Here is a 226,763-nt window from a genome sequence, read left to right on the forward strand (position 1 = left end):
TTACTATGCCATGTAAAAATTTCTCCCCAAAGAGGTGACGCACTGAAACTAAAGAGGTGACGCACTGAAACTCCTTATCAATGAGTTTAAGTTTGAATCGGACAGCACTCATTGATATGTGAGAAGTATGTACCTGTTCCATAATGGAATGTTTATAAGCAAATTTGCAAATCGAACGTCTGCAAGTGGGCAGATCATAGAAAAGATTTATGAAACCCCTATTGAAATATTCCCGCCTTTAATCCCGTGATTAAATCTCCAGCCCTCGGGAAAAACAATTAGAAACGAATCTGCCAAAATTCAATTAGCAGTTTAAGCACAAGCGAACGTTGTTGAACGAAGTAATCAGCGACTTCCTGGATACTTCTTGAGTGTGAGGTTCCCATACCTAGGCAGCTTCTGTGTGGATTCTGGATCATCGATCATCTACATGAGGAGACTAAGAACCTTATTAAGTATCATTGGGAGTTTTTTTTTAATAATTCCTCCTGGTTTATGTATTGATAAGTTACCCCAGGTTGCGGGGTAAGGGTCATCAGAGAAATTTATCTGATCTGCGGCTAAGATGGTGAAGCGTTTTTTTAATAAGTGTTATGTATGTATCTGGTATTTGCTGGGATTATACTTTAAGTAACACTAGTGCACTTGTATTTTGATTCGCTAGTTCGAGTGGCAGATCGGCATTCCAAGTACGATATGATAGATCTGATTGACAAGACGTCACAACCCAAACACACACCCCTGGCCCTGAGTTAACTGCATGAGTAGGCGAAAGGGCACTCCGTTGGCATACACTGAGATTCGGCGCTGTAGGGCTTACACCCTATTACACGGCATGTGTAACCGTTAGAGAACTCTTTTGACATATGATGAGATTCACGCCCGTTGGCAAAGACTGATAAGGGGCTCTGACATATTTGAAATGGAAATCTTTCTGCTTGAAGGCCACCATGACACAGAGCATGTCCGCCTACGACGACGAACACTTTGGCTTAAATCCCGGCGTAAACATCAGAAAAATTTCCAGCGGTGATTATCCCCTTACTAATGCTGGCTATATTTGTGAGGTATCCTTCTGCCATGTTAAAAACTTTTCTGCCAAGTGGTGTCACTATGCAATGTTTACATTTATATTTTATAGCTTTTTCAAAGTTGGCGTTTCGCCAAACCATGTGCGCTTAAAACGTTGAAAAAAAATGTTCGCCCATCCTAGGGTAAATCGACTTTAGTAAGTACATAACTTTTGGAATAGTTCATATGACGGTTTGAGAAACAGTAGGTTAATTGATCACTAGAGAGCGGATACATATGCAAATGCATATATTTTTTGGAGCATCGTAAAAAAAATTTGAAAACACAGAAAATCGCTTCATCGAATGTAGGTTTAGAAAACGCTAAGAAATTATGCATATTTTATGCAAACTGCATATATTGCATATGTTTTCATATTTTTGAATATTTTGCATATATTGTGCATATTTTGCATATCTTTTGCATATTTTGCACATCTTTTGCATATTTTGTGCATATTTGTTGACTAAAAAACGGAAGTTATCGAAGATGGCTTAACCGATTTAAGCTTATTTTTGTATGTACCCTTATAATAAATCAAAAATACGAATCTGGTGGTAAGTTTGGGGTCTAGCTATTGGGTTAACGGCACAACCCAAAAGGACTGGGACAATATCTGATACAAATGTAAAGAATTTGGACACATGTCGTCTTGACCCGACGACGATGGGTATCTAAAATTTGGCTCTACAGAATACTAAAATATTACTAAGCACTAGAAAGACCAACCGGTCATATAAATATTTTTTTTTTGTTCAATAATGTTAAATCTGATCAACTTAAATAATAAGATCAGTCTATATGGTAGCTATACTAAGATATAGACCGATCTGAACCATATTTGACACAGGTATCAAAAATCAAAACACAACTCGTTGTGCCAAATCGGGAAATAAACACGGCTTTTAAGGGCCTAAGACCTTAAATCGGGCGATCGGTCTATATGGGAGCTATGCTAATATATAGACCGATCTGAACCATATTCGGCACAGATATCAAAGATCTAAACACAGATCGATGTGTCAATTCCAGCCAAATCGGGTAAATAGGGTTTTATGGGCTTTAAACCTTAAATCGGGAAATCAGTTTATGTGGGAGCTATACTAAGATATAGATCGATCTGAACCATATTCGGCACAGATATCTGGGATCTTAACATAATTCTATGTGCGAAATTTCAGCTACATCGGACAATAAATGTGGCTTTTATAGGTCTAAGACCCTAAGTCGGGAGACCGGTACAAATTTGGACCTAGTAGGTTCTTAGGAAACAATCAGAGGAAAATGGGTTTAAGAGGACATTTATACCCACAAAAGTACTTGGAATTTTAACCATTAAATCGTTTTTTATACCAAACTAGTTGACCCGGGCCCGCTCTGCTGCGCCTTCTTTTACTTTACATGGAACAAAAGTTTCCTTGGAATATTTATTTTCGACAATTAAAGATCTGTAAGTGAAATACCATGCTAACTTGACTAACAGTTTAACAATATAAGTGCCTTTATCTGAATCTCATATGATCTTTATTGGTCTACGAATTTAAGTTTGGATGTAAGTCGTACTCCATTCTTTAAATACTTCATTTTAGCCCGATATTCTCATGATGTCTAATTTAGTGGTGTTTTCGGAGGAGAGGTGGTCCCCTAGATACTTGGCCCTGACAAAATATCAGCATCATGCTCTTCTCTCAAATACCATTTATTTAGCCCCATATTGTCATTGGCTTAAGAGAAGTTTACAGGAAAAGGCGTCCCCCAAACACATGGCCCCAAAATAGGTTATCAAATTCGTTTTCTAATTTTAAATACCTTTCATTTGAGCCACATAATGGCATGGTTGAAAAATTTTTTCCCTTGGGGGTTTTTGGGAAAGGGGTGATGCCCTAAATGCATGGTCCTACATTTGGATATCAAATTCGTATTCTACTCCCAAATATCTTTATTTGAGCCCCATATTGCGATGGTCAGTAAACAAATGCTGTTTGTGGGGTATTTTGGGAAAGGGATAGACCCCCAGAAAATAGGTCCCGAAAATGGGTATCAATTCTTGCTCTACCTCTCAATTCCTTTCATTTAAGCTCCACATTAACATGGTCGGTAAATATGCCCGATTAAGGGGTGTTTTGGGGATTGGGGTGGTCCCCCAAACACTAAGCCCGGAAAATATATCAGCAACGTGCTCTATTCTAATATATCTACATATCATTTATTTGAACCCCCTCAAAATTGGATATCAAATTCGTTTTCTAATCTCATTTAAACACCTTATTGCAAAAGTCTGGAAATATGTCCGGTTTGGGGTATTGGCCCTTAAAACTATGGTTCCACTCTCTTTAAGACCCAAATTGACTTGGTGAGCAAATACTTCCTATTTGGGGGTTGTTATGGTGGTGGGACGTCCGCTAGACAATTGGCCCCTAATGTTAGTATCAGATACGTGGTCTACTCCCACATACCTTTAATTTGAGCCCCATATTTCCATAGTCGGCAACATTACCGGCTTGAGGGGTGTTTTGGGGGATGGGCGGCCACTCAGTGAGTTGGCCTTGAAAATATATATCGGATTCGTGTTCCACCTTAAAAACCCTCTTATTTGAGCCTCCTATTGCAATAGTCAGAAAATACTTCCTATTAAGGTGGTGTTGTGGGGGTGGAGTGGCCCCATAGACACTTTTCCCAATATCCAATTCGTGCTTTACTCCCAAAGACCTTTCATTTGAGCCCCATATTACTATGGTCGTAAATTTGTACCCTTTGGGGGATGTTTTTGGGGTGAGGCGGGGCCCCAAACACTTGGTCCCACATTTGGATATCAGATTCGTATTCTACATGTAAATACCTTTCATTTGAGTCCCATATTGCCATGGTCGGAAAATATGTCAGATTTAGAGCACTTGGTCTGGCAATTCGATATCAAATACGTTTTCTTATCCTAAATACCTTTCATTTGAGTCACATATTGTCGTGATTGGTCTAAATATATGTTTGGTAGGTTTTAGGGTGGGGCAGTCCCCCTAGGTACCCCAACCGAAATTTGGATACCAAATTTTTATTTTTAGGTTACTATATGAGATCACACAAAATTTCGCTTAAATCGCACCAGCCATCTCCGAGATCTGGCGTTTCTGAAAATTAGGGTAAGGGGGAGGGTCTGCCCCCCCTTCAGATATCAAAAAATGTATTGCCCTATTTTCATCATGGGGTCATTATGGAGCATCTGTGAAAATTTCAAGAAAATCGGTTCAGCCGTTTCTGAGTCTATAAGAAACATAACACAAACATACAAACAAACAAATCTACAAACAAACACAAATTGATTTTTATATATAAGATAAAGGCTAAATACAAATTTTGGTCAAAATTGGTCCATAAACAAAAAGTGTATATATATCCGCTCTCTATTGATCACTCTACTTACATATAGTAAAAAAGGCCAGGGGAACCTGCCAAAGCCGATGCATGCTAGACTATATGCAAAATGTAGTCCGGCAAACTAAATATTGGGCGATCCTTCTAGTAAATACCCAACTTTTGGTTGGCAACCCTATACGTTATCCTCATATGTCTATAATTGAAAATAAACAAGAAACACGATATTTTTAAAATGCTATTCATTAAGGCCAATAAGGCTTAGTATTACTGAAATTTAAATAAATAAATAATGATCATCTACGCCTTAGCTCACGTGATTACTTTTTAGCATTTACGGTTACGGTACGAAATTTAGTCAAAGCAAATAATGAATGCAGGAATGGCTGGCTGCCTCATACATAGATCATTTAAAGGATACCAAACATTCTCTGTGTGATGGATTTTTATTTGTTTTGCAATAACCGAAATATTTATTGGTGCTAATCAATGAAATTATCAAATTGTGGCGACCAAAGTCGACGCACTTGAAATAAATCCCTGCGCCCAAATTTTGTGGGGTGGTCCGCCACACGTCAATGGAAGTGTTCATTATCACATCGTAAATTCAGACGTGAAATAATTGAATGTTTCAAAGCGATTAATGGTGGATATGATGGTCGGCTATTCCAAAAGTCCATAGCGTCTTAATTAACAGATATATAAAAAAACAAATAAACCAGCACAAAACATACTTGCGGCCAAAAAAGAAACAAAATATTCACTACGTGTATGTCTCATCTACATATGGTTGTATGTCGATACGTGCGCAGGCGATTTCAATGTCAAATTGAATGATTTTCAAGGGATTTTTTTTGAAACAGCACGTGATAAGGAGAACCAAGTTTTATGAAACTTTCTTAATGCAAATGGGCCAAAAATTAACTTACAACTACATTAACGTCTTTTTCTACCCTGAAAAATGGATAATTTTACGAAAATATAGTAATTGTAATCTTACTATCATAGCGCTCGAAATTCATGTGCCGTTCATGATGCACAAAATGTAGATGGTGGTACACTACTGAGAAAGTACAGCGCTCAATTTTTTTTATTCGCTACATCTATCCATAGTTCTTCTACCAACCTTCCCATCCTACCAACACACACAACTTTTACATACATACAAGGTAGCTGACACAAAGTGTTAACAAGTTGACACTGGTATATCTGTCAAACTAGAAATGACAGCTAGATAATATTTGTTTTATTGTCAAATCCAAGGCGTATTTAATAAGGCCACATTGGCGAATTGCTACAACAAAGCATCTTTATTGGGAACTTGATATGTCAACATTTGTAAGCAGGGCGAAGAAAACTGACATTTAAAATTTTTGAGCAAATTTGCTTCGACCAATCAAAGCAAGAAGAAAGAAGTTAAAAGTATTAATTTTTGAGTGTCAAGCAAGAAAACACATATTTAAAAATGTCCAAAAAAACCAATTAGCTCCAGAGGCTTTACCCAAAAAACTGGCTGGAACATTCAGGTCCGATCTGTGTGGTGTAAATTGCTGTCACGGGGAGCTTAGCTGCGAATAATGAGTGCCTATGATGATCGATATGACAAGGCGAGTTATTAGCACATTTAAATAACCAATGGGCACCATGTTCCGACGGCGATCGGTGCTTTGGACCGGAACGAGCTTGCTCACCTACAGAAGCCTGACGAAGATCGTCACCTTCACATGAAAATGTGGCCACAACAACCCACAAAACCACCAAGATGGCAGGTTTAAATAGTGTTCATAAGCTACAAATTGAATGCTAACAAATGGCTCAAAAGGAAGATTGTGTTTAAGGCTCAATCACCACAAGGAGGGGTTGTATACCCCTTTTTGGCCCTTGGATATCTGTTGGATTTTCAGCTCATTTGAAAAGGACAGTTGAAGTTTATTGGCTACGAAGATGACGTTGTCATCATGGTGTGTGGCCATTCAGAGTGCATATAGTATGCTGCCAAACTACTAGGTAACTTGGTATGTTTAGGTGACCCCTCCTAGATGTAATGGAGCTGCCGCTCTCACTACTGAATGTCCTGAAAAGCCATTGCAATGTCAGGACTTTGACCTTTCGCTGGTCGCATGGCAGACTTAAGCTCGATTTGTGGGGATAAGGAGGAGTCATAGACGGTTGAGCACCTATTGTGTGATAGTCCTGAAATTGCGAGAGTAGGTGCAGGATTATGGCTACACAAAAACCTATTTTCCTGTCTAAATCGTCTTCATGCAATAGTCTTTTTGCCATTCTTGACTTATTTAGCTTTAAATTGCATGTTGAAGGGAGCTTCTGCAGACTGCCTGGCCGTTTTGTCATTCATGTTGACTCCTAATTTTCTTCAAGTTAATGTCTGGTATTGTACTGGCTTAAATTTTAATAGGATCATTGATATTTGTGTTTAAAAAAGCAATCGCAAAGTAAATCACAGTGCAATACGAATATATTGGGTTGCCCAAAAAGTAATTGCGGATTTTTTAAAAAGAAGTAAATGCATTTTTAATAAAACTTAGAATGAACTTTAATCAAATATACTTTTTTTTACACTTTTTTTCTAAAGCAAGCTAAAAGTAACAGCTGATAACTGACAGAAGAAAGAATGCAATTACAGAGTCACAAGCTGTGAAAAAATTTGTCAACGCCGACTATATGAAAAATCCGCAATTACTTTTTGGGCAACCCATTAGTACCAGCCATGGCGAAACAATTAAAAGTGGTCTCATTTATACAATAACCATAAATCATATGGTGTAATTCGCCATCTTGCCATCAAGCTGATTGACGTTTTGCCAACACATCCAAAAACATTTGTACGTCATGAGCACAGAATATGGGAGAAAAAAGATAACAACAAAGAGAATGCAAACAAAAATCTGTCATTTTAATACCGTCAAACCTGGACGGCTGTTAACAGCTGTTTGCGTGAGACCACCTTTATAAATCCGCCTTGAGTACCAGCCTTAAATCATATTTATGCCTATATATGCAAATCATAGGACGTTGATAGAGATAATAAAAAATTTCAAAATAAATAGCAATAAGGAAGATCAATAGTTAAAAAGCATTAACTGAGGGGTTTTGGAATCAAATTATAATTTTTTTAGTTCTTCTTTCTTTTTTTTCGAATGTTGGCACAAAGTTAGATGATTTTCACTCAAAGTTACTAATTTGTTTGTTTGTTTGTTTGTTTGTTTATTGAGTGTAACACCAGCACAACAAGATTATATCTTATATGTTAATGTGCTGATTCGCAATAGAGTATATAAAATAATGATTATTCTTTTTAAAAGGATATTAACTAATCTTAACATTTTAAATTATAGTAGTAAATATTAAGGACATTTAAAGAAAAATAATTCGTAGTTCATTTAAAAAATTTAAATAGCTCATTTTTGAATGAAGTTGCATTGCTTATGCTCTGTATGTTGGGAGGTAGGTTGTTCCAGAGACGCGTACTATGTACAATGTACTGTCGTTCAGAGGTTTGTGTGGCAAATCGTGGTTGAATGAGTTTTAGGCCACGGTTGGATCTGGCGAATTTCAGATGTTTGTGTAGGTATTCAGGTTCTTTTGTGTAGATTACCTTGTGCAGAAGAAGTAGACATCTGACATTCAGTAAGTTTGAAAAAGTTAAGTTAAATATTTGGTATGTAAATTGTGATATACGAGCTTGTCGACTTTTGTTAAACACATATCTTGCAATATCATTGTAAGCAACATTAAGCTTTCTACTGGTGTCTGCATCACAATTCGCAAATATCTCGCATCCATATAACAGTGTGGGAATTAAATAACTTTTTGCAAGTAACATTCGGATGTGAAAAGGAGTTGACAAGCGAACAGTCCATAAATTTCGCAGCATCCCACGTACTTTGCCAACTGTTGCATTAATGTGATTTGTCCACGTTAGGGTTGAATTAAAAGTCAATCCTAAATTTGTGGCTACTTGTACAAGATTCACTACAGAGTTACCAATTTTCACAACGAGATCATCAGTTATTGTCACATTTCTTTTACTTATCAGAATCAGTTTGGTTTTGGATGGATTTAAACATAATGCATTATTAACAGCCCAACAATGTATTAAGTCTAAATCAATATTTATGTTAGACACACAGGTTTGGATATCTTTCAGTTTGCAGTATGTGTAAAGTTGGACATCGTCAGCATACATTTGGATTTTAGATGTTGCAGGCACATCAGGCAGATCATTTATATACATGGAAAATAAAAGAGGGCCAAGGATAGAACCTTGAGGTACTCCTTTAAGGACATTCAGAGAGTTAGACCAACTATTGTTATAAAAAACAGACTGCGATCTTTGCGTCAAATATGATGATATCAGCTTGCAAGACGTCTCGGAGAAATTAAATAATTTCATAAGTTTTAGGACAAGAATATTATGGTTTACAGTGTCAAAGGCCTTACTGTGATCCAAAAGAAGGAGAAAGGATATCATTCCGTTATCCATACTTTGACGAAGGTTTTCAATTACATCAATCAGAACAGTGGTACAACTTCTTTTCTTTCTAAATCCAGATTGCCAGTTAGATAACAAATTTTCAGATTTCAGAAAATGCTCAATTTGGTTAGCCATTATGCGTTCCAGTGCTTTAGACAGGTATGGTAAAATGGCGATGGGACGGTACTCATTTTTTGATTTGCGAATAGGTACAATTTTTGCATGTTTCCATTCAAGCGGAAAAGTGGATTTAGTTAGAACAGTGTTAAATATATATGTTAAATATGGCAGAATCTTTGGCACAATTATTTTAATAAATCGTGGATTTATTTCATCAGTTCCGATCGCATTAGATTTAATGGACAGAATGCTGTGTAGAACCTCAGTTTCATTTACACAGCGAAAGGAAAAAGGATTTTCAACAGCTACCATGCACATATTTTCATATATATTTTCAGTAGGATAGACAGTGTTTATTGAAACAAAATTCTCATTTAGTTCATTTCTGTTCATGTTGGGTTCCAGCTGAGTATTGCGTTTTTCTCCAACGCCAATTTTTCGTATCTCATTCCATTTAGAGCGACTATTAACAGCATTCTGAAATTTATTATGAAAATACAATGTCTTTGCCTCAGTTATACACTTTCCAACAGCTCTTCTAGCATTTTTAAAATGTTCATGTAGTTGTGAGGTTCTAAAACGTTTCCAACGTCTATATGAAAAGTTTCTTTCATCAATCAAAGTTTTTATTCGCTGGTTAAACCAAGGTGGTTGTGAATATTTAATTGTTATTGTTTTCTCTGGAACACATCGATTGTATATTGAACAGATATGATTTTGAACAAATGATATTTGTTCATCCGCAGAGTCAAAATGATAAATTGAGTCCCACGGTACTTCATCAGTAAGGTGATTCAGTAAATTGTAGTTTATTTTCTTAAAATCGCGGTAGGTAATTCTGTTGTCTTGATAGGTCATGACGTAGTTATATGTTAGAAACAGTAGGTCATGTTTAGAAAAACCAGGTGCAGCAAGTTGGTCATAAAACAAAACATTTGCAACATTGTTAACAAAAAATATATCCAGAAGGCTGGATGAATGACTCGTTTTTTATCATGAATGACTCGAATTTGTTTATCAAGAATTTTTGTTTCTTCAAAAGGCCTAAAGTCCTTGAATTGTTCCATTTTTGTGTTGACATATCACTGCTCCAATTTGCAAAATTCGACGTTCTGTGTACAAGTATCTTAATAAAACATTTTATAATTCCTTCATAAAATACCTGTATTAACAAATCATATACGTTTAATTTATTTGCCTCTTTTTTACCAACCCTGAACACACACACACACACACGTGTATGTGCATAAATACAAACATTAATATGTTTTAGTTGACGGACCTGCCGATAAAAAGAGGTTCATATTTCAAAGCTTTGAGTTTTTTGATATTTGATGAAGATAGCAGCTCTTCTGATACCAAAAACAAAAATGTTAGTCACTGATATTATATTTTTGCTATTGATAATAAAAAAATACACACTTATATTAATAATGTACACACTCGGTCACATACACATGTAGTACATCTAAATATAAATATTTTCTAACAAAACAACTATGTATATTCGGTACACAAAAAACAAAATCAATCGTAAATAATAGATAAGAGACCATAATAATCTCAACTACCTAAGGGGAAAACTCCTCGAACTATGATAACTCCATTGATGTCAAGAATAAACGATTTTCGATTGTAATGGTTTATCGGATTTAATGGGGATTGGCCAAATCAATTTGGCCATGCTACTACTATATTTTCTTCAATGCTTCTGGGGGGTTTCGGTGGACTTTTGACTTTGGTTAATTTAGTTATTTGGAATAGATTTTGTTTCTATTTTATTTTGCTCTAAGACATACCGCAAAGAGTCTAATATTGAATTTAATTGACAGGTTTTAATTAAAAAATATCGATAAGAATATTTTGCAAATCATTATTTATTTCTTTGAAGTTTTTGTTTTTCATAACATAGATGAGTTATATATTGGGTTGCCCAAAAAGTAATTGCGGATTTTTCATATAGTCGGCGTTGACAAATTTTTTCACAGCTTGTGACTCTGTAATTGCATTCTTTCTTCTGTCAGTTATCAGCTGTTACTTTTAGCTTGCTTTAGAAAAAAAGTGAAAAAAGTATATTTGATTAAAGTTCATTCTAAGTTTTATTAAAAATGCATTTACTTTCTTTTAAAAAATCCGCAATTACTTTTTGGGCAACCCAGTAGTATATAGAAATTTAAGGTTTAAGTTGAGTGGGAAGCCCACCCCAAAAAGCTGAGTTTGCTCGGAGGCCAGACCAGCCCATTGTGATATCCTGATAAGAAGACGAATAAAAAGGAAGATAGGAAGATGATGAAAGATGATAAATATAAGGATAAATATAAAGGCCAAAACAGAATGAGCGCGTTGGGCTTTGTTTATGAGCGATGCGTTGAAATATGCAACTCTGCAAACAAAGCCCACAAAAGCAACGTGTAAAAGTTAAAAAATGTCTAACTTTGACGCCTCAAAACACTACTTCATGGCAACACAGAACGACGTTCAATTTCAGTAGTCAAAGTTGAAAATTATTTAACTTTTACAGCTGCTAACAACTGGCCCGGTATTAAGATGAAAGATTTTTGTTTGCATTCTCTTTGTTGTTATCTTCTTTCTCGCATAATCTCTGCTCATGTAAGCACCGATGTCGAGACTTTTCGAGTAAACCCCCAGTCCCGTCCCTTACTCAGATACAGCATCCGCCTCTCACTCCTGCCTTCCGGAAAAGCGAACCAGGAAAAACCTCTCCTTAATCGGTAGTCTGAGACCCTGCCCAGCCTACCCACTACATCCATGACCTCAAGGACGGGGAGCAGTGGCCATGTCCGCCTTCTCTCAATAATCGGCCATACCGGACGGGATCATCGCTTCGCTGCTGCAAGACACCTTTGGGGTCACTCTGCCATGGTTGGAATGGATTGTCAGGATGAGGCTGGCATTATCCTTTAGTCTCTATGCCACAGTACTTCAAAGGATTTTATGTCATTCAGTCTGTCATCGTGTTTACTTAAAGTACAGGAAAGACTTATAGACCTGAAGATGAGGGAGGGACTGACACCGGAAAATTGCAGTGGAATACAACATGCCTCAAGGAGAGAAATCGGTGGTGACGGCCCTGCATGGAGTGGTATGGGAGGCATAGATAAATTATATATAGAAAAAGAATTTGAACTTCGCCCATAGACTGGTTGGTGGCGCTTGTGAATATGGATAAATGAGTATTATCTAAAAACATGCCGCAATCATAAGAACATGGCATGCAGCAAGGCGTATTTATCAGGTGGCCGGATCAACCCAGCTGAGAGAATTTGATATGTCAACTCATTTTTGAATTCGCTATACAAAAATATAAACTTCAAAAAAAATAATTTATAAATTGTGTTTGCTGCTGTTATGGTTTGTAAACACGCGTCTAGCAACCTCATTTACTATAAGTTTCACTCAGGGAACTTAGATCTATTGTGTCGCCCCCGAAAGATTCAAAAAGCTCAGAAGAACACTGATGAAATTTACGTCAATACAATGCCAGAAGGATTAGGAGCCAACATGCTGCACAATAAAATTTGTGCAGCCATAATCCTGCACCTACTCTCGCAATTTCAAGGCAGTCTCACAATATGTGCTCAACCGTCTCTGACTCTTCCTCATCCCCACAAATCAAGCTTAATTCCAATATGTAACCAGCGCTAGGTCAAAGTCCTGACATTGCAATGGCTTTTCATGACATTCAGAAGTGAGAGCGGCAGCTTCTTCACATCTAGGAGAGGTCCCCTGAACATACTAAGTTACTTAGTATTTTGGCACTTTTGGCATGATGACAACGTCATCCTCGAAGCCAACAAACTTTAACTGTCCTTTTCAAATGAAAGGGGTACATGATAGAGCTCTAATCACAATCTTCCTATTTGAGTAGCTATCTATGGCTGCAATGCCCTAATGAAAACTATTAAAACCTGCCGAATTTTCCTGTGAAGGTGGCGATCCTCGTCAGGGTCCTGTAGGTGAGCAAGCTCGTTCCGGTCCAAAGTGCAGATCGCCGTGGGAACAGGGTGGCCATTGGTTATTTAAAGGCGCCAATAACCTGACTTGTCATATCGAACATCATAGGCACTCAGTATTGATTGCCGTTGCAGCTACTCCGGTCAGAGCATTCCACTATCCGCAACATGTGGACGCGCCCGCTAGCCCGCAGCCTAAGCTTCTCATGGCAGCAATGAACACCACACAGATTGGACCTTAATGTTCCAGCCGCTTTTGTGGGTAAAGCCTCTGGAGCTAATTGGTATTTTGAGCATTTTTAAATAAGTGTTTTCTTGACACTCAAAAATTAATAAACATCTTTGTTCTTTTAAATGTCAAGACCAATCGCATTTTCTTCGCCCTGTTTACAAATTTTGACATATGAAATTCCCAAAAATGATGGTTTGTTGTAGCAATTCGCCGATGCGGCCACCTAATTAAATATGCCTTGGCATGCAGTTTGTGTCGTTAACATTTTCTAAATATGCATTATTTTTTTCCCTGAAGGAAACCAAGGCTTAATGAACGTACCTATATAGGGTTTTCGCAGTCTTAGCTTCCAATATGTGCAACTTTCATTCTTTTCTTTTTGCTGTAAAATAGATTTTTTTTAAATTTTTTCTGCAGTGCTGCTTGCTTTGAAGAAAAATAAAATAATTATCGATAATTAAAATATTGACATTTGCTGTAAAATTTTGAGAGCACAAAAATTTCTGTTATTTCAATCCTCTTTGGTAATTTTACCGGGACAGCCAACATGTGCTATTGGGTTGCCCAAAAAGTAATTGCGGATTTTTTAAAAGAACGTAAATGCATTTTTAATAAAACTTAGAATGAACTTTAATCAAATATACTTTTTTACACTTTTTTTCTAAAGCAAGCTAAAAGTAACAGCTGATAACTGACAGAAGAAAGAATGCAATTACAGAGTCACAAGCTGTGAAAAAATTTGTCAACGCCGACTATATGAAAAATCCGCAATTACTTTTTGGGCAACCCATATTTTCATACTCTTTTAAAAGACGTTTCAAAAGTGATGTCAGAGATTGGGGAAGACTTTAACCATTTTTGTGCGCACCTTAAAGTAAATACAACGTATAAACAACATCAGTTGTAAAATTTGAAAAAAAACAAAAGTCCAAATATTATAAAAAAAATTATGACAACACTATTATACTCAAGCCACCAAGGTGCAAATTAAATTAACACAAAAAAAAGTTAATTTGTCCCAAATCAAAAGACTTACTCATCAAGTGTGGTTCACCGAAATGCATGTATGGACTTTACATTTCTTTCGCTTCGACATATTTCTTACTGGCAGCAGCAGCAGCATTCCATTGAAGATTGAACTGGATTATGACATACAAATCTTGGGTCCATCCATATGATATTGCCCAAAAAAACTTGTCTTTAACTAAACAAAACTGACTTAGAGCAATTTAAATGAACAAAAATATAGTAAGAAAAGCGCACTTTAGGGGCTAAAGAAGAAAAATAGGGAGATCGGTTTATAGGGGAGCTGCTTTAGGCTATAAACCGATTCATGCCATTTTCGACACGTATGTTAAAGGTCAGAGAGAGAAGCCGTTGTACAAAATTTCAGCCAAATCGGATAGAAATTGCTCACTGTAGAGGCTCAAGAAGTCAAGACCCCAGATCGGTTTCTATGGCAGCTATATCAGGTTATGGACCTATTTGAACTATTCTCAGCACAGTTGTTGAAAATCATAACAAAACACCTCATGCAAAACTTCAGCCAAATCGGATATTAATTGCGTCCTCTAGAGGCTCAAGAAGTCAAGACCCCAGATCGGTTTATAGGGCAGCTATATCAGGTTACGGACCGATTTGAACCATTCTTAATACAGTTGTTAGAAGTCATAACAAAACACGTCATGCAAAATTTCAGCCAAATCGGAGAGGAATTGCTCCTTGTAGAGGCTCAAGAAGTCAAGACCCCAGATCAGTTTCTATGGCAGCTATATCAGGTATGGACCTATTTGAACTATTCTCATCACAGTTGTTGAAAATCATAACAAAACACCTCAGGCAAAATTTCAGCCAAATCGGATAGTAATTGCATCCTCTAGAGGCTCAAGAAGTCAAGACCCCAGATCGGTTTATATGGCAGCTATATCAGGTTATGAACCGATTTGAAATATTTTTAGCACAGTTGTTGGAAGTCATAATAGAAACCTCCATGCAAAATTTCAGCCAAATCGGAAAAGAATTGTGCACTCTAGCGGCTCAAGAAGTCAAGAACCCAGATCGGTTTATATGGCAGCTATATCAAAACGTGGACCGATATAGCCCATTTACAATCCCAACCGACCTACACTAATGAGAAGTATTTGTGCCAAATTTCAAGCGGATAGCTTTACTCCTTCGAAAGTTAGCGTGCTTTCGACAGACAGACAGACGGACGGACGGAAGGAGAGACGGACGGACATGGCTAGTTCGGCTTAAAATGTCATGACGATCAAGAATATATATACTTTATGGGGTCTAAGATGAATATTTCGAGGAGTTACAAACAGAATGACGAAATTAGTATACCCCCAATGGTGGGGGGTATAAAAAGGAGTGGGAGTGGAGGGGAAACTTGGTCAGCAAAAAAACAAAATTAAAATCAGGCTCGTTAATCACCACAAATGGCGTTAATAACATTTGCAAAGTTCCACTCAATTGACAATTTTCTAGAATTTTAACTTGATTTAGTTTTTGGGTATTTGTCTAATTTTGTTTATCTAATAACTTAATTAAATATCCAAGTGATGGTCGTGCAATTGTCAAACGCACCACATGGTCATGAGTGTATGTGATATTTATTCTTGTGACAGATAGTGATAGGACGAATAATATTTTTATTTAAACAAAATATTTATATTTTGATAATGACACCAAAAAAATCGAAGGTGAAATTTAATACACAAAACAACAACGTCATAGTTTACAATGTGTCATGTGATTTTGGGCAAGTGCAAATTTGAAAGAAATGTGATTTTTGATATTTTCGAAAAATAAAACGTTGTTTTTCATATTTCAATCAAATTCAGAAATCCAATTAACATATAAAAAAAAGCTTGTATTATCAAAGATAAGGAAATAATGGAAATTTTTAACGGCAACGGAAGCAATATTCCAGATTACCTGACAGGAAAACGAAGCCAGAAGTGTTTTTAAAAAAGTCCAACGCTCAGTGTTATTGCGAACGAGCAAACAAAGGATAATGAATGAGAATTGCAAACATTGTGCGAAATTTCACCCAAATCGGTTGAGAATTGCGCCCTATAGGTGCTTAAGAAGTAAAATCGGGAGATCGGTTTCTAAGGGAGCTACAAACATCAAGTTATAAGTCGATTCAAACCATATTTGGCACGTATGTTGAAGGTTATAAGGGAAAAATTTTAGCCAAATCAAATCGATTAAGAATAACGCCCTCTAGAGGCTCAAGAACTTTAATCGTAAGATCGATTTATCGATGGTAGCTATACACAGAAAAAAATATCGAGAACATTTTTTCTATTGAAAACTTTGTTGAAAATAACAATGTTTTCAAATTAAAACAGTGATTGAATCAAACCGGATTTTTTTTCAATTACGATCGTGATTGCATTGCTAAATTTGACATATCATAAGACAACTACATGCCGTCTAATAAAGCCTTTGATGTCATTAGAGAAACATAAATTATATATGGGTAAAGAATTTGTAGTTCGCACCTCGACTGCTTGGTGGAACTTGTAAATATAGATAAATGAGAATTATCTAAGAACAAGTCGCAAGCATAATTCTGTTCTCAATGGCATACTCTTTACGTCGTTTGCATTTTCTAAATTTCCTTTCAAGTGAAGGAAACGATGGCGTAATGCATGTATATCTTGAAGGGTTTCCGCAGTCTAGCTTTCAAAATGTGTATCTTTCATTCCTTTTTGCTGTAAATTCGAGCTACTTGCTTGAAGAAAAATAAAATAATGAACAACACCTATAAAATTTGGTAAATTTTTTTGGTAAATTTTGAGAGAAATTAAATTTCTCTGTTATTTCTATCCTCTTTGCATTAGAGCTTAACAGTCTTGCCAACGAACTGATATTATGCTCCAATCAAGTGATGCTACATAACGGTAATTGTACGCTGATTAAATTGATCGTTTACACGGTTAAAATAATCTTTCGTGATTTTTTTTATAAATAAAAAAATTATTAAATCAACGAAATTTTACAGATAAAGAAAAAAAAAAAATAAATCTAAATAATAGTCCATCATAACATTTATGTTGGAGTGTGATAAAATGCAATTTTCAAAACATGTTTTTCAAAAAGACATAAGCAAATCTTGTAAACATGGCATAATATAACCAGTTTTAAAAAATATGAAATGACGCATACGGGGTTGTGAAATCACAAATCAGAGTGAGATCGAATTGACAATTTCAATGAAGGGAAATAGCACACAAGCTAGATCAGTCGATAAATCACATAGAATTTGTGAGCCAAATAAACCGCATGGCATTCACACGTGAACTACATTTCAAATTTTCCTCTAAGAGTTTTTTTTTGTAAAGTGTTCATGTAATTTTTTATACTCGTTTGTCTATGAATTTATGATAAATTAAGATTTATTTTGCCATGTTATATTTGGCAAATTTGAGAAGATATGACTCATACATTGTAATATGTAGGTAGGCTTTTCACCGTTCTTACTAAAACTTCCCCATGTGACGAATAAGCTATAATGTTGTCTTATGAATAACATTCATACGCCACCTATACTCACGTACAAAAATATGAGCCATGCAGGTCACTTTTATCTCGACAGGGATTAGAAGCCAACATGAAGTTAAGCTTTTTATGAAACCTTTCAAATTGTATGGGGTTAATTTAATTTTCATAAAAAGGGAATGTTACACAATCCAAAATTATTATTTTGCTAAAATTTATATATGACGGTGTTAATGTAGTGCAATTAAGTTAGGTTCAAGCCTTGGATACCCGCCACCATTCATTCTGTTAAACTTACACACACTAGGTCAGCTTATATTAAAGGTTTTGGGGGCTGCCACCGTAGCGAAGAGGTTACCATGTTTGCCCAAGACGCTGAACACCTGGGTTCGAATCTTGGCGAAAACATCAATAAATTTGTTCAGCGGTGGTTATCCCCTTCCAATGCTGGAGACATATGTTAGGTACTATGCCATGCATATAAGACATGTTAAAACTTCATACCAAAAAGGAACATTGAACAGGGAATTGTATTGGAGATCTAAACGTCCGTGCCAAGTTTTATTCCAGATCGTATCATATTTCCATATAGCTGCTATGAAGCCACAATAGCGCATAGTTGAATATTTGACTATGAAAGGCTAAAGACTTTAATTTGATACCGGTCGATAATACCAAAACCATTTAACATTTTAGTATATGGTCATCCCCTTACTCAAAGCTACATCTACTAAGTGTTGTCACACAGTAGTCCAAACGAAACATTCGGCAAATAATTATGCAACTTATGAGTGGATAAATATGTATATCTTAAAAATTCTTTTCTTGGTGTCGGTTTTTAGTGAAAACAATGGCCATGATCAGTAGAAGTTGGGTTTGCAGAAAAAACAAAACAAAAATTTTGCAAACATAGCTCTTCCACTTTCATTGTTTTATGATAAAACCAAGATATATTCATTTACAGGTAGTGGTAGTTACCCAACAATAAAATATTGAGTGCACCATCTGTCAAAATCAGTGATTAGGGCAACTCTGATTTTGTGTATGTAACTAGTTCGCGCCATTTTTCGTTCTTTGTGTGTAATATGGTTCTTAACTATAATACACACACACATAACCAAAACTCGTTGACGGATAGTGCATTTCGCGAGGAAAAAAATTGTAGTCAGCTGTTTACGGTACACTACCTATTGATTATGTCATAGATAAAACTACGCAAACAACTTAATTTACCAAAACAAATGATGTTGGTAAAACATGTAATGGGGTTGCCCATGTGTTTTTTTTTTAATGTAAAAAGCGCTTTTTTAAGTTTTATGGAAATTTTCCACAGTGAACGAACATAATACCCAACTCAAGCCGGTACTTCTTATAAAGGGTGATTTTTTTGAGGTTAGGATTTTCATGCATTAGTATTTGACAGATCACGTGGGATTTCAGACATGGTGTTAAAGAGAAAGATGCTCAGTATGCTTTGACATTTCATCATGAATAGACTTACTAACGAGCAACGCTTGCAAATCATTGAATTTTATTACCAAAATCAGTGTTCGGTTCGAAATGTGTTCATTCACCGTAACGTTGCGTCCAACAGCATCTTTGAAAAAATACGGTCCAATGATTCCACCAGCGTACAAACCACACCAAACAGTGCATTTTTCGGGATGCATGGGCAGTTCTTGAACGGCTTCTGGTTGCTCTTCACTCCAAATGCGGCAATTTTGCTTATTTACGTAGCCATTCAACCAGAAATGAGCCTCATCGCTGAACGGTGAATGAACACATTTCGAACCGAACACTGATTTTGGTAATAAAATTCAATGATTTGCAAGCGTTACTCGTTAGTAAGTCTATTCATGATGAAATGTCAAAGCATACTGAGCATCTTTCTCTTTGACACCATGTCTGAAATCCCACGTGATCTGTCAAATACTAATGCATGAAAATCCTAACCTCAAAAAAATCACCCTTTATAATCCCTAATTGTTTTCCATTTTATGTCCTCCCCAAAGAGGAGGAAAGCATTCATTGATTTGTGAGAAGTTTGCCCCAGTTAGTTAATGGAATGTTCATGGGCAAATTTGCATTTTGCAATGAGTTGGTTCAAGTCTCATATCTTATGCACACCCAAGTACCGGAATCTGTTATACCTGAAAGCTGGGCATTAGTAAATGTTTTAGCATCTCGTCGTCTTCTCCACATTATGGTGCGGTTTTTATACCCACCACCATAGGATGGGGGTATACTAACTTAGTCATTCCGATTGTAACACCTCGAAATATTGATTTGAGACCCCATAAAGTATATATATTCTTGATCGTCTCGACATTCTAAATCGAACTAGCCACGTCCGTCCGTCCGTCTGCCGAAACCACGATAGCGTTCGAACGAGTAGAGCTAGCCGCTTGAAATTTTGAACAGATACATTCTATTGATGTAGGTTATTGGAGATTGCAAATGGGCCATATAAGTTCAGATTTGGATATAGCTCCCATATAAATCAATCTCCCGATTTGAATTCTTGAGCCCCCGGAAGCCTCAATTTTTACCCGACTTGGCTGATATTGCGCGAAGTGTTCTCGAAGGTTTCTGTTATGACTTCCAAAAATTATGCCAAGTATGGTCCAAATCGATATATATCCTGACATAACTCCCATATAAACAGATCTCCCGATTTGACTTCTTAAGCCCCTGGAAGCCGCAATTTTTGTCAGATTTAGCTGAAATTTTGCACATAGTGTTTCGTTCTTATGACTCTTAACAACTGTGCTAAGTACGATCTAAATCAGTCAAGAACCTAATATAGCTCCCATATTAAGCGATCTCCCGATTTGACTTCTTAAGCCCCTGGTAGCCGCAATTTTTGTCAGAATTAGCTGAAAGTATTCTGTTATCACTACCAACAACTGTGCTAAGTACGGTTCAAATCGCAATTGTGCACATAGTGTTCTGTTATGACTCTTAACAACTGTGCTATGTACGGTCTAAATCAGTCAAGAACCTGATATAGCTCCCATATTAAGCGATCTCCCGACTTAAATTCTTGAGCCCCTGGAAACCGCAATTTTTGTCCGATTTGGCTGAAATTTTGCACATAGTATTCTGTTATGGCTTTCAACAACTGTTTTTCGTACGGTCCAAATCGTATAAACCGGTCTCTCGATCATCCTTGTTCGGTTCCTACAGGCTTTAATTTTTGCTGGTTTGACAGAAATTTGGTATGTAGAATAAAATTATGCCCTTCAAATAAATTTATTTTGTATAAATTTTCAGCAGAATCCATGGTGGTAGGTTTCCCAGATTCGGCCCGGCCGAACTTAGCATGCTTTTACTTGTTAATGTTAACACCCAGCTTCTTTCTCGTTCCTAGCTTCGATTCGTCTATGTAGTACAACATTTGTCAAGACAATAGTAGAGTTTCGTTCCTTCCCGACAATGCTGCCGCCAAATAGTTCCGCTCTTGACCTCAATTATCGTAAGAGGCATCCGAAACCTCTTGCAATTCAACCAGGTTTCCATCGTTGCATTGATTGCTCCGCTATGGTAGGACCAGTTGCTGTCTTCTATAACATCGCCTTAACTCTCATAGCTGCATTAGCTGCCTCATACTATAATCCGTATGTTTATAGGTCGAACATACAGTATTGTGCAGAACAGTGCACTAATAGGCGAGGTTCTCATCGACCCGCCTCTGCTAAGACCGCCTCTGCTAAGACACGTCATCTGAATCTATTGTAATGTCCACCATACTTCCTGAAAACCATGTTAGGATTCAGACCCATTTCTAGCCTATGGCCCTTCTATATATTAATCCGCTTCTAAGAGCTTTGTCAGCATTCTGATGTATGTGGAGTTTGCTTTGCTAGATCACTCACAAGTATTTGACCTTGTCCAATATCGAAATCGTTCTGATGAGGAAACGTGATGCTTCGGTTTGGCTAATATTTGTTTTGCTCTAAACTCACATATGGTTAAGCCAGTCTTATGGCCCGGTCCAACTAGAGTTGTTTTGAAGATTGACTGAGTGTATATGCCCTCACATTGTCAAAAACACTCTTGATGTCAATGCCAACCTCCAACCTGTACAACAAGACGTTTAAAGCATCTTATATCCTAGGCATAACCTTGTGCAGTGGGGTTTCTTTGGCTCTTTGTCTCGTTTTCATTGCCAAAATCCTACGAATAAGGAAAAATCTTTAATTTAGGGCAAACTTTTTTTCTGTGCAAGAAATACCTATACTTCTAGTATTTATTGGGTACAATTTCATTTATTTACTTGTATCTGAGCAGTTCAAGGGATGTTCTACTCTTTTTCAAGGTATTTTAATTTTATTGTTTCTATTTGGGCTCTAGTGAAGGACCCTAAACAGCTTTTCAAATATCTACTAATGCTGTGTGGTTTTCGAACGATCGTCTGTTGTCTTGTAATTTCTTTTCACAGATGCATTAAATATCCCTTCAATTCTCATGGCCAATTAAAGGGTGACTTTTTATGAGTTAAAATTTTCTGGGTTGCAACACTGGTTGATAATTGTGTCCAAATGTTAACTGTGAAAGTGAAAAGTATATAGTATACTCTGCCATTTCATCATAAAGAAACTTACAAACGCAACGACTGCAAATCTCTGAAATCTAATACCAAAATTTGGGCTTAACAAAACACAGTACGATGTGGAAAAATTTGTGCAAACAAGACTGCAATTTTAAAGGGATAAAGATATTTTCATGAAATTTAAATCGTCATAGCTGAGATGTTAACCAGATTAGACTCCATAAAGGCCATTTAAGGATTGGGCCCTTTGCGGTCCACTAAAAATATCGATTTTGCAAACATCTATCCTCGGTATTGCTATTTTGCGTATCTTTGTCAATAAATTTGGCCAATATTTGTACTTATTTCATTGATGATACATTCAGAGCTGAATACCTATTGGTTATTAAAAGTTAATATTTTGATGTCTGATTAGGCATTTAGTTGTAATACACGTCATGTGAAGATATATTTATCTGTTCAAAATGGAGTCTTAATTGAACTAGTTTTTTTTTTCATCCCACTGTTAAACAGCTCGATGGAAATTAAGTGTTTTATAGAAAAATTACCCAATATGTGTGGTAAAATACGATTAATGGAGAATACTAACCTTAATTTCCCACAAGACTTATGTATTTATTTTATTCTTAAAAAAATTGTTAACATACAAGCACTTTGACTTTGTTGGTTATGGCTTATCATCGAATTTCACCATGTGACGTATGAGTGATACTTTTTTTTATCCTATGGATGTAGTTCGTAGACCATTAATACACAAACACCATCCATATGAGTCATACATATAATAAACATTATTAATTTTTAACTAAATAGTTGAAAAAACAACCAAACTGCATTCAAGTTTTAAGGGAGTTGCTTCTTTTATAATTGTTTGCGGTTACATTTGTAAACAAAAAGGGGAAATTTAATTGTGAATTAAAAAGAAATGATATTTGTGAGCCATACTGGTTAAAGTGAATCATACCCTTTAATGTATGGAATGTGGCAATTAAATCTCTCTCAATATTCACTGTTGTCAACACTTACATATGGTCAATAAGATGGCAATATTCTTCATTTGAATTATATTTGGGTTACGCCACATGTCAAGACTTTCATGTTATTAATGTTTGATTAAGAGAAACCTGTTTGTGTTAAATTGTTGTAACTGTTATTAGTATAAACACAATAAATAATGTAAATAATGACAGTGGTTTGATTTAATCGCATGCCATAACATATGGAAATGTATCTGCAGCTAACTGTATGTGAACATTGTATTTGCATACAAATTACATCTGTGAGCTACATTTACCGTTATTCAAATAATTATTTATTGTCCCACTTGCAGTGCCACCGAAAATCTCAAGTCTCTTATTTGGATTTTGTACCCCAGCACCATGCATTTTTAACTCTACTTTTTTGCTGTTTGCCAAGCCTGGCCTCTCTGTCCCTGCCCCTTGCTAACATTGAAACGCATTTGGTAAATGTTTGTGATTTCCCATTGATAAACAGACAGTCGTATGCTCTATAGAACTTTATCATTAGCACTTGGTGACAATTTGTTTATTTTATTAATATCAACTAACATTCAATAATGTTAATCAAATGTACTACAAAGAGACCATCTCACAAACAAATGGAGGTGTACATGTTTTGTACCAAAGGAAGATAAATGCAGCATTATCTTATTAAGGTATCTTATGTTGGCTCTCCAAGTGTCTTTCCCTTTTTCTGGAACTTATTTCATTATTATTCTCTAACATACACTTTGGCGGTACTTATTTTTTTTTAATATGCACAACACCTATTACTTTCAGTTAAAGCAAAAAGTATAGCGACTCTTCATTTTCAATGCTCTATTTCTTTAGTTACTGTCTCACAACTACTTGAACAGAAAAATAACAACAACAACAATAAGACTTATCAATCAATTGCCGCTTAAAATGTTATGAGTGTCACACTCTCTCTCCCTCACGCTCTCCCTTTTTCATTGCATGTAAATACAATTGCCAAAAAGTAACCCATTTTATGATCAACCACAACCGCAAAAAGTAGTGAGAGAGTTGTAAAGAGTAAGAGAAATAGTTAACATTTGTTTTTATTGAGATAAGACGCTAGTAAGAGATACACTTAAGAAAAATATATAAAAAAATATATTGTCGTCATTTATTTTTGAAATTCTAAATACCCATAAGGGAACACACTAACAAGGCGTTTACATTGTTTTAACATCTGGTTAGTGCAATGCAGAATAAACTAATATGACGAGTAATTTCAGATGGCCAATAACAAAAAACACAGAATGCAACTTTGTTACATACAAAGAAATGTCTTGTTTATGTGTATGGATGTAGATGACGATTATTGTTATGGGAAATCGGTCGCTTAATTTTTTTTTTTTTAATTTTTAATGTCAAATAAGCCATCGGCTACTGCTACCTTGTTGTTCTTCAGCTAATTTATAAATGCTTTACGGTCATTAGTAGAGATGGGCGATGGGTAAATAGCCAAAAGGCATTTACCCGGTAAATTGGGTAAATAGCCAAAAGGCATTTACCCGGTAAATTGTGTAAATACCCGGGTATTTACCCATTAGTATCCAAAAGCTGGATATTTATAATTTTGCAGATATCTTGGGTATAAAAGTATTGTGCAACCAATTTTTGATGATTTCGTATTCTTTGTGTATAAACCTGATCTTCTGATTTCATAAAATCATATTTTAGTTATATATAGACCGATCTCCAGACTTAAAGTCTTGAGGCAATAAACTGGTAATTTCTCATCCGATTTCGAAGGAATTTGGCACAGTGAGTTCTGGTAGACCCATTCCCCTTTCTGTGAAGTGCTGTTAAGATCGGGCTATATTTGGATATACCTGCCCTATAGACCGAACGTCCAATCTCCCGATATAGTCGATTGAGGCCATAAAAGCTCAATTTTTTACCCGTACAGTGTATTCCGGTGTGTTCCCCTACCTATTCCTCTCAATTGTGGTCCACATAGGACCATATTTGGATATATCTGCCATATAGACCGACCTCCCGATGTAGAGTAATGAGCCAGTAAAAGGAGCATTTTCCATCCTATTTCAATGAAATTTGGAACAGCGGGTTTTGGTACTCCTTTAAATCGTCTTGTTGAATATCGTAGTGATCGGACCATATTTGAATATAGCTGCCACATAGACCGATCTCCCGATATAGAGTATGGAGCGCATAAAAGGAGCATTTTTATCCGATTTTGATGAAATTTGAAACAGTGCTTTTATAGCGCAGGTTAGGTTGAAAAAAGGGTGCGGATATTAATCCGCCCCATGCCACTATGAATATACACCTAAGCCAGTGCTCAAACGTCTCATCATCTTCCTTACACATCCTACACAAGCCATCACTCGCCGTACCAATTTTGCATAAGTGAGCTCGGTGTCCTATGTGTCCTCTTATGATATTGTACAATACGAATTTTTGTCCATGAACATTGCACTAAGGAACAGGGGCAAACTTCTCACATATCAATGAGTGCAGTCCGATTTAAGTTTAAGCTCAATGATAAAGGGCCTCTTGTTTTATAGCCGAATCCGAACGGCGAGCCGCAGTGCGACACCTCTTTGGAGAGAAGTTTTACATAGCATAGTACTCACAAATGTCGCCAGCATTAGGAGAGGATAAGCACCGCTGAAATTATTTCTAATGATCTCGCCAGGGTTCGAACCCAGGCGTTCAGCATCGTAGGCGGCCACGCTAACCTCTGCGCTACGGTGGCCTCCTATACAAGTTATATGGAAGTCATAAAAGGTGAAAAAGTGTATTTTTTGCATATTTTGTTTTCGAAATTAATTTTGCACATGATCTTGGTAACACCTTAGCTCTAACAAATTCAAATTTCAAAGATTTCTCTCTATTCGTTTTGAATATTTTTTACGCTGTACCTTTGGAGAAAAGCAGTGATTTCTTCAAACAATTCGGTCAGCAGTGTGCAGTATGTCGTTGCCGTTTGCAGTTTTTCGACGCCTAGCTTTCGCACGTTTTTCTTTACACTTACCAGGTTGTAGTCTCTGCTGTAATATGCTAATAATTCAAATCTTAATTCATTCCTCAAATCAATTATACATCCAACACGCTGAATGAATACCTTCCATCTATCGCAACATGATTTGGTTTCTCTTCGTTTGATCGAGGAACAGCCATGTGGCTTTGTGAATATTTAGATGTTGGAGTCTGGTGCTGCTTACTAACATGTTTTTGCTCTTGCACTACTTAACGTAGTAGAGGGGATGCCATTGAAGAGTTGTTTCGCAAGGTGAGAATCTGAATAATGACGCCAGTTTGCTGTGAACACTCTGCCTAACGTCGACTGAAGGTGCTGCTGGCCCTTGATAAGACGTCATTACGGGGGTTAAACCAAGATATATTCATTTACAGGTAATAGCAGTTACCCAACAACAAAATATTTAGTGCACTCTCTGTCAAAATCAGTGATTAGTGCAACTCTAGCAACGATAGCACTATCGATATTTCGTTTTTTGTCTGTATATCGATTGATATTTTTCCTATCGATACTATCTGATAAATTAACATATAACATGTCTATAAAACACATTGCGCCTATAGAGGGCGCAACTTATATACGATTAGTCTAAAATTTTCTATCATGACGTCCAACTGACTTTATTAAATTTAGTGTTATTCGGTTTGTGCATTGATATTGCTTCTATATAAAGCTATCTCCTGATTTCTATTTCTCATTATCGTTCGAAATATAGGTGATGCGAAATTAACAATAGTAGCGATACTATCGATATTTATTATTAGAAATAGTTATCGAAAATATGGAATGTTGCGATTCTCGATAGTTTGCCAGCTTAACATGGAAGTTGCTTTGCCGTTTTGAGTTTTTTCTGCCAAATTTGGTTTGGATTTACTTTAAATTTTAAGAGTTTGATCGGATTGGCGGCCCATTTCGATGATGTAAGTTTTTAGCGAAGTTGAATTTTTATAACTGGCACCATAGAATAGGGGGTAAATTCATTTAGTCATTTGCAACACACCGAAATATCCAATTCCGACCCTACAAAAAATGTATGTTTTGTTGATCATCGTAAAATTCTAAGATGATTTAACGAGATCCGCGTGTCTGTTCATTTGTTGTATTCACGCCACAGCCTTCAAAAATTGAGATATTGAGGTGTAATATTGGACAGATCCATATTTTTTTCTTGAATATGCCAATCCGATAATGGATTTAGCTGCCATACAGACCGATATGGCGACTTAGGGTCTTAAGCCCATAACCGCCGCATTTATTATTCGATTTTGCTCAAGTTAGAAACAATGAAACAAAAAGCCTCCAGATATTTGGACCGAATATGGTCAATAAAAACCATGTAAACCGATCTGTTGATTTGCATTAGGCTCCCCCATTATATTTGTATAAAATAAAAGGTGCATCTTTACTTAATTTATATTATTTTAATGTTAAAATATAACTGCTACAAGAAGATTGCGTGTGTTTTGGTTTAGTTTACAATTTTGGTCGCCTGGGAGGGATATTGTTGGGTTTTTCAAAAATTTTGTTTGGAAAACAATTTTTATAGTGGTAACGCTGCATGGAAATCTTGCATAATGATTATTGCAAAAGCTGTCTTGACGAATATGAGGAGGAGACCATTTAGCACTTGTGCTGCTCATATCCTGGTTTACTGGAGCACAGCCCCATCTTGAGTAGGCGGGTTTTCTCCGATCTTGGTGAAAACGCAGACGTATCTCTAGGAGAGGGGCCTAATACTGTTACAAGGAGTCTCACTGTTTCAAATTTCAGAGAAAAAGTTCTGAGCTCTGAAATGATAAAGTTTCAATAATGAATATAATTGATTCGAGTGTCAAGGGATCTTTTCCAAATTTCGTAAATTATCGGTAAGAAATGCGGTTTTCAATAGGAAAAGTGGTCTATATGGCATCTGGTCCATATTCAGATGTTGAGCGGTCCATGCAACTCACTGCTACGGCGAAAATGAACAGTAAATGCGCATTTGCGTATGTTCTCAATCGGGGCAAAAAAACGATTTTTATGCATTCAAGAATTCTTATCGGAAAATCGGTATAAAAGGTGTCATATGAAGATTCAGCCTATCTTTGAACTATGGACTGTAGAATTATTTTAATATACAGATGGACAAACATTGCTAGATCGTATATGTAACTTATTATTACGACGATCTAGTATGTATACTTTGTAAGGTTGAAAATATATAACTTGATGTGTTGCAAATGGAAGGACAAAATAACCAACTCTTCAGTGGTGGATATAAATAAAAACATATCCCACATTTTTGGCTTGCAGAATATTTGTTAGGGTTTGGTACAATTTTTCTTAAATTTTGGTAGGAAATAATTTTCTTGAGTGGCAACACTATTCACGACATATACTGTCATGTTCTATGATCAAAAATATATTTCTTTATGTTTATTTGATTCAGTGGTTAAAAAAATTATGTTCAATTCAATTTTTTACTTAATTTTTCTCTGAGTATCGTTAACTCTCTTCAAATATCAATTGCTTTGTTGTTCTCTTTTGAAAAAAAAAAAACATTTGCTTACTGCTGGTAACAATAAGAGAGCACAACAGTTGAAAGTGTGCGTGCGTGCGTGTGAAGTGTTGATAATTTAATAACAAAAACCATATGACGGAGACTTTAGCAGAGGAACGGTAGCAAAGACAATGTTGTAGTTATACTCCACATAATCAAGTAGAAGAAGAACAAAAGCAAAAGCAAAAGCAAAGCTGTTCAACCGGGTACACTAATTCACTCACTCACTCACCAACCACTGCCGTTTTCAAAAAGAGCTCCCCATCGACGCAAACCAACAACAAAGAATTGACACTCTGACTTGATGTGCTAAAAAGTTGGTTAGTTACCCCACAGCCCACATGCAGCAGTACGTAGACAACAGTTAAAAGAGCTTGTGTCAGTCGCCAAACGAAAGCCAATGGAAGTTAAAGCTGTGCGCGCGCTTAAATCGAATTGAAGAAGTGAAATTTAAAATAAGAAACCCCCCAAGCAAGCATCTTAGAAGAAACTTTTTAAGTGTTTAACGGTTTTTCGGGGTTTTGTCGCTGATTAGTCATTTATTTTTAAGTTCAGCGCAAGCGGCCCTTTTTGATAAATATTCGTTGAAGAGTACGAAACAGCTCTGAGCCATTGTCTTCCATAAATAAATAAATTTTTTTCAATATAAGAAAACAAAAACGAAATAATAAACATAATTTTAACTTAGTGTACTAAAAAAAACCTACCTTTGTGTCTTAAATATCCATATATATGAATGTATAACGTGTAGCCGGTGCAATTTATTACCAGCCTTTGTGTATATTGTGTGCCTCACTCACCGGGAATAACAAAATATCATCAGTTCAAGGAACAACAATAACAATATAGCAGAGATTATTTTTAAGATATGAAACAAAACTAAGAAAATACAAATAAAGGTCCGGGTTGCCTACTCTAAAGAAATCGTCAAATTCCCCCCCCAACAACAACAACGACGCCGATTTTTTGCTGCCTTAGTTAAGTGGATTGGTAATAAAATAAACGAAGAGTGCCACAGTATTAAAGAAATAAAAAAATATCGCTTTTTTTAATCAAACCAAATGATAATACGTGTATAAATTGGCATTTCTTGTGAATTGTGCGAATATTTTTCATTAAGAAATTCAATAAAAAATCACGTTTCGATTTCGTTTCGCTTTTTTGGATTTGTTTATGAAATAAAAAAAAACAATCACGCCGATTAAAACAACAACACCTTGCAAGAGCCGTAATACAAACATTTACAAGCAAATTTATACAGGCCAAGCATGCAATTAGTTCTGCAACAACTACAACCACATTAATAGACCACCCGAAACAACCTCGAAGCGTGCCTAGTCGTATCTAGTCTAGGTAAAGAGAGCAGAGCAAGGGATTTTAACTAGCACAACAAAAGGCCAAACTGAAAATCCCACTCTCTCGAAGACATGCAATATATGTAATAAGTGTGGCCATATTATCTAAATACAAGTACTTATTTAGTGTTTACTTAAAGAGGAAATCCCTAGAAGTGCTTTCTCTCGCTCTCTTTCAATTGTTGTGTTTTTCCCTTTGCTAAGGTAAACTGTGTCCATCAAAAGAAGCCAGCTTAAAACAGACAAAGATCCAAGACACATACATGCCGGCCAATAGCCTCAGAGTCATTCAACCCCTGCAACTTACCTAGGGTCCACTAAGAATTGCTAAAATAGCCAACAAAAGAACCGAAAGGCTTTACTTTTTTAGTTAGTATTTGCTGCAACAAACAAAGCTAGCTCTAGGCTAAATAAATAAAACAAAAGGTGGAGGCAAGCCAGCCACAACAACAGCAGAAGTTTATAATTGTGGTGTTGCCAAGACCGAACCATTACAAACAGCAGGCGAGCCGTGTTCAAGACACTCGAAAAAAAACATCGTCGTCATCGCCAGCCATCATCAACTTCATCATTGATTGTGGTGTGCTAAAAATATATATTTAAACATAAACTACTTTACGTTACTACAACAACGCCAACGTGCACACATACTCACTCTGTCAAAGCAAATAGCCGGTGCTGGCTAACCAACTTGTTGTTCGAGTGTTTGTATTTCTGAGTATAGGGGGGCTTTGTGCAATAAAAAACTAAGCTTCATACAGACACACACATACACACCAGCACACTGTAAACATGGATTACATTGTTAAAGCATATAAAGATTGGAAACTGCATTCACAGGTAAGAAAAAACCAAACCTCCCTCCCCCAAAAGTAATAGTAATGTATTTGCATACATACATACATACCCTACCTTTAAAATATTGGATAAAAAAAGACAAATCCTGAGTTCAGAGTCCATCTTCACATTCTCACATATTGAGAATGTGTTTAAATTTGCTTTGAAATGGATTTTGTCGTATCGCAGGGCCACTGCATTTGTACCACACCACAAGATATCACATTTGTCTTCTTTGTGAAATCCTTCCAAGAAGGTTTCAGTTTTCATGGGAGTGGGTAATTGATGTGTAGTGGTGGTTAAGTTTTTTTTATTTGCACTTTGAGCGGTAAGGCAAGGAAATCTTTAGCGACTTGTACAGTCATGAGTGCCATTAATAATAATTGCAATGAACTAAAAATAAAACCTTGTAACCCATAACAAGCAGAAGATCACCATGTTATAGAGGGAGTTTCAGTACGAAATATTGATCTGCGAGCCCATTCACATATACTTCTTATTGATGAAGATCGCTTCCATTCAAATCAGTCTATAACCTGATATAGCTCCAATAAAAATCGATCTTCAGATTTGATATCTTGAACCTCGGTAAGCCGCAATTGTTATCCGATTTGGCGGATTTTCACGTAGTGTTTTGTTACGACTTTCAACATTCGTGGTAAGCATGGTCCAAATCGGCCTATAACCTGATGTAGGTCCCATCTATAATTTCAAAGTTAAATCAGTGAATCGAACGACCGCGTGAATGGTTTCTTTTCCCCTCTGTTGAAATCATTCTGTGCTGTTCACTTATTTGAGGAGATATTCAGGAGATACGTCTGCAAGTTCCCCCAGATCGGAGAAAAATCACCTCCCTAAGATAGCAAGCCTCTGCCCCTTTAGGACATAAAGAAAGCAAATACACAATAGTCCCTTCCTCATCCTCGTCATATTAGCTTTTGCAATAATCATTGTTCGGGATTCCCATGCGCATCGCCATCTGACCCATCGGGCAGCTCCCGCTTATAACCCCTGTAATAGCGCTCATTGACCTCTTATTAATAGCCAGCAGCTACTTCGTCATCCTTTGGTCGACGTCAGGCTAGGGTGTCATGGCAGTCTGGCAACCATGTACAGATTCGCAACTCGCCACCTCCTTTCACTGCAAATGCTAATTTTCCCATGAACATTCCATTAAAGAATAGGGGAAAACTTCTCACATATCAATTAGTGCTTTCCGATTCAAGTTTAAGCTCAATGATAAGGGATCTGCTTTTTATAGCCTTGTCCGAACTGCGTGTCCTCCTCTTTGTCGAGCAGTTTTTACACGGCTGTCACACAAAATGGTACAGTACGTCACATATGTCGCCAGCATTAAGAGAGGATAACCACCGTTGACAATTTTTCTGATGCTATCGCCAGGATTCGAACCCAGGCGTTCAGCGTCATTTGCGGATATACTAACCTCTGCGCTACAGTGGCCTCCTACCATACCCTTTATTATGTTTGGTAGTTCGACAAACGGCGTATCGATAAACTTCGTATAAGCGAGACCGGCCACGGGTTTGCTTGCCATGGCAGAGCCATTCCAGGCATATTTATCTGCCTTCGTATTTCACGGAATACATTTGCGCCATGCCATGAGCCTGAAGCTCATCCATGCATTCCGCCATGCACCTCGATATCGCCGTCTTCGAATCCAAGACCTTGAAAATGTTGTCCACATAAATCCTGAGCTTTGAAGACGTTGAGCCTCTTCTCGGATTTCTCTTGCGGTACGATAGCCGCACAGATCACAGCATGAAATGTCACATACTCGTCCGGCTGTCTTACCGATATGAAGTGCTTCGGAGTGGACCCCAAATCCCGACAAAAGGGAGACAAAAGCCCTCCTCCGCTTTCTGGAATTAAATGCCGTTTGCTGCCACCGTGGCTCAGAGGTTTGCATGTCCTCCTATGACGCTGGAAGCCTGGGTTCAAATCCCGCCGTGAACATCAAAAAAAAATTTTTCCAAAGTGATTATCCCCTTACAAATCCTGGCGACGTTTGTGAGTTATCCAGCCATGTTAAAACGTCTCTTACAAGTGATGTCGTTAAGCGGCACGCCGTTCGGGTTCGGCATAAAAAAGGAGGTCCCATATCATTGAGCAAAAACTTGAACAGGACAGCACTCTTTGATATGAGAGAAGTATCCCATTTTCGTTAATGGAATGTTCATGGGAAAATATGTATATATGAAGCTGAACAGTCACTTCTTTAGAAGAGGAGGGAATCCAGAATATCCCAAAGGTATACTTTGCCCATGATTAAGAGAATTGCTTGAAGTTTTTGCCTTCTGGACGTACCAAATAGCGATTTCCTCTGCATATCTGTTTGCTGATGTCTTCATATCTGTTCCTAGGTTTCCATGCTCACAGAATTCGCCGCGGGGTCCTCTTCGGCGTCTTTTGCCTCTTTCACGGGCCTCTTACTTTCAACCGTTTTCGCTGGTGGTCTCATTTCTACAGCTATATCCTTCTTCTTCTTACCGGAGTTACAATTGACTGGACTCTGTGCGTTCCTATTACTCTGGACAGCCGAAGGCGTCGGACTCGATGTCGTAGGAGTCTCTGCTTATTCCGACCTACTTAGTTCTTTCTGCTTTTAAGCTGTTTTCCAGTTTTTCGGTAGTTTTCTATGATGTCCAAGAGTTCTTCTATCATTGACACACCATTTTGGACATCCCTACAAGGCGGATTTAAAAAGGTGGTCTCACGCGAACAGCTGTTGGCAGCCGGCCAGCCGGTTTGACGGTATTAAGATGTCAGATTTTTATCTGTATTCTCTTTGTTGTCATCTTCTTTCTCGCATATTATCTGCCAATGTACGTACACAAATTTATTTGTGTGTGTGGTGGCAAACCGTTGATCAGCTTGATGTCAAGATGGAGGATTGCACCATATGATTTGCGGTTGTTGTGTAAATGAGACCACCTTTAATTGTTTCGCCAAGACATCGCTGTTGATATTTTTCTGCCAGCCTATGGCCAGTCGAAAATGGTAAAATTTTATGTTGCCTTCTAATTCGGTTAAAATCTTAGAAATTAGAATTATAAATTTGAATATACCTAGTATAACTCTATTGAATCATATTGGCTACTTTAAATTATAAAACGAAAAATTTTATAATAGGTATAAAGCTAAAAAACTATTAAGAGTATATAATCAACAATTATTCTTTAGAAATTGTTTTATGTAAACTAGCAGATGTTTATTTTTTCTTCTCAAGTTTATAGCATAATTTAATATGGTGACATAAAAACAAGCCTACATTTGATAACACTTGCTGCTGTATTCATAATATTGGGTTGCCCAAAAAGTAATTGCGGATCTTTCATATAGTCGACGTTGACAAATTTTTTCACAGCTTGTGACTCTGTAATTGCATTCTTTCTTCTGTCAGTTATCAGCTGTTACTTTTAGCTTGCTTTAGAAAAAAAGTGTAAAAAAAGTATATTTGATTAAAGTTCATTCTAAGTTTTATTAAAAATGCATTTACGTTCTTTTAAAAAAACCGCAATTACTTTTTGGGCAACCCAATAATAAGGGACTTCACTTGTTAACAATATGGCAACCACACTACAAGCCAATCATAAAGCATCAGTGTTATCAGAGCAACAACAAAAGAAACACTTACAATTCACCACCTTAGATTAGCACACGAGAACCGCATGATATATGTTAGTATGTATCCGCATACACTCATGGAATGTGTGGGTAGGAATACGTGGGTAGAAATATATCAAAAGGGGATATTTGAGTCAACCTTAACTCACGGATAAAAAGTTTCACTGCTATTGGTTTATTTTTTGATGATTTTCCCACATTAATATTCATTATATCCGGTTAAATTATTCTTTTGCTTCTTACCAGATTCCGGTTTTTGGGCCAAGTAATACCCTACGGCGACTGACGGCAAATGATGATTAGTCATACAAACATTCATTCATTTGGAAATTTCAGTTTCTAATGATGCTGAAGTGAAGACAGTAACAGGTGACTGTCTAGTGATCATTGAACATGTCGATAACTTAAGTGGTTTCTACAAATATGGGACGTTTTTTGTGATTACCAATAATCCCACTGAGTTAATACATATTTAGTAGGCTTGTGGTGACGTTGGCATCCGTGTTCTGTTTTAAATAGCTTTTGTTCCCATAATTATCCAACAGTCACTGTGTAAAGTAATTTCCGTCTAGCAAGCAGGCCAGATGGCCATGAAATTCGATTTCTTGATCTATGACAATTACAAGAACAAGAGCGTATGAGTGAGTAGTAATCCAGTTCTTGATAACTTTCATTACATGTGCGCTCTTTCTCTACTCTCATATCATATACAGCAAATGGTATAAGAACAAACAAAAATATGTATGTTATAAAAAACCTGCATTCTGCAGTCAGTCCGACAGACAGCTATTTGATAGATAACAAAGAACTTCATACACTAAGAAAAACAAGTCGCCAAACCACTTAATGTTTCACAAAGCAATTGCATGTTTTATTTTCTGCTAGTTGGAAGCAGGTTGTTTGGCCGGTATTTGGTGCTTTGATGTTATTTTTATAAAATCATATATCTTTGATATTTTCCTATGTTTGTGATAACAGCAAAACATATAAAAAACATGCAGGTAGTTAAAAATTTGGGCGATAATTGGGGCTTCTAAAGGCTTCAGAAGTCAAATGATGGGTTTGATTTCTATAGGGGCTATCCCTATTTGTGGATCCAGCTGGCGGACATTTGGTGTGATTGTTAGAGAGCATTCTTTTCAAATTTGAAAACCCTTCAAAATTGAAGGAAGGTATCAGCTATAAAAGCAGATAACTCATGGGATCTACTTATGAACTTATCTAAACTCTTTGTCATATAGGCGTTGCAGGGCCTAAACGTACTTTACGTACTTAGTTATAAACGGAGATTTCCAGAGTCTATATTAAGGGTGGTTAAATTTGAAGGGCCGATGTTGATTTTGAAGAACTTTATTTGAATTGGAATGAAATTATTTATTCCAACTGAAATAATTTCGGTTAATAAAAAGTCAAAAGCTTGTTTAACAAGACGTGCTGGAATGCCGTCAGATCAAAAGAGTAGGCATTCAGAAATTGAAGTTTAAATAAAAATGCTAGTGAAGGCTGAAAGAGAATGAACGCGTTGAGCATTATTTAGAGTGTCGCGTTGTAAAAATGCAACTCTGCCCACAAATGACACAAAAGCGACGCGGAAAAATCAAATGATTTGCAACTATTCATTCTGGCTGCCACACGTAATATCACGTTTACATTGACATTTTTATGATCTGGATTTAAATAATCCAGATGCGCATATCACACACATCCATGACATAATTACCAAGTAGAGTAGCATAAACAGTTCAGTACAATTTTTTCTCGCGAAGTGCACTATCTGTCAACAAGTTTTGGTTGTTTGTGTATATTATAGTATGTATTATAGTATATCATCACTTGTTCCATGCAAGTATTCTTTGGCACTCGCTCGTCCTTTATGCAATCTTTTCAACCCTGCTTATCGAAAGATTGTGAGCATGCAGCCTATCCCCAAGGAGGGTGAGGTGACAAATTACCGACAAATGGCGTTATGCTTCGCGCTTTCCAAGGTTTTGGAGAGCACAGAGTTAATCACGATCTTGGGAGATATTTAGAGTTCAAAGGTCTTCTTAGCGATCGAAAGTATGGGTTCCACAGAAATCGCTCCACGGGTGACCTTATGATATTCCTGTTGATACGTTGGAGTCCTTCTTTTCACCAATTCGGTGAGAGTAAGGTCATCGCTCTGGATATCTTCAAGGCATTTGAAAGGGTCTGGCACGGTGTAATCCTTTCAAATCTTGTCACCTTTGGTGTTGGTAATAACTTTGCTCGATTTAAATCGAACTGTTTAAGAGATCGCACTATAAAGGTTGTAGTAGATGGGTTCTCATTTGATGAATATAGATTGTCCGCAGAAGTACCACAAGGTTCTCCTTCCCTTTTTTTCTTATTTTCAATGACGATCTGTTGGGTCTGACTTCGAATTTGATCTACGTGTTTGCAAATGACAGCAATCTCTGTCATTCATTTTCATTCGAGCATAGACCGAGTCTTGTATAGATTGAAAATAGGATGGACGTAACACTGTACCTGGATTTGCTGGCCATTTCTGAGTGGGGTCGAATGATCAGTATTTAACTTTTTGGACTTTTAAAGCGCCGTCCACCAGACCACAACACCATATTGATTAAAGGTCTAACAACTACAGTATATACCCAATGCATGACGCGCGGTCTAAACCCCCAACTTTTGCCAATGGCTCTCTTGCAGGTGTATAGGGCAAGAGTTGCCTTCCCCTGCGTGTTGGTTGATAAAGAAAATGCACAAAAAACTTGACGTTTAGGTGAGGTTGACACTCATCTGTCCTTGAAATTTAACCATACTATATTAGTCAAGTCGGAGGATCAGAATATATAGGAGCTATGATTTCGATATGGTTAAACAAGAAGTATCTGTGCTAAATGTCAAGTGTCACCCAAAAAGGCTTTAAGTTAATATGGACTAAACCACATATTTTGAGGTATATACCAGGTGGGTGGATCAAATTATGCAAATTTTTGTGTGAATATTCTTTAATAGTAATCGGAAAACTTAAACCATATATTTAAATTTGAGGTCAAGTATCTAGGGGGAACGCCCCACCCCAAAAAAAAAACTCCCAACAGACATATAGACCGACAGGTACAATTTGGGACTTCATAGAAAGTATATCGTTTTAGCCTGAGAACTCTAAAACCTTTTGAGGTTTTGATTTAACTTGGAATTTCCCATTCACCATATGGACTGTTGTACATATTAATCAATGGCAAACGTTATTTTCAAATCAACTCGCAGACAATAGAAAACTTAGTACAAAGTATATCCCATGGGCCACATGAAGCACTTTCATAGAAGCCTTTATTTATGATCAACAACTCTTTCAACTTCAATCCTTAAAATTTAATCCGTCATTTATGTATGTTGCTACTGTCTCTTATAGAAATGTCAACAGACAAAGGTGTGAAATTTTGCACCACTCTGGTGACAATTTACTTAGTAATTAGTAAAGGAAATATTTTTTGGCCAATATACATACATACATAATTAATCACCAAAAATTGCTGTTAATTGACAAATATTTTGAAGCAAATGGTTTCTATGAGCATTGTAGCAACAACAACTGCTTTTAGTTCCGTTTGCTGTTGTCAACCATTTGGCTGATGAGAGTAGGAGAAAAATACATGTCATTATTCAAATAACATCAATAAGTACTTGAGCGATAGATAGGTGATAAAAACTGCAAAGACATCAACAATATCATTATTGATACGCACCTCTACATTGATGGGAGTATCTACATACATAAGAAAACAATGCCGTTTAACATGACTACCGTCAATTGCTTTCATAGGTTTCACAGATTGGTTATATTTTTTTGCACATTTTTCTGTAAAGGAATTTGAAAAAAAAACACAATTATTACCATTGTTGCAAATATGAAATTATCATGTAAACAGATATTTTTCATTGATACGCTTAATATTGAGAATAAGTTACACTATTAGAGTTGCCGTCTTTTTATGGTTAATAGTTGATAGATATCTTTTTCTGCTGACTAGTAAACCTAATGTAATTGCTACGAATGCTTAAAAATGCGTTTGGTTCAATAACTTTCATTATTGTATTCTAATCTTGTAATTGTAAAAATACATTTTATTGTTAAATCCACATTCGAAAAAACTATCCAGAAGTAAAGGATATTTAAAATTAACTTTATTTGTAATTATTGCATTGAAAAAATATAAACCTGTTTTTAATATACCCTTCTTTAAATCTTGTATGAAGTATAGCTAAATGGCAACCCTGTACTCCACGTGTGATTTCTGCGACATTTCTGTGTACGTATGACGTTTTCCTGCAGCCACAATAAATGCGCTATCTAGAATTTTATTGTGTTTTTAGCTTTTCCTTTGTAGTTCTTTAAAGCTCCATCTATCAAATTTCCATCACTTTTCATTTAATTTACATATGGCGCAAGTAAACGCGCGTATTTATTTATTTAGTTTATTAGCTGTGAAACACTAATGCTACGAACATTTACGTATTACAATGTTGTTTTAAAGATTTCTATAAAAGTTATTCTATAAATCATTCCCTCCCTTGAATTATTACAACATTCAGTTAGTCGTTAAGAGATGAGTATAATACAAATAAAAGAGCGTTAAGCTGGCGGAACCTTTATAAATGCAAAGTAGCTATTTTACATCCGAATTATTACTAAAAAATAGGTGGGCGTATGAATGGAACTTCTAGAGGCTGAAGCAGTTAAAGTGGGGGAAAGCGTTTATATGGAGGCTATATATACTTATGGATCCACCTGGGCGGTATTTGGTGTGGCCCCTAACATGTGCCAAATCAATAGCCCTTCACTTTTTTCGCCCCTTTTTTACGTGCTATTTCAAAGCCAACGACCGGGATCGGTGTACACTCCTCGCCTCAATGCAGAACGAACGCCTTTAAGTTTTCAAATAAGATTTGTAACTTTGCCCGTGATACGATGAAGGCCTTATCATATTTTCAACCATAACAACTTCTCGTAGTGATGCATAGCAGCTGGCACAATCATGTTGTTGATATTATTATTATTCTTTTATGTACTAAATTGCTGTTTATGAGAAATGATGGATAGAAAAAAATTTGTACATATTGTTTTAGAGATTTCTTTTTATCATTACTGTTTGTATATGCAAATTCAAATATACCTTCGTACATACAAATAAATAACTAAGTATGTGTGCCATATACCATTGTTTTTAAAATTTTGAATGTTATTCTCAGACCTTGAAGTATCTACCTTTCGTGTGATTCTTTGTTTTTATTTTGGGGTATTGACTTTTAATATCATATCTTCCTAAGATATTGTTAGGTATTATTATTTTAGGTTAGTTAACATTTGTATAATTAGGATGTTTTTTACAAATTTATATGGTATATTTATCAAAAAAAATTTTTTAGAATAAATTTTACAATTTATGAAAAGTCATAGAATTTATGACAATTCATCAATTTTATCAATATTCATAGAATGTAAGAAAATTATCTGTTTGCGCTCTTTTATTTTGATCGTGATTTTTCGAACTTTTCCAGCTCGAGTTCATGTTCAATGCTTTTTATTGTAAGAAAATGACTTATAAAAGCAGAGAAAGTGTGTTATCATTCGAACCACTTTGACGGGCATAGCAAATCTCGAATTTTGACCTCGTATCTTCATTAACACCTTTGTTAAATTAATTAAGGTGCCTACATACTCAAAGACTATGACTTATGAAAATTCATAGAATTTATGTAAATTCATAGAATTTATGAAAATTCATAGAATTTATGAAAATTCATAGAATTTATGAAAATTCATAGAATTTATGAAAATTCATAGAATTTATGAAAATTCATAGAATTTATGAAAATTCATAGAATTTATGAAAATTCATAGAATTTATGAAAATTCATAGAATTTATGAAAATTCATAGAATTTATGAAAATTCATAGAATTTATGAAAATTCATAGAATTTATGAAAATTCATAGAATTTATGAAAATTCATAGAATTTATGAAAATTCATAGAATTTATGAAAATTCATAAAATTTATGAAAATTCATAGAATTTATGAAAATACATAGAATTTATGAAAATTCATAAGATTTATGAAAATTCATAAAATTTATGAAAATTCATAGAATCTATGAAAATTCATAAAGTTAATGAAAATTCATAGAAATTATAAAAATTCATGGAATTTATAAAAACTAATAAAATTTATGAAAACTGATGAAATTAGCAACTCTTGGAATTAACAAAATTTATGAAACATCTAACCTAAAACTTTTCAAGAAAGAGGTTTTATTTTGCTTTCTAATATAAAGAGAAACAAAAACAAACCCTTTATTCGACAAATAAATCTAACAAAAATCTACAATTTCATAAAACTAATGACAATTCATAAAATTTATGAAAATTTATACAATTTATGAAAATTTTTTCGTTATATTTTGAACATCTTCTAGTTCGAGATCATATTAAATGCTTTCTATTTAAAGAATAGCATAGCATCGAACTTATTAGATACGTCATGTTTCTCATGAACGCCTTTGTCAAATTGATTAAGCGCAAATAGGCAAACTAAACGAACCGGCCCGTCGCTGTGCTGTAGGTCAATGCGGCCTTAGAACAAAAAAACACTTGCAGTGACATTCAAAGAATGTTCAAGTACACAACAAAAAGATTTTGGCAATGTTGAAGTGTTTTACAAAGGTGAAAAATCACCAAAAGATCAAAATAATAGAGCGCAAACGGATTTATGAAAATTCATAAAATTTATGAAATTTCATAAAATTTATAAAAATTCATCGGATTTATGAAAATTCATAATATTTATGAAAATTCATAGAATTTATGAAAATTCATAGTATTTATGAAAATTCATAGAATTTATGACAATTAATAGAATTTACGAAAATTCATAGTATTTATGAAAATTCATTGTATATATTCACATAATTTATGAAAATTCACACAATTAATTTATTCATAGAATTCATAAAAATTAATAGTATTTACGAAAATACATTGAAATTATGAAAATTTTTTGAACTTATAAAAATTCATTGAACTTATAAAAGTGTATAGAATTTATGAACATTTGTAGAATATATATAAAGGGTGATTTTTTTGAGGTTAGGATTTTCATGCATTAGTATTTGACAGATCACGTGGGATTTCAGACATGGTGTCAAAGAGAAAGATGCTCAGTATGCTTTGACATTTCATCATGAATAGACTTACTAACGAGCAACGCTTGCAAATCATTGAATTTTATTACCAAAATCAGTGTTCGGTTCGAAATGTGTTCAAATTTTGACAAATTTTGTTCAGCGATGAGGCTCATTTCTGGTTGAATGGCTACGTAAATAAGCAAAATTGCCGCATTTGGAGTGAAGAGCAACCAGAAACCGTTCAAGAACTGCCCATGCATCCCGAAAAATGCACTGTTTGGTGTGGTTTGTACGCTGGTGGAATCATTGGACCGTATTTTTTCAAAGATGCTGTTGGACGCAACGTTACGGTGAATGAACACATTTCGAACCGAACACTGATTTTGGTAATAAAATTCAATGATTTGCAAGCGTTGCTCGTTAGTAAGTCTATTCATGATGAAATGTCAAAGCATACTGAGCATCTTTCTCTTTGACACCATGTCTGAAATCCCACGTGATCTGTCAAATACTAATGCATGAAAATCCTAACCTCAAAAAAATCACCCTTTATATTGTGTAATTGAATCTCAATTCATAATATATATGAAAATTCATATATTCTTATACAATATTTGAAAATTTATAGACTTTATGAAAATTCATAGAATTTATAAAAAATCATAGAATTAATAAAAATTCAAAGTATTAATAAAAATTCATAGAAATAATGAAAATTCATAGAATTTTTGAAAATTCATAGAATTTATGAAAATTCATAGAATTTATGAAAATTCATAGAATTTATGAAAATTTATGACAATTCATAGAATTTATGAAAATTCATGCATTTTTAAAAAGTGATAACTTTATGGAAATTGTTAGAATTTATAAAAATTCATTGAATTTATAAAAATGCATAACATTTATGAAAACTCATATAATTTATAAAAAATCCTAGAATTTATTGAAATTCATAGAATTTTAATTGCTGAGACTACCACCCCGAGTTTAAGGGAGCTTTCTCATTGACCAAGTAGCGTCTATGGACATTCCGTTAACGGCAGTGTGATTTACACATTGTCTGTGCAAGTTTGATTTGTAGTATCAATGTTTGCTTTTGAAAGTGGCGCCATTGTCACACACCTCCGGCAGGTGTGACTTACGTATGATAGACAACAGCAGAACATGACGACCACGCACCACTCGTTCTTATGTGCTTATGTGTTTTTAATTATACCAGAACATATATGTCAATAGATTTATATTAACAACTTGTTTAACATTTATAATAATGAAAAATTTCAAAGAATTGCAAAAAAGACGGTTATTGAAACTTTTATCATGTACTTTGTATTTTTTTTTAAAGGGCTTCATTGAAATAAAGTTTTGTTAGGCTAAATGTTTCGAGTAATAACTATTTTTTGCATAATAATATGAGAAATTGATAGTTCCTATTAAAAGAGGGTGGTCCAAAAAAAAATTACCATCATGGAATCTGGCAACCTTCTTGGGCATAAAATTTAAATTCTAATGGCTGGTACTTTGTTCGTTTTTTACCGGTGAAAACACATGTTTTTCACTGTTACTTTTTTAAAACACTAAACAAATCTCAATGATGACATATGTGATGAAAATTTCTTCATATGTAATGAGGGAATGACATATTGAATGAAAATAGCAAGTTATTTTACTTCAAAATCTATTATCTTAAAAAATTAATCATGAAAAAATTTAGCTAAAAGCGAACATAGTACCACACTTAAGAGACCACATTGCTTAGTTTTTCCACCACTTTGAAATGCTTGCCAAATGTCCGCTAATTTTAGAACCACACTCGTAGTGTGCAAAAAATTAAATCAAATAAATAATTAATCAAAACAAATACTCGTAGATTAAAATTTGTACACATAAGCTCATTCATATTGAAATTTATTCGGTTTTTCTAAAGACAATAGACTAAATTGTTCAACATTTTTTACCGTTTAGGTTCAACTTTCTGTCTGACAACAAGAACCATTATTCATTTTCCGCCGCATATACGCCCTAACGTTCGAACTAGTATTTAACAAAACAAAAAAAAAGTTTTTTCTAGTTCTTATTGCCAGAAGTGGTAGTTTTGAGTTATGACAAATTTTGAATGATTGCCTTATTATACAAATAATCAGAATGACAAATTTCGTGATTTTATTTTTTCTTAAACATAACAAAAGAATTGGTCATTATGACCACTTTCCTTCCAACTCATCAATCATAATTGTTGATCCTATCCAAAATACTATGTTCCGGTATGAATATGACGATTTGTCATTTCCTTTTGATGATTCTCATGGATTTGAAGTCAATTACTCGTACTACGAAATAATTTTCTTGAAGTGTCATAGAATTATTGTGTATTATGCACTTGAAAGATATGTGGGATATTCACAGACATTGTTATCAATCGCTATGTCATATAACCTTTACTTTTGTGAAACAAGTGTAATTGTCCGATAACCACTTGTCATAGGCACATTTGTGTGAATAGTCCTACAGGCATCTATCTGAAGTATGATTCAATGTATTTAATTTTTAATAATAATTGTCTAGTTTCCAATACTTTTCAAACTTTAATTGAATAGTTTCATTTGCCAAGGTATGTGGGTTAGTTTGAAGGACATGTGACAACAACCCATTTTGTAGAAACATATACAAATATATTGTAGTTCAAATCGGACTACATTCTGTACAGATATCGTGGGTTACAATACCGCCCGGACAAAATTCGGCAGGGGTTGGAGAGGCGTCAAACACAACTGTTGCAAATTTCAATGAAATAGATCAAAATTCGATCTTTATGGACACAAAATCAGGAAATCAGTTCATATGACAGCCGGACTATGTTTCATAACCTCGGAAGAATATGAAAAGAAAAGGGCACCGAGACTTAATAGGATCGTTCTGGCTAAGCGGAAATTTTGTGTGCGCGCCTAGTTTTACTTCTTTACTACTTCTTTGCGCACACGTGGATTGGATACAGTATTCACTAATAGAAGGTTTAGTTACATCTTTAAGATTGTCAAAATCTGCCTATTGTGAATGTTAACAAATACCCGCAAAATTTTTTTCTCTTTTTTCACTCTGAACTTGATTGTGAACAAACGCATGACATAATTACCAGGTAGTGTACCGGTAACAGCTGAGTACAGTTTTTCTTCGCAAAGTGCACTATCTGTCAACGAGTTTTGGTTGTGTGTGTGTATACACACACAAACAACGAAAAATGGCGCGGACTAGTAACATACATAATATCAGAGTTAACTAATCACTGATTTTGACAGATAGTGCATAAAATATTTTTTTGTTGGGCGACTGCCACTACCCGTAAATGAGTATATCTTAGAACATACGTACGTTGCATACTAGTAAAGGCCTGGTTATGCTCTCGTAAATGTAGAACCAATCAGAGGGGTCTGACGTCGAAGATCTTCAGGCATAACGAAGAACAAGGGCAGGACTGAGAAGACGGCCCTCCACGCAGAGATGCGAGACGTGTAGACGTCTTTCCAAAGTTATTGCCATTGGTTATTAAAAGACGCCAAAAGTTTGCCTTGTCACATCGAGTATCACAGGCACTCAGTATTTATACCGCTGATTGTCTGTGACTGCAATTGCAGCTACTCCGTATACGAAGCCTTTCACAAACCGCAACCTGTGGACTCGCCCGGTGCTCTCGGCTGAGTTTCTCGTAATGCCAAAAAATTGGAGCTCAGAGTTTGAACTGATATGGTGCTTATAATCATTCCGTGCCGGGTCTATATCAGTATGCGTATATGGCGGCCCTCAAGGCCGTGGGCCCTAGTACAGTGAGGTAGAAGCGCCTGGTGTAGTATGTGGAATCCCTGAACAGACCCCTGTTTCACGACATAGTGCTAACATAGATTAGCCGACACGACAGCGCCGTATAGGCGCTTACACCATAATCTGTTATTGTTATCACATATGTCTCACTTTTTAATTTAGTTTTCATAACAGATCAGACTGGTCACCTTTTCATGGTGGGCTACCCAATCAACCTTAATTATTGACAATAAATTGTAATAAATTCCACAGAGAAATAGTATAGGAGATGGGAGTTTTCTAAACATACATTTTTGGTTTTTAAATTTATTCAAACTTCAAATTTTATCAGCTGACAAGAAAAGGGAACGTACGATTTTGTTTTCACTGAATTCTTTCCGGTTACGGTCGACAGACGTTCGGTAATCAAAACAAAACAGCTGACACATTTTCCTACATTTACGGTATGTTAACGAGAACATAACCAGGCCTTATGTCGCGGCACAATAAGAGGTAGTGTCAATAGCACAACGACAAAAATCTATCCTCAAAGAAACTACCATGACATAAATAACAGGTAGTGTACCGTAAACAGCTGAGTACAACTTTTTCTGGAGAGTGCACTACCTGTCAACAAGTTTGGGCGCTAGGATTGATGCCGACGTGCAAGATGTATGTCCCGATTGTAACCAGGGACCGCACGATACACGTCACCTGTTTAACTGCCCGGCCAGACCCACTCGACTCAGACCCAGATCCCTGTGGACGCACCCCATCTTAGTCGCGGAGTTCCTGGGTCTTGACACTCAACAGAATCAAGCAGACGAAAGATAGAACACAATAAACTGCTACAACAACAACAAGTTTGGGTTGTGTGTGAGTATTATATTGGGTTGCCCAAAAAGTAATTGCGGATTTTTCCTATAGTCGGCGTTGACAAATTTTTCACAGCTTGTGACTCTGTAATTGCATTCTTTCTTCTGTCAGTTATCAGCTGTTACTTTTAGCTTGCTTTAGAAAAAAGTGTAAAAAAAGTATATTTGATTAAAGTTCATTCTAAGTTTTATTAATAATGCATTTACTTTCTTTTAAAAATTCCGCAATTACTTTTTGGGCAACCCAATAGTTAAGAACCATAACACACACAAACGACGAAAAATGGCGCGAACTAGTAACATACACAAAATCAGGGTTGCACTAATCACTGCTTTTGACAAATAGTGCACTCAATATTTTGTTTTTGGGAACTGCCACTACCTGTAAATAAATATATCTTGGAAACTACCTTGATTGGCAATTTTTTCTTTGCGTAACAGGGTGACATAATAGACATTCGTGTATATTTTCTTGCAACCACGAATGAAAATGTATGTTGTAATAGCTCCATGCAACATGAAATAAAGTATCGATGTTTGTCGCCATCTTGTATTCTACACAAATATTTTTCATTGGCGACATAAGATTTTAGAAAAATATCCCAGCTGTGATATCAAGCCTTTGACATTTAGATTTACTGCAAAATCAAAACAAAAATAAAAAAATTGTACTCAGCTGTTCGCATGACCTCACCTTATTAGTACATCCTGGCTGCAACCGAAAATTTCGCAAGAGGTGCATATCCAGCTTAAAAGAGGAACAGAATACCTTCGAACTTCTCCTTCCAATTTTAGTCTTTCCCTGATGGGTTTTATATGTCAACGACCCCTAAAAGGATGTATAGAAAGTCGTAACGAACCACCAAAATGTAGTCACATATGTTGTAGGTGTGAACGAACTTTGATAAGATTATAAGATTATGAATCAGCAACATTTGAAATTCAATTAATTCAATATAATAAATTTTGATATGCCTCCCTCATATCACGATTTATAGTGGTGAATTCACAATAATTTAAAGAAAACTGCCTGCTTTCATAATTTATACCGAATCACATCAATACCTATAAATAAATTAATACATGGTGTTAATATAACGAATTTATAGAAGCGGCCAGCACTTTGAAAAGTTCATTGTTTCATAAATTAAAAACGACGAACAAATGAAGGCCAAATTGCCATATTTAAGACATCGCCATTCCAAACAATCAATTTTTTCCCCCATATCAAATAACCACTCTGCTCCTTCCCTTTTGTTTCGTTTACCTGTAAATGTTTGTATGTACATAGATATTCTAATCTTTGCAATTTTATTATAATTCTAATTTAATTACTTAACTTTAATTTCTATACTTTTGTTTTTTAATGTGTAACTGAATACGAGGGGATCGCATTTTGTTTGTTTTTATTTTGCCAAGAGACAGGTATTAAGATTTCAATTTGTTCGTTCATTTAAAAAAGATTTACTATGATTATTAACATTTTTTGAAAAGTTAATTCATTGTTTACTTGAGTGTTAACATTGGCAGCAGCAGCAGCAACTGAAGGAGGAGCAGCATGAACCAAACATGCGGTAATTATTGTTTGTATTTCAAGGGGAGAACAAAAAAAAAAAACACACAGCAGTAGTACCAGTCGAGCACCTCCGCCTCTATGTCCAGAGAGTTTATATTTGAAACAATTATTTCATACTCATTTGTGAACCTTTTTGGTGGGGCTTTGTTTCTATACCTTTGTGTTTTGTCTTAAATGACAACAGGTTTTAGCCGGTTATTTATTTAAAATATATATTTGTCAGCTATATATATAAATATGTATATATAAATATCTACATACACTTATGTACACCTATAATTATCACGTGAATTTTGAAAGAAAACATCAACGTGTATATAGAGCTTTACTGCTCGGGTATTGCGCCAACTTTTATTTTTTTGTTTGTTGTTAAAATAATTTAAGTTGTCGCAGCAAACACCCGGACTTATAAAATAAATATTTGCAAAGAATTCCTTGAAATTAGATTTCAAAATAAAACCGTTACAAAAATTGTACTGTTATTATCGTTGGTTTTTAGTGAAAATAATGGAAACTTGGCAACACTGTTTTACTTTGAGCAATTGTCAGAGATGTAGCACTAAAGTCATTTGTTACAAAGGGGAACAAATGCATATTTTTGTACAAATATTCACTTAAAAGCGTTAGAAGAGCAATAGCCAAGAGCCGAAATAAAGCTTCCACATGTCGCTAGCATTATTTGATGAACTGTAGTTTTACGGACCAATTCACAAAACTTATTGAAGGTTTTAAATAGGTTTATTTGACAGTTCTATATAAGAAATCTGTCAAATAAACCTATTACATTAAAATTTGTGAATACCCAGTTAAATACAACCACAAATCGTATGGTGCAATCTGCCATCAAGATGATCGACGTTTTGCCAACACACGTGTGTGTGCATGAGCAGATAATATGCGACAAAGAAGATAACCACAAAGAGAATGCAAACAAAAATATGACATCTTAATACCGTCAAACCTGGCCGGCTGTTAACAGCTGTTTGCGTGAGACCACCTTTTTAAATCCGCCGTGGTGCATACCGGTGATTGTTTTTAAAGTATTCCCAAAATCAGAATTACAACACACATGTGCGTGCATGAGCAGATAATATGCGGCAAAGAAGATAACCACAAAGAGAATGCAAATAAAAATCTCACATCTTAATACCGTCAAACCTGGCCGGCTGTTAACACCTGTTTGCGTGAGACCACCTTGGTGCATACCGATGATTGTTCTTAAAGTATTCCCAAAATCCCATATGGTAATCTAGGCTGGAACCATGTATAATTTTCAACAATATGCCAATTCAAGATGATTATGTCTCTCTAAGCAACGAGCCAGTCTATTTGACACACCCTGAAATTTAACTGATGATAATTTATCTGTGACTAGGGATTTAATTAAGTCGAAATTTTTTAACTCGCCTTCCAAGGTGGATTTAAAAAGGTGGTCTCACGCGAACAGCTGAAAACAACCAACCAACCAAACCTTTGTGGTTTTCTTCTTATTGAAGAGTCTTCTGCAACCCTTCCATAGACCAATCAGTTATGTGAACCACCGTAGCTTGCGTTGTATGCCCTGTGATTTGGACGAGGTCAAGCAGGCTTTAGCGAGTCGTCTACTAGGAATAACAGTCAAAATCTTGTGCTGAAACTTATCCGAATGCGAACTCTTTCTATTTAGAATAGGGACTACGTATGATGGTTTTTCAGCAAGGTTTGATCTAAGTGATGATGGTCAGTGAAGCATATGCTGGCATTCTACGTTACAAAGCATGGCGAAACAATTAAAGGTGGTCTCATTTGTACAACAACCACAAATCATACGTTGCAATCCGCCATGTTATTAAGCTGATCGACGTTTTGCCAACACACAAAAAGAAATTTGTGCGCGTGTGTGTATATATATTTATGCGCGTAAATAAACAGGGAATATGCGAGAGAGAAGATAACAAAGAAAATAAAACCAAAAATCTGACATCTTAATACCGTCAAACCTAGCAGGCTGTTAACAGCTGTTCGCGAGAGACCACCTTATTAAATCCGCCTTGATTACAAAGGTATCTTCCCGTGCCTTAACCCGTTCCTGGGAGGTCTATATCGTTTATTACATTGCAATTTATAATAAATGATCCGCATATACAAGGAAGCGTCACTTGCCCAAAATATAAAGTGACTAAATGACACAAATGAAAGAAAACTTAAAAAAAAATTCAACCATATGACAGCGAAAAGAAATAAATTCAAAATATCGAAAAATTATGAATTTCATGATTGCTTTCAACAAGATTATGTTAGTGAATCATGCTTATACCATTTATATTCCATAAGAAGACCACACCTTCCACAAAAACCCCATTAAATTCCTTTAAAAAAATGGAAACTCAACTCACATTTTTTGAGCTCTTTTTTCCCCAATTCATGTATCTGCTACATGTCGCGCGACAAAATTGCTTCGTATAAACCTTCTATATCTTGTCTCTGTCAACCATCCATTGCAGTACTTATCTGGCAACTCTACTGTCATTTGCGACAGTCTTTGACAGTTGTTCGGGGCAGGCGAAGGTTTTTGTTTTGGTTTTAGAATTGAATCGTAGATATCTCTAAAATATCTTCCGTTATTTATATATATCTACCGTGAACGTTGTTTAAACATTTAGTGCAAATATTTATAGATAAAAGTTTAAGTTTACATAAGCTTTTGTTGCTATTTTACACCAAATTATTGTTAAAGTGTTGGCAGAGGCAGTGATTGGGTGGTGGTGAGGTCTGTGTGGTGCCCCCGTTCCCATTATTTTTTGAGAAAGTGAAGCTTATTGCTGTTGTTGGTGTTGCTTTTGCTAAAGAGATTGGTAAAAGGTACTACATACTACATGAACATGAATGTTTCGCGGGGGGATTGGTGTTGTAAGTGCCAGAGGGGAGGGGAATACTATCTAATGTTAGCCAATGTGTGTGTATTTTATTTTTGTTTGCTTTTACTTTTTATAATAATTGCTATATATTTTTAACCCGAAAGTACTAAAATTGCATAAAATGTATTTGTAAACTAGACTGTAGGGGAATTATGTCTTCTTCGCCCCAACCTAGTTTAATGGCTATTTACAAAATTGGCAAGCCAGCTTGCTCCTACGATTTTTGTTGAATTGCGCAGTCTATGACGTCACAAATGTCACTACATAATATTATTGTATGAATGTATGGACGGATGGACTGCTGTTCACCAAATACATTAACAACAATTACATTACATTTATTATTTATGCTTATATCTTCTATATGTGGTCGTTAAAAATTATTAAATTATTCACCACTGGTTTCTTTGTTTTGTTTTTGCAGTTCCATGAAATTGTGCCCGATATGGATGATGATTTTGTGTTCAATGAGAAACAATCTATACGCGATTCCTCGCGTTCTTTAAAGAAGTATGGCAGTACATGCTGCAATCAAAACATACGCAACAATGAGACACTTGTCCGCCACGAAATCGAAAAGACCGACACACTACAGGGCATTGCTCTGAAATATGGATGCACTGTAAGTATTGTGCTTTGGCAATGACTCGCATTATAATTCGACAAATTTTTATTGTGTTGGAAGATAAGAAAAGGCTATTTAGCATTAATGAATAAATGCTTTGTAGCTGAATGATATGATATTTGCAAAGAAAGTGGAGAGCCAACAACTCATCAGCATCATTGAATAACAATCGCAAATTGTCATTGACTCTTTGCATTGGCAGGAAGCATTCATTGAAAACTCTAAAGCATATGGCGATAAATACAAATCCACAAATCCAATGAGAAAGAAATTCGTTTGGATGTTGAAAAGCAACAGAAATTTCTCTTATACAATAGATAAGTTTAAATGGCCTCGTCTAGGCGAGATACATACAAAATTTTAAGCTAAGTTTATGTAAATTGCAAAATTTTCCATAAAATCCAAACAAAAAAGTCGTAGTACTACTTTGGGGGTAGTCAATCAACTTTAAACCAGGGCCTTTGTTCTGCCGCTACAGACCAAACGGCCCCAAAGATCAGTTTGAAGCCATTTTTATATCAATGTATGCTAGCGTTTCAAGTATTGAGCTCTTCTTTTTTGCAGCAGTGTGTTGGTTTCTGTCTGCCTGGTTCTGTTGAATATCCACATTCACGAACTATGCGACTAAGGTGGATTGCGTTCATAGGGATCTGGGTCTGAGTCGAGTTTGTCTAGATGGGCAGTTAAACAGTTGATGTTTGTCGTGTGGTCCCAGGTCACAATCGGGATACACTTTAATCATTTCTCTGTAGGAATTGAGGCAGAGGCATCTGTTGGATCGTATTTGAGCCACAATTACTCTGGTTTGTCGGGGGAAGTCAATTTCTTCAGGTGCAATGGAAGGCGGTCTTTCTCCAATATTCCAATATCTGCGTATCTGCAGGAATATTGTCTAGACCCGCTTGATCTAGGATTCTCTCTTATATCGCTGAATCTCTCTCTCTAGATCATGTATATCCAAATTATGGCTTCTGGGTGTTGGGTACCTATCCACAAGATGATGATTTGGATGGTCCCTGCGATAACAGCCCAGAAAGTATTGCTGGGCATATCATTATGTGTTCGCACGGGTAGGATCTATGTCTCCTGATGGAGGTGGTCTACGGGTGAAATGAGGAGACAGATCTGACTATTATTCCACTGCGTGTCACAAAGCTTACGAGACCACACTGGAGCTGCATGACCACATTTAAGAAGATTTGATGGTGTGATGACATGATCGTAAATTCATCCGCATATGATACGATTTCTATGCGGCCTGGTAAGAATGGCATGAAGGATAGGTAGACGTTAAACAGTGCGGAAATATCACCTCGCCTTGGGGAACTTCCTGTATCACTTTACGTTGTTCCGAAATGACTGCAACCACAAAGATAATTCGCCACCCAGCGCTTCAGTCCTGGCTGGAGAGACGTGTTGGCGATATCCTTAAATAATTTGGCATGACTGACAATGTGGAATGCTTTCGATAGGTCTGGCTGGCCTGAGTAAACCACGGCAAATGTGTGCGTTTTAAGTCCAGAAGATAAAACGGACTTGATTGGGTCATATTCTACGCCTATTGCGCGTTGATAAAGCGAAAAATGACTGGAACCCACAAGGACAGCGAAAGAGGAGACGCTCGAGAAACACATGGATCCACTGTACAAAAAGAGAAATAGAAAAAATCCATATATCGTGGAATTAAGCCTAGGCCATGAACAAAGATAGAGCTAGATGGAGAGAGCTTGTTGATGCCCTTTGTTCACACTGACATTTTACTATTGGTTGTTGTTGTTGTTGTTGTTGTTGTTGTAGTAGCAGTGTGTGGTACACTGAGGCGGCAGCCCTTGCCGATGAAGGAATTCATCGGGTCAATCCGGTACGTACAACCGGCTGCCATGGGATTGGGTTGTTGTTGTTGTAGCAGTATGTTGTGTTCTATCTTCCTTCTGCTTGATTCTGTTGAGTATCCAGATCCAGAAATCTGCGATGCTCAATAAATTGCCGGTTGAACAACCACGATTTCGAGTCAATCGCTGTTACGGTTTGGAGCTCAGAGTTCTAATCCGTTGGGGAACTCCCTGTTTCACACTACAGTGTTTCGACTTTTTATATCTCAATTCCAAAAATTGGAGATCACCCAGATAATTACCAACGTTTAAGGCCTGGCTGTTGGCGATGTCTTCAAATAGTTTGGCATGGCCGACCTTGTCGAATGCTTTCCATAGGCCCAGTGCCACAAAAACCTCCTATCACATGGCATGGGCTGATTGAAGCCACGGCAAATGTGTGCGATGATGGCATGAAAAACAGTTGTTGTGCTATGTAGTCTTCGAAATACGTGCTGACGCTCGCCGAATGGATATTCTCCAACGAGACTCGGGAGGAGTAGTACCTCAAGCGTCTTGGCTACTGGTGATAGAAGGGAGATCGGTCTGTACAACTCCCCCTTGCTCGGGCCCTTTGCTGGCTTCAGTAGCGTGAGCACTCACCCCATTAAGGACAATTGTAACGTAGTCGACTCCAGGTAAATCCAGATTCTTCATCATCGGTGTAGGGTTTCTGTCGGGGCCTAAACCTATTTCAAATCTACATAAAGTTTGGTGAATACCGGTGTTAATTCATAATTTGTGTTTTGAATGCTCGTCGTCGATAATTCCAACCCAATTCGAGAATTTTTCAACGACAGCTTTATTTTTTAATATTTGTCTACCCATTCGGCTTTAACAGTACATGAATCATTTCATTTCCTTTTTAGATTGCAAAAATAAAGTAGGGCATTAAAAGCTGGCTCGGAGCGGCTGCACTTTAATGAACACTTGAAACTAAACAAACTCTTCAAGAGTTTTTTTTTTTATTTATTTGTATGACTATTTCATTTAACCACTACAAGTGGGGGGAATGTCTATGGAATCTCCCTAACAATTGCAATCAATTTCTTGTTATATGATTTCATTTAGAAACTGCAAACCACACGTGTATCATGCGAACGAGTTTCTTTGTTGATTTAGGTTTCTTTCAAATGCTCATACAAACAAGCAAACATACAGATGTACACATGTGCGCTGTGGTTGCTTAGTGGAATAGTAAACTAATCTACAATTTCCCCTTGGTTGAGACAAAATAAATATGGAATGCGACGATTTCGTGTCAACGCTAGTGATCCTATTTATCTTAGAAATTAAAAACTAAGATAAGATCATGAAATAGGGGCATGGTGAGGAGATGAATGATAGTGGAGAGGTAATAGAGAGATGCCGCAGATGTTGCTTGATGGTCGCTCTAAAGCAATTATAGAATATGTAGCAAAAATCTGAATCACGAGGTTTCTTTCTTTCAACTCATCTTGGGAAAAAAAGTTAATATGAACCAGAAGTGATAAAGTCAGGAGGATTCATTCCAGTACAGACTGCCTATGGTCCATATTAATTATTAGATCATGGCCATATGTTTAAAAAGACGACTCTTTTTTGATTAGTATTAAACAACAACAAATGATTAATTCAAACTTATTCGATTGTGATATCAGTTAACTCGAAACAGATGGCAATTTGATTTCATAGAATGTCTAATAGATGTCAATCAAACAAACGACTACCCTCCCACACACACGCACACACACACACATATACGCAATAACGAGTGCCAGCTATCAATTATTTAATTAGCCAAAAACAAAAGAAAACTTCAATGAAAGCTGGTTTGTCATTGCTATTGGTATTAATAAGTCAAATTTCCCCAACAATACGATTGGCAATTAACAAAGTAAACGTTTTTGTTTTATATTAGTTCATCAATAATGAGTATGAGCACATATGTATGTATATTGTTTATAATATATTGTTCTTATGAAAATGTTTGTGTTTTTATTTATGTTTATTTTTTGTTCTTTGTTTACAGACCGAACAAATACGCCGAGCCAATCGTTTATTTGCCTCCGACAGTTTGTTTTTGCGTCAATTTCTTATGGTACCCGTAGACAAATCATCGATCTACTATCCAAATGGTTCCAACAATAGTCAACTGCAAAATGACATGATCAGCAGCTTGGAGAATGTGATAGAGAATGATGTGGTCTATAATGGGAGTAGTGGTGGTGGTGGTGATCCTTTAAATTGTACCTCCTCCTCTACGTTATCCTCCAATTCTGCATCGTCTTCGTCTATGTCCACAGATAGTAATCCACGTCCAGCCGCATTACCTACACGACCTTATTCCATAGCCGGTGAATTGCTGGTACAGGCAAACGATACAGATACCGGCCTTTCTATGTCCAATAATGGTAATACCGCCAAACAGAGCAAATCATTGGATTCGGTGGCAGCCTCAACCATGACACCGGAGGAGGAAAGTCGTCGCAGCATAAATGAGTTTTTAAGCAAAATTGATAATACCATTTCGGAGTCACGCAAATATGTGGAAAAATCGAAAGAGTAAGTTTTTTTGAAAAAGAAAAAAATAGAATAACATAAACTTGAAATCTTTTAAGTTAATTTCCAAAAAATCTATGTGTGATGAGGCAACTGGAGCCATAAGGCAATGCAATATGAGATCAGTCCAAAAAGACTATCATTCTATTGGGTTGCCCAAAAAGTAATTGCGGTTTTTTAAAAGAAAGTAAATGCATTTTTAGTAAAACTTAGAATGAACTTTAATCAAATATACTTTTTTTGCACTTTTTTTCTAAAGCAAGCTAAAAGTAACAGCTGATATCTGACAGAAGAAAGAATGCAATTACAGAGTCACAAGCCGACTATATGAAAAATCCGCAATTACTTTTTGGGCAACCCAATAGTAACTAAGAACTTAACTGTTGTTATTGTTGTATCAGTGTATTGTACACTGAGGCGGCAGCCCTTGCTGATTTGCATTTGCTATATCCAAAACTAATCCGTAATTCGTGCTTTGGCCAACAAATGTGATAGGATTATAGAGATTACCTGTACCTTTATAACGAAAATACAGACGTACGTCACTTCGGACTTCTTAGAAACAAATTCTAATCAAATTTTCTATTTGTTTTACTGCAATGTGTTAAAAACTTTTTCCCTAAGTTATAGTAACCTGTATCACAGTTAAGTTCCAGCCGGTTTTGCGTACCGGATTGAGCCGATGGAGAATGTGCACAAACTGTTACCAAAAAGGCGTTCGCGTACTTTATTTGCCATCAGAAGAGAGCGGGAGAGTGTGTGAGAGCAAGCTAAATTTTGAAAGTTTAGTTATTGAGAGCTTGCAAATTTCTTCTGGAGGTTTTTTCCCACAGATATTTGCAGCATTGAACAGCTGTTTGGTGATATGGCAGCTAAAGCAGCAAAATTGGATAAGAATTGCTCCCTCTAGAGGCTCAAGGAGTCAAATCGGGAGATCTGTTAATATTGCAGTTATATCAGATTATGAATTGATTTAGACCACACTTCGCAGTGCTGTTTGAAATCACTCCTCAACGATATGTTGGAAGTAATACCAAAACGACGTCTTTTATGGGCCCAATGACTTAAATCGGGATATCGGTATATATGGCAGCTATATCCAAATATGGCCCCATCTAGACCATACTCGCAACGAACACTTAGGGGCCTGACACAACTCAGTGTGACATTGACACGGGTGTCCAAAGGGCCTAACAAAGTTCACTGTGCCAAATTTCAACGAAATCGTATAATAAACTTTTATGGACCCAGGGCCCCAAAATCTGGAGATCGGTATTTATGGTAGTCATACCCAAATATAGTCTGGTTTAGACAATATTCCGTATGGAAGAGCTTATCTAAGTTCACTGTCAGATAATAAATTGGACTTTTATGGACCCAAGATATTAAATCCGGAGATCGATATTTATGGTACTCAATAATATCGATAAGCCTAATATAACTCAATGTGTGAAATTTCAACGAAAGCGGGTAATAATTTGACTTTAGTAGGCCTAAGACCTTAAATCCACATATCGGTCTGTATGGCGGCTTTATCAAGATATAGTCCGATATCCATCTTTGAACTTACACTACCTATGGACCAAAAAAGGGAATCAGTGCAAAGTTTCAGCTCAAAAACCTAATTTTTTTTTACAACTTAGAGATGCACGGGCGTGAAGAATTTCCGTTAAAATTTCTTTAAAGAGTCGGAAATGGATATATCGATGTATTGAAAACAGAATGGCAAAATGAAATCCTTCGGTGGCGGGTATAAAAAATATATGTATTTTAGGGTCGCCTGAGAGCCACCTGAAAGACATTGGTCCAGAGAAAATTTTTTGTCAAAGGACATAACATTTTTATACCATTCACCATAGAATGGGGGTACACTTATTTTGTCATTCTGTTTGTAACACCTCGAAATATGCGTTTAAGACCCCATAAAGTTTATATATTCTTGATCGTCATGGCATTTTAAGCCGATCTAGCCATGTCCGTTCGTCTGTCCGTCTGTCGAAAGCACGCTAACTTTCGAAGGAGTAAACCAGGCGCTTGAAATTTTGCACAAATACTTCTTATTAGTGTAGGTCGGTTAGGATTGTAAATGGGCCAAATCGGTCCATGTTTTGACATAGCTGCCATATAAACCGGTCTTGGGTCTTGACTTCTTTAGTCTCTAGAGGGCGCAATTCCCATCCTGTTTGACTTGACTGAAATTTTGCACGTGGTGTTTAGGTATCACTTCCAACAACTGTGCTAAGTATGGTTCAGCCGATTTGAGCTAACCTGATATAGCTGTCATATAAACCGATTTTGGGTTTTGATTTCTTGAGCCTCTAGAGGGCGTAATTCTCCTCCTATTTGGCTGAAATTTTGCACGTGGTGTTTTGGTATCACTTGCAACAACTGTTCTAAGTATGATTTAAATCGGTACATAACTTGATATAACTGTTTTATAAACCGATCTTGGATCTTGATTTCTTGAGCCTCTAGAGGGCGCAATTCTCATCCGATTTGGCATTTTGTACATAGACTTCTCCGATGACCTTCAACATACGTGTCCAATATGGTCTTAATCGATCTATAGCTTGATATAGCTCCCATATAAACCGATCTCCCGAATGGAATGAAATATTACACTATGACTTCTATAATGTTCAGCATTTAATTCATTAATGGTTCGCATCGGACTATAACTTGATATAGCTCCAATAGCATATAACTGTTCTTATTCATTATTCTTTGTTTGCCTAAAAATATATGCAGCGCAAAGAACTCGACAAATGCGATCCATGGTGGAGGGTATATAAGATGCGGCCTGGCCGAACTTGGCACGCTCTTACTTGTTAATAAGATTTTGTTTATAAGTTTGTATTGGTTTAATAACCCAAAAGCCCAGATGAAGATATGAGTCTATGTCATCTTCACAGGCTGTATAAGTGCCTTGTGGAACATTAAATTTGTCATTCGTTAAACTTCTTACTTTGTACAAAATAGCATCTATTGGCTACTAAATCAGTAGTAAAGTTTGGGTTTATTTCTTTTTTTCTTGATTCGGTACTAGCCTAGATGAAGTTATGAATCTGTCTCATCTACACAGGCTGTATAAGAGTCTTGTGAAGCATAATTTGTGGCTGTCTTGCTATTAAACGTGTAACTTTCTTTCAAGTAGCGTCTACTGTTCTGCTTTTTCATATCAAAAAACCAGTACTAATGTTGTTCTTAAATGTTTCTCTTTTCTAGAATGATCTCCAATCAGACTGATAATGATTTATTTGTTGCCACCGAAGTTGTATCCCGAAGACGTAACAACAACATCAACAATTCATACAAAAAACAGAATCAACATCAGAATCCAACACATCAGCGCCACAGTTCAACGGGTAGCAATTCAGATACAGCCAATCTATTGAATACTACACAAATGCGAAGAGTACATAAACGTTTGGAAAAGCAACAGGACGATTTCTTTGAGTTGTAGCATCATAAACAGCGCAGACATTATCATCATATGGTTTAAGAATCATACCAATACGAAGCATACAATGCGCGCGCTTAACCATAAAACAAACAAAGTACATGATCTTATAAAATCGTATATAAATACAATATAGAGGAATGTCTGTTATGGCTTACCAACACCATTGCTCCTGGATTGTAAATAATTGGAAATCAGCAAATGCCATATTTGTTGGAATTGTTTTATATATAGTACATACATATTTGTTATGATTTATGGCCTTTTTTCATGCACTGCACTGTTTGTTGAACGATGTGGTGCGTTGTGGCCTCCATTAATTTTTGTTTTTGTATATTTTTAAAATTTTGCTTAATATCAATGATGAAATTTATTATGGGCGGCCCTATCAGCATAACAACGTACCACACACAATACACATACATACACAAATCTAGTTTAAGAAACAATGCAAACTAATACCACCTGCCTACTACTACCTACCAAAAAAAAAGTAGTACGGTATTTGGGGGGAAAAAGGTCTTCTCTTTATTAATAATCAATTAGCGTATATAGATCAGACCACTATATACATACATATATATATACTTACTTAAGCATAAACTTGTGATGTAAAAAAAAAGAAAGAAAATAAACCTTTACTGTAAAAATGTTATTATTACCCTTTACTTATTATTTCATATGCAGCTCTATAGTTGATGATATACCCTATTTATCCCATTATCATGTATTTCTATGAAGAAAAAACAAACTTAGAAAATTAAATTTAAAATTATAATTTAGTTGGATTATTTTATATTCTAGTTCTTTTTTTACTTGTGACATTATGTAAGAAATAGCCCTTATTTGTACCTTTTTGTTCATATTATTACTTACTATGTAAAAATAATTGCAACACCCATTTATGCGATGTTTTTTTTCCTTTTTCATTTTATTTCAAATAAAGTATTAATATATTGTTTTAAACAAAAAACCTAAAACATACATGATCTTGCCTTGTTTTCTGGGCATGCCTCTGTTTTAATAAAAAAAATTATTACAGGTCTTCTCTAAAACAACAATTTTAACTAGCACCACACCATATCTTTTAGCCTGACAAAAGCATGTGACAAACTCGTTGTAATATTTATTGATGTAACATCATTCAACAATGGGCATACATTTATCTAAATAGTTAGTTAAATAAATTAAAAACTTAATATACGTATATTTTTAAAACACGATAATATGTAATGTTTCCCTAAACAAGAAAGAAAATGATACAAATTCTATGTTTAACTACAATAATATGTAACGCACCAAAATTTACCTTCTTTACTTCGTGTTAGGGAGTCTTTTTTTCTCAATGTGATTATCCTATTTATTATCTTTTTCTAATATCCACATACCCACCACAACCTCCCTTCCATTTGCTACATTCGTCATTGTTTTTTTTTTCAAAAATTAATATACCTACATATATTAAATATTTTTAATCAAACATATTGTAAATGCATGTTGTTGATGAACCACCCAGACTTAAAGGTATGTAACGATTACTACTAACTTATATAATTGTTGACAGTTGAACGATGAATGAGTGTATATTTTATAGATTAAAAATCCATGAAATTATTAATTAATAAAATAAATCATTAAACTATATAAAACACTATGTTGATTGGTTTTTCTTAAAACGTAAAGCAAAATCTTTAAGTGGACGGCAGCGATAAATTGCGTAGTCAATTAACTTATCTACATTACGTATGTCAACGTCAGTTGGCAGTTGCCTTCATTTAATTTTATTGGGTTGCCCAAAAAGTAATTGCGGATTTTTTAAAAGAAAGTAAATGCATTTTTAATAAAACTTAGAATGAACTTTAATCAAATATAATTTTTTTACACTTTTTTTTCTAAAGCAAGCTAAAAGTAACAGCTGATAACTGACAGAGGAAAGAATGCATTTACAGAGTCACAAGCTGTGAAAAAATTTGTCAACGCCGACTATATGAAAAATCCGCAATTACTTTTTGGGCAACCCAATAGTACTATTGGTTGCCCAAAAAGTAATTGTCGGTAATATATTGGGTTGCCCAAAAATTTTTTCAATGGCTTGTGACACTGTAATTGCATTCTTTCTTCTGTCAGTTATCAGCTGTTACTTTTAGCTTGCTTTAGAAAAAAAAAGTGCGCGAAATTTTGTTTACATTGATTTGTTTGGCGTCAATTTTAATATGGGTACCACATTTAACAAACCGAATCAACGCTTGTGATATGCACCTTAAACGCAATGAATTCGATCCGTTTTTAAAACGAACCATAACTGGAGATGAAAAATGGATTGTTTACAACAACAATAGTCGAAAACAATCATGGTCCAAGCATGGCGAACCAGCTCAAACCACTTCAAAGGCTGATATCCACCAAAAGAAGATTATGCTGTCTGTTTGGTGGGATTGGAAGGGTGTGGTATATTTTGAGCTGCTTCCAAGGAACCAAACGATTAATTCGGATGTTTACTGTCAACAATTGGACAAATTGAATACAGCCATCAAGGAGAAGCGACCAGAATTGGTCAATCGTAAAGGTGTCATATTTCACCAGGACAACGCTAGACCGCACACATCTTTGGTCACTCGCCAAAAACTGAGTGAGCTTGGCTGGGAACTTTTGGTGCATCCACCATATAGCCCAAACCTTGCACCATCAGACTACCATTTATTTCGATCTTTGCAGAACTCCTTAAATGGTAAAACTTTCGACAATGATGAGGCTATAAAATCGCACTTGGTTCAGTTTTTTGCATATAAAGGCCAGAAGTTCTATGAGCGTGGAATACTAAATTTGCCAGGAAGATGGCAAAAGGTTATCGAACAAAATGGTAATTATATATTTGATTAAAGTTCATTCTAAGTTTTATTAAAAATGCATTTACTTTCTTTTAAAAAATCCGCAATTACTTTTTAGGCAACCCAATATATAGTGCAGTCATATATAAGTTAATTGGTCGAAGCAAATTTTAAATGTCACGGCGAATCGAATTTTCTTCTCCTTGTTTACAAATTTCAAGACATTTCAAGTTCCCAAAAAAGATGCTTTATTGTAGTAATTCGCCGATGCGTCCATGTTGTATGGTCTGTTCGCGTACTTTTCCAATAAAAAATTGCAGGGCAGTAAGAGCCATTTTACTCTCTTTAAAAAATGTGCAAGCAAAAGTACGCGAACGACTTCCAGTGAAAATTTGCAGAACATCTGATTTTTGTTTTGGTTCGTTTTTTATTTGCTTGCTTAAGAAAACAATTGTTTTTATATAAAAAAAAATCTGGAGATACATGTGAGGTATTTTTCTTAGATAAACCTTAGTTTATTGGCTGTTCGCGCCACTGGACAACAAACAAATTTTGCCAAACATACAAACTTCTTACATATCAGTGAGTGCCGTCCGATTCAAGTTTTAAGCTCAATGATAAGGGGCCTCCTTTTATAGCCGAATCCGAACGGCGTGCCGCAGTGCGACACCTATTTGGAGAAAAGTTTTACATGGCTCAGTGCCTCACAAATGTTGCCAGCATAAGGAGGGGAAAACCACCAAAAATTTTCTTTCTAATGGTCTCGTCAGGATTTCAATCCAGGTGTTGAGCTTAATAGGCGGACATGCTAACAGCCATCATAATTTACAGTGCACGAAGCTACGAATGTCATCCGTGGCGCCAAGTCGCGCTAGGTGCTGGTCCCAGACGGTAGCTCTACACTGATGCTGAAGAATCTGGATTTGACTGGAGTCGAGTACCTTAAAACTGTTCTCAGCCTGTCTGAACACTATTAGAATACCCGATGTTTGGAAGATGGGCACGTTGAACAATTTCCATTCACCGAGCATCAGAATGCATTTCGAAGGCTACATGCCATCACCGTACACAAAATTAGAAACAACGTTCTCAAGTCCCTTGTCGGCAGCACTTGGTGTGATGACAAAAGAACTTTGGACTAACCACCCTATGCTTCTGGATATTATGGATAGACAAATTACTGTGACCACTGATGTGATGTGAAGTTACGGACACCGTTATATATATATATATATATATATATATATATATATATATATATATATATATATATATATATATAGGTGGTTAGTCCAAAGTTCTTTTGTCATCACACCAAGTGCTGCCGACAAGGGACTTGAGAACGTTGTTTCTAATTTTGTGTACGGTGATGGCATGTAATGCCATGCAGATGCTCGGTGAAATGCATTCTGATGCTCGGTGAATGGAAATTGTTCAACGTGCCCATCTTCCAAACATCGGGTATTCTAATACTGTTCAGACAGGCTGAGAACAGTTTTAAGGTACTCGACTCCAGTCAAATCCAGATTGTTCAGCATCAGTGTAGAGCTACCGTCTGGGACCAGCACCAAACGCGACTTGGCGCCACGGATGACATTCGTAGCTTCGTGCACTGTAAATTATGATGGCTGTTAGCATGTCCGCCTATTAAGCTGAACACCTGGATTGAAATCCTGACGAGACCATTAGAAAGAAAATTTTTGGTGGTTTTCCCCTCCTTATGCAGGCAACATTTGTGAGGCACTGAGCCATGTAAAACTTCTCTCCAAATAGGTGTCGCACTGCGGCACGCCGTTCGGATTCGGCAATAAAAGGAGGCCCCTTATCAATGAGCTTAAAACTTGAATCGGACGGCACTCACTGATATGTAAGAAGTTTGTATATATATATATATATATATATATATATATATATATATATATATATATATATATATATATATATATATATATATATATATATATATATATATATATATATATATATATATATATATATATATATATATATATATATATATATATATATATATATATATATATATATATATATATATATATATATATATATATATATATATATATATATATATATACATATATATATATATATATATATATATATATATATATATATATATATTATATATATATACATATATATATATATATATATATATATATATATATATATATATATATATATATATATATATCGAAAACCTAAAAAACCGACATACAAACCATCCCAGGTTATGAATGTTAATTTTTATTGTTGAAATTTCAAAACGTCCAACCCTTTTTGCGTTGATTAGTTTAAATTTATTTCTTGCTGCAAACCTGCCAAAACACTATTACCGGCATTAATTGACAATAGTTGCCATCCATATTTTTTTTAGCTGCGTTTTCAGACGGCTACTCATCGGCATATAAATTGATTTCTCTCGGGAGCAAGGACGTCAATAATTCTATTTTCATGTATCCATATTACATTTTACCTTTTATGCTAAAGCCAGGTGCTGAAACTACTTAATATGTTATTGCGATAATACATTATAGTCATAAGTTTTCTTTATTATGTTTCTAATTCCACTTCAATGATTAAAAAAAAAGACTCAATAAATACAAACTTCAACTTCAACTTCAAATTGATTTCCATAACCGACCTCTAAAGCATACTTTTAGGCAAATGTTACTATTGTCTGCTATGGTAATAAAGTTTAACAGTCTAAAGAAGTTTGCCAAATGTTTCGACACTCTTAAACAATAGGGGAAATGGAAATTATTAAAACATTTTCTTATACTCATAACTAAATTTAAAATGAAATGCATACCTAAACTTATAACAAAAAAATATGATTCAGAGGATGAAATGAAAATCCAGCTTTACCCCTGGCCAAGGAATGCTTCCCCTCCTCAGTATATGGTAACAACAACAACAATAAGATTAATTGGCTATGACGGAACAATTGTCTTTCTAGCTGAACTCAGAATAGATTCCCAAGCGCCCGCATCTTCTGCGATCCTTCTCCTATATTTGACACATAAGTAGTTTCGTATCCACATGATCTTTACATCGGTTTTTTGTTGTTCCCCTTTTGATCTTCTTTCCTATTCTTACTGAGAAATGTGTATCAGCAATCGTCATCCTGCAGCGATTCCAAACTCATGTATGGCTTGAAATACCTTTGAACGTACAAGGCTGTCGAAAACGGCATTTTTCCCCAATTCCATTAAAAAGCTTACTTGTGAAGATTAAAATATTACTCCACAATAAAAGTCAAGTTCATTATAACAATGATAAATAATGTGACTTCTTTATTGATTTAACTGATTGCTGTTAGCTACTAGTTATGTATGCTTGTGTGCAAAATACTTTTTTGTATGATTGTTAAATTTTTATAATAATAAAGTAAAAAAAACAATTCAATTTTTTGGTATCATTCCTTCGCCTCGAACATGTGTTTACAGATCATCCATCCATTTTGACAAAATAGGCAACGAAAAACATCATTGACAAATTAAGCTTTGTACCGAACGATGAACAATTTTACTTACATATTACTATGTACATAAAATTATGAATTTCTTAACATTTTCAATATTTTGTCGTTGTTTTGTAGTATTTTAACACGACTAGCATCGATCATTTCCATATATTCCTGTATACTCGATTCAATTTGTAATAGTTGATTTTTCATAGGTTCTGTAGCCGATTCGGTGAGACTGAAAATCAAGACAAAGAAGAAAAATAAGCATGAAATTGAAATAATAAACATGAATTGAGAAATACTTAAATACTTTTTCGTAAATGGTTAACTAGCAGTTTTTAAGACTATTAGGAAGAGTATTCCATAGCCTTGACAAAAGTATTACAAATTATCTTTCAAATACAACGTGATTGAAACTTGCAATACGAATTTGAGAATTTTGGGTTGAATGCAAGAATTGAAAGTAAGGAAGAAGGAAACTGGGTTCACTGTATTTAAGGATATTGAAGAAAAAGCAGAGGCATCTAATATTAAGTTTGTTTCCCTCTAATTTGTTCCGCAATGGGATGTTTGGGAAAACACTAAATCACTTTGTATCTAATATTGGGGAAGTGCTCAAAAGAACATCCAAGTAATTGTTTCGCAAAGTATTCGTAGTCTCGCCTACAACGACGACCGTAAACAAACCGTAGTATGCTATGGAAACACTATTGAAGCCTAAGCAGATTAGTCCTATTGAATCCGGAATATACCTTAGCACCATACAAAATATGAGGCATCAGCAACGAATGAGCCAGCATATATTTTATTTGTGTGGGTAAAATAACATTCAAATTGTGAGCTTTTTAAGTATAAAGTTTAGTTTGGATCAGATATGTGCAATGTGCAAGGAAAATACAATATCAGAATCAGTTACAAAGCCCAATGAGGTCATAGCATCAGTCGATGTGACAACATTGTTTTGAACAATAATATTTTGAGGAGACTATTGATGGCGTGAGCTATTGAATACCACGCATTTTGTTTTACTAATTAATGTTAATTGTTAAGTTATTTGACCGATCCCATTGATAAACTCGTCCAATATCTTCATCAAGATTCGAGATGCAACTTTCTAACGTCAGATGTACTTAACAACTGAAAATCATCGGCATATATTGCTAAGTCTACATGTTGTACAGAAGAACGAACGTCATTAACATAGAGCATAAATAAAACAGGTCCCAAGACAGAACCTTGGGGTACACCAGTAGAAATAGAATTAACATAAAAAACACGATCATGGCAGACTACATACTGCGAGCGATTTGACAAAAATTACATAAGAAGTCTACAAGAGGTATGTGACTATTTGAAATTGTTAGAGTTTTAAAAAAAGAATGTCATGGTCAACAGAATCAAAAGCTTTGCTGAGGTCAAGTGCGGCAAGAATACGGGAATTGTCTTTATCTACAGCACGTCTGATCTCATCAGTAAGTTTGACCCTAAGAGATATGGTACCGTGGTGTTTTCTAAAACCCGATTGACAAGGGTCAATCAATGAAAAACTATTAAGATGATCCGCAAGTTGATCCCTTATTATCACTTCAAATGCCTTCGATAATGCTGAAAGGATGGAGATTGGACGATGATCAGAACAAATTTGATCGGTAGTGGCTTTTTTCTGTGGGGGTGTAACTCTAGCTAATTTCCATGATACAGGAAAGACATTCGTCATTAGGATAGTATTAAAAAAATTTAGTATATTCTGCTGAATATAAAGTAAGATTACCTTAATAAATTGAATAACTATACCATCGGTTCCTAAAGCATTTGACTTTATTCTAAATATTGCACATTGTAATTCGTCCGGATATATATTTCTAAAGTTAAGGGTGCTGTTACGGCTATCAGAGTAAATACTATTTATTTGGATAAAATCAGATACGTAGTTTGAAGTAAAATAATTATTCAACAACTAGAATCTACATCACAGTTGCTATCACATATAACCGAATCAAGACTGCCGGTAGAGTGTATTTTAAACCAAAATTCTCTCGAATCTGTGGAACCAGCAAAAAAACGAGCGCCATATGAGCGCCTTCTTATAATACTACTAGCCATAGCCTTGTATCTCTTATACCGCAAATCATTACTGGCAGAGGGTTCTACAATAGAAGCGCGATATGCTAAATCCCTGTTAAGGATAGCTAGCCGCACATCATTATTATTGTACAATTCTGGTTTGTTAATCTAATTTTCATTTAAAACTGATAGCTGTAAGTTCGTATCATTAGTACAGTTAGTACAAAATACATATGTATATTGACAGAGCCATAATCACGATAAGATTTGAAAAAAGTATTTCTCCTGGTTGGCAGCCTATATTGCAAAAGCATGAAGTTTCAAACTACAATAAATCGTGGTGCGTAGGAATGTTGTTGTGGAGGACGGAAAGATTGCAGCGAGTTAATGATAATTTAAGGCGTAAATACTTTCTAGAATCTAAAATATCACAGTTGAAGACTCCTAAAATTATTACATTATAGTATCTAACAACGATATCAGAAATCACATTTTTTAAAGCTTTAAAAGTGAAGTTACATACTATGCGCGCGCATTAAATGCAACTTTGCAAACAAATCCCACAAAAATAACGCCCAAAACTTACAAAATGCTGTGTGACACCACCTTGATTTTGTGAACGCACGTTGTCAATTTCAGAGACCGACCAACATCATACCAACCTTAAGTTTAAATGACTTTAAACGCCTAGGGACTATTTTCGAACGTTGTCAGAATGGGGACGCCTGCCACTTTTTCAAACGTTCCGTTTATAAATTAAGTGCTACTAACCTTTTCTCTCTTTTCAATTGATTGGCCGCTTGCGTATATGTATCACGCCACATTGTGAATTCCAGCTGCATAGCATCGATATCTTCTGGTATAAAATCCATTAGTTTTCCCAAAGGATTCACAGATTTCGTAAGACCTTGAATGACATCACGTAAATTGTTCATTGAAGTTTGTTTCATGACCATGCCATTGACAGAATCCTATGAAATACAACAAATAAAAATCGATGACACACCTAATTCCAGTTAAAAGCCCTTAGTACCTTTTCATTTTTGATTTGTTGATTGAAATCCTTTTGTTGTGTCAATTCTTTTTGAGTCTCTAGAATTTGTTGTACCAAATGGCCCTGTTGCTCCATAGGCTCTGATTCTGTTTGGGCTTCGGTCTTTAGGGCTCCCATCATTTCCTGCTCCACGTTGGCCGCATCGCTATTCTCAATTATCACCAGATTTTCACCATCATCATCTAAATCACCAAAATTTTCCAATTTCACTTGTATGCCTGACATTTTAATTTGATCATTGGGCTGCAGTATAATCTCAATGTTGCGATCTCGTCGTCTGGGAGCTCCTGGTCGGGCAGAAGGTGGCCTCGCTGAGGGTGGCCTAAGAGAGGTGCGTGGCCGATTTGTTTTATTGGGTAAATCTTTAGAATTTTCCCTTGTAAAAGTTGATTCACGTTTAACTTCATTGTTAACTATGCCAGCGGCAATGGCTACAGGGGTTGCTGGTGGTTCAGCTTTAGTGTTGGTATTTGCCAATGGCTTTTCTGCAAAATTATTTTCTGGGTCTTTGTTAATTGTGGTTTCCTTTGGTTGAGTTTTCATATCTGCTTCCGAATTAGCTTCCTTAAGACTGAAGTCATTTAATGGCTTAGATTTTCCCGATGATGATTTTCTTTTAATGCTATCTTTATCGTCTGGCACAGGCGTTAAGGCCTCATTCATATTTCCCATTAAATTTTGGTTTATTTTAGATTTTGCTGAAGAATTTCTGCTTATGCTATTATTCTCCTCTCCATTTTGTGATATTTCATTGTTCACTTTTTTAGGTGACTTTTTTAATTTTCCTGAGGATCTCCTACTAGCACTTTCTGTTTGTCTTTTTGGTGAAATATCATTGTTTTCAAAAGCCTTATCATCCCCCCCAAATAGACTATGCTCCATTTTCTCTTCTTGCGCCGGAGAAGGGCCAAAGGGATCTTCATTTTGTGGGTTAGGTGCCTTTTTGTCATTAACAGTCCCCAAATTGTCAGATGCTATGCTAGATTTCATTTTGGCTTCTTTTCTTTGTGGTTCTTGTTCTTCCTCATGTGAGCATTGAATGGATGCTGCCATGGGTGTTGTGTTTTCTCTATTTTTTGTTGTTTTCACTTCCTTGTTGGGTGATATGCTCTTGTGACTGCTTTGAGAATCGGCTTTAGACAACTTTCGTGCTGCAGACTCTTTAGATTTTTTTGCTGCACCTTTATCCTCCGCCTTACCGGGTTTTGTCGAGTTCTTTTCTTTTGCCGTTGTTGGGGTAATGGATTTCTGCCTCTCTTTGGGTCGCTTGGTTTTCTCCTCTGATGCTTGTTTGCTCAACTTATTGATTTCGCGTTTGGCTTTTGTAGTGGAATCCTTTGATTTTGCTACTTCCTTGTCTTTAGGTTTCTCGGCTTTCTCTTTAGGCTTTTCCACTGGTGATTTGATCTCTTTGCCTTTAAGCACTTGTTCCACTGCTGGCTGCCAGTTTAATTTATTTTCTATAATTTTTCCCATCAATTGCAACAACTCATTGGTCTTCTCGGCCTCATGGCCAGCCACTATTTTGGATGTTTTTACAGTTAAAGGGACATTGGTGCAAATTCCTTTGAATGTTAAAAGGCAGGAACGTTAATAAGGACTTTAAATACTACAAGAGTTTGCCAACTTACTAACAACATCAATCATCTTCTGCAGAAAATGCATTTTATCATCACGATCTTTAATATTGTCCGAGTTAAGCTCCTCCGGTGAGTAAAGACCCTCAAAGCAACCTGTTTCTCTAATAACCTGTTTACAGTATGATGAATTATTTTTTTTTCTTGTATTATTAAGCCTTTGGAAAACTTACCACTGCAAAAACATCATGAAGAAATCTAAAGGGTGGCTTCTTCAATAGCTTTTCACTTAAATTGGGTTTCTTAACATATTTGCCCAGAGTTTCCTGTGTATGTTTTATTACGGCCGGATTTATGTCCTCGGCCATCTTTAATTTTTTTTTTTTTATTAAAATGTTTGTTAAAAAAATTTAACTATTTTAACATTCCTTGCTTTGGAGAATTCTATTCCGTTGTTAAGAAAAGAACGTTACCTAGGCAACCAACTATTGAAGCAAGAAAACACCTGCAGGAATTCATAGAGTTGCCATATGTATATTATACAAAAGCGCCTTTTACTTGAACTATTTAAATTTTATTGCTTTTAAAAAATGCTTAGAAAACTATTTGGTTATTATTGATTTATAGATGTATTAGTAAAAATTATTGTATATAATTCCAGGAATCAATTTTTAGTACATAATATTTATATACATTTTTGAAAATATCATCCAAGACGAAGGCCCCAATGGTAAACATAGCTAAAGTTGATATGTTTGTTCCAAACAAAACAATATATTCATATGTATAATATTATAAATTGAGTACATTTTCTTTTGAGTCATCACATCGCATTTACACCGTTTTATTGTCTTCCTTTTCTTTTTTAATGGCTTTTGCTTCATCTTCATCATCCTCGTCGTCATCATCATCATTGCCCAATACATATTCAATAACTTCGTCGATGGGATAATTGTTGAGCAATTCCTTAATGGAGTCATTGTGTATGACGACGGTAAATAAAAGTTTGACATATTCACGCATACGACTTGCATACTCCCATTCATTGTAATTATGCTGATCTTTGGAGAGATCATGGCCACAATTTTCAATGACTTTGCAGAGAACCTAAAAGAAAAAGAAAAATAATGCATTGGTTTTCTAAAGGACAATAAAAAACGGTCGTAAAAGAAATGAAAAATATAAATAATTTTTTGGTTTAACAAACATTTACGCTTCCCCATTCACCTCAGAGGGAGAGAAAGTATTTGGTCTACCGTCGCACAGTGGCGCGGTTTGAGTCGTTCGTTTCGTTTCATTGTATGAACGCTTGAAAAGGGTTATGGCTCATGAAAGACAAAATTTGTGGAAAAATGGTGACTAAGTGGAGTAATTTTTTTTATTTAAGTTTTTTTCTCCTTTAATATTTTCAAATTATCAACCAAAACTGAAAAACAGTGTAACATATATTCCCAAATTAACAAAGAACAAAGCTTGGGCACCAAACTGAGAAAACGAAAAAAAAAAAAAAACAACAATCGCATACAAATCAAACCATACACTACAAAAGCTGTTCACAACAACAACTACCAAAGCAGACAAACTCCAACTAGACAATGTAGTTTACGAATTGTCGTGCAATGGCAAAGAAGGGTAACAATGCAATATGTGTTATATGGGCACCAATCGACGAAAACTGAAAATACGAATGGCAGAACACGAAGCAGACATCAAGAAAGGCAGAGAAAGCACAGCTTTATCACAACACATTAAAGAGACGGGACACAACATTGACTTTAAAGCTGTCAGAATTCTTGACAGAGAAAGGGTATGAAAATAAGAAGTATACACTTGAAAGTTTACTTATACAACAGAGACGTCGACGTCTGTATCGATGAACACGACAGAGGACAAAGCTACACTATTCCGTTGCAATAGTTTAGAGTGTAAATATAGTTCTGTAATATTAGTTTTTAATTATTCGCTGCAATATTTTACATTTTATTTATTTTTTTATTCATTATAAATGTGTCGAGATGTCCAGTTTTTTAATAAATTAAGAGAATAATGCAAATGTTAACAAATGTAAGTAAAAACTATAAACGTAACAAAACAGAAAAAATATTTTAAAAGCGTCTCTTGTTAATAGATTTCGCTAAATAAACTCTTGAAAAAGTCGAAAAAAAGCCGACGAAACGTCGAGGAAAGTATGAAATAAACTCGTTTTATTTGCATTTTGAAACACACATTGATCACGTAAGAGATGAAAAAGGTTTTTTTTAATTTTTTTTTAATATTTGTAAAATTTTCATCATAATTCGTACTTTAGTTTTTTTCGGAAATTTTTAGTTGAATAACTTTTAATAGAAAAGGGCAATCTTTATTTTTTTTTATTATTCGGAGAATTTTGTAATTTTTACAATTGGCAAAGAAATAATGCCACAATTTTAAAAATAACAAAGATATCTTGACTGAAATCTTAAAAAAAATTTGTAACTCCAATCTCATAAAAAGTTATAGATATTTGTAGGGCTTTAAGAGCTCTTATAACGATAGACCTATAAATGTCTATTTGGCAGCATTTCAAAATCTGAAAAGCTAGATTTGGTTGAGTTATATCCTACACCGACCGCGTGATAATATAGCGAGAAATGTCCTAGACTGGAACTCGAAAGGACAGCGAGGAAAGGTACACCCGAAAAACATATGGATCCGCTGTACGAAAAGAGAGTTAGAATCAAGCCAGGAGTCAGAGCCGAACAATTTTGCCGGGAGTCGGAGTCGAGATATATTCTCGGGTAGCATTTTTGAAATCGTCGGAATGTTTTACATATGAAAGGTTCTTTCAAAAGTTCGTAGGCGCACATGAAAATTTTGATTTTTGCCAACTGTTTCCGCTGTACGCGCCATAGTGCGTCGTGCTAAGATAACTTTCTATTTAATGGGACAAGTTAGATTATAGACGCTGTCTGAAAATATACGTTCTTTCTTATAATACAATAGTATGGACCAGGGCTGCGGGTCGAGCAATTTTTACTCGACTCCGGGAAGATTGCTCGAATCCGGAGTCGACTACAAGCACTTAATTTTTGTAACAAAAAAAATCTCTTAATTTTATGACAATAAAAAATAAAAAAATTGCCGACTATCTGCAAGCCAATTTTCCGCCAAAACATGACATGACGGCAATTTTCTTAACTAGCTTTATTCGTCCTTTTTACGCCAGTCCAAGTTCCATTATATTGGGTTGCCCAAAAAGTAATTGCGGATTTTTAAAAGAAAGTAAATGCATTTTTAATAAAACTTAGAATGAACTTTAATCAAATATACTTTTTTTACATTTTTTTTCTAAAGCAAGCTAAAAGTAACAGCTGATAACTGACAGAAGAAAGAATGCAATTACAGAGTCACAAGCTGTGAAAAAAATTGTCAACGCCGACTATATGAAAAAGCCGAATTACTTTTTGGGCAACCCAATATGAACTTTTTTCTAACTCGAGCTGGAATTTTTCAAAGACAGTTCTATTTTTGGGTATTATTCTACCCATTTGTCGTTAATGGGTTAAGTCAGTCTAACCATATTCGCCCATCCGTTCAACACATAGGCGTAATCACGATGGCGTTCGAACGAATGAGGCTATCCGCATGAAATTTTTCATAGATGCTTCTTATTGATGTAGGTCGTTGGCCGTCAGAAATAGGTAATTAGGTTCAGATTGATTTTAGTTTCTAATACTAAGCAATTTTATTTACTTATTTAGAATACGGGTGGAAGTTGTTAATATTTGTATACCCTACATCACTACTGTCGTACAAAGAAGAGAGATAGACCCAATTACAAGCATACCGATCGACCCAGACACACTTTCTGATTCGATTAAGCTATGTCCGCCTGTCTGTCCACTTTAGTTTGTGTACACATTTATTACAGGCTTCTTTTTTGGCCTATAGACGGAGCCTATTAAAATTTGAAGAAATCGGTTCAGATTTAGATATAGCTCCCATATATATGTTCGTTCGATTTGGACTAATACTGCAATAATGTCGTCATTTATCAGTCGATACTCGAAACTAGACACGAAAGTTTCTCATATGTCTCTTCTCATTACAAGTGAATTTCAAAGAAATCGGTTCAGATTTAGATATAGCATACCAAGTAAATGTGTCGCCCGACTTCCGCTAGAGCCTTTGCCAGCGCATTTATCAACCGAACTTCTCAAATTTGTACACTATGTCCTATGTAACTATGTCGTCTATGATTTCTAAAATATGTACTGATTTTGTTAGAAATTCTAAATAGAAACAAGATTTTAATGAAATTTTTCCAAAATCAAAATTTCCATGCAAATAAAATTTTTTCTAAAGCTTCAAACTTTTATGAAATTTTTTCTGAAGCATACAATTTTATAAAAATTTTGTCCACCGATTTTTTTTAAACAATATTTTAAAGCAATTTTTTCCAAAAAAATTAAATAAAAAAAATTTCTAAACAAAAAATATCAATGCCATTTTTTACGATAAAATTTTAAAGAAATTTTAAAGACCAATTTTTATTGATATTTTTTTAAATTGTTCCAAAATAAAATTCCAATGCAATTTTCCCTAAAGACAAAATGTCAACGAGATTTTTTTTTTAAGACAAAATTAAATGGCATTTTATAGATTTTTTTTGTTAACACAATGTGCAAATTTTTCTTCAATAAAAATTAAAAAAACAAAATTTCCTTAATGAAATTCTAATTTTTTTTAAGACAACATTTTAATTTTAATGACATTTTTGTGAAAAAAAAAATTTTTTGAAAGTTCCTTTAAAGACAACACAGCAATAACATTTAAAAAAAAAAAAACAATATTTCTACAAACAAGTTTCTCCAAGAGAAGTTTCCTTGGAATTTTGAATGTTTTATTTTTTAATCTTGCCGTTTTTCATTTCAAGCTTTGGGTCTTTCGTTTATACCCACCACCATAGGATGGGGGTTTACTAATCTAGTCATTCCGTTTGTAACACCTCCAAATATTGATCTGAGACCCCATAAAGTATTTATATTCTGGATCGTCTAGACATTCTGATTCGATCTAGCCATGTCCGTCCATCCGTCTGTCGAAATCGCGATAGCGGTCGAACGTGTAAAGCTAGCAGCGTGAAATTTTCCACATATATTGGGTTGCCCAAAAAGTAATTGCGGATTTTTAAAAGAAAGTAAATGCATTTTTAATAAAACTTAGAATGAACTTTAATCAAATATACTTTTTTTCTAAAGCAAGCTAAAAGTAACAGCTGATAACTGACAGGAGAAAGAATGCAATTACAGAGTCACAAGCTGTGAAAAAATTTGTCAATGCCGACTATATGAAAAATCCGCAATTACTTTTTGGGCAACCCAATACTTATAATTGATGTAGGTCGTTGGGGATTGCAAATGGGCCATATCGGTTCAGATTTGGATATAGCCCCCATATAAACCGATCTCCCGATTTGACTTCTTGAGCCCCTGAAAGTCGCAATTTTTGTCCCACTTAGCTGAAATTTTGCATGTAGTGTTCTGTTATGACTCCTAACAACTGTGCCAAGTACGGTTTAAATCAGCTCCCATATAGACCGGTCTCTCGATTATCCTTGTTCGGTTCCTAGAAGCTTTAATTTTTGCTGGTTTGACAGAAGTTTGGTAAATGAATAAAATTATGCCCTTCGTCTAAATTTAGTTTGTATAAATTTTTAGCAGAATCCATGGTGGTGGGTTCCAAAGATTCTGCCCGGCCAAACTTAGCAAGCTTTTGCTTGTTTTTCATTGAATTTATTAATTAATATTACAATGGAATGCATTTTAAGGTGATATATCCAAATAAAAAACAAACCCCGATTTTCATAAAAAAAAACATGGATAAATAATTTTAATAAAAAACAAAAAGACCACGAGTTTTAATTTAAAAACAGCAAAATTGTATTCAAAAAATTATTAGATTTTTTTTGAAACATTTTTTATTACTTTTACTTTGGGTGGAGTCGGGGTCGAGAAAATTATCTCGACTCCGGGCAAAATTGTTCGTCTCCGACTCTGCAATCCTGGTAGTGACAGACCCAAGACTCTAGTTGGAATCGAATCCACGACACCCGCACTTATATTCTGGGGTCGGTATCAAATTCTGCTCGGAACATTCTCCGTATTATAACTTGCTCAAATAGCGAAAAGTCCTCATGGTGCCATAATCCACCTAAGTCCGCCTATGATGCTGAACGCCTGGGTTCGAATCCTGGAATGGTCTTGTGCAGGCCTTTGGTAAACACTCACCCACACACGCGTAGGTTTTTTACATGAGACAGACACTACAACGATTTATGTGATCAGATGAAAATGATAGCGAGACGCTTTCATATGACTCAGTGTGCAGCGAGTTTTTCCTCATATCCCACTGTAGCGTCGAGATAAAAATACTACCAAGCACTGAATGGTGGTTATTTTTCAAAATTATCTACCCAACAACAACTTGTGCTTTTTAATCTGTATTCAGTGTCTCGCTCGCGACTTGAATTACACGTGGGCTCAGCGTTCACGAGTTCAGCTGTCGGTGTTTACCCATGCTTTTATCAAATTAACCACGTTACCTTCGTACGAAAGTTGTACTGCAAAAGCAAGTTCAGTCGAAGTTCAATCGAGAGATAGGTCTATAAGTGGTCTATAATTCCTGCCTATGGATAGCTATGCTGGTTGGAACCTTGAGCTCCGAATTGTGTGGTGTTCATTGTTATCATGAGAATCCCAGCTGAGAGCTACCAGGCGCGTCCACACACGTTGCTGCAGTTGTTATTGTCGTATCAGTGTTTTGTACACTGAGGCGACAGCCCTATACGATGAAGACAGCCGTAGACGATGTATGGCGTTGTCCACAAGTTGCTTACAGTGGAATTGGCCGTAGGAGGCTGTAGTTGCTTACATACTGAGTTCCTGTGGTACTCTATATGACAAAAGTAAATTATTGGTCCATTTAAATAGCGATCAATGACCATCATGTTCCCAATCGATCGATGCTATGGACTGGAACAAGTTTGCTTACCTATTGGAAGCTTCACGATAATCGCATCCTCCACATACAAAAATGTGATAACAACAAAAAAAAAAACAATGACAAAAAAATTATCTATGCAAAGTTCTAGCTCATTGTCCTAATTTTTAAAGACTGTATTGTGAATTCAACAGATTGACAGACGGATAGAGGGACTTGGCTAGATAATCTTAGAAATTTACGACGATCATGATGTACATGAGTACTCTGTAGAATCGATTATGGATATTTCGATATGTTACAAACGAAACACAACTCTGAGTTGTATCCAGGAAGTTTCAAAGTACACTTTTGAATTAAAGAGATAATTCTACAACATTAAAGCAAAGCTTACAAGACCGTATTCGAGTGGATACCAAGTAAACAAATATTCCTTCTCCTGTTCGAGTGGTATCAAAAAGGACGGAAACGTCTAAGTAAGTCTGAAACACTATCTTGCAGCTCAAACCTCTCTCTCTAGGAGCCAAAACCCTCTTACCCAAATAGTTTTACATCTTCTTAGTAGCATGGTAACCAACTGTATTTGCTTAAAATTACAAAATTTCCCTAACAGAATACTTACCGTTTCTTCCGAAATATCTGGCCATCCAAATTTCTTCAGAGTCACCGAATCCACCAACATATCGAGCAACTTGCTAACATTCTCCTTTAATTTCAAATCTTCCTCACTTAATTTCTCTTCGTCATCGGTGCTGAAATGTGTTAAATTATCATCGTCAGCAATGGCAGCAGCCAAACTTTCGGCTAATGATTTGCGTTCTTTCTTATTTTCCGGTGTTCTAAATGTCTTGGCAGCAATGGTATTAGTGGTGACAGGTTCTATAATACCACCATGCGATTCCAGGGGAATAACGGTAAAGGCTTCATTAGATAAAATAATGGTTTCGCCCGAAACATTTGAAGTGGTAGGGCCATTATTAATAATGAACTCTTCCAAAATTTCAACATTGTTAGAGTCTGATTGTGCAGTAGTTCTGGTGGTGCTTGTGCTTGGAGTTGAGTGAATAATCCGCTTGTTGGCCAGACCTTCAATGCTGCTATTCAATATTTCCCCATCACTGTTTGTTGTTACAAACTCAATGCGTTGCCCCTGGGAATCTTCAATTTTGATGATTTTTGGTGCTGGAATAGGTGGTGGTGGTGGAGTAGTTGCTTCTTCAAATTCACTACGATCGGCAAATGGATCTTCGTTGACAAACGTTTCGGGATCTTCCTGATGGACTTTAAGAATATGAAATTGCAGGCTTTGTACACAGTCAAAGTTTTCTTTGCACACAGCACAATCGGTGCGATTCTTGCGTTTACGTTTTTGTATAGGGGCTGGAATGAAAGTAAAATTGTCCATTAGGATGAAAACAGAAAAATATAAACAAATACTTACTAATATGATTGCCAGCTTCCATATGTTGGTCATAACCGATTTCTGTTTTGAAACCTATCTTACAGATATCACATCTCTTGACCATTTTTGCTCGACCTCTGGGTTTGCGGCTAACATTATGAGACTTTGAGTGTTTTTCCAATCTAAAGTTACAGTATAGTACAGAAAATAATAAGAACAAGAGCTATTAATTGTTTAGTAATTGTAGACACATACTGTTTTTCAGTCTTGAATTTCTCTGGACACTGATCGCATGCATACGGCCTAAGATGTGTTTTAAGATGTGTGCGCAGCTGGGTGCCTTGTATAAAACTTTTGCCACATTCTGTGCAGACATGAGGCCTTTCGCCTGTATGACGTTTCATATGTCGATTCAATACCTCCTTGACAGCAAATGATTGTTTGCACTAAACAGAGAAGTTCAATTATAGCAAAGCAAAAAACATTGTCATCATTGAAAAAAATGTCCTTTTTACATACTACTGAACAAGTATAGGGTTTCTCTCCGGTGTGATAACGCCTATGTTTTTTCAAAGCCACTAATGAGGGAAATTTCTTTTCACACAAATCACAATCAAAAGGTCTTTCACCAGTATGTGTACGGGTATGTATGCTAAGGAAGATTTTTGAAAGAAACGAATTTTAAAAAGTTGAGAATAGAAAAAGTGGGTAAATACTAATGCCACTTACTTTAATGTGGATAAACTATAAAAACATTTTTTACATATGGGACACATATATTCTGATTTCTTGGCAACATGAGTGCCCAAATGTTGTTTGAGATGTGCCCGCAAGTTGTCCAAACGATAAAAAGCCTTGTTGCATACCTTACAATGCAAGGTGTCGTTTTCGTTGGCCGAACATGAACTAAATTTCTGATGGCGGCTCAAATGATATGAACGTGTAAAATCTTTGCCACATATTTTACATGCAAAAGGTTTCTTGCGATTTCTATGTTGATCTTCGTGCAACTTCAATAGATTGGCACTACGTAATTTGGCATTGCATATGCTACAAGGATAGTCATTGAATTCTGAATGTGTTATAAATATGTGACGTTCATAGCTCATTTGGGTTTTAAAGGACCTAGGACAATCAGGACAATTTATGTGTCCTAACTGAAGATACACAAGGAATAATGTTAATAGTTAGTTTAAAAATTTTCAGATTTAAGAATTCTCACATGAAATGTATCGTAACTTTCGCCACAACAAAAGCATACATCTTTGTTTTCCATAATGACGGCATCCTTTTCGATTTTCTCCAAATTTTTCAGCATTTCCTGTTTACGCAATTCATAGCCACTATCAAAGCGACAATAATCCAAATGTTTTTTCAAGCCCTATTGAGGAAGAAAAAATATAAAAAATAAATAAATATGTAGTATGTCCACGTTATGTAATGACTATAATAATTGTCTAGGTTGAACATGGCAAATCATTTATTAACAAATTGTTAATCTACCACTTGTGACTTATAATTGCATAATAAAAAAATAAATAAAGTAAATCATGACAAAATAAAATATTGGCTGATGTAAGTGTCAACAAATTCAAATACTGCATACCAATAACATATATGACTTTTTAGATAAGTAGTTTGTCAGAGGTGATAGACATAACTCTGCTGAATCTCAATGATAATACTTGCGGGGTCGATTATAGATTGTGGCGCAACTATAGTTGCGTGCCAAGCGACGAAAACATGAATTAAAATTAAGTATACATTTTTTCTCAGCTTCAATCAATATCGGTATTTTGAAAGTTCATCTATTAAATAATTTGTAAAAACATATGCAATTTAATCAAGAAATGGAAATTTCTATAACAAATTTGGCCGTTGGCCACTCAACTGAAATTGGGTTGTAATCCATTTTCGACCCATTATCATTGCGCAACAACCTACCTTATAGAAAGGTCGACTATATGGAACCGTTACGCTGAAAGCGTTGGAGAGAAGCTACGGAACTCAAGCATCACGTTTGATGGTAAGATGCTCACGCTCCTCCTGACAGAAGCAATATTATGCTTATAAAATCTGCGAGTCTCCAAAATCAGGAGTTAGATTAAAATTATGTGAAAAAATCGCGACGATTTTAAGCTTATTTATCAAGCTGTAATAATATTGCATATTTTTAGGGATTGAATATGAACTTCAAAAAGGTCCTTTTAAAAAGAATTGTTTGACATGGTACTCTAGGCAGCAAACTTATTTTATACAGCATATATGTATTTTCGACAATGCAATCTTCGAATAAAAATATATACATAGATCATAAGAATAACAATTTACAAGCACGAAGCAATGCTCACCTTTAAACGGCGAAATGTCTTAAAGCATTTGCCACAAACGTGTTCAACAATTTCCTGTGTCCTCTCCGACTGAGCATCATTTTCATCATCACTTATTTGAACTTCTTCCAATATCTCTCCACTGGGCTTGGTTGTACCGGCTTCATCGTCATTTTCAGTCAAAATAAAATTGATCGTTTCACTTTCTTCCCCACCTTCAGCATTCTTTTCACCTTTTACAGTATGCACAAGATAATGATCCATTCTCTTTTGCTTCATAGCAGGAGCTGGAGCCTTTGGTTTAGCTATTCCCAAAGTCATTTGCTTGGTGGGAGATAGAGGTACAGAAGTCACCACAGGAACCACAGTTACCGGGGCAGCTGGAGTTTGATTTTCATTCAAGATTTTTATTTTGCGTGGCGCCGGCATTTTCTCAACTTTTTCTTTCTTCACATTCGTACTCATCTTGATGTTTGACACAAATGCCTTTCAAGGATATCTAAATTTTAAAAACATAAAGTAAGCTTTTAGGCAAATATTTCACAGTACTATGACGTTATCCAAAAATATCATTTTGATATACAATAAATGCAATTCACAAACAGTCGATAGTCGCCTAAAAACACCAACCCTAAAATTGAAAATGGCGACTGGGCCTATTACATTGCTCTCTTCTCTCTTTACATGGGTATGGAATGTAGACAACAATGAAAATAATCCACGAGAGAATAAATGAGTAAGAGCAACAACGATGACAGCGCAACAAGTTTATACAAAGTCATTTACGTGTGTATGAATGTATATATGAATGCGACGATCGCCCCCAAAAACAGAAATGTAAAATCCAATTGAATTTTTTCCAAATGATTTGCTGCATACTTTTCAAAGTGTTATTTCCACTTGTTTTCGATCAAACAATAATATTATCATATTGCACTTTTAATACTTAATTTAGTTTGTACTTGAGAGATTAGATAAACACAAATTCTGTGGTCGGTTTTACGGTTGTCTTTTTATGCGCTTGCTGCTTTCTTGCACGTCGCAGGGAAAGTTGGTCAAATTTTAGTCCATGAGTAGTACTACGCTGGTTTTTTAATCACTTGCATTTTTTTCAGTTCATTGCCTTGAAATCTTGGCATCTTTTTTAAAATGTATTGCACTAACTTACTAATTTTTCTTGCTTTTCCTTCTCTCTACCAAAAGTCTTTACCTAATTTTATGCTAAGAAAATGTGGAATAACTGAGTAATGCCAACTTCAATCCAACAAATTCCGTTCGAACGTTTTTGAAGATCACTTATTCAGATACCGTAAAATTTTCTATATTACCAAAAAAATTAAATGTATATCAATGAAATATACAAAAATCATGACATTATGATTAACCTATTATTATACATATTTTAATTATATATTGTTTGTTTTTAATGTAAAACTTTACTAAACCATACCAAATAGGAAATAGGTACGTACGTGGTATATGTAGACAACACTTCTCTTATCTCGCGCTCTCTCATAAAGTAAAGTTTTTAACAACCCTGATTTGTTTGATCTTTTTAAATGGAAATCACCTATGTCGATGCGCACTATGAGCTCATATTGGCTTAATTTTTTTTTAACAAAGTATATCAAAAGTAGGTAAAATCTTGCCCAACTACAAATATATATATATATATTTATATATATATATATATATATATATATATATATATATATATATATATATATATATATATATATATATATATATTTATATATATATTATATATATTATATATATATGTATATATTATATATATATGGCCATTATATATATATGGCCATCGGTCATATCAAGAGCCAGTGACTCGCGACCTCTTACTGAAACTCTGCATATCGCTCTGTATGGGTACTCCATATACGAAGCATCAGCAATCTGCAAGATATTTTCATTTACAGGAAGTGGCAGTTGCCAAACAACAAAATATTGAGTGCGCTATCTGTCAATATCAGTGATTAGTGCAACTCTGATTTTGTGTATGTTACTACTTCGCTCCATTTTTCGTTGTTTGTGTGTGAATGGTTCTTAACTATTATACATACACAACCAAAACTCGTTGACAGATAGTGCAGAAAAAATTTTACTCAACTGTTTACGGTACACTACCTGGCAATTATGTCATGGCAATATGTAGTTCTCAGCTAAGCTTCTCCTGATGACGATGAACGCTACACAAATCGAAGATCAGAGTTCCAACCCGTGTGGTTCTCAAAGCTGGGTCGTGGTTTTAGTTGTTGTAGCCACATTTTCATGTGGAGGTGGCGTCAAGCTCCTGTAGGTGAAGAAGCTGGTTCCGGGCCAAAAGACGATCGCCGCGGGAACAGGATGGCCACAGGTTATTAAAAGGCGCCACACTCAAAATTTATGCAAGAGCTGGTACCGCCCGGCCTCTCCGCTCGATATCGTTCATTGGCCGCAACTGCAGTTGCAGCTACTCCGTTTAAAGCATTCCACTATCCTATATTCGATACTATATCGCGATTCATCGGTAGCTTTTATCTGTTAACGCATGATGTCGATAGCTATCCAGTTGTTGACTTGACTTGACTGGAAAGCGCTAAAATAAAACACAGCATTACGCATTGCCCGAGCCGCTTTTTGATAAAAAGTACTGTACCACTAATTCTGATAGAACCGATTGAAACTAAAATATAACTAATAATGAAAAATGCTTCTTTATGAATGGCTCCAAACTAGAAGACCAAGTGAGCTTTGGGGGCTATTCTAAAGAACAAGAATTGTGGGGGGTGCTCTAAAGAACAAGAACTGGTCGTATCGATAAGATTACCCGACCACTGTAATGTGTATCAAGCGGTGATGCTTGCAATTTTATTGCAAGTGCAAGGCGGATTTAAAAAGGTGGTCTCACGATTTTAAGACGTCAGATGACGGTATTAATATGTCATATTTTTGTTTGCATTCTTTTTGTTGTTATTTTCTTTCTCGCAAATTTTCCGCTCATGTACGCGCACTTTCTGCACATGTGCACCCACAAAAATTTCTTCTTGCGTGTGTCAAAACGTCGATCAGCTTAACGACAAGATGGCGATTTCACCATATAGTTTTAATGTTGTTGTAAAATTGAGATAACCTTTAAATAATTTAGCCATATGCAAGTGGTGGAATGGCTAAGATATAATGTTCTAACCGCGATTGGCATAAATACTCGGCGGATTTAAAAATGTGGTATCACGCAAACAGCTGTTAACAGCCGACCAGTTTTGATGGCATTAAGATGACAGGTTTTTGTTTGCATTCTCTTTGTTGTTATCTTCTTTCTCGCATATTCTCTGCTCATGTACGTGAGTGTTGGCAAAACTACGATCAGTTTGATGACAAGATGGCGAATTGCATCATATGATTTGTGGTTGTTGTACAAATGAGACTACCTGTCATTGTTTCGCCTGGCATAAATATTTTCTCAGATAGCCAGAGTGACATTTACACAAGTATTCACAAAACTAAATGCAAATTTGACAGATATCCTTTATAGAACTGTCAAATAAACCTACTATAATGCTCTTTTAAGTTTTGTGAATATGGGTGTTAGAATTTGTGGATGCATAAATGAGAAAGTATTTGTATATAAAAAATAAATATACTTCAAAAATAAATAAAAAAAAAGAAAGGTTAACATATATGAGTTTGAGTACGGTCCACACACTCACATTTGTGTGTACACATGCTCGTAAGCAGCTGATAAATTGTTTGGTGCCATACAAGGGGGATCTAAAAAGGTGGTCTCACGCGAACAGCTGTTAGCAGCCGGTCAGGTTTGACGCTATTAAGATGACAGATTTTTTCTGCATTCTCTTTTTTGTTATATTTTTTTGCATTTTCTCTGCTCATACACGCACATGTATACACATTTTCGATCAGCTCGATGGCAAGATGGCGGATTGCTCCACATGATTTGTGGTTGTAGTACAAATGAGACCACTTTTAAATGTTTCGTCATGGGTGCCATATTATTTTTTTATGGAAATGGCTACAAATTGGCCAAAGAACCCAAAAAAATCAAATCAAACGACTTTCGGAAAATTTTCCCAAAAAAAAAGTTCTACCAGCCTTTGAAACCATTGCCGGCAAGATTTTTGTTTGTTTTATTGGCTTCAGTGGTTCGTTTTTGTTTATTTATTTGTGAAAAAATAAAATAAATAGAGAAAACAATAAATGCAGATAAAAAAACGTGTTTTGGTATGGAAACAAAAACATTTGATTGCCGTCAAATGTCACGGCGAACCAAATTTTTTTCGCCTTGATTGCAAATTTTTACAAATCGAGTTCCCAACGAAGATGCTTTGTTGCAATTCGCCGATACTGCCACCTTATAAATACGCCTTGGACATTCGACGTCCACAAAGGCTTTTAATTTTTAGGCTTTTGTTTTGAGTCACCTTGTACTGCTACCATGTTATCGAAAGTTATCGAAAAATACCAAAGTTGCTAACTTCACACAGGTAAACAGATTTCATTTCAATTTTCATAAGCAGGACGTATTTAGATTTCCTCGGAATTTTTTCCTGTTCTCCTGTTGATAACACGTTAAAGCTTTTGTAAATACTCATGTTTTTGCTACATAAAAAAGAATAAAATATTGCAAAATGACTGCGGAGATGTCTAGCTTTAAAAGATTTCTGCATTGGGGACCCATAACAGCACTGAGTAAGTTAAGCCGCCCCAACATCGATATTAAAACAATATTGAACGACACACTAGTTTTGGAAAGCGTTAGAAGAAATGTGTAAAATAAAATTCTAATTATTCTTTTCGGCCTACTTATAGAGCGTGGCAATATATTTTGGTAATGGGGATAGTTGTAAAGAGAATTTTAATTTTGATGGTGTTAATCAAAGACATTTTATTCGTTTAGAATTTTGTTATCTATTTCAAGAGCATGGATTCGTCATAGGCGCAGCGTACGAAAGGGTCAACTACTTTGCAAATAACAAAATCAATTGCTTTACCCCATTATTGAGCAAATGATATAAAAGAAGGTTTATTAACATACAAATAAATCTAAATCTAAACATTTGTATTTTGTTATCTTCGTAATTATTGTATTTTATTTCGAACGTTTTGTTATTTACTTTGTAATGATTGTTTTGTCGTCCTCCCTTACACGACATACTCTACGCTTGTGTTTTGCTGTTCATGTCACTGCCATTCATTTCATGGCACATTAACTCCTGCTATACTTCCGCTAGAACGTCTACTCCGGATATTAATAGTGCGCGTTCCCATTTACAGGTATGCTAAGACCACTTGTGGTAACAGTTAGACTTTCTTTCGCCACTAAATGAAACTACTTTGTTAACAACTAATATTCTTTGTTTTTTTGTGGTTGTCATCAAGAACCCAGACAAAGAATAGTGTGTGGTAAAATGAAGTGAACCAAAACTATTCGCCATGGATTTTAACAAAGAAATCCTACGCATTTTCGTTAGCATGTTCAATTATAGTCGACCATTCCTAAGCACGGATGTGGGCGCGACGTTTAACACAAATTGGTTTCAACTTCAATTTCAGTACATGTATGTTTGACTGTTGGACACAGTTGGGCATTGAGAAGGCATTTTAATAGTTAGTTGATGTATTTATTGCATGCTCTATTGCATATAAATGAAGTTGATCCAACATATAATCCTTTTTTGGTAGAGAAGTCAATACTATACAACAAACCTTTACATAACTTGGTACATAAAAGTGAATCAATACAAAGCCAATGAGAGAAGGAATTTTTATTATTACAGGTAGACTAATAATATAGGCAAAGTGTGAAGCTTTTGATATTTACCAATCAAAAAAGGAAATGGTTTGTTCAGCTTAACATTTTTATAGCATACTTTTAGGCTGCGAAAAATGATATGACTATTCATTTGTTTTTTTTTTTAAATAAAGGTTTTGGTTTCTGCGATAATTTTAATGTTTTGTTTAAAAACGCTCTTATATATAGCATACTTAATTATTTTGCGTGACAAATAATTGGCTTAGATAATTAATGAGTCACGTAATATTGCTGTTTATGATAAGTTAGAAATAATCTACACAACTTGCACATTTTTTTTGATTGAAAAGGCGTTTACCGCAACATGAAGCTTATAAGGGTAGCCTTTTTCTTTGGCAGTGATTAAATGTAAACTATAAAATAAATGAAATGGAAATTATAAGTCGTGTTCGGTTATTAAGGGACTTCCATTTAATGAATGCGAGACACCACCTACAAAGAAGTTTTGTATGGCAGAAATACAAATAACACTCTATCCCATGCCAGCCGGTTGTAGGTACCGGATTTACCTGCTCGAGTCCTTCATCGGTAAGAGCTGCCCCCTCAGTGTACAAAACACTGCTACAACAACAACAACAAATAACACTAAAGAGGATTTGACTGAAGATTAAATATGATAAAATGGTTTGCCTGAGCAATTACCAGCTTGCAATTTATGTTAAAAAATTAATTTACATATAATTATTTTAAATTGAAGCTCCATTTATCATCAACTAACTGATGAGGACCAATCCATTGTAATAACAGAGAAGACCAAAAAGCTTGTTGAGAATTCAATCGGAACTTTGATAAAGAAGAAGTTCATTTTTAAAGTTAAGCTAAATGTGCTACATTAGGGTTTTACTACGAAAAGGTTGGATCATGAGTCCAACTGCTAAAAAAGGTTAATATGCCTCTACGTACTCACTTGCTGTACGTCCCAAGATCTACAATTGCTGGAGTCCCAAGATCTACAATTACTGATATATTTTAGCAAAATCGGTTCATACGATCTTTCGTCTATAGGTAAATAAACAACAATAACAGAAGAAGATTGTTTCCATAACTGAATTTTTATGATGTGAAAATTCTTTTTCCAAAGAACGACATTACATAATGACGATTTATATACCAAATTATACTAGACTTTGGATAGTAAAGTCAAGAAAATCATCTCATCAGTTTGCCGAGGTTTAGTTTTGGAGCTGTTCTTCATTTGGCTTCTACTATCTTCGTGACCTTTTCTGATTTAATAGGTGCTGACAGGGTTTAAGATTTATTATCTTAAATAGAAAGGTCGCCACCTTTTGGTTTTGCCTCTTTACGGATGGTATTTTCAAGGGTAGAGTAACGTGCATGTCATACAACTAGTTTCTTTGTAATATTTTCAAATATGTAGATATACTCGTATACAACATTCATCAACTACACGCTTACAATGTGTTAAAGACACGCAATTTTGTCTTATCTTAGAGCTCAACTTTGTTGTACATTTTCTTACCAACTTAACTGCATTACTGTTTTTAGTGCAATTGCAGAAATCAACTTAAAATTTTGACGCAAATGATTTACAACCCTTTTGATTTTCTTTTATTGCAGCCATTATAAAATGCATTACGCTGACAACTTTATATATGAACTCAATGTGGTGGCCACCTAATTTTTCCTTAGGTGGCTTCCTAAATCAGGCGGTTTTTTTAATGCTCTCTTCGTTGGCCACCTTTAACTTTGTTATGGCCACATTGACGGGGCCTGGTTTATTACCGCTGAAATGGAAACCAAAAGTAAGTACCCAATGGATGGTGATATATATTTATATGTATGTGTGTGTGTATAGTGACGTACAATTATTGTCGTTTTTTATAAGCTAATAAGCGGCCACTCGTTAACGGCCAACCAATAACTACCTGCTATAAATGGTAGGGCATGTGCAATGAAGTAATAATAATTAAGAGTCTATCAAAGGCTATTTGAAAACTTCCTTCTGTGAAATTAGTGACGATGAATAAATAGCCGTGTTAATCAACACCACTGAAGTGCTAATCCAAAACAATTGTAATTTTTGACAGTATTGAATGGAAAACATCTAGATTATGGTTTTGGGACTTAAAAGTTCTTACAAAAAAGTTTCTAACAGCAGAGGTGATTTTGATTAAATCTCGTATCTTATTCGATACGCAAAAGTTAAAATCATGAGTTGTTTCATGTACCACCACTACTGTGGTACAGGGTATTATAACTTAGTGCATTTGGTTGTAACACCCAAAAGGAAGAGAGATAGACACATTGATAAGTATACCAATCGAATCGAAATCACTTTCTGATTCGATTTAGCTATGTCCGTCTGTCCATGTTTATTTGTCTACAAACTACAGGTCCTAGTTTTCATCTGATCGTCTTCAAAATTGGTACAAGCATATTTTTCGGCCTATAGACGAAGCCTATTGAAATTGGAAAAAAATCGGTTTAGATTTAGATATAGCTTCCATATATATGTTCGTCCGATTTGTTGTTATAATGCAATAAAATGGTTTGTTAACTGATTCTCTCGAAATTTAGCAGGAAGGATTTTCTTATGTCTCTCGATATTACAGTTGAATTTCATAGAAATCGGTTCAGATTTAGATATAACTCTCATATATTGTATATATATATATCGCCCGATTTTCACTCCCAGAGCCACTGCAAGCGCATTTATTGACCAATATTCCCAAAATTTTGTACAACGCTTTCCTCGACTACAATATCTATAAAGTTTGCTCGAAGTCGGTCGAAGTCAGCTTGAACGTATTTGCTAGAAATTTAATAGGGATTGTTTAATAACCCATCTGAAAACATCCGACGAAGTTAATCAAAATTGGCTCAGAATTAGATATAGCTCTCACTTTGTACCTATAGTGTAGGTGTAGGGTATTATAAAGTCGGCACCACCCGACTTTTGTTAATATTTTAACTTACTGAGTAGTTTCTTATGTGGCTTCGAATTACATAATGCTATTTGCATTATGCAATATATCCAAAAATTAAAGAAAAAAATTCATGAATTTTTTTGGTAAAATTTGATTTTACTAAAGATTTTAAGGAATTATTTTTAATTTCATCATTTCATATTAAGCAAATTAAAGAATTTGGATTTTTATAGAAATGTAACCAAAATTTTAACTTTATAAAAATTCGAGGTTGTTACAATGTGTCGTGTCTTCATCCATGAATCTCATGGATGACTACTCATTAACTGAATAAAATGAAAAATTAATCGTTAGCTATGCATATATACAAATCTGAAGTCTTCCGTGGCGCGGAAGTTAGAAAGTACGATTTTAACGTCGGACACATGGTGTTCGAGACAATTTTCGGTAGTGGTTGGAAATCTTCAGACCAATGCTGGCGTAGTGTGCTCCCTTGTTGGTGTTGTTGTAGCTATGTGTTATACACTGAGGCGGCAGCCTTTGAAGAACTCCATCGAGTCAATCCGGTTCATACAACTGGCTGTCTTGGTATTGTTCCCTTATTGTAAACTGTTACTGCACGTTGACGTGAATCTCAAAACAATTAAAATTAAAACGGCTCCATTCTGGGCGAATCCTGGCCAGAACATCAGAAAACAAATTTCTACCTGTGGTTATCCCTTCCTAATGCTGACGGCATTTGTGAGGTACTGTGTCATTTATAAAACTTACTCTGGAAGTTGACTTTCAGCCGACGGGATGGGCGGCAGATATATAAAGTTCATATTTGGACGAAATTTTTTAAGAAAATTCAAATTCTTTAATTTTCTCACTGAAACTGACAATAAAAATTTCATTAAATTTTCATTGAATCAAATTTCGAAAAAAATCTATGATTGTTTTTTAAATATTTTGGAAAGTTTTTTTTCCGACTGTTACCTTAATGTAATGCATTTGGACGAAATTTTCTAAGAAACTTCAAATTCTTTAATTTTCTCACTGAAACTGATAATAAAAATTTCACAAAATTTTCATTAAATCAAGTTTCGAAAAAAAACCTATGATTGTTTTTTAAATATTTTGGAAAGTTTTTTTTTCCGACTGTTACCTTAATGTAATGCATGTAGTCCAAATCTGCCGAAAATATTGCTTGACTGCACTGCAGCTTAAGTTCCTTATATGAATAAAAACATTTCTTTGTCTGCTGCTGCTGGGAAGGGCATTAAGAATTTTTAGACTATGTCTCAGGCGGACATGAAAACTTATGCGCTAAGTTGGGACAGTCGGAGGTTAAAATTGTTCTTGTTGTTGTAGCAGTGTGTTATACATTGAGGCGGCAGCCCTTGCCGATGAAGAACTTAATCGGCTCTATCCGGTCCGTACAACCGGCTGCCATGGGATTGGATTAATTAAAATTGTAATCACATCGGGCAAAATTCTCACATATCAATAAGTGCAGTCCGATTCAAGTTTAAGTTCAATGATAGGGGGCCTCCTTTTTGTAGCCGAGTCCGAACGGCGTACCGCAGTTCGACACCTCTTTGGGGAGAATTTAACTTTGCATAGTACCTTACAAATGTTGCCAGCATTAGGAGGAGAAAACCACAGCCGATAATTTTTTCTGATTGTCCCGCCAGGATTCGAACCCAGACGTTCAGCGTCATAGGCGAACATGCTAACCTCTGTGCTAAGGTTTGCCACTGTTTCTTAGTAACATATTGGTCAAAGCTTACCGGAGTAAGGTCCGCCAAAGAAATTATTTTTCTCAGGCTATATTTATATTCATGTCTCATGACATGTCAAATTTTGCTACTCTTAAAGTTGCACACATCAGGAGAATCCATTACCGTGTACATCAATTTTATAAACACAAATGAACAACGAGACTTAATGACAAGCAAAACCCATGGAATAAACAGAATTTCATTCACTGCGTGATAGAGATACTTCATCAGTATGTGGTTGAAACGAATTCGTGTGTCAGCAGGACACTGGGTGAAACGCTGCTTACTTAAGTTAGCTAGACATCATTTACTCACGGCATTATCGAAACATTTGGTGACCGCGACGTGTAGGCGGTTGGATTGAACGTGTGCTGAATGTATCCTATGTTTATGAGACAAGGGCTGTACGCTGGCTCACGGCGTGACCGACGCAAGATAGGACGTGAACTATGGCTCAATGACTTCTGTGTCTGAGGGACAAGGACAGGATGCTAGCTAGGCTAGTCACTAAGACGTGTTCCCCTCATATGTTTCGTTCACGTGTTTCCCTACTCCCGGTTACCAAATCACAGGGAGTAGGTGGTTGCGACGAAACCTTGAACAATAACTCTTAAGGTCGATAATGGATTGCAACCCAACTTCAGTTTAGTTCCCGACGGGCAAATTTGTTAATGAAATGTCCATTTCTCCATTGAATTGCATGCCTTTTTACAATTCACTTAGTAGCTGAACATTCAAAACACTGATATCAAATGAAACTGACAAAAAGTTTCAACTTTATACCAATTATATCTTCTGGCAAGGCAACTATAGTTGAGTTGCCATCCATAATCGACCACTTATTTTCATTTGTTATCAGCTCTATCACATTAGTAATCTACTCGTCAATCGCTTCCATTTGATACCGATATTGCCGAATCCCATGGCAGCCGGTTGTACATACCGGATTGACCCGGTGGAGTCCTTCATCGGCAAGGGCTGCCGCCTGAGCGTACAACACACTGCTACAACAACAATAATCGATATTGCCTAAGCTAGGGATTCAAAGTCTCGAGACCCTGTAGGCCCATCCTGGGTCAAATTTTTAGACATTTTCATGCACATTTGTAATCTACTCTCTATTACCATTCGTTTGATATTCATAGAGGTGTCCAAATTTTGAGAGAAGTCGTATGTGCGCCCTATAAAGTGAATTTTTCTGTCGGCGCCTATGCCTGATAGACTCCTGGCAAAACACTGGAGGTTCTTTGTTGTGGAAGTTCCGCGGCAACACGCTAGTGTTGCCTTTAAGGCCGAAACAGAATGAAGGCGTTGAGCTTTGTTTTTGAGCATCGCGTTTCAAAAATCCAACTCTGCACACAAATCCAATAAAAATTGAGCGTCATTCTGTGCTGCCACATGTATGTTGTGTTTTTAGCAGTCAAAGTTCAAAATTGTTTAACTGTTGCGAGTGGTTTTTTGACATTTGTTGGCAGAGTTGCATTTTTCAACGCGACGCTCCTAAACACGCTCTTTCTGTTTAGAAATTTATACTCCTCAGAATAACAACTCCTGCGTAGTGTTTTGTTGCCTTGATGTATTTTGATGTTACCAAAAAATGGTCGATGCTAGGACAAAGTGACCTAACTCGTAAGCTCCGCTTTATGATGAAATGCACTTAGTGCGTTTTAAAGAAGAAGAATGCTTTAATACATGGAAAATTATTGTAAATGTAAAGGCCAATAAATTTAAACTATTGGTAATTTGCCAATAATACCAATGTAAGACATACTTTCTCCAAAAAAACGTTTATTGCCTATTTTATTTTAAATGAATTGGAAAAAAAATTTAAAAAGTTAACCTTTGGTAGATTTTTTAAGTTTTTTTTTCACTTGCCTTAAAAAACTGTACATTGATCAATTTGTTGGCTACAAAAGTGGCCCAGCTTTTTTCCGGCTCCTTTCATGTGTCGCCCCCATTGATGGTTATTAAGAAAACATTTGATGTTACGAGGAAAGTGGTATTTGACATTTTCCACCCCATTGACACAGAAAAAGGTCTAAATTGGCATTGCCCTATATTCTTAGAATATAAATGGATGTTTGGAATGGAATGGCAGCGAAGGACACCGAACAGTTAGAAGCTAAATCATACCACTTGGGAGAAACTAACAGTTTTTCCAAATTATTGCAGTTTAAAACGCATTGTTTTGAATTGTTTTGGGCAAGAACCAGCACTTTCATAGAGTGGCTTTGTCCCATTTGATGGTGCTGATGAATGGCTGACAAACAATTTTGTCCGAAGGAGAGTTTAGCGACCAACTACCATGTTCGCATTGTCCAACAAGTAAAATGTACCATTAGGCATACATGTTTTAAATAATGGTGATTAAACACGCAATAAGACTGGTATGGTGCTGCGCTTACGAATGGGCGATGGCAGTGTAATAATTATAAAGAAAAAAAAAAACAGTTTTCATTTAAATGTAGTAAGAGTACAAGTTTAAAAAATATACAATAAACCAAATGCACACGCCACTCATTACCTAGGATTATTATTTATTATTCCGTTTAAAATTTACATTTATGTAAACACCTTAATCTTGTGGCCATTTATTTAATCCAATTTAATATTTGATGGGGACTCATGAAAACTGAAACTAGGGTGTACGTAATATCGTTAATGCTTTAATTTGTATAATCAATTAATTGTGGCTTTGAAATTTTAAATGAAAAATAGGATAAACCAATAAGTTAAATAATTTTGTCATTTTCAAGTTTTTTGCCTGTTAAGCTGATTAATCTGTCCAGCTTTTGAAGCGGAATGCTGTCAAAATTCATATAAAAAAACCGTCGGCGAAACGTTGGCTGAAAATAGGCGGAAAAGTAGTACTCTGTTTATAGTGAGGAAAATGGCAAAAAAACTATTATAGTGGCAACACTTGAAACTATTGCGCCATCATTTTTGTTTGTTTTATTGGTTTCAATGGGTCGTTTTTCTTTATTTATTTGAGAACAAATATGTAAAATAGAGAAAACAATAAGTGCCAATAAAAAAACGTGTTTTGGTATGGCTATAAAAACATTTGATTGCTGTCAAATTCCGCTCGCGGAACAATTCAAGGGACAGACGAATATTACATTATACAGACACTGATACTACCCGTGTTGTTATATGGTTCTGAGGCATGGGTACTTGTGAAAGCAGATGAGGTAGTGCTTGGAATATTTGAGAGAAAGATTCTTCGTAAAATATGTGGACCGGTTTGCCTTAATGGAGAATATAGGCGACGTATGAACCACGAGCTGTATGACGACTATAGCATAATTACACGCATCAAAATACAACGGCTGCGTTGGCTAGATCATGTTGTCAGAATGGATGAAGAAGCTCCTTTTGAAGGCAAACACGGGGGTACACGCAAACCGGGAAGACCAAAAGCCAGATGGAAAGATCAATTGGTGGGAGACACCTCGAAACTTGGTGTCAGAGATTTTAGAATGAGCGCAGAGCATCGAGGCACTTGGAACGCTATTCTACGTTCGGCTAGTGGAACAAATGTTCTGTCATAGCCAATTAAAGTAAAGTAAGGCCATCGTTACATTGTTACATCACGGACATAGAAAACCTTAACATAATGGGAATCAACTGGTACTAAGTTTGCGGTACTAAGTTTTCCATTGAGTAGAAATTTGACGTTTTAATAATCTAAAATATTGTGCTACATATTTTTGGTTTGAAATATCCTGTTGCCATATGACAACAGCAGGGCTGTTAGGGTGCAGGTTTTTTGTTAAAGTAAATTTCAGGAATTGCTGAATTCAAGCGAAGAAGGAATTAAAATATATAACATTTAGTGGAAACAGGTTATTTTAAACAATTCAACATAGTCGCTTTTATCAAATCGGATACACATTTCGCTGTCCAGGGGCATATGAAAATCGCCTTGTCATAAATAACTTAGTATTTAAGCAAAGGCCCGTGCCGCTCGGCCTCTCACTGAGATTTTCCATCCGATATTGCTGATTGTCCGCGACTGCAGTTGCAGATATTTCGTATACGAAGCATCCCACTATACGCAACCTGTGCGGTAGTACTCAGCTGAGCTTCTTGTGATAACCACATATGAATCGGAGTTCAAAGTTCCATCCTGTGTGGCGTGCATAGTTATGCCGTACCGGGCATTCATTGTTGTTGTTTTTTTTTGGATTTTGTTTTGTTTTGCTCACCAAGCGTGTTCTATGGAATGTTCAGCTATTATCTATGTTTGCCTGTTACTGCCGATCATATGTTTTTATTATTTTTTTCTGGTTGCGATAAGGAAATTTCTTTCAAAAAAAAAAAAAAATCTTCTCTTTCATTTTATTTTATTTTAGTTTGGAACAACCCCATCGTAAATTAGGCAGCCGTAATTTTCAGCACTCTTACCGCTGTTCTGATACTGCAAACATTTAGCTATAACAGCAGGAATACTGCTAACAGACAGTGTTTGTTGTTGTTGTTCTTGTAGCCCAATTTTCATGTGTTTGTTACTATCAGCAGGCTTTTTCTATGAGTTTGGGGTTTACATTAAAAATTCGAGGTTTATTTACACTCACAGAAAAAAGCCTGCTGATAGTAGCAAACACTGTCTGCTGGCGTTAAGTAATTAATTTTACAGTAGATCTGCTGTTATAGCCCAATTTTACAATTTCAGAACAGCGGTATGACGAACAATGACCACTTGGAGGCCACCGTAGCAAAGAGGTTAGGATGTCCGCCTATGACGTTGAACGCCTGGGTTTGAATCCTGGCGAGATCATCAGTAAAAATTTTCAGCGGTGGTTTTCCCCTCCAAATGCTGGCAACATTTGTGAGGTACTATGCCATGTTAAACTTCTCTCCAAAGAGGTGTCGCACTGCGGCACGCCATTCGGACTCGCCTATAAAAAGGAGGCCCCTTATCATTGAGCTTAAACTTGAATCGGACTGCACTCATTAATATGTGAGAAGTTTGCCCTGTTTCTTAGTGGAATGTTCATGGGCAAAATTTGGAATTTTGCATTTGGTATGACGGACTCTAGGCTTGAATTTACTATTTACCCAATAATACCCACTTATAATGATCTTGTTTTAATCTCTTTCCAGGATTCGAATGTTACGGATCAATTACAATATTGTAAAGTTTGTGAGGGCTATAAGGCTCCCCGATCTCATCATTGTAGAAAATGTAATTCATGCTCCTTTTATTTCGTATGATAAATTCCGAATTTTTTATTCGATTCTTTTATTTTTCAGGCAATCGTTGTATAAAGAAAATGGATCATCATTGCCCTTGGATTAACCACTGTGTTGGTTGGGCCAATCACGCTTATTTCACCTATTTCTTGTTGTTTTCCATCATAGGCAGTTTACATGGCGCTGTTATTTTGAGTTGTTCATTCTACAGGGGCATACATCGCTATTGGTATCTGTCGCGTGGCCTGGTACATTTGGCCACAGTTCAATTTACCATGTACAGTATAATTATGTGTATATTTGCTATGGGTTTGGCAATAGGTGTTGTCATAGCCTTGGGAATGCTTTTATATTTTCAGGTGAGTATATTTGGCAAAAAAAAAAAGAATTTTTTATTGCGCATTTAGTATATAAAGTTGCATGTCACTAAAGACATGCCAATAGATTCTAGGCGAACTGTTTATATATTTTTTATAAATTTTCTTAATAGATGAAATCGATATGGAAAAATCAAACTGGCATCGAAATGTGGATCATCGAAAAGGCTATGTATAGACGTATGCATTATCCGGATCTGGATGAATTCGTATATCCTTACGATCTAGGTTATAAAGAAAATATAAAACAAGTCTTCAAAAATGAAAATGTGGCCAAAGGCATTGGAATTGAATGGCCCGTTATCGAGGGATGCGATCAGTATACATTGACAGTAAGTAAATAGATAAATGTACAAAGATAATTTATCCTACAATATATCTTATATACCTATGTGTTCTCTTCTGCCAAAACAGCGCGAACAGATCGCCCAAAAATGTGAAAAACGTGCACGAACGCGTACCTATAAATGTATACGCAAGGCAACAGGCAGTTATCTACCTCTGTTCTCCCAGGGATTCCGAGTATGCTTATCTCCACCCTGTACCGATGAACCACGTTTACGTTTGGAGGTTGATGATGTTATAAAGGTAACACGCTTCCGTAAACACTGGCTGTTCGGTGAGCGGGTTGCCAGCGAAGCCGAACAAAAGGAGGCTAAATTAAAGAAAAAAGCTTTACGAGGTTGGTTTCCCCGGCGTTGTGCTATTGAATTAATACAACCAAATCAACCTGTAACATCCGATGAAGAGGACAACAATGAAATTCCCACAGATGATATACCACAAAAACGTGTGAATAAAGTGAAAACAAGTGATTTGGAGGAGATCGTCCAATCGAATGGTGGCAATCATCGAAAACCTCATCAGAATGGCAATCACCACCACCAGCATAAGAAAATAAAGTGACATAAATATTTTAGGGCATTACATAGGGTTGAACTTAATCAAACCCCCTAAAGCCACATGGAAGACTACAATGATGACAAAAGGGATTACGTTTGTCTTTTATTTATATATATAAATAATTGTGTATGTGAATATATTTATTAAGATTTTTATGTAATAAATTCTCTAATAGAGATAATACGGACTTTCTGTAATGTGACAATTGATAGCCATGTACGAAATATTCCATTTTAAGGAAATAGCGATACCCTTATTTTGTATGTAACCACTGGTTGATTTCTAAAGCACCAAACATCAAATCAATCGTTTTGGTACAGGCACATTCTCTTGCAGAGATAAAGAAGAAAATCTGGAAACAGCTGAATATATTGTGCTTAGAATATGAAAAATAAACATTTCGGGAAAATTTACTTTATGGAGCAAATCCCCGAGAACCCCTCCGAGGGACAAAAATCCAACCCTCAATGGGTTGCACCTAGTCAACAATGGATATCAAACGAAAGGTATTAACGAGTAGATTACAAATAAGCCAAAACATGTCCTAAAATTGAGCCAGGGACGGACCTAGGCAATATGCATTTGAAATGAAAAAAATATTAAAAAATTGTTTATTTTATGGGACAAAAAAGCGTCGCAGCACTGTGGGACCTTAGCCACGGTTGTGAAGCAACTAATCAAGGAGCAAGTTGGACATTCAAAATTTCGTACTGATGTTTATAAGAATTAAGCTCGTATAGACCGCAATTCTTATCCGATTTGGCTGAAATTTTGCACAATGACTTCTACTACAACATCCAAACCAAGTATGGTTTGAATCGGTGCATAACCTGATCCTTTGTTAACCTCTAAGGAGATACTGGACAAAGAACTTTACAAATGTGATCCTGATGAAGGGAATATTTTATTTGTATACCCTCGCCATGCGTGAGGTATTTTATTATGACTTCCAATAACTGTGCTAAGTATGGTTGAAATCGGTCCATAACCTGATATCATATAAACCTATCTGGAGTCTTGACTTCTTGAGCGTCTAGAGGGCGCATTTTCTATACGATTTGGCTGAAATTTTACACGAAGTGTTAAGTTATGACTTCCAACAACTGTGCTAAGTATGGTTCAAATTGGTTTATAACCTGATATAGCTGCCATATATACCGATCTTCAATCTTGACTTCTTGAGCCATTAGTTGGCGCAATTCTTATCCGATTTGGTCGAAATTTTGCATGAGGTATTTTGTTATGACTTCTAACAACTGTGTCAAATATGGTTCAAATCCATCAATAACCTAATATAGCTGCCATTAAAACCGACCTGGGATCTTGTTTTTTTTATTTTATTATGATTCTTCTTGTTTCTTTTTATCTCTGAACTTTTAATTAAATATAAAGTAATATCGGATGAAAGATATGTACTCACGCAACCTTAAAACGATCAATTAAAAAGGCGTTAAGTTCGGTTGGGCCGATCTTTGGATACCCACCACCTCGGGTATATATGTAAACCAACTTTCGTTATTATCCGATGAAAAAATGTGTGCCCCCATAGCAGCTATATCGAAATATGGTCAAGGACATTGAGTGGTCTAATAAGTACAAATTTGGTTCATATAAGCTCGGTTATAGATATAGCTCCCATATATATCATTCATCCGATATGTACTTTTAAAGCTGTAGTAGCTACATTTTTGGTCTGATCTTAACAAAATTTTTTGCTGAGATGTTTTATTTGACGTCCCAAAATGTGTGCAAAATACTATCATAATCGGTTCAGATTTAGATATAGCTCCCATATATATCTTTCATCCGTTATGGACTTTTAAGGGTGTAGAAGCCACATTTAAGGCCCGATCTTTATAAAATTTAGCATGAGGTGTTTTATTTGACGTCTTCATATGTGTGCCAAAATTTGTCAAAATCGGTCCAGATTTAGATATAGCTCCTATATATATCTGTATATATTGGAGAAGCAGCATGAAACAAAAGCTGGGAATTGTGTCCGTGTACCGACGAAACTTCCAAAGCAATCTTTATCTTTTGTCGCTCACTTTCTTCGCTATAACCAACATATGGACGACCTATTTTCCTTACAACATCGCTATGTATTAGTTTTGTGCCATGTCAGTAATTGTAAAATCGTTTTCCTGTTGGTAACTAAGTTGCGTGCAGCATAAGTTGGTTATGCTCTCGTAAACATACCGTAAATATAGGAAAACGTGTCAGCTGTTTTATTTTGCTTTATAAAAACGCTTGCAAACGATTACCGAACGTCTGTAGACCGTAAACGGAATGTAGAAATCACTAAAAACTAAATTTTACGTTCCATTTTTGTACCAGGTGATAAAATTTGAAGTTTGAAGAAATTTCAAGACCAAAAATGCATGTATAGAAAACTTCTATTCTCCTATGTATATTTCTGTGAAATAAGAATTTGTTGTTAATAATAAATGTTGAATAGGAAGCCCCCATGAAAACGTGGCCAGTCTGACCTGTTCTGAAAAGTAAATGTTGTGAAAAGAAGTGAGACATATGTGATAACAAGAAATTACAAGAAGAGAGTAGGGATAAGCTCCAATGCGGCGCTGTCGTGTCCGCTAATCCATGTTAGCATTATGTCGTGAAACTGGGGTCTATTCAGGAATTCCACAAACTCCTCAACGCACTTAGACCTCACTGTATTAGAGACCACGGCCTTGAGGGCCGCCATATACACATACTGATTTCGACCCGACACGCGATGAGAATAAGCACCACATCAGTTGAAACTCTGAACTCCAATTTGTTTGGTCTTCATCGCCCTTACAAGAAACTCAGCTAAGAGCTATCGGGCGAGTCCACAGGTTGCGATTAGTGAAAGGCTTTGTATACGGAGTAGCTGCAATTGCAGTCGCAGACAACCTGCGGTATCGAAGGGAGAGTCTCTGTGAGAGGTCGGGCGGCAACGGCTCTTGCTTAAATACTGAGTGCCTGTGATACGCGATGTGACAAGGCGACTTATTGGCGTCTTGTAATAACCAATGGTGATAGCGATCGGTGACCGAAACGAGCTTGACGAGAACCGCTACCTCCAAATACAAATTTTGCTACAACATCAGCAACAATAACTCATTTCGAAAACTGTAAATCCCTTCCCAGAATTTCTTTTGGGTCTATTGTTAAGTCGCATAGCTCTCCCTGAAGTGTTATGTATGTCGAAGTATAGCCCCAATCCAGGCCTTGTCTCCTGAAACCCTAACCAGCAACACCCTAATAATGGACAAAAGTACAGTTTTTTGTTTGTAGTTTATTGAAATGGTGGTGCCGCCGTTTAGTGATTTTTCTATAACGGCGTCAATAGTTCGTTTACCTGGCATGGGCTTTGTTCGTCGTTCGTCGTGTAAACAATAGAAAAAATAGAAGCAAATTTGCATTTGCATTCATTTTTCGTGAAGCAATGGTTCGTAATGAAGGTTCCATGTACAAAACTTCCTAAAATTGGGAAATAAATAATACAGATGTCTTCAAAATAACATTACTTGTCTTACTCGCCGTGCTTTCCTCTTTCCCAAAGCAAGACTCAAAATACATATACATAGTCCAAAAAGTCTGCGTTCACGTGATAATTTCTTTTTTAATGAATAAAAAACAACATAAAAAAATAAAAAATAAAATATATCTTAAATTAGAAAACAAAAATACAAGTTTGCTTTTGCTTTTTTGTTCTAACGGTACTTTTGTCTCACAAGAAGAAATTGTGACAACCAAAAAGTCTGCGTTCACTTTGTTTACTTCGAAAGTACCGTTACTTTTTATGATGCTTGTTCTTATTTTTGATCAGTTTCAGTTCATTATCATAAATTTGGAAACATGGAAACTAAAGGAAAGGAAATATGCATATCTGAAAGAAAAATAATTATTAAATTGTGGAAAGGAGGACAAAGCTTTAGAAATATTGGTGAAACAGTTGGAAGAACGTATTCTTCTGTCCAGCGCGTAATTAATAATTACAAAGAAACCGGCATTATAACTTTAAAGCCTCGGCCTGGGCGTCCAAAAAAAGTATCCGTTAGAGAAGAGCGCAAAGTGATTAATATGGCAAGTAACAACCTTCGTATAACATCAACCAAAATTGTTGAAGATAGTAAAACAATGTTTAAAAAAAGCATCTGTGCTGAAACTGCAAGAAAAATATTACAAAGAGCTGGATTTCATGGAAGAGTTACTGGAAGGAAGCCGTACATTTCAGTCATAAACAGAGAAACGCGGATTGTAGTCGCTAATACTTTCATGAATAAGCCTCCTGAATTCTGGAAACAAGAGTTACTGGAAGGAAGCCGTACATTTCAGTCATAAACAGAGAAACGCGGATTGTAGTCGCTAATACTTTCATGAATAAGCCTCCTGAATTCTGGAAACAAATTATTTTCTCCGACGAGAGCAAATTCTGTATTTTTGGCATTAAAGGTCGGCAAATAGTATGGCGCAAGTCCGGGACTGAGCTGGAAAAACAAAATTTAGTTGGAACGGTGAAGCACGGTGGTGGTGGAGTTATGGTGTGGGGGTGTATGGCTGCTAGCGGAGTGGGTCAATTAGAATTTATAGAGTTCAAAATGGATAAATGGGGTTATCTCAATATTTTGAAAAAAAAAAATAAACCAAGTGCTGCTAAACTAGGGTTAGCAATGACATTTTGGTTCCAACAAGATAACGATCCAAAGCATACAACGCAGGTTGTTAGGCTTTGGCTTCTATATAACACCCCAAAGCAGCTTAAAACACCACCCCAATCACCAGATCTCAACCCCATTGAGCATCTTTGGGATCTATTGGAGAAAAAAAAATCGTCAGCACATTATAACCAGCAAGGAGATGTTACGAAGTGTCACGCAGGCAGAATGGGCGAAAATAACATCTGAGGAAACAGAGAAGTTGGTAAACTCCATGCCAAATAGACTAAGTACAGTCTTAAAACAACTTGGCTATCCTACCAAATATTAGGAATGTGTTAATATGTTTTTATTTTGTGTTTAAATAACTCTTGTTTATTTTTAATTACTGAACGCAGACTTTGTGGTGCTTATATTTAATTGTTATCATATTTAAAACGCTCTGAAAGTGCTTAACCAAATTTGGAAGTTTGTTTTTGTTTTTTAATGTTAGGAATATAAAGAAAAAATATATGTAAAAGAGTTGATTTGATTCATAAATTTATTTTGTGTTCTTTAACCAATCATAAAAGTTTGTCAGGTGAACGCAGACTTTATGGGCTATGTGTATAATAAAATGTTCGCATTTGCAATATAACCACTAGAAGTAATGGAAAATACTTTTGAAAAATTTTATTATTTTTTTGACTTTTTCCTGTATAATTAGGTGGCGCGCACATCTTGTTTACTTTTGATTTTTGACAAATGTCAAAATTTGTCAGTGTTAGAAAAAAAGGTCGATTGGCACAGCAAAATAATTTTTTTTCTCACCAGTGTAAAAAACAACCATCTACGTCATTTTTACATCTCACCATAGGAGATTGCTATCATTCGACACACGCTCTAAATAAACCTTTAATAGCGCGCTAAGCTAATGGCGGTAGGTGTATTGGGTTGCCCAAAAAGTAATTGTCGGTAATATAGTAGTAATATAGTCGGCGTTAACAAATTTTTTCAACGGCTTGTGACTCTGTAATTGTTTTCTTTCTTCTGTCAGTTATCAGCTGTTACTTTTAGCTTGCTTTAGAAAAAAAGTGCGCGAAATTTTGTTTACATTTGTTTGTTTGGCGTCAATTTTAATATGGGTACCACATGTATTAAAAGAAATTCATTTAACAAACCGAATCAACGCTTGTGATATGCACCTTAAACGCAATGAATTCGATCCGTTTTTAAAACGAATCATAACTGGAGATGAAAAATGGATAGTTTACAACAACGTTAGTCGAAAACGGTCATGGTCCAAGCATGGTGAACCAGCTCAAACCACTTCAATGGCTGATATCCACCAAAAGAAGGTTATGCTGTCTGTTTGGTGGGATTGGAAGGGTGTGGTATATTTTGAGCTACTTCCAAGGAACCAAACGATTAATTCGGATGTTTACTGTCAACAATTGGACAAATTGAATACAGCCATCAAGGAGAAGCGACCAGAACTGGTCAATCGTAAAGGTGTCATATTCCACCAGAACAACGATAGACCGCACACATCTTTGGTCACTCGCCAAAAACTGAGTGAGCTTGGCTGGGAACTTTTGATGCATCAACCATATAGCCCTGACCTTGCACCATCAGACTACCATTTATTTCGATCTTTGCAGAACTCCTTAAATGGTAAAACTTTCGGCAATGATGAGGCTATAAAATCGCACTTGGTTCAGTTTTTTGCAGATAAAGGCCAGAAGTTCTATGAGCGTGGAATACTAAATTTGCCAGGAAGATGGCAAAAGGTTATCGAACAAAATGGCAATTATATATTTGATTAAAGTTCATTCTAAGTTTTATTCAAAATGCATTTACTTTCTTTTAAAAAATCCGCAATTGCTTTTTAGGCAACCCAATATTTTTTTTAGAGGATGTCCATGGTGTTTCTACTGCAGGAAGTATATTAGGTATTTATTTTTCATGTAGACTCTCCCTACAAAAGCAATAAAACTACAGACTTTGCTACATAAGTTTTTATTGACTGATGATCTTTTTGTTCATGTCTAAATGAAGTTAAAAAAAAAACCAATAAATTCGGCATTTTGTGTATAGAGTACATACATATGTATAAATAAGTAGGTATTATTTGTTTCGTTTCTGTTGTGTATAGATAGTGGGGCGTGGATGTGTGAACTTTTAACCTGGTGGTCATGAAGTTTGTGTGTCATTTACTTATATGATATCCACATTATTTCCTTCACAATACATACATTATTCAAATACATACAAAAAATTAAAAACAAAAAAATATTACAAAAACAAAACATTAATAAACAAAACATATAAAATACAAAACGTAACGTATTTTTCAGTTTTTTTTTGTTTTAAATAGCACAATATGAATAGTAATTAAAATTACACAATATGTATTACAAGAATATGACGTATAGCATATACTATATAAGTAATAGTAGAGTAGAGTAGAGTATGTATAGTGTAATATAATAATAGTTGTGTATGTGTGTGTGTGTTTTTTTTTGGAGGAAGAAGGGGATGTTGGGTCAGAGATTAGCAGAAGACCAGGGTTGTTTAATAAATGTATCAATTAATTGTATAAAGAAATAAATTATATAGCAGTTCGTAAATTGATTTGTTATCAAAAATAAACATAAAAACGGATTACCTTCTAAACTAAACCAATCTTCGCCTTGTCACCAACACACACATTGCGTCTCGCACATAAATCATGCAAAAATACAAAGAAAATAGAAACATTTCACTTGGAAATACAAAATACAACGTGTGTTTAAAGCATTCATCATCATCATCATCATCATACATGTCGTAAATGTTTTTTTTTCTTTTTTTATAACTTTTTGTTTCTTGCTTTTATAATTATTAATCTCTTTCTTCTTAGTTAGTTAGTTTAAAACCCGAAAGAGAAAATTCTATATTTGGCATTATGCTTACTTCAAATACTTGCATGTTTTTTTTCTTTTGTTTTTTGTTCTTGTTATCGAAAAACAGTATAGCCAAAAGCTAATAAAAAAATCAGAATCATTATTTTTTGATTTGGTTGGGGGAAAATTGTGTTTTTTTTTTTTTTGGTTATTTTCTTCTTATTTTTTTTTTGTTTTTGCTTCTTATTTTCTTCGTATATATAAATAATATTATAATAAAATGTTCATAGAATTTAGTTTACTAATTGATTTCGATGAGGCATTTTGAGAAGGCTTCTTTTTCACTGTCACTTGGGGTTTATTTCCTTTTTGTTCCGATACTTAACATTGTATTTGCAATTGGTTTTTGTATAAATCAACTCATTTGGTTTTACTGGGTTTCCTTGTTAAAAATCACTAGTCATTGTTTTTGTTTTCCTTCATTTAGAACAATATTTTCAATATGTCCATAAGCATTAACGAAATCAGGGTATTCCAAGAAATGTGATATCTTCAAATCTGTAAATACAAGTAAAGAAACAAAAAACCATTAAAGTCCCATTACAACACATTAATTGTTTTTTTTTATACCCTCCACCATAGGATGGGGGGTATACTAATTTCGTCATTCTGTTTGTAACTACTCGAAATATTCGTCTGAGACCCCATAAAGTATATATATATTCTTGATCGTCGCGATATTTTATGTCGATCTAGCCATGTCCGTCCGTCCGTCTGTCTGTCGAAAGCACGCTAACTTCCGAATGAGTAAAGCTAGCCGCTTGAAATTTTGCACAAATACTTCTTATTGGTGTAGGTCTGTTGATATTGTAAATGGGCCATATTGGTCTATGTTTTGATATAGCTGCCATATAAACCGATCTTGGGTCTTGACTTCTTGAGCCTCTAGAATGCGCAATTCTTATCCGATTGGAGTGAAATTTTGCACGTGTTTTGTTATGATATTCAGCAACCGTGCCAAGTATGGTTCAAATCGGTCCAAAACTTGATATAGCTGCCATATAAACCTATCTGGGATCTTGACTTCTTGAGCCTCTAGAGGTCGCAATTATTATCCGATTTGTACGACGGATTCTCTCATCAACATACGTGTTTATTATGGTCTGAATCGGTCTATAGCCCGATACAGCTCCCATATAAATCGATCTCTCTATTTTACTTCTTGAGCCCCCAAAGGGCGCAATTCTTATTCGAATTGGCTGACACAGGTCTCCAACATATAATTTAATTGTGGTCCAAACCGGACCATATCTTTATATCGCTCTAGTAGCAGAACAAATCTATTCTTATATCATTTTTTTGCCTAAGAAGAGATGTCGGGAAAAGAACTCGACAAATGCGACCCATTGAATGCAGTGCATTGCGTTGGCGAGAGGAAATTAGGAATTGGAGGGGAGAAAAGGATGTAGTGCTTATTGACATTTGTCTTAAATCTTTGGATGTCAAAGTGGGTGGGACAAACATTAGCCGGAAGTCGATTCCACATACGAACGGTTCGGGCGAAATAAGAATTCTCTCTATAATGCATGGTGCGGTCCGCTGGCCTATCATTTACAAACGGGTGTGAGTTCCTGGAAAGTCTAGTATCCCTAACATACATCCTTACATCAGGAATAAGAAGACGAATATCAGACGAACACACACCATGAAAGTACCGATAGAACAGCGCCAAACAACCCACATTGCGACGATGATGAAGGGAGGCAGTAGAGTTGGATACCCCACAAGGAAGTCTAAACACTTGAATGCTTCTTTCGACACTTCGAATACATGTTTAGCCCAACGGACATCACTTTGTATTTTCATGCCCAGAACATCAAGAGCTTCTGATTGCTCAACATCTACACCGTTGATAGACAAAGATGATCGTAATGGGTCAGCGAATCGTTTGTGTGACAACAGGCAGCACTGAGTCTTCCGTGCATTAAAATCTACTCGATTCATTCGACCCCACTCAGAAATAGCCAGCAAATCCTGGCAGAGTGTGTCGCCCATAACCCGCCTATTGATAATGCTTTAAATAACAACAACACCACAATAAAATGCATATGCTAATATGTTGATGACACGCTATTGATAATTAAGAAGGATGACATAGATAAGATACATGACATTTTAAACAAATACAACCATAAAATACAATTTACTTTTGAAATAGGAAACGAAAACCATATAGCATATCTGGATACAAAAACATGGAGAAATAATACCTCAATACAATAAGATTGGTACCAGAAGACTATGGCATCTGGTAGAATCATGAATTACCACAACACACAACCAAAATCAGAGATAATTAACTACGCTAAAAGTTTTATCACCAGAGTACTCCGCATCAGTGACGAACAATTCCATCAAGACAATTTCAAAACAATACCCAAAATATTAAAAACCAATAGTTTTCCAACCAAATTAATTAATAAACTTTTCGGCGAAATAAAACGCAAACTAAACAGCACTTATGGCAACCCTACAACGAATGAAGAAACCAATCGATATTGTAGCTTCAAATACATCCCTGGATTAACAGATAACAAAAGCTTAAGAATCAAACAAACAACAAAATATTCTCCAACATCAAACTCCAATCGACAAACAACAACAAAGCAATGTTGTTTACGAAATTTAAGGGAACTGAAAAACAAAGCTGTGACTTACTACATATAGAAACAACAAAACGAACGCTACAAATAAGAATGGGAGAACACAGAGCTGACATTGAAAAAGGAACACAGAAAACAGCTTTGGAGCAACATATTTTGAAAAGTGGACATAGGGCAGACTTAGAAAATGTCAAAATATTAGATAAAGAAAACAAAGAGAGAAAGTGATACACTTTAGAAAGCTTAAGAATATAACTTGAAAGAGGACACAAACAATATTAGTATAAGTTACCGTGTTGCAATATAAAGACCGTGATACTAAAATTTAAGTTGTCTCCAATATAATTAATGTCGTGTTGTGTAATGAATGTGCTTTTGACGAAAAAATTCATTTGAATATATCCTAAATTATTATAAGTTAATTATATTTTCATGAAGATTTGAAATAAATGTAATGTTTAATTTAAATAGATGTATCCTCTGAAGATGTCAACAAAAATTGAGGAAACGTTAGGACAAATAAAATAAAAAGGAATTTTTATTTACGGAACATAGGTTTAAAGAGCTTAAGATAAAATAATTAAGATAAATAAATAGTTTATTGTTAAAAATTTTGAGAATTGATTTGAACACAACTGTATGTGTATACGTTAGGCGCTGGGGTCTTTTATGGGCAATATCTGTTTTTCATTTTGAATCTCATAATGAATTTTTAGCAAACAGCAAAAAAAATTTTGGGCGAGGAACAATGATATTATTATTTTTTTATATTCTGTAACCATATTACATTTAGAAAATAATAGATCTTTTGGACCGGAACGAACTTGCTCACCTATAGGTGCTAGACGAGGGTCGCCACCTCCACATATAACATGTGGCAACAACAACAACAACCAATTGTTAACACCCACAATCACATATTGATCAAATTAAAAAAAAATATACAAAATATCTCACGTTTTGAGAATAGAAAACTTTGTTAGTATTACTAATATAAATATATTATTTTCTATATAAATTAAAATAAAATTTAAGCATTTCTACTTTAAAACTTAAAACACTGCAGGAACAAAATTCAGCTATTTGTTGCACAAGATATACATATACATATATTATCCAAAGCCAGATATAATTATATCTAAGGCCAGATATAATTATACATAGCATATCTCTTTGGATATAATTATATATTGCAGATATAATAACATCTGGTCCCATATCCAATTATATCTACTACCATATATAGTTATTTATGTCAACAAATATAATTATATATAATTGGATATGGCAGATCCATTTGGATCTAATTAGATCCACCTATATCTTATCCGAGTTATATGTGGATCTGACCATATCAATTTTTTTTACTAGGGTGGGCTAGGTAATTTGTAATATATATCCTAAGGTTTGACTGATCACGTTTTAAACTCACTCACTCAGTTTTAGCCCAAACTGGTTTGGCAGACTTAAGTCTTGGGTGAGTATCGAACTCACGACTCCCAAACTCTTACTTGGAAAGCGCTACAAATGTACTTAAAATGAAATTGCATACGGAATTTAAGATGGCCATCCCAAGCCAAGTCTTGTACAGCATCTCTGACTAGATTTTACCAACAGTTTGTTAATACAAATTACACTTTGTTTATACTAGAGAAAATCTACTGAATGTTACAGTTGTCAAACTGCCAGCTCCGTTCTCCAGCTCTTGCTAATAAGAAATAAAGTACGAATCTGTTCGAATCTGTCCGCTTTGATTTGTTTACATATGTATGCATACGTTTTTCTTTTGTATATGAACTTACATTTGATTCTTCATTGTCGTTCGATTGTCCATGTGATGATGAACTTAAGTGTATTTTACTACTGCTACTGCCAGAAGCCACTTCTGCGCCGCTTGTGGCGCCACCTCCACTACCACCTCTTAAAAGTTCAGAGGTGGTAGCCAAATCAAGAGTTGATGATGATGGTCTTAAAGCGGCACGTTTGGCAACAATTTCTAACATTTCATTCAATATGGCCCCTTCAGCAGCTACATCGGCAGAACTTTTATCTAATTCTTTGTGAAGATAAAAAGAAAAAAAATATTCAATTAAAAAACATTCGAGGATAGATGAGAAATCTTGTACTTACTGTTGCACGACAAACGCATATTTAGTTCCTCTTTGAGTTGGGCATGTCGGTGTTCCAATTGTAGTTCCTGTTGACGTATACCAAGTTCTTCATCGCGTTTTCTAAAAAAAACAAAAATGTTAAATACATTTTGTCAAGATGACAAGGTGTTTAAAATCAAAACACGGAACACCCTGTAAACCCCGGCAAACGAAGAAAGTTGGGAACTTGGAGAACATGTGCAGTTTTATATAGCTCATCATTTCCATAAACAAAGACACTAGTTTTGATTGAATTAAAACAAATAATAGCTAATAGATAGATGGAGGCCATCGTAGCGCAGAGGTTAGCATGGCCGTATATGACGCTGATCGCCTAGGTTCGAATCCTGGCGATAACATCAGAAAACCAAAATTTAAATTTAAACTCGAATCGGACAGCACTCATTGATATGTGAGAAGTTTGCCCCTGTTCCAAAGTAGAATGTTCATGCGCAAATTTGCAATTTGCAATGGCTAATAGATTCTACTTTGTGCTAAGTACGCAGTTCAAAGTCACCACTCGATAGATAAAAAATTATTCTACACTAGATTCAACAACACCACCCATCTTGCGAAAAATCTACGCAGTATTTGGATTGTTGGAGAAAAAATGTTTCGTAAAATTTATAAAAAAAAAAATCTGCGTTGATGGATGGAATATCGGTGTAGTATGCACCACATATTTTGATGTTGACATAGTTAAATGTATAAAAATAGCTAATTTTGTCAGTATAAATAAAGAAGCTCCAGCTAAGAAGTCATTTGCAAATGGACCTGGTAGTAAACGCAGAAGAGATAGACCAAATGGAGAACGACATCTAGATGCTAGTAACCCACCCATTAAAGTTTTTAAACTTCTAGAAGTCTTATGGGTCGATTATGATTAGCTGCTCAGTTGCGTGGGTGAAATGAAAAAAAAAGTTGATGAAATGAACAAAAATATAACGCGATTTCATCGCACAAAAGTATTGGCACACTTATATGCATATCTTAAATATCTAAAAATTTTAGTCTAATCAATACTTTGTTGGCAAGCTCTTTAGCTTGATCACTGCGTCCGAACGGTTTGGCATGGAATGCACCAAAGTTTTTCGTAGGTTCCTCTCATATTTTTTGCCATTCTTCTATAAGAGCCTGCAAAATTTCGGACTTATTGGAAATGGACCGCCTTTTTACACGTCTATCCAGTTCCTCCCACAAATGCTTAATGGGGTTGAGGTCTGGAGATTGCGGAGGTTGTGGAAGGACATGTGGGGTTTACTTTACTTACTTGAGCTGTGTTATATTGCGCCATATTTCCAAAAGTTCTTTAAGTAATTTTTCATCATTACTACCAACATTATTGGTAGATTCCAAGCTAAAAATAAAGAATGAGTATAAGATACTTAAACTTGGGAAAAATGAATTAAAACTCATACTTTTCCAAGGTTTGTTCTTCACCCCGCAAAGCCTTTTCGATGAGTACACCTCGAGTTTCTAATTCTTTTAATTGCACTTCGATTTCTTCTTGTTCTCGCTGAATTTCCTGAGCGATTCTTAATCGCTTAAGCTCAGCTTGACGCACTGCCTTCGATATTGCACGCTGTTTTTTCTGGTCACGAGTCTCGGTAGTATAGCTTTCGTCTATATTATAATAAATAAAAATGAAATTTAAAAAATGACACATTTTTAGAAATTTAATAAAAAATAATAAACAAATGATAAATTATAAAGTTATTTCCATTAGGATGCATTGAAATATTTTTTCTATTGGCTAATTTTTTTACGAAAAAAAAAATTACCAGGCAAAAGACGATCGGGCACAGATAACACCATTCACGGCCAGTGAGGGCCCTCATCAATGCTATCATAATTTTTCCGACCCTATTTGTACGAAATATTCGATAGTGCCGATAAAGGGCCCTAAAAGTATTGTAATGGCAGAAGATGTTGCTTGACTGATCGTCAGTGTTTTGGCAATTTTTTTCGACTCACTTCTCTTAAGGAGATAACTAGCATCCTTTTTTTTAAAGGCGGCCATTCTTGAAATTATAAGTTTCATTTATAATTTAAATAAAATAAAATTTTGTATAAAAAATAATTTAGTAAGCTTTTATACTTATTTTTAAGTTTCTTATTTTCAACGTAAAATGTAATTGTTCAATTATTTTTTGGGGATGTTAAATTTGGCTCGTTTTTGTTTTCAACTATGGTAAATTTTTAATTGAAATAATAATGAGTAATCTATTTAACGAATACCTTAAAATAATAAGAAATTTATTTAACAAACCATCTGATCTTTGATAATTCAATGGCAAAGGCGGTATGGGAGGCGGTGTCTGATCATCATAAGCGGGAGCGGCAACAGCATTGCTCGAGGAGGTATTTGTCATCGATTGCGATTTATGCACGACACATAATTGTGGACTGGATGAGGAGAAGGCCAGTATTGCCGATGAGGATGATGATTTCTTGGTTGGAGGACTGTTGTGTGTGGAACGCATGTCTTTGCGATTGTTTGTGTATAACTGGTGTTTTGTTGATGATGGATGCTGTTGATGTTGGGAATGGTAATGTTGTTGTTGATGATGATGATGATGACTACCACTACCATTGCTACTACTACTACCCTGTATGCGTTGTTGGTGATAATTACTGCCATTGTGGTTGTTGTTCGGCCTAGTGTTGAGTTGACTTTGACTGTAGTATGTTGAATGAGATAAGTGTTGTGAATGCGTTAGAGCATCCTGTGAAGAATGAAGTTTTTTGGGTGCTTCATACGAGGATAAGGCAGCCATTGATACCGAAGAGGTTCTTAAACGGCGTGATGGGCTACTATAACCACTGCCATGATAACTGTAATCATCCTTTTGCTGTTGTGTGTAGTTGTTTTGTTTGGTAAGTTTAAAAATTAAAATTTAATATAAAAATGGGAAAATGATTGATAAGTGAAGTTTAATGTTTGGTTTTTTTTTTCATTTTGGAATTGGATTTATAAGGGCAAGAGCAGCATTTTGAGAAAAATAATAAAGAAAAAATACAAGTCAGTTAAAAAAATACATTTATTTATTTTATTTTATCAAGTTTTTATAATAACATGCGTTTTTAATTTAAAAAAACAAAAAAAAAAATAATAAAAATAAAATTTAAAAATGGCATTAAACACAAATAGTGTCTATAGAGTGTAGCTAGCTAGAATTGTAGTATATGTAGTGGTAAAGGGAAGGCGGGAAAGGTTTTCCAGGATGTTCCATTTCACCCATCTCACATGAAGGGAAAAAAGTAAAGAATAATACACAAAAGTACCAAAACCAAAAGGAATGTAGGAAAAGGTAGATAAAAAACAAAGACCTTTGTCTGCATTAAAAACTAAATTCTTGTTTATTTATAACAAAATAAAAAATAATACAATTTTATAACAATAATAACATAAAACAAAATAAAGTTAAGTGAAAAAAACTGAAAAAAATCAGTAATATTAATGGCAACTTAATAAACATTTGGAATTATTTTGTTTTCTCTATAATAAATTTAAACCATATATATATATATATATGTATATTACATAAAGAAATTTTAAACAAAAAATATATTTGTGACGGACAGTTTCGTTTTCTTTTTTCATTTCGGACAATAAAATCAAAAACTATTTATTCTGTAAAAAGAGAAATTAAAAAAAAGAAACGGAAAAATAAAAAAACTAGATAATTTACTGTGGAACCCATAATTTCCGGTTTTTGAAGCATTTCTTCTTGAGCAGGATGATGCGCAGTATAAGTTGAGTATATGTATAGGTATATTGAAATGTATGTATGTTTATAAGTATATATGGTTTATGTACAATTATTTTATCCGCGCCATATTCATTGGGGCCAGCGAACTATGAGAAGCAAGCAACTATCAAAGCCAATATTTGGGCTTTCTAGGGGTTCTTAAAGCAATTTTCTCCAGAGAGCCTTTTATGCAACATTGAGTCAATGAAATTGATATTTGTTCTTTGCAAAAACACACACTGACAATACAATTTTAATCTAAATATGTTATATGAGGTAGTTTTTTTGCAAAAAGTTTTGTGATAAACTACACCAACCTAGAAGTTAATAATAAAACTTTAAATTAATATAATTTTTATTATTTTTTATGCTTCTAAAAAAATTCTCAGTACCGTTAGAAATGAGCTGAATATACCAAAACGTATATGTAAGTATAGGGTACACTTATAAGGTAATGTTATGTTGTCACCTGGTGGATTTTTCATTACAACTTGATTTAGATGCATGGCGAAACAATTAAAGGTGGTCTCATTTGTACAACAACCACAAATCATAAGGTGCAAACCGCCATCTTGCCAACAAGCTGATTAACGTTTTGCCAACACACATAGAGAAATTTGTGTGCGTGTGTGTATAGATGTGCGCACATGTGCAGAGAATATGCGAGAAAGAAGATAACAACAAAGAGAATTCAAATTCTGTAATCTTAATACCGCCTTGATTTAAATGGAGTACATATAAAGCTGCTATCACACGATATGTGTGCCACGTAGGTGCTATCACTTTCTGTATTCAAAAAATACTAGTCAGGCCCACTCTAATCGGCATGTATTCTCATATGCATTGTATTTTTTTTATAGACATGTGTCTACATCAGTGGTGGGCACTCGAACACAGTTGAAAATATTTAATTGTGTTTGCAGTGGTAGTAAAAACCGACCAAGAGAAATAACTATACAAAATACCAAAAATGCCTCGACCGAAGAAAGCCACACGAAATTGCTTACATAGTGTTTGATATGAGCTCGCTTTTATCGAAAGAGTTGTATATTGATTCGAAAAACATATTTCATATACAATTTTTCGTACGTATCACAGAATTGCTATTTTGAAAATACATATGACAATGCATTTCGTTTGATAGCAGCTTTATCAAACATGGCAAAAATTGAGCAACACCAGATTACGACAACCCGACACGCCACGCTGCAAGGGGTTCATGGTACGACCAGTACAGTTAAAGGGTTACTGAGGCTAATAAAGCAGCGTGCAAGGAAATGATGCAGTCGGTAGTAATTATTCGACATCATATCACTGTTTTAGGTTGTTTTTGTTGTTGCTATATTAAATCTATTTATATTCTAAGATATAAATAGATAATCACAAATTCAGCCAGTATGTATTAGTGATGGAGAATAACAAATAAAAAATGTGTTTGATGTTTTCGCCAGGATTGGAACTCAAACTTTTTCTGTTAAAGGAGCACCAGTGTTGCCATGGTCATAAATTCATAAAAGTTGAAAATAATTGTTCGATTTCGTAATTATTTTTTAATTCGGTCAAAAACTAGGTTTTTTGTATAGGTTTATGACGTTTTTGACGTATGATCTATACATCGGAAATGTATATCATATACGTCAGATTTTTCGACAGGCCATCTCTGGCGACATGCCACTGAAATAAGAAAGCATTTTTATTGCGTTATAGGTAGTGTGTAATAATAATCATGATAATAGGATGTCAACGTGGTGCAGAGGTTAGCAGAGCGCCTGGGTTCAAATCCCGGCGCGAACATCAGAAATTTTTTCAGCGGTGATTATTTTATTACTAATGCTGGCTACAGTTGTGAGGTATCCTGATATATTAAAACTTCTCAAGTGGTGTCGCTAAATGGAATATTCATGGAAAATTAAGTAGTATTTACTAGCTTAGATATAACGATCAGGTAACTAGAGTGCCATAAATAAAAGAATCGCATGCCAGCTGAATATGTCACAATATACGTAAGTGTTTCCTACGATTAATAGTTTCCAGTGGAAAATTTAAGCAAACATCGAAACATTTGTGATACTTTTGGAGGGACTATACAGCATTTAGCCAACACATCAGCTGGGAAAATTTACACTACCTTTTTTAGGTATCATGGTATAACAGCTTTTACCAATCAGAGCTGCATTAGTTTCTACAAAATTACAGGATACACTAAACAACGTAAAGTCAGAAACTCAGAGTTGTACAGCATCTATAAATTGATTGTTGGCTCAGAGTTAATGAATGAATAAGCAGGCATATAAGTAATTTCTTTTTCTCTACCATTTCAATTAAGTTTAAATTTAAGAATTTCAAAAAATCCAAAAAATAATTTCCTTATTAATATAGTTGGTTTTGTGATTTCTAATCTTTTTTTAAATATATACTCTAATATTGCTAAAATTTCAAATGATCACTTTTTTAAACATTCACGTAGATAAAAACATAAATTTGAAATTACACAAATTTTTAACAAGCAAGCATGCAATGATTGAAGGGCATACACAATGAAACAAAAGATGCTTTTATAGAAGAAAAAGTTCAGCTTACACCAATATAGGAACTCCTGAGTTCAGTGCAGGACTGGATTTTTTGCAAGACAGAAAGGAAGACGGAAGAGATATAAAAAGACAAATACATTAAGTTATTATATACAGATTGCATAATGTATAAATAAAAATATCATAGTAGTTTTTTAATTAAAGAATCAATAATTCTAATAAGTTCCTAATAAATGTCTCTAGCCTTCTGTTTGATATGTCAATTAACAGCTTTTGATAAATCAAGTTCCATTTTCGATAAAAACTTTCCACTTCAATTTTCTTTCTTTAGTAGGTATCCCTTATACAATAGCGTTCGGATTATTTTGAGGTACTATTGTTTTGGACATAAATAGGGCCTTAGAATCGGACTAGTTCTTATTTTTAATTTTAAACTAATTTCAATGTAGGAGTATATCCAAATACATAAATTGGAAGATGACATACTTAAATTTTGTTATTGTTTTTTTTTTAATTCTTTCGATAACATAAAATTTTTTTTTTTTAACATTAAAGACTGTTAAATAAAAAAATTAATTATTTCTATCTACATACATGGGTGTAAAGACGTTAAAAAGAAAGAAAATAATTGTACCAAAACCAAAGAACAAAAACATTAAAGGAAAAGAGGTGTTAAATATTTTTTTGAAGATATATAATTTTACCATCACCTATATCCATATATGTATTATCAAAGAGAGATAATGAATAGACTTCTAGTAAACTATTTACAAATATAGTCAAAAGCACATAAAAGATGGTTGATTTTAAAAATCCCAGAGTGAACACACTTACCTTTGACTTATCTTTGGACTTTGGTGATATACGAAAACGACTTAGAACACCATCAATAGCCGAAGAGTTACTTCCTCCGTGGCTGCCACTAACAGTATTAGCACCACCACCAGTTGTACCTGGATGCTCTGACTGTGCAGAGTTGCCCTCACTGGCTGCATGGTCCTTGTGATGTTTGTTCTCCTTGCTACTGCTGCTGCCGCCTTGACCCATGTGAAAGAAATTCGTCAATGATTGTATTAAGGATTTTCTACGTTCCGGGTCCTTGGCCCTTCGACTGCTATTTTTGGACAATGGTTTGGCTCCCTGTTGTTGTTGACTTGTAGCAGACATTAAAATATTAGGATCTGATGTGAAATCTGCTCTAACAGTTGGTGTTTGGTGACTTATGGTACCGCTGCCAATTTGTTGAACATTTTGTTTTTGTGAATTGCTTAAGTAGGCCAAATCGTTGACACTCTTCGACGTGCTCATTTTCGATTCGCGTAAACTCGTTTGCCTTTCATATGAAGCCGCATCCGGACGCATATCTACCTGCTTCGAGTTATTGCAATTGTAATCGGCTTGTATGCGTTTTCGCAATAACTGCATTTTCTCCTCGGGACTTAGTCCCAATTCCGAATTGGACTTTAGACGAGCCCTGGCTCTAGCTTCGCTACGTAAATTTTCGGTAGAGGTAGAAAAGTTCGAATCTCTTGTCAGGGATTCTGCATCAGCGGTGGCGACCCCATTACGTCCTTTATTTTGACGTAATGGCGGTATGGGTGTGGTTATCTCACTGCTTGACGTTTGGGAAACTGTTGTGCGTTGTGAGCCTTTTACATTAGAAAAGGATGGGGTTTTATTTATTTTGTAGCGTTCTTCAAATGCCTTGAATTGATCTCCTTCTAGGTGTTCACTAAACGGCCTTTGTTTGTAGGCATTGGCCCGCGTTGGTGACAGAGCCTCCATGCCGTAGGTGGACACATAGGATGATGGCAAAGGTGTGTTCTCTTTAAAACTGGAACTATTGCTAAGGAAACGTTGCGTAGCCGCCGCAGTACGAGCCGAAGGTGATGTGGAATTAGCGGCCGTAGAGACATGATAGTGTGCCTGGTTTGTGCAGTTTGTGTCAGTGGTGGTTGCAGCTGCCGCTAGCTTTGGTGTTGGACTTAAACTGGAACCACTAGAATAACCGCAAATAGCACCGCCACTGCCCGTACCACCAAGGCCACTAGTCAGAATACTGCGCTGACGACTACGATGTAGCCGCTTTTCGGCGTTCAGCTGCTTCTTCGACTGCAACTTGTCCATGACTAAATCGTGTATTAGGTCCTTCTGCTTGGTGCGTTCTTTGGTTATTTCTTCCAGTTTGCTTGTGAGCGTTGGAATTTCAGGTACTTTTTGCACTTGTGGCTGTGCGGCTATTCCTCCACCGGCCGCTTTTGTTCTATCTGTAATGACTGGTGATGTTGAACCCATTGTTGTTGTGCCGGTATTTTGTGATTTTGGGGCAGATGGTCCTTGGTCCTTGGTATCATATCTTATATTAGTTTCTGTTGCGGGTTCTATCACAGTTGTTTGGTGTTGTTGTTGATTAGGAGCAATCAAACCACTTCCCCCAGACGTTGCCTCGCCCTTTGAGCTTTTTCTTCGCTGCTTCCTTGCCTCCAGCGAATCCCCTCGGGCCGTTGTGCTAATTTGCACTATTTTCTGTTGCAAAGCTCGCACATACTCCTCATAGGAGAGTTCATCGTTGGATCTCCTATCACCTGGCATGGGTACACTGGGACTGGCACTCTCTTTAGAAGATTGTCTAGGTGGTGTAGTTTTGCTAGAAGATGTGCCTGAGTTATTGCCTGATTGTGAAGATGATTGCGGAGATTTTGGAGCTTGATCTGTGCTACTTGGGGTAGATCCAGCTGTGGCATACTCGCGCTGCTTATTGCTAGAATTTCGGGGGGTGTGTGGTGATGAATCCAAAGGACTAGAAACCACGGTTAAAGCTTCACTCTCTTCTGTGGTGGTGGTGGCGCCACCCGCTGTTGTGATTGAATAATTTGCGGGCCTCGAAATCGAAGACATTTGAATTTGAGAGTTCGTACTGTCCTCCTCCAGGTCATTGATTGTGCTGGAATCCGTAAGCGATTGAGTCATAATCGACGAAGAAGTCATAGCAGCTGATGCTGATCCTATCACTTGTTTCGATTCATTTACAGGAGTTTTATTGGCATCCTCGTGCATTATATAGGCCCCTTGCTCGATATAATCTATGCCCAGTTTCTCATCTCGTTTCATGGCAATGGGTTTATAGGTCTCGTTTGAGGAAAATACAATAGGCTGCGCCGATTTTATAGGCGCATTGGGTAAATGCTTAGGAGTTGTTTGGTCCACAAATTCGACATAGCCTCGATTACGTAGAAGAGCCGTATTGGTGGCCGAATGTGGCTCGGTACCCGAACTATCGGAGCCTGTGTCCATAAACTCTATGTCATCCAGATCAATGGATTTCAATATGCCTTCAAACTCGGCCACCGGAGCTGTTTTTGCCAATTCTTTCATAACTTCATTTGTGCTGGGCAAACGACCAGCAGCACTGACTCCACCTGTCGCTGCATTACCCTTCCGTTTCCCTTTCTTATGGCTCTTGCCCTTGCCGTGGCTGCTTTTAACGAAATCCATATCGACAAAATTTTCTGATATACAATCATCTGCCGTCCAATCGGATAACTCAGTTTCGGTTAGAATTTGTGCAGTTCCTGTGGGTTCGGTTTCGGAATCTGAGCCTCGAGACAAGAGATCCCCTGTGGGTGTCTTATCCATATCGATGAGAGGCGATGTAATCGGTGAGGATTCTGCCGGTTTTTGTGCGCTGCTAAGATTAAGGCTTATGGGCTTTACCGCTTTCGTTTGCTCGACAGCCGAAGTGTCCAGGATTAGAGGCAGATTCTTCAAACTTTCAATTTTATTTTCATTTCTAGTGTCGAATTTAAGCATGGAGGGATTTACCCGCGGAGGCCCTTTTGCTGGCAGTGGTGGTCCATTTTCTGGCAGTGGTGGGGGCTCCTCGTCATCCTCCTGCCTGATAGCGGTGGTTACCTCCCTTTGCCCCTTTACCTCAATGACTGTGGTTTCAATGGGCTCGGGGGTGGCAGTAACAGGTTCGTGCTCGTGGTCTGCTTCATGCTCATCCCCCAGCTCTGTAGTCTTCAACGCCGGCTGTGCGGGCACAATAATGCCCTCAGGTACTTCCATGTACTTGAGATCTTCCGGATCGCCCACATACTTTCCATCTATAATCATAAGACTATCAATTTGCATAAGGGTGCCTGAGCTATCATGAACTTCAACGCGTGGCACCTGATGCCCAGTTCCAGTCGATGTGGTGGATACCATGGCTATTGCACTATTGTGGGTTTCTGGACTAGTGGTAGACTCTAAAATGAAATGTTCGATGTCTTCTAAACTAGATGAGTGCGATGAGCAAGTGGAGTGAGTTGAAGATGACGAAAGATTATCTGAGTTGTGAGCCTTCCAGGCGATGTTGGGCACCTCAATTTGCACATCCTGCACTTCAGTGTCATCGTGTTGATCTTGCTGCTTTTCGGGCGCATCCGCTTTCTCCATATTATTATCCTCTTGCTGGGGAGATTTCTCTTCTTTGCTTGAGGACGAAGTGTCCTTGTGCTCTTCTATGTGCCCCAAAATGTCTGGTATGACTTGTTTTACATCTTTGGAGACATCTGGAGTTTTGGTCTCATTTTCCAATATGGTCCGGTTACTTTTTTGATCCGGCGAATCCCCTGTTAAGTCAATGACTTTATTGCTATCGGATTTGTCACGATCGATTTCCTTCTCCGGTGTCACCAAATCCACTGTCTCGATTATGTTGCTCTTATTATTAGTGGGCGTGGTGGCGGGAGATTTCTTGTTGGGTGACATGGCATCCAGTAACACGGCATTTACCGTTTCCGAGTACTCCATGCATTTGTTGAGCTCATTTTTACTGTTGACAAAGACATTTTCCTTTTCATTGTCTGTTGAAGCTGTGGACGAGGCTTTTTGTATGGTGATCTCCACTTTAAGATCGTTGAGAATATTGTTAGTGGCTGAACGCATTAACTCTTGACTAGTCTTTTCGCCCAATTTGGTGCGATCCAAAAAGGTCTTCATACTGGGACTAATTTCATTGCTGGGATTCAAAAGTTTCTGACATTCGGAAATGTTGGATTGGAAACTACGTATACGCGAGTCCAATACTGAGGTGGAGCCTGACTTTTGAATCTTATTGCCATTGGCAGGTTCCCCAAGCAAATAACGTTTCTTCAACTCTAAACTCTTTTTGGAGGCAATACCTTCGGTACTGGCAGTTTTGTTAAGCAGATAATCACCTGGCCTAGGATTTTGCAATGGGGTACGATTGCTTGTCAACAGCGATGGATCAACTTGAACCAATGGTTTGAATTGTGGCATTAATGGCTGTTGTTGTTGTGTTTGATATTTGGCCAAATACGTACCACCGCCAGCACCACTTATTGCCTTATGCTGTGTATTTGCGCCATTGTAGTTTTGTGTCATGGATGGTGGTATGATTGTTGATTTCACCTGCAAATTGGATATAAAGCATTTGAAAAAATGTGTTTTTATTTAAAATTTTTAACATACAGAAGCTTAAATTTTCTACATAAATTTCCATTTTTAAATGAATGAATAAAATATTTATTTTCTGTTTTATTTCTAAGTAGGACGGGCCAATGCTGAAATATGGGGCCGTGGTTTACGCTTAAACTGAGGGAACAGCGTGCAAGGATATACGGGTATGGCCACAGTCCAATTGTTTGTATAGTCCAAATATTGTGAAATCAGCTTCCGCCCTTGAAACTAGCTAGTGGCGCTCATGGACTTTAATTGGAGGAAGCGAGGTCGAAGAGCATGGTTGCGTTTACAGGTATACGTGTCCGAGTGCGCTTTCGTATTGAATGAAATTTCAACTCGTATTTAATGGAAGTTATAACACTTGTATATACATTTTTATGTCAAAGTTTTTATAAATAATGAGAGATTTAAACTTTTGCGTTCTTAAATTTCTAAAATCCGGTTCATTAAAAAGGTACCTAATTCACAATAGAGAGATTTCGATCGATTTTATTCGTTCGCCACTTTTCTACATCAAACTATTGTGAATGATCAATATCTAATAGTCAATGCCAGCTGGGCATAAATGTTATTGTTATTATATTGACCCCCTTTCTCCAGCATTGTAAAATAATAAACCGTAAAAGGAGTCTCAATGTTCACCCAGAGAAGACTGAAATCTGCCTGTTCACGAGGAAGATGAAGATGTGCTAATTCGACACACCACGTTACCTCAATACTTAAGAGTAACCTTGGACAGGAAACGGAATTGGTGAAGTGTCACATTCGGGAGCGTACCGAGAATGCTCACAGATGTTAGGCACTATGTAGACGGGCCGTAGACTCGAAATAAGGCCTGAGTCCAAGAATAGTCCACTGGCTCTACAGGAGCCTCAGTAGTTTGGTGGACTGCGATGGAAAAAGTGTAACGTATGGTTAATACAACGGTGTCAGGGAACATGTTGTCTTAGCATAGGCGCAGCCATTAGGACTACGCCCACTAGGGCACTGGAGACTATTCTAGATAACCGACCATCGGACGCACAAATTAAGTGTGAGGCAGCCACTGCGGCTATGAGACTTAAGGCGAGGGGAGAATGGCTAGAGGAAAGGAGCAGGTCATACCATCGCGATATAATCGAGGCAACGACAGGAAACCTGGAACGAATGGAAGAGGTTTCCGATCGACTACCTGAGACTTGAGGTCGGGTTCGAGTCACTATTGCCAGCGGCATATTCTTAGTTTGACGGAACTATGGTATTGCGATCTGGATGACCATGCTACACAGATGGATCAAAACTACAGGACAGAGTGGGTCTGGGGGAACAGGGATTGTGATCTGTTTTTCGACTGCCTGAGCATAATACGGTCCTGCAGGGAGATATTGGGCGATCACGGAATGCGTGAGATTGTGTGGTGTTAACGCGAGCACGTCGAGTGTGAAAAAGATATTCAGATTGCTTTGTCTTCTTTATTAGTAAGCCTCACAGTTTAGGATCAAACATAAGTGAAACTGTAATTTTTTACTTGCGGTATGATGATTACATTTTTAAATTTTACAATTCCATGGCAGCCGGTTGTACGTACAGGATTGACCCGATTAAAGTACATCAATTATAAGTACATCCTTTTCATGGGTAGAAATGGGTTTCTACCAGGTAAATTCCCAATAATATCCAAATATGGTCCAATCTGGACCACATTTGACAGGAATGGGTAGGGGTCTACCAGAACACGTAACGCATGGCACAGCAAAATGTAAACTTTTTCTCACCTGTGTAAAAAAAAACACCGCCTACGTCATTTTTAAATCTCACCATAGGAGTTTGCTACCGATTGGCACACCCTCATAAACTAAATTTATACATTACAGCAAGAAAAAAAAAACGAAGCGCAGGGTAACATAGAAGAACATACGAGCAACACTACTCTTGTGTCTTCTTATATATAAAAATCTATTTGTGTTTGTTTGTGTGTTCCTTATAGACTCAGAAACGGCTGAACTGATTTTCTTGAAATTTTCACAGATGGTGCATATGATCCCGTGGTGAAAATAGTGTACTATTGGGTCGCCCAAAAAGTAATTGCGGATTTTTTAAAAGAAAATAAATGCATTTTTAATAAATCTTAGAATGAATTTTAATCAAATATACACTTTTTTCTAAAGCAAGCTAAAAGTAACAGCTGATAACTGACAGAAGAAAGAATGCAATTACAGAGTCACAAGCTGTGAAAAAATTTGTCAACGCCGACTATATGAAAAATCCGCAATTACTTTTTGGGCAACCCAATATATATTTTTTTTGATATCTGAAGGGGGCGGAGCCTCCTCCTCTTACCCTAATTTTCAGAAACGCCAGATCTCGAAAATGGATGGTGCGATTTAAGCCATCTCTTATAGTAACCTAAAAAAAAGTTCGTATCCAAATTTCGGATGGGGTACCTAAGGGGGCCGCCCCACCCCCAAAACTTACCAAATATATATATAGACCAATCACGACAATATGGGACACAAATGGTATCAAATTGTCGGACTAAGTGTTTGGGGGACCACCCCAACCTCCAAAACACCCTAAATCGGACATATTTGCCCACCATGGAATTATGGGACTCAAATGAAAGGTATTTGCGAGTAAAATACGAAACTGATATCCAAATGTGGGACCAAGTTTCTGGGGGTCCACCCCTTCCACAAAACACCCCCAAACAGGACTTATTTACTGACCATGACAATATGGGACTTAAATAAAAGATATTTCAGTGTAGAATACGAATCTGATATCCAGATGTTGGATCAAGCGTTTGCGGGCCGCCCATCCCCAAGAACATCCTCCAAAGATGACAAATTTACGACCATAGGCTCAAATAAAAGGTCTTTGGAAGAAATGCACAAATCTGATATCAATATTTGGGAAAAGTGTCTATGGGGCCACCCACTCCCATAACACCACCCAAATAGGAAGTATTTGCTGACCATTTCAATATGAGGCTCAAATAAGAGGTTTTTTAGAGTAGAACACGAATTTGATATATATTTTCAAAGCCAAGACACTGAGTGGCCGCCCCATCCCCCAAAACACCCCCAAACTGGCTATGGTTGGCGACTACAGAAAAATGGGGCTCAAATGAAAGGTAGTTGGGAGTAGACCATGAATCTGATATCAACAAACTGGACCAACTGTCTAGAGGACGTATTTGCAGAGACAGTGGAGTTCGATATTCATAGTTTTTAGGGCCCATACCCCAAACCGGACATATTTGCTGGTTTAGCAATAAGGGATTTAAATGAATGGTATTTGAAATAAGAAGACTAATTTGATATCCAATTTTGAGGACAATGGCAATATGGGGTTCAAATAAAAAATATATAGATATTAGAGAATAGAGTACGTTGCTGATATATTTTCAGGGCTGAGTGTTTGGGGGACCACCCCACTCCCCAAAACATCCCTAAAACGGGCATATTTACCGACCATGTCAATGTGGGGCTTAAATGAAAGGTATTTGGGGGGCTGAGCAAGAATTGATATCCACTTTCGGGACTAATTTTTTGGGGGTCTACCCCTTTCCCAAAATGCCCCACAAATAGCAATTTTTACTGACCATCGCAATATGGGGCTCAAATAAAGGTATTTGGCAGTAGAATACGAAATTGATATCCAAACATAGGACCATGTATTTAGGGCATCACCCCTTCCCCAAAACACCTCCCAAAGGGTAAAAATTTTTCGACCATGCCAATATGTTGCTTAAATGAAAGGTATTTGAGATTGGAAAACGAATTTGATAACCAATTTTGGGGCCATGTGTTTGGGGGACGCCTCATCCTGTGAACTCCCCTTAAACCAAAGGCAATATGGGGTTTAAATAAATGGTGAGGCCAAGTGTCTGGGGGACCACCTCACCCCCGAAAACACACCTAAATCAGTACACTACATCCAAACTTAAATTCATAGATCAATAACGATCATAAGGGATTCAGATAAAGGCACTTATATTGCTAAACTGTTAGTCAAGCGATATACTATTGGGTTGCCCAAAAAGTAATTGCGGATTTTTTAAAAGAAAGTAAATGCATTTTTAATAAAACTTAGAATGACCTTTAATCAAATATACTTTTTTTACACTTTTTTTCTAAAGCAAGCTAAAAGTAACAGCTGATAACTGACAGAATGCAATTACAGAGTCACAAGCTGTGAAAAAATTTGTCAACGCCGACTATACGAAAAATCCGCAATTACTTTTTGGGCAACCCAATATTTTCGTAGCATGGCACTTCACTAAAAGCACTTTAATTGTTGAAAATAAATATTCAAAGGAAAATTTTGCTCCATATAAAGTTAAAGAAGGCGCAGCGACGCTGGCCCGGTTCAGCTAGTATGGACATATAAGAAGATAAGTTGTTTACATCTTAAACTACAATGTTTTCATACCTGGACTTTAGTGGGCTTTCTCAGATGCGTATCATCTATAAATATCTTTGGGGCACTACGGATAAGTTCGTCATTATCAAACTCAGAATCTGTAGAAATTTCGGTGGCCGAATTATGTTCCAATTCGTCGGACGTCGAACTTTCGGAATCGCTTTGAACCTGTAATGGGTTACAATGATCATGTTAGAAGAAGGCATGGCAACACTAAATCATCCAGAAAAATGTATGTATAAAAACTCAACAAATAAAAATTGACAAAACATAATTATAAGACTAATATATGCTTAGAACACAAACAATTGTAACATAGAGTTAATAGAAAAAATCCTTTCAGGTACGATCCAAAAAGGTTTGAACACAACATTATTAAATCAAGTATATAAAATGTTTGTACATATGTATGTAAAAAAACAACAATGTGCGTGTGTTTTATGTGTTAGCTAAAAATAACAAAAAAAAAATGAAGAAACGTTTAAAATGTAGTCGATCGATGGTGATCAAAACAATCAGCGGCAGCAGCAATTTGATTGGAGGGGTTAGAACGGGGCTTTTGAACACAGCTTTGTTTTGGATTAGGAGTAGGCATTTTGAGCCCAGCAGACAACAGTTAGGGAAACATTTCATTGTTTAATACAGCAACAATAGTTTCTTTTACCATTATTATTATTATTATTACGATTATTACCTTTTGAGATCGTACCCAGTGAAGTCAAGCTACACAATATCAAAACATTCAACACAATTTCACCAGGCCGCCCCTGCTTTCGCCTTTCTCAACTATTTGCTCTAACCACAAGGGCTGGTGGTGGTGATGGTTGTGATGAAGAACCGATAAAGGATCTGTTGGGCTTAGCGACTCTATTTTATTATGGACTCTATAGTTTGGCTTTTGTTTAATTTTGAATTGGCACACCAAGAGCTTTGGGTTATATTGGGATTTGGGGAAGGGAGGGTGATCAGGACCGTAGAGGGAAGGCTGGCTGGCTGGCTGTTGGTTGGGTTTAAGGTTCTTCTTTGGGCTTTCCTATTGTTGTTGCTTTTTTGTTATCTAAGGATTATGCATTATGCACTTTAAGCTAATTGGAGGTGTGTGGTGGTGGTAAATTGGTTTCATAACGTAGATTTTTGGTTTTTTTGAAAATATTTTTTAACGAAAACTTAAGACAGAATACAATTGTCGTTTTTTAAATGATCTCCGCCTCTATCACGGTAATGAGAGGGGGAACGCCGACTGGAAATATCATTGAGATACGAACTACGACCAGTTGACGATGTATAAGGTTTGTATGAGGAGGAGTAAGTGCCGGTATTCAGTGAAGACAAGGGAGTAACAGTGGGCAAACGTCGACTACTGCCATATAAGTTCGAAGATGAAGACATGCCCTCGGTATATGTGGGTACATAATCATAATGTGTGCTGACATGTGGTCTGCCCAAGGCTCTCGAGCTAGGAAAGCGATTGGTGTTAGTGCTGCTGGACAAATTCGAGGTATAGTGCCGGGAGGGCCTGTATGTTGGAGATATATCATCATCATCATCGTCATCATCATCCGAATAGTATCTGCTGCCATAGTTGGTAGTACCAACACCGCTTAACGAATTTCTTCTGTCCGCTGCAATAACATCTTTCATATAAGGATTACGTTCCACCACCCGCTCATTGACGAAATCCCTTTTGCGATCATGCAACTCTTTGCTGCGTTCCAATAGCATTTGGGTGCTGGCATCAATTGTTGCCGGCGATGGGTTCGAACTGGCATGTTGACGTGTCGGCCTTTGTGGAGTGTGGATGGTTCGATGTGACTCGTATTCACTGTCATTACTAGACTTGGACATTTGTGTAGGACCTGTTGTAGTCGCCAGTGAGTAATTCGAAGAATAGGGCAGGGAATATTTGCTTAAATCGTTTATGGATTTGGAAGACGGTTTCACCTTATCATCCCATGTCATATCCGCGCTGTAGTGACCGATTTCTGGGGTCTCCGAGCGAGGCTTAGTTTTTCGGTTGTATTCTTTTTTGTTTTTATCGAAAATAGTTCTACCATCTGGCCATAATCGTTTGGGACCCGCAGCTACCACAACATTGGCATATTCTACCGGATGAGACTCCTCACCATCTATTGTATCCATACCCTTGTCTTTATCCTCCTCATCCTCGTCGTCGTCCAATTGAGGCTTGGGCCAAGGCCTATTCTTCATTTCCTCAGGAATTGTATTTTCATTGATATTGTCCGGCTTCACCACCTCATCTTCTATTTTTGGCAATTCAAGTTTCTTGGGCATTGGAGCTATGATGGGTTTACTATCTAACAATTCTATAAATGCAAATGAACTGTGCCTCGAAGATTGCGAAGGACTTGCCGTCGAAGAGGGTAGCTCCAAAGGCTTCATCATCGGTGGGGTTCCTCCACGATTCATGGTGCTGGTGGTGGTGTTAATGCTTTGCTGAGAGCTTCGGCGGGAATCTCTGGGGCTTTGTTTGGAAGGTGTAAGTGAGATAGGAGTGGCCAGCTTTGAGGATGTATTACTGCCTCCGCTGCCTTTACGGGGTGGTTTAGGTTCGACTTTCTCGACGACATTATATTCCTTGTCTCTTTGTATGAGAGCGTGACGCCTCTCCGATTCGAATTCTTCGATTAAACGTTTCTCCGAATCTTCTGTGGTAACATCGATGGCGTTAAGCATCTTAATGGAGGTGGTGGGAGATTTTTCCCTCAACATGGAATTTGAGTCTCTGGTAGATATCGGGACATTCAATAATGAGGATCCATCTTCTTCTTTTTTCTCCCTGGGAAGGAATGTTGTTTTATCCCCTCCACTTTGTTCCTTGGCTGGAGATTGGGTAGCCTCCCTCTTCTTTCTTTGTGGCATAGGACTTTTGGGCAACATTTCCATATTCCATTCATCCTTTTTCGCTACCCCATCCTCATTCAGGCTTTCGACGGAGGGTGGTTTTCCCATGAGTTTATGTATCTGTTTATGCCTTGGCATGGGACTATTTGGTAACATTTCCATATTCCATTCCACTGAGGGTGCTCTTGGTTTCAAGCCTTGATTTTTCGTACTATCAGCAACTGCGACTATGGGATTTTCCACATTCACTTCTTCTGGTGTAACTATTTCAATTTCGATTGGCTTAAGAACTTTGGTAAATTCGGTAACATTTTCGGGATTTCTGTTGGGTCCATAGCCAAAACCATCATTAACGATATTTGCCGAAATTTGTATGTCCTCCTTTTGTTGCAGAGATTGCGTTTCGGGATTTTGACTTTTATGCGGTTTATCTTGGGTAAATAGTTTACTGGCTATAGGTGTGTCCTCTATGAGGACATCGTCTTCATCGATAATACGAGGGAACCTTAAGGGAAGCTTACTATTCGTTGCTGCTGCTGCGTCTTGAGATGGTTGCTCCATTTTACAAACTTCCTGCAAGAGATCCTGCACCGAAGGTGGCATACTGGAAGGTGAGAGTTTTGATAGCTTCTTTTTAATGCGTTGTGGGGGCAAAGGTGGAGTTGAATCACTAGAGGAGGATTTGCTTTTAGGCCTTCGTTTGGGTCGCATGGGGAAATTCTTCTCATTTACAGGTAGGGATTTCAAGGGTACCTGCAGCCTTATGGGGGGACTAGACGAAGTCATTTTTGACGCCGGCTGACGTTCCGTAGAGCTTTTCACTTTAGCATCTGCAACTGGTGTGATTTCTATTAACTCATCATTCGAATCGAACTCCACGTTGACCAACATTTCATCCGAAAATTGGCTAAATAAGTTGTCTATGCTATCGTCTTCGGAGGAGCCTCGCACTTGCGTCGCCGTTATAGGTTGAATGCTTGGACTTTTGCTTATTGAGGTACATAGGGAATCTTCATCAAAGTTTTCGCTTAATAGTATGGCTTTATTCAAAGGATCCTCTAGCAAATCTTCGGGACTTAGTAGTGAATCTAGGTTGTCAATGGTTATTTCACCCACAGAACCATTTGACTGCCTTCTGGACAGTATGCTGGTGATGGAGCCACGGCGTGAGTTACTTAGTGACTTATCACAGCCAGTTTTGGGTAAATTACGTATGTCCTCCACCAAAGGACGTTTGGGAGTCTGACATTCAGGCGTTTGAGGAAGTGAGGAAGTCTCAGTTGGATTATTAGAACTAGGAATATTGACGAGAGTCTGTATGGGCTCTTCGGGTTTGTTTAAGGCCAAGGTTAAGGCCTTTTCGAAACTATTTTGGTTGCTTATCGAAGTTGAAGGTGTAACGGATTTTTCCTTAGTAACTTTTTCGGGTGACTTTTTTATTTCTGGAATTATTTCTTTTGTACTTAGGATGTTATTTGACTGAATTTCAACTTCCATTTCCAAATTGACCTCCACTTTCTGCTCGGGATTAGTTTTGGGAGGGACTTCTTCACTTTTGCTTACAAGGGCAAGTTCCTCCAGAGAGGCATAAACTATGGGGGATTTGCTTTTAGGCGCTGCTATTGCAGCTGCCGTTGTTGTATGGCTCTTTGATGGCGGTGGTGAAGGTTGTTTCATTTTCTTTTCTGGCGACTTTTGTTTTTTCTTTAGCGGCGATTTCCTCTTTTCAGGTGTTTTGGGTTTCAATTCCGTTGGTTTTGTTTTCGCTGGTGCTTTAGTCTTTTCCGGACTTTTGCGTTTAAATCCAAAGAATTTGGCATACTTGGAATCCTTGTATTCAGAAAATTGGGTTTGTTCCACAGGAGCTACTTCCTCGTAACTATCCGAGGCCTGCGTTTGTCGAGACTTCATGAAATCTTTGCGTTTCTTTTGCAAGAAATTGGTGGCCTCACTACGCCATTCCGATTTCAAATATTCCATGGTCTTTTCCAAATCGCTGAATGTGTCCGATTCCTTGGAAACTATTGACTCCTTGGATTTATTTAAATTGCTTGTGGTCGACTCCATGCGCCTTAACTTAAAGTTTGGCTCCGTTGCAGAGGAGGCTAAGGAACCAGCGGAGGGCACAGAACTTAAAGACTCAAAACGCTTGAGTATGTTTTGTACACCGCTGGGCAGATCTCCCTCTTCTTTGTTCAAGTCGGCAACCGTGCTATCAACCGCCAAGCTATTTTTGCGTGATTGTAATTCTCCTTCACCAAAGGATTTGGCCTTAAGCAGTTTCTTCTGTGGACCCGCAGGTGATTTCCTCTCCAAACCCAAGTCGATACCAGTCTCTTCTAGAATTGATTCAATTTTATCGGATAAATCATCACTGGGTGACCTTTCCTCTTGGAATAGCTGTTGATATTCCAAACTGGGAGAACGCATCTCGTCGCTGACATTTTGTAAAATCTCATCCAATATGAGATCATCGTCATCGCGAGCTACAAGCGATTTCTTTTCGACTTTGTTGTTGGCATCATTTTTCTTAAGAGATCCTTTGCGTACAATTTTCTTAATTATTTTCACTTTTTTGCCACTTTTAGCCACTGTAGCTATGGCCGATGTTGTGGTGACCGTCTTGTTATTGTCCTTTGTTTCTGTTTTACCGCCAGCCAGAATATTTGTTTTTGGTTTAACTTGAGATTTGTTGACTTCATCTTGCTTGGGCGCAGCAGTATTAGTCTTTACAATTGGTTTGGTTTGAGTTTTGCTGACAACATCCAGCTTTGGCCCAGTATTTAATGGTGTTACCACCTTGGCGGCCATTGGTTTAGTTTGAGTCTTAGTCCCTTCATCCACCTTAGTTAAACTATTTGGGGCAACAATTTTTGCGCCTGCTTTCATTTTGGCTAAATCGATGGCACCATCCATTTGATTATCCTTTAAACTAAAGTTGGTACTGGTGGTGGCACTTCCGTCAGCATCTCCCATGGATATTTGCCTTTTGGGAGCATTGACTTTATTGCCATCCTTTTTCGCATCCAAAGCCTTTTCCGTTTGACTTTTCTTCAAACGATCAGCCACGGTGACCACCGAGGTTTTTCTCTGTGGCGCCGGACTGGTGGGAAAGTATTTGGTCAAATCAACTTCATTCAAGGATTTTTGATTTTTATTTACAGCACTGACAGAATCCTTACGTTGTTGTTGATTTGGAAAATATTTCGATAAATCTACATTGGCTGGTACTGCCTGGGCACTTACGGTGGGCACTTCCATTTGTGACTTTATACTGTCCAGGGTACCGGAGAAATTTTTAGCTTCGATTTCTTTAAGCTTGTCATTCATGCGTCTATTGGGTTTGGGGGAAAACTTTGTTTCGATGCGATACAACATTTTTCCAATATCTTGGGCGGGTGGTTGCGCCTTGGAGCCCTTATCCTTATCCTTGGCCTTGAGGGCGGTTTCGGATTTGGATATTTCTATATTTTTCACAATGCCCAAAATATTTTCAATTTCCATTTTGCCCTCATTGCCAACATTCTTTTGAGGAATAACTTCAGCGGCGGACTTTGGTTTTAATAGGGGACTCCTATTGTTATTCTTAAAGCTATTCGTTCGGCTAGGAGGCTTCTTGGCTGCTGCCTTTAATTGCTCATTTTCTTTGTTTATCAGCTCTTTGATTTGGGCCAGAACTTCACGACTATCTTTAGCTTTTTGCTGTTCATTTTTCCCAGATTCTGGAGTTTTGGCTGCCACATCGGAAGAAGGCACTGCAGCTTCCTCCGGCTTCTTGGTCACGTCCTTAAATTGCGATTTTGGAGCATAGGGATCTTTATTGTTCGTATTTTGGTCCATAAATTTGGATTTGGGTAAAAGTTTGTCAATTTTCTCATCAAATTTGCTAAGAGCTACCACAGGAGTTGGGGCACCGGCAGGTTTGTTGTCTGCCAGCCATTTCTCTTTCATACTTAACTTTTTCAATATATCACTTTGTATGAGATTCTCCTTGGCCAATGTCTCCAGATCCTTGTTCATTTTGACAACATTGTTCATGTTGTACAATTTGGCACTGATGGCATCTATTTCGGCACTTAGTTTAGTATCGGAATTTCTTTCCAATTTTTCCATATCAGCTTTTGAGAATTTGGTGGTGGCGGAGTTGCTGTTTAACGTTGCTATTGGATTTGTATTAAGATTCTGTTCATCTGCAGTGCCATTTGTCATGGGCAAAGAAGACGTTGTGGATTTGAATGATTGATCAGAGTTAACAGAATCTTGACGTTCTGTAAAGGAGGGTGGTTTCAACTCCGCTAAAGTTTCTTCATTGATTTTATTGTCCGTCGTATTCGTTTCGCTTGAGGTCTTAGGAATTTCGTTGGTTGTTGGTCTTGTCATTTGTTCGTTGTTGTCATCGTTAGATTCCGTTAAAGATTTTATCTAAACATTAGGGTTTATTTTATTTGTTTTTTTTTTTCATGTGAAAATATGAAACCAACACCATGAGAGATGAAAAGGAAGAAATTATAATAGAAATTGGAGAAAAAGAATATGTGTGGGCAATGGAAATGATAAGTGTGTGCGCATATGATTTAAAGAAAAAATCTTTTATTAAAAATAAAATTCACATTTTGTAAAAACTCTATATGGTCATTACTTACCTCGGTTTCCGTATCTGTGGGCAAATTAGGCGGCAGTGGAGGTAAGCGAACTTCTTCACGTCGTTTTTCTCTGGCTTTGACAAAATCCTCACCTTCGGTGTCGTCTTTGCCATCATCTGAAATTAAAGTTACGTATTTAGCCCAACTTGGTCATTTTATGATATAAAGTGGACAGCTCTCTTTGATATCCGAGATGTAGCTGGCTGTTCCTTTATGTTCCTAGCTTAGATTAAGTAACTTTTGCTTACCCGCTAAACCTTCACTAGAATCATAATTATCATCCGAAACATCACTATCCGAATAATTTTGCTTGCCAATCCATTCAGAAGCCAATTGCAATGTTTGCACACCCAATGGTGAATCATTTGCCTCCTCATACATATCCGAATTCGATTCAGTATCGGATTCATCGGAACTAGAGAGATCTGATTCGGAATCATTATTGGATTCCGGCAAGAAGTTACGACCAGACCATTCATGCTCATCTATTATATGCTCTTCCGAGGGTTCACCATCCGACATGGCATCGGTATTTTCAAATTCTATACGTTCTGGTGTTTGGCCACGTTCCAAAAGATCCATTTTGCTGACATTATCAACAGGTCCACGTTTTTCGGGTGTTCTAGGGTCATCACCGCCTGACTCGTCACCACTGTTGACAACAAGTTCAGCAGTTTGCTCTGCAGGTGTAATACCTAGAGTGGCAGCGGCAGCATCCTCTTTTGTTTGGGGAGCAGATTTCTGAAATAATAAATAGAGCATATTATAATATAAACATATTAAAAAAAAAATTGAATATAGCATTTTTACAAGTGCATGTAACAAAAAAAGTCAATATTAGACTTTAATGAAAAAGGGGATGAATTGGTTTTAAAATTTTCTAAGCCTTATGTTAGAACCTCGGATTCTGTTTGAATAAAGAACTACATAATTCACAATAGAGAGATTTCGAACGGTAATAGTAGTTTTTATAAAGAGAAAACCGACGATTGAGCCATTAAATCCGGATTTGAAGAGCAGTGTAAACGGGGCTTAATATTTTAATAAATTCACATTTATGAACTCTGAGAAACATTTATTTAAAATTAAAATGACTTATTTTGTTTATTGATATTTAATTAAATCAGAGGTGGTATCAGTGCTGTCAACGTTAAATTATACAGCATTTAGCGGGAAGAACGTTTTATTTATTCATAAGCTAGCGAATCCGCTAGACTGGTAAATAAAACACAACAATGATTGGGGATATTTTCGTATCTTTGTACGAAAATTACATCTATCCAGGACAACGAAGTTCTAGATAAATTACCAGTATAGTGCCATGATATATTTTTCACAAATAAGTGTGGCCACTTGCAGAAATACCTCTATTGTGAATGGTACAATAATTTTTTTTATTTTTTATTTATACAATGCCACACATCTTAATAAATTTTATATGACTGATATGCCCACACAGGTTTTGTAAATTTTAGTTATAAATATTTGCATTTTTTTTTCCTCGTATTGTTTTGATAGGTTGGCAAATGGCGTTACCAATTCGTGAAAAACAAACAGACTTGCATAGGAAACTTTTTTCTGTTTTATTTTTGCCTTTCGCGGCTTGTATATCCAGTACTAAAATAAAACACAGCAATAAATGCATACAAGCAAGAATAAAAAAGCCGAACCCTGTTTCCTGTCAATACAGGGAACGGCTTTTGTTCGTGACGTATATATATCAGCTGATTTGTCTACGGCATGTTGCTGATTTTTACATAGAAGCGAACCAATAAGCCCTGGTATATAAATATACCAACCATCTCCAACTGATGGAGAACACTAATAGTTTGATTGACATAGCCTTGACTTAAGCCATTAACGTCTGACCTTCGATTCCCTTGTCCGAATTTGATGAAATCTAAAAAAAACTATTTTATATTTTTGAAAAAAAAATAAATACAAGTTTCTTCTTTACTTCCAAAGCCGCTTTGTTTCTAAAACAAAAAACTAGTGTCTTTCGTCCACTTTACTTCAATCTAAATTTCATTAGGATACCTCTTTCCTAACTCGAGCTAGAGCTTTCTAAGGCAGCTCTCTCTATTCATGGGTATTTTTCTACCCATTATACGCCAAAGGGGGCATACCTATTTATTTATTGCGTTGCCCAAAAAGTAGTTGCGGATTTTTAAAAGAAAGTTAATGCATTTTTAATAAAACTTAGAATGAATTTTAATCAAATATACTTTTTTACACTTTTTTTCTAAAGCAAGCTAAAAGTAACAGCTGATAACTGACAGAAGAAAGAATGCAATTACATTATCACAAGCTGTGAAAAAATTTGTCAACGCCGACTATATGAAAAATACGCAATTACTTTTTGGGCAACCCAATATTTGTATCAAATTCACCAATACTAAGCCTACTCGGCCAGAAATACGCATTACACATTATAAATAACCTAAATAGATAACAACTTAATAATAGAATAATAATAAAAATACATTATGAAAGAGTCAAAGGCAAATTATATAAATATTAATCTTTGCCTATGTGGGTTTAAGATCATTTGTTTTTGGTTGCCAATTATCGCAGGGATAACTACCAAACCAAGGAATGCCAAATAATTTGGTTTGGTTGGTACACAGAAACAAATAAAAATCGGTTTCAATCACGAAATTAATTGATCCAATTCATTTTTTAATTGAAACTGTTTCAATCAAGAAGATGATAATATCAATAACAGTTTTTAAAAAGGCGATTGATAACATTTTCAATTTAAAAAATTGCGTATTTAATTAAAAAATAATTTTAAATTTTTTGAAATTTTCAATTAATTTTTTAATTGATCCAATTAAAAATATGATTGAAATTTTCGAAATATCCAATTGATTTTTTAATTTGATCAATTACAGATTTAATTGAAAATATTCAAATACTAAAATTTTTGTGAAAAACGCGCTGTCTAGGGCGCACTGTCGATTTCGATGCAACATGCTCTTGTTGTTATTGTTGTAGCCACATGCTCCTGTTGATGTTGTTGTAGCCACATTTACATATGGAGGTGGCGTTCCGTTCTCGTTCCGGTCCAAAGGACCGATCGCCGCGGAAACAGGTTGGACAATGGTTATTTAAAGGCGCCAATAACCATTTATTTAAAGGCGCCAATGGTTATTTAAAGGCGTCATATCGAGCATCATAGGCACTCAGTATTTGTGCAAGATCCGGTGCCGCCTGATCTCTCACTGAGACTCTCCAGGATTATAAAATAAAGAGTAGCGCTGCAGTTACTTTATGAATTACATGCATTGAAGTAAACGACCAAGATCACTAGCATTTGTCTCTTTTTGTCACTCGATTCGTACGACAATTCAATGAAAACAGCTGTTTTCCCTCTATAAAATCAGCTGCTTCATGGAATTGGCGAACGAATTTTTGCCAATTAATGAAAACGGCTGTTTTTCCTCTATAAAATCAGCTGTTTTAATTAATTGGCGAAGGAAAAAAAGTTACAGGTCTTGGTCGTTACTGTTTAATTGAAAAAGATTAAATTGTCAATCACATTTTATATAAAATTTTGTAAGTTTCAATTAATAAATGATTGAATCAATAATGGTTTTAATTGAAAATTTCAATAATTTTAATCACGATCGTAATTGAAAAAATATTACGATTCAATTAAAAAAATTATTGAACCAATTAATTGTGGCAATTAAATATTGCCAAAATTTCAATCACGATCGTCATTGCAAAAAAGTATGATTCAATTAAAAAAATTGTTGATTCATTTATTTTTATTTTTATAAATATTTCTCTGAGACCCCATAAAGTATATATATTCTTGATCGTCATGTCATTTTAAGTCCATCTAGCCATGTCCGTCCGTCTGTCTGTCGAAAGCATGATAACTTTCGAAGGAGAAAAGCTAGCCGATTGAAATTTTGCACTAATACTCCTTATTAGTGTAGGTCAGTTGGGATTGTAAATGGGCTATATCGGTCCATGTTTTGATATAGCTGTCATATAAACCGACCTTGAATCTTGATTTTTGAGTCACTAAAGGGCGTAATTTTTATCCGATTTGGCTGAAATTTTGCACGATGTTTTTTGTTATGATTTCCAACAACTGTGTTAAGTGTGGTTCAAATCAGTCCATAACCTGTTATAGCTGTCATATAAACCGATCCGAGGTCTTGACTTCTTCAGCCTCTAGAGGGTGCAATTCCTATCCGATTTGGCTGAAATTTTGCATGATGTGTTTGGTGATGACTTCCAACAACTATGCTAAGTATGGTTCAAACCGGTCCATAACCTGATGCAGCTGCCATATAAGCCGATCTTGAATTTTGACTTCTTAAGCCACTAAAGAACGTAATTCTTATCCGATTTGGCTGAAATGTTGCAAGAAGTGTTTTGTTATGACTTCCTAACAAAAGTGTCAAATATGGTTTCAATTGCTCTATAACCTGATATAGCTGTCATAAAAACCGATCTGGGATCTTGACTTCTTCAGCCTGTAGAGGTCGCAATTATTATCCGATTTGGCTGAAATTTTGTACAACGACTTCTCTCATGACCTTCAACATACGTGTCAATTATGGCCTGAATCGGTCTATAGCCTGATACAGCTCCCATATAAACCGACCTCTCTATTTTACTTCTTGAGCCCCTAAAGTTCGAAATTTTTATTCGAATTGGCTGAAATTTTACTCAACGACTTCTACTATGGTTTCCAACATTCTGTTTATTTACGCTCCGAATCGGACGATAAGTTGATATTATAGCTTCAATATCATAGCATTTCTTTTATCATATGTTTGCCTTAAAAGAGATACTGCGAAAATAACTCGACAAATGCGACCCATGGTGAAGGGTGTATAAGATTCGGCCCGGCCTAACTTAGCACCCTTTTACTTGTTTTAATTTAAAACATTTTTAGTTTCAATTAAGTTTTTAATCGAAAAAAATTTCCTGATATTTTTTTCTGTGTAGTTATCTCTGCGATAACTGCCAATCAAAAACAAATGTTCTTGAACGCACATAGGCAAAGAGTTATGACAAAGTGGATCAACAAAACCAAAAGTCAAACAAAGATAAATATTTACCTTTCAATATTGAATACAACACATTTATCGTTATCTTTATCAAAATACAAAATAATAACTAAAATACAAAATATTTACCCTTTGTCCTGGCTTACGCACAACGGGCCTTGTGGGTTTGGCTGGCAGTCTATAATGCTGGGTACAATAGAAACGACCATTTGGATCATCCCGATCGAAGGCATAGGCGCCCAGTCGTAGATTGGTATGACAATGATGACATTTAAGGCAACCACGATGCATCACCAAGTTTTCAGTTTGCAGTTTCTCCATGAGATATACAGTTTGTCGACAGAAATGGCATTTTTCCGAGGCTGCCTGTTTCTTAAAGGCCAGGGCCACTTTAGTGCTCTAAGAAGAGTTAACATTGAAATATTTAAATTTAAATCAAATGTACAAAATAAAATTTTATCACAAAAAAAGAACTATTGGGTTTTGTTATTAAAGATTTTAAATAAGAGTGTTATGGCATCATTCTTTATGGGCGATTTGGTGAATTTAAGAAATTTACAGCGTATGTTTTGTTTGAACATATGAATTATACTGCATACTATACGATTTTTTCAAATCTAAAGCATAATGAGGTCATTCCGTGGTCAAATGAAAGTGTATGCGATGAGGCAAACTAAACATCCCTGTTTTTAAACCTCAAAAACTAAAGGCTTCATGGCAATGTTTTCGAACTTGGAAAATAAATTAAAACATCTTTTTTTATACATAAATTAAGATAAAACGAAAATAATTATAAATATAACCAAATCAAAGCTTTTGGGTGTGGGTATTTTATAAGTTGTTTTTTTTTTTTCTTTGGGTGGGGATTTGTGCATGTCGCCGCATTTTCGCTATCGTTTAAAAGGTACTCACAGATTTCGTTGATGCCGGGGGGGCAGGGGGAGTCTTTTCTTCCGGTGTATCATCGCGCTTTACAAATTGTCCTGCTATGGAGGCCACTTTATTGCGACCCCTTTCGCCCACCTCCAAAACATTACCCTCTTTCAGTTGTTTGTCAAGATTCTTTAATGTTTGATCGATTTCTTTGAATTTTTCCTCGGCCGAATCTTGACGTGTGGGCTTGGCCATTTTATGTTGACGCGCCTGGAACTGTTCCCTATTCCATTTGGGTACCTTCTCCCTACCTTTGGGTCCATGGACTTCGGTTTTCTTGGATTGTTCGATTTTCTTTTCAATTTCACGCACATTCCAATCGTTGCTATCAATTTTGCCAATGGCACGCATTAAATCTTTGGGCTTCTTATCATTGCCATAATTATTGCGCGAGGATATGCGTTGTTCCATAGACTTTATGCGATCACTAAATTGCTCATCGGCATTGGAACGTGGTGCACTAGAGGGTATGTCTCCACGTTCACGATCCTATATATTTTTTGTTTGTTTTTTTTTATCACAAGGGAATGGGTAACAGGCAAAAAGGGTATGGACAATTGGATGGATGTTTGAAGTAGTGGTAGTGGTGGTGGTGGTGTTGTAGTTTTGGTAACATATCATCAAATGTAGGTGGGATATGGTTATGTAATTAGGCATTCCAGAATGTGGTGGTTGTTGTTGTTGTTTGTTTTTTTTTATCATTGGAGAGGGAAAAAGTTTGAAAATGTAAAAAGGAAATAGATTTTGTTTATTGATTAACAGAAAGTAATTGTGTTTTTAGGTAGAACAAATTTTGTTGGTAGTATTTTTTTTAGATAATTTTGTTAGGGTTTTAGGAGCATTGGTGAGTGTTACAAGGATTATAATAAAACAATAAACACAAAAGGATAATTGTAAGGGATTTAAGAGAAAAAAAAACAAAATTAGAAAAGAAAATTAAATATTTAAATTTCAAATTAAATTAAGCAACAACATAAATAAATAAACGAAATTAATTAATTAATTTATAAAACGAAATAATATCAAAATAACTTTAAACATGTAACAAAAACCTCAAACAACATTTAATATAAGGGTTTGATTTCTTTTTTAGTATTATTGCCTATAAAGCGCATCACTTTAACTTTTGTTTTGAATACAACTCTTAAACAAGTAGTAAAAAGGCGTTAAGTTCGGCCGTGCCGAACTTTGGATACCCACTACCTCGGGTATATATGTAAACCACCATTCGTCAAAATCCGGTGAAAAATGCATACCTTTTGCCCCATAGCAGCTATATCGAAATATGTTCCGATTAGGACCAACCTAACATAGGTCAACGGGTCAAATTTCAGTGAAATCGGATAATAAATACGACTTTTATGGGGCCCAAGACTTTAAATCTAGATATCGGTCTATATGGCAGCTTTATGCAAATCTTGATCGATATAGGCCAAATTGCAGAAATATGTCGAGGGGCTTAGCTGAACTCACTGTCCCAAATTTCGGCGACATTGGATAATAAATGCGCCATTTATGGGCCCAAAACCTTAAATCGGAAGTTCGGTCTATATGGCAGCTATATCCAAATCTGGACCGCTCTGAGCCAAATTGAAGAGGAATGTCGAAGGGCCCAACACAACTTACTGTCCCAAATTTCGGCGACATTGGATTATAAATGCGCCATTTATGGGCCCAAAACCTTAAATCGAGAGATCGGTCTATATGGCAGCTATATGCAAATCTTGATCGATCTAGGCCAAATTGCAGAAATATGTCGAGGGGCTAAGCTTAACTCACTGTCCCAAATTTTGGCGACATTGGATTATAAATGCGCCATTTATGGGCCCAAAACCTTAAATCGAGAGTTCGGTCTACATGGTAGCTATATGCAAATCTTGATCGATCTAGGCCAAATTGCAGAAATATGTCGAAGGGCTTAAATTTTATCACTGTCCCATATTTCGGCGACAGCGGACAATAAATGTGCCTTTTATGAGCCCAAAGCCTTAAATCGAGAGATCGGTCTATATGGCAGCTATATGCAAATCTTGATCGACCTAGGCCAAATTGCAGAAATATGTCGAGGGGCTTAAATTTTATTACTGTCCCAAATTTCGGCGACATCGGACAATAAATGTGCCTTTTATGGCCCCAAAACCTTAAATCGAGAGATCGGTGCCTTTTATGGCGCCAAAACCTTAAATCGAGAGATCGGTCTATATGGCAGCTATATTCGAATTTGAACCGATCTGAGCCAAATTGAAGAATTATGTCGAAGGGCCTAACACAACTCACTGTCCCAAATTTCGACGACATCGGGCAATAAATACGCCTTTTATGGGCCCAAAACCTTAAATCGAGAGATTGGTAGCTATACTCAAATCTGAAAAGATCTGAGCTAAATTGAAGAAGTATGTCGAAGTGCCTAACATAACTCACTGTCCAAATTTTGGCAAATGCGCCTTTTATGGGAACTAATATCCAAATCTGGACCAATCTGGGCCAAATTGAAGAAGGATATCGAAGGGCCTAACACAACTCACTGTCCCAAATTTCAAAAAAAATCGAATAATAAATGTGGCTTTTATGGGCCTAAGACCCTAAATCGGCGGATCGGACTATATGGGGGCTATATCAAGATATAGTCCGATATATCTCATTTTCGAACTTAACCTGCTTATGGACAAAAAAAGAATCTGTCCAAAGTTTCAGCTCAATATCTCTATTTTTGAAGACTGTAGCGTGATTTCAACAGATAGACGGACGGACATGGCTAGATCGTCTTAGATTTTTACGCTAATCATTAATATATATACTTTATAGGGTCGAAAATGGATATTTGCATGTGTTGCAAATGGAATGACAAAATTAATATACCCCCATCTTTCGGTGGTGGGTATAATTAACTATATTTGCATGCGTTGCAAACGGAATGACAAATTTAATATACCCCCATCTTTCGGTGGTGTGTATAATTAACTAATGAATATTTTTGTGAGTCAGGGGTGGGAAATTTCATAATTTCATTTATACCAGAGATGGGTGCACCGATTTATGAGAATTTTTGTTTATACCTTTAACAAAAACATTAAACACAGGCGCAACTGACTGTTGAAAACAACTCAATGGCCCAACAATTCCTGAGGGAATCGTATTTTAGAACACACAACGTCAGAAAAATTATATAAAAAAGGACTGAGGAGTTTTGCAAAGTTAACTATTAAGTCTAAACAAAAAATATATTGAAATTGTAAATGCAAATTTCCCCATTAACATTCCATTAAGGAATAGGGACAAACTTCTCACATAAAAGAATATTAAATATTAAAATTTTTACCAATCAGATTATTTTGATAGAAGCTTCAATCAAAATAATCTGATTTAATCACACAGGCCCAACTACAAAAATTCTTATCTGGATTAAAATTGTACTTCAAATTTTACCCCAAATTTAAAAGAAAATGATTCTATAACACACAAAACTTATAGTTATACTACAATATATTCTTAATATTTGTTTTAGAGTTATAAAGCAAACACTTAAATTAACCGATATATAAAAAAACACAAACGTCCTATTTTGTGGCGTTTATTGACCCAAGCAAACATTGCTTTCAATCGGCGTATTTTCCAAAGCATAAAATATTTGAAGTCTAAGTTTATTCGCATTATCTAAAGAAACATATGTAGGTATGTTTGTTTGATTGCTTGGGAGAAGGGGTTAAAGTTAGTCAAAACAGGTGTTATGAGAAACATAAGCGGTTTGCATTTTTTTTCCATTATTGTGAAGCTATTGTGGCCTGTTTTTAAAACGCCTGTTAGAGAGGGAATGACAACAAAAACACAACAAAAAAAAACAGCATTTTTCTTTTTTTTTAATCAGAGCAAGCATCAATTTCACATAACATGCGTTATGCCCATCATTATCATCATCAGCTCTTACGGGAAACAATAATTTTCTTTCCAGCTCTTTGACACGATCATTGAACTCCGGTGCCTGTTGACGATATAAAAATATGGAATAGTCCTCGAAGGGTGTATTCTCATCAGCTTCACGTAGCAAGATATTCGCTTGCAACATATGTAGGGATTTGTAAAAGTTCTGCGTTTGCTGATAACGTTGCTGGCGACGTTTGCTCTGGCGATCTTGACGATTTTGTTCAATTTCTTCTAAACGCTTTTGACGTTCCTCCTGAGTTAAATGTTGGTTTTGATTTTTTATTAAGTAATAATAAGTTGTGGTTTAAAAAAACAACATAAATTCCTAAATTTCTAGCACTTTTTTTTTTATTAATTTCCAATGAAGGGAAGGTAATCGATTGTTTGGGATGTTTTTCAGATGGACTTGATGTGAAAAATATGTGGGAGGGAAAATAATTGTTTTTTTTTGCATTTACCAACAAGAATTTGACCCAAAAAAAATTTAAATTAATTTAAAAAAAAAATTAAATGAAATTTGAGCGGGCAATACTACAGATGCCCAACAATATGAAGGTTCCGCAGAAATTTTAAAATCAAGAAATCGAAACAGAAACAGAAAATTAATCATAAACGGGGCTAAATTGGAAAATGGATCATACCATACTTGGCATGGATGGTAAACTTTTAGCAAAATCGTATGCACAATCTGCATTCAGTGCACTTCAAGGTGTCAAATCGAAGGGTGGCTAATTATGGCAGATATCCCGATACGCTTTATATGCTTACGCCTGAAAACAAAAGCCTTAGTGTTCTCAAGAATTATAATTGCAAGATCTTATAATTGGCAAGATTGCTGAAAAGTGAACCGTTTACAACTCTCTCTGATGATGTAGAACGACGAGTCATACATTGAATTCAATCAAAAGAGTATTCCAGCGTGTATGATGGAGGATTCGATCTTGTATGAAAATCACTATGATACCAGTTTCCTCTGTAAGGACAGAACCTACAAAAAAAAGTGAAGCGGAAACCCTTTAAACATGCACCATAGCGGTATATGGCATATTTTGCATCTCTAAAATAGTCGGCACCGTCCAGATGGCTACCGAGCGATAAAAAGCTGGCGGTACCATTCTCATAAAGCAAAATGCCCTGGTTGGAGTACGAAAGTCATGATTTGAACTCCATCAAAAGAATGTTCCAGCGAGTATGATAGAGGATTTTTCCTTGTCTGGAGATCACAATGATATTAGCTTCCTCTTCTCTCAGGTCAGAACTTAAAAACTCTTTGTAAATGCAAATTTTCCCTGAACATTCCATTAAGGAACTGGGGGAAACTTCTCACATATCAATGAGTGCTGTCCGATTCAATTTTAAGCTCAATGATAAGGGACCTCCTTTTTATAGCCGAGGAGTCCGAACGGCATGTCGCAGAGCGACACCTCTTTGGTTAGAACAAATGTCGCCAGCATTAGCAGGGGATAACCACCGCTTAAAAAATTTTCTGATATTCCCAGGCGTTCAACGTCATAGGCGGACATGCTAACCTCTGCGCTTCGGGGGCCACCTAGCTCGAGTCCTGACGAGACCTTCAGAAAAAATGTCAGCGGTGGTTTTCCCCACCTAATGCTGGCAACATTTGTGAGGTACTATGCCATGTAAAACGGCACGCTGTTCGGACTCGCCTATAAAGAGGAGGTCCCTTATCATTGAGCTTAAAATTGAATCGGACAGCACTCATCGATATGTGAGAAGTTTTCCCCAGTTCCTTAGTGGAATGTTCATGGGCAAACATTGCAAATTTGCAATTTTGCTAACCTCTGCGCTACGGTGGTAAAAACTCATATGAAGCGAAAACCCTTTAACACTTTGAGTGCCAAGTGGTTTTGATGAAAACCTTCCCAGGAGGCCATATGGCCTCAAAAATTCGCTGCTTTTCCAATATCGAGGAAAATTACTTGGTTAAGCCGGTCATGTATGAAAGCGGTGTTTGCGGCTACTAATCAATACCTTTAATTTGATACCCATATTACCAAGGTTGGACTACTTCCTCCCCACGGGGGATTTTTGGTCCCCTGGGGGGTCCACGGGCCCGAGCCCCCAAAACGGAATTCATATTCGGCTTCCTGGGGTCAAAATTAGAGGGTATGCAAAAAATTTGATTTTTTTGCGAACTATCCATCCAGTTTTGCCCATTCAACTGGTGCTTATCTGCAACAGATCCTTGAAGACCAAACCGGCAATTGCCATGCATTTATACATATGTACTACTACAACAACAGCCCCAACCAAGTGCGGAGATTATGCGATTTTATAATTAAGCTCATCTTTTTGTATAGCCCCGAATATAAAACACTGTGGCGATTTGACATCTTGAGCACAGAATTCGATTGTATTTAGAGAACGATCTCACGATTTGACTTGTTGGTCTCACTTCTCTGTAGGCGATGGTCTTCTGCCTACTAAATGTTGGCGACTTGTATCTCAGCATCATAAACTATTCTCGTATTTTTCAATAAAGAAAACACATTCTAGAAAAAAAAAATATTTAACCAACTTTTTCCCGTTTTGTTTACTTTCGATTATTTTAGTCTTTATTGGTTGGACAGTATTTTTATTTATTTTTTTTTTAATAATTTTTTTTTTGAGTCATTTTTCTGTTGGCCAATAATTCACCATTTACAAGGAATACATGAAGACATGAATAAAATAGCAAACAAAATACCTTTTTATACAAATGAGATGGTGGTGATGGTGTAGATTTCTTGGTCTTGGTGCTATTGGTTATAAGGTTATGACCCAATACATGTGTATTTTCATGATAATGATTTATTGTGAAATGGACCTTTATACGAGTTATAATTGAAATTCAAATGCATGGTTCATATTAAATGGAAATTCATGAGTTCATTAAAAAAGTATTTATGTAATAGCTATATAGTTTGTATATAGGTATATGTATATATCAGTACACCATGTATGTAGTATATAATTGTATACCATGTGTGAAATGTCTATATACACTTATTGGAAGTGACTTTGGTTCTTGAAAAGTGATCTATACAAGATATTTACAAAATAAGGCACTAGCTCTTTGAGATAAACTCGTATTATGGCAAAAGATCACTTTTCAAAGTCTATGACATGATAAATGTCCCATAATATTGGTGAGGAATTCCGCAAAACAACTTACAATATTGGCAGCTTTTTCAGCACTGCGTCGCTTTTTGGCACGCCGAGGAGTATCAGTTTGTGCTGTAATTTGAAAAAGGGAGAACAAGTTAAAGTACATTTTTGCCTTGGCCTTCTTCTACTTGGCCCCATAACATACCTGCATTGCCTGCACCCGTTGCAGCATTACCAGCGCCCAACATTTGTTCATGACGTCGCTGGCGTTTCAATTTCTCCTCATCTAGAACGGAACGTTTTTGCGCTGCTTGTGGCACATCGACAGCATCTTCTATTGGTGATTTGGCCTTTTGTTTGCTGGACAGTTGTAAAAGTTTTGAAAAATCTGGCTGGGCATGGGTATAGTTAACGCGATATTTTTCACGCAAATCGCTAAAGTCAATTTTAGGATGTTTAACATGGGGTATTTCTCCACGAAATACTTCACAGATTTGTTCCAAATAATTAAGCCATATTTTCGATTCAATTGTATTTAACTGGGCGGCATCTTTGCCGCTCATTATGCGGGGTATGTGTAACTCTTTGTCGAGTATTTTGAAGGCGAGATCATTCATTTCAATGGGGCCTAAATCTTTGATTGCATTGAAGTCGACTAGATCGGGGCGATAGCTGTCAGTGTAAAATGAACATTTAGTTTTTGTGAGATGTATTTGAGTACGAATGGATATTACCGATTGATTAGAGCACACAAAACCTTGCCATTGGTGAAAACATCGGAAACCTCCTTAAGCTCCTTGGCAAAATCATAGGCATGCAATTGGGCACAGATCCATCGTAATAAAACCGCGCTTAAAGGCATAGTATCTGTAAGGAACCAAGGAACGTGAAAACAAGGTATGAAGAAAAGCCAAAAACCATTTTCAATAAAAGCTCGGAACAAAATTAAAAGTAGTCAGAGTTTTTCTTTTCTTAGAAAATTTAACGATAATATATTTTTAAGCAAAATTGAGAAACAAATGCTTGATTTGGTCCAACTTTATTTTTTTTACAAAATTCAACTTACCACCACTGCGACGTTTCCTGCGTACTGGTGTATCAACCTGAGTAACTTGCAAGGCATTTGTATCCATAAATGTTTGTTCCAATATGTTTTTATCATCGGTATCAATAAGATGTTTCACTTGCCATACATTAACGGAGGTACGATTTAAGTTGGGATAACGAGTGGCTGGATCTACGGTGTAACCACCGGTATCACGTTGTAAGTTTTCCGGTGTTGTTTGACCCAAAAGTCTTAAAAGATATAAAGAAATTTGAAGTTGTAAATGAGTCTCTAAAAAAATTCATTAATTTCTTTCTTCTATAGTCTTAAAAACCCTAATACTTTGTGGCAATGGCGAATTGTATCGCCGATACAATTTCTTGCGCTATTTCTTGGTATTTGTTCTAGAGTAGCCACAGGACAGTCTAACCACATCCTTCTTTCTTTTTAGTCTAAAACTAAAGCCTTTCAGACAAATCCTTATTTGCCTGCAGTCCAATAAAGTTCGGTAGTTAACTATATCCAGCGGTAAGATAGTATGTATGTATATGCGACTGTATAACCATATCCGTCTGTCCTTCTGCCTTTTGTCATCCAGCTGCAATATGTTCTGCGCTATATCGGAGCGTTAAGAGGCCATCGTGGCGCAGGGGTTAGCATGTCAGGCTATGACATACACGCCTATTTTCAAATCCCGGCATGATCACCAGTAAAAATTTAGTAGTGCTTATCCCCTTACTAATGCTGGATATATTTGTGAGGTATCGTGCCATGTTCAAACTTTTCTAGCAAGTGGTGTCGCTATGCGGCACGCCGTTCGGATTCGGCATATAAAAGGATGCACTTTATGATTGAGCTTTAAACTTTAATCGAACTGCACTCATTGATATGGAAGAAGTATCCCCTGTTCCTTAATGAAATAATCATGAAAGCTAAAGCTAATTTGCCTCATAAAATAGATTCACATTGAACTCTGGCGCCGAATTACGGTATACGTGATCGAGTGCGCTTTCGTATGGAATCAAATTTCATCTTGAATTTAATGGATGTTATACCATTTGTATACCCATTGTAACATTGACTTTGTTATGAATTATAATCGATTTAAACATTCGCGTTCTTAAATTTCAAAAATTCGCCTTCAATAAAGAAATATATAATTCATATTTATAAAAGCTCGCACACTATTGTGAATGATAACAATTTAATACCAGCTGTTCTTAGAATATGTGATCTCCTTTTTTGTAAAAGAAACAACATCAGTTTTGGGTGTTTTAGTTGTTTTTTGGAACAAAAGTGCAATTTTAAAGTCTTTCGAACTAAATTCCTGAACCGAAATAAATATGCACTGCGAAAAAGTAACTAAAACGGCGCGGGACAATTATGAGTATCACACAGACTAAAACTTTGAGCTCCAATCTGTGTGGTGTTCATTGTTATCACGAGAAGCTTAGCTGCGAGCTACCAGGCTCGTCAACAGGTTGCGGATAGTGGAATGCTCCATACGGAGTAGCTGCAACGGCAGTCGCGTAAATACTGAGTGCCTTTGATATTCGACATGACAAGGTGTCCAATAGCCAATGGCCATCAAGGTCCCGCGGCGATCGGTCCTTTAGACCGGAATGAGCTTGCGCACCTATAGGAGCTAGATGAGGTTCACCACCTCCACATATAGACATGTGGCTACAACAACAACAAAAACAAACTAAAATTTGAAACAGAAGTGAGTAAATGTAGTTTTTGTCGTTAAAAGCATGTAAATACATATTACGATTGGTCGTATAGACCGTAAGGAGCTCGCTTGCCTACAAGAGCTTAACGAGGATCGCCACCTCCACATGCTAATGTGGCTACAACAACATAGTACATACATATATGTGTATGCGGTGGGAAGGTTGTCTCCATAACTTTAAAGGACATTTTTTTTGTTTTGTAATTGAAAAGTTACCAATATTCCTCCAGAACTCCTCTAAATCATACATTAAAGCAAGGAAAACAAGTTTGCCTTAAAATGGTAATACTCTTGTGCTAAAACAGTGACGGGATGCTCACATTCACATATTAAATATTTCCAAGCTAGCTGGATAATGTTACTGTCTACTAGTACACAATTAAGTTCAATAGTTATGTGGATTTGAACATCGCTGATATAAAAGCATACTATTGTGAATGGTAACTCATCACATACGAGTTGTAACTCGAATCTTCTCTGCTCTTTTGACTTTTGACAAAGGTAGAATAAGCACTGTGGGTCAGACGGATGCCTTTACTGTTGATAACTATTTTCGGAACATTATGGGAGGCAAAAATTTAAGCTGTCAAACATTATTATTTCATATTGTTGAAATTAAATATTTTTATCAATAACTTAATTTTTCCATTAATAAACAACATCTTATTGTCGCCCCTTTTTGTAAGATCCATGTTGTTAGATATACATCCATATCGAACACTTACCTATAAATACTCTCACGTTGGGCCATTACACCCAAAGTACTGTTGGCGGGATTTGCCCAAAGTTTAATGGCATAAGCAGCATCCATGCTGGAGAGGAAGCCACGAGCACAACCAGAACCGGTGGGCCAAAATGGTTCCAGCAAACTATCACCCACCAAGCATTGCAATAATCTAAAGCCATGACGTACTATAACGCGACATGAAGATTCAGCAGCAAACATTGAGGTAAAATCAAACATGGCAACATCTGGTTTGCCATAGTGGTTAACGGCGAATTCTAAATTTGGCATTTGGTATTTGGTAGAAAATTCAGCGGCTTCTCGGGCATAGTCCAAGAGTTTTTCAGTATTTACATTAATGGGGGCCAAAAGTTCAGCAGGATCGGCAAAGTCCTAAAAATAAACAGAAATTCCACATAAGTTGTATTCTTTCTAAAAAAAAAAGAGTTTCAAATACTAACCTGCATAATGACACCCTTGTCTATGAGACTATGCTTCTTGGCGGTCATTACAAAATAGTGCGTCTCATCTTTGTAATAGACTATATTTTCCAAATCTATACCAGTTGTATGGTACAGCTCCTTAAAGAATGACTGATTGAATATGAAGGCCACACCGCTAATTTCCTCCGCCTTGGCCTCAGCTTCGGTTTTCTTATTGATAAAATTTGCCGTTATGGCAATGGCCAATTTGCCTCTAAACTCTTTGCGCTTGAAGCCCTCCAAGGTATTACGTTTGCCATCCGCACCTATTAAGACGTCAAATTCATAATGGGATACAGCATGATCGGCAGGTGAAACTTGAGCTCTCCAACCACAACCATCACCGCTGGGCTCAATGGTGCGATCAAATGATACACCCTCATGAATTTCGACGCCCAGTAGCAAAGCCACTTTGAGCAGTATGCATTGCAGCTGTCGTATAGAGATGTGGTCTATGGAACCGGCACAAAATTTACCATAGAATTTTTTGGCGCCCAAATTACGCAGATCGGTGATGACGAATGGCCACAGATGGAGCACATTATTGCGGGATATGCGATCTCTTTTCTCCACTACCACTACTTTGGCACCCAACAATTGGGCTTCAATGGCTGTGCGCAGACCACAGGGGCCGGCACCAATTACCAGAACACGCGTACCCGTACAAGCATTGCCCTTAGCATAGGCTCTATGTGAAGCTCTGGCATCGAATTTTTTCCACAGTGCTTGAGCTTTCCATGAACGCACTTTAGTTTTCAGCTTCGGATAGAATTCGTTAAGCGGGGCAGGACGTAGACCGACGACATCGCACATTTGACGATGCAGGCCCAATATTTGACGCATTGTGGTGGCCACACAAAAGAGATCGAACATCTCGGCCGCAGCAGCGGCTGCCTCATTGTCAGCCATTTGTTGCGCCAACAACTGCTGCTGCTGCATTTGCAGCTTCTGTTGTTGGCGTTGATGAGCTGACCGACTCATGCTGCAAAGAGAGAAATAGAAAAGAGGAAGAGTGTGTTAAAACAAAAGTTAAAGAGTGAGTTTTTTTAACAAAGAAGAATATGCATACATACATGCATATGTATGTATTTAGTACACATTTAAATTATCAACAACAGGGCGAGAGGGAATTAGTTTCCAATAAAACTTGTAGAATTACTAAAAATATCTTTTCTTCTTTATTGGAGGATTTGTAAAAAAACCCAACCAAGATTGCAATTGCGAATTTGTCCACCAACATTACATTAACAACCAGCGGTTCTTCTTCTTCATATCAATGCGTGCTTTCGAATTCAAAACTCCATACCTTTTTACAGTACAATTATAATAAATCGGTCCAGGTCCACATAGGTCAAGACCAATATCAGGACTTCCACTATAATCCATGTTTTGACTATAATTTTCACTAAAATCCATTGCAAATTTTTCAAAACATTAACTTTACAAATTTAATTTTTAATATCGTTGGAAATGAAATGTCTGTTCCCTCTTCGTTTGACGCTATCATTTCCACTGGAACTTAAGTATCCTTACACCTGCTCATTTATACTTAGTGGGAAAAAAGAAAATTGCATTTCCTTTCATTTGTCAGAAGAACACACAATTTATTTTTAAGCAAATATTACATAAAGACATTTACAAAGTCATTGAACCCATTTGTCATACATACATATGTTGCTGCAGGGGAAAAACGGAAAAATGCCTCAGATGTGTAAACTGTGTACAAAAGAATCAAACACAATGGAACCGCAATACCAGCGAACAGCCTAAGGACGGGCGTAGACAGATGCGCGACCGACGATCAATTAATTATAAATGTGAGGCGAGACTTCATAGAATATTTATGACTCGTGGTATCATCTTTTGTATTTATTACTATAATATAACGATAATTAACAAACAAAAGCACTCCATCATATTCGTCATGTTGATGTAAAGAAAGAAGAAAAATGATACAGCAGATATGTGCAGACATGTATGCTGTATAGCTAGGATATATTCCAATTATATATCAGCGTACTTACTAAATATTGGGTTATGAGACCTTTATTAGATGCGTACTCACTGTAAGAATGTCCTGAAACGCGCTTGATTTTTCGAAATTGCCCAGTAGCTCACTACTTCCTGTATTAGAACAACCATCCCCCATATTATTTTTGCACTATAGAGTTCAACTGTTTGGAAGCTAAATGGCAAAGACATTTACCAAGTGCAACGAAAATTCCCATAAAAAATACAATTGTCTTAAAAAAAGTTTGAGACAAGTTTTAGAAAATTGGGCTCGCAAGCCAGTCTGTTTAAATTGCTTGTGTGTGACCGGTCTTAGTACATCCACTTCTAGGATTGCCATAGTATAGTTTTTACAAATTAGTGTGTCCATTGTATCTATTGTGAATAGTAAAATAAAATTCAAAAAAGGTATTTGGAGCGGTCAAATTCCCCTTTAAAATTAAGTTTTCTCCTAATTCGATCACAAATACAATATTTGTTGTGTTTTAGAACTGTACACACAAGCTGTTAAGGACAAAAATAAAACGGAAACAATTTATTGAGTTCAAGACTGTTTGACAACAGTTGGTTAGCACGGTTTGCAAACCTAACAAACAATTTGCGAATAAAAATTGTAAACAATTTGCGAATAAAATTTGCGAAACATGTGCGAGCATAGAAGTCAAATAAAATGTAACAAGAATTGTGCACGCATTTTTTATACATATTTGGTTTAAATTTAATTTTGCCATTCACAATAGAGGTATGTCCGCAGTTGGCCACAATTAGCATAGCTAAATTATATATAGATAAAGAATTTGAACTTCACACATAGACAGGTTGTGGCGCTTGTGAATATAGATAAATGAGAATTATCTAAGAACATGCAAATTTTGCTGTAAATTTGATTTTTTTAATTGTTCTCCAAACTATGGCGTTACGCACGTATATAGGGTTTCGGAAGTCGTGGCTTCCAATATATGTATCTTTCTTTTATTTATTTTATTTGGTTTTTTTTTGCTGTAAATTTAATTTTTTTATTTTTTTGCCAGAGCTGCTTACCTTGAAGAAAAATAGAATAATTACCGACTCCTATAAGCTTGATATTTGGTGTAAAATTTTGAGAGCACAAAAATTTCTCTATTATGTCAATACTCTTTGCATTTAGTTGTGAAAAACTTATCTTGGCAACACTGCAGACAAATGTTCTACACAGAACATCGTTGTTTTTCTTGATAGCTGTCATTTACAAACGATTTTCACTGCACTGTATAGTACTAAAATGAAGCAGGGCTATCAATAAATTTGTATTCTATAGCAAAGTCACACGATTTTTATTTACAAGTTTAATAAATATTTTTGACTTTTTGATTTTTTGAAATCCTGGCAAACGGTGTTACCACATGTCAAATAAGCAGTGTGGATAATTTTTTGCGTTTTATTTTCGTTCTTCACAGCTTGCGTTTACAGGTTGAACTAGAATAGGGCTAATCAACTTACTACCTTTGGTTGACAGCAAATGTGAGAAGTAATAAACCTTAAATCGTGTTTACACTTGGAGAAAATCTAGATTTGCGACGAGATTTTCGAAATCTCCAGTTTTGCAACGATGTTTCCCATACATTTTCAGTGTGAGCAAATGTACTTATTTGAGGAGATTTGCAGCAAATCTCCTTCGAAATTTAAATGCAACACAGCTTATGTCAGAAGTAGCACCCCTAAAATCATGTTTACACTTGGAGCAATTTGATTTTGGAAATCTCGTGTTTTGCAACGAGGTTTCCCCGACCGACACGGGATAACTATGAGCACCACAGAGGCTGATATTTTAGCTCCGACTTGTGTGGTGTCCATCATTCAATGGGAAGCTTAGCTGAAAGCTACCGGGCGCGTCCACAGGTTGCTGATGGTGGAAAGCTACGTTTTTTTGCGGAGTAGCTGCAAATGCGGCCCCGGGCAGTCAGCGAATTTCGATAGGAGAGTCTATATGAGGAGTCAGGTGGCACAGGTTCTTAATTAAATACTGAGTACCAATGATACTCGAGATGACAAGGCGAGTTATTGGCGCCTTCAAAATGGCCAACATCAGCGTTGGTCGGATCTTGGAGCAAGCGATTCGCCACGAGGGATACATGTGCAATCCCATAAAGACCATGCGGTTGGGGCACTGGGCCAGTAAACCGCCCCCGGAAAACTATGAGAAACAAAGGAATAGAAAAAAGTCAAATTCTTCAACATCAGCTTTATTTGTGCCCATGCCCCGACGGAAGACAAAGACGAGCAGACCAAGGATATTTCTACGATCGCCTAGAGGGAGAATATGACCGCTGCCCCGCCCACGATAATAAAATCGGTCCAACAGTCGGAAAGTTTAGCCTCCACGAGATAATGTCCAGTAATGGGTTGAGGCTAATAGATTTCGCCGCGGCAAATAACATGGTTGTTAGTAGCACCAGATTTCAACATAAAAATATTCACAAAGCCACATGGCTGTCACCCGATCAAAACACGAGAAACAAAATTGATCACGTTGTGAAAGATGGAAGGCATTCATCGATCGATCCGTGGAGCGATATAGATTCGGATCATTACCTTGTTGCAGCAAAGGTTCGCACCCGTTTGAATATGGTGAGGAAAGTACGATCTGACACTGCACGGAAGCTAGATATTCAAAAGCCTCAGAATGAAGTCCGGAAATTTTATCAAAGAATTAAACATCAAACCGATGGATTTGGTGCAGGCAAGTCCTCCTGCAGATACAAAGTAGAAAATCTGGTAACTGACACAGGTAGCATGCTGAGGATATGGAAGGAACATTTTATCAACTGCTAGTGTCCGACGTTGGCGTTGAATACCGCAGAACCAATCAATGATGACGGTATAGAATGTTAACCTCCTAGTCTGAATGAGGTCCAAAAAGCAGTGACCCGACTAGAGAACAACAAGGCAGAAAGAGCCGACAGGTTACCCGTTCAACTATTTAAGACCGGAGGCGACACGCTGATAAGGCGTATGCATCAGCTTATCTGCGCAATCTGGCTAGAAGAACGCATACCCGATGATTGGAACCTCAGAATACTATGTCCCGTACACACGAAAGAAGACAAGATGAAATGTGCTAACTAAAGAGGTATAAGTCTCCTACCCATCGCATACAAGATACTCTCGAGCGTACTGTGTGAAAGATTAAAACCTAAAGTCAATGAGATAATTGGGCCCCATCAATGCGACTTTAGACCTGGTAAATCCACCCTGGACTAGATGTTCACACTGCGCCAAATCCTGGAAAAGACCCGAGAAGGACAAATCAATACCTACCATCTCTTTGTTGACTACCAAGCCGCTTTCGATACCCCTTTACGTTCAAAGGTATTTCAAGCCATGTCTGAGTTTGGTATCCCTGCAAAATTAATAAGACTGCAGGATGACACTTGCTGATACGCGTTCCTCAGTAAGAATAGGAAAGAATCTCTCCGAACCATTTAATGCCAAACGAGGTTTCAGTCAAGGAGACAGCCTATCGTGTGATCTCTTCAACATCCTGCTGGAGAAGATTATACGAAATGCAGATGTGAATAGATATGGCACACTAATCAAGAGAAAGTTGGGAACCACAACTTTGAGATAGTAACTTTATCTACCTTGGCACCGCCGTAACCGAAACGAATGACACCAGTTTTGAGATAAAGTGAAGAATAATACTGGCAGTTTGGATAAAGTAAACAGTATAGAAATAAGGCCACCTCTCGACAGACGTACTGTTGTATGGTTCTGAAGCATGGGTACTTGTGAAAGCAGATGAGGCAGTGCTTGGAGTATTTGAGAGAAAGATTCTTCGAAAAATATGTGGACCAGTTTACGTTAATGGAGAATATAGGCGACGTATGAACCACAAGCTGCATGATCTGTATGACGACGTTAGCATTGTTACACGCATCATAATACAACAGCTGCGTTGGCAAGGTCATGTTGTCAGAATGGGTGAAGAAGCTCCAGCAAAGAAGTCTTTTGAAGGCAAACACGGTGGTACACGCAAACCGGAAGACCAAAAGCCCGATGAAAAGATCAAGTGGTGGGAGACACCTCGAAACTTTGTGTCAGAGATTTTAGAATGAGCGTAGAAGATCGAGGCGCTTGGCACGCTATTCTACGTTCGGCAAGTGGAACAAATGTTCTGTCATAGCCAACTAAAGTAAAGTAACAGTCAAATTTAAAAAAAAAATCGTTTCACCAATTTAATTGCTTGCCACAATAAATATGTTGAAAACGATAAAAATGCAAATAACAATAAAAACGTTGTCAAAAAAATCTCTGTTGACAAGTGCAAATCACAAAGCAAGTGGATTTGGTCTCTAGTGTAAACATGGTTTAAGCGCCATTAAGAGCCCAAAGTTAAAGTGCCAGGTTGGCAGCTCTAGAATATTAAATGTAAATATGTATTGAAAAATGTTTGTTCTTCCCATTATATTAGTTAATAAACCAAAATTTTAATAAAATAACTACATATTGTTATATTATTCATTTGACATTTTTTAATTAGTAACGAAAAATTTCAAAAATTGGATTAAGGAATTTTGTCATTTTTGAATTACAAATTTTCGAATACTATTGTATTTCACAAAATTTGTTTTATTTCAAAAATAATTTAGGGTTTAATAAACTCTTTTGCCAAAAACTTAAGACACGCGGATACACTAATGGCAAGAAGCAATATAATAGATGTGCATAAATGTTGACATGCTTATATACATTCATGTGTACATATAAAAGCGTGCAAAAAAGACTATGTATATGTACACACATATATGTATACATACATCTCTATAGTAGACAACATTCATCTCAAGATGTCTTCATGTCATCAACATTCAAACTAAAGCCAATATCTTTCCATATTGTATTTGATGAAAGAGAAGGCGTCAACAGCACCAACACTTTGTGATGAGGCCCACAAAAAGAATCAAGATCAAATACAATAATAATAACATAAACAACGACATCATTATAAACAACAACCGCAAAAACCAAGAGACAACAACAGCAATAGCTGAGCACTCACACGCAGTTGCCTAAGGGTTTCCTTATTTTCGCCAAAGACTTATGGACTTGAATTGCTCCACATGCAAAGATTGAATTGACACGGGTGGTGGTACTTGGACCTATTCGTCTTAATCTTATCCCTGCAAATCTTTCTTTCCACATCCTACGAAAAGTTGAAAAATGGTTTTGATTGCAGAGACAGAATGAATAGGGGGAAGGGGAAGATGGCTGCAGCACAAAACATAAAATTGTTACCAGAAATAATCTTCAAGTGGGTCGATAGTAATCACCTCAAAGAAAAACGAATACATCAAGATACCTCAGACTTGTATGAGACAGTCGATCGGATGGTTAAGAAGGGCAGGGTTACCGTATTCGAAGAATTATAACAAAAAGTTTTAGCAGATAAAATCTCCAAGTGGGTCTTTGGTAATCCACATTAAACAAAAACCAATACATCAGGAGAGCAGAGCGTTGTGCCAACCAATGATGTTTGGTATTATGTAAAAAGCGAAAAAAGAGACAAAAGAATAATAAAAACTATTATGTACATAGATTTTATCGGAAAATGTTGCATATGGATTTACAATTCTATGGAAACTATTTCCAATCTAGGTTTATTATTTATATTGGTATAGAATTGAACAAAAAACGAAGAAACCTAAAACTTGTATAAGAATTGATTAACATTGTTGGGCGTCAACGTCGAATATGTTTGTTTCCATGCCCAGCCTTCTATTCGGTCGACCCTTGAGTCCTAAATTGTTGCTTTGCGTAGAAAAACGACTACAGGGTTGATAAATCTTTAAAACTAATAATTAGGCGGCATATCGATGCTCCAAACAACTAAAATTTTACCACTCGATTCATTTGCACACTGCTGAGCACGTATGCCAACTGCTACCTCACTTTTGGTGTCTTTTGTGATTCCTCCAACATCTATTGACTATACATGTTCCTTAAGTGAAATAATGAGGGGTAATAGTCAAGTCTGTATAAACCGACTAATGGTAAATTTGCTAGAGGTACCCCAATGTTCTACTATTGCTGTGTTTAATTTTAGTACTGGATACACATACCGTGAAGAACAAAAATAAAACATAAAAATTGTATTCAGTGCAAGTCTGCTCTTTGGCATCAGATGGTTACACCGATTGGCGTCAAAACCATGCAAATGCAAATTTTGCCCATGAACATTCCACTAAGGAACAGGGGCAAACTTCTCACATATCAATGAGTGTAGTCCGATTCAAGTTTAAGCTCAATGATAAGAGACATCCCTTTTATAACCGAGTCCGAACGGCGTGCCGTAGTGCGACACCTCTTTGGAGATAAGTGGTATAGTACCTCACAAATGTTGCCAGCATTAGGATCACTTTGATGCCCTCATGTGTTTTGCTAATTTTATTTATTAATTTATGATTTTGACGCCATACGAGGGAAAAGTACAAATATTTGTAAAATGAATAAATAAAAGTAGCAAAACACATGAGGGCATCGAAGTCAAATAAAATTTTATTTTTCCATTCACAATAGAGGTATTTCTACAGGTGGCAACACTTAAATGTAACAAACAAATCATGGCAATCCTGAATATAGTTTTTCTACATTCGCCTGTATTGATGATTTATGGACTGGATAGATGCATTTCCATACAAATTTTTTTGTACTGCACTATTTAGGTTGTACTAATATAAAACAGGGCATATATTTGGCTTCGTTCTGCAGATTTAAGGAGTTATTTAACTGCTAGAAGGGACATAGTTGTTTCTGAATAAAAAGAAAGCTCCACATTTTGCACCGAAAATAAGGATACCAACACTTAAATTATGGTTTCATTCGTTTCATACTGGATTCAGACTAGAAGTGTGCACGTGATTCGTGAATGAGATCCAAATCTAATCACGTGATCGTGCGTGAGCGTGATTGAATTAAAACTCTTCGTACGTGAGCGTGAATCACGACTCACAACGCTAATCATGATCACGAGAAAATTACGCATCACGAGATATCGCAGGACTCATAAGAAAATCACGACTTAGGGTTGGTATTCTATTCTGCTTCTTCTGCTTCAAAATTTGATACCAATCAAATGTTTTAAATAAAATCACCTTTTTATCTGCACTTGTTTTCTATATTTTATTTATTTATTTTTTTCGGAAATGTGCGTCAGCGTGAGTGAAAGATCTCTAGTTCAGACTACCTCCCCATACTTCTATCTATGGATCGATTATCATAACTTCTCATCAAGCCTCCCTAGGACGAATCAGCATTTCACTTTTTACCCACTGGTCAAATATATCCGTAAACAGGCAACGGGACTTGCAGACGAGCGAAGATGAAGAATATGGTAACCCTAAACGACAACATAAAGTCGCCATTTTTCAAATGCAACCGGGTATATGCAGCTTCCCCAATCCCTATGGTCGGGTTTTGACAACCACATGCTAGAGGTGTTCATTCTAAAACTAGGGAATACACAGCACATGCTTCCCCTCCCTGCAACCAAATTGTTCTTGGCGACTGGAGCCTAGTTGCAGACTTTCGAGATCTGAATACGTGAAAGAACATAACTAACGATTAATGGATGTAGACACGACAATAGATTAAAGCCCTATTTTATTTAATTTTGACATTAAATTTGTATAAACATGGTATAACATCATATAAATTCGTAATTTAGCTCATGAACTAAATACAACATCGTTATAGTAGATAAATTTCCATTTTCATACAATTTTCACTGCAATACACTTAATAGCATTATAATAAAAATTAACAATAATCTCCCAAATCTTAAAGAATAGGGTTTGGGAAATTTACGCATAGACTTTCTAATGGATCTAAAAATAGACTGTCTGACTGCTGTAATACTATTTCTTAATCATTGAGTTGACTAAAATAATCAGTCATGGAGACGGAATTCTTTGAATAAGACTGATAAATGTTTGCATACGGCAACCCTGGTTAGTTGGGTCGAACAGAAATTAATAAACACATGAACTGATACACACACATGCATAAGTGGAAATCTGGGTGGTAGGCATAGATACAAGCAGAGTGTTTAACATATGTTTTGCCGGGTATTGCATTAGTTTATCGATCTTGTTTTGTTTATACTTCCCATGGCATGGCTAACACACACGTGTGTTATTGGGTGGTATACCTTCTACAAAAAAAAACCACAAACGTGTTTGGTTATAAAGATGAATATATAAATGTAGGAATAAGATACGCATGGTACACGTACACATATTTTATATATATGGAAATATTCAAGGGCATTGGGCGTAAAACGCAAATATTTATTAGATTGGGTAAACTTATATTGCCGACACCTTCAATTAGTATATCGTAAGTTCGGACCTATTGTTAAAAGCCACTAACATTGATACTCCGTACAGTAGAAGAACTAAAAATAAATAAATGTAGCAATCATTCAACTTGCCTAAGATAAATGCAGACTAAGAGTTGGTATTCTATTCTGTTTTCGGAATAACCGCTGAAATTTTGTAATTGTTTCCTGAGCGAAATTTGACAGCAATCAAATGTTTTTGTTTCCACATCACAACACGTTTCTTTATCTTGTTTTCCATATTTTATATATTTTTTCTGCAATAAATCAAGAACAACGAACCATTTAAACCAATAAAACAAACAAAAATTATGCTGGCAAAAGTTTCAAAAGTTACCACTATATTAGTGTTTGCCATTTTTCTCACTATAAGCCGAGTACCACTTTTTCGCCTTTTTTTAACCAACGTTTCGCCGACTTTTTTTATATGGAGTTTGACTGTATTCCCCTCAAAAAGCTGAACAGAATACTCAGGTTCATTTCCCAAAACTTTTATTTTCATTAAATTTTATCTTAAGCTGTTTAGACCTAAGTTCCGTAAATAAAAATTCCTTTTTATTTCATTTGCCCCAACGTTTCGTCAATTTTTGTTGACTTCTTCAGAGGATACGCTTTGTTGTTGTTTGTCGATTGGAGTTTTGATGTTGGAGAATATTTTGTTGTTTGTTTGATTCGCTCTGTATGCTTATTTTATGTTGTTTGTTTTGTTCATTAAAGCTTCTAAGATTTTGTTATCTGTTAATCCAGGGATGTACTTGAAGCTACAATATCTTTTGGTTTCTTCATTCGTTGTAGGGTTGCCATAAGTGCTGTTTAGTTGGCATTTTATTTCATCGAAAAGTTTATCAATGAATTTGGGTGTAAAACTATTGGCTTTTAATATTTTGGTTATTGTTTTGAAACTGTCTTGATGGAATCGTTCGTCACTGATTTGGAATACTCTGGTGATAAAAATTTTAACGGTGTTGATTATCTGTGATTTTGCCTGTGTTCTGTGGTAATTCATGATTCTACCAGATACCATAGTCTTCTGGTACCAATAAAATTGTATTTAGGTATTATTTCTCCATATTTTTGTATCCAGATATGCTATATGGTTGTCCTTTTCTATTTCTAATGTAAATTGTATTTTCTGGTTGTATTTGTTAAAAATTTCATGTATCTAATCTAAATCATCCTTCTTAATTATCAATAGCGTGTCATCTTCTTTTCGTTAGAATTAAGAGATTATACAATTCTTCTCTGCCTCTCAGCTGTTTTCTTATCCATTCTTTCTACACTGCATAAAAACTCACTTTTCTTTGAACAAAAAGAATTTATGGTTCGCTTGATTTTCTTAATCACCATTAAAAAAATCGAAATAAACAATGATGACCCCCATTACTGTCGAGCACATTTCTTCCTACATACATTAGATTGTGGGATTTTTTTATGAATATATGTATTGTGAGGAAGAGGTGTTGGCCACAAAGATCATTCGTTGCATGAACTCAAACTGACAACAATAACAATAATGATAATAATAGTCACTCGTTGTCAGTCGCTCACCACATTTCGTCCGATAATAATAACAATAAGAAAAAAAGTAGTCTTAGTCAATGTCAATAAACGTTCATTGTACCCCATCAAACGCAAAGGGGGCCTACACACACAATGACCATCATTATCATCTTCAGCATCTTGACAATAGATTGAAAGAAATTATTCATCCAAAACCATTGATGCAGTACAAGAAAAATGACTTATTTGATTTGTAAGTTCATTTTTTCCGCCTTTGTACGGGAATGTGACAATAAAAAAACTTGCTTCCTCCAATCAGTGCACTGAGTGACTGAATATTTATCCTGTGATACGTATATTTTTTTTTTGAATTACACTAAAATAAAATTCCTCCTTTGTGAGATAAGTTTTATTGTTTCTTTCCATATAAATACATACATACACCATACCATAGGAATTGTTGTGTTGCCAGACAGTAGTCGTTTGCTTTGATTTTGAAAAAAAAACTTAATTAATTTTGACAATCAAATAATTACTTGGAAACCAATTATACGCCACTGAAACCTTGTAAATGCATCTTCACACACAGACATATAGTTGTGAAGGGTAAAAGTTCTTAAGAGTAATTAGTTTGCATCATGAACTTGTTTTTGATTCTTTTAATAGCAAAAATATTCATCTCAGAGTTGGTCTACGAGTTAATATTACACTGCAAAAAATTGCGAAACAACGCTTTCATAGCCTGAATGGCAAAATGAAGAAGGCGGTTTCACTTACCTAAAACTAAAGGTGGAACGGTTCCCATAAACATTGATCTTGTTCAAATTTAGACAGGAAACTAAACTTCACACCCAACAGTTTGTAAAGGCGAGAATACAATTCTTATCCTATGCACCTGCAAGAGTGCTACTAGCAATCGTTGGTAGACCCCAAGAGCGTCATGTAATCTTTGTATATTGCAAAATTCAAACGGCCACAGTAATCTAATGGGTCGTTTATGGATAGCAACCAACGATCAGTTAAGTGGTTGTCTGACAACGCAACCAAAAAAAATGTCTACTATGTATGACAACTTTTGTCTATTGAAGCCGGTATTAATATTTTGACAGTCCCGCAGTAAGAAAATGTGTAAAGAAATAATTAAATCACTACAAAAAAAAAAATAGCGGTCTCCACTGAATTTCCTTCTGAAGAAATAATAGTGGAGTCTTCCTTGGATATTGAATTTGTAGCCGTAAGCATATTTTTTAAAAATGTTTCAATATTTATTTCATGTTCTTACGTTCCACCCTCTTCATGTGAGGATATTTTTTTAAAACACTACTTACTCAGATAGTAATTATGATTTATGTGGAACATATCCGTATAGAATCAACAATTTAGCTATTATAGACGTGTCTGGGATTGGCGAAAACGTAGTACTTGAAAATTGAAGGTCACTGAAGATAACTTTTAATCCTCGTCCAGATGGAATTCTATCGAACATTTTAAATGATTGCGCTCTCGCACTTTCATATCCTCTTTGTACACTTTTCAACAGTTAATTAAGGCATGGATATCTGCCGGAATCCTGGAAGCAGTCTTATAAAAGACCGTTATTTAAAGCCGGAAATCGCAATGAGATTTCTTATTACAGGGGAATATCAATTTTGAAAGCTATTCCGAAGCTATTAGAAAAAAAGTTCACTGACACTATTTCACATCAATTCTCCTCTGTATTGTCTCCCTACCAGCATGGGTTCCGGAAATAGAAATCGACGATAACAAATATTTTAGAATTTACTTGTTTAGTCAACGTTGGCTTAAGGGGACGCGACAAAACGGATACTATCTATACCGATTTTAGTAAAGCATTTGATAAAGTCAACCACAACCTTCTGTTAAGAAAAATAAACCTTATTGGTTTCAGTTCCTCTTTACTAAAGTGGATCAGATCATATCTGAATGGACGTACTCAAAGAGTTAAATTCAAGTGTTCCACATTGTAGCCATCTTGGCCCAGTGCTGCTTTGTTTGTTAAACGATCTCCCTTTTACTTTAAAGCACTGGAATATTTTGATGAATGCAGATGATGTAAAGATCTTCAGATCGATGAGAGACTCTGATTAACAGTGTTATCTTGAGTATAAGCTTGATACTCTTTACGAATGGTGCAACAGAACTTTATGGAACCTAATATTTCCAAATGCAAACACATATCATTTTCAAAAATAACCTCTCTTAAAACTAGGTACTTTTTGGGTTCCAATCAACTTGAAGTAGCCTATAGCTTTAGAGACCTTGGATTTCTTCTAGACCAACGCCTCAACTTCCGTCAACACATCTCAATGTTTGTAAACAAAGCACGTGGTGCTCTTGGATTTATAAAACGCTGGAGTAAAGAAATTAATTATTTCTCTGTGACGAAAAACTTATATACGTCGCTAGTCAGAAGTAATCTCGGGTACGGTTAAGTGGTATGGGATCTGTACTACAATATTCATTCTGATTTGATAGAATCGGTTCAAAAACAATTTCTGTTATATAGTCTGTAAGACTTAAAAAAAACTACGTGTTTGAGTTCGCCACCAATAGTGAATTGTGATTTTCCAGCAATCAGAATTTTACGCTAGTACTCCATCACGAATTACTTTCTTTATAAATCAAATCAGAAGAATTTACCTACCCTGTATGTTGTTGCGGTCTGGTGGACGAAACTTCAAAAATCCAACTACTGTTCAATACTTAGCCAGTTTAAAAGGATGACTTTTTAATCATCGCAGACCCATTAAGTTCTACACCATCTTAATTTACTGAATTTAATGTTAATCTTTGCGGGTATACAAATTGACATACTGATAAGGGATCTTTCTTTTTTTATAAATCATCGGTTATGAACACTTTTATCGTTAGTACAATGCCCCATTTCCCAAACATTACGAGTATCACGTTCTAGTCGCTATTACTTTATCTCATATGTAGCATACATATTGAGGTATGTAGTGTATTGCAAGTGGTGTTTTGGTATCACTTTCAGCTGTGCAAAGTACGGTCGAGATAGGTCTACAACCTGGTGTAGCTGCCTTATAAACCGCTAAAATTTTGCACGAGGTGTTTTCTTATGACTTCCAACAACTGTGCTTAGTATGGCGCAAATCTGTACATAACCTGATATAGCTGTCATATAAACCGATCTGGGATCTTAACTTCTTGAGCCTCTAGAGGGCACAATTCTCATCCGATTTAGCAGAAATTTTGTATCACTGCTTCTCCCATGACCTTCAATATACGCGTCCAATATGGTCTGGATGTATCTATAGCTTGATACAGCTCCCATATACACCGATCTCCCGATTTTGTTTCTTAAGCCCCTACAAGGCGCTATTCTTAATTGAATGTACTGAGATATTACACAATGAATTCTAGGAAGTCTCTTAAGTTAGGGGTTAGGTTGATTTGTTCCCTTGGGATCTCTTGGTGTTTTTAAGAAAAATATATTTATTACAAATAGAAAGACCAACCCAATCCGACATGCCTACTTATGAATCGCCACCCCACCTTAAACAAATCAATCAATATTGCAATCATTTTCGGAAATTATATTCCTTTTCTTGCATTGCTATAAATTTGAATTTCACAGATATTTTAAATACACAAAAACGAATTGATTTCAATTTGTCACATCAAAATGTTTGCCAAACGTAATGCGCATACACAGTGAAATAGGTACATGTCTCTATATGGAAAGTTATAGTGTTGCCACTCCAAAAAAAAGCCTAGGCAAAGATAGTTGTAACGGGAATATATTTATCATGTGTTACTTAGGTGTTTAAAATCCTTTTAGTAAAATCCAGTAAATTAATAATTTGCAGGTTTTTGTTTGTGCTATTTGCTGCTAGTATAGTCACTGGACTGGCAAATATCATATACAAACACCATCATAAACCTAAGAGAATGTAGGCGTTTAATAGGTAAAACACAGCCGTGTTGTACCACAACAAAAATCTCATGTGTTGGATGGAATGAAATGGCATGTATGGTATGAATCACTTCCCCCCATAAACCAAAAACAAAATACAATCTACAATAAAAGTGAGCAACAAAAAGCAAAAGTTTAACAAAAATAAACATAACAAAAAACCATGAACTGCATGCAATCAGAACAGAGGAAGAAGAGAGATAATAAATAAAAAAACTAAAAGTGGATTTCAATGAAAATTTAAAAATATCCAAAAAAAATATTTGATTGCAATAAAACCAAATTAATTATTTTTCCCATAAAAGGGCAATTCGTTTCAAGTATTGATCTTGAAATTTCAAAACAAATGGTTGCTTGTTCGTGTATGTGTGTCAGTGATTGTTTGCAATTTTGTTATAAATGAAAGGAAAATTATTTCGATTCCGGTTTGGGAAAAATCTATACAGACATAAAATTTTTGGCGATTTGCCAACAACAGAAAAAAATGAATATGGAATAAACAAACATGATGTTACCATCCCTATGAGGTGTTGATGCGCTGTTGTTTACAAAAACATGCAAAACGACGGCACAATATTTAATAAAATTTTGTATTTAATGAAAATCTTAAAATGAATGAAAATGCAGTTCCATCTATTCTTTGCGATGTTGTTTCTCATATTTATTTTGTTGTGTCCCATCGTGTATATTGAATTAATATGTTAAAATACAGACATTTTCACTAATTATAGCTTGCGATTGGTGGCGATTGATGCCTAGCTGGCTGCCAGCAGCTAACACAAATGCTCACTCAATCATAAAAGAAACAACAAAAGAGATTAAGTAAATATTTACCTGCCTTCATAAAGTCTAACAAATAAACAAGCTACATATGCCCCTTCAACGATTAGCACAGCTTGTGTTTGGGTACCCTACATTACGCAATGACAGATGATTTGCTTTTATTTTACAACAAAGAAAAAAAATGCCTTAAAATCGGGTCGTAAAACTGTCAAAGTTATATCCATCATAGTAGAAATGGCAGCTAAATGATATCTGTTTTTATTTTGACATCAAAAGCACTTGCTTCAAAGTTAATTTAAAAATAAAGTTATTCGTAATTATGAAGCCCAAGCGTAATAGTGTGATTGCATTATATCTGGGGGAAAATCACAATCGGCTATTGTTGGCGAACTCAAACACCTCAAAATGCATAGAATGATTTTGTATCGCACCATAAATCGTTATATACTGCAGCACCAAAGCTCTTTAAAGCGATGCTTAGCACGTTTGGTAGTTGAAGTCTGTAATAATGAGTTAGTCTGAGGTGTAATTTTTAACACTACCGATGTAAGTTAAACAAATAACATCAAGTGTAAGCAACATTGAAATAAGCAACATGCAGTGCCCCCTATATTCGATCTATACCGGCCTCGAAATTGATATTAAATACCACCTAGCTTGAGTTTTTGCCCAAGAATATTTGTGAAAACAAAAAGGCGTTTTTAAAAATCAAAAGAAATCCTGTGTATCTTCGTATGTGTATTAGGGTGCAGATAAAGCGTACAAAATAGAAATTGATAGCTTTATATCCAAATCTTTATTAAAAGCACATTCTTTAGAATTTAATTTTGTGCCTTTGCGTTATATTTGTCGAAAATTTTAAAGATTTTTCTTTAGGTCTTAATGAGGCGGTGTATCATATACCGGAAACAATTCGACAATAACGGAAATGCCCAAAAAAATTTTAACTCTGATTAATTCCTGAAAGTGGGCTCTCATAAACGTACCGCACATGGCACATGCGTGGATATAATTTTGTTTTTTGGGAAAAGTAGCCAATTTTAGTGTTTTTTGCTACGTTGGTAAAACAGAACGAAGGAACAAAAAAAGTTCAAAATGCCATTTTTGAAGAATGGTGGATCTAGGAACTTGCCCATGATTGGCATGATTCCCAAAAATTGTTTCATTGTTAAAGAAAAACTTCAAATTCTACGAATATACTAATTGCTACATAAAAACGTGTTTTGAAATAGGATCTCTTTGAAGATGAATGAATTATATATTGTTGAAAAATTTGCGATTGTTTTTTTCTTTCTTAACAAAGAGATAAAACTGGAGTATTAAATGTTTTTTTAATGTATTTATTGCAGTATTATGAGTAGTATTCCTGAAGACACAATATACATTAAATGGAAGGATACCAAAGAACCTTTAGTGGATTATTTACTAAAAGTTCTATCCTAGTGAATATTTCTCTTTTCTTTTTTCTCTCTTCAGTTAACTACTTATAATGTAAGATATTTCAAAGATCATAGAAATATCAGAGATTTTTGTTCGCAAAAAATTTGACAGCAAATGTCAAGCTTATAATATGTTGGCAATTATTTTACTTTTCTTCAAAGCTAGCAGCTCGGCCGAAAAAATTAATAAATTTAAATTTACAGCAAAAAGAAAAGAAATAAAACAAAGAAAGATACACACATTGGAAACTACGACTGCCGAAACCCTATAATCGTGCATAACGTCATAGTTTCCTTCACGGGAAAGAAAATAATGCATATTTAGAAAAATGCAAACGACGCAAACTGCATGACATTGAGATAGAGCTGGCAAAATATCGATGGCACTATCGGTATCAAATTTTTTGACTGAATATTGATTGATATTTTTCCGATGGATACTATCGCAAAAGATAAATTGTTTTCAAAACTAAACAAAAATAAGCAACACTGACACTGAATGTATCCTTTAAGATACATTGCGCCTATTGAGGGCACAATTTTCATCCGATTAGACTAACATTTCGTACAATGATTTCTCTCATGACTTCCTACTGAGTTTATTAACCTTGGTTTTATTTGGTCTGTGAATAGATATTGCTTCTATATAAATCGATCTCCTGATTTTTACTTCTCATTTTCGTTTGAAATATATAGAAATTAACGATTATCGATACTATTGATATTTATTATTAAAACTATCGAAAATGTCGAATGTTGCGATTATTGATAGTTTGTCAGCTCTACATTGAGAGCAAAATTCAGCTTGGTGCATATTCGTAGATAATTCAGATTTATCCTTATTCACAAGCGCCACCAATCAGTCTAGATGCGAACTTCAAATTCTTTATCTATGTTATTTCCATTGACAAAGGAACTAGGGTTGCCAAACGTATAATTTTTGTAAAATTGCAAAAATCGGATTTTGATATAAAAAGAAAGCAATTTAAAGATTTGTTTAGTTTTAAATTATTCTATGTTTAACCTAATGTACGAGCACACTTTACTTACTAACACACTTGGTTGGTTGTGTATAAGTGGCAAAGAAATCAAAATGCGTTTTGACGTTAAAATAGATTCCCAATAGAAAAATGTTCCGCAGTAGACCAACCATCCTACTCAAGACATCACTCTTGTCTTCTGCCCCCTCTGCATAACAATCTAATTAAATGTGCAAAAAAGAAATATAATAAATTCAATTTTATTTTGCAAACGAGCAGTGGCGTTTTTGTTTGATTTTTTTCCTTTTTATGTTTATGCCGCATTTACCCACTAACAAATGGCAAACCAATTTTGTTATGAAAAGGTGATACAACCGAACAATTGCTTCGTGTGGTTTAATGGCCAGCAGCAGGAAACGGAATCAAACAAAAAAACAGAAATTAAACATATGGACGTCAAAGAAAATACCCCTATGGATTATGTGATCAAACAAACATATGGCTAAATATTATTGAACTATATAGGCTAAAATGGGTGATTCACCTACTTATAGCAGAGTCTAAGCAAATTTGGTAGTTGAATAAAGTGCCCATTGGATTCCACTGTGGTGTAGAGGTTAGCATATTCGCCGATGACACTAAACACCTGGGTTTTAATTATGCCTAGAATATCAGAAAAAAATTTGCGGTGGTTATCCCATCACATGCCACATTTGTGCGGAACAGAGCTTTTAAAATCCTGATTTAAGCGTTACAGAAAGCTGTTTTTCTGGAAATGTTTTGCCCAGTGAAAAATGTGCCCCTTCCCTTAGAACTAAAAATACATTAGGAACAGCTAATCTCATGTACCTGCTGTACGACGACAGCATGGCCGTTAGAGATGGCTTGTAGAAAATGACGTATGACGTATATACGTATATGGCATACGTTTCCGACGTATAAGACATACGTCGAAAACGTCGTAAATCTAGCCAAAAAACTAGTTATTGACAGAATTAAAAATAATAAAGAAATCGTACAGCCATTTTTAAACTTTTGTTTTAATTCTTTGTTCCCCTAACTAATGATTCCTGACGGAATCTCTGACGTATATGACATAGATGTTATCATAATTAAAATGTTGATATATTAAAATAGCAACAATAACAAATCTAAAACAATGATATGATGTCTCAACTAAACAAGTAGCAGGGCTTTTTGGAGGTTTATGACATTTACTACTTTTTATAGGTTTCATACAAGTATATGACGTTTACAACTTTTTGACAGTCGAAAACCTAAAAAGTCGTCCTGCGAACCATCTCTGGTGGTCGCCCTTAAACAACCTGGATTATAAATACGCTATACGAGACATCATCATAGTTCTAAAGAATATGATAGTAATAGGACTAGATTTAGTGCTGCAGTTTTTGGTAGGTTCCTACCAAAATTGGTAGGTTTTTTCTCTTGGTAGGTTGGTAGGCCGAGCTCAGTTTTTGGTAGCGCATTTCTGGGCCCAAAAATGTATGTCCGGAGACAGCTTTATCAAAACTCAGCACAGTTGTTCATTGAAATCGGGGCGAAAATATGGGTATAAGTGCGCTATATCAATATACAGGTTATCAGTGAACGTAAGGCTATAGAGTGATTTCAACAAACTGACGAACGAACATGGCTAAAACCTTTATGAATAACCAAGGTACTAGGTTGTTTGTAGCGTTGAAAATGTATAATTTGATGATTAATTTGATAGGCCATTCGGCCTATCGGTAGAATATAAATAATTTTATTGAGTGGCAACACTGGAACAGATGCAAATCTATAATTGTGACCGTGATCCTTAGTTGAAAAACGCAGCCTATCAATCAATTATATTCCTAGTCACTCACCTGACAGCTGTCAGATGCTTTCAATAAACATGTGCCAAACCCCATTAAGTTATGGCATAAATATATTATTTTTGCAATTACCAAAGGCCGAAGGTTAATGTTTATTATATTTCAACTACTATATTGTCTTAGTTTTTTAGCACCACTGAAAATTCAGTCTTAATCTAATTTAATCGTAATTGCTTTAGTTTAAAGTAATTTTTTGAATTTTATTGATTGAATTATTGTAAATGGCTACTTTAGTTTAAACGAGTACTTAAAAATAGAGAGGTAAAAAAAAGTAACAATCTTGGCAAGTTAGGCTAAAGAACTCGTTCACTTTGGCATTATCTATCCACTGAAGAACATCTCAACCCGTCTTTAATAAATCTATCTATCTAACCCACACGATTTTTTTCATTAAAATCAAAAATTTAAAATTTTTCGAAAAATTTAACATTTATATGCGATTTGTTGGACGACAAACAATAGATAATCGTTACATTGTTGTATTTTTGAACAAGTGTGGCACAACGGTGACGCTGTCTGTAGGCCCTCATCTGTTGTTCAAAACTGCAGCCCATTGGTATTTACTTCCCACATACAATCGACTTCCCTCCTTGGATATCGGTGACATTTTTTCCTGCTTAAGGGTTGGTATTCTATTCTGCTGTGGGAATAGTCGCTGAAATGTTCAATTGTTTCTCGAGCGAAATTTGACAGTAATCATTTGCTTTTATTTTCATACCAAAATACGTTATTATCTGCACTTATGGTTTTTTATTTTTTTTTTTTTCGCAAATAAATAAAATAGCAAAAAGAAAAAACGAACCATTGAAACCAATAAAAAAAAAATTATGCCGACAATGGTTTTAAGCGTTGCCACTAAAATTTCTTTTTGCCATTTTCATCACTATAAACAGAGTATTCCGTTTTCGCCTATTTTCCTCCAGCGTCTCGGCGACGTTTTTTTATATGAAGCAGCGTTGACTCCTCAAGAGAACGAACTATATTAAGTCCGATGGTTATAAACATTACTTTTGTACTCTTTGTGAAAATTTGCATACATTTCTTCTGAAAGTCGTTCGGTTATCAAACAGATGTTTTATGGAAACCAGCTGTTTTATTCGAATGAATAGGAAAAAAAATAATGACTGTTCTTATTCTCATGTAATTTTTTTTTTTTGAACAAGTTCCTGGACGCACTTAGTTGTTATTTCAATGTAGCCCTAAAGAGAAAAATTCTATATTTTATTGAAATTTTCTCAAAATTTGTTCTAAGTTCACTACAAAAACAAAATTGTATTCACAATTTCAATATTTTTTTACGAAATTTTCGTTGCTATAAGAAATGTGCAAACAATATTCTCACTTTAATGCATTGTTTTGATAGGCTGTCTTGCGATTGAGTGAAATTTACTTAGAATTGTGCACGTTTTTTAATCAAAACTGAGTTTAAACTTAATTCCGCCATTCACAATAACCTTTTTTTTGCCACACTTATTTGTAAAAAAAATGCAATCATAGTGATGTACTACATAAGCCTTTACTTTCTTTAATCCTAAGGCAACGGGAGGGCACTTACCATTGGTCATCATCCGCTTCTGACATTTTAAATACTCTTTAACATAAAGTTCAGAACGAACAATTTGTTAATGCCAAACTCAAGGACTTTGATTTGATTAATTAATTTTTTTTAGGTTTTAGTAATTTATCTTAAAATATTAATTTCTTTCTTTCCTTATTTTTCACTTTGACTCAAGGTGTATTTTTAAATTTGATTTGATTTTACAAATTTGAATTTGAAACACACTGGTGTGATTTTTATTTTATAATCTTTCAACGATTTCCTTAAAACTAAAGAATATTTCTAAGGATACGCTAACACTCTGATCACATTTAATCGAACTTTTCCCGAAAATGTTACACCATCTACTGAGAACTTTCTAACTCCAAAAATGTTAAATATTCTTCAAATTGCATTTTACTTTTTCTCGTCACAGGTGATAAGGTAATATACAAACAATGACTAAGGTTTTGTTTACCCCTTGTATGTTGATAAGAACTTTCTCCACATGACCATTTTAGGCATTTTTCGATTTTGGCGTGGCGTTTGGGCTGTCGATAAGATTTGCAATAAAGTAGATAACAAAATATCGAAACAACAATTAGTTATTGTTTGCATTGAACATTTAAAATAATGACAAAAATACACTAAACTGTGCACGCGTTGGAAAATTGTAGGAAAGTGACAGCTACAACAATGTTTGTGTATATCATATAAATAATGCAGGTTTATGTATAAAATCTACTTCTAGGATTGCCATGTTATGTTTTTTATAAATTAGTGCACCCTCGGAAGTAAAACGTCTATTGTGAATTGTAGAAAACCGTTTTAAACCAATTATTTGTTCTATTGCCAATGCAAAAAAAATTAAGAGGAGAAACGTGTATACCTCAGAGAGCAGAGAGAAATGGAAAGACTTGAGTGTGAGCGAAACGGGATGTTCAGAAGTCAGATTGAAGTCTGGAATTTCTTTCAAAAAATTAAACACCTAACCGATGGCGTTGGTAAGGGCACATCCTTCTGCTGAGACAAAAAAGGAATCTGATAGAAGATGCAGATTATGATAGAGCTTAGGTTATATAAACAAAATTTTTCCCAACTGCCATCTTTGAAAATGGCATATAACATTGTTATAGAAGGGTTATATAGCAATAAGCCGGCGATACCTGTTATCGATGGGTTGCCAGTAAAATATTTAAGAACGGAGGCGTATGCATCAGCTCGTCCGAGCGTACATCAACATATATCAAATTTTTTTGTCGGCTGCAAAGCAACCATTAACAGACCTTAACGTTGATATGAAATTCAAGCCATGTCTGAGTTCGGTATCCCGGTAAAATTGATAACACTTTAACAAGTACTACCAACTACTTAATTTCCCAAGAACATTCCAAAAAGGAACAGGGGATACCTCTCTCATATCACTGAGTGCAGTCCGATTAAAGTTTAAGCTCAATGACACGGGGCTTCCTTTTTTATGCCGAATCCGAACGGGGTGCCGCATAGCGACACCACTTGGTAGAGAAGATTTAACATGGCAGGATACCTTACAAAAGTAGCCAGCATTAGTAAGGGGATAACTACCGCTGAAAATTTTTCTGATGTTCACGCCGGGATTTGAACCCAGGCGTTCGGCGTCATCCTAAGCTCTGCGCCACGGTGACCTCCAAGACTTGAACAGGTTTCTCAGCTAAATTAGGAACGAATCGATCAAACGCCGTTAACGAACTCTTTAATATCCTGTTAGATAAGATTATACGCCATTCAGGTGAAGTTTATAACTCAAAAGTCGCTCCCTTAACCAGATGACATCGATCTAGGGGTTCGTTCATCGAAAGCAGTTTTTGCAGTTCGACACATAACACATATCGACAGACAAACAAGTAAAAAGGCGTTAAGTTTGGCCGGGTCGAACTTTGGATACCCACCACCTCGGATATATATGTAAACCACCTTTCGTCAAAATACAGTGTAAAATGCATACCTTATGCCCTAAACAGCTATATCGAAATGTTTGGACCAAATACTAATAAGTACAAGTCATTGTTCAAGTGTGTATAACAAAATATTGGAATTTTTAGTAGCTATATCCAAGAATAAACCGATCTGAACCTTATACCACACGGATGTCGAAGAGCCTAACACAACACACTGTCCCAAATTTCGGCGAAATCGGACAATAAATGCGCCTTTTATGGCCCCAAAACCTTAAATCGATGAAAATCTTGATTGATCTAGACCAAATTGCAGATATATGTCGAGGGGCTGTCCCAAATTTCGGCGACATCGGACAATAAATGTGCCTTTTATGGGCCCAAAACCTTAAATCGAGAGATCGGTCTATATGGCAGCTATATCCAAATCTGGTCCGATCTTGGCCAAATTGAAGAAAGATGTCGAAGGGACTAAGACAACTATCTGTCCCAAATTTCGGCGACATTGGACAATAAAAGCGCCTTTTATGGACCCAAAACCTTGATTCGAGAGATCGGTCTATATGGCAGCTATATCCAAATCTGAACCGATCTGTACCACATTGCAGAAGTATGTCGAAGGGCCTAACACAACTCACTGTCCCAAAATTCAGCAAAATCGGATAATAAATGTGGCTTTTATGGGCCTAAGACCCTAAATCGGCGGATAAGTCTATATGGCAGCTATATTCAAATCTGGACCGATCTGGACCAAATTAAAGAAAGATGTCGAAGGGCCTAAAACAACTCACAGTCCCAAAATTCACCAAAATCGGATAATAAATGCGGCTTTTATTGGCCTAAGACCCTAAATCGGCGGATCGGTCTATATGGGGGCTATATGAAGATATAGTCCGATATAGCCCATCTTCGAACTTAACCTGCTTATGGACAAAAAAAAAGAATCTGTGCAAAGTTTCGGCTGAATATCTCTATTTTTAAAGACTGTAGAGTGATTTCAACAGACGGACGGACATGCCTAGATCGTCTTCGATTTTTACGCAGATTAAAAATATATATACTTTATGGGGTCGGAAATGGATATTTCGATGTGTTGCAAACGGAATGACAAAATGAATATACCTCGACCCTTCGGTGGTGGGTATAAAAATCACACTACACAAAACACTGATATATAATACCTGCGTTGTTTATGGGTTCTTAGCATGGTTGCTTGGAAAGCATACAAGGAAGTACTTGGAGTGCTTGAGAACAAGATTCTTCTTTCCAAAATAAAAAGAAGCCTAAAAACAAATGAAAGATTCTTCGTCAAATTTACTTGGAGTGCTTGAGAACAAATAAATAAAAAGAAGCCTAAAAACAAATGAAAGATTCTTCGTCAAATTTATTAACCAGTCTGTTTTGATGGAGAATATATATCAAAAAAATATATCACAAAAAAAACGAAAGAAGTCTTCTGAAATTTCGGATTTTTAAATTTTAAGTTTCAATTAAAGTCGTTTTTCTATAATAAATCTATTTTGACTACTTTATATGAAAATTCAAATTTAATTGACCTATTTAGCTTTATTCCGCCACAATACGTACAGAAAATGGTTTCGAAATTTTAAATAAAATTAAAAAAACCGGGTTGGTCTTCTCGATTTTCGGTGATTAGTTATTGCCATGCCACCATTGTAGATGTCGTCGCAACTATAATTTCAAAGAGTATACAAACGAACATGCACAAAAAGGCTTCTTGCCCGCCCAACCGCTGCCTGCAACAGCCTACATGCATACATATCATTCTCTAAGTGACCCAATTTTTTTGTTTCAAAAGACCCCATACACTTTTGTACGCACACATACACACACACATATATATGGGGATATCAGTATTTGTGGATACATTTTATGTGTTAGAATGAATATGGCTGCAGTTTGGGGTAAGAGTATCACTGACATAAGATGAGCAGAACACACATTTGCATGTGTAAATTTTAGAACAAAAACAAAAAACGCAATCTGACTTTCGAAATTGTATGATTACAAAAACTATTTTGGCATGGGAACTCTTCTCTGTACAAATCGAGTGTATTATTCTACCGTTTTGTTTTAGCTTCGCTGCCAGATCTTCTCACTATTATTGTCTGCTGTTTGGCATCGATACATTCATAAATGCCGAAAAACAAGATCTCATACGACGTTGCCGATTAAAGGATACGTATTACATACAAATGCCGGTACGATTAGATTTTATCATTGATCATTTGGCGCTAAGCCATTTTTGCATGAGAATTCAAGAGCGGGAGAAAGGGACAATAAAAGGGCTCCGTCTTAAGGAGACAGTGACATTTGGCCTAGTCTCTCTCTCTACAGATTTAATCGTTGTATGTTTACTATACACCATATGATCATACAATTTTGAATACTTAGTGTAAAATTGTTGATGTGAACAACAAATTCTTCTTCACTTCAGAAAATTAGAATCAATTATATCTAAATTCGTAGCAACAGCCACATATGTGCACAGATAATACTAAAATATGCGAATTATGTGCAGACTACAGAGCATGCTTATCTATGAAAGCAGCACAGTGGAAGAGTAATTGTAAAAAATGATATGAAACAAAATACATATGGGCTTATTCACAAAACTTAATGAAGCCTTTAAATAGGTTTATTTGACAGTTCTATAAAGGAAATCTGCCAAATAAACCTATTTCAAATCTACATTAAGTTTTATGAATACCGGTGATAGAATTGAATTCAAAGTTTTGAGTAATAGAAACTTTTCGTTTAAGGTGGGTATTAAGTTCGTGTTTCACATTGAAAAATTTTTGATTTCAACCATTAGGACATTCCTCATTATTTATGATAAAATTTTTAAAAAAGTATTTGTTATCACTAAGATTTGTGCAATTTTCAAAAAAGTAATCATGAAAAACATGGGTAAAATTGCAAATTTTGGCCATGAACATTCCACTAAGGAAGAGAGGCAAACTTCTCACAAATCAATGAGTGCTGTCCGATTCAATTTTAAGCTCAATCATAAGGGACCTCCTTTTTGGAGCCGAGTCCGAACGGAGTGCCGCAGTACGCCACCTCTTTGTAGAGAAGTTTTTACATGGCATAGTACCTCATAAATGTTGCCAGTATTAAGAGGGAAAAAACCACCGCTGAAAAAATTTTTTGATGGTCCAGCTAGGCGTGCAGCGTCATAGGCGGACATGCTAACCTCTGCGATACGGTGACCTCCGAAAAACATGGGTATTTCTATAAAATTCTAAAAATCGACTATTCAAATAACCATTAAATGTGTGTTCGTGTAAAAAGGCGTTAAGTTCGGCCGAGTCGAACTTTGGATATCCACCACCGCGGGTATATATGTAAACCACCTTTCCCCTTATGATTGGGATCAGAACAAATAGCATATTTAAACTAACTTAAGGGTATCGAATGAAGAAGAGGATTACTAGGATTATAAGATCATCGGGGTTTGCTTCTTTGCAGTTATTGGAGCGCATATTACTCCGATCACTGGCTTAGGTGTATGCCCATAAGGGCATTCATGTCGTTATAACATTAAGTTTTCTCTTTAATTGCTTTTTTTCTAACCTGAGGCCTACACACTTAAAAAGCCTTGAGAATAGCACTATGGACTGTTACGTTTTGTGTTCTTGATCGACAAAATAAATGAGATAACCACGTTTGCTTCATTGAGATTACAAATTCTATGGATTTTGTAGCAGCAACCAATATGAATATTTGCACAAGCATTCTCTCTACATATACTCGTATTCCCACTGTATTCCGGCTATTGCTAGTTGTGGTAGCAACTGCTGCCTCCGCACTTTATAAATATTCATCAAGAGTAGAATTAAGTTGAATAGAGCGAAAAGTGATTACCTCGCAGTAGCTGATATACTACTAAATGAAAATAAAATGGGAAGCGGGGCAATCATAAAAAATATGTTAAAAAAAGATATTCATATGGATCATGATTGTGAGGCCCAATTGTCTGCTATGGGCTTTTCAGGTTGATTTCAATCTGCTATGGTCATAAAGAAATTTTTGACCACTATTGATTATGCCTTTAAATGTAGTTCTTCTTTAAAGAAATGTTCAAGAGAACAAAACGACATCCTCTGCATGCGACATGCAATACGCAGTTGAAGTTTCTATAGGCGTTCCAGCTACATATGTATGTATGTACATTGAAAATTGCATTTCCTTGATTACACTCGCAGACCATATTGTCATTGAACAAAGGATTCTTATTCATATGGCACATCCATTCTGGAGAGATTGAACATAATAATTGAAAAATGGAAAAATAGTGCAGGACATCTTCATAGCAACATTAAACGAAGGAACTAAATCAAAACATGACACCTACAGCCATGTACTATGTTCGCTTTCGAGAAATTTTTTGATGATAACTTTTTTTAGAAAAAAGATTTTGAAGAAAAAAAATCTTTCATTCAGTAGGACATTTCTTTCAGTGGAGGCTACCGTGGCGCAGAGGTTGGAATGTCCGCCATCTGAACACCTAGGTTCAAATCCCGGCGTTAGCATCAGAAAATTTTTCAGCCGTGGTTTTCCCCTTACTAATGCTGGATACATGGAGGCCACTGTAGCGTATGACGCTGAACGCCTGGGTTCATCAGAAAGAATTTTCAGCGGTGGTTTTCTCCTCCTAATGATGGCAACATTTGTGAGGAACCATGCCATGTAAAACTTCTTTTGAAAGAGATGTCTCACTGCGGCACGCCGTTCGAACTCGGCTATAAAAGGAGGCCCCTTATCATTGAGCTTAAAACTTGAGTCGGACTGCATTCATTGATATGTGAGAAGTTTGTCCCAGTTCCTTAGTGGAAAGTTCATGAGCAAAATTTACATTTGCAATGCTGGATACATTTTCTACAAAACGTCCGGCACCGTGCGACCGTGCGATTTAACGACTTTAATTTAAATTTGAACGAGACAACACCCATCGATCAATCGAAATATCTCTGCTGTTTCTAAAGGACATTTTTAATGGAAATTGGCAGCCGCCAAAGGCTCTAACTTAGATCTACAGTTTAGAACCTTTTTATTTTTTGTTTCATAAAAAGCTGTATGAACATTTGTTTTTTACTTACTTTTAGTGATTGATGTCAACACTAGAAGGCAGCACATATAGGCTGGTTTTATCTGCAAAATAGAGAGGTAAATTGGAAGTTAGTGGGAATTTATTTAACTTAGAAATTATTATTAATGCTAGTAGCGTGTTTACATAACATCTTTTGTTTCCCTTTCTAAAGCCGCTATTACACGGCATGTTATTGGCTTATGATATACTACTTTTTGTATTCACATTTTATTAATAATGTTTTTCATACTTGTCAATTTACATACGATTCATCATATTTACCATCACACCTGTATGTTATTTTCGTGTGACATAACCTACAAATATGAGCAAATCTGATTTTTTTTATGCGTAAAACGTGTTAGAGTTGTGAGAAAGATGGTTAAATCATAAATTTGTGGTTAAACCATAAATTTGTGAAAACATTTTTATTTGAGGTTGCTTTCATTCGACTGACAAGAAAAACAGCTGATTTCTTAATTTTTTTGTCAGAAGCAATAGAGCCCGCTCTAAACCAAAAACAAGTAAAAAGGCGTTAAGTTCGACCGGAAAATTCATAATTTATGCCCCCATAGCAGCTTTATCTAAATATGGTCCGATTTTAACCTAATACGACACGGATATTGAGTGGTCTATTAAGTACAAGTCATTGTTCAATTGTGTAGAACAAAATATTGGTCTTTTCCAAATATAGACCGATCTGAATCATATACGACACGCATGTCGAAAAGCCTAACGAAAGTCACTGTGTCAAATTTCAACGAAATCGGATTATAAATGTCCCTTTTATGGGGCCAAAACGTTCAAATCTGAACCGATTTGAACGTTTTGGCCCCGTTTTGGTTGTGTTAGGCTGACGAAGGGCCTAACACAACTCACTGTCCCAAATTTCGGAGAAAATGGACATTAAATGGGACTTTTACGCCTTCTCTGAAGATGGCAAAATCCGCATCGTTTGGATGCCGGGCCATAACGGAGTAAGGGGAAATAAAATAATAAACTTGGTTAAACCGAAGCCTTTCGGGTCGACGCAGTCCGAGTTAAGGGAGTGGGCGACGAATGCGCATGCAACATTGTGGAACAGCGAAACGGCCGGTAGGACGACGAAAATCCTATGGGGTGATCCAGATCGTGAGAAGACGAGGTTATTACTGAAAGGAAACAAGAAGGAGGTCAGTATAGCTCTCGGTATCATAACGGGACACATAGGACTACTAGGTCACTTATGTAAAACCGATGCGGCAAGTGATAGCATGTGTAGGGCATGCGGGGAAGACGATGAGACGTTGGAGCATTTCCTTTGTCATTGGCCGGCTTTCGCGTCTAACAGATACCGGCACTAAGGTGGAGACATAATACCAGACATGAACCAACTTAGGGGAGTGGTATTGAAAATAATTAAGGATTTTGTAAATAGCACGGAATTCCTAACTTAAAATGTTCCTTTCAGAGGTTACTTTATAGTTTTTGGAACGCACAACAAGCCGATTACTGGCTTAGATGCATGTTTATAGTGGCATGGGGCGTATTAATATCTGCACCCTCTTTTCAACCTAATCAACCTATGGGCCTAAGACCCTAAATCGGCGGATTGGTCTAAAGGGGGCTATATCAAGATATAGTCCGATATAGCCCATCTTCGAACTTAACCTGCTTATGGACAAAAAAAAGAATCTGTGCAAAGTTACAGCTCAATATCTATATTTTTAAAGACGGTAGCGTGATTTCAACAGACAGACGGACGGACGGACGGACATGGCACGATCGTCTTAGATTTTTAAGATCAAGAATATATATACTTTACAGGGTCTGAAATGGATATTTCGATGTGTTGCAAACGGAATAACAAAATGAATATACCCCCATCCTTCGGTGATGGGTATAAAAATACATGTGCTCATGTGTATCCCACAACATTTACAACTCTACATGTGCTAAATTTGACATGTCATAAGACATTTACATATCGTGTAATAGCGCCTTAACCGTTTCTGTTGCAAAACTTATAATTGCCTTTGGGTTTCTCTTTTGCAAAGAAGCAAGAACATAACCACTACCATTAGTATTGTTATAGCAGAAAACTGCCTACCGACTAAAGCGAAAGAAAATTGCAAGAAAATATTATTAAACGGCACCCAAACACAATTCACCACATTTGATGAAGGTTCAACAAAAAACAAATCTATGTTTACAACAACCACAAACAATCGAGCAACGGTACATAAGTAGCTGGGAAGCGTGCAATAAAACCATGGCCAAGAAGTACATGAGGCACGATAAGATAGACCATGTGCAGAGAGATAGACTGGCAGGCAACAAACAGTATGTATTGTACATAATTGCAACACCTCAGTTAATATTCACTTGAAGCAAAAAGTCTATGCTTACGAGGGTAATTGGAGAAATTTTCCAAACGCCAATAGGAATTGGCCATAAAATGTGTGCTAAAACTTTAGTGAGATACACGACACTTTATTACAATACACAAATAAAAGGTAGCGATAAGCCGACTTATAATTTCTTGTATTCGCCATTAAAGTTGTGACATTTGAAGACAGTTTAATATGTATATCTTGAAAATTATAATTTATGTGGACCTTTCCACATTTTTTTCGGCAAGTGTTCAAATTTTGCGAAAACTTTGTTTCCCCGCTCTTTGATAAAGTTTGTGGTGCAATATTTTCGTTTACTTCATAAATAAATAAAATGGCAACTCTGTCTCCGGTTAAATGAGGCACAAACTCAAGCATCCATTCATGTGAGAATAGGCAACGATGCAAAAAGGTAAATAAGCAAAATCATCTTACAAATGCCAACCAATTTGAATATAAAATCGTTAGTCATTTACGATGTGATATTCAGATTTTCATAAAGTTTAGGCTGAAAATCACGTGTTTCTCTTACAAGTTTAAAGTTGCTTTAACAACATTGCTAAGAGTGACAGCACCATTAAGCACAAGGGGTAGATACACGAAGTAATAATTGATTGCCACAAAGAGTGTTTACCAGGTTACAATTTTACTATCTATGTTACATTGTCTCGTTTGAAGAAGACACCAAATGCATTAAAGACCATACTACTAGCAGGGAAAATGAGACGTTGCATGAATTGGATAAACTGTTTAGCATCGCACCACCTAACAAAAACCTAATGAAAATGCCTGGAGCTTAGCGCATCTCCTTCATGGGTGTGAGTGTGTGTATGTACAAGCGCAGGTGACAATATTTCTTGGGAGTTAAATTAACAAAAGGGTGATTTCATTGGAAAATTATAAAAATACAAAATACACTGAAAAAAACACAAAGAAAGAAAACATAATTATTAAATTATTTCATTTTCCTAAGGTACGTTCAGATAAGTCAAATATTTGATCCAGCTTGTTTTATTATTTTCGCTCAAAATGTCAAATTTCTACATTCTTGATTTTGTATTCACATTAGACACATTTATTTAACACATTTTGTTTGCCCAAAAACAAATCAAATATTTGACAAATTTGAAAGTACCTTTAGATTTTGCTTCTTGAAATCTTTATAGAGCGCACATTTCGATTTCTGAAATTAAATTTATTAATTTTTTAATTTATAAAAGTGTTTAAATTTTTCTTTGTGTACATTCAACAACGTTTCAATAAGTTGTCCAAAGCCAGTTAGATGTGTTTTTTTTTTATTCATCCAGTTAGACACTTTGCTCCACTCCCCTCCAAACAGATGACTGTTAAAGTTACTAATCGCTGTTCAATGAATGGACACAAAATCGCGTCAAAACAAAAAAAATTAAAAATACTTTTGGTTTTTTTTTTTAATAGTTTGTCAAGTCGATGAATGTTTATAGAAGTTGGTTGTAGTTCAAGTGTCTATACCAAAGTTGCCAATTGTTAACAAAAAAGGCAACGCGCAAACAAAAGGAATTGGGAGAAAAGGAGAGAGAAAACATGTCTATTCCGCAGGAAGAAGAGTGATACCGAAAGACGGGAATGTTAGCAAACATAAATGTTCAGATATCCGAATGAAGACTGAAAATTCCAGAACATTAAAACGCGAAAAGAAAAGTAAATGTGTATGAGAAACAGTTGGTAGTATGCTTAGAATATGGAAAGAGCATTGTTCTCAGCTAATGGAATCAGATAATGGCGGCGTCGAGGGGCTGCCCCTGATAATGATTAACAAGTAAAAGTGTTCTAAGTTCGGCCGGGCCGAATCTTATATACCCTCCACCATGGATCACATTTGTCAAGCTCTTTCAATGATTTTTTCAAATATATATGAGCTATATGACCGATATGGACTATACTTTTCATGCTGAACAAGAAATAGAAAAATATCTATATTTTGCGACCTCAAGAATAGAGCTGGAAAACTATCAATAATCGCAACATTCGATATTTTCGAAAGTTTTAATAATAAATATCGATAGTATCGATAATATCGTTAATTTCCCATCACCTATATTTCATAGGAAAATGAGAAGTAAAAATCAGGAGATTGATTTATATAGAAGCAATATCCATGCACAGACCAAATAAAACCAAGGTTAATAAAGTCAGTTGGAAGTCATGAGAGAAATCATTGTACAAAATGTTAGCCTAATCGGATGAAAATTGCGTCCTCTGTAGGCGCAATGCATCTTAAAGTATACATTTAGTTTCGGATTGCTTTTTGCAAAAAATTTAACTTTTGCGATAGTATAAATCGGAAAAATACAAATCGATAAAAAGTCAAAAAATTAAATATCGATAGAGCCATCGATATTTTGTCAGCTTTACTCAAGAGGCTTAGAAAAACAAATTGGGAGATCGGTTTCTATGGCAGCTATCTCAGGTTATGAACCGATGTAGACTATACTTGGGACAGTTGTTGGTCATACCAAAACAACAAATGCAAAGCTTCAGCCAAATCGGATAAGAATTGCGCCCTCTAGAAGCTCAAGAAGTCTAATCGGGAGATAGGTTTATATAGCAGCTATAACAGATTATAAATTGATTTGAAACATACTTGGCACAGTTGTTGGAAGTCATACCAAAACATTATGTGCAAAATTTCAGCCAAATCGGATAAAAATTGCGCCTTCTAGAAGCTCAATAAAACAAAATCCGAGATCGGTTTATATGGCAGCTATATCAAAACATAGACCGATTTGACCCATTTTTGCAAAATTTCAAGCGCCTAGCCTTGCTCCTTCGAAAGTTAGTGTGCTTTCGACTGACGGACGGACATGGCTCGATCGACTTAAAATGTCTTGATGATCAGGAATATATATACTTTATGGGGTCTTAGACTAATATTTCGAGGTGTTACAAACGGAATGAATTAGTTTACCCCATCCTACGGTGGAGGGTATAAAAATGTAAAAATAGGTGGTCTATTCAGCATGACATTCACAAAGACAGCAGAGCCGATGGGTTACCAAATTGAAAAATTCTTTTATTGCCGAGTCCGAACAGCTTGCCGCAGGGCGACACTTCTTAGTTAAGAAATTAATGGTTGATGACCTTAGGTCAGGTCATTTTCAGCGGTGCTTATCCCCCCTTATGCTGGCGATATTTGAGAGTAAACCAAAAGTCTGTAAACGAAATTTGAGGTCAGGAGTCGAAAGTCGTCTATTAACTGGTCGCACTCCCACAATCGTCTTATGGTCGAAGTCATAAGGTTTAATATCTCGTTGACTTTACATTTCTAATCTCTCACACAGCAGTGCTTCTCCTACGGCGTTTAATAGTTTAGCTGGTAACCCATGGGGCCACCGAAGCTCAGAGATTAGCATGTCAGCCTTAGACGCGGAACGCCTGGGGACACTCGTGAGGATCTATGCCATGTTAAAACTTATCCCTAAAGATGTGTCGCACAGCGGCACGCCCTTCGGACTCGGCTATAAAAAGGAGGTCTCTTATCATTGAGCTTAAAATTTTAATTGGACAGCAATCAGTAATATGTGAGTAGTTTGCCCCAGTTCCATAGTGGAATGTTCCTGGGCAAATTTGCATTGCATATTGTCCGTCATGACAGCTCACGATATGATTGGAAAACGTGTTGATGAACTACAGCTTTAAATCCCGGCAAGACCTTTAGAAACATTTTTTAGGAGTAGTCATCCCTTCCTAATGCTGGTTACACATTTGAGTTTTTTGCAAATGCAAATTTCCCCATGAACATTCTATTAAGGAACAGGGACAAACTTCTCACATATCAATGAGTGCTGTGCGCTTAAGTTTAAGCTCAATGATAAGGGCGGCCTTTCTGTAGCCGAGTCCGAATGGTGTGACAAAGTGCGACACCTCTTTGTGGATAAATTCTTACATGGCTGCGATACCAAATGATACAGTACCTTACAAATGTTGCCAGAATTGGGAGAGGATAAACACCGCTTAACATTTTTTCTGATGTTCTCACCAGCATTCGAACCCAGGCGTTCAGCATAATAGGCAGGTATGCTAACCTTTGCGCTACGATGGCCTCCTACTATCAACTTTGCATAAAATAAAAAGTTGGCAACACCATACTACTATTTACATTAAATTAAGAGTTGGCAACACTAAACATTTACTTATTTCATCGATGCCCCATTACTATTTACCCTGATGGAGACAAATCATGCTCAGCATCAAAGACAAGTGCAATGTTTTTTTTTGGTGGTGGTTGAAACTCGTTTCGAGTCAGTCACTCAGGCATCCATACCTCCTCCCATGATTGTCTTTGTCAAGTCCCGTATGCCCCTCTACGTATAACTCGTAGCGTTGAACTGACATTAGAAAGGTTGCACATCGTACAAAGCTCCCATGAGGAGTTCAATACTGTCGTCACAGCATTGGGGACTGGCGGCGGCGGAGGCATCCATGATATGCACGTATGAGTATAAACAAAAAAGGTACTTGCAACTAACGCCGGACAAATTGCTAGGAGTCGCGTCGTTCGTTGTTATTTGAAATTGAATTTTTAAAACAAAACAACAACAAAACGAATACAAGTAAGAAAAAAAACAAAAACGACAACAACGACAGCACAAATGTTTAACGCTTTCACTTGCGCTGGCCGCGAAGAAAATTTTTAGTTGTCTATTTTCAGGTTGGGATCTATTTTTATATATTTTTTGCTCTCTAAAGGAGGAAATTTAATGTCGGGATAAAAACGAAATGCTGTAGGCATGTATGTAGTACTTGTTGAACGAACATACATACACATATTTATGTATGTGAGTGAATCCAATACTGTATAAACAAATTGGTTTTGATAGAATCTATTTTTAAATTTTCTTAAATTGGGCGGAAATTATAAGAGACGGCCGAAAATTGATTTCAAGCTAAGAAAATGTAAGCCCAAAATGTGCCTTTAAAAGGAAGAGGGAATGAAATAGAAATTATTGAATACCAAAAAATTTAAAAACAAATTTGAACTTTTTTATCGAACAGCCATCGAAAAGCTTTCAAAAATGTTGTTCATGCATTAATTTTACAGTAAAATTTAAAAAAAAAATTAAAAACAAAAACATGACTAATACATTGCAAAAGTCAAAATAATATATGTACATATTTCCACTCAATTGGATTTATTAAGTCTTGTTGTTGTCTATATTTAATGACTAAAAATAATATAAAAAACAAAAAGTACCTGTTTCTATACATTAATCACAAGATCACTCTTTCTTTTTCACTGGATTTTTGCCGTCATATTTGTCTGAGTCATTATTTGTGACTTTGACAGATTGTGACAGGAAACAGTTTTTCATATTTTGCAAATATATATGAGAAGATGAAAAGGTGCAGAAAAAATATTACCTTAATGTCTAAATAAAATAGTTAATGTTTCAAGCCTAGTACTAAGTAAGTAAGTTTTCGCGCGAACAGTTGTCAAAATGCACTACATAAAAAACTTTTGTAAAATGACTATGATTTTTTTTTAAATAAGCAGTACTAAGTTCTTTTTAGAAAATGATTTCAGTATATTGCCAGTAACACTGCGAAATGTCTCAGATTTTAAATGTACATGTCTATTAAATGCAGCGAACAATAAGAATCATCTGTTTACAAAAATTTTTAGTTTGAATTTTTTAAGAATTTTGTGTTATTTTTTGTGTACAGATATTAGGGATATGAACGACACTACGCCCGACGAGTAGTCTATGTGACTCTCTAATCCCCAGGAATTTAATAAAAACCTCTGCTCCAGTGCGCTCATCCAACTTGGACCAATCCGTGTGTATAGAGGAAAACCTTTCAAACTAAGGATATATGTGGCATTGAACTCAAACTGCTTGATGAAAAGTATAGAAATGCAAGCATTGCAATCGAGGCCTCGACCTCTACAAGTAAAACAGTGACCAATGTCATATACGAAAGATTACTCGAAATACTGAAACGTAGACGAAATGCCGAAGCGAGTAGACGAAATGCCGAATGTGAAAATGGGGTCAAGATGGGAATTTAATATAACCATTGTATCACTAGGACTCTTTCGGACTCACTTAGACAATTTTAGGTCCATTGTGACACCACAGTTGCGATAGACCAAGGCTTCTGGCGGGAATCGAACCCACGACCCCTGCACTGGTAATCCAACCACGCTACCAACTCGGCTACCGGGGCGCCCTCTCTCTATTTCGGCTTACATCAACTAAAAAAGCACAAGCTAATAGTTTAACGGGAATTATAATTTCTCACAGTAAGATAGGTGCTATGACGGGACGATTTGAAAACCCGTATAATGATACACTTGAGTAACGTGAAAGCGTCGAGCAGTTGCTTTCTTCTCTGTCTACATGACACCTCTTTAGGGTCACCTCGAATGCATCAGAACGGAAAAGTTCTAACGGGTTGCCCAAGAAATAATTTATATGGAAATTCAAAGATATTGGCATGAACATAGTTGGAGTAGGCAGTTGTTTGACTGCGGGCCAATTCTCCTTTATCGTATTGCATTTAATTGCACTTAATTTCCAAGTCAAATCTAATATATCGATGCCTTAACTATATTTGTTCTAAAAGAAAACAGGGCTACAATTTGATGCCTTTTAAATTTATTTCATTAAGTTGAAATTTTCTTAAACGAGACATTTTTTCTATCTTATAACTAGATATAAATAAATATAAGCAATTTTTTTGTTGGGTCAAAAGCAAATATACCAACGAATGATAGACAACAATGCTTTGAAGTATCGTACGTACAACATAGAGACCATAATTGTGCACAAAAGGGTCAAGAATGTTATCTGTTATGTTTCTATCATCCATACCACACATAAGAATCATTCATCCATCCATGTATTCCTCTCAAACCAACCAATCAACTAACCATCCATCTGACCATGCGCTCGTTCATCCTCCCATACAGAGGGCCCCCACTTAATTTCTTGCTCTCTATTCTATAATTTCATCATATCAACCATAAAACCTAGCAGCATATTGTCCGTCCAACACTCACTTAGTTACATCCCAGCCCAACCATCCATCTTTCCCATATGACCGGCAAAAATATTTGAATGAATGAAATGTGGAATGTGGGCAGTAGCCGGCATAGTCACAGCAACTGTCAGTCATTTGATCAGCCCAAGCATTATAAAGGCAGACCTACTCTATGTGCCGCATGAGACATGTCTAAATCTATAATTATGAGTAACTTAGCAATAAATAAATGTGAGCCTCCCTCTGTGTTATATGGTACTAACGGCCGACGACCATTAGTCGCCGCTACCCCACATGCATATGACCACATTTGTCTCTTGGTGCCATAGCATACAGCAGCCTTCATGGTACAAAATAAAACAATACTCAATGAGTAAGAAAGTTTAATATCTTTAATTCTTCTAATTATGGATTGATGGGATGATTGGAAAAATTACTTATTACAGATGTGATATGAGGTACAGAATGTTAGGCGTACAAGGGTTGCCAACCTTTTGGAACATTTAAGACCATGTCTTCTTTTGAAAAACAAAAAATTAAATTCTTTTAATTACATTGTGATACAATTTTGAAGTCTTGGTCGGAGGGGTGGGAAATTCCTGGTAAGGGTCAATTGAGCAAAAACCCCAAAGAGTATAAAGTTCTAAGACCAAATTATATGCCTGTTATATGCCACTAACGTCCGACGACCATTGTCTACCCCACATGCATATAACCACATTTGTCTCTTGGTATCTTTAATTCTTCTAATTATGGATTAATGGGATGATTGGAAAAATTAGTTATTGCAGATGTGATATGAGGTACAGAATGTTAGGCGTACTAGGGTTGCCAACCTTTTATAACATTTAAAACCACAAAGAACATAGCTTTTTTTGAAAAACAAAAAATCAAATTCTTTTAATTATAATGTGGTACAATTTTGGAGTCTTGGTCTGGGGGTAAGCGTTAATTGAGCAATACCCCCAAAGAGTAAAAAGTTCTGAGGCCACATTTTTTAGAGTGCCTTTGGGACCGTCCCTAAGTGTAGAAATGCCTCTGAGAGTATGCTAAGCACCCACAGAATTTTTTTAAATCCTTATCTTGCTCTCTAAACTGGTCCAAACAGGAAAGTCCGTCGTATTGGCATCTGGCATATTGGAAAACACAGTGTGGACGGATATCAATTGGGAAATTTTTCTAATCAGAGAACACGATACTCAGGAATTTACCAAGTTCGTGCAACACTTACGGTATGCCAAAAGGCACACCAAAGCAAACAAACACGTTAATCAATATATGTTGCATTCTTTCATGGGATATTTTCAGAACTTAAGCTATTTGATTAGCACTACGGCTTGTATTTCGTTGAATTCTTGAGCCTCTAGAGGGCGCAATTATCGTTCGATTTGACTGACATTTTGCATATGGTGTTTCGGTATCACTTCCAACAACTGTGATAGGTATGGTTCAAATCAGTTCATAACCTGAAATAGCTATCATATAAACCGATCTGAGGTTCTTGACTTTTTGCACTTTTAGAGGGAGCAACTCTTGTCCGATTTGGCTTAATTTTGGCACATGGTGTTTTGGTATCACTTCCAACAACTATGCTAAGTATGGGTCAAATCGGTTCATAACCTGATATAGCTGCCATATAAACCGATCTTGGGCCTTGAATCTTGAGCCTCTAGACGGCGCAATTATCGTCCGATTTGACTGAAAATTTGCACGTGGTGTTTTGGTATCACTTCCAACAACTGTGCGAAGTATGGTCGAAATCTGTCTGTCTGTGGTGTAGCTGCTTGGATCTTGACTTTTTGGCAGAAATTTTGCGCAACGGCATCTCCCATAACCTTCAATATACGTGTCTAATAGAGTCTGAATCAATCTATAGCCGATCTCCCGATTTTGCTTCTTGATCCCATACAAGGCGCATTTATTATACGAACTATGGTCTTCAACTTACTTATGGTCCGAATCGGACTATAACTTGATATATCCCCATGAGCATAACAATTCTTATCCATTATTCTTTGTTTGCGTAAAAAGAGATACCGCCAAAGAACTCGACAAATGGGATCCATGGTGGAGGGTATATAAGATTCGGCCCGGCCGAACTTAGCACGCTCTTACTTGTTTCCCTTTTTTTGCCCTTCACGGCTTATCTATCCGTTACTAAAATAAAACAGAACAATTATAACGATTTTTGATGCGATACAAATCATTTTTTCACATTGAGGTGTTTGAATTCGCCATTACGACGAGTAATCTATCTCTTCCACTGTCAATTGTTACCACTTGCTCGATACATAATGTACCGATTTCGATAATAAATTGTATTTGCTGATATATCGAAAATAAATCTACTCCAGCCTCAAAAGTGAAAATTATATTCAAGATATACGTATATAAGAACACATCTACAGTCGAAACCGCTTAATTGTAATACGCTCTAATGAAAAATACCGCTTAAGTGCAACTTGACCGAAAGTACCACCACTTTTATTTAATGCATATGAATTCGCTAAATTGAAAATCGGTTAACTGAAAACACAGCCAAACTGAAAAAGTTTTTACACCCCAAATTCCGTTTTTGTAAGAAACTAAAATCGCATAACTAAAAAAGTTTTGTATGGGAAACTATCTGAAATTTAAAAATCCGCGTAATCAATAAAATTCGCAAAAACATATTTTAATAAAAAACTGAAGCTTTAAGTTCTACTGAGCTTTGCTCCTTTTCAACTCAAGTTGTTTCATACAACATTAGTACGTTGACGTGCAAAATTCGCTTTCATTTATGCTTACTGAAAATTAATTTCAATTATCCGAACTACATTTAACGGAAAAGTGAAACCAAATTGATGTATTTTTAACGTTTCACTTATCCAGTTTTGACGTACTTCTTAAATAAATCACTACATCTTATAATCTTTTATAAAAATGTCTATATCCATTTTAACAACTCAAGCTCCAAGAATCTCGTTTAGTATTTTGTTTCAAATAATAAGCCATGTATGGCATCACCTGTATTATAAAACAAATTGAATCATTTAAAGGGGAAACTTCGGGCTTAGACAAACGAGCAAACATAAAATCGCATTTCTTAAGGTCAATAGCAAGTAAATATGAAATTGGAGATAGTAGCACACACACACACAAGGCGACTATAATGATGATGTATTAACACAATTTCGTCAAATGACACCGAAATATACCCCCAACCATTGCCCACTTTGCAAGACACATTATATTAAAAACATACAAAATTGTTATCTATCAAAACAAACATTAACACATATAAATACAGTATAAAATAATAGTATACAAAATAAAATTAAAAAAAACTGAATATCTTATGAGTTGAATATTGCGTTATTCGCAAAAAGTAGGAGCAACAACAAATCTTTTAATAAAAAAAGAAAATATTGATATAAACAAATTACAAATACAGCGAGAGTGTCATATGGGGCCGTTTAAAGGGGGCATTTCGGTGGCAATGCCAACAGCCACAAGTTCACGCGTTGCAGCATATCTCTTGTCTGTGTGTTCATGGAAATTAATTCATCTCATCTCACTGGAATGAGATTATACAGATGCCAAAACAAAATTATGATAATAATGCGAATTTTACACAATATCATTCACAACGTGCGCAACACTTTTGCTGAACAACCTACCCCTCCCAATTAACAAAACACCACTAGGGTTTGTTGGCTTTTTAAATGCAAACAAACAAACAGCCATAGATTAGCATATACTAAATTTATAATACAAACATTGAGTGGAATATGAAGATTAGATATGAGAGCGAAATGAATCACAATACAATAAAAAAAAAAGATGACAGCATGCTGTCGTCTTTCGTTCAATCAATTCCCATTTATATGCCAAATCAAATTAAGAGCCAAAGCAAATACCAACAACAACATGATAATAAGAGATAACTAGTCTCCTCTCATAACGGCCTTTCTTGAGTTCTGCCAAATAAAGACATTTCTGTTAAGAATGGGGATCACATAATAAATCAAATTTCTATACACTTGTTTACTTAACTAATGAGATGAGGTTTCTTAAATGTCAACAACACTGTTATCTAACGGTTGTTTTACTAGGAGTCAGTTAGTCGCCGAAAAATAGCCAATGGTGCCATTCCAACTATTTAGGAACCCTTGAAGTGGTTTTAGTTATTGATTTGTTCAAATTAAGATGGATCTAAGAATAAATAGTTATTATATTATAAAATGACAGTGCCGTAAGAAGGAGTGTTGTTGTTACAGATCATAAATATGTGTTAATTGAGTTAGCATTTCCTTTATGCTATTGGAAAATAAAATACAAATATTTGATACCTTGTAGCTAAATAAATACCTAGGTGCAAATAAATGGTTTAAGTAAATAATGTTGTTGTTGTTGTAGCAGTGTGTTATACACTAAATAAATAATAATATAAATTTGCCTGTTTGCGCTGCTTTAATGAAAAAAAATGGTGTCAATCAAAACAACCACCTTACGGATTCAAGTGACAAAATTATCGATTTCTTGATTTAAATAAAAACGATTATATGACAATTAAATGACAAATCAGAGCATATATATAACAAGTCAGAGAATCCAAATCTACGATTAACTGTAGGAATTCAACCAGTTGTGTTAAACGTATGATAGTCCATAGATGCAAATCTTATTACCTTGCAACAGCAAAGATTTTAAAATTAAACCAGTGAAGTTATAGCGAGAACCATAAAGAAGCTAGACGTACTTTACTCGAAAGACTCAACTGATTACAGAAAAAACTCCTTGTTCAGACACTATACGTACACTCCGCTCTATCCAAAGCTCAGCAAAATCCATACTTGGAAAGCAGAAGTCACAACCAGTGTTGCCGTTTTTGGTAGGATCCTACCAAAATTGGTAGGTTTTTATTTTCTTGGTAGGTTGGTGACTGACCTCAATTTTTTGGTAGGTTCTTCCAATCTATAAACACCAAGTTAATTACTGAAAAAATCGCCGATGATAAAACAAAGTTCGTTTCTGCGTATTCGTTAAGAGTGCAAAACAAAACCATGGATGTCAAGGAGCCAAATACTGTTACAAAGGGTCTTACAACTTCAAATTTCAGTAAAAAGACCGTTAGTTCTGATATTGACGGTAACTAGTACGAATCTTAAAGGATCTCTTCCAAACTTTGAAAATTCTGGGAAGGAAATGCGGCTTTTGTGAGTTCAATGCCTTCAATTGGAAATCAGGGCTATGAGCCAGCTGCATACAAATATGGTCAGATTTGGTCGATACTCAGATGTTGAGGGGTCATGCAACTCACTGTAACAATGAATATGGATAGTAAAAGCTCATTACTGGGCTCAAAAACTTAAATCGAGAGATCGCTTTATCCAAACTCAGCGTGGTTGTTCATTGAAATCGGGACTTCAATACTTTCTAATGGGAGATCGCTATAAAGGGTGCTATATGAAAACATAGGCCATCTTTGCACGTAAGGTTATAGAGTGATTTCGACAAAAAGAAGTACACGTCTAGATTCTATATGAATAACGACGATGTAGTACTTTGTAGCTTTGAAAATGTATAATTTGACGTGTTCCAAATAGAATGGCAAAATGGTCAACTCTTCGTTGGTGGGTAAAAAAAATACACCGCATTTTTAGCTTGTAAAATATTTGGTAGGTTTTGCTTGGGTTCGGTAGGATTTTTGTTATATTTTGGTTAGAAATAATTTTCTTGAGTGGCAACACTGGTCACAACCAGCAATACCGTATTGCTACTAAGACAAATAGTGTAGTACACAGAGAAACCCTGCAGTCAGTGGAAACACAATGTGTCTTGAAAAGGCAGCGGAAGCCAAAGGGTTTCCAGTTGAGCTATTCCAAATCGAATCTGACTTAAAGAACGTTTACCCAACAATTGAAAGCACATCATACAAAGCTGAGTAATATCTTTATCCTGGAAAATCAAAAGACAGTATCATAAGTTCAAGGGTGTTCCGAACGGTTTCTAAGATCAGTATCTCTTTAATTGAGACATCGGTTGTCAAATTATTTTAGGAAAAACATTTTAGAGCCATTCTTGCTCATCTATACGATGATGATATGGACTTCAATTAAATCATTGTAAGCAGTAAGTCTCAACGAAGATAGCACTATTGGAATCAAAGTTCAAGGTATTGTAGAAATCAAAGAAAAAGCTGATGAGTAAATCAAACGAAATCGCCTTTCACGAAACTTTACCAATTCATACGAAAACATTTTTTGTAAAAATATTTTTCTCGGGCATAAAAAAAAGTACTTTTATTTCATTATTGCTCGACGTTTCGTTGGCTTTTTTCCAACATTATCAAGAACGTCTTCATTAGAAATTCTGTTAACAAAAAGTATGAAAATTTTTTACTGTTTTAAAAATATTGCACTTTGTGTTTAACTTTCTTTAAATATTTTATCAATATTATGATGTGAGTGAAGATAAATTCCGAATTTAACTAGTGGAGACACAAACCACTGACTTAACAGTCCTCTGTTACTGCCATTAGCAGAGCACTGTTAAGGAACTTTGTAGGCAATTAATTAATAAAAAAAAAGGATTTGTTCATAAAAAGGAAATTTCAAAACACAAAAAACCAAAAAAAGATCTAGAAAATAATAAGGTGATCCAACATTAAAATTTAGTTCCCTCAATAACCGCAAGACGTACTAACAAGATAAAGAAGATTGTAAAATTGATTGATCCACTGTGCACAAATGGAAAATAGTAAGGCGATGAGACCGGTCTCAAATGAGAGCAAGGGAAGCCTAGTTTCTTATACATATGCACATATTTTCCAAATAATCGTCTAACTATCGAATTTTTCAAAAAAACTTGAAAAAATCGCTACAAGACCTCAAAAATCTATTTTGCGTGAACCACTGTGCAAAAATGGAAAAAGTTGATACTTTGAAACCGGTGTCAAACGACAGCTTATGAAGTCTAGTTTCTAATCCAAAAGGGCCTATATTCCAAATCATCGTCTAACTATCGAATTTTTGAGAAAAACTTGAAAAAAATCGCTACAAGACCTCAAAAATCTATTTTGCGTGAACCACTGTGCAAAAATGGAAAAAGTTGATACTTTGAAACCGGTGTCAAACGACAGCTTATGAAGTCTAGTTTCTAATCCAAAAGGGCCTATATTCCAAATCATCGTCTAACTATCGAATTTTTGAGAAAAACTTCAAAAAATTCGCTACAAGACCTCAAAAATCTATTTTGTGTGAACCACTGTGCAAAAATGGAAAAAGTTGATACTTTGAAACCGGTGTCAAACGACAGCTTATGAAGTCTAGTTTCTAAGCCAAAAGGGCTTATATTCCAAATAATCGTCTAACTATCGAATTTTTGAGAAAAACTTGAAAAAAATCGCTACAAGACCTCAAAAATCTATTTTGTGTGAACCACTGTGCAAAAATGGAAAAAGTTGATACTTTGAAACCGGTGTCAAACGACAGCTTATGAAGTCTAGTTTCTAATCCAAAAGGGCCTATATTCCAAATAATCGTCTAACTATCGAATTTTTGAGAAAAACTTCAAAAAATTCGCTGCAAGACCTCAAAAATCTATTTTGTGTGAACCACTGTGCAAAAATGGAAAAAGTTGATACTTTGAAACCGGTGTCAAACGACAGCTTATGAAGTCTAGTTTCTAATCCAAAAGGGCCTATATTCCAAATCATCGTCTAACTATCGATTTTTTGAGAAAAACTTGAAAAAAATCGCTACAAGACCTCAAAAATCTATTTTGTGTGAACCACTGTGCAAAAATGGAAAAAGTTGATACTTTGAAACCGGTGTCAAACGACAGCTTATGAAGTCTAGTTTCTAATCCAAAAGGGCCTATATTCCAAATAATCGTCTAACTATCGAATTTTTCAAAAAAACTTCAAAAAATTCGCTGCAAGACCTCAAAAATCTATTTTGTGTGAACCACTGTGCAAAAATGGAAAAAGTTGATACTTTGAAACCGGTGTCAAACGACAGCTTATGAAGTCTAGTTTCTAATCCAAAAGGGCCTATATTCCAAATAATCGTCTAACTATCGAATTTTTGAGAAAAACTTGAAAAAAATCGCTACAAGACCTCAAAAATCTATTTTGCGTGAACCACTGTGCAAAAATGGAAAAAGTTGATACTTTGAAACCGGTGTCAAACGACAGCTTATGAAGTCTAGTTTCTAATCCAAAAGGGCCTATATTCCAAATCATCGTCTAACTATCGAATTTTTGAGAAAAACTTCAAAAAATTCGCTACAAGACCTCAAAAATCTATTTTGTGTGAACCACTGTGCAAAAATGGAAAAAGTTGATACTTTGAAACCGGTGTCAAACTACAGCTTATGAAGTCTAGTTTCTAATCCAAAAGGGCTTATATTCCAAATCATCGTCTAACTATCGAATTTTTAAGAAAAAATTGAAAAAATCGCTACAAGACCTCAAAAATCTATTTTGCGTGAACCACTGTGCAAAAATGGAAAAAGTTGATACTTTGAAACCGGTGTCAAACGACAGCTTATGAAGTCTAGTTTCTAATCCAAAAGGGCCTATATTCCAAATCATCGTCTAACTATCGATTTTTTGAGAAAAACTTGAAAAAAATCGCTACAAGACCTCAAAAATCTATTTTGTGTGAACCACTGTGCAAAAATGGAAAAAGTTGATACTTTGAAACCGGTGTCAAACGACAGCTTATGAAGTCTAGTTTCTAATCCAAAAGGGCCTATATTCCAAATCATCGTCTAACTATCGAATTTTTGAGAAAAACTTGATACTTTGAAACCGGTGTCAAACGACAGCTTATGAAGTCTAGTTTCTAATCCAAAAGGGCCTATATTCCAAATCATCGTCTAACTATCGAATTTTTGAGAAAAACTTGAAAAAAATCGCTACAAGACCTCAAAAATCTATTTTGCGTGAACCACTGTGCAAAAATGGAAAAAGTTGATACTTTGAAACCGGTGTCAAACGACAGCTTATGAAGTCTAGTTTCTAATCCAAAAGGGCCTATATTCCAAATCATCGTCTAACTATCGATTTTTTGAGAAAAACTTGAAAAAAATCGCTACAAGACCTCAAAAATCTATTTTGTGTGAACCACTGTGCAAAAATGGAAAAAGTTGATACTTTGAAACCGGTGTCAAACGACAGCTTATGAAGTCTAGTTTCTAATCCAAAAGGGCCTATATTCCAAATCATCGTCTAACTATCGAATTTTTGAGAAAAACTTGAAAAAAATCGCTACAAGACCTCAAAAATCTATTTTGCGTGAACCACTGTGCAAAATTCGATAGTTAGACGATTATTTGGAATATAGGCCCTTTTGGATTAGAAACTAGACTTCATAAGCTGTCGTTTGACACCGGTTTCAAAGTATCAACTTTTTCCATTTTTGCACAGTGGTTCACACAAAATAGATTTTTGAGGTCTTGTAGCGATTTTTTTCAAGTTTTTCTCAAAAATTCGATAGTTAGACGATTATTTGGAATATAAGCCCTTTTGGCTTAGAAACTAGACTTCATAAGCTGTCGTTTGACACCGGTTTCAAAGTATCAACTTTTTCCATTTTTGCACAGTGGTTCACACAAAATAGATTTTTGAGGTCTTGCAGCGAATTTTTTGAAGTTTTTTTGAAAAATTCGATAGTTAGACGATTATTTGGAATATAGGCCCTTTTGGATTAGAAACTAGACTTCATAAGCTGTCGTTTGACACCGGTTTCAAAGTATCAACATTTTCCATTTTTGCACAGTGGTTCACACAAAATAGATTTTTGAGGTCTTGTAGCGATTTTTTTCAAGTTTTTCTCAAAAATTCGATAGTTAGACGATGATTTGGAATATAGGCCCTTTTGGATTAGAAACTAGACTTCATAAGCTGTCGTTTGACACCGGTTTCAAAGTATCAACTTTTTCCATTTTTGCACAGTGGTTCACGCAAAATAGATTTTTGAGGTCTTGTAGCGATTTTTTTCAAGTTTTTCTCAAAAATTCGATAGTTAGACGATGATTTGGAATATAGGCCCTTTTGGATTAGAAACTAGACTTCATAAGCTGTCGTTTGACACCGGTTTCAAAGTATCAACTTTTTCCATTTTTGCACAGTGGTTCACACAAAATAGATTTTTGAGGTCTTGTAGCGATTTTTTTCAAGTTTTTCTCAAAAAATCGATAGTTAGACGATGATTTGGAATATAGGCCCTTTTGGATTAGAAACTAGACTTCATAAGCTGTCGTTTGACACCGGTTTCAAAGTATCAACTTTTTCCATTTTTGCACAGTGGTTCACACAAAATAGATTTTTGAGGTCTTGCAGCGAATTTTTTGAAGTTTTTCTCAAAAATTCGATAGTTAGACGATTATTTGGAATATAGGCCCTTTTGGATTAGAAACTAGACTTCATAAGCTGTCGTTTGACACCGGTTTCAAAGTATCAACTTTTTCCATTTTTGCACAGTGGTTCACACAAAATAGATTTTTGAGGTCTTGTAGCGATTTTTTTCAAGTTTTTCTCAAAAATTCGATAGTTAGACGATGATTTGGAATATAGGCCCTTTTGGATTAGAAACTAGACTTCATAAGCTGTCGTTTGACACCGGTTTCAAAGTATCAACTTTTTCCATTTTTGCACAGTGGTTCACACAAAATAGATTTTTGAGGTCTTGCAGCGAATTTTTTGAAGTTTTTCTCAAAAATTCGATAGTTAGACGATTATTTGGAATATAGGCCCTTTTGGATTAGAAACTAGACTTCATAAGCTGTCGTTTGACACCGGTTTCAAAGTATCAACTTTTTCCATTTTTGCACAGTGGTTCACACAAAATAGATTTTTGAGGTCTTGTAGCGATTTTTTTCAAGTTTTTCTCAAAAATTCGATAGTTAGACGATTATTTGGAATATAAGCCCTTTTGGCTTAGAAACTAGACTTCATAAGCTGTCGTTTGACACCGGTTTCAAAGTATCAACTTTTTCCATTTTTGCACAGTGGTTCACACAAAATAGATTTTTGAGGTCTTGTAGCGAATTTTTTGAAGTTTTTCTCAAAAATTCGATAGTTAGACGATGATTTGGAATATAGGCCCTTTTGGATTAGAAACTAGACTTCATAAGCTGTCGTTTGACACCGGTTTCAAAGTATCAACTTTTTCCATTTTTGCACAGTGGTTCACGCAAAATAGATTTTTGAGGTCTTGTAGCGATTTTTTTCAAGTTTTTCTCAAAAATTCGATAGTTAGACGATGATTTGGAATATAGGCCCTTTTGGATTAGAAACTAGACTTCATAAGCTGTCGTTTGACACCGGTTTCAAAGTATCAACTTTTTCCATTTTTGCACAGTGGTTCACGCAAAATAGATTTTTGAGGTCTTGTAGCGATTTTTTCAAGTTTTTTTGAAAAATTCGATAGTTAGACGATTATTTGGAAAATATGTGCATATGTATAAGAAACTAGGCTTCCCTTGCTCTCATTTGAGACCGGTCTCATCGCCTTACTATTTTCCATTTGTGCACAGTGGATCAATCAATTTTACAATCTTCTTTATCTTGTTAGTACGTCTTGCGGTTATTGAGGGAACTAAATTTTAATGTTGGATCACCTTATTATTTTCTAGAACTTTTTTTGGTTTTTTGTGTTTTGAAATTTCCTTTTTATGAACAAATCCTTTTTTTTTATTAATTAATTGCCTACAAAGTTCCTTAACAGTGCTCTGCTAATGGCAGTAACAGAGGACTGTTAAGTCAGTGGTTTGTGTCTCCACTAGTTAAATTCGGAATTTATCTTCACTCACATAATATTATGTATCCCTTATTGGAATTAAAGAATATATTTAATACAAATCATGAATAATAACAAAAAAAAAAACAATTAAATCGCAGATGAACTTACGCTACTTTATCACAGAACGGTTTCTACATTATCGCACTTACTTACGCCTCAGTAGTTTAGTGGACAGCGATGGAGAAAAAGTGCAACATAAGGACCATACAAACTGGTTCAGATAACATGTTGTCTTGACATAGACGGAGTGATGAGGACCACGGCCACTACGGCACTGGAGACTATTCTAGATATCCGAAACATTGACATACAGATTAAGTGTGAGGCAGCCACTGCGGCTATTAGACTTAAAGCGATGGGAGAATGGATTGAGGATGGGAGCAGCTCATACCAGCGCGGTATAATCGAGGCGACGATAGGAAACCTGGGAGGAAAGGAAGAGGTTTCTGATCGGATACCTGACATGAACTTTGAAGTCGAGTCCGAGGCACTGCTGCCATCGGCACAGTCTTGGATTGACGAAACCCTAGTATTGCCGTCTGGAAGATCATGTTACACGGATGGATCAAAGCAAGAGGATAGAGTGGGCCTGGGGGTTTACATTGAGAACCCAGGGACTGAGATCTGTTTTAGACTACCTGACCATAATACGGTCCTGCAGGTGGAAATCCGGGCGATCACGGAATGCGTGAACTGGACGACGCGAGGACGTCGAGTGTGAACTTCTTTACCGACAGTAAAATTGCCATAAGGGAATAACAACGAGGACGGTATGGTCAAGAACCATCTTGCAGTCTAAGAAGGAGATTAACGCCTTCTCTGAGGATGGCTAAATCCGCTTCGTTTGGGTGCCAGGCCATAACAGAGTAAGGGAAAATGAAGGGACAGACGATTTGGCGGTGAAGACCAGAGGACTGCCGTCAATAAACTTGGTTAACCCGAAGTCTTTCGGGTCGACGCAGTCCGAATTAATGGAGTTGGCGACGAATGTGCATGCAACATTGTGGAACAAAATCGTTCCCCCTTGTTGGCACGACCATGTTCTAAGACCGAAATGTTTGCATGCCCGCGGTTTTAGGAAGTTTGCATGCCCGCGGCTCCAAAAAGGTGTTATCGATAAGAAGTCGCATTTACTTTCACAACAAACTCGATGGAGAGTGGCCATTGGCGGTCACAGCTGCCTATATAATCACTTGAGATTATAACGATTAACGATACGATACACAAGCGTTTTCTTCACTTTGAGGTATTTGAGTTCGCCAACAATAGCCCATATTGATTTTCCAGCCAAATAAAACGCAATCACACTTTTATGCTTGGACTGCATCACAAAATTTTTCAAAAAGCTCAGAGGCAAATACTTTTCGTTGCTTGTAATCAATATAATTAACAGTGAACTTGGTAACATTTGTAACATATCAGTCACTCTGTATTATTTGCTTGATCGTAGTTTGTTAATGATTTTGAGCCAAAGGTCAAGACTTCAAAGAACGGATGCTATGTTTAACAGACACAATCCTTGAATTCGATCTCCCTCAGTAGGTTGCACCTTTCTATTAACAAAATCGGGCCCGATTTCTTTTTCCGAAAACGTCAGTTTAGAAACTAAACATAATAAAATAATAATGCAATATGTAAGGTTTGATTTAATATTTTAAATAAAAATTCTCTTCGTCAGTGCTTGCACAAAAAAATTTCCCATCACTCATTTTGAAAATGTATGATTTATTCAAAGGCACTTTTTCTTCGTTAGGTTGTGTCTAGCTTGTCCAATTTGATAGCGGTTTCCTCAGCTAATGGTTGAGGGGTTAAAAACCCATCAAAAACCCATGAACATTATATCTGACAAAACCAAGGAAACAATTACATTTTATTATATCTCATTTTTTTTTTTGCTTTAATTTATCATACATTAAAAACATTATTTCATTATATACATATCAAATCGAAACATTTTGTTTCATTTTATTACTCTCCGAGTATAATGTTTATACATTCCTCGGTTGTATATCATACTCATACATTTATCTTCATTTGTCAACACAGACAAAATTTTTTACAATAAACGCATTCTATTGAAATATGTATTTAATATGTTTTTTTTTTTTCAAAGCGTCAGCATCTTTTCCTGCTAGAAAGAGCTGGGGTTTAAGGGTTCATATAGAATTGTTTCAAAAGAAAACCCCAAGCTAGCATCAAAGCAATAAAGATGAATGTGTCTACAAATGTATATTTAAGTTGAACGTCAATTGAAGGAGGAGATGACGAGACATAGTTTTGTGCATAGAGAGCTCTTCAAAGAAAATAAAAATATGATAATATAAATAAGGTAATACGATAATTCTTGTTTAAATGGAAAGGCATATGAAGCAAAAGAATGACTTGGAAACTAATCTTTGAAACTGTTATAGTGGGAACATTGGCTAACGCTTATATTTAACAGCTATCGATTACAAAATATATTGATGAACATTCACCAACATTCTGAAGAGAAGCACTATCTTCCACTCTTACCTAAACTACAAATATAAAGAAGCTCCATATATTATGTTATTATGTAATCGGTTTGCTAAATATTTCTACTTGTATCTCCTTGTAATAGTTTCTGTTTCTACAAATTAAATTACATGAATATCATCTTCTGATCACTTTAAAAGAACTTCACTTGATTATCGATACTCTGTTTAGTATAAAATAATTTCAAATTGCATTATACACTTATTTTCATATATTCATATTCATAGTTTAATAAATTAGGCATTATAAATACCTACACACTTAATTTTATTATGCTTAAATAGCTTTGTTCATTGCATAACATGCAAAAAGTTGTTTGTCTTTTGTAAAAACAAAAAAAAAACATGATGAATTTCATTGCAAAGCAATTAAAACAAAGTTTAATTCAAGCTACATAAAGAAACTAAATGTACTTATATAGTATTGTTCGTTAGTGAAAACCCCTTAATTGCCGTGTTTGTTTGGTTTTTTATGAAACAATGAACAACAAACTTGTGACTTTAACAAATTACAATTTATTGTAATTGGTCGCTTAAAGTTTCCTCTTACAGCATGAGTTGATTGATAGTAATCGATTTCGTCAAAACGTAATTATTTTTTCCAATAATTTTCTTTAATTTACATGGGTCAAGGTCTCCCATATAACATAGAAAGGCATCAATTAAATTGCAAACGTCCCATAAGGAAGCATAGTAGTTAATCCTCATTTTTAAATAGTACTCTGGTAGATGTTGCATATTCGTGCACCAAAGGTGTCTTTATCATAAAATCATAAACAGGCGTTGTTGAAAATATTGACAACGCGCGTTGTTAATTTCATGTACCGACCCTTAATAACACCATCCCTACAAAATGTATATATATATATATCAACTTTAAATGTATGATTCTTCAAACTTTGTATGTAAGTACATAGGCTCCTGCGACACACCGTAGTAAGTTGTTTGTAAACATACTATCATGGAATAATTTTACAATCCTTAAAAAAATTTACTCTAGACGTTGTCAGAATGTGGACGCATGAGGACGGAATTCGAACATTTCGTTCACAAAAAACTGTTGCTGATTTATGAATATTTGTGGTTGATGCACATTTATGAACCAATAGTCAATTTGACAACGACGTGGTTGATTTTTTCTATGGGGGAGACTACCAATCTTGAAACCAACACAGAGTTTTAAAACATCAAAGAGCCATTTTTTATTAGAAACTTTCAAATGCTTATAAACTCAACTAGAGTTGCCATGTATTTATGTAAGTTAAGCATATTACGATAATGCCAAAAATCTTTGCTATCGATAAAAAATTAGCATAATCAATGCTATCAAAATTTTTTACTGCTATATAATAACACTCTATAAAATATAATTGTAATTGCTATACTTGAATGTTGAATAGTGTGATTTATAGAGAAATTATTCCCAAACAAGCCTACATTGAAATGAACATGGAAATCAAAAAAAAAGAAAAAATTACAAACATATCATGCAGCAAAGAATGCATAATTATACCATACACCACTACTGTGGTACAGGGTATTATAACTTAGTGAATTTGTTGGTAACACCCAAAAGAAAAAGAGACAGACCCATTGATAAGTATATCGATCGACTCTGAATCACTTTCTGATTCGATTTAGTTATATCCGTCTGTCCCTCTGTCTGTCCGTCCGTCTGTCCATGTTAATTTTTGTACAAAGTACAGGTCACAGTTTTCATCCTATCGTCTTAAAATTTGGTACAGGCGTTTTTCGTCCTAGAGACGAAGCCTATTGAAATTGGAAAAATCGGTTCAGATCTGGATATAGCTCCCATATATATGTTAGTCCGATTTTCAGTAATAATAATGCAATAAAATGGTCAATTGTTAACCAATTCTCTCGAAATTTTATGACTCTCGACATTACTGGTGAATTTTATGGAAATCGGTTCAGATTTGGATATAGCTCTCATATATATTTCACCCGATTTTCACTCCTAGAGCAACAGCATGCGCATTTATTGACCAATCTTCCCAAAACTTCGTACAACGTTTTCCTCGACAACCGTCGCAGTATGTGAGAAGTTTGCTCGAAATCAGTTCAGATTTAGATATTGCTTCCGTATATATGTTCGTCCGATTTGCAGTAATATTGTAATAAAATGGTGTTTGTAAATCGATTCTCTCGATATTTGGCAGGAAGGATTTTCTCTTGAATATCAACATTACTGGTGAATTTCATGGAAATCGGATCAGATTTAGATATAGCTGTCAAATATGTATATCGCCAGATTTTCACCCTAGAGCCACAGCAAGCGCATTGTTTGACCAATCTTGCCAAAATTTTGCACAACGCTTTCCTCGACGACTACCACATTATCTGAGCAGTTTGCTCGAAATCGGTTCAGAATAAGATATAGCTCCTATATATATGTTTGTCAGATTTTGTGCAATTTGCAATAATGTTGTCATTTGTCAGCCGTAGTTATAACAGCTTGAACATATTTGCTCGCCGAGGTCCATCGAAATTGGGTCAGAATTGGATATAGCTTCCACATTGTACTTATAGGGTAGGTGTAGGTTATTATACAGTCGGCTCCACCCGACTTTTCCCTTCCTTACTATTTTTTTTTTTTTTTGTGAATATAGATAGATAAAAATATTGTGTAGGCAAACTTGTGCTACCAATCCCACCATTTAGGGAATCATGGTTTTAAGCAACGAAGACAAAAACGCAGCAAAAACGTAAGAATATATTCTTATTTATAAAGTCAATGGATATGTGAGCTGCATAAGCAGAATTTTTTAAGGTAAGTAAAGTAGGAAGAAACGTCAATCGTACATGCATCATAAATAATAATTATTCGCCTTTTGTACTGCAAAGTAAAAATGCAAATGTTGTCACCAACAAAATGCAGCAAACAAATCGTCTGACATACACGTACATACCTGCCTGATTTTGAATATAAGTACCTAGATAACGAAAAAGTGATTTTGTTTTAAATCTACTAATTACTAATTTGGGTTAAAACTTTTTGGTGGAACAGTATATTTAATTTGATCAAATTAATATAACAACACATATTTATATTTTCAACACTAGTAAAAATTATATTGAAAACCGAATCATAACGAAATAAATAGCTTTATTTATTTGGTTTAACACTTGTTTGAGAACTCTTTTATATAGGAATTTACCCTTAATCAAAGGAAAATCTATGCCATATCAAGCGAAAACCTCGTATAATTCTTGTTTGTTGGACCTAAGGTATTAGCATTAGTGTCACAGTTTATTTACATAAACATAGGTACGTGCAAGAGTTGTTGTATTTATTAATGTATGACTGCCTGCCGTTGTCATCTTGCCGCAGCCGGTCGGTGTTTATAAATATATATTTATACAATTATATAGCAAAAGTAATTTGTGTTTCCTCCTATTATATTGTTTTTGTTGTATTTAGTAGCTCTTTTTCTATTCTTTATTGAGTATAGTTTTTGTGTTACTTTTTTTTCATACCGGAAAAGGGTGTCATACTCACTGAGAATGGTTGTTTGTTTTGTTTTGTTTTTTATTTGCCCTACGACAAACTCTGCTGCTCTCTGGCTCTCACACACATACATGTGACACATGCTCACATATTCGACACGCATTACAATTATTTGCTGGCTGCAATGCAACAACCCATCTCTAAATTCCTCCCGCCCCCCTCTACTCCGCTAATCAACTCTATTGATTTTACCAGCAAATTAAATATGAACTGCATTTGGAAAGTTTTTTGTTGTTGCTTTGAACAGCAAATAAAAGAACGTCTTCATGTGGCATTCAAGCATGGACAAGGAAACACAATTCTTATCAAATAGGTTTATAATTTTAATTGCTTTGGGGAAATCGAAAGCGGAGAACTTACAAGGGAAAGAGTCAAGGTGAACCATCCATACACTCACATTTACGGCTTATCAAAACAATAATTGATTCTTTAATAAAGAAAAAAACTGTGCAGGTAGCCTTACAAAAAGACCCAATTTGGTTAAAAATTCTAAACATAAGCTTTTTCATCAAACTCCAAAAGATAATATTGGTAAGGTAAAAACAACAAAATTTTGATAAATATTTTTATACCCTACACCACTACAGTGGTACAGAGTATTATAACTTAGTGAATTTGTTTGTAACACCCGAAAGGAAGAGAGATAGACGCATTAATAAGTATACCGATCGACTCAGAATCACTTTCTGATTCGATTTAGCTATGTCCGTCTGTCTGTCCGTCCGTCTGTCTGTCCGTCCGTCTGTCCATGTTAATTTGTGTACAAAGTACAGGTCGCAGTTTTCATCCGATGGTCTTCAAATTTGGTACAGGCATGTTTTTCAGTCTAGTGACGACGCATATTGAAAACGGAAAAAATCGGTTCAGATTTGGATATATCTCTCATATATATGTGTTCGTCCGATTTTCCGCAATAATGCAATAAAATGGTCATTTGTTAGCCGATTTTTTTAAAAATTTGGCAGGAAGGACTTTTTTATGACTTTCGACATTACTGGTGAATTTCATGGAAATCGGTCTAGAGTTAGATATAGCTCTAATATATGCATATCGCCCGAATAGTTCTAATAAATATATACATATCACTGCAAGCGCATTTATTGACCGTCCTTCCCAAAACTTCGCACGACGATTTTCTAGACGACTTCCACAATGTCTGTAAAGTTTTTTCGAAATCGGTTAAGATTTAGATATAGCTCCCATATATATGTTCGTCCAATTTTGAGAAATATTGCAAGAAAGTGCTCAGTTTTTAACCGATTCACTTGAATTTTGCAGGAAGGTTTTCCCTATAACTCTCGATATTACTGGTGAATTTCATAGAAATCGGCGTAGATTTAGATATAGCTGTCATATATGTATTGGGTTGCCCAAAAAGTAATTGCGGATTTTTTAAAAGAAAGTAAATGCATTTTTAATAAAACTTAGAATGAACTTTAATCAAATATACTTTTTTTACACTTTTTTCTAAAGCAAGCTGAAAGTAACAGCTGATAACTGACAGAAAAAAGAATGCAATTACAGAGTCACAAGCTGTGAAAAAATTTGTCAACGCCGACTATATGAAAAATCCGCAATTACTTTTTGGGCAACCCAATATATCGCCAGATTTTCACCCCTAGAGCCACAGCAAGTGCATTGTTTGACCAATCTTCCCAAAATTTTGCACAACACTCTCCTCGACGACTATCACATAATCTGAGAAGTTTGCTCGAAATCGGTTCAGCCTTAGATATAGGTCCCATATATATGTTCGTCAGATTTTGGGTAATTTGCAATAATGTTATCATTTGTCAACCGTAGTTATTACAGTTTGAACATACATATTTGCTCGTTTTATTATAGAGTATGTATTGGAGATGATTGCCTGTACAAAAATTAACTTTTATGAAGAGAAATAATTGGAGGACTATAGCGTAGCTGATACGAAGTGTAACCAAATTCACACTGGTATATCTGTCAAGCTAGAAATCATAGCTTAATGATATTTGTTTTATTTACAGCATATTACATTGTTTAAAAGCATTTGCTTCTTAATTTATATAAAAAGAAAGTTATTCGTCATGGAGTTCAATCGTCAAAGCCTAAATGCGTTATACATAATTGGCTGGAAAATCACAGCCGCACACAGGCTATTGTTAGCAAAATTCCATCACCTCGAATTGAGCAAAATATTTGTGTGTCTCACCATAAATCTTTGTAATAAAACTTGTAGCTTTGCCAAACTGTATATTCGTGGTCCTAAAAAAACTGCAACAACACCCGGTAGGTTCTTACCAAAATTGGTAGGTTTTTATTGTCTTGGTAGGTTAGTAAGCTGGCCTCAATTTTTGGTATGTTTTTCAACTATACATATAAATACCAAGTTCATTACCGAAAAAATCATTCCTTGACGTTTCTGTATAGTAGTTAAGAGTGCAGAAAAAACCATCGAAGCCGAGGAGCCAACTACTTTTACGAGGGGTCTCACTGACTCAGCGCGTAGATTCAGATGTTGACTATAACTGGTAGGAGTTTCAAAGCATTTATTCGGAAAACAGGGATGTGTGGCAGCTGCATACAAATATAGCCAAATCTAATCCATACTCAGGGTCCATGCAACTCACTGTAACGGCGAAAATTGATAGTAGTTGGTAGTTTCTGGGCTCAAACGCTTAAATTGGGGGACCGCTTTATCCAAACTCGGCACGTTTGTTTATTGAAATGGGGTTAAGAATACGACTTTATGAAATCAAGATTTCTTTTCGGGAGATGAATATAATGGGTACTATATCAAGATAGAGGTCATTTTTGAACTTAAGGCTGTGTATCTAGATCCTGTATAAAAAACGACGATCTCGTACTTTGTAGCGTTGAAAATGTATATAATGTAATTTGATGTGTTTCAAATGGAATGACAAAATGGCCAACTGTTCGGTGATGGGTAAAAATGCAATCTATAGCACATTTTTGGCTAGCACAACATTTTGTAGGTTTTGGTCGGGTTTGGTAGGATTTTTCTCAAATTTTGGAAGGAAATAATTTTCTTTAGTGCCAACACTGGATACAACATATATTGAAAAACGAGCTAAAGGTAAGGCCTTACAAGCTCCAAAGGCCACAACAGTTTTTATACTCGGAAAGACACACTATCTTACATAAAACCAAATAAAGTTAGATTGAAAAGAGCAAAGAGGTTGATGTACTTGAACAAACCTGATTAATTAACGACCATTGTGTTCTCGGACGAGAAAAATTTCCCAATTGATCAATTCGTAAACTACCAAACTGTTCATTTCGTTCATACTGTGGCTGTCTAATTTGAAAAATGCTATTTCGAGGAACTTCTTTTTGTGACATTCTAGAGAGTGAGGGCTGAAAAATATTCTTATTGAGAAAAAGTGAATGGATTATGAAATTTAGATAAGATTCGGTTAAAAACAGAGTCCGGATATCAATCCACCTTTGCCACTATGGACATACACCCAAAGTCAGTAATCGATTTGATGTGCATACTAAGTACTGTCTTGAATTTTGTGCTGCTAACAGAATCTTCAGTTGTTTTCCATAAAACAGGAAATGCTTCAACGTCTCATCATCTTTCCTATATGGGGTACACATGCTATCACTTTCCGCACCGATTTTGCATAAGTGAGCTCGTGGTCGTATGTGTCCCGTTATGATACCGAAAGCTATACTGATCTCTTTCTTAATTCATTACAGTAATAGCCTCGTCTACCCACAATCCAGATCTCCTTATAGCATTTTCGTCGTCTTACCGACAGTTTCGCTTTTCCACAGTGTTACATGTGCGATCCAGATCTCCCCATAGCATTTTCGTCGTGCTACCGACAGTTTCACTTTTCCACAGTGTTACATGGGCGTTTGTCGCGCACTTCCTTAACTCGGACTGCGTCGCCCCGAAAGACTTTGATGGCAATCCTCTGGATTAGATTACTTACACACATTTTTGTTATTTGAATCAATGAAAAATATTTTCATACGAAAAAATTTTTGAATTTTTAACACTTTGTTTTGCTACCCAGTAGAATACTACCATATTAAGAATTGATATGCTATAACTGTCAATATGAGCATTTTTAAATAAAACACATGTTGGAAATTTTAAGGTTAAATGCTCATGTATCATTCTACGTAAACTTGTTGCTCTAACCTCGTATTGCAATCATATTTGATTGTTTTATACAGACCCCTATGGAATTTCTCTCAGTTAAAAGTTAAAAAAAAAAAATATATCGATTTGCAACATTGGACAATGTAGTACATGGTATATACATATTATCTACACAATGCACATATTGCAGGCGTCATGACATATGCCTCTATGATTGTTGTTGGTATGCACATATCATGTCGATGTATAAATAAATTGAAAACTGAATGTAGCCTCCAAATAATCACAAAAAAAATCTGGCGATGAAACACTTATGCCAAAAACGGATAATCAGCAAACTGCATATGCTTCTCTATTCCATCTTCACACAACAAACTCGTCTATCCCATTACCAAAATAGTTCATTTTCCCATTTTGAATGAAAGCAGGAAGCACATAACATTCAGCACATGCTAAATCGGCAAAACACTTAACGAAATGGGAGAGCGAAGTAAAAAATTGTACGCCACAACAATGCGATCGTTAAGTCAATAAGTTTTCTTCGTTTGGGGTTTTGTTTGCTTCACTTTCATGGGTTTCATGGGGAAAATGTAATTTAGCAGTGAATTGTATTTAGTAGAATGTTAAAATTACTTTAGATTACGCGACTTGTTTTATAATGTTTGTGTATCACGTATAATCGGGTGAGAGGCGGATAGATGGATTTGCGGCTTTCTTACACTTGGCATATCAAAAGAGAGTTTAACTATCTTCATTTACTATTTCTCTGGGTGTAAGTAATGAGAGCATCACTAATAACTAACAAGCAGAGTTGCCAATTTGGTTGGATTTTGTGCGCAAAATTCGTTAGACCCAATCTTGTTACTTTTGTTCTCTTACATTCACTTTTGTTCTTAATGATTTTATAATAACAATATTCAGATGTTTCCACTTACCGCACAAGTGGTAACACTGTTGACAATCTTACTTCAACAATAATCAAACGAAGATGAATGGATTTGTTGGTAAAATGACAATATGCCATAGAACAGACAGGAGCAATTCATTTCAAAAAAGAGAGAAGAGAATATCGCAAGGAAAAGGCCATGCAGAAGAACAATTATTTGACAATTGACTGTTTTCTAATTAAAAATAGAATTGGCTTTCGTTTTTTTCTTTTCTTTTTTTTTGGGGGGGGGATGTTTTTTTCTTCAGTCACCCATTCAATCAAACATTTTTGTAACGAATTTATCTATTGCTTTTGGCCGAATAAACTTTGCACTTTCACGCTCATGTTTCTCTTTCACTTGGGCATCTATCTATGTATGTATATGTCTGTGGTGTTGGGGTGCTGTTATAATGTTGCCGGTATTCTGTGTCTTTATTTTTCTTCTTCAATTCAATTCAATTTCTATTTGGCCAAATGCCAGAGAGTATAAGAGAAAAAAATACAATGAGTTAGAGGTACCTAACACCACCGCCAAATGCAGTTGGAAAAGTCAAATTGAAATTGCCATGAACATTTACAAATATGTCGCCGAATGCGTGTGGCGGAGCAAGGGAAAAAGTATATGCTTCGATGTTTTGGGCCAAATCAAAATTAGGGCTAAATACGTCTTTTGACTTAATGTCACCACACACAAGTTCGCTTGGCCAGGTTGCACACAACACATCACACCATACCGTTGCTGCATCTCTTTTGTGTGTTATGAACTTGTTTTCCTTTCAATGTGGTAGCAACAGTCTGGGAATACAAAAACAAACACAAACACACACCACAGTAATTGAATGTCTGCGGCAACAACTCACCTTTAAATAGAACAATTTATTTTTGAAATCATCTATAACACCAAAGTGTTAATGATTTTTTAGCGTGGTCGCCTTTCTTCGTTTTTCTTTGCTCCTCTCTATATCACTTTATTGCGATTTTAAGACAAATGATTCTGTAAGAAAAAAAGAAAATAAAACGCATAAATTCAGTGCGAGTTAGATAAATTAAATTGAACTAAATAAAAAATAATAATTTATTGCTATTTGTTTATTTTACCCATTTTCACTCTTCAAACTTAGACGTCATTCGCTATAGGCTTTATAGAACACCTTAAAATTTATAAAATATTCATTCATTTTTTATTCTAATCAAGATAACATAAGACATTCAAGTTTGCCATCTTCAACATCATCCCACCTAAAAAATCCAGAAAAGGTATTCGGAAATGGTCAATCGGAAGAAATTGACACAAAAAAACATATGGTGCGCCCTCATGTAAAGAATGTGTGTGGGCAAGATACATTGGTGTTTGAAGAGTTATATTGAATAGGAAAATGAGAATGATACTCCAAGAACGCGCTTACTTAAGAGGTCTTTTTAACTGGAATCTAATTATTAGATTTTTACTCTTCATTGTGGATTTTAATTATAAATCAGATTATTTTAATTATAAATCTGGCAACCCTAATGCCATTCATTACGGTTGCCCGACTACAATAGTGCAATATAAAAAGATTCAAACTAAATACTAGCGGTCGTTTTCACAAAACTTAATAAAGCCTTAAAATATGTTTTTTGATAGTTCTCTAAAGGAAATCTGCCAAATAAATCTATTTCATAGCAACACAAAGTTTTGTGAATACCGGTATAGATATACATATGTCGCGCGAAAACGTCTTCTCCAAAACCTTATCAAGCGGAAATATAAACCTATCATGACAATATGCTGCTTAAAGATATTTAAGAGTAGAACCTGGAATCTGGTAGGTTAATGGGGTCAAATTTATAGGTAACTTTCCACATCAAAGCGAACTCTATAGGTCTAAAATGAAAAAAAATTTGTATTTCAAAATATATAATTGTACAAAAATTCACGATAGAGCGCCACCTATGGTCAAATTTAAATCACAATATATAGAAAACCTAACACAAAAAAATCGTAGTATAAAAGTAATAAAAACCAAATACAAATATGAAAAAATTCTAATATAAAAAAAGAAACTCAAATACGAGTACAAATATGATAAAGAATGAAATTATAGTAAAAATCAAAATAAAATACAAGTCGTAAAAGAAATATGGATGTCGAATTTAAATCAACACTCAACAGAAGAAACAGGCACACTGTGGTGAACTGGGAAAAAGTGGGCTAAAACCGTTTACAAAAAAAATATAATATGGACCACGCTCTTTCCGAATCTATCCAATTTGGAGCCCTTCAAGAAAACATGTTATTGGCAAAATTTGGTAATTTTTCCTTATGATGCCCCGTTTTTCAGAGTTAATGGCCAACTGGGAAATAATGGGCTAAAACCCTTCATAGGAGTTATAAAATGAACCACGCTTATTATACCAAGGTATTGGCCATTTTTGGTAATATTTGGGAATTTCTTCTTGTGATTCCCCATTTTTCAAAGCAATTTGTCCACTGTGGCCAACTGGGAAATGCTGGGCTAAAATTCTTTACAGGATATAAAATATGTACCACGCTCTTTTTGAATAAATCCATTTGGACCCCTAAGTATTAAAGAAACCAAGATATTGGCACTTTTTGCAAAATTTTTACATTTTTCGTTATATTGTCCGATTGGTAAATGGCCCACAGTGGTCAACTGGGAAATAGTGGGCTAAAACCCCTTATACACCACTTATGCACCACTCTCTTTCCAAATCTATCTAATTTGGAGCCCCAAGTATTAGAGAAACCAAGATATTGGCCATTATTGGCAACATTTGGTCATTTTCTCTTATGATGCCCCATTTTTCAGGGTAAATGGCCAACTGTTGTCAGTAGGCTAAAACCGTTTAAAGGAAATATAAAATTGACCACACCCTTTTCTAATCTTACCAACTTGGAGCCCTAAGTATTAAGGAAACTAAGAGGTTGGCCATTTTTAGCAAATTTTGGAAATTTTTCCTTATGATGCCGCATTTTTCGGAGTAAATGGACCACTGTTGCCAACTGGGAAATAGTGGGCAAAACTCGTTCACAGAAAATATTATATGGACCTCGTTCTTTTCGATCCATCTTTCCAATTTGGAGCCCTAAGTATTAAAGATACAAAGATATTGGCCATTTTTGCAAAATTTATTAATTTTTCCCTATGACGCCCCATTTTTCAGAGTAAATAGCCAACTGTGACCAACTGGGAAGTAGTGGAAGAAAAATTTAATTGTAGATACCCCCTCCTCAGCGCGCCCGGCAGCCGAGTTGGTTGCGTGCTTGGATTACCAATGCAGGGGTCGTAGTTTCGATTCCCGCCACAAGCCTTGGTTTGTCGCTACTGTAGTATCACAATGGACTTAAAATTTTCTAAGTGAGTCTATAAAGGAGTGCCGCTCTTACCTACCCCCCCCCCCCCCCCCCCCCCTCCTAAGGGTGACGACATTTGTGAGGTACAATGTCATGTAAAATCTTCTCCCCATTCGGCTTTAGAAAGGAAGCCCCTTATCATTGAGTTTAATCGGACAGCACTCATTGATATGTGAGAAGTTCGCCTTTGTTCCTCAATAGAATGTTCATGGGCAAATTTGCATTTGCATGGGCAAATTTACATTCAACACCCTCAAGTGTACAAACAGGACAATATGAGACTTCAATGAGATATTTGGGAGTAGACGCGGCTCCAAAACCTGCAATACGAATATATATGAGGCATATTAAATGATAAGTCGGGAACAATTTTGCACCATCACTTAGCAAAAACCTTTAAATCGTTTGTTTTAAGGTAATTGAAAGCTGTTCAAAGCTTTGCGACAGTATATCAAAATGTAAGTCCTATTAATGACCTTAAACCCTGTAAAGATATGGGTATCTATCAGAACATTATTTAGCATACTAGAATGAAACGCAAAAATGGGTAATTATGAAAGGAAATTACAACCATATGAATAAGCCCAGATCGATTAAAGTTTCAGCTCAACGATGAGACAACTCCTTTAAGCGGATTGCGGACTTCTCACTACTGGGCGACACCACTTCGTAGAAAATTTTTACATCACTAAGCGGGTCCATAAATGTCATCAGTGTAGAAGAAAAAAAAAACAGTGCTAAAAATGCACGATTGCAGGTGCACATGCAAAAATTTCTATGATAATCAAATAGTATGATAAAATTTTTTCTTTATTATCTGCCAAAATTTTTGTAAAATTTTCAAAAACAAAATTGGTTTCAAAAGAAAATTATACGACAATTTTTTCAAATGTTCTTCAATACAAATACATTTTTTTTTCTAAAATGCACTAAAGCGTGATATTCCTACAAGTGTCCATTAACAACTTCAACAAATAGTGAAAAAAAGATATATGCTGTAGATGCTGTTGTCGCTTAAGATATTTTAATGATTTCCTTAGGTTTCTAGCTTACAGGAAAATGTAAGGGAGAGGAAAAAGCAAATCTTCAACGTTAAATAAAACAAAAGAACTTTAAGAGAAACTTTAATGGTTTTGTTTTAAGAAAACAGAAATGCAAAACTTTGCAACTTGAGTTTTTCATTTGTTCTACATTTGCTACAGCCATTCTGCTCAAGTGATATATGTGAGTGTCTGTAAAACTTTATATATGTATATACTCTTATATGCACATATATTTCATGTTTTTGTGTTTTTTTTTTTTATTGTAGAATGACATCATGAAAGTGTTTTGTTTTGCCATTTCTCATTTCTTGGTGTCTTAACAACTATTGAGCACGACAAAGTGGCGACGCCAAACCATCATCCTTATAAAGGATTTCGCAGTTGTAGTTGGCTCCCACACACAAACACTCGCAAAATAACACCCAACACTCATGGCAGCAGACATTTTACAGCACAACAACTAATGCTAAATGGTTTAAGGAAGAGGAAAAACAAATGCTAAAGCAAGCAGGACACCAGCAGTATAAGGACACCAAGAATATGACACACTACAATTTATTGTGTTAGTCTTCAAAATTCAAATCATTTAAATAAAATGGCTTACAGCTAAAAATACCGAGGCTCATGAAGTAATACATTGCCCCCACAAGGAAATGTGTTTCGTATTTATTAGGGGTACACTCCAATTAATCGCTATTCGATTATTTTTTTCGATAGCATTTTTTTATCATTTGGAAAAATTTCATTCGATTGGGATGAAGTTTTGTTGATTTAGTTCAAAGAGGAAGATATATGAGAAGTAATTGAAGGATGAAATCAAAATTAATGAAATGAAAAAAAAAGTCAAAAACTTTCACTTTTGAATTCTATATATTTACAAAACTTAATGTAGATTTCAAATAGATTTTTTTGACATATTTCCTTAATGGAACTGTCAAATAAGCCTATTTTAAGACTTCATAATGTTTTGTGAATAAGCCCGTGAAATTATATTTTTAAGTAAGTAGTCTAATTAGCAGTTGAAAATCTTTCTTTGGTTATTTTTTTAAGGAATTCAATAAAAAAAAAACTATTTAAATTTGTATTTGAAAAACAAACCACAAAACATTGAAATATTTTATATATTATTAAGAGATTAGTCTAAAATAAAATGTGTAGTTCTATTGTAATTTACTAAATGAGCTTAAAATTACGAAATTGGGCGAAAAAAAATAAATAAAATCTCAAAAAATCCCGTTTTGTTTTATTAGACATATTAATCGATTAATCGGTAAATCGATTAATTGGCGACTTCTTTCGCTCTTTTTCGATTAATCGTTGTACCTTTATTATCAAATAAACCATTAAACGAACAATCCAAAAATACAAAAAAAATATACACCCTAGTATTTATAAAGCGACTAGAGTTGCCATTTGTAAATATTTTGGACTGAAAATTATTGAAACTTTCAATGGAAAGAAATTAATTGGATCAATTAATTTCGTGACTGAAAACGATTTTGGTTTTTTTTCTGCGCAGGTTGTGAGTAGTGGAATGCCCAATACGGAGTGGCTGCAACTGCAGGTATGGATCTTGCATAAATACTGAGTGCCTACGATATGACGAGGCCAGTTATTGGCGCCTTTACGAATGACCATTATATTCCTGAGGCAATCGGCCTATGGTCGACTATTTCCCTAAGGCTGCAGTTGCAACTCTCTTTGACTGGCCCCAGTCAATATTATTGATATTCTTTTCTGCATTTAATATTAGCTTCTCTTGTAGGATAAAAATCAACATTTTTGCAGGCTGTTGCCTCCTCCGAAATCTAAATCTAAATACCAAACGTAGACATGGCTTCAAATGATTTAGGGGACAGTGGGAACTGTCATTGGGTACAAGTAATAGAGTTATTAGATTTTCCTGAGATTTTTCCAGGATCTTTCGTATCGGGAATAATGGGCCAAGAGTTTATTTACTACTTAGGGCAACCCTGATGTTACTTTATATCTCGTCTTCTTTTTATACCCTCCACCATAGGATGGGGGCATACTAATTTCGTGACTCTGTTTGTAACACATCGAAGTATTGGTCTAAGATGGCATAGAATACAAATTTTCTTGAATTTTAAGTCGATCTAGCCATGTCCGTCCGTCTCTCTGTCAAAAACAACCTAACTTTCGAAGCATTAAAGATAGGCACCACCTACCAAAGAAAGTTTAAACAGTGGCAGGATATCTCACAAATGTAGCCAGCATTAGTAAAGGGGAAAACAGTTGAAAATTTTCCTGAGGTTCACGCCGGAATTTGAACCCAGGCATTTGGCGTCATAGGCCGACAAGCTAATCTGTGCGCCACGGTGGCCTCTGATTGGGATTATAAAAGGGCCATATCGGCCCATGTTTTGATATAGCTCCCGTATAAACCAATCTCCCGATTATACTTCTTGAGCCTCTAGAGGGCGCAATTCTTATCCGACTTCCAAGATAATTGCCGAGGATGGTCTGCATCGGTCCATAAGCTGAAATAGCTCCCATACAAAGGTATCCTCCGATTTTACTTCTTGAGCCCCTGAAGGGGGCAGTTCTTATCTGATTTGGCTGAAATTTTGCACAATTACATCTAACTTTGAAACCAAATATGCCCTGAATCGGTCTATAACCTGATATAGCTACAATTGCATAGCAATTCTTGTCCATTATCCTTTTTTCGCTTATAAAGAAATACCGGGCAAAAATGCGATCCATGGTGCAGGAATTGGTTTCATTCTATAATCCGACCCATCGACTCCATCGAAACCCTAAGGAAAAACTACATCGAAGGAAGCAACACCCCACCTTATGACATTTTTTGTTGACCCACCGTATTTAATTTTAGACTATGATGATTTTTTTACATTTTTCATTATTACCCCTCCTAATTTGTTGTTATTGCGAAATGTTAATTTACGGTTTTGGTTGAGGTAATGAAACCTAAGCAAATGTAATCCAGGTTGACCCCATCATGCAAACACGACAAAGAAGCTTTATCATGTCACCACAACACAATAGCAAATTTAGTGAGTCATGCCGTGGGGAGTAGGCCTAAGGACGAATTGTGAAGAAAACGTTATTTTCAAAAAAAAAAAAAAAAAAACAATGCCGGACACGAAAACATTTCTCAAATTGATTACGTTAATAGAATCAAAGCTAAAAGGAATTACAGGGAAAAATTTAAAAAAGTCTACATTCAGCGCGATTTTAAAAATATAATCGAAAATTTAATCACACTCATGGGTTATATAATTTTTTGGGCTCTTGACATCCAATGCAGTATGCGAGGTATGCCACTAAATGTTAGTTAATTAAGTAGGCCCCTGTCATTGAATTAAGCACATAAAGTTAATCATTATTTCCAAAAAAATTACTCTCCTGGGAATAGACTGACACTATGATAACTATAGATGAACATTTTTATAACGATGGTTGTAACATTCTTTTTTGGATAACAATAGCGATATATTTAACATGCACTATACTTTAATTTTAGCTTAAAAAACTTTGGCAAACAACAAAAAATTGGGAAAGAATATGCTAAAGAAGGTTAAAAATATGAAATGTTGATAACTATAAGAAGGAACATGAGGACCAACGCAAGCCATCTAGACTGTCCTCTCTCTTTTCTCCGGGTAGCAAGACCTTTGAGTCACTTTTCTAACCCAGCTTGAAAACATCCCCACTTCCGGCAGTTTATTAACAAGGATTCCGAAAGGTGCATAGAACTTATCCCACCCTCACCACACATATCAGCGACCGCACACTCTTCACGGTGTAGACTCATCTTGCCTGCGCCGGGCAAGGCCTATAAATAGAATGTATGGGGATAGTAGTCAGATCGAGATAAAGTTATACAACGTGTACATATGTGATCTACGTGACCTTAGTGGCCTACTGTATGGCCATAATTACCTTGTTCTAGCAAACTTTAATGCGCATCGAGTTGCATAGCGTTCTGCCCTGGGTAACGTCCAGCGGGGCATAGAAAATTGAAGGCTCCACTTTTTGCACAGTAAATGAGGATGGCCCCCTAGGATTGCGAGAAAAATTGCAGCAGCCCACAAGACATTTCCATTGCAACCTCTTATCTCCTGAGTGACGTTTATCAATCAGACGAAGGCCGGCTTCAAAGAGTACACCAATCGCCGCTTCATTCAGTTAACACCCCCCTCAAATATTCTATTTAACGAGAGGGAATTTCGAGACATCATTAACGCGGCAGCCGCTCTCTTTATACCAGCCAGTCGAATATCCAAAGTACGGCCCAATTTCTCGGAGCAGGGCGAGCGTTATGAATGTTTTGCAATGATTCCACTAACCCCAAAATCATTGAAATGAATCAGGGTAGTAAATGAACATAAGCAGAATATGTGGCTGAACCACTTGGAGCAATGTAACTTATATAACGGTTTAAGCAAGCTGTGATATACCCTTAAGTCCCTCTCAACCCTCGGAAGAAGAGAGCAATCAGTTTTGGCTGACCCGAAAAGATACGCTAAGTTGTTCAACCGTCAATTTTTTGAGCATCCTGAGAATGACAAGGCCAAATACGTTGTATCTGTGGTCTACGAGCCGATTGACAGCCATCACTATATACCGTTGAGTCATACAAGGCGCTGGGCACCGGCGGAATCTGTATACTGAGGCTGAAGAATTTGGATGTACCTTGAGTCGAGTACCTTAACACTGTTTTCAACCTGTCTTTGAGCATTTTACCCGATGTCCCAGATGTCTGAAAGATGGGCAGAGTGATCCCGTTACAGAAGCGCGGAAAAGATCCGAGCAATAGGGAGTTGTTGTTGTTGTAGCCACATTTGCATGTGGAGGTGACGATCATCGTCAAGCTCTTATAGGCGAGCAAGCTTGTTCCGGTCTATACGATCGATTGCCGCAGTAACATAATGACCATTGGTTATTTAAAGGCGCCTATAACTCGCCTTGTCAGGTCGAGCATCATAGGCACTCAGTATTTAAGCAAGAGCCGGTTCCACCCGACCTTTCACTGAGACTCTCCCCTCGATACCGCTGCGACTGCCGTTGCAGCTACTCCATATGCATTCCATTATCCGCAACCTGTGGACGCGCCCGGTAGCTCGCAGCTAAGCTTCTCGTGACAGCAATGAACAACACACAGATCGGACCTTAATGTTCCAGCCTGTGTGGTGCTTACAGCTATCCTGTTTTTGGTAAGAGTTTCTGTGTATTTAGCTACAAGGCAGAAAACAAAACTTCTTATTGTAGTATAACAGTATACCACTTTTGTGAAAGTTGCGACCTTATCTTCACTCACCTTTTGCCTATAACATGCTTAAATAATATGAAAAAGTTTGTGTCCACCTTACAATTAATCAAACTAAATCTACTTAATAATCAAAAACAGAATATTACTCAAGTAAGGTTCTAATGGTCAATTAACTTTCTTTTAAAATAAAACCAAAAGATTAGGTTAGGTTAGGTTGATTGGGTCGCCCACCAAAGATGAACTCACTAGGAGGCCAGTTTGGCCCATTGTGGTACCCTAGAGAGAGAAAGGGAAGAAAAAGGGAAAATGTGAGACCTCGTACTAGAGGTTATACACGAAGAAAAGAAGAAGACAGGAGGATTGGAGAAACCCGAGCGGGAGGTGAAGAACCGCCCTCCGCTACGCAAGCACGGACCTATCTACGCCGGAGCCTGTGTCACCTGTGAGGTTAACAGTATTTGAAAACTAGGGCCAAACCCACGCCATGAAGGTATGGCTAGAATCTTTGTGGTCTAGGTTGTAGAAAATTCAATGATAAGCATTAATTTTGTAGCATGCATTATTTCTTTAGAAAAACTATGATCATGAAATCAAAACCGCCGCTATCGATAATACACACACTATAATAATTGTTAGAAATATTTGATTGAGGCGATTCACAATGATAAGATTGTACCTACTTTACTTTTGTTTTCATACTCACCGAGAGATAAGATAAGAATGACCGTTGGTTGGGTTTAGTCCATTTATGGAATATGGTAATTCCATTTAGTTTTTTTGCAAAATATTTTTGTATACAAAAGACAAATTGTTAAAGAAAAAAAACATTATGTTTTCATATCTAAAAATATTTTCTCTAAACTATGGCGCCGTAGCATGATAAGTACCATGATAATGAAAGAAATGAAAATTATTCCAACCTTCAATAAAATTGACATGTTAAGACACAATGTGCTTTCAAAAGTAGAGAAAAAACAATGAAAGTTACATCTTATTAAAAATCCTGAAGCAAATTCATTTTTCAGTCTGTCCAATAACACCATACCGCCACAATACACAATGGTTATTATATTGTAATAAAAATACACTGAGTTAGCGCCGTATGTTTGTCTGTCGGTCGGCATGTCGGTCGTTTCATTGGTGGTGTTTTAGGTTTTTTTTTTGTTTTGTAAAAAAACACAAAGGCAACAGAGACAAAGTGCGTTAATTTTGTGACTAGAATTAATTTAATTTTTTTTTTGTTTTGTTTTGTTTTGATTTTTCAACTTACCAGTGCTTTTGTAAAAAGTTGACTTTCCAAATTATAAATTCGTATATTCCTTTTTTTCGTTTACAATAAAATTTATTTTTAATATTTCTATATGTTTTCAATGGAAGGGCGGTGGTGGTTTAATACAGACAACAACGTAGACGAAAAAGAAGAAGATAAACAAAATTTATGAGACTTTATTGAAGCATGTTTGGAATTCTTTGCTGTGTATGAGCGCATCAACCAAATTGGAGAGAATAAATGGGCATTTTTTAATATTTTAATTAAATTTTATAGATATGACTTCTTGTGTTTACTGTTGCGTCGTTAAATGCATTTTTAGCAACTTCATGAGTAAATCTTTTTTTCGCTTTTTACTCCTACTTTAAAAATTCTATGTGACGTGTCAGTCGGACAGTTTTTTTTTTCTCTTAAAGTCACATAGTTTGACAACAATATTAAAGGCTCTTACTGTCATTTGTACGAACTTATCAAGCTAATGTTCTATAGAAAGCCATAGACAAAGATATGTATAGAAGAAAGTGTTCAAAAAACTTTAAGAAACCTTAAAATATGTTTATTTGACAGTTCTTTCAAGGAAATATGTCAAATCTATTTAAACTACTGAAGCCTGGTAAGGACCCGAGTTCGGGGGAGTCGTACAGACCGATCTCCCTTCTCTCACCAGTAGCAAAGACGCTTGAGGCATTACTCCTCCCGAGCCTGGGAAGATAATTTCCATTCACCGATCATCAACATGGATTTCGAAGACTGCATAGCACAACAACTGCTTTGCATGCCATCACCGCACACATTTGCCGCAGCTTCAATCAGCCCAGGCCATGTGAAAGGACGGTCCTCGTGGCACTGGACCTATCGAAGGCATTGGACACGGTCAACCATGCCAAACTAATTGTAGGACATCGCAGAGACCATCCAAATCATCATCTTGTGGATAGATATCCACCGCCCAGAAACCTTAAGGTAGATCTACATGATCTAGATCAAGCAGGTCTAGACAACATTGATGCAGACACAGCGATACAAGAGAGAACCTTTAGATCAAGTAGGTCTGGACAACATTCAAGCAGACACGGTAGCAGATGCGGTAAATGGCTACCGGGTGAATGGAGTCCTTGGAGAACGACCGCCTCCCATTGCATCCGAACAAATTAACCTCCCCCGGCAAACCAGAGTAGTTCTGGCTCAATTACGTTCCAGCAGATTCAGCCGCCTCAACTCCTACAGAGCAAGGATTGTTGACGACGAGCACGATGTATGTCCCGATAGTAACCAGGTACCGTACGATCCAGATCCACAGGGATCTGGGTCTGAGTCGAGTGGGTCTGGCTGGGCAGTTAAACAGGTGACGTGTATCGTGCGGTCCCTGGTTACAATCGGGTGCATGTCGGCATCAATCCTTATGTCAGATTTGATTCTTAATCTTTTCCTATAGATTTTTAATAAATAATACCCGTCATTTGAATCCCAATCGACATAAAGTGGTGGAAAATATAATAGGGACAAAAGTTACTACGAATAATACTGAAGAGTAAAGCAGAGTTTACATGGCACATCATGATCATACTCATCGTATGTACGTGCTGATTACAGCTTTTGCCAAAAACGGTACATCTATTTGATTTTATTTAATTTTTAATACTTTACTTCTCATTTTATAGCCCTATTTGTCACTGAACGTGTTTTTCAATATCTGTGAATTAATGATTACACATTTCTTTGTAAACTGTAGTCGATAGACGTCATTCATCGAAAAAAATCAAATGATTTTGATTTTTCAGCCATGACTGATTGTTATGTGTACATGTGACGAATACACCTTTGTTTTCACCAATACTATTACAATGACCATACATCAGATGTGCCATGTAAACTCAGCTTAAGAAAACTTGGTTACTTCTGTAAAAGCCTGAACCAAATTATTCGCATGCCTGTCGAATTTTGTATGGTAAACTAAAATATAATTTAATTGAATATTAATAAATGAATCTCATTTAATACACGGAAGCTCGTTATGGTGACTTTTTCGGTGAGTTCACTTGGAAAAAATAATAATTACATATTAATTGTCTAAGAGGAGAAAAGAACAAATGGACCAAGGACGTGAGATCTGGAGGAGTCTCATTGATGATTTGCGGATATTTTTCAGAATCTGGTCCGTATTCCATTTTCTGGATTGGGAACAAAATGTGTGTTATGGATAACGACGATATTTAGGGAATAAAATGCTTCCATTTACCGAGGAAACCCCGTTTCTTAAGTGACAGATCATGTAAGTAAACGACTCAAAGCACTCTTCCAGACTAGCCGAATCCTAGTTCCAAGAGCTTTCTGTACCGTGTTTAGAACGCATATCACCATAATCGCCCGTAAACCTTATTCAAAAACTTTTTTAAATGAATTAATTTTTTTATGGGGTCGGGCTTTCAGATACTTTATTCCTAACATCAGCATAATAAGGTTAGTAATCCACTTCCAAACTCCTTTCATTGAAGTTCAACATTGTCCCGATCGGTCAAAATGTCAATTTGGAGTTATTTTTGAGTGGCAGATATAGTAGGAGTTTTTGGCGAAACAAGGTTAGTTCTTTTTGCTTATGCCTTTTTCGTGCTTAAAGTACAGGACCCCCCACCAGAAAACATCCCTGTTTTTAACAATGCGCATTCACTTTTAACTCTTGCACTCAAATCAACTGTTATCATTCATTAACTGATTCATTTCCTGATATCTTTAAACAAGCTAATTCAATCATGGTTGAATCGAATTTATTCTGCCATGACTACAATGTTTTCATTTGTCTAATAGAAATTTCAATCAAATCGATTGTTTTGTCCTTAGTCGAGTGATTTTTTGCAATAGTTTCCTTTAATTG

At 36.0% G+C, this 226,763-nt stretch overlaps 5 protein-coding genes and 3 long non-coding RNA genes across 11 annotated transcripts; 3 read left to right on the forward strand and 5 right to left on the reverse strand.

Annotated features, from left to right (window-relative positions):
* Positions 1–30,538: 30,538 nt before the first annotated feature.
* On the reverse strand, positions 30,539–30,993 carry LOC106080549 (uncharacterized). Its single transcript, XR_001220233.2, has 2 exons — positions 30,907–30,993; positions 30,539–30,836 (listed from the first exon to the last, which is right to left on the reverse strand). It is a non-coding gene; the product is annotated as an uncharacterized LOC106080549 (long non-coding RNA).
* On the forward strand, positions 30,950–61,199 carry LOC106080547 (lysM and putative peptidoglycan-binding domain-containing protein 2). Of its 3 annotated transcripts, none has more exons than XM_013241961.2 (4): positions 30,950–31,091; positions 51,473–51,670; positions 55,556–56,088; positions 59,311–61,199. In XM_013241961.2, the coding sequence occupies exons 1-4, from the start codon at positions 31,044–31,046 to the stop codon at positions 59,546–59,548; spliced, it is 1,017 nt and encodes a 338-aa protein (XP_013097415.1). In that variant the 5' UTR covers positions 30,950–31,043; the 3' UTR covers positions 59,549–61,199. The 3 variants fall into 3 exon arrangements, with proteins under 3 accessions (XP_013097415.1, XP_013097416.1, XP_013097417.1); XM_013241962.2 differs by lacking the exon at positions 30,950–31,091 and adding an exon at positions 50,678–50,992; XM_013241963.2 differs by lacking the exon at positions 30,950–31,091 and adding an exon at positions 50,678–50,900.
* LOC106080548 (uncharacterized) lies at positions 38,029–38,743 on the reverse strand. The gene is made up of 3 exons (XR_001220232.2): positions 38,688–38,743; positions 38,493–38,577; positions 38,029–38,427 (listed from the first exon to the last, which is right to left on the reverse strand). It is a non-coding gene; the product is annotated as an uncharacterized LOC106080548 (long non-coding RNA).
* Positions 61,200–65,646: 4,447 nt separating the features above from the next.
* LOC106080558 (TRAF3-interacting protein 1) lies at positions 65,647–71,022 on the reverse strand. Its single transcript, XM_013241974.2, has 5 exons — positions 70,792–71,022; positions 70,613–70,730; positions 68,961–70,546; positions 68,699–68,898; positions 65,647–66,098 (listed from the first exon to the last, which is right to left on the reverse strand). The coding sequence occupies exons 1-5, from the start codon at positions 70,924–70,926 to the stop codon at positions 65,951–65,953; spliced, it is 2,187 nt and encodes a 728-aa protein (XP_013097428.2). The 5' UTR covers positions 70,927–71,022; the 3' UTR covers positions 65,647–65,950.
* Positions 71,023–71,142: 120 nt separating this feature from the next.
* On the reverse strand, positions 71,143–82,498 carry LOC106080557 (protein suppressor of hairy wing). 2 transcript variants are annotated; one of them, XM_013241972.2, is made up of 9 exons: positions 82,440–82,498; positions 81,293–81,770; positions 80,164–80,322; positions 79,671–80,098; positions 79,461–79,593; positions 79,197–79,387; positions 78,981–79,123; positions 78,162–78,919; positions 71,143–71,665 (listed from the first exon to the last, which is right to left on the reverse strand). In XM_013241972.2, exons 2-9 carry the CDS (start codon positions 81,734–81,736, stop codon positions 71,393–71,395), a joined length of 2,529 nt encoding a protein of 842 aa, XP_013097426.2. In that variant the 5' UTR covers positions 81,737–81,770; positions 82,440–82,498; the 3' UTR covers positions 71,143–71,392. The 2 variants fall into 2 exon arrangements, with proteins under 2 accessions (XP_013097426.2, XP_013097427.2); XM_013241973.2 differs by lacking the exon at positions 82,440–82,498 and adding an exon at positions 82,234–82,379.
* A 3,269-nt stretch (positions 82,499–85,767) lies between these two features.
* LOC106080513 (palmitoyltransferase ZDHHC6) lies at positions 85,768–98,406 on the forward strand. The gene is made up of 6 exons (XM_013241906.2): positions 85,768–85,975; positions 88,677–88,861; positions 96,856–96,937; positions 97,006–97,304; positions 97,436–97,654; positions 97,737–98,406. Exons 1-6 carry the CDS (start codon positions 85,915–85,917, stop codon positions 98,226–98,228), a joined length of 1,338 nt encoding a protein of 445 aa, XP_013097360.2. The 5' UTR covers positions 85,768–85,914; the 3' UTR covers positions 98,229–98,406.
* A 6,447-nt stretch (positions 98,407–104,853) lies between these two features.
* On the reverse strand, positions 104,854–173,806 carry LOC106080531 (F-actin-monooxygenase Mical). The gene is made up of 22 exons (XM_059361398.1): positions 173,664–173,806; positions 151,167–152,169; positions 150,707–151,098; positions 148,271–148,500; positions 147,939–148,071; positions 147,410–147,876; positions 147,272–147,333; positions 144,101–144,349; positions 140,155–140,664; positions 139,372–139,641; positions 134,458–134,950; positions 134,210–134,325; positions 127,875–133,988; positions 126,714–126,872; positions 117,666–122,249; positions 116,881–116,913; positions 112,818–113,400; positions 111,967–112,171; positions 111,819–111,905; positions 110,529–110,629; positions 110,201–110,454; positions 104,854–106,293 (listed from the first exon to the last, which is right to left on the reverse strand). Exons 1-22 carry the CDS (start codon positions 173,687–173,689, stop codon positions 106,288–106,290), a joined length of 16,077 nt encoding a protein of 5,358 aa, XP_059217381.1. The 5' UTR covers positions 173,690–173,806; the 3' UTR covers positions 104,854–106,287.
* On the forward strand, positions 139,651–140,079 carry LOC106080533 (uncharacterized). The gene is made up of 2 exons (XR_001220226.2): positions 139,651–139,804; positions 139,866–140,079. It is a non-coding gene; the product is annotated as an uncharacterized LOC106080533 (long non-coding RNA).
* Positions 173,807–226,763: the final 52,957 nt, after the last annotated feature.

This window comes from Stomoxys calcitrans, chromosome 2, assembly GCF_963082655.1.
Source record: "Stomoxys calcitrans chromosome 2, idStoCalc2.1, whole genome shotgun sequence".
NCBI classification, from domain to species: domain Eukaryota; kingdom Metazoa; phylum Arthropoda; class Insecta; order Diptera; family Muscidae; genus Stomoxys; species Stomoxys calcitrans.

Coding starts and splice junctions, on each gene's coding strand:
- LOC106080547 (XM_013241961.2), top strand. CDS start 31,044: ATGGATTACATTGTTAAAGCATATAAAGATTGGAAACTGCATTCACAG. Junction 31,092..51,472: donor ATTGGAAACTGCATTCACAG/GTAAGAAAAAAC, acceptor TTGTTTTTGCAG/TTCCATGAAATTGTGCCCGA. Junction 56,089..59,310: donor TATGTGGAAAAATCGAAAGA/GTAAGTTTTTTT, acceptor TCTCTTTTCTAG/AATGATCTCCAATCAGACTG.
- LOC106080558 (XM_013241974.2), bottom strand. CDS start 70,926: ATGGCCGAGGACATAAATCCGGCCGTAATAAAACATACACAGGAAACT. Junction 70,547..70,612: donor GAAGATGATTGATGTTGTTA/GTAAGTTGGCAA, acceptor TAACATTCAAAG/GAATTTGCACCAATGTCCCT. Junction 68,899..68,960: donor AACAAATCAAAAATGAAAAG/GTACTAAGGGCT, acceptor TGTATTTCATAG/GATTCTGTCAATGGCATGGT.
- LOC106080557 (XM_013241972.2), bottom strand. CDS start 81,736: ATGAGTACGAATGTGAAGAAAGAAAAAGTTGAGAAAATGCCGGCGCCA. Junction 80,099..80,163: donor AAAGTTACGATACATTTCAT/GTGAGAATTCTT, acceptor GTGTATCTTCAG/TTAGGACACATAAATTGTCC. Junction 79,124..79,196: donor AAATTCAAGACTGAAAAACA/GTATGTGTCTAC, acceptor CTGTAACTTTAG/ATTGGAAAAACACTCAAAGT.
- LOC106080513 (XM_013241906.2), top strand. CDS start 85,915: ATGACTGCGGAGATGTCTAGCTTTAAAAGATTTCTGCATTGGGGACCC. Junction 97,305..97,435: donor GAATGCTTTTATATTTTCAG/GTGAGTATATTT, acceptor TTTTCTTAATAG/ATGAAATCGATATGGAAAAA. Junction 97,655..97,736: donor GCGATCAGTATACATTGACA/GTAAGTAAATAG, acceptor CTGCCAAAACAG/CGCGAACAGATCGCCCAAAA.
- LOC106080531 (XM_059361398.1), bottom strand. CDS start 173,689: ATGTCAGAAGCGGATGATGACCAATG. Junction 152,170..173,663: donor GAAGCGGATGATGACCAATG/GTAAGTGCCCTC, acceptor CTCTCTTTGCAG/CATGAGTCGGTCAGCTCATC. Junction 112,172..112,817: donor GAATTATCAAAGATCAGATG/GTTTGTTAAATA, acceptor ATTATAATATAG/ACGAAAGCTATACTACCGAG.